The 256,219-nt window shown below is 46.3% G+C and overlaps 2 protein-coding genes and 3 long non-coding RNA genes across 54 annotated transcripts in view; 4 read left to right on the top strand and 1 right to left on the bottom strand.

The window, feature by feature from the left end:
• The window catches only part of LOC118370752 (membrane-associated guanylate kinase, WW and PDZ domain-containing protein 2-like), a 168,557-nt gene extending 72,745 nt beyond the window's left edge, over positions 1-95,812 (top strand). The window contains exons 3-6 of one of the 44 annotated variants that reach the window (XM_052460541.1): positions 39,428-39,544; positions 94,097-94,541; positions 94,574-94,743; positions 95,769-95,812. In XM_052460541.1, coding sequence (XP_052316501.1) covers positions 39,428-39,544; positions 94,097-94,203 — 224 coding nt within the window. In that variant the 3' untranslated portion in view covers positions 94,204-94,541; positions 94,574-94,743; positions 95,769-95,812. The other 43 variants (XM_052460530.1, XM_052460537.1, XM_052460527.1 and 40 more) reach the window with 43 other exon arrangements.
• Positions 52,560-53,654, bottom strand: LOC127906840 (uncharacterized). 2 transcript variants are annotated; one of them, XR_008062973.1, is made up of 4 exons: positions 53,288-53,654; positions 53,205-53,256; positions 52,789-53,152; positions 52,560-52,631 (listed from the first exon to the last, which is right to left on the bottom strand). It is a non-coding gene; the product is annotated as an uncharacterized LOC127906840 (long non-coding RNA). The 2 variants fall into 2 exon arrangements; XR_008062974.1 differs by having other exon boundaries at positions 52,841-53,152.
• LOC127906839 (uncharacterized) lies at positions 74,648-78,053 on the top strand. The gene is made up of 3 exons (XR_008062972.1): positions 74,648-75,158; positions 75,247-75,378; positions 75,511-78,053. It is a non-coding gene; the product is annotated as an uncharacterized LOC127906839 (long non-coding RNA).
• A 28,619-nt stretch (positions 95,813-124,431) lies between the features above and the next one.
• LOC127906841 (uncharacterized) lies at positions 124,432-125,793 on the top strand. Its single transcript, XR_008062975.1, has 3 exons — positions 124,432-124,767; positions 125,273-125,323; positions 125,729-125,793. It is a non-coding gene; the product is annotated as an uncharacterized LOC127906841 (long non-coding RNA).
• Positions 125,794-132,406: 6,613 nt separating this feature from the next.
• LOC118392590 (membrane-associated guanylate kinase, WW and PDZ domain-containing protein 2-like) lies at positions 132,407-255,964 on the top strand. Of its 6 annotated transcripts, none has more exons than XM_052460523.1 (22): positions 146,005-146,767; positions 155,488-155,607; positions 159,922-160,137; positions 164,271-164,502; positions 166,261-166,340; positions 193,104-193,161; positions 194,738-194,859; positions 196,781-196,963; positions 207,444-208,133; positions 224,742-224,773; positions 228,114-228,336; positions 235,046-235,087; positions 235,742-235,857; positions 236,235-236,427; positions 237,239-237,508; positions 238,217-238,402; positions 238,831-239,065; positions 241,643-241,895; positions 244,720-244,863; positions 247,482-247,620; positions 248,434-248,522; positions 251,168-251,357. In XM_052460523.1, exons 2-22 carry the CDS (start codon positions 155,559-155,561, stop codon positions 251,222-251,224), a joined length of 3,609 nt encoding a protein of 1,202 aa, XP_052316483.1. In that variant the 5' UTR covers positions 146,005-146,767; positions 155,488-155,558; the 3' UTR covers positions 251,225-251,357. The 6 variants fall into 6 exon arrangements, with proteins under 6 accessions (XP_052316479.1, XP_052316483.1, XP_052316484.1 ...); XM_052460524.1 differs by having other exon boundaries at positions 248,412-248,522; positions 251,168-251,316; XM_052460519.1 differs by lacking the exons at positions 146,005-146,767; positions 248,434-248,522 and adding an exon at positions 132,407-132,563 and having other exon boundaries at positions 251,168-255,964.
• The last annotated feature ends 255 nt before the right edge of the window (positions 255,965-256,219 follow it).

The raw sequence follows: 256,219 nt of genomic DNA, 5'->3' as shown, positions 1-256,219 counted from the left end.
TACCGTCTTATTACCTGGACTCATAGGGCTGTACTACGTAGAGATGACTGGTATCTACCGTCCTATTACCTGGACTCATAGGGCTGTACTACGTAGAGATGACTGGTATCTACCGTCCTATTACCTGGACCCACAGGGCTGTACTACATAGAGATGACTGGTATCTACCGTCTTATTACCTGGACCCACAGGGCTGTACTACATAGAGATGACTGGTATCTACCGTCTTATTACCTGGACTCATAGGGCTGTACTACATAGAGATGACTGGTATCTACTGTCCTATTACCTGGACCCGCAGGGCTGTACTACATAGGGATGACTGGTATCTACCGTCTTATTACCTGGACCCGCAGGGCTGTACTACATAGGGATGACTGGTATCTACCGTCTTATTACCTGGACTCATAGGGCTGTACTACATAGGGATGACTGGTATCTACCGTCTTATTACCTGGACCCATAGGGCTGTACTACATAGAGATGACTGGTATCTACCGTCCTATTACCTGGACTCATAGGGCTGTACTACATAGAGATGACTGGTATCTACCGTCCTATTACCTGGACCCACAGGGCTGTACTACATAGAGATGACTGGTATCTACCGTCCTATTACCTGGACTCATAGGGCTGTACTACATAGAGATGACTGGTATCTACCGTCCTATTACCTGGACCCATAGGGCTGTACTACATAGAGATGACTGGAATCTACCGTCTTATTACCTGGACTCATAGGGCTGTACTACGTAGAGATGACTGGTATCTACCGTCCTATTACCTGGACCCATAGGGCTGTACTACGTAGAGATGACTGGTATCTACCGTCCTATTACCTGGACCCATAGGGCTGTACTACATAGGGATGACTGGTATCTACCATCTTATTACCTGGACCCATAGGGCTATACTACATAGGGATGACTGGTATCTACCGTCCTATTACCTGGACCCACAGGGCTGTACTATGTAGAGATGACTGGTATCTACCGTCTTATTACCTGGACTCATAGGGCTGTACTACGTAGAGATGACTGGTATCTACCGTCCTATTACCTGGACCCACAGGGCTGTACTATGTAGAGATGACTGGTATCTACCGTCCTATCACCTAGACTCATAGGGCTGTACTACGTAGAGATGTCTGGTATCTACCGTCTTATTACCTGGACCCATAGGGCTGTACTACATAGAGATGACTGGTATCTACTGTCCTATTACCTGGACCCGCAGGGCTGTACTACATAGAGATGACTGGTATCTACCGTCTTATTACCTGGACTCATAGGGCTGTACTACGTAGAGATGACTGGTATCTACCGTCCTATTACCTGGACCCATAGGGCTGTACTACATAGGGATGACTGGTATCTACCGTCTTATTACCTGGACTCATAGGGCTGTACTACATAGAGATGACTGGTATCTACCGTCCTATTACCTGGACCCATAGGGCTGTACTACATAGAGATGACTGGTATCTACCGTCTTATTACCTGGACCCATAGGGCTGTACTACATAGAGATGACTGGTATCTACCGTCTTATTACCTGGACTCATAGGGCTGTACTACGTAGAGATGACTGGTATCTACCGTCCTATTACCTGGACCCGCAGGGCTGTACTACATAGAGATGACTGGTATCTACCGTCTTATTACCTGGACTCATAGGGCTGTACTAGAGATGACTGGTATCTACCGTCCTATTACCTGGACCCATAGGGCTGTACTACATAGAGATGACTGGTATCTACCGTCCTATTACCTGGACCCATAGGGCTGTACTACGTAGAGATGACTGGTATCTACCGTCCTATTACCTGGACTCATAGGGCTGTACTACGTAGAGATGACTGGTATCTACCGTCCTATTACCTGGACCCACAGGGCTGTACTACGTAGAGATGACTGGTATCTACCGTCCTATTACCTGGACTCATAGGGCTGTACTACGTAGAGATGACTGGTATCTACCGTCCTTATTACCTGGACTCATAGGGCTGTACTATAGAGATGACTGGTATCTACCGTCCTATTACCTGGACTCATAGGGCTGTACTACGTAGAGATGACTGGTATCTACCGTCCTATTACCTGGACTCATAGGGCTGTACTACGTAGAGATGACTGGTATCTACCGTCCTATTACCTGGACCCACAGGGCTGTACTACATAGAGATGACTGGTATCTACCGTCTTATTACCTGGACCCATAGGGCTGTACTACATAGAGATGACTGGTATCTACCGTCCTATTACCTGGACCCATAGGGCTGTACTACATAGAGATGACTGGTATCTACCGTCCTATTACCTGGACCCATAGGGCTGTACTACATAGAGATGACTGGTATCTACCATCTTATTACCTGGACCCATAGGGCTGTACTACGTAGAGATGACTGGTATCTACCGTCCTATTACCTGGACTCATAGGGCTGTACTACGTAGAGATGACTGGTATCTACCGTCCTATTACCTGGACCCATAGGGCTGTACTACATAGAGATGACTGGTATCTACCGTCCTATTACCTGGACCCATAGGGCTGTACTACATAGAGATGACTGGTATCTACCGTCCTATTACCTGGACCCACAGGGCTGTACTAGAGATGACTGGTATCTACCGTCTTATTACCTGGACCCATAGGGCTGTACTACATAGAGATGACTGGTATCTACCGTCCTATTACCTGAACCCATAGGGCTGTACTACATAGAGATGACTGGTATCTACCGTCTTATTACCTGGACTCATAGGGCTGTACTACATAGAGATGACTGGTATCTACCGTCCTATTACCTGGACCCATAGGGCTGTACTACATAGAGATGACTGGTATCTACCGTCTTATTACCTAGACTCATAGGGCTGTACTACGTAGAGATGACTGGTATCTACCGTCCTATTACCTGGACCTATAGGGCTGTACTACATAGAGATGACTGGTATCTACCGTCTTATTACCTGGACCCATAGGGCTGTACTACATAGAGATGACTGGTATCTACCGTCCTATTACCTGGACCCACAGGGCTGTACTACATAGAGATGACTGGTATCTACCGTCCTATTACCTGGACTCATAGGGCTGTACTATGTAGAGATGACTGGTATCTACCGTCTTATTACCTGGACTCATAGGGCTGTACTATGTAGAGATGACTGGTATCTACCATCTTATTACCTGGACCCATAGGGCTGTACTACGTAGAGATGACTGGTATCTACCATCCTATTACCTGGACCCATAGGGCTGTACTACATAGAGATGACTGGTATCTACCGTCCTATTACCTGGACTCATAGGGCTGTACTACGTAGAGATGACTGGTATCTACCGTCCTATTACCTGGACCCACAGGGCTGTACTACATAGAGATGACTGGTATCTACCGTCTTATTACCTGGACTCATAGGGCTGTACTACATAGGGATGACTGGTATCTACCGTCTTATTACCTGGACCCGCAGGGCTGTACTACATAGGGATGACTGGTATCTACCGTCTTATTACCTGGACTCATAGGGCTGTACTACATAGGGATGACTGGTATCTACCGTCTTATTACCTGGACCCATAGGGCTGTACTACATAGAGATGACTGGTATCTACCGTCCTATTACCTGGACCCATAGGGCTGTACTACGTAGAGATGACTGGTATCTACCGTCCTATTACCTGGACCCACAGGGCTGTACTACATAGAGATGACTGGTATCTACCGTCTTATTACCTGGACTCATAGGGCTGTACTACATAGAGATGACTGGTATCTACCGTCCTATTACCTGGACCCATAGGGCTGTACTACATAGAGATGACTGGAATCTACCGTCTTATTACCTGGACTCATAGGGCTGTACTACGTAGAGATGACTGGTATCTACCGTCCTATTACCTGGACCCATAGGACTGTACTACGTAGAGATGACTGGTATCTACCGTCCTATTACCTGGACCCATAGGGCTGTACTACATAGGGATGACTGGTATCTACCGTCTTATTACCTGGACCCATAGGGCTATACTACATAGGGATGACTGGTATCGACCGTCTTATTACCTGGACTCATAGGGCTGTACTACGTAGAGATGACTGGTATCTACCGTCCTATTACCTGGACCTATAGGGCTGTACTATGTAGAGATGACTGGTATCTACGGTCCTATTACTTGGACCCACAGGGATGTACTACGTAGAGATGACTGGTATCTACCGTCCTATCACCTAGACTCATAGGGCTGTACTACGTAGAGATGTCTGGTATCTACCGTCTTATTACCTGGACCCATAGGGCTGTACTACATAGAGATGACTGGTATCTACCGTCCTATTACCTGGACCCGCAGGGCTGTACTACATAGAGATGACTGGTATCTACCGTCCTATTACCTGGACCCATAGGGCTGTACTACGTAGAGATGACTGGTATCTACCGTCCTATTACCTGGACCCATAGGGCTGTACTACATAGAGATGACTGGAATCTACCGTCTTATTACCTGGACTCATAGGGCTGTACTACGTAGAGATGACTGGTATCTACCGTCCTATTACCTGGACCCATAGGGCTGTACTACATAGGGATGACTGGTATCTACCGTCTTATTACCTGGACCCATAGGGCTATACTACATAGGGATGACTGGTATCTACCGTCTTATTACCTGGACTCATAGGGCTGTACTACGTAGAGATGACTGGTATCTACCGTCCTATTACCTGGACCCACAGGGCTGTACTATGTAGAGATGACTGGTATCTACCGTCCTATCACCTAGACTCATAGGGCTGTACTACATAGAGATGACTGGTATCTACTGTCCTATTACCTGGACCCGCAGGGCTGTACTACATAGAGATGACTGGTATCTACCGTCTTATTACCTGGACTCATAGGGCTGTACTATGTAGAGATGACTGGTATCTACCGTCCTATTACCTGGACTCATAGGGCTGTACTACGTAGTATTGACTGGTATCTACCGTCCTATTACCTGGACCCACAGGGCTGTATTACGTAGAGATGACTGGTATCTACCGTCCTATTACCTGGACTCATAGGGCTGTACTACGTAGAGATGACTGGTATCTACCGTCCTATTACCTGGACTCATAGGGCTGTACTACGTAGAGATGACTGGTATCTACCGTCCTATTACCTGGACTCATAGGGCTGTACTACGTAGAGATGACTGGTATCTACCGTCCTATTACCTGGACTCATAGGGCTGTACTACGTAGAGATGACTGGTATCTACCGATCTATTACCTGGACCCACAGGGCTGTACTACGTAGAGATGACTGGTATCTACCGTCTTATTACCTGGACCCATAGGGCTGTACTACGTAGAGATGACTGGTATCTACCGTCCTATTACCTGGACCTATATAGCTGTACTACATAGAGATGACTGGTATCTACCGTCCTATTTCCTGGACCTATAGGGCTAAACTACGTAGAGATGACTGGTATCTACCATCTTATTACCTGGACCCATAGGGCTGTACTACGTAGAGATGACTGGTATCTACCGTCCTATTTCCTGGACCTATAGGGCTGTACTACGTAGAGATGTCTGGTATCTACCGTATTATTACCTGGACCCATAGGGCTGTACTACGTAGAGATGACTGGTATCTACCGTCCTATTACCTGGACCTATATAGCTGTACTACATAGAGATGACTGGTATCTACCGTCCTATTTCCTGGACCTATAGGGCTAAACTACGTAGAGATGACTGGTATCTACCATCTTATTACCTGGACCCATAGGGCTGTACTACGTAGAGATGACTGGTATCTACCGTCCTATTACCTGAACCCATAGGGTTGTACTACGTAGAGATGACTGGTGTCTACCATCTTATTACCTAGACTCATAGGGCTGTACTACGTAGAGATAACTGGTATCTACCGTCCTATTACCTGGACCCATAGGGCTGTACTACATAGAGATGACTGGTATCTACCGTCTTATTACCTAGACTCATAGGGATGTACTACGTAGAGATGACTGGTATCTACCGTCCTATTACCTGGACCTATAGGGCTGTACGACATAGAGACGACTGGTATCTACCGTCTTATTACCTGGACCCATAGGGCTGTACTACATAGAGATGACTGGTATCTACCGTCCTATTACCTGGACCCATAGGGCTGTACTACATAGAGATGACTGGTATCTACCGTCCTATTACCTGGACTCATAGGGCTGTACTATGTAGAGATGACTGGTATCTACCGTCTTATTACCTGGACTCATAGGGCTGTACTATGTAGAGATGACTGGTATCTACCATCTTATTACCTGGACCCATAGGGCTGTACTACGTAGAGATGACTGGTATCTACCGTCCTATTACCTGGACCCATAGGGCTGTACTACATAGAGATGACTGGTATCTACCGTCCTATTACCTGGACTCATAGGGCTGTACTACATAGAGATGACTGGTATCTACCGTCCTATTACCTGGACCCATAGGGCTGTACTACATAGAGATGACTGGTATCTACCGTCCTATTACCTGGACTCATAGGGCTGTACTACATAGAGATGACTGGTATCTACCGTCCTATTACCTGGACCCATAGGGCTGTACTACATAGAGATGACTGGTATCTACCGTCCTATTACCTGGACTCATAGGGCTGTACTACATAGAGATGACTGGTATCTACCGTCCTATTACCTGGACTCATAGGGCTGTACTACATAGAGATGACTGGTATCTACCGTCCTATTACCTGGACCCATAGGGCTGTACTACATAGAGATGACTGGTATCTACCGTCCTATTACCTGGACCCATAGGGCTGTACTACGTAGAGATGACTGGTATCTACCGTCCTATTACCTGGACCCATAGGGCTGTACTACATAGAGATGACTGGTATCTACCGTCCTATTACCTGGACCCATAGGGCTGTACTACATAGAGATGACTGGTATCTACCATCCTATTACCTGGACCTATAGGGCTGTACTACGTAGAGATGACTGGTATCTACCGTCTTATTACCTGGACCCATAGGGCTGTACTACATAGAGATGACTGGTATCTACCGTCCTATTACCTGGACTCATAGGGCTGTACTACATAGAGATGACTGGTATCTACCGTCCTATTACCTGGACCCATAGGGCTGTACTACATAGAGATGACTGGTATCTACCGTCCTATTACCTGGACCCATAGGGCTGTACTACATAGAGATGACTGGTATCTACCGTCCTATTACCTGGACTCATAGGGCTGTACTACATAGAGATGACTGGTATCTACCGTCCTATTACCTGGACCCATAGGGCTGTACTACATAGAGATGACTGGTATCTACCGTCCTATTACCTGGACCCATAGGGCTGTACTACATAGAGATGACTGGTATCTACCGTCCTATTACCTGGACTCATAGGGCTGTACTACATAGAGATGACTGGTATCTACCGTCCTATTACCTGGACTCATAGGGCTGTACTACGTAGAGATGACTGGTATCTACCGTCCTATTACCTGGACCCATAGGGCTGTACTACATAGAGATGACTGGTATCTACCGTCCTATTACCTGGACTCATAGGGCTGTACTACATAGAGATGACTGGTATCTACCGTCCTATTACCTGGACCCATAGGGCTGTACTACATAGAGATGACTGGTATCTACCGTCCTATTACCTGGACCTATAGGGCTGTACTACGTAGAGATGACTGGTATCTACCGTCCTATTACCTGGACCTATAGGGCTGTACTACGTAGAGATGACTGGTATCTACCGTCTTATTACCTGGACCTATAGGGCTGTACTACATAGAGATGACTGGTATCTACCGTCTTATTACCTGGACCTATAGGGCTGTACTACATAGAGATGACTGGTATCTACCGTCTTATTACCTGGACCTATAGGGCTGTACTACGTAGAGATGACTGGTATCTACCGTCTTATTACCTGGACCTATAGGGCTGTACTACATAGAGATGACTGGTATCTACCGTCTTATTACCTGGACCTATAGGGCTGTACTACGTAGAGATGACTGGTAGAGTGAATCAGAAAATAAGCTGCTGCTTCACACACACTTGGTTTGATGTGGCGTAGAAAAATGAGCGTGGTGGAAAGAAACCGCAGATAAAACGATGAGGGAAGCCATTTGAAGGCCAACGACCGGATTGGGACATTGGGAAATGATTCTTTCTTGATTTGAAATTCAGTGGGTTTTGTTTCTCCACACGTAGCGTGTATGTTGGAAGCTGGTGGTTTGTCTTGCTGTCGGGCATAAAAAAGGAACATGTCGGTGATGGAGAAAAACAAACGGAGATATCAAAGTATGTGGTGGTGGCTAATCACGTCCGGTCTGTTTTTACTCTTAAAAGACACTCTGTTCTGAGCTGCTGAATTATTAACTCAATCTAAGAGAGCCTAGCGTCCTAAAGTATTCACAGTCGAGTAATGGCCGACAGAGCTTGTTATTACTCAGCATGAGGTCAAGGCAGACAGAGGAGAGTGGCTAGAAGAGGAGGAAGGACACCCCCAGCTCTTTAAATGCTAGCTCTCCTACCTACCTCCTATTCTCCTACCAGAATATTATAATATTACCATAGGAAAAGTCTAATAATGTTTCAGTAGGGTGTTGTACAACAGTCCACAGAAGAGAGGACAAACGAGTGGAGATGTTTTTCCTTTTTGTCCAGGCGATGATTATGATGACAGTGCTGTGGATATTGGAAAGGCCTCTGAGATAATCCAGTGGAAATGAGAAAAGGACAAGAAGGACAGCTGAAATTAAAATGGCCTCCCCCGACAACATTGTTGATTATTATGTAGAACCATAATCTTTGTTTCGTCTGCTCATGGCAACTGGGTTGGAACAAACGTCAATCAAAATGGGAGATCACGATTTGAGAATGTGAATTAGTGCCGTTTGACGAGAAGCGGCGGTTTCTTTAGGTCGTCTCCCTCCCGTATCTTATCATTACACTGTGAGCCCGGTTCTGTTGACCTTCACAGATGTTCACTTTGGAGAAAGCAGTTTGACGCTGTTGCTTTAATTGGCTCATAATGGAATCGTAGTTGTCAAGAACTCAAGTACTAAACGACATCATAACTTTGCTCTCTGCAGATTCGCCACATCTCGACCACAATAATGGCTACATTTGCTAATGACAGTTAAACATTTTAAGGTCAACGACGCTATGGCGTGGATTTGTGGTTACTGGATGAGGTTATCTTTTAATACCCCACATTGTGTAATGTGAGAAATCTTTTAACAATATTGGCCGAAGGCAAGGCAAACTATTTCTGTGTGTGTGGTTGAGAGGAGCCAAACCCCTTTCACCTCACATGGAAAGAATGGGGCAGTATTACCTCACATCACGTCCTTGGTTGCAGTCCCAACAAAATGGGGATCTAGAAAACGTGGAGCCTTCTGATTTGACTGATGTGAGTTGGAATGGAGCTGGGCTGAAAATGTTCCATGACAAGATCACTGATACCAAGAGAGACTGCAGCTCTGACAGAGAACAGGTAGTTTGTGAAACATTCCTCTCTCAATTCAATTCAATTCAATTCAAGAGCTTTATTGACATGGGAAACATGTGTTAACATTGCCAAAGCAAGTGAGGTAGATAATATATAAAGTGAATATATAAAGTGAAATAAACAATAAAAATGAACAGTAAACATTACACATACAGAAGTTTCAAAACAATAAAGACATTACAAATGTCATATTATATATATACAGTGTTTTAACAATGTACAAATGGTTAAAGGACACAAGATAAAATAAATAAGCATAAATATGGGTTGTATTTACAATGGTGTTTGTTCTTCACTGGTTGCCCTTTTCTCGTGGCAACAGGTCACAAATCCTGCTGCTGTGATGGCACACTGTGGAATTTCACCCAGTAGATATGGGAGTTTATCAAAATTGGATTTGTTTTCAAATTCTTTTTGGATCTGTGTAATCTGAGGGAAATATGTCTCTCTAATATGGTCATACATTGGGCAGGAGGTTAGGAAGTGCAGCTCAGTTTCCACCTCATTTTGTGGGCAGTGAGCACATAGCCTGTCTTCTCTTGAGAGCCATGTCTGCCTACAGCGGCCTTTCTCAATAGCAAGGCTATGCTCACTGAGTCTGTACATAGTCAAAGCTTTCCTTAATTTTGGGTCAGTCACAGTGGTCAGGTATTCTGCCGCTATGTACTCTCTGTGTAGGGCCAAATAGCATTCTAGTTTGCATTGTTTTTTTGTTAATTATTTCCAATGTGTCAAGTAATTATCTTTTTGTTTTCTCATGATTTGGTTGGGTCTAATTGTGCTGCTGTTCTGGGGCTCTGTGGGGTGTGTTTGTGTTTGTGAACAGAGCCCCAGGACCAGCTCTCTGGCTCCCCTCTCTCTCTCTCTCTCTCTCTCTCTCTCTCTCTCTCTCTCTCTCTCTCTCTCTCTCTCTCTCTCTCTCTCTCTCTCTCTGTCTCTCCATCTCTACATCTCTCTCCCTTTCTCCATCTCTCTCTCTCTCTCTCTCTCTCTCTCTCTCTCTCTCTCTACAACTCTACATCTCTCTCTCTCTCTCTCTCTACAACTCTACATCTCTCTCTCTCTCTCTCCATCTCTGCATCTCTGCTCTCTCTCTCTCTCTCTCTCTCTCTCTCTCTCTCTCTCTACATCTCTACATCTCTACATCTCTACATCTCTCTCTCTCTCTCTACATCTCTTCCTCTCTCTCTCTCTCTACATCTCTTCATCTCTCTCTCTCTCCATCTCTACATCTCTCTCCCTTTCTCCATCTCTCTCTCTCTCTCTCTCTCTCTCTCTCTCTCTACAACTCTACATCTATCTCTCTCTCTCTCTCTCTCTCTCTCTACAACTCTACATCTCTCTCTCTCTCTCTCTCTCTCTCTCTGCATCTCTCTCTCTCTCTCTCTCTCTCTCTCTCTCTCTCTCTCTCTCTCTCTCTCTCTCTCTCTCTCTCTCTCTCTCTCTCTCTCTCTCTCTCTCTCTCTACTCTCTCTCTCTCTCTCTCTCTCTCTCTACATCTCTCTCTCCATCTCTACATCTCTCTCTCTCTACATCTCTACATCTCTCTCTCTCTCCATCTCTACATCTCTCTCTCTCTCTCTCTCTACATCTCTCTCTCTCTCTCTACATCTCTCTCTCTCTCTACATCTCTCTCTCCGTCTCTCTCTCTCTCCCTCCCTCTCTCATCTCTCTCCATCTCTCTCTCCGTCTCTCTCTCTCTCTCTCTCTCTCTCTCTCTCTCTCCCTCTCTCTCTCTCTCCATCTCTTCCTCTCTACATCTCTCTCTCCATCTCTCTCTCTCTCTCTCTCTCTCTCTCTCTCTCTCTCTCTCTCTCTCTCTCTCTCTCCATCTCCCCCATCTCTCTCTCTCTCTCTCTCTCTCTCTCTCTCTCTCTCTCTCTCTCTCTCTTCCCCATCTCTCCATCTCTCTCTCTCTCTCCCTCCCTCACTCTCTCTCTCTACAACTCTACATCTCTCTCTCTCCCTTTCTCCATCTCTACATCTCTCTCTCCCTCCCTCACTCTCTCTCTCTCCATCTCTACATCTCTCTCTCTCTCTCTCTCTCTCTCTCTACAACTCTACATCTCTCCCTCTCTCTCTCTCTCTCTCTCTCTCTCTCTACATCTCTCTCTCTCTCTCTACATCTCTCTCTCTCTACATCTCTCTCTCTCCATCTCTGCATCTCTCTCTCTCTCTCTCTCTCTCTCTCAACATCTCAACATCTCTCCATCTCTCAACATCTCTACATCTCTCTCTCTCTCTACATCTCTACATCTCTCTCTCTCTCTCTACATCTCTACATCTCTCTCTCTCCCCATCTCTCCATCTCTCTCTCTCTATCTCTCTCTCTCTCTCTCTCCATCTCTCTCTCTCTCTCTCTACATCTCTCTCTCTCCCCATCTCTCCATCTCTCTCTCCCTCCCTCACTCTCTCTCTCTACATCTCTCTCTCTCGCTCTCTCTCCATCTCTCTCTCTCTCTCTCTACATCTCTCTCTCTCCCCATCTCTCCATCTCTCTCTCTCCCTCCCTCACTCTCTCTCTCTACATCTCTCTCTCTCTCTCTCTCTCTCTCTCTCTCTCCATCTCTCCATCTCTACATCTCTCTCTCTCTCGTTCCCTATCTCTCCGTTTTCCGCTCCTGTTTCCGTCTGGTTTGTGCGTCAGACAGGATTGGATGATAAGCAGAGTGCCACGGTCCAAACCCAGGGACACAGGCCCAGGAACACAGACGCTCTTTCCATTGGTTCTATGTGCCTGTCAGCCAGTAGCATCCCTTCTCTTTGTTTTTGGTGTGGATGTTAAAGTCAGGGGCAGTCTCAGGAGAAAGTTGTTATTGACCATGATTGCTGTTTGCTTTCTAGATTACCTCTGATAACAGTTAGTCTGTCACTCTCCCGTAGAGGGCAGTCTTGAGCTGCAAACAGTTCCAGACAGACAGCCCTGCAGTAAACACGCACACACGGAAACACACATACAAACACACAAACACACACACGCACAGCCAACACAGAGCTGATGGAGACGAGTGTTGAGGAGTGAGGGAGAAGGCGTCTGTCTGTATGTGTGTCTGTGGCCAGTGGTGTAATGAGAGACGAGGAGTTTGTGTGCTGGGTCCCAAGCAGACTGATAGCACTCCGTGAATCTTTCATATTGTTGATTGAACTGCTCACAGATAGCAGCTACTCCCTCTGACTGTCAGTCACTCTGGCATAGTGAGGCTGAATGAATGAGGCACTTGCTCATTGGAGAAATTGAACAAATGACTATAGGGAGGGGCTTTCGAAACCCTGAAGCACCTTGATTGGTCCATATTATAGGGGCGGGGCCTGTAAGGGAGGAGCCTAAGAGTCATTCCTCATCCGGATTGGTCAACATCATATGAGAGGCTCTTTATGGTAATGTTACAGGTTAAAAGCTCCAATCTCTACCTAGTTTGATTGATCGCCGTAGAAGTGGGACGTATAGTGACAATAAAGAGAATTGTCATTTTGACGGATGGCTTTGCATGGCTGTGTAAGACAGTTTCAGTGGACCCTGTCACGATGGACAGGACAGCAGAACGTCTCTGCTGTGATAGTAAAGAGGGTAATGGAAAGGAGTTATGGAGTCAGGAGTCTTCGTGTATTTTCCGCTGAAAAGGTTCAACTTTGGAGCTTTCTTGACCTTTACTCTGTATATACTTCAATTGGTCACTTTATTCATTGTGATGAATAGACTGCTACGCATTTCTGGAAGGGAAGACTATACATTATGCTAAATTGTATTTCTATTGTCAACCTGAAATGAATAAAAAGGGAGGGAGGGAGGGAGAGAGGGAGGGAGCGAGGGAGGGGGCGAGGGAGGGGAGAGGGAGATCGCATGAGAGAGAGAATCGCTTGAATTAAATCGCTGTTCTTGGAATATCTTAATGGGAATATGAATGCAGGCACTAAAGACCTTAGCCACCCTGCAGTATGAATGGTAGCCAGCTGATTGTCCCTCTCTCTAGTTGGAACGTAGCGCCACTGTCCCGCAGGATCCCGGGGTCCTATCCCTCCCATCCCATCCATAATAACATTTCATTAAAGTTATATGTCAATTGAATAGTGGATAATCCACTGTAGCTGGTTCCTGCTAGTGAGGGCAGATCAGCATGACATTCCATCTCACAATCAATCCGCAGTCAATGTAGCGTCTCGTTCTCTCTGTTAGTCCATGAATCCAGATGGTTCGGGATGGAGATGTTATATTATTATGATCATCACCAACAGGGCTGATCTAGGATCTGTCCATATAATCTTCTTCAATATGATCTAAATGAAAAAAAAAATGATCCTAGATCAGTAGTCCTACTGTGAATACAGGCAAATGGTCTCCCTTTGTCCCCCAACACCAATGTTCTCTTCATTTCCTCACTTGATGTCATTCTGTGTTAGAAAATCTGTGTTAGAAAATGTGAAGTAACAGTTATGTGTAATGCTGTGTTGAGTAATGCTGTGTTGACTAATGTTATATTGGGTAATTCTGTGTTGACTGATGCTGTGTTGAGTAATGCTGTGTTGAGTAATGCTGTGTTGAGTAATGCTGTGTTGAGTAATGCTGTGTTGACTAATGTTATATTGGGTAATTCTGTGTTGACTGATGCTGTGTTGAGTAATGCTGTGAATGAATTCCGCTGTGGCTGGTTTGTGTGTTGATGCTCATGTCAGCTCCCTTGGGTAAGTTGGCGTGTGTAGGGTTAAACTGAGTGGGACTGATCTTCTGTGGCTGGGGAGAGAGAAAAGTAGGGGGAGAAGGGGGGTAGAGAGCGCTGGCTGTTGCGTCTGTCCGCTGGAGCTGAAAATAGGGCTGGGGCTGCAGGCTCTCTCTCTGCACGCTGTCGGGGATCACAGCAGCACACTGGACTCTGAGCATGCCTGGTACAGGCCGCACAGACACAGAGCAACAGGGAATATCTCTATCTCTCTTTCCTTCTCTCTGGCGCCCTACTTCTGAGCTATAACTCGTGCTACAGAACCATCTCCTCCAGTCTATATCATTGTGGCAGCCTCTCATAGACTTCTGTCATAGCTTCATTCATTCTCTAGTGTGAAATGGCATGTTTAGCTACTATAGCAACACTTCGCATCTATTCTATTCCTCAAATAAGATGGAATCTATTCCATTCTTAATCAACTCTGTCTCTCTCTCCTTTTTCTGTCTGAGTGTTTGTTTGAGTAATGTTGTTTATGGGCCACCCAGGTCAAGGCGTCTCTCTGCCGTTCTCGTTAAGGCTTGTTAAGGCTTACTTAACCAGCGCGTTGTTTCTGAGTCTGCTGTACCTGAGACGGACCACTATGTTGGAGAGGAGAGGAAACCGTGCTATGGGAGCCGCACGCGTCAATTAAGAAGAACGAGCTGAGAGCGCCGCAACGCATCAATATTTATGTCATCTGCATATAGATGAGATTGGCTTTCAGGGAGGCATTTACTGTCTGATGAACCTTCCTTCCTTCTTTCCCTCTCTCTCTCTCTCTCTCTCGCTCTCTCGCTCTCTCCATCAGCGATCATCTACCCCCTTTCAGGAGCCTTGGCGTTATGAGGGGAGGAGGGGAGGAAAGTGATATGAGAAAGAACCTTTAGGGCCAGAGGTGTTTATACCTGAGCGGCTGAAGTAAAATGAGTTTTGACTTATGGCGCTCTTATCTAACACGCCTTGGTGTTTGTGCCTGTGGCTGGTTAATATGAACATCAGCTTAACTAGACGATTCACAGGCACATGTATTTGAAAAGTTTGTGCTTTCATTACCCCTTACAAACATTGTTTGTCGGAAAACTTCCTCTAAAGCAGCGTTGAAAGACAGACTATTGATCCCCCATAGAACTACCACAGCATGTACACTACATGTATGTGAATATGATCACGTAGCCTGTGTATGAGGGGGTTGGAGGGTAACCCCTGCTAGCTCTGGTCTGGCTGCTTTGACATTGATGCTGATGGAGTGTAGGGTCAGAGGTCGCGGCTGTCAGGCGCCCTAGGCAGGAGACTCAGTCGCATGCCATGCCGCCTCTCTACCCCAGCGCTCAGGGCAACTGGGCCACACTCAGCCCCAGTATGGGGCCACACTGGAAATGTGCACACATCTCCATCTAAAGTCTGGAAGGAAAAACTTTACAGCTCAAAGTGCTCTGCAGAAGTGGGCCCAGTGTTCTGAGCTGTCTGGGAGAGTTTGGCTCGGCTCTGGCCCACAGCTACTTGAACTTTCTACTGATGTAAAGCAGTGATGGGACGTGACAAATACAAACAGTCACCATCTCTAGTTGTGTAGGGTTACTCATATGTGCTCCCAAATTGTGCACACTGAGGCTACGCACATACTGAAACACATAGACCTTCAGTCTGTGTTCTCTCTAAGTAGGCCAGAGTTGTCTGGCTCAATAGGCAGAGAGGGAATAAGAAGGTCTAGGATCAGTAGATCAGCCTCTCTCTCTCTCACTCACTCACTTTGTAGGGGTGTGTGGCGTCAGGCAGGTTCTATGTACAGTGGACGAGGAAGGGGGCTTGGTTCTAACTTTTCTAGGTCTGTTAAAATGAAGTCAAGTTTGTGCTTTTAGTTATGTAACTATTGGGCCAATAAAGATATCTCTCTCTCTCGCTCTCTTTGTTTTAATCGAGGACACAGCGGCCCGGGCCATGTTATCCTCTGACACACTCTCCTAGGTGTTTAAGCCCTTGCCTAGGCCCTTTGGGAGTCGTAGAGAGTAAATGGCCAGTATCGATCACCGTGGAAGAAAACACCAATGTTTCTCTTCAAGTCAACCGCATCACTGAAATCCACCAATGGGGTCCGTTTCCCTCCACAAAGTGGGATGTGAGACGACTGAGACCATTACTGCCAACTTTGTGGAGTGGAAACTTGGTAGCAATCTGTTTTGCTGTTGCTTTTTCTCTCCCCTGCCGTCCCCTCTTTTTGTTCTTCTCCTCCAGAGTGTTTATGTCATCAGTAGTTACCTTCAGACAAACGGAGGGACCTGAAGGCTGCTGCATTTCTAATTAACCTCTCAGTTCACACTCGCCCAAAATCAATGTGGCGCTTTGTTGAATCATTAATGGACAACAACGGACCCACGAAGCCGCACCACGCCTACGGCCTGTTTGATTGACACTCCGGGGACTGATCTTTGTGTTTGCTATAGTTTTCTTCTCCCTCTGTGGTCTGGGTTCCAGCTGTGGATTTGAATGGAAAGAATACGTACATAATGAAAATGCCTTCATTTCTATGCAGATTTGTTTGCTAATGTTATGCAGATGGCATGATGTGTCTTCATAAGATAAAGCGGCTGGTAAAAGGCATTTTTTGCATATGACCTTTTAATTTGCATTCCAGACTCACAAAAGCACCTGATGAATTAATATTTCTCCTCCAAACGTTCATGGTAGGCCAGGACATCACCTTTGGTTGGGTTCCCTTCACATCCGCAGTGAGCGTTAGTCTGTGTTGTCTGTTCACACTGCTATGCTTTATCTTGGTCAGGTCGCAGTTGCAAATGAGAACTTGTTCTCAACTAGCCTACCTGGTTAAATAAAGGTGAAATAAAAATGAAATAAAAAAATAAAAAATAGTCCAGAGTCTTGTTGGAATCTGCCTTGACAGACAGGGATCCCTGGTGGAGTTTCAGTACCTTAGATGAGTTACGGTATAACAGCACGGTGAATGAGCTTCCAACCCCTCCTCTGTGTGTGTGTGTGTGTGTGTGCTCCCAAGCACACCATACTTTCCTTTACAATATCAGGGTTTATGCATGAAAGGCGTCCCAACGGGGTTGGTAACATTGCAACATGATCGTGGCTCTCCAAAACTCCCAGTTAAAGTAGAGGCCTGCGTTGGGAACATAGTCGGCTGCCAGATGCGATTGGGTGGGAGTGCCTTCGAAGTGGGCTGTGATTGGTTCTGGCGATCTTGTTGTGACAATGCAGGTTGTCAGAGAGGCAGTTGGTCACGCTAGAGAACCACTGAGTCACTACTGGTTCACTAATTCTCTGCAGCGCCGACATGCTCCTTGGCCTCGTGTGTGTGTGTTTAATGGTCCACCCTATGGCTTCCTCTGTCTGCGATTCAATTTAATACAACTATTTAAATGGACATTTCCCTTCTGATTCTCCCAGACAGTGTCACAGTTCATTACAACATAAGTCGCCTCGTGCAGCACAGTAATAATGTACTCACTGACACTGCATCCAGTCCCTGACTGAAGACACATTGACAGAGCTCAGCTCCCGAGTACATTACATTTGCTCTCATGAAGGTACTGTACATGCCTCGTACACCGTCGCTGACATCTTTTCATAATTATTACCATCTCCACCACTGCAAATAAATATTACAGAGTGGACGGTGAGATGTGTGGTGCGCGATTCCACGGCAGCGTTTTTAATCTCCTGCCCATCAGCCTCCATTACAGGCAGACTCACATGCCAAGCTTCACCCGGGCCCCGTGTTGGGTTAGTGCAATTATCTTGGCCCAGCGAGCCCTGTAATAAGACCACTCGCTGTATCAGTGACAGGCATCAGGAGTGGCCCAGCGGGAACAGCCATTAGCTGGTCCCCAGCCTCCAGGTGAAGTCAGCCATTAATATCAATGAGGCCTGGCTTCCTGTATCCTACTGCACAAGCGCACCACACTGAGCCCATTCATCACCCTGGTGACTACTTCACTCCATAGTCCAGCATGGAGCCCTCGGGCGACCCGTGAGGAACCAGGCTCAGGCTGCATCATTAGAGCCACAATGGCAGCCCAGGTCAGAGTTGGATTAGCACACACTCCTGTTTGGTTGTTTGACTTCTGGTTTGGAATATGTGCATGTGTGTAGTTGTCTCTTATAATTGTAACAAGGTGCTTGCCTCTTAGTGTTGCATGTGTGCGTATGTGGTTGTGAATGTGTGTGGGGGGTAGTCGGATGCACAAGCATGCGTGTGTCTGTGTTAGCCTGGGTTTGTTAGCCTGCGTTTGTATTGAAGTGTTTGTTGTGTGTGTGTGTGTGTGTGTGCCTGTTAGTAGTGCAGGAACCCAAGCGGAGGGCAGGCAAGGCTCGTAAATCCTGTGGTAATCAGTGGTGGGGATGAGCTGTGTAGCCGTGTGTGTAGTTGTAACAGTGTTCATCAGAGGGCGGTCTGGGCTGTGCTGCTCCACTCTGAGCCTGTATAGATTTTAGCAGCTCGATGTCGCTAAATGGCTCCATCACTGAACGTCTGTGATTACTGAGCCCAGAACCAACCTCTTAATGAAAGGTCAATTAAGAAGTAAACTATTGATCCATCTCCTCCTCTCCCTCTTCTTCATCTTCTCTCAGGCAGAGAAATTGATCAAGTCTGAGCTCTTCCCTGGGTATGCCATCTCCCTCCCTCCCTCCCCCCCTCCCTCCCTCCCTAGTAAAGTTTTCCATCTCTGTTTACAGAGAGGAGCGGGGGCTAAAGCACACCTGGGCCTATGGTAAGCCATGTCAGAACTAAAGCACACCTGGGCCTATGGTAAACCATGTCAGAACTAAAGCACACCTGGGCCTATGGTAAACCATGTCAGAACTAAAGCACACCTGGGCCTATGGTAAACCATGTCAGAACTAAAGCACACCTGGGTCTATGGTAAGCCATGTCAGAACTAAAGCACACCTGGGCCTATGGTAAGCCATGTCAGAACTAAAGCACACCTGGGCCTATGGTAAGCCATGTCAGAACTAAAGCACACCTGGGTCTATGGTAAGCCATGTCAGAACTAAAACACACCTGGGCCTATGGTAAACCATGTCAGAACTAAAGCACACCTGGGTCTATGGTAAACCATGTCAGAACTAAAGCACACCTGGGTCTATGGTAACCATGTCAGAAGTAAAGCACACCTGGGTCTATGGTAAGCCATGTCAGAAGTAAAGCACACCTGGGTCTATGGTAAGCCATGTCAGAACTAAAGCACACCTGGGCCTATGGTAAGCCATGTCAGAAGTAAAGCACACTGGGTCTATGGTAAGCCATGTCAGAAGTAAAGCACACCTGGGTCTATGGTAAGCCATGTCAGAACTAAAGCACACCTGGGCCTATGGTAAGCCATGTCAGAAGTAAAGCACACCTGGGTCTATGGTAAGCCATGTCAGAACTAAAGCACACCTGGGCCTATGGTAAGCCATGTCAGAAGTAAAGCACACCTGGGTCTATGGTAAACCATGTCAGAACTAAAGCACACCTGGGCCTATGGTAAACCATGTCAGAACTAAAGCACACCTGGGCCTATGGTAAGCCATGTCAGAACTAAAGCACACCTGGGTCTATGGTAAGCCATGTCAGAACTAAAGCACACCTGGGCCTATGGTAAGCCATGTCAGAACTAAAGCACACCTGGGCCTATGGTAAGCCATGTCAGAACTAAAGCACACCTGGGCCTATGGTAAGCCATGTCAGAACTAAAGCACACCTGGGCCTATGGTAAGCCATGTCAGAACTAAAACACACCTGGGCCTATGGTAAGCCATGTCAGAACTAAAGCACACCTGGGCCTATGGTAAGCCATGTCAGAACTAAAGCACACCTGGGCCTATGGTAAGCCATGTCAGAACTAAAGCACACCTGGGCCTATGGTAAGCCATGTCAGAACTAAAGCACACCTGGGCCTATGGTAAGCCATGTCAGAACTAAAGCACACCTGGGCCTATGGTAAGCCATGTCAGAACTAAAGCACACCTGGGCCTATGGTAAGCCATGTCAGAACTAAAGCACACCTGGGCCTATGGTAAGCCATGTCAGAACTAAAGCACACCTGGGCCTATGGTAAGCCATGTCAGAACTAAAGCACACCTGGGCCTATGGTAAACCATGTCAGAACTAAAGCACACCTGGGTCTATGGTAAGCCATGTCAGAACTAAAGCACACCTGGGCCGATGGTCATGTCAGAACTAAAGCACACCTGGGCCTATGGTAAGCCATGTCAGAACTAAAACACACCTGGGCCTATGGTAAGCCATGTCAGAACTAAAGCACACCTGGGCCTATGGTAAGCCATGTCAGAACTAAAGCACACCTGGGCCTATGGTAAGCCATGTCAGAACTAAAGCCAGGCCCATGCTGTGTTGACAACACTACCACTCCACCGGGTGGTCCAACCACTGCTGCTCAGCCTCAGCACATGTTGTGTAGTGCAACACCTTTTCCAACTTCTGACCACATGTAGCATCTCAAAGCAGGATTGCCGATTTCAGATCAGTTTGGCCTTTTAGCTCACAATAAATTACATGGAGGGGGGTCTGATTCTGATCCTAGATCAGCACTCCTACTCTGAAGCGCTTGATACAGGACATAAAGCCCCAGGTCTGGAAAAACACAGCGATTGCTAGGCTAAGAGACAGATTATTTCATGGTTAGGTGGATGGCTTTATGGATTCCCATGCAGACCAGACTTGGCAGCAGACCATTTAGTGACATCACGGCTGTTCAGATGACCTCCAGTGGCATTCCACCCACACCACAGTACCACAACAGTCATTAGACCTGGGGGTTGTGGTCAGCTCAGCATCTGTAACACGCCAAACAATACGGCAATTTCTGTTCGTTAGGTGATCTCAGGGAATCAACCATATAGCCTGTATATGTACTACGGTGTCTTACTTATCGTGTCTCACTTTGTGGTGAATGTAGATTGTTTTACCCCACTCTCACGCAGTCAGTTCTCTCTTTAAGTCAACCACACATTCTTCTTTCATGGTGTCTTTAACCCTAAGGCATTGACGTGTCAAGTCAGAATGGATGAAAAGGTTTCAAGTTTTTGAGTTTCAACAGTCCATGTCTCGGGTGGCTGGAGGCTTTGGCAATTTGAAGCCTGTGAGAATTGCTCACAGCTGTACCCCCCCCCTCTCTCTCTCTCTCTCTCTCTCTCTCTCTCTCTCTCTGTGTATAAGACGGGCTACACCTTCATTGTGGGATGGAAGCTATTTTGTTATCAGGGAAACTGGGTGATCGCCACAGAGGTATTGTCTGGTCTCACTATAAACGTCTAAATATGTCTCTCCTGAAGCATAGAAGAGGCATATATGGGTCTTCTGCATTTAACCCAAACCCTTCTGAATCAGAGAGGTGCGGAGGGCTGCCTTAATCAATGTCCACAGCGCGGTTGTTGTTGGGGGTCTTGCTCATGGGCAGAACAGCAGATTTTTCCACCTTGCCGGCTCAGGGATTTGAACCAGCAACCTTTTTAGTTACCGGCCCAATGCTGTTAACCGCTAGGCTACCTGCCACAACCTATTCGTAGTGTGAATTGGCTGCTCCCATCCCAACACGTGGTAAAACTGTTTCATGCTCTCTTATGTCTCCCCCTTCCACTCTACTGACATGTATGTGGAATTGATAGATGCACACACACACACACACATGCTACATGTTCATGTTTTTAAATGTATGTCAATTCTAAAGTCTTTTGTCTGTATGTCTTTTTGGTTACGTGTCAGACCCCAGTAAGACCAGCCGTCCCCAGTGGCGTCGGCTAATAGGGGATCCTAATAAATCTAAATCTAGAACTACCCATACAATACCTGCTTCCTCTCCTTTCCCTGTCCATCTGTCTCCCCCGCCTCTCCACTAGCATCAGATGAGATGAACGCCTGGTGCATGACATGCATTGTGTGAGGTGGCAGCTCTTTGATAGGCCCGTCTGCTGTCTGCCGATCCTCTTCAAGACAGGTAGCCCTGCTCTCGCATCTCACCAACGGTTTTACACACACAGATCCTCACACAGACCCTTTGATCTGTTGAAGCTCCCAATGAATACAGAAATACAGACAGATTTGTGGATAATATATCGCTGCTCTTTTCTTAACCCTGTTCAGAATGGAGAGAGACAGAGAGAGGCAGAGAGAGGCAGAGAGAGGCAGAGAGAGGCAGAGAGAGGCAGAGAGGGGCAGAGAGGGGCAGAGAGGGGCAGAGAGAGGCAGAGAGGGGCAGAGAGGGGCAGAGAGAGGCAGAGAGAGGCAGAGAGAGGCAGAGAGGGGCAGAGAGGGGCAGAGAGAGGCAGAGAGAGGCAGAGAGAGGCAGAGAGAGGCAGAGAGAGAGCAGAGGGGCAGAGAGAGGCAGAGAGGGGCAGAGAGAGGCAGAGAGAGGCAGAGAGAGGCAGAGAGAGGCAGAGAGAGGCAGAGAGGGGCAGAGAGGGGCCGAGAGGGGCCGAGAGGGGCCGAGAGGGGGCCGAGAGGGCCCGAGAGGGGCCCGAGAGGGGCCCGAGAGGGGCCGAGAGAGGCAGAGAGAGGCATAGAGAGGCATAGAGAGGCAGAGAGGGGCAGAGAGAGGCAGAGAGAGGCAGAGAGGGGCAGAGAGGGGCAGAGAGGGGCAGAGAGGGGCAGAGAGAGGCAGAGAGAGGCAGAGAGAGGCAGAGAGAGGCAGAGAGAGACATAGAGAGGCAGAGAGAGGCAGAGAGAGACAGAGAGGGGTGGTTGGGGTTGCAGTCATTACAGTGCTCAGTTGGACAACACACTGGCTGTCTTTTGAACTTTAATTCCACTTGATGTATTATTTGGCGAACACACGTTTCTCAACTGAGGTCGGCCTGTGATTTATTTATTGACATTCTTGTTGTAGTTGATGCCAAAGTCACACCAAATAGCTTGTCCTCCTGGGCAGAGAGCTTGGAGATGAGGGCTCACTGCCAGTGGTAGTTTCAATCTCTGCTCCTCATGTCCATTTCACATGTATAGGGGCTACCAAGACATCAACAGCTTTACCCTTAAACACCCATCTTTATTCCTGCCACTCCAGTAGAGCCAAATCATATGTCTGACGTGCTACTTTTGATACAGTGGTCAGGTAATAATGTATTGCCAATTTCCGTGACGCCGGTGTGCGCCGAGGCACATTGGAAGGTAGCAGGCGCATGCAGACGAACAGCGGGGCCATTCCGTTCCAACAGCCCAGACGGCTTTATGACGGACACATTCCATTTCCTGCTCCAGCAGCACTATCAGCACGGAGCCTGTCTTGTTCCACCACCTAAAGTGGGGCCTCCCTGCCAGGAGACAAATGCATCGGAGAGGCCAATTTCTATGGCAATTTCTGCTAGCGAAGTCGGTCAGCACAGTGTAACGGAGTGTTTGAGAGAGAAAGTGTGTGTGTGTGTGTGTGTGTGTGTGTGTGTGTGTGTGTGTGTGTGTGTGTGTGTGTGTGTGTGTGTGTGTGTGTGTGTGTGTGTGTGTGTGTGTGTGTACGTCCGTGCCTCTTTGTGGGTCTGCATGTGAGTGAGAGATAAAACATGTGTAACAGAGAGGTGGAGAAACAGGTAGAGAGGAGGAGAAACAGGTAGAGAGGAGGAGAAACAGGTAGAGGTGGAGAAACAGGTAGAGGTGGAGAAACAGGTAGAGAGAAAGAGAGGTGGATAAACAGGTAGAGAGAAAGAGGGGGAGAAACAGAGAGGTGGAGAAACAGGTAGAGAGGTGGAGAAACAGGTAGAGAGGTGGAGAAACAGGTAGAGAGGTGGAGAAACAGAGAGGTGGGGAAACAGGTAGAGAGAAACAGGTAGAGAGGTGGAGAAACAGGTAGAGAGAAAGAGAGGTGGAGAAACAGGTAGAGAGAAAGGGAGGTGGAGAAACAGGTAGAGGTGGAGAAACAGGTAGAGAGAAAGAGAGAGGGAGAAATGGGTAGAGAGCAACAGAGAGGGAGAAGCAGAGCGGTGGAGAAACAGGTAGAGAGAAAGAGAGAGGGAGAAACAGGTAGAGAGAAACAGAGAGGTGGAGAAATGGGTAGAGAGAAAGAGAGAGGGAGAAACAGAGAGGTGGAGAAACAGGTAGAGCAAAAGAGAGGTGGAGAAACAGGTAGAGACAAAGTGAGAGGGATAAACAAAGAGGTGGAGAAACAGGTAGAGAGGTGAAGAAACAGGTAGCGAGAGAGAGGTGGAGAAACAGGTAGAGAGGTGGAGAAACGGGTAGAGAGGTGGAGAAACAGGTACAGGTAGAGAGAAACCGGAAGAGAGAAAGGGAGGTGGAGAAACAGGTAGAGGTGGAGAAACAGGTAGAGAGAAAGAGAGAGGGGAAACGGGTAGAGAGCAACTGAGAGGGAGAAGCAGAGAGGTGGAGAAACGGGTAGAGAGAAAGAGAGAGGGAGAAACAGGTAGAGAGAAACAGAGAGGTGGAGAAATGGGTAGAGAGAAAGAGAGAGGGAGGAACAGAGGTGGAGAAACAGGTAGAGCAAAAGAGAGGTGGAGAAACAGGTAGAGCAAAAGAGAGGTGGAGAAACAGGTAGAGAGAAAGAGAGGTGGAGAAACAGGTAGAGACAAAGTGAGAGGGATAAACAGAGAGGTGGAGAAACAGGTAGAGATAAAGAGAGAGGGAGAAACAGAGAGGTGGAGAAATCGGTACAGAGGTGAAGAAACAGGTAGAGAGAGAGAGGTGGAGAAACAGGTAGAGACAAAGTGAGAGGGATAAACAGAGAGGTGGAGAAACAGGTAGAGATAAAGAGAGAGAGAGGTGGAGAGGTGGAGAAACAGGTAGAGAGAAAGAGAGAGGGAGAAACAGAGAGGTGGAGAAACAGGTAGAGAGAAAGAGAGGTGGAGAAACAGGTAGAGAGAAAGAGAAAGGGAGAAACAGAGCGGTGGAGAAACAGGTAGAGAAAGAGAGAGGGAGAAACAGAGAGGTGGAGAAACAGGTAGAGAGAAAGAGAGAGGTAGAGAAACGGGTAGAGAGAAAGAGAGAGGGAGAAACAGGTGAAGAGAAACAGAGAGGTGGAGAAACAGGTAGAGAGGGAGAATCAGGTAGAGAGAAACAGAGAGGTGGAGAAACAGGTAGAGAGAAAGAGAGGGGGAGAAACAGGTAGAGAGAGAGGGAGAAACAGAGAGGTGGAGAAACAGGTAGAGCAAAAGAGAGAGGGAGAAACAGGTAGAGAGGAAGAGAGGGAGAAACAGGTAGAGAGAAACAGAGAGGTGGAGAAACAGGTAGAGAGAAAGAGAGAGGGAGAAACAGAGAGGTGGAGAAACGGGTAGAGAGAAACAGGTAGAGGGAGAAACAGGTAGAGAGAAAGAGAGGTGGAGAAACAGGTAGAGAGAAAGAGAGGGAGAAACAGAGAGGTGGAGAAACAGGTAGAGGGAGAAACAGGTAGAGAGAAAGAGAGGTGGAGAAAAAGGTAGAGAGAAAGAGAAAGGGAGAAACAGAGCGGTGGAGAAACAGGTAGAGAAAGAGAGAGGGAGAAACAGAGAGGTGGAGAAACAGGTAGAGAGAAAGAGAGGTAGAGAAACAGGTAGAGAGAAAGAGAGAGGGAGAAACAGGTGAAGAGAAACAGAGAGGTGGAGAAACAGGTAGAGAGAAAGAGAGAGGGAGAAACAGAGAGGTGGAGAAACAGGTAGAGAGAAACAGAAGTGGAGAAACAGGTAGAGAGAAAGAGAAGTGGAGAAATAGGTAGAGACAAAGCGAGAGGGATAAACAGAGAGGTGGAGAAACTTCTGTGAATTCAAACTGTCCACACAAATTTCACATGCTGTTGTGCAAATGGAATAGACAACAGGTGGAAATGATAGGCAATTAGCAAGACACCCCCAATAAAGGAGTGGTTCTGCAGGTGATGACCACAGACCACTTCTCAGTTCCTATGGTTCCTGGCTGATGTTTTGGTCACTCACTCTAGTGGTAGCATGAGACAGAGTCTACAACCCACACAAGTGGCTCAGGTAGTGCAGCTCATCCAGGATGGCACATCAATGCGAGCTGTGGCAAGAAGGTTTGCTGTGTCTGTCAGCGTAGTGTCCAGAGCATGGAGGCGCTACCAGGAGACTGGCCAGTACATCAGGAGATGTGGAGGAGGCCGTAGGAGGGCAACCACCCAGCAGCAGGACCGCTGCCTCCGCCTTTGTGCAAGGAGGAGCAGGAGGAGCACTGCCAGAGCCCTGCAAAATGACCTCCAGCAGGTCACAAATGTGCATGTGTCTGCTCAAACGGTCAGAAACAGACTCCATGAGGGTGATATGAGGGCCCGACGTCCACAGGTGGGGGTTGTGCTTACAGCCCAACACCATGCAGGACGTTTGGCATTTTCCAGAGAAAACCAAGATTGGCAAATTCGCCACTGGCGCCCTGTGCTCTTCACAGATGAACGCAGGTTCACACTGAGCACATGTGACATGTTATTTTAGTGTTCCCTTTATTTTTTTGAGCAGTGTAAATAGCCCATAGCATAACGGATGCACCAACGCATAGGCACTCACACCACCAACGGACATGGGAACAATAACCGACAAAGACAGAGGGAACAGAGGGCACATATATAACATACTAATCAGGGGAAATGGGAACCAGATGTGTGTAATCAGACAAGACAGTCCGGGGTTGATGCTAATGAATCCCGTTCAGTGAAGCCTAGAAAGCCGGTGACTTGGACCTCCGGAACTGGTGTACAGAATGAGAATCGGTACCGGAGGGATCCGGACACCCTTATGCAATAGTTTGTACATCTCAATTGTCAGTAGAAACCACATTTGTTTAAGCCATATCAGGCAGTAAATGAGGCTGAATGAACTATTTTGCTGCCAGACAAGGCTCCGCTGATAGCCAGGTGTAGCAGTGGTAAGGTGTCGGGACTCTGCTGTTGTGACAGCTTTATGTTCGCCCGAACAGTTTGTGGGCACGGTTTGTCACCGTTATAGTCCAATTAATGTATTGTTTAGTGTTATGTTGTGTAGTGGCTTTGCTGGCATGCATCAAAACACATTTTTGGGGGGGTTTTCCCAACCAAGATTTACATGTTAAAATCGCCACTGGTATCAACCCACATAAAGTGTTGATGTCATGTTGTTGACAGTGTGCTCTTTAGACAGCTAAATGAGTGTGCCTGGTGGAACTGCTGTGGTTTCAGACGACCGCAGCCCTCTAATTACAGGCTAATTATATAAACAGCTGTCTGCTAACACCCCTCTCTTTATAACACAAAGAAACACACACACACACACACACACACACACACACACACACACACACACACACACACACACACACACACACACACACACACACACACACACACACACACACACACACACACACACACACACACACACACACACACACACACACACACACACACACACACACACACACACACACACACAAAGAGCAGTCATTACTGCACAGTGTGTGTGTGTTCTTGCTGCCCTGGGGTGTGTGGGGCGATATCCAGTGCATCATACACATTGACAGCAGACTGAATGGTGTTGTTGAGAACAGAAGCTGTTCAGGCTGCGTGAGGAGCAGGGTGCTTGGCCCATGCCACTGGCATCTTTGTGGTAGCCTTCTCCCGTCTCACTGACAAGCCATGCAAATGATCTATGCACCAATGTGTAGATCCACCTTTCTTCTGCTGTGTGTGTATGAATGCATGTGTTTGTGTGCACGTGTGTGAATGAGAGAGAGAGATTGTATTTTTGTATGATTGAGCTTTAGTATGCACACCTTGTTCATTTCCCAGTGATTTTAAGAGAAGTACTGTCTCATCAAGGCTCTCTATAGAAACCTGTATCTGTTATTCACCATGACTTTTTATGTGTTCAGCATTACATAATAGATGCCAGGATGAAACGGTGCCTGCAGTGATCTCTGCAGGATTCAGTCACAGCTACTTTTGAGGACTGTTGAGTGGTTTCACCTGAGCTGAACACAACAGGCTGGTATATAGTCAGCGCCAGGATAGGCTACGCTAGCCGTGGTTAAAAGGCACCTCTCATGCTGGTAACGCTAGGCTAGTCTAAATGATGTAGCATACGAGGCACCTCTCTGAGCTCACAACTCCCAGAGGGGAACAGCTGTCTCCCTCCTCACTTTTAGACTCCACAGCCTGTTCCCTCTCCAGGGCCTTACATGACACCTGCTTACCACAGGCTCAGACTCCATACTTTACTCTGCTGTGGAAGGAGAACAGTTGTTTCTCACATATATTGGTTTCTCGAGGTGTTTGGTCAACTGAAGGCGACTGGTGACCTTTTCTATCTGTGTCTAAAACACTACTGCCTCTAGATAGCCTACAGAGAAATTAATAACCTGAGTGGTTTCTGTCAAGGTTAAACTTAAGAGACATTTTGTGATGTATGTAGATATGCCTACAGGTTCCCTTGCACATATTGTAATGTTTATGCATGTTCTGTATTTCTCTGATACTGTGGACAGTGTGTGTCTGCCTTTGCTTCAGCATGTTTATGTGCATGTATTTGTCTAAGTCCAGGATCTCTCTCTGCTACAGAACTCCTGCTGCTGCTGTTACCTCAGTACTACTGCTGCTGTTACCTCAGTACTACTGCTGCTGTTGTTACCTCAGTACTACTGCTGCTGCTGTTACCTCAGTACCACTGCTGCTGTTACCTAAGTACTACTGCTGCTGTTACCTCAGTACTGCTGCTGCTGTTACCTCAGTACTACTGCTGCTGTTACCTCAGTACCGCTGCTGCTGGTTCCTCAGTACCACTGCTGTTGTTACCTCAGTACCGCTGCTGCTGTTACCTCAGTACCGCTGCTGCTGTTACCTCAGTACTGCTGCTGCTGTTACCTCAGTACTACTGCTGCTGTTACCTCAGTACTACTGCTGTTGTTACCTCAGTACCGCTGCTGCTGTTACCTCAGTACCACTGCTGTTGTTACCTCAGTACCACTGCTGCTGGTTCCTCAGTACCACTGCTGCTGTTACCTCAGTACTACTGCTGCTGGTTCCTCAGTACCACTGCTGTTGTTACCTCAGTACCGCTGCTGCTGTTACCTCAGTACCGCTGATGCTGTTACCTCAGTACTGCTGCTGCTGTTACCTCAGTACTACTGCTGCTGTTACCTCAGTACTACTGCTGTTGTTACCTCAGTACCGCTGCTGCTGTTACCTCAGTACCACTGCTGTTGTTACCTCAGTACCACTGCTGCTGGTTCCTCAGTACCACTGCTGCTGTTACCTCAGTACTACTGCTGCTGGTTCCTCAGTACCACTGCTGTTGTTACCTCAGTACTACTGCTGCTGGTTCCTCAGTACCACTGCTGCTGTTACCTCAGTACTACTGCTGCTGGTTCCTCAGTACCACTGCTGCTGTTACCTCAGTACTACTGCTGCTGTTACCTCAGTACCACTGCTGCTGTTACCTCAGTACTGCTGCTGCTGTTACCTCAGTACCGCTGCTGCTGTTACCTCAGTACTACTGCTGCTGTTACCTCAGTACTGCTGCTGCTGTTACCTCAGTACTACTGCTGCTGTTACCTCAGTACTAATGCTGCTGTTGTTACCTCAGTACTACTGCTGCTGTGTTACCTCAGTACTACTGCTGCTGGTTCCTCAGTACCACTGCTGCTGTTACCTCAGTACTACTGCTGCTGTTGTTACCTCAGTACTACTGCTGCTGCTGTTACCTCAGTACCGCTTCTGCTGTTACCTCAGTACTACTTCTGCTGTTACCTCAGTACTGCTGCTGCTGTTACCTCAGTACTACTGCTGCTGTTACCTCAGTACTAATGCTGCTGTTGTTACCTCAGTACTACTGCTGCTGTGTTACCTCAGTACTACTGCTGCTGTTACCTCAGTACTACTGCTGCTGTTACCTCAGTACTACTATTGCTGTGTTACCTCAGTACTACTGCTGCTGTTACCTCAGTACTACTGCTGTGTTACCTCAGTACTACTGCTGCTGTTACCTCAGTACTACTGCTGCTGTTACCTCAGTACTACTGCTGCTGTTACCTCAGTACTACTGCTGCTGTTACCTCAGTACTACTGCTGCTGTTACCTCAGTACTATTGCTGCTGGTTCCTCAGTACCACTGCTGTTGTTACCTCAGTACTACTGCTGCTGTTACCTCAGTACCGCTGCTGCTGGTTCCTCAGTACCACTGCTGTTGTTACCTCAGTACCGCTGCTGCTGTTACCTCAGTACTACTGCTGCTGTTACCTCAGTACCACTGCTGCTGTTACCTCAGTACTGCTGCTGCTGTTACCTCAGTACTGCTGCTGCTGTTACCTCAGTACTGCTGCTGCTGTTACCTCAGTACTACTGCTGTTGTTACCTCAGTACTACTGTTGCTGTTACCTCAGTACTGCTGTTGCTGTTACCTCAGTACTACTGCTGCTGTTACCTCAGTACTAATGCTGCTGTTGTTACCTCAGTACTACTGCCGCTGTGTTATCTCAGTACTACTGCTGCTGTTACCTCAGTAATACTGCTGCTGTTACCTCAGTACTACTGCTGATGTTACCTCAGTACTACTGCCGCTGTGTTATCTCAGTACTACTGCTGCTGTTACCTCAGTAATACTGCTGCTGTTACCTCAGTACTACTGCTGATGTTTCCTCAGTACTACTGCTGCTGTTACCTCAGTACAACTGCTGCTGTTGTTACCTCAGTATTACTGGTGCTGTGTTACCTCAGTACTACTGCTGCTGTTACCTCAGTACTACTGTTGCTGTTACCTCAGTACTAATGCTGCTGTTGTTACCTCAGTACGACTGCTGCTGTGTTACCTCAGTACTAATGCTGCTGTTGTTATCTCAGCACTACTGCTGCTGTTACCTCAGTACTACTGTTGCTGTATTACCTCATTACTACTGCTGCTGTATTACCTTAGTACTACTACTGCTGCTGTTACCTCAGTAATACTGTTGGTGTTACCTCAGTACTACTGCTGCTGTTACCTCAGTACTACTGCTGCTGTGTTACCTCAGTACTACTGCTGCTGTTACCTCAGTACTACTGCTGCTGTTACCTCAGTACTACTGCTGTTGTTACCTCAGTACTACTGCTGCTGTTACCTCAGTACCACTGCTGTTGTTACCTCAGTACTATTGCTGCTGGTTCCTCAGTACCACTGCTGTTGTTACCTCAGTACCACTGCTGCTGGTTCCTCAGTACCACCACTGCTGCTGCTGTTACCTCAGTACCGCTGCTGCTGTTACCTCAGTACCGCTGCTGCTGTTACCTCAGTACCGCTGCTGCTGTTACCTCAGTACCACTGCTGCTGTTACCTCAGTACCGCTGCTGCTGTTACCTCAGTACTACTGCTGCTGTTACCTCAGTACTACTGCTGCTGTTGTTACCTCAGTACTACTGCTGCTGCTGTTTCCTCAGTACCGCTGCTGCTGGTTCCTCAGTACCACTGCTGTTGTTACCTCAGTACCGCTGCTGCGGTTACCTCAGTACCGCTGCTGCTGTTATCTCAGTACCACTGCTGCTGGTTCCTCAGTACCACTGCTGTTGTTACCTCAGTACCGCTGCTGCTGTTACCTCAGTACCGCTGCTGCTGTTACCTCAGTACCACTGCTGCTGGTTCCTCAGTACCACTGCTGTTGTTACCTCAGTACCGCTGCTGCTGTTACCTCAGTACTGCTGCTGCTGTTACCTCAGTACTACTGCTGTTGTTATCTCAGTACTACTGTTGCTGTTACCTCAGTACTGCTGTTGCTGTTACCTCAGTACTACTGCTGCTGTTACCTCAGTACTAATGCTGCTGTTGTTACCTCAGTACTACTGCCGCTGTGTTATCTCAGTACTACTGCTGCTGTTACCTCAGTAATACTGCTGCTGTTACCTCAGTACTACTGCTGATGTTTCCTCAGTACTACTGCTGCTGTTACCTCAGTACAACTGCTGCTGTTGTTACCTCAGTATTACTGGTGCTGTGTTACCTCAGTACTACTGCTGTTACCTCAGTACCACTGCTGTTGTTACCTCAGTACCGCTGCTGCTGTTACCTCAGTACTACTGCTGCTGGTTCCTCAGTACCACTGCTGTTGTTACCTCAGTACTACTGCTGCTGGTTCCTCAGTACCACTGCTGCTGTTACCTCAGTACTACTGCTGCTGTTACCTCAGTACCACTGCTGCTGTTACCTCAGTACCACTGCTGCTGTTACCTCAGTACCACTGCTGTTGTTACCTCAGTACTACTGCTGCTGGTTCCTCAGTACCACTGCTGTTGTTACCTCAGTACTACTGCTGCTGGTTCCTCAGTACCACTGCTGCTGTTACCTCAGTACTACTGCTGCTGGTTCCTCAGTACCACTGCTGTTGTTACCTCAGTACTACTGCTGCTGGTTCCTCAGTACCACTGCTGTTGTTACCTCAGTACTACTGCTGCTGTTACCTCAGTACTACTGCTGCTGTTGTTACCTCAGTACTACTGCTGCTGCTGTTACCTCAGTACCGCTGCTGCTGGTTCCTCAGTACCACTGCTGTTGTTACCTCAGTACCGCTGCTGCGGTTACCTCAGTACCGCTGCTGCTGTTATCTCAGTACCACTGCTGCTGGTTCCTCAGTACCACTGCTGTTGTTACCTCAGTATCGCTGCTGCTGTTACCTCAGTACCGCTGCTGCTGTTACCTCAGTACCGCTGCTGCTGTTACCTCAGTACCACTGCTGCTGTTACCTCAGTACTGCTGCTGCTGTTACCTCAGTACTGCTGCTGCTGTTACCTCAGTACTACTGCTGTTGTTATCTCAGTACTACTGTTGCTGTTACCTCAGTACTGCTGTTGCTGTTACCTCAGTACTACTGCTGCTGTTACCTCAGTACTAATGCTGCTGTTGTTACCTCAGTACTACTGCCGCTGTGTTATCTCAGTACTACTGCTGCTGTTACCTCAGTAATACTGCTGCTGTTACCTCAGTACTACTGCTGATGTTTCCTCAGTACTACTGCTGCTGTTACCTCAGTACAACTGCTGCTGTTGTTACCTCAGTATTACTGGTGCTGTGTTACCTCAGTACTACTGCTGCTGTTACCTCAGTACTACTGTTGCTGTTACCTCAGTACTAATGCTGCTGTTGTTACCTCAGTACGACTGCTGCTGTGTTACCTCAGTACTAATGCTGCTGTTGTTATCTCAGCACTACTGCTGCTGTTACCTCAGTACTACTGTTGCTGTATTACCTCATTACTACTGCTGCTGTTACCTCAGTACTACTGCTGCTGTTACCTCAGTACTACTGTTGGTGTTACCTCAGTACTACTGCTGCTGTTACCTCAGTACTACTGCTGCTGTGTTACCTCAGTACTACTGCTGCTGTTACCTCAGTACTACTGCTGCTGTTACCTCAGTACTACTGCTGTTGTTACCTCAGTACCGCTGCTGCTGTTACCTCAGTACCACTGCTGTTGTTACCTCAGTACCGCTGCTGCTGTTACCTCAGTACTATTGCTGCTGGTTCCTCAGTACCACTGCTGTTGTTACCTCAGTACTACTGCTGCTGTTACCTCAGTACCGCTGCTGCTGGTTCCTCAGTACCACTGCTGTTGTTACCTCAGTACCGCTGCTGCGGTTACCTCAGTACCGCTGCTGCTGTTATCTCAGTACCACTGCTGCTGGTTCCTCAGTACCACTGCTGTTGTTACCTCAGTACCGCTGCTGTTGTTACCTCAGTACTACTGCTGCTGTTACCTCAGTACTGCTGATGATGCTGTTACCTCAGTACTACTGCTGCTAATACATCAGTACTACTGCTGATGTTACCTCAGTACTACTGCTGCTGTTACCTCAGTACTACTGCTGCTGCTGTTATCTCAGTATTACTGCTGCTGGTTCCTCAGTACTACTGCTGCTGTTACCTCAGTACTACTGTTGCTGTTACCTCAGTACTAATGCTGCTGTTGTTACCTCAGTACTAATGCTGCTGTTGTTATCTCAGTACTAATGCTGCTGTTGTTATCTCAGCACTACTGCTGCTGTTACCTCAGTACTACTGTTGCTGTATTACCTCATACTACTACTGCTGCTGTTACCTCAGTAATACTGTTGGTGTTACCTCAGTACTACTGCTGCAGTTACCTCAGTACTACTGCTGCTGTTACCTCAGTACTACTGCTGCTGCTGTTACCTCAGTACTACTGCTGCTGCTGTTACCTCAGTACTACTGCTGCTGCTGTTACCTCAGTACTACTGTTGCTGTTACCTAAGTACTACTGCTGCTGTTACCTCAGTACTACTGCTGCTGTTACCGCAGTACTACTGCTGCTGTTACCTCAGTACTACTGCTGCTGTTACCTCAGTACTACTGCTGCTGTTACCTCAGTACTAATGCTGCTGCTGTTACCTCAGTACTAATGCTGCTGTTGTTACCTCAGCACTACTGCTGTTGCTGTTATCTCAGTACTACTGCTGCTGCTGTTACCTCAGTACTACTGCTGCTGTTACCTCAGTACAACTGCTGCTGTTACCTCAGTACTACTGCTGCTGTGTTACCTCAGTACTACTGCTGCTGTTACCTCAGTACTACTGCTGCTGTTACCTCAGTACTACTGCTGCTGTTACCTCAGTACTACTGCTGCTGCTGTTACCTCAGTACTACTGCTGCTGTTACCTCAGTACTACTGCTGCTGTTACCTCAGTACTACTGCTGCTGTTACCTCAGTACTACTGCTGCTGTTACCTCAGTACTACTGCTGCTGTTACCTCAGTACTACTGCTGCTGTTACCTCAGTACTACTGCTGCTGTTACCTCAGTACTACTGCTGCTGTTACCTCAGTACTACTGCTGCTGTTACCTCAGTACTACTGCTGCTGTTACCTCAGTACTACTGCTGCTGCTGTTACCTCAGTACTACTGCTGCTGTTACCTCAGTACTACTGCTGCTGTTACCTCAGTACTACTGCTGCTGTTACCTCAGTACTACTGCTGCTGTTACCTCAGTACTACTGCTGCTGTTACCTCAGTACTAATGCTGCTGCTGTTACCTCAGTACTACTGCTGCTGTGTTACCTCAGTACTGCTACTGCTGCTGTTACCTCAGTACTGCTGCTGCTGTTACCTCAGTACTACTGCTGCTGTATTACCTCAGTACTACTTCTGCTGTATTACCTACGTACTACTACTGCTGCTGTTACCTCAGTACTACTGCTGCTGTATTACCTCAGTACTACTGTAGCACTGACTGTCATTCTCTGTCCATATCTCCTGTCCTCCCTTTCTCCTGCTCCTCTCTTCCGCCCATCCCCCCTTCCTCCTCACTTGTCAGGCGTGTCATGATAGCGCAGAATGAGTGGGATGAGAAATGGCCTCATCCCATTGGAGAGAGATACTCCACACTGATCTCATCACTAGAGGACTGAACGCTGTAGTGACCTCCTCATACACCGCATTGATTCACACACACACTCTCTCACACATAGACACACAGACACACAGACACACACGCACGCACGCACACACACACACATACACAAACACTCACACACACTTACATGGCACGCTCATGACACACACACACACACACACACACACACACAGACACACAGACACACACACACACTCTCACACATAGACACACAGACACACAGACACACACGCACGCACGCACGCACACACACACACATACACAAACACTCACACACACTTACATGGCACGCTCATGACACACACACACACACACACGGCTGTGTCATCCTTCACCAGCCCTGGGCCATAGAGAGGACACTCACCTGCTATTGCAGTGCACCTAACTGAAGACCTACTTTACCATCCTCCTCCTGGAAGTGGGTTATTTGAAGGTCACACACTCAACAGCCCAATATGTAGAGGTGAAGTTTATAGGATGCAGACTCTTCAGTCCTTAAGAGTCCTTACACAGTCCTCCAGTCCCCAAGGGTCAGCCCTGGTATCTTGTCCCCATTCAAGATTCCATCAGGAATCACACTGAAAGAAGATCATATCTGTGTGCTGCTCATAGTAAGGAATGCTGTTTTAATGTTAGGTGAATGTTCAGTGACATTGGAAGTGAATCCACCTGCCCTCCATGTCTATCTACTGAAGTACGTGGCAGATTATTGTCCTTATCTGGTGTGTGTGTTGGTGCGCGTTTGTGTGTGTGAGAGTGAGAAGGAGAGAGAGTGAAAAATGGCAGATAGAGCAAGGGAGAGAGTTAGAGGGAGATTGGACAAATGAGTTCAGAGAAAGTGCTGACACCAGTGTTCTGCTTACATTCTGTTTGTTTGTCCCATCATACAACAGCGCAGTGTAAATACACAGTAATTACTGGCCACAGCTCATGTTGTTTTTATTCAATCAGATGACAGCTTTTGTTTGGCACCATCACATTTAGCCCATGTTGTGGGCCAGACAGCTTCTTTTTTTTTTTCATGTGTCACGAGCAATGACGCAGGGTCACAGACGGGTCACGTGGTGCCAGTGAGGGGCATCTGCTCTGGGAGGCGGGCAGAAGGCTGACATTATTATTCACTGGGCTGTCAAAGTACAGAGCACCCAGGATGGCATGGAAGAAAAAAAATATTCTGCCCTGCGCTACCAGCAGCCACAGACAGGGGGAGCCGGTGGACTTTAGAATCCCACAGACGAAGAGGGATCTTATTGTGATAGGTCCACACCGCCGGAGCCTGCTTCCTTTGTTGCCTCCCAACTGTCGCACCCCCCCTTCCCTCTCTCCTCCTCTCTCTCACTCACACACACACACTCTCTCTTTCTCTCTCTCGTTCTTTCTCCTGCCTCATCTCCCCTTCCTCTCCCATCCGTGGATGAAATGAACAGCACCAGGAGAGGTGGTGTGGATCAGACAGACAGACACAGTGAGTGGGACTGGAGGACAGGGGTTTCTTCACTGCTGTACTGACTGTGAGCCTGGAAGAGGCTGCTGCTGGCTGGGCTCTTTGTGGAGATATATGTACCTGTGGAGAACGGACACTGACACAGCTGGCTGCCAATAACACGCAACTGTGAGAGCCGTCGTGCAAGAGGTGCATTTTACTGTGTGTCGTCGGTGAATTTAGGTATGTGTGTGGGGGGAAGAGGGGGGACGAGGTATCGTGTGCGTGTGTGTGCGTGTGTGTGTTTTTGCACTGAATGATGCATGTCTCAGTCTGTTTTTTACTGTGTGGATTAACATGGCATAGTCTCTTTTCTCATGCTGATGTCAATTGGCTGGTTGGGTTGTTTTGTTTCCTTGGCAGAACAGGATTTTATTTCTGACCCCATTCAGGGGGTTTTGATTACAAATTCATGTTTACAATGTTGTTGTGGTGCGAGAGAGAGGGAGAAAGGAGAACGCGGTAGAAAAAACATTCCTCCGATGTGGTCGGCAGATCAACTTGTTCTTCAAAAGTAGGTTATTTATGAATTCCTCTGACTTCTCGACGCTCGTTATAAAATGCTCTCTGGCCGACAGATTGAGATTGCGTTGTGTCTGTCAGTGCGCATGCTCTCCAACAGACGGAACGCTTGAATGTCGTTGCCTTGGGGTCTGAAAGATGAGATAGAGGACCTAAGCATTGCCAGGCGTTGGGCCAAATCACTGTCTTTTAGTGTCTGCTGAAGGTTAGGGGCACATTTCTCTCTGGTTCCCTCCTATCATTATCAATGGAAATGACGAGTCCATTCAATCATCCTGTTTCAGTGGGAATTCCATTGGTTCGAGGATGTGTGCTCTCTTGGTTTGCTTGTGATGGAGGATATTTCAAGAGGATATTGTAGGCACAGGAGGCTGTTGAGGGTAGGACGGCTCATAATAACATCTGGAACGGAGCGAGTGGAATGGCATCAAACACATGGAAATACTCCACTCCAGCCATTACCACAAACCTGTCCTCCCAAATGAAGCTGCCACCAATCTCCTGTGGTTGCAGGCTGTGTGTGTGGAGTGGGTGTATGTCAACACTGTATGTGGTGTAGGTGGGATTGTGTGATGGTACAATAGTGGAATATATGGGGTCAGACAGACATGCAGAGCGAGACAGGCAGACAGGGAGACAGACAGACAGACAGACAGACAGACAGACAGACAGACAGACAGACAGACAGACAGACAGACAGACAGGGAGACAGACAGGGAGACAGACAGACAGGGAGACAGACAGACAGACAGACAGGGAGACAGACAGGAGACAGACAGGGAGACAGACAGACAGGGAGACAGACAGACAGGAGAGACAGACAGACAGACAGACAGGGAGACAGACAGACAGACAGGGAGACAGACAGACAGACAGACAGGGAGACAGACAGACAGACAGACAGGGAGACAGACAGACAGACAGACAGGGAGACAGACAGACAGGGAGACAGACAGACAGGGAGACAGGGAGACAGACAGACAGACAGACAGGGAGACAGACAGACAGACAGACAGGGAGACAGACAGACAGACAGGGAGACAGACAGACAGGGAGACAGACAGGGAGACAGACAGGGAGACAGACAGGCAGACAGACAGACAGACAGACAGACAGACAGACAGACAGACAGACAGGGAGACACAGTGAATGGTAGTAGTACAAATGTGGAGTATCGGTGAGACTTGTGCCCATTCCAGCCCTCTCGCTCGCTCTCTCCCTGGAGCTTTGCCGTTGCCTCCCTCTCTCCTTCCCCTTCGACCCCTCCCTCGTTCCCTCCCTCCATCCTGCTGAGGAGGCACATTTAGAGTGGGCGAGCTTTAGCCCATTCATAATTGCGATGGGGGGAGAAGTGGAGAAGGAGGGAGGGGGAGAGAAAGACCCCCCCAGAGACCTCATTACGTATTTATGTCTAGATGTGTAGACATTTTTCTCAACACATGTTTGCCTCATTCACCAATTAACACCCTCACTCCCAATCCAACGGCTGTGTTGACAGATGTTGAACCGATAGAACCGTGCTTCTGTATCTCCATTGCCAGCTCTCTGGGGGTTTAGGATGGGTTTCTGTATAAGTACTTTGTGACAACTGCTGATGTAAAAAGGGCTTTCTAAATAAATGTGATTGATTGACTGATAGAGCTCACACTGGTCCATGCTTTGGTGTTTGTTTTTGCATAATATGCTAATATTGTCTATTGTGACATCCTGGGTTTGACTGTTGAGTTTTTCCAGACCACAGGAAAAACGTACGGCTGGTCACGTGATCAGGACAAACTCCTGGCCCTGACCATGACACCTGCTCTTAGGCCTTACCGAGTTGTTATTGGTCTTTTCCTCCAGGGGGCGTCATAGACAAGGACCTGCGTCACTACCTCAACCTGCGCTTCCAGAAGGCCTCAGTGGACCACGAGCTCCAGCAGATCATTAGAGACAACCTCTACCTCCGCACCATACCCTGTGAGTAACCCCCCCTGACCCAGTCCCCAATCTCTTACCTGGTGTCCCTCCCGCCCTCTCACAGGGAGATATTCTTCATCCACCCCAGCCTACCGGTCCAATAACACACGGAATCGTCTATGTTTCCTGGCCATGCCACCTGGTAAAACCAGCTACGAGATATCCACAGATCTGGTTCAAATCTCACTTTACAAATTTGTGAATACGTCCAATAGACACAACCAGTAGATTCCTTCCAATCCTTAAAATACATTGGCATTTGACTCTTCTGTCTTCATTCTCTGCCTCCGCTTCTTCTCCAGCAGCTGCTGACTCTCTGGTTGGTCTGGCTGGGTTCAGTAATGGATGATCTAGCTTCATGATTTGGCTGGAGGGATGAACCTGGCCTCCTGCAGCCGCCTGTCTCAGCGGAGGGTGGTCTCAGATTGAACCTTGGCAGCGCCATTCTGTAATCAGCACCTGAATCTCAGCAGGCAGGCGGGCACCATGGTTAAGGCCTATTTATTGTAAAACCATGCCAGTTTTAGTCAACTGAGCTGGGAGACTATCTAGCTAGCCCTCCAGCACTGCATTTCAAGAGCGTTGGCCTACTAATGGATTGTGTGTATGTGTGTAGCACTGCTCCTACATAGCATTTAGACTGAAACAGTCAAAAGAGATTCAATACTTAGTCATGTTTATGTTGTATTGGCAACAATGCATATACAGTTGAAGTCGAAAGTTTACATCCACTTAGGTTGGAATCATTCAAACTCGTTTTTCAACCACTCTATACATTTCTTGTTAATAAACTATAGTTTTGGCAAGTCAGTTGTGTCATTCACAAAGTAGATGTCCAAAGTAATCTTTCCAACAATTATTTACATACAGATTATTTCACTTATAATTCACTGTATCACAATTCCAGTGGGTCAGAAGTTTACATAGTTGACTGTGCCTTTAAACAGCTTGGAAAATTCCAGAAAATTATGTCATGGCTTTAGAAGCTTCTGAAAGACTTACTGACATAATTTGAGTCAATTGGAGGTGTACCTGTGGATGTATTTCAAGGCCTACCTTCAAACTCAGTGTCTCTTTGCTTGACATCATGGGAAAATCCAAATAAATCAGCCAAGACCTCAGGACAAAATTGTAGACCTCCACAAGTCTGGTTCATCCTTGGGAGCAATTTCCAAATGCCTGAAGGTACCACGTTCATCTGTACAAACAATAGTACGCAAGTACCATTGGACCACGCAGCCGTCATACCGCTCAGGAAGGAGACGCGTTCTGTCTCCTAGAGATGAACGTATTTTGGTGCGAAAAGTGCAAATCAACCCCAGAACAACAGCAAAGCACCTTGTGAAGATGCTGGAGTCAACGGGTACAAAAGTATCTACATCCACGATAAAGCGAGTCCTATATCAACATAACCTGAAAGGCCGCTCAGCAAGGAAGAACCCACTGCTCCAAAACCGGCATAAAAAAGCAAGACTACGGTTTGCAACTGCACCTGGGGACAAAGATCATACTTTTTGGAGAAATGTCCTCTGGTCTGATGAAACAAAAATAGAACTGTTTGGCCATAATGACCATCGTTATGTTTGGAGGAAAAAGGGGGAGGCTTGCAAGCAGAAGAACCGTGAAGGACGGGGGAGGCAGCATCATGTTGTGGAGGTGCTCTGCTGCAGGAGGGACTGGAGCACTTCACAAAATAGATCATGAGGTAGGACAATTGTGTGGATATATTGAAGCAACAAAATTCACCCAATTTATTGTGGGAGGCTTGTTGAAGTTTGACCCAAGTTAAACAATTTAAAGGCAATACTACCAAATACTAATTGAGTGTATGTAAACGTCTGACCCACTGGGAATGTGATGAAAGAAATAAAAGCTTAAATACATCCTTCTCTCTGCTATTATTCTGACATTTCACATTCTTAAAATAAACTGGTGATTCTAACTGACCTAAAACAGGGTCTTTTTACGAGGATTAAATGTGAGGGATTGTGAAAAACTGAGTGTAGGTGTATTTGGCTAAGGTGTATGTAAACTTCCGACTTCAACTGTAGATGAGTATTCTGTAGACACTGCATAAGGTTTCTCATCAAGCTTCTTGTCTCTCATGATGTTATGGAGGAGATCATGTTTAATCCATAACATCAAGCAGATGTTATTGCGGGTGTATCGAAATGCTTATGTTTCTAGTTTCAACAGTGCAGTTATAGCTAACAAGTAATGTCTAACAATTGCACAACAATACACACAACACACACACATTTAAAGTAAAATAGCTGACGAGCATGTCGGCACACCATAGTCAAATAGAATAAAGTATATACATACTGAATGAGATGAGTAGTGCAAAATATGTCAACATTATTAAAGTGACCAGTGATTTCAAGTATATGTATATAAGGCAGCAGTCTCTAATGAGCTAGTGATGGCTATTTAACAGTCTGATGGCATTGGAATAGAAGCTGTTTTTCAGTGTCTCGGTGCCAGCTTTGATGCACCTGTACTGACCTCGTCTTCTGGATGATGACGGGTTGAACAGGCAGTGGCTTGGGTGGTTCTTGTCCTTGATTATCTTTTTGGCCTTTCTGTGACATCGGGTGGTGTAGGTGTCCTGGAGGGCAGGCAGTGTGCCCCTGGTAATGCGTATGGCCTCTGGAGAGCCCTGCGGTTGCGGGCGCTGCAGTTATCGTACCAGGCGGCGATACAGCCCGACAGGATGCTCTCAATTGTGCATCTGTAAAAGTTTGTGGGTGTTTTAAGTGCCAAGCCAAATTTCTTCAGCCTCCTGAGGTTGAAGTGGTGCTGTTGGGTGGACCATTTCAGTTTGTCAGTGATGTGTGTTCACTCGTTTAATGGTCTTCATGATTTTTGTCTGTACAACATTTGCTCTCAAAAATGCCATCTTAGGTGATAGTAACTGGAAGTGTGTGTGTGTGTGCGTGCGTGCATCCTCATGCATTTTTGTGTGTGTGGGTCTGCTTGTGTGTGTGGGTCTGCTTGTGTGTGTGGGTCTGCTTGTGTGTGTGGGTCTGCTTGTGTGTGTGGGTCTGCTTGTGTGTGTGGGTCTGCTTGTGTGTGTGGGTCTGCTTGTGTGTGGGGGTCTGCTTGTGTGTGTGGGTCTGCTTGTGTGTGGGGGTCTGCTTGTGTGTGGGGGTCTGCTTGTGTGTGGGGGTCTGCTTGTGTGTGGGGGTCTGCTTGTGTGTGTGGGTCTGCTTGTGTGTGGGGGTCTGCTTGTGTGTGGGGTCTGCTTGTGTGTGTGGGTCTGCTTGTGTGTGTGGGTCTGCTTGTGTGTGGGGGTCTGCTTGTGTGTGGGGGTCTGCTTGTGTGTGTGTGGGTCTGCTTGTGTGTGTGGGTCTGCTTGTGTGTGGGGGTCTGCTTGTGTGTGTGGGTCTGCTTGTGTGTGGGGGTCTGCTTGTGTGTGGGGTCTGCTTGTGTGGGGGTCTGCTTGTGTGTGGGGGTCTGCTTGTGTGTGTGGGTCTGCTTGTGTGTGGGGGTCTGCTTGTGTGTGGGTCTGCTTGTGTGTGTGGGTCTGCTTGTGTGTGTGGGTCTGCTTGTGTGTGGGGGTCTGCTTGTGTGTGGGGGTCTGCTTGTGTGTGGGTCTGCTTGTGTGTGTGGGTCTGCTTGTGTGTGTGGGTCTGCTTGTGTGTGGGGGTCTGCTTGTGTGTGTGGGTCTGCTTGTGTGTGTGGGTCTGCTTGTGTGTGTGGGTCTGCTTGTGTGTGGGGGTCTGCTTGTGTGTGTGTGGGTCTGCTTGTGTGTGTGTGGGTCTGCTTTGTGTGTGTGGGTCTGCTTGTGTGTGGGGGTCTGCTTGTGTGTGGGGGTCTGCTTGTGTGTGGGGGGTCTGCTTGTGTGTGGGGGGTCTGCTTGTGTGGGGGTCTGCTTGTGTGTGGGGGTCTGCTTGTGTGTGGGGGTCTGCTTGTGTGTGGGGGTCTGCTTGTGTGTGTGGGTCTGCTTGTGTGTGGGGTCTGCTTGTGTGTGGGGGTCTGCTTGTGTGTGGGTCTGCTTGTGTGTGGGGGTCTGCTTGTGTGTGGGGGTCTGCTTGTGTGTGGGGGTCTGCTTGTGTGTGGGGGTCTGCTTGTGTGTGGGGGTCTGCTTGTGCGTCTGGGCGCATCTGTGCGTGTGTGCGTTCATAATGTATTACCCTAGCCATGCCGTTCCAGCCCATCTGTCTGTATCTATAATGGAGAGACATTCTTCAAGGCACGTCAGGGAGATTTCATTAGGCCCATTTTGCCTCTCCTCTGTGGACAGGGAAATGAGAGGTACAAGAAGGCCTATTTGTTAGAGGCGGGCACCAGTATTATTCTCCCATAACTCCATGAGGTGGGTTTGTAGAGAGAGGGAGAGAGGGAGGAAGGGGGAATAAAAGAGAGAGCGCTGGCAGTGGATGATCAAAGGAAGTGTGAGTCATTATTCCCGCAGCACAGGAGCTGCATGGCCTTGGACTTCCATTGACTGAAGCGTGTGGTGCTAGGAGAGAGAGATGGACAGATGAGAGACAGAGGAGGGACAGGCCCAGTGGAAGTGGGTGGGGGAGTGTGGGAAAGGAGAGAGAGAGAGATGGACAGATGAGAGACAGAGGAGGGACAGACCCAGTGGAAGTGGGTGGGGGAGTGTGGGAAAGGAGAGAGAGAGATGGACAGATGAGAGACAGAGGAGGGACAGACCCAGTGGAAGTGGGTGGGGGAGTGTGGGAAAGGAGAGGGAGAGATATGGACAGATGAGAGACAGAGGAGGGACAGGCCCAGTGGAGGTGGGTGAGGGAGTGTGGGAAAGGAGAGAGAGAGAGATAGACAGATGAGAGACAGAGGAGGGACAGACCCAGTGGAAGTGGGTGAGGGAGTGTGGGAAAGGAGAGAGAGAGAGATGGACAGATGAGAGACAGAGGAGGGACAGACCCAGTGGAAGTGGGTGGGGGAGTGTGGGAAAGGAGAGAGAGAGAGATGGACAGATGAGAGACAGAGGAGGGACAGACCCAGTGGAAGTGGGTGGGGGAGTGTGGGAAAGGAGTGAGATGGACAGATGAGGGACAGACCCAGTGGAAGTGGGTGGGGGAGTGTGGGAAAGGAGTGAGATGGACAGATGAGGGACAGGCCCAGTGGAAGTGGGCAGGGGAGTGTGGGAAAGGAGAGAAAAGAGTGATGACACACCTCATGGGATGAGAGTGACAGACCAAAAGACCTGTTCCTAACAACCTCACCCAAACGTGTAAAACTAGACAAAATCCTGCAACCATGGAGAGGTAAATACCTGTCTATTTATGGAAAAATTGCCCTGATTAACTCCTTAGTCATATCTCAGTTTACTCACTTACTTTTGGCGCTGCCTACTCCTGATGATTCTTTTTTCAAATCATATGAGCAAAAAATATTTCACTTTACGCTAAACCAGACAAGATAAAGCGAGCCTATCTATAAAATGAATATGAATTGGGTGGATTGAGATGATTAAATATAAAAGCACTAAACCTCTCTCTAAAAGCTTCACTCATTCAAACGTTTTATTTAAGCCCAAAATGGTTCTCAAGTAGATTAATAAGAAAAGCTTTGTTTAAAAATTGCCTTTTTGCCTTTGTGCAGATTGCCATGTCTCATTTTCGATTAATTGAAAATGATACTTTTTTGAAAGTATCTGTCTTTATCAAACAAGCATTGCAGAGCTGGCTACAATTTAGATTTCATCCCCCTGAAACGATGGGGGGTCCCAATCAGAGGCAACTGTCTATTGTTGTCTCTGATTGGGGATCATATATAAGTTGTCATTTTCCTTTTGGGTTTTGTGGGATCTTGTTTTCTGTTTAGTGTCTGTGACTGACAGAACTGTTTGTTTTCACGGTGTTATTTTGTTTAAGTGTTTTTTAAATAAAAGTTATCATGAACACTTACCGCGCTTTGGTCCACTCTTCCTACCACCAACGAGAGCTGGAACAGAGGAGGGTGGCAGCGGTAGGAGGTAGGGAACTGGTCTGTCTGCCCAATATAAAGGATCAAAACGGGTGGAGGAATAAAAATAGCATAAATAGGAAAGTTTATCAGTTTCATTTGAGGACCAGGATGTTGACAACTGTGCCATACAGATTGCAAAATAGTTGGGAAGATATTTTTGATGTACCGATTCCATGGTACAGGGTGTATGAGTTGATACATGTGTATATATAACAACGTAAGATTCAAGACTTTGTGCTTTTCAGCTAAAATGATTATATGGAATTCTTGCCACCAAAATAATGTTGAATATTTGGGGCATAAAATCATCGAAGCTCTGCAGATTTTGTTGTGAGGATACAGAATCAATAGAGCATTTATTTTGGTATTGTCCTCAGGTAGCCTGTTTCTGGTCTCAGGTTAAGGAATGGCTGAAAATGCATAGCATTGATCTAAAATTGACCCCAGAAATAGTACTGTTAGGAGTTCTGGAGAGACCAGGTCAGTCAATTATTAATATACTAATACTCTTAGTAAAAGTATTTATGTTCTACATGTAATCTGTAGATTATATTCAATTAGATAGATTTAAATTGTACGTTAAACATCACAGCATAGTTGAAAGATATGTGTTGCGTAGAAACCCAAAGTGGGTGGCCAGCAGAGATAGATGGGATGGGCTGAGAGAAGCTGAGGGTGACCAGCAGAGATAGATGGGATGGGCTGAGGGAGTTACCCCTTCCTTGTGTTTATTGTAATAAATAATTATATACATTTTTAAAAACTACGCGTACAGTACATACGCGTACAGTGCCTTGCAAAAGTATTCATCCCCCTTGGCGGTTGTCCTATTTTGTTGCATTACAACCTGGAATTTAAATGGATTTTTATTTGGATTTCATGTAATTGAACATACACAAAATAGTCTAAATTGGTGAAGTGAAATAGAAAAAATGACTTGTTTAAAAAATAAAATAATCATAATGGAAAAGTGGTGTGTGGATATGTATTCACCCCCTTTGCTATGAAGCCCCTAAATAAGATCTGGTGCAACCAATTACCTTCAGAAGTTACATAATTAGTTAGATTGCACACAGGTGGACTTTATTTAAGTGTCACTTGATCTGTCAGATGATGTCAGTATATATACACCTATTCTGAAAGGCTCCAGTGTCTGCAACACCACTAAGCAAGGGGCACCACCAAGTAAGCGGCACCATGAAGACCAAGGAGCTCTCCAAACAGGTCAGGGACAAAGTTGTGGAGAAGTACAGATCAGGGTTAGGTTATAAAAAAAGAGCAGAAACTTTGAACATCCCACGGAGCACCATTAAATCCATTATTAAAAAATGGAAAGAATATGGCACCACAACAAACCTGCCGAGAGGGCCGCCAACCAAAACTCACAGACCGGGCAAGGAGGGCATTAATCAGAGAGGCAACAAAGAGACCAAAGACAACCCTGAAGGAGCTGTCATCTCTACAGCGGAGATTGGAGCAACTATGCATAGGACCACTTTAAGTTGTACACTCCACAGAGCTTGGCTTTACGGAAGAGCGGACAGAAAAAAAGCCATTGCTTAAAGAAAACAATAAGCATGTTTGGTGTTCACCAAAAGGCATGTGGGAGACTCCCCAAACATATGGAAAATGTACTCTGTTCAGATGAGACTAAATTTGAGCTTTTTGGCCATCAAGGAAAACACTATCGGGCGCAAACCCAACACCTCCCATCACCCCGAGAACACCATCCCCACAGTGAAGCATGGTGGTAGCAGCATCTGTGGGGATGTTTTTCATTGGCAGGGACTGGGAAACTGGTAAGAATTTAAGGAATGATGGATAGCATTAAATACAGGGAAATTATTGAGGGAAATCTGTTTTGTCTTCCAGAGATTTGAGACTGGGACAAAGGTTCACCTTCCAGCAGGACAATGACCCCAAGCATACTACTAAATCAACACCCGAGTGGTTTAAGGGGAAACATTTAAATTATTTGGAATGGCCTAGTCAAAGCCCAGACCTCAATCCAATTGAGAATCTGTGGTATGACTTAAAGATAGCTCTACACCAGCAGAAAGAATCCAACTTGAAGGAGCTGGAGCAATTCTGCCTTGAAGCAAAAATCCCAGTAGCTAGATGTGCCAAGCTTATACAGACATACCCCAAAAGACTTGCAGCTGTAATTGCTGCAAAAGGTGGCTCTACAAAGTATTGACTTTGGGGGGGTGAATAGTTACGCATGCTCAAGTTTTTATTTATTTTTGGTCTTATTTAGTGTTTCTTTCACAATAAAACATATTTTGCATCTTCAAAGTGGTAGTAGGCATGTTGTGTGAATCAAGTGATACAAACCCCCCAAAATCTATTTTAATTTCAGGTTGTAAAGCAACAAAATCTGAAAAATGCCAAGGGGGTGAATACTTTCACAAGCCAGAAGACTGCAGAGAGAGCGAGAGGAAAGAGAGAGGGAGGCAAAGATAGGAATAGATACTTGAGCCAGGATCAGGGGACAGAGGATATATACTTGAGCCAGGATCAGGGGACAGAGGATATATACTTGAGCCAGGATCAGGGGACTAGGGATAGATACTTGAGCCAGGATCAGGGGACTGGGGATATATACTTGAGCCAGGATCCGGGGGCAGGGGATAGATACTTGAGCCAGGATCACTGGACTGGGGATAGATACTTGAGCCAGGATCAAGGGACTGGGGATAGATACTTGAGCCAGGATTAGGGGACTGGGGATAGATACTTGAGCCAGGATCAGGGGACAGGGGATAGATACTTGAGCCAGGATCAGGGGATAGATACTTGAGCCAGGATCAGGGGACTGGGGATAGATACTTGAGCCATGATCAGGGGACTGGGGTTAGATACTTGAGCCAGGATCAGGGGACAAGGGATAGATACTTAAGCCAGGGACAGGGGACTCAGGGTTGAGGACAGAGATACTGCAGCTCATGCCAATAGTATTCCATGTCAGTGACCCTGATAGCGTAGCGATGATTTGTGGCCAGCTAATACAGTGCTTCCAGCTTTTAAACAAATTGCCTCTTCTGACTCCAATGTGACTGTGAGAAATCAGCCCCATCACCTGGTAATCCACCTAGTTCTGATTTGATAGGGGGGCCAACAGTTGAGTGACATTAGTATGTGCCACTCTGATGACAATGACCCATAGGCTCCGCCCCACCTGGATTCTAGGACAATCCTTTGCTATACTGTATGCAGTCTGAATGTATGGGGTCTTGCGCTCTCTCTCTCTCTCTCTCTTTCTCTCTCACTCTTGCTTGCTCCCTTTTTCTCACAATTTATTTCTATTGCTCTTTCTCTCTTTTTCTGATCGTCTCTCCCTTTCTCTATTTCTCTCTTCTCTCTCTCTCTCTCTGCTGTATGTAAAATGTGCTACAGCTTGGAAAATGAATACATGTGACTCTGGATGACAACATAATGATATTTGTTTCCAAAATCAGGGCTGTTTACCTAAAGAAGTTAAATCTGCTTTGTGTTTTGTTTAATTGCCACGATACTAACAAGAATTGCGATGCTGGTATCGTCCCGGCACGACTAGCAATCTACTGTAGCTATTCTTGGCTTCCTTCGCTGCCTGTGATGGCAGTCTACATGTGTGTGGACACAGTAAAGCTCTCTGTGGGGAATGGGCTTACCTGTTACTCTGCATAATGCAGCTGATTCACAGGATGAAAAGAGACTGGTTGTTAAGTGGGAGTTGGGGGAGAGAGAGAGACATCATTATAACACTGTACATAGCCATAATATGACGTGTCTATTCCTCAGAATATAAATGTGTCTACTCCTTTGAAACTTGTGAGTGTAATGTTTACTGTTCATTTTTAATTGTTTATTTCACTTTTTGTAAACATATGTTTCCCATGCCAATAAAGCCCTTTGAGAGAGCGAGAGAGAGACATAGAGATTAAGTCTTTTTTTTTCTCTCTTTTCATCAACTCTTAAACAAAAAAAAATGTTGCACTCTCTTTCTCTCTCTTTGTCTCTCCCTCTCTTCCCCCTCTTTGACATGCCATTGATTGACATTGCAGCGTCGTGCTCTGTCCATGTAAATGCCCATGATCAGCCTGTTAGTTAGTTTTAATGGTGGGTGGCACCGAAACAGGTGAAGTAAGGACCTTGTGTTGTTAATGGTGGGATGCCTAACAGGGGAGGCGTCCAGCCAATGTGTCCTTGATGGACAAAACACCCAGTGAGCATTTGTAAATGGGAACTTAGATTTTATGGAGGGTGTGGTTGAATATATGCCGTGTGTGTGCATGCATGTGCTGCTATGTGGAATGGGAGCATTGTTGTTAGAATGGGCAGAGTTTGTGTACCAGAGTGTGTGATTAATGGTGAGGCTGCTGCCCAGAGGGACATTGAGTGTATGCTAATGGATAGGGAGGAAAGACCACTGGGGGTGTTTACTAATGAGTAGTGCTGAGAGAGAGAGAGAGAGAGAGGGAGAGAGAGAGAGAGAGATGCCACAAACTACCTGTTCTCTGTCACTGCTGTGTGATGATCTGATTGTTTGGTACTGGTGAGAGCTGTGTGATGATCTGATTGTTTGGTACTGGTGAGAGCTGTGTGATGATCTGATTGTTTGGTACTGGTGAGAGCTGTGTGATGATCTGATTGTTTGGTACTGGTGAGAGCTGTGTAATGATCTGATTGTTTGGTACTGGTGAGAGCTGTGTGATGATCTGATTGTTTGGTACTGGTGAGAGCTGTGTGCCACAGTAGGGGGTCATCCTCTACCTCTCTCAATTCAATTCAAAGGGCTTTACCTATCTCACACTGATGAGCATGTGCTTGTTAGGCGGGTTGCCAGGTATCTGTCAGGTATCCCTCCCTCCTTTCCTGTCTTTTTCACTTCCCTTTCCTGTTATCCTTGTGTTTATGATTGATGGCAGCAATAGAATAATAATAATAATAATATTGGCTCCTGAGTGCTCCTGAGTGCTCCTTCCTTCCTTCATGCATTATTCACACTGTCTCTATTAGCACAGAGGCTGCCTAATGAAAGTCAGGTTGACACTGAGCCTCACGCCGGAGCTAGAACAAAGGGCCCCATTGTGGAGCTCTGAGCTGAGGCTGTGTGTGGAGACGAAAGAGTTGTGTGCGTAATAAAGGTGTCTCCATTAGTCTGGCATGTATGTTTGTTTGTGTGTGTGTGTGTTACTCACCGCAGAGACCTGAGGAGACCTGTTTCTCTGCTCCATAGATCTAAGGCTTGTGCAATCAGCCCTGTCTCACACTATAATTGTGCCTCAGGCTCTTCTCTGGTTCTCCTTCTTTCCGTCTGGACTCTCTCCTTCTCCCTTCATCCTTCACTCAGCCTCAGGTTAGATCGGTTGAAGCCAGGCGCAGGCGCCTTCCCTCGCATACTCCACAGCGCAGCAAGCTCACTTCAGCAGCTTACTTACTCACTAGAGCCCGGCCGTGGTTTCCATGGCAACGACTGTCTCCACTCCCTGCCTGCTTCAAAGGTGTGACACTTCTCAATGTCGCGCTCTCTTTCTCTTCTCTCTCCCTCTCCCTCCTTCGCTTTCTCTTTCTCTTTTACTCTCTCTCTCTCTCTCTCTCAAACCTGAGAAAAAACTGGCACGGCCCTCCAGAAGCAGGGACATACAATAACAGGATTGAGGTCATAAAACTGATGTGATTGGCCACATGGGCTGTCAATCATGGTGAAAGTGAAAAGGGGTTGGGCTCTGTGCCCGGTGGTTTTGAGTGACAGGGCGGGACACAGATGTTGATAGGCCATAGTGAGCATGAGCTCTGAAGCATTGCTCTTCTGCAGATGTGGCTCCAGAGAGAGCCAGAGAGAAGAGTGCATCTCTCCCCACACATAGAACACGCAACATGGTCATGATCTGTGTGTCTGAGACCCTGCCACATGTTTCCCTGTCTCAGATACTGCATGTGTTCAGCCTAGGGCCACCTTGACATGAAGCTCCCAGTGAGCCATCTGGTTCCCACAACCCACTGGTTGATAATATTGAGCTGATGCTCTGGCATTGTGGAAAGAGAGTGGAATTGAGTCATGCTAAGTACTTCTCTTTCTCTAGTGATTTCAACCCTTGACATATTGAGTCTGGAGTGTTGCTTTTTCTAGACTTACTGTATCGTTATAATGATGAATTCTATATCTGAAATGTTACTTGTGGAGGAAATGTCTGTTCCATTCCTGTTCCATTCCTGTTCCATTGATTCCCACCTCCTCAGTGTTAACCTGTATGACTAAGACACAATGCAGTGCTGACTGGCTCCTCCTCAGTGATAACCTGTATGACGAAGACACAAGGCAGTGCTGACTGGCTCCTCCTCAGTGATAACCTGTATGACGAAGACACAAGGCAGTGCTGACTGGCTCCTCTTCAGTGATAACCTGTATGACTAAGACACAAGGCAGTGCTCACTGACTCCTCCTCAGTGATAACCTGTATGACTAAGACACAAGGCAGTGCTGACTGGCTCCTACTCAGTGATAACCTGTATGACTAAGACACAAGGCAGTGCTTACTGGCTCGTCCTCGGTGATAACCTGTATGACTAAGACACAAGGCAGTGCTGACTGGCTCCTCCTCAGTGATAACCTGTATGACTAAGACACAAGGCAGTGCTGACTGGCTCCTCCTCAGTGATAACCTGTATGACTAAGACACAAGGCAGTGCTGACTGGCTCCTCCTCAGTGATAACCTGTATGACTAAGACACAAGGCAGTGCTGACTGGCTCCTCCTCGGTGATAACCTGTATGACTAAGACACAAGGCAGTGCTGACTGACTCCTCCTCAGTGATAACCTGTATGACTAAGACACCAGGCAGTGCTGACTGGCTCCTCCTCAGTGATAACCTGTATGACTAAGACACAAGGCAGTGCTGACCCGCTCCTCCTCGGTGATAACCTGTATGACTAAGGCACAAGGCAGTGATAACCTGTATGACTAAGACACAAGGCAGTGCTGACTGGCTCCTCCTCAGTAATAACCTGTATGACTAAGACACAAGGCAGTGCTGACTGGCTCCTCCTCAGTGATAACCTGTATGACGAAGACACAAGGCAGTGCTGACTGGCTCCTCCTCAGTGATAACCTGTATGACTAAGACACAAGGCAGTGCTGACTGGCTCCTCCTCAGTGATAACCTGTATGACTAAGACACAAGGCAGTGCTCACTGACTCCTCCTCAGTGATAACCTGTATGACTAAGAGTGATAACCTGTATGACTAAGGCACAAGGCAGTGATAACCTGTATGACGAAGACACAAGGCAGTGCTGACTGACTCCTCCTCAGTGATAACCTGTATGACTAAGACACAAGGCAGTGCTGACTGGCTCCTCCTCGGTGATAACCTGTATGACTAAGACACAAGGCAGTGCTGACTGGCTCCTCCTCGGTGATAACCTGTATGACTAAGACACAAGGCAGTGCTGACTGACTCCTCCTCAGTGATAACCTGTATGACTAAGAGACAAGGCAGTGCTGACTGACTCCTCCTCAGTGATAACCTGTATCACTGAGACACAAGGCAGTGCTGACTGACTCCTCCTCGGTGATAACCTGTATGACTAAGACACAAGGCAGTGCTGACTGGCTCCTCCTCAGTGATAACCTGTATGACTAAGACACAAGGCAGTGCTGACTGGCTCCTCCTCAGTGATAACCTGTATGACTAAGACACAAGGCAGTGCTCACTGGCTCCTCCTCGGTGATAACCTGTATGACTAAGACACAAGGCAGTGCTGACTGGCTCCTCCTCGGTGATAACCTGTATGACTAAGGCACAAGGCAGTGATAACCTGTATGACTAAGACACAAGGCAGTGCTGACTGACTCCTCCTCGGTGATAACCTGTATGACTAAGACACAAGGCAGTGCTGACTGGCTCCTCTTCAGTGATAACCTGTATGACTAAGACACAAGGCAGTGCTGACTGGCTCCTCCTCAGTGATAACCTGTAGAATGAAGACACAAGGCAGTGATAACCTGTATGACTAAGACACAAGGCAGTGCTGACTGGTTCCTCCTCAGTGATAACCTGTATGACTAAGACACAAGGCAGTGCTGACTGGTTCCTCCTCAGTGATAACCTGTATGACTAAGACACAAGGCAGTGCTGACTGGTTCCTCCTCAATGATAACCTGTATGACTAAGACACAAGGCAGTGCTGACTGGTTCCTCCTCAGTGATAACCTGTATGACTAAGACACAAGGCAGTGCTGACTGGTTCCTCCTCAATGATAACCTGTAGGACTAAGACACAAGGCAGTGCTGACTGGCTCCTCCTCAGCCCTCCTACAGTGCTCACAGTCAGGTCCCCTCAGACAGTCGTGTTCTATTGGTGTTCACATCATGTACTGAGGCAGGCTGACACACACACACACACACACACACACACACACGAACACACACAAACACAAACAGAAACACCTGATTTCTGATGTCACGGAGCCCCTTTTCCAGTCACTGTCCTGTCCTGTGTGAGGACAGTGACAGGCATCATGTAACTCTCCTTTTAAGTAACAGTCCATTTATTTGTGGCAGTTGATGAGCTATAGTTCCAGACCCATCATCAAGACAAGATGTTCCCAGAAAGTGTATTTGAATCACATGCTCATCCAAAGGAATGAACCTTCTACCTGTGTTACTTAAAATACTGGCTTCTTCCTAAATGTTTGGCATCCATTTTGGCACAGCTGGCAAGGTGACAGAGCAGCAATATGAGAAACTGCTTCCGACAGCCGACCCACGAGCCGTATCTCCAAAAGGTACCACGGCCATTTTTAAAAGGAATGCTTATCTATCCAAAAGCTCTAAAGAGTGGTTTTCTCCCTCCTTTGCGCCCCTGACGTAAAGCAGATTGGAATCGAGGCTTTTCAGCGAATGAACTCGCGAATCGCCTCCTGGCACGACGTGGCGATGCATCACAAGAAAAGAGAAAATCAACAAACGCGTGTTTTGCCAACAGAGATAGAGGACGACTGTGGAGAACCCTACCGAATTACATTCCTGTGAAGTCACTCACTGTGTAGAAAGAATAAACAGTATGTTCCGCATTTCATATCTTGTTTTTGAGGGAATGTTTGATTTTTATCTGATATGACTTCAAGGGTTCTTTTGTGTGTTTGTGTGACGTCGTTTCAACCAGTTTTGCCTGCCGGGGTGTGTGTCCGTGAGTGTGCACACGCTTTCATTCTCCCATGTACGTGTGTGAGATTTCCCCTCCTCTCTCTTAGTTATGTGTGTGACTGCTGGGGTTATTTTGGGTTTGGCCTGTCTGTGATTCAGAGGTGAGTAGTTGATTGTGGACTGCAGTCACTCTGCTCAGATCTGACTCCTGAAGATGACCTAATGGGGCTGCAGCAGCTATAGCAGTCCACTGGTAGGACCAGGCCTGTGAGTGGAGCTCTTTATTCCTCTCCTCAGGGTCTCCCTACCTGTCCCACTGTGTCTCTCTGAGTCTTAGGATTCAGTTCAAGCACCGGTGTAAATCCCTGCAGTGTAAAAGGCCCATGAGAACCCCAGCCCAGCCGCTGGTCCCCACAGGTAGGATAGCCAGAGGATGTTAGTTGGGCTGTGTTCAGATATGGCTCCACAGCCATGGGTCTACAGCGTCAATATTCACAGTTCCAGGCAATTATGTCAGAATTGGGCGTTTCAGTGCAGACATATGGAGGATGGCGGGACGGACACACACTCCTCAGAGGAGCAGAGAGGAGAGGAGCCGATCACTCAGGAAGAAACACACATGACATCCATTATTTAACTCCACTGGACCCTGTGATGCACACACTGATATTTATAATCACACACACTATATGCACTATCACACACACACACACACACACACACACACACACACACACACACACACACACACACACACACACACACACACACACACACACACACACACACACACACACACACACACACACACACACACACACGTGCACACACTACTTTCATAGGCCCCCACTTGCCTATCACTTGAATTTTATCCCTCACCCTCCTTTGATTAAATGAATAGATGAAGTCTCACTTACATTGACATGGAGACAACTTCTACATGTAATAACACTAAAACACCAAACACTCTCACACACATACTCCCACACACATACCCTCACACACACATACTCCCACACACATACCCTCACACACACATACTCCCACACACATACCCCCACACACACATAATCCCACACACATACCCCCACACACACATACTCCCACACACATACCCCCACACACACATACTCCCACACACATACCCTTACACACACAAACTCCCACACACATACCCTCACACACACATACTCCCACACACATACCCCCACACACACATAATCCCACACACATACCCCCACACACACATACTCCCACACACATACCCTCACACACACAAACTCCCACACACATACCCCCACACACACATACTCCCACACACATACTCCCACACACATACCCACACACACACATACTCCCACACACATGCCCCCACACACATGCTCCCACACACACATACTCCCACACACACATACTCCCACACACACATACTCCCACACTCACCCCCACATTGACTCCCACACACACATACTCCCACACACACACCCCCACACTCACCCCCACATTGACTACCACACACATACCCCCACACTTACTCCCACACACTTACTCCCACACACTTACTCCCACACGCATACTCCCACACACATACTCCCACAATTACTCCCACACACATACTCCCACACATACTCCCCCACACATATACTCCCATACACATACTCCCACACATATACCCCCCACCCTCTCCCCACATTTACTCCCACACATATACTCCCACACATATACTCCCACACACATATACTCCCACACACACATACTCCCACACACATATACTCCCACACACACATACTCCCACACACACATACTCCCACACATATACTCCCCCACATTTACTCCCACACACATACTCCCACACACATACCCTCACACACACAAACTCCCACACACATACCCCCACACACACATAATCCCACACACATACCCCCACACACACATACTCCCACACACATACTCCCACACACATACCCCCACACACACATACCCTCCCACACACACCCCCACACACACATACCCTCCCACACACATACCCTCACACACATACTCCCACACACATACTCCCACACACACATACTCCCACACACATATACTCCCACAAACATACTGCCACACACACATACTCCCACACACATACCCCCACACACACATAATCCCACACACATACCCCCACACACACATACTCCCACACACATACCCCCACACTCACCCCCACATTGACTCCCACACACATACCCACACACTTACTCCCACACGCATACTCCCACACGCATACTCCCACACGCATACCCCCACACACATACTCCCACAATTACTCCCACACACATACTCCCACACATGCTCCCCCACACTCTCCCCCACATTTACTCCCACACACATACTCCCACACATATACTCCCACACACACACACATATTCCCACACACATATACTCCCACACACATGCTCCCACACACACATACTCCCACACACATATACTCCCACACACATACTCCCACACATATACTCCCACACAGACATACTCCCACACACACATACTCCCACACACACATACTCCCACACACACATACTCCCACACACATACCCCCACATTTATTCCCACACACACATACTCCCACACATATACTCCCACACACATATACTCCCACACATATACTCCCACACACATATACTCCCACACATATACTCCCACACACATACCACCACACTCACCCACACATTTACTCCCACACACATACTCCCACACATATACTCCCACACACAAACTCCCACACACATACTCCCACACATATACTCCCACACACATACTCCCACACACACATACTCCCACACATATACTCCCTCACACATATACTCCCACACATACTCCCACTCACATACCACCACACTCACCCCCACATTTACTCCCACACACATACTCCCACACATATACTTCCGCACACATACTCCCACACGCATACTCCCACACGCATACCCCCACACACATACTCCCACAATTACTCCCACACAATTACTCCCACACAATTACTCCCACACACACATACTCTCACACACTTACTCCCACACACTTACTCTCACACAGATACAGTGCCTTGCGAAAGTATTCGGCCCCCTTGAACTTTGCGACCTTTTGCCACATTTCAGGCTTCAAACATAAAGATATAAAACTGTATTTTTTTGTGAAGAATCAACAACAAGTGGGACACAATCCTGAAGTGGAATGACATTTATTGGATATTTTGAACTTTTTTAACAAATCAAAAACTGAAAAATTGGGCGTGCATAATTATTCAGCCCCTTCACTTTCAGTGCAGCAAACTCTCTCCAGAAGTTCAGTGAGGATCTCTGAATGATCCAATGTTGACCTAAATAACTAATGATGATAAATACAATCCACATGTGTGTAATCAAGTCTCCGTATAAATGCACCTGCACTGTGATAGTCTCAGAGGTCCGTTAAAAGCGCAGAGAGCATCATGAAGAACAAGGAACACACCAGGCAGGTCCGAGATACTGTTGTGAAGAAGTTTAAAGCCGGATTTGGATACAAAAAGATTTACCAAGCTTTAAACATCCCAAGGAGCACTGTGCAAGCGATAATATTGAAATGGAAGGAGTATCAGACCACTGCAAATCTACCAAGACCTGGCCGTCCCTCTAAACTTTCAGCTCATACAAGGAGAAGACTGATCGGAGATGCAGCCAAGAGGCCCATGATCACTCTGGATGAACTGCAGAGATCTACAGCTGAGGTGGGAGACTCTGTCCAAAGGACAACAATCAGTCGTATATTGCACAAATCTGGCCTTTATGGAAGAGTGGCAAGAAGAAAGCCATTTCTTAAAGATATCCATAAAAAGTGTTGTTTAAAGTTTGGCGTAAAAGCAACACAGCTCATCACCCTGAACACACCATCCCCACTGTCAAACATGGTGGTGGCAGCATCATGGTTTGGGCCTGCTTTTCTTCAGCAGGGACAGGGAAGATGGTTAAAATTGATGGGAAGATGGATGGGGCAAAATACAGGACCATTCTGGCAGAAAACCTGATGGAGTCTGCAAAAGACTTGAGACTGGGACGGAGATTTGTCTTCCAACAAGACAATGATCCAAAACATAAAGCAAAATCTACAATGGAATGGTTCAAAAATAAACATATCCAGGTGTTAGAATGGCCAAGTCAAAGTCCAGACCTGAATCCAATCGAGAATCTGTGGAAAGAACTGAAAACTGCTGTTCACAAATGCTCTCCATCCAACCTCACTGAGCTCGAGCTGTTTTGCAAGGAGGAATGGGAAAAAATGTCAGTCTCTCGATGTGCAAAACTGATAGAGACATACCCCAAGCGACTTACAGCTGTAATCGCAGCAAAAGGTGGCGCTACAAAGTATTAACTTAAGGGGGCTGAATAATTTTGCACGCCCAATTTTTCAGTTATTGATTTGTTAAAAAAGTTTGAAATATCCAATAAATGTCGTTCCACTTCATGATTGTGTCCCACTTGTTGTTGATTCTTCACAAAAAAATACATTTTTATATCTTTATGTTTGAAGCCTGAAATGTGGCAAAAGGTCGCAAAGTTCAAGGGGGCCGAATACTTTCGCAAGTTACTGTACTCCCACACACACATACTCTCACACAGATACTCCCACACACATACCCCCACACAATATTCTGCATCCCTCCTGAGTGTGTGATTTCTGTGATTTCTGTGTGTGTTGGGACTTGGGTTTTGTGTTTGTTTCTGTGTGTGATGCCGTGCCAGGTCTTCTGTTGTGTAATATCAGTGTCTCTCTGACCAGTCTCACATGACAGATTCACCCCCTCCTCCTTCTCCTCTCCTCTCCTCACCACCCTTTCTCTCTCTCCTGCAGTGTCTCACACTAAGTGGCTGTTCTGTTCTGCACCAGTAACACTTGCAGAACTCAAACTTTTCTTTACCTTGTTGTAAACAAATCATTCCTAGACATGGAGTAAGAATCTAAATTACTTCCTTGGTTAAAATGCAGCCTAATTCCTATGGTAACGTGTTGTGTTGAATAATGGAATTTATGGACCTCTATGAACTTCAGACTCCTCCCATGGTCAGTGTCTTCCCTCCAGTCCAGTACAGAGCTGTAGGACAGAGCCAAGGCCACAACACAGTACAGTACAGAGCTGTAGGACAGAGCCAAGGCCACAGCACAGTACAGTAAAGAGCTGTAGGACAGAGCCAAGGCCACAACACAGTACAGTAAAGAGCTGTAGGACAGAGCCAAGGCCACAACACAGTACAGTACAGAGCTGTAGGACAGAGCCAAGGCCACATTACAGTACAGTAAAGAGCTGTAGGACAGAGCCAAGGCCACAGCACAGTACAGTAAAGAGCTGTAGGACAGAGCCAAGGCCACAGTACAGTACAGTAAAGAGCTGTAGGACAGAGCCAAGGCCACAGTACAGTACAGTACAGTACAGAGCTTTAGGACAGAGCCAAGGCCACATTACAGTACAGTAAAGAGCTGTAGGACAGAGCCAAGGCCACAGTACAGTACAGTACAGTAAAGAGCTGTAGGACAGAGCCAAGGCCACAACACAGTACAGTACAGAGCTTTAGGACAGAGCCAAGGCCACATTACAGTACAGTAAAGAGCTGTAGGACAGAGCCAAGGCCACAGTACAGTACAGTACAGTAAAGAGCTGTAGGACAGAGCCAAGGCCACAGTACAGTACAGAGCTTTAGGACAGAGCCAAGGCCACATTACAGTACAGTACAGAGCTGTAGGACAGAGCCAAGGCCACAGCACAGTACAGTAAAGAGCTGTAGGACAGAGCCAAGGCCACATCACAGTACAGTACAGAGCTGTAGGACAGAGCCAAGGCCACAGCACAGTACAGTAAAGAGCTGTAGGACAGAGCCAAGGCCACAGCACAGTACAGTAAAGAGCTGTAGGACAGAGCCAAGGCCACAACACAGTACAGTACAGAGCTGTAGGACAGAGCCAAGGCCACAGTACAGTACAGTACAGAGCTGTAGGACAGAGCCAGAGCCAAGGCACAGTACAGTACAGAGAGCTGTAGGACAGAGCCAAGGCCACAGCACAGTACAGTACAGTACAGTACAGTACAGTACAGAGCCAAGGCCACAGCACAGTACAGTACAGAGCCAAGGCCACTGCACAGTACAGTAAAGAGCTGTAGGACAGAGCCAAGGCCACTGCACAGTACAGTAAAGAGCTGTAGGACAGAGCCAAGGCCACTGCACAGTACAGTAAAGAGCTGTAGGACAGAGCCAAGGCCACATTACAGTACAGTACAGAGCCAAGGCCACAGCACAGTACAGTAAAGAGCTGTAGGACAGAGCCAAGGCCACAGTACAGTACAGTACAGTAAAGAGCTGTAGGACAGAGCCAAGGCCACAGCACAGTACAGTAAAGAGCTGTAGGACAGAGCCAAGGCCACAGTACAGTACAGTACAGAGCTGTAGGACAGAGCCAAGGCCACAACACAGTACAGTACAGAGCTTTAGGACAGAGCCAAGGCCACATTACAGTACAGTAAAGAGCTGTAGGACAGAGCCAAGGCCACAGTACAGTACAGTACAGAGCTTTAGGACAGAGCCAAGGCCACATTACAGTACAGTACAGAGCTTTAGGACAGAGCCAAGGCCACAGCACAGTACAGTAAAGAGCTGTAGGACAGAGCCAAGGCCACAGCACAGTACAGTAAAGAGCTGTAGGACAGAGCCAAGGCCACAACACAGTACAGTACAGAGCTGTAGGACAGAGCCAAGGCCACAACACAGTACAGTAAAGAGCTGTAGGACAGAACCAAGGCCACAACACAGGACAGTACAGAGCTGTAGGACAGAGCCAAGGCCACAGTACAGTACAGTACAGAGCTGTAGGACAGAGCCAAGGCCACTGCACAGTACAGTAAAGAGCTGTAGGACAGAGCCAAGGCCACTGCACAGTACAGTAAAGAGCTGTAGGACAGAGCCAAGGCCACTGCACAGTACAGTACAGAGCCAAGGCCACATTACAGTACAGTAAAGAGCTGTAGGACAGAGCCAAGGCCACAGTACAGTACAGTAAAGAGCTGTAGGACAGAGCCAAGGCCACAACACAGTACAGTACAGAGCTTTAGGACAGAGCCAAGGCCACATTACAGTACAGTAAAGAGCTGTAGGACAGAGCCAAGGCCACAGTACAGTACAGTACAGAGCTTTAGGACAGAGCCAAGGCCACATTACAGTACAGTACAGAGCTTTAGGACAGAGCCAAGGCCACAGCACAGTACAGTAAAGAGCTGTAGGACAGAGCCAAGGCCACAGCACAGTACAGTAAAGAGCTGTAGGACAGAGCCAAGGCCACAACACAGTACAGTACAGAGCTGTAGGACAGAGCCAAGGCCACAACACAGTACAGTAAAGAGCTGTAGGACAGAGCCAAGGCCACAACACAGTACAGTACAGAGCTGTAGGACAGAGCCAAGGCCACAACACAGTACAGTAAAGAGCTGTAGGACAGAGCCAAGGCCACAGTACAGTACAGTACAGAGCTGTAGGACAGAGCCAAGGCCACAGCACAGTACAGTACAGAGAGCTGTAGGACAGAGCCAAGGCCACAGCACAGTACAGTACAGTACAGTACAGTACAGAGCCAAGGCCACAGCACAGTACAGTACAGAGCCAAGGCCACTGCACAGTACAGTAAAGAGCTGTAGGACAGAGCCAAGGCCACTGCACAGTACAGTAAAGAGCTGTAGGACAGAGCCAAGGCCACTGCACAGTACAGTAAAGAGCTGTAGGACAGAGCCAAGGCCACATTACAGTACAGTACAGAGCCAAGGCCACAGCACAGTACAGTACAGAGCCAAGGCCACTGCACAGTACAGTAAAGAGCTGTAGGACAGAGCCAAGGCCACAACACAGTACAGTAAAGAGCTGTAGGACAGAGCCAAAGCCACAGCACAGTACAGGTCAGTTCATCCAGAGAGATGGGAGAGTTCAGCTTGTGGGTCTTTGTCTTTATTCTATCTAGAAAGAGTATCGGTGTCAGGGGGAGCTCATGGGTAAAGTAGGTCAGGCTGGACAGCGTTAGCTTCTCCCTCTCCTTAATTATGATGGCCTGTTAAGTAATGGGTTTATGCAGACCACACCACCACTCCCTGGGGACTGCAGGGGACTGGGACGGGGCGGAGGAGAGGGACACTGTCACTGTGTCACCAATTTGGACTACATATGGAAAGGCTCCCTTGTTGCGCCAGGTGGACCTCCTTTTCATGCAGAAAGATCACAGGTGAGCCACAATGCATTTGATGCTTTGGCTAATGATCATTGGCTTAGAGGAGAAGTATGTCTTTGGATCACTCTGTGAGCACTCACTTGGTCAGTCCAAGGCTTGCTGCAACTGACTCCTATTGAAAAGCACCTTACTAAGAGATGCAGTTGGAAGACAGGGTACTGTAGCGACTGGATACAATCCTGGACCTGTAGTACTTCCCTGCTATCCAGTATTCCACCCAAGGCATAGCATCATCTTAGTTGGTCTCTGCTGCTTTATCCCTTCTGTCCATACTGGCCAGATGAGAACGAGTTCCCAGCTAGTCTGAGTCAGACAAACTGCTGATGAAGCTGTGGTGAGCTTTGTATAAGACCTGAGCTGTCCTGATTTCCCTGTAATATGGAAGAAATAATCTGGTGCCGTCATCAGGCATTCCATCTCCCCCACACACAGTGCCTCGGAGGGGGTTGGGGAAACGAGGGCTCTGTTTAGCCGCATGCTCACACAGTTATACTTCTGCTCGGATTTAGTTTACCGCCCGTCTCTAATGAAAGATTCAATCTTTCCCCCGTTCACGGAGACATGAGTTTGAACTGTGGGGCGACAGCTCTGCTGTTTCGAACTGTGTCTGACTCACTGAAGGCACAATTCCATTATGTCTTGGGCTGATAGCTTCCTGCTATCATTACCTGTAGGCTAGACCAAATAAATAGAATTAGTCAATGGGCTAGAGAGACCCTAAAGGAGCTACTTCTGTGTCGATGCAGGTTCAGCAACATGGTGAATGGTGTTATGAGGAAGGTTAATAACTTGAGTTGTAGTGATCATTTCTAAGTTGACTGAGAGTCAATGAGTATATTAAGTATGTACAGTATATACAGTATACTAAGTTGCCTATCTGCTCTCTGCTTTTCTCATTCCTTTTCTCTTGGGTTTGTTTCACTCTGTAGTGTAAGAAGAATAAATACAGGCTTTGTTCATTTTTTCAGGTAATCGTCCACTTTTATTATACACATGCCAGCACTGCAAATTCCTGCACACACAGGAGAAATGTTGTGGTGGGGGGATTTCTTTCTGCGCTCTGCAAAATCTGTAAACCACAGAAAGGTTTTATTTTCCTCTCTCTGTTCGGCTGCTCTGTATAATATTGGTTTAAGTTTTGTTCTGGAGAGAGAGAAGACAATTACTTCTCTGTTTTCTTTTCTTTCTCCTTCTATCCGGTTTGTTTTGTCTTTCACTGCTCTCGACGGCACAGGGCTCTTTGGTTCCTCAAGGTTGTATTGCTGTACCATACACAAGAGGGATTGCTTGTGTTCTCTGGGTGACATGACTAGGATACTGTACCTCTGAAGACACACACACACACACACACACACACACACACACACACACACACACACACACACACACACACACACACACACACACACACACTCAAAGACTACCTTTCTATAACATGATATTACTCCATCACCATCGGTGGTATTGTTACAGCACTTATGAGAGTAGCAAGGTGACAGTCGTTAGATCAGACAGTATGGGTAGATAGTGTTGTCATTAGATCAGACAGTATGGGTAGACAGTGTTGTCATTAGATCAGACAGTATGGGTAGACAGTGTTGTCATTAGATCATACAGTATGGGTAGACAGTGTTGTCATTAGATCATACAGTATGGGTAGATAGTGTTGTCATTAGATCATACAGTATGGGTAGATAGTGTTGTCATTAGATCATACAGTATGGGTAGACAGTGTTGTCATTAGATCATACAGTATGGGTAGACAGTGTTGTCATTAGATCATACAGTATGGGTAGACAGTGTTGTCATTAGATCATACAGTATGGGTAGACAGTGTTGTCATTAGATCATACAGTATGGGTAGACAGTGTTGTCATTAGATCATACAGTATGGGTAGACAGTGTTGTCATTAGATCATACAGTATGGGTAGACAGTGTTGTCATTAGATCATACAGTATGGGTAGATAGTGTTGTCATTAGATCAGACAGTATGGGTAGATAGTGTTGTCATTAGATCAGACAGTATGGGTAGATAGTGTTGTCATTAGATCAGACAGTATGGGTAGATAGTGTTGTCATTAGATCATACAGTATGGGTAGATAGTGTTGTCATTAGATCAGACAGTATGTGTAGATAGTGTTGTCATTAGATCAGACAGTATGGGTAGACAGTGTTGTCATTAGATCATACAGTATGGGTAGACAGTGTTGTCATTAGATCATACAGTATGGGTAGACAGTGTTGTCATTAGATCATACAGTATGGGTAGACAGTGTTGTCATTAGATCATACAGTATGGGTAGACAGTGTTGTCATTAGGTCATACAGTATGGGTAGACAGTGATGTCATTAGATCATACAGTATGGGTAGACAGTGTTGTCATTAGATCATACGGTATTGGTAGGCAGTGATGTCATTAGATCATACAGTGTGGGTAGACAGTGATGTCATTAGATCATACGCTATTGGTTGGCAGTGATGTCAATAGGTCATACAGTATGGGTAGACAGTGATGTCATTAGATCATACAGTATGGGTAGACAGTGTTGTCATTAGATAATACAGTATGGGTAGATAGTGTTGTCATTAGATCATACAGTATGGGTAGACAGTGTTGTCATTAGATCATACAGTATGGGTAGACAGTGTTGTCATTAGATCATACAGTATGGGTAGATAGTGTTGTCATTAGATCATACAGTATGGGTAGACAGTGTTGTCATTAGATCATACAGTATGGGTAGATAGTGTTGTCATTAGATCATACAGTATGGGTAGATAGTGTTGTCATTAGATCATACAGTATGGGTAGATAGTGTTGTCATTAGATCATACAGTATGGGTAGATAGTGTTGTCATTAGATCATACAGTATGGGTAGACAGTGTTGTCATTAGATCATACAGTATGGGTAGATAGTGTTGTCATTAGATCATACAGTATGGGTAGACAGTGTTGTCATTAGATCAGACAGTATGGGTAGACAGTGTTGTCATTAGATCATACAGTATGGGTAGATAGTGTTGTCATTAGATCATACAGTATGGGTAGACAGTGTTGTCATTAGATCATACAGTATGGGTAGATAGTGTTGTCATTAGATCATACAGTATGGGTAGATAGTGTTGTCATTAGATCATACAGTATGGGTAGATAGTGTTGTCATTAGATCATACAGTATGGGTAGACAGTGTTGTCATTAGATCATACAGTATGGGTAGATAGTGTTGTCATTAGATCATACAGTATGGGTAGACAGTGTTGTCATTAGATCATACAGTATGGGTAGATAGTGTTGTCATTAGATCATACAGTATGTGTAGATAGTGTTGTCATTAGATCATACAGTATGGGTAGATAGTGTTGTCATTAGATCATACAGTATGGGTAGACAGTGTTGTCATTAGATAATACAGTATGGGTAGATAGTGTTGTCATTAGATCATACAGTATGGGTAGACAGTGTTGTCATTAGATAATACAGTATGGGTAGATAGTGTTGTCATTAGATCAAACAGTATGGGTAGATAGTGTTGTCATTAGATCATACAGTATGGGTAGATAGTGTTGTCATTAGGTCATACAGTATGGGTAGACAGTGATGTCATTAGATCATACAGTATGGGTAGATAGTGTTGTCATTAGATCATACAGTATGGGTAGATAGTGTTGTCATTAGATCATACAGTATGGGTAGATAGTGTTGTCATTAGATCATACAGTATGGGTAGATAGTGTTGTCATTAGATCATACAGTATGGGTAGACAGTGATGTCATTAGATCATACAGTATGGGTAGATAGTGTTGTCATTAGATCATACAGTATGGGTAGACAGTGTTGTCATTAGATCATACAGTATGGGTAGATAGTGTTGTCATTAGATCATACAGTATGGGTAGACAGTGATGTCATTAGATCATACAGTATGGGTAGACAGTGTTGTCATTAGATCATACAGTATGGGTAGACAGTATTGTCATTAGATCATACAGTATGGGTAGACAGTGATGGCATTAGATCATACAGTATGGGTAGACAGTGTTGTTATTAGATCATGCAGTATGGGTAGACAGTAATGTCATTAGATCATACAGTATGGGTAGATAGTGTTGTCATTAGATCATACAGTATGGGTAGACAGTAATGTCATTAGATCATACAGTATGGATAGATAGTAATGTCATTAGATCATACAGTATGGGTAGACAGTGATGTCATTAGATCATACAGTATGGGTAGACAGTGTTGTCATTAGATCATACAGTATGGGTAGACAGTGTTGTCATTAGATCATACAGTATGGGTAGATAGTGTTGTCATTAGATCATACAGTATGGGTAGACAGTGTTGTCATTAGATCATACAGTATGGGTAGACAGTGATGTCATTAGATCATACAGTATGGGTAGATAGTGTTGTCATTAGATCATACAGTATGGGTAGACAGTGTTGTCATTAGATCATACAGTATGGGTAGACAGTGTTGTCATTAGATCATACAGTATGGATAGATAGTAATGTCATTAGATCATACAGTATGGGTAGACAGTGTTGTCATTAGATCATACAGTATGGGTAGACAGTGTTGTCATTAGATCATACAGTATGTGTAGATAGTGTTGTCATTAGATCATACAGTATGGGTTGATAGTGTTGTCATTAGATCATACAGTATGGGTAGACAGTGTTGTCATTAGATCATACAGTATGGGTAGATAGTGTTGTCATTAGATCATACAGTATGGGTAGATAGTGTTGTCATTAGATCATACAGTATGGGTAGATAGTGTTGTCATTAGATCATACAGTATGGGTAGATAGTGTTGTCATTAGATCATACAGTATGGGTAGACAGTGTTGTCATTAGATCATACAGTATGGGTAGACAGTGTTGTCATTAGATCATACAGTATGGGTAGACAGTGTTGTCATTAGATCAGACAGTATGGGTAGACAGTGTTGTCATTAGATCATACAGTATGGGTAGATAGTGTTGTCATTAGATCATACAGTATGGGTAGACAGTGTTGTCATTAGATCATACAGTATGGGTAGATAGTGTTGTCATTAGATCATACAGTATGGGTAGATAGTGTTGTCATTAGATCATACAGTATGGGTAGATAGTGTTGTCATTAGATCATACAGTATGGGTAGACAGTGTTGTCATTAGATCATACAGTATGGGTAGATAGTGTTGTCATTAGATCATACAGTATGGGTAGACAGTGTTGTCATTAGATCATACAGTATGGGTAGATAGTGTTGTCATTAGATCATACAGTATGGGTAGACAGTGTTGTCATTAGATCATACAGTATGGGTAGATAGTGTTGTCATTAGATCATACAGTATGGGTAGATAGTGTTGTCATTAGATCATACAGTATGGGTAGACAGTGTTGTCATTAGATCATACAGTATGGGTAGATAGTGTTGTCATTAGATCATACAGTATGGGTAGACAGTGTTGTCATTAGATCATACAGTATGGGTAGATAGTGTTGTCATTAGGTCATACAGTATGGGTAGACAGTGATGTCATTAGATCATACAGTATGGGTAGATAGTGTTGTCATTAGATCATACAGTATGGGTAGATAGTGTTGTCATTAGATCATACAGTATGGGTAGATAGTGTTGTCATTAGATCATACAGTATGGATAGATAGTGTTGTCATTAGATCATACAGTATGGGTAGACAGTAATGTCATTAGATCATACAGTATGGGTAGATAGTGATGTCATTAGATCATACAGTATGGATAGATAGTAATGTCATTAGATCATACAGTATGGATAGATAGTAATGTCATTAGATCATACAGTATGGATAGATAGTAATGTCTTTAGATCATACAGTATGGGTAGACAGTATTGTCATTAGATCATACAGTATGGGTAGACAGTGATGTCATTAGATCATACAGTATGGGTAGATAGTGTTGTCATTAGATCATACAGTATGGGTAGATAGTGTTGTCATTAGATCAAACAGTATGGGTAGATAGTGTTGTCATTAGATAATACAGTATGGGTAGACAGTAATGTCATTAGATCATACAGTATGGGTAGACAGTGTTGTCATTAGATAATACAGTATGGGTAGATAGTGTTGTCATTAGATCATACAGTATGTGTAGATAGTGTTGTCATTAGATCATACAGTATGTGTAGATAGTGTTGTCATTAGATCATACAGTATGGGTTGATAGTGTTGTCGTTAGATCATACAGTATGGGTAGACAGTAATGTCATTAGATCAGACAGTATGGGTAGACAGTGTTGTCATTAGATCATACAGTATGGGTAGATAGTGTTGTCATTAGATCATACAGTATGGGTAGACAGTGATGTCATTAGATCATACAGTATGGGTAGATAGTGTTGTCATTAGATCATACAGTATGGGTAGACAGTGTTGTCATTAGATCATACAGTATGGGTAGATAGTGTTGTCATTAGATCATACAGTATGGGTAGACAGTGTTGTCATTAGATCATACAGTATGTGTAGATAGTGTTGTCATTAGATCATACAGTATGGGTTGATAGTGTTGTCATTAGATCATACAGTATGGGTAGACAGTGTTGTCATTAGATCATACAGTATGGGTAGATAGTGTTGTCATTAGATCATACAGTATGGGTAGATAGTGTTGTCATTAGATCATACAGTATGGGTAGATAGTGTTGTCATTAGATCATACGGTATGGATAGATAGTGTTGTCATTAGATCATACAGTATGGGTAGATAGTGTTGTCATTAGATCATACAGTATGGATAGATAGTGTTGTCATTAGATCATACAGTATGGGTAGATAGTGTTGTCATTAGATCATACAGTATGGGTAGATAGTGTTGTCATTAGATCATACAGTATGGGTAGACAGTGTTGTTATTAGATCATGCAGTGTGCGTGCGTGCGTGCGTGCGTGCGTGCGTGCGTGCGTGCGTGCGTGCGTGCGTCCGTCCGTCCGTCCGTCCGGAATACAACTATCCACACCAGCTGGCTTGTGTGATTTCTGTGAGAGTGTGTAAGCTACAGTACGTTTGAGTGGATTATTGTCCCATTGCCTATTTTCGTCACATGACCTCCACTGGGGCCCACGCAGTGTGAAGTTAACCAGATACACAAGTGTAATCTAGTGGGCCGTAATGCAGACAAGATCCACTTCTTCTAGATCCAGTCAGTAGAAGAGACACACACACTCTCTTCTTCTAAGATCATCCAGTATGATATACGAGATACACACACACACACACACACACACACACACACACACACACACACACACACAGGGAGAGAATATCAGTGTTGTGGGAAAAATGGCAATGTTTGTCTTCAAGTGGTGTATTGGATTTTGAGTGATGGCATCTGTATGGTGTTGATGAGAGCCAATTATGGGCCAATTATGCTGATTAATGGAATTATAGCTGGTGGCTGGGTTGATTGATACTTGTGAATGTAAATGTCTGCCATTCTGTTCTGACTGGTAGCAGGCAGATATGGTGTGTTATTTTACCATTCTTGTTTTCCTGCCAGAGTTATGAAGCCAACCAGATGGGAAATTCACTTGAAAGTCATTCATAGGCGGTATTCTATTGAAGAAGGGTTGCAAAAGCTTACAAACAGTGGTATCAAACGATTTGATTATTTATTGAAAAGAAATGTTTATGAATAAAAAATAATATCAGGACCCTGTCTTTCAAAGATAATTTGTAAAACTCCAAATACCTTCACATATCTTCACTGTAAAGGGGTTTAACACTGTTTCCCATGCTTGTGCAATGAACCATAAACAATTCATGAACATGCACCTGTGGAACGGTCGTTAAGACACTAACAGCTTACAGACGATAGGCAGTTACAGTCACAGTTATGAAAACTTAGGACACTAAAGAGGCCTTTCTACTGACTCTGAGAAACACCAAAAGAAAGATGCCCAGGGTCCCTGCTCATCTGTGTGAAAGTGCCTTAGGCATGCTGCAAGGAGGCATGAGGACTGCAGATGTGGCCAGGGCAATAAATTGCAATGTCCGTATTGTGAGACGCCCAAGACAGCGCTACAGGGAGAAAGGACGGACAGCTGATCGTCCTCGCAGTGGCAGACCACGTGTAACAACACTTGCATAGGATCTGTACATCCGAACATCACACCTGTGGGACAGGTACAGAATGGCAACAACAACTGCTTGAGTTACACCTTGTAGGCCTGTTGTAAAGGCAGGTCCTCACCAGACATCACCGGCTACAACGTCACCTATGGGCACAAACCCACCGTCGCTGGACCAGACAGGACTTGCAAAAAGTGCTCTTTGACGAGTCGTGGTTTTGTTTCACCAGGGGTGATGGTCGGATTTGCGTTTATCGTCGAAGGAATGAGCATTACACCGAGGTCTGTACTCTGGAGCGGGATCGATTTGGAGGTGGAGGGTCTGTCATGGTCTGGGGTGGTGTGTCAATGCATCATCGGACTGAGCTCTTTCTCATTGCAGGCAATCTCAACGCTGTGTGTTAGAGAGAAGACATCCTCTTCCCTCATGTGGTACCCTTCCTGCAGGCTCATCCTGACATGACCCTCCAGTATGACAATGTCACCATCTATACTGCTCGTTCTGTGCGTGATTTCCTGCAAGACAGGAATGTCAGTGTTCTGCCATGGCCAGCGAAAAGCCCGGATCTCAATCCCATTGAGTACGTCTGGGACCTGTTGGATCGGAGGGTGAGAACTCGGGCCATTCCCCCAGAAATGTCCAGGAATTTGCAGGTGCCTTGGTGGAAGAGAGGGGTAACATCACACAGCAAGAACTGGCAAATCTGGTGCAGTCCATGAGCACTGCAGTACTTAATGCAGCTGGTGGCCACACCAGATACGGACTGTTACTTTTGATTTGTTCTGGGACACATTATTCAATTTCTGTCACATATCTGTGGAACTTGTTCCGTTTATGTCTCAGTTGTTGAATCTCGTTATGTTCATACAAATATTTACACATGTTAAGTTTGCTGAAAATAAACGCAGTTGACAGTGAGAGGACGTTTCTTTTTTTGCTGAGTTTATAAATTGAATTGAAATTTTAACTTTCAATTACTACCGCAAAGGTGACCACCGGGGCACCCACCGTCAAATGTCAACTTAAATGTTCGTGTATATTCTATCATCTATATTTCTATGATTTCATTAGGTTTCCTATGGATTGTCAGTATCATATAGAACAGCAGATATTCCAAAACAAGTCAACACTCTCTGATGTGTGGACCTCCAATCATCTTTGTTGTGCCATTTGAAAGTTGAAGTGTTTGTACATTTATCAGCCAAAACATGACACCCACCGTGTTGTATTCAAGAGCATGTTGTGTCTCAACCGATGACGGGCACAACACTAAAACCTCCGAAGTCAAATAGGGTCTAAGCTACAACATATGAATATGTATGAGGTTACTCGTGTTTAGGCAATTTACTTGTATTAAGGTTGAACGTTTTGCATTTTTATTTTTAAAAAGTTGTAAATTATATCAATCTCAACCGTTTATCGTCTCCAGTGATGAAGACGTGGATTTCTCATGGCGTGGTGGGGTATGCAAAATGGTTAACTTATGTCTTGCACGTTTTGGCCTTTTAGATTTTCTAAGCACTCCTACGGTTTCATTCAAATCAAAAGAGCTGCTTTCAAGAAGTGATGGAATTCAAATGGATTGACCCTGTACTGTGTCTGTGCACAGTACGAGTACAGCATTAAAAACATGAAACCATGTTTGACTTTATGTCACTGTTCTGTTCGGTGCAGAAGGGAAATTGGCTTAAGGTCACATCTTATATTGATGTCCTGTGGGTCTTTACTCCTCTGCCTCTGTCTAGGTTGGTCAGTTGAGCTCAGTTCAGTAACTCATACCTTATATAAACTCCTTTGTGAGTCACTTCTCACCTCAAAAACATGAGAGTTGCACCATTTCCCAAAGCTTCAACTCTACATCCCTACTACAGTAGAGCTGGGAATTACCAGGGACCTCACGATATGATATTCTCATGATACTTAGGTGCCGATACGATGTATAACGATTCTCATGATTCTAAAATGTATTGCGATTCGATGCTGTGATTTTATTGCGATTCGATGTCCCCGAACATATTGCTCACCATATGTCTGCTGCAGAGGCACAAGAGAGAGCCATGAGAAAGCTCGTTTTGATCAGTCATGGAAATAGAAGTGCTGAAAATGAATTGGCTCCCGAGTTTAACAAGAAGATGGAGAACAAGCTATGAAGGAAAAATACTGGAGTTTTGGTGCGGAGACAGCCAACTAGCAATATGATATATCGTCAAAAATAATATCCCAACCTGTAACTATGTAGATTTCCCTCATAACTACTCCCTACGTCTGGCAATAGTGACATCGCAAAGTAAGTCTCTCTCGTGTCTCTCTCTCTCGTGTCTCTCTCTCTTGTGTCTCTCTCTCTCTCTCTCTCTCTCTCTCTCTCTCTCTCGTGTCTCTCTCTCTCTCTCGTGTCTCTCTCTCTCTCTCTCGTGTCTCTGTCTCGTGTCTCTCTCTCTCGTGTCTCTCTCTCGTGTCTCTCTCTCGTGTCTCTCGTGTCTCTCTCGTGTCTCTCTCGTGTCTCTCTCTCTCGTCTCTCTCGTGTCTCTCTCTCTTGTCTCTCTCGTCTCTCTCTCTCGTCTCTCTCTCTCGTGTCTCTCTCTCGTGTCTCTCTCTCTCTCTCTCTCTCTCTCTCTCTCTCTCTCTCTCTCTCTCTCTCTCTCGTGTCTCTCTCTCGTGTCTCTCTCGTGTCTCTCTCTCTCTCGTCTCTCTCTCTCGTGTCTCTCTCTCTCTCTCTCCCCCCCCACTCTCTTTGTACAGGCATCAATTCCATTCCCAGTACTTCTGTGCTCAGCCACTGCCCTCGCCGATGTATCCCTCGGAGATGTTGTCTATCCGTAGTGTGACTCATTTTTGCTCCTTGAATGCTGAAAACTTGTATTCTAATCTCCGTGTTCCTCAGAGCAGGGGAAATGGCTGCAGCTAGCCAATTAGAGCAGTGTTGCTGGATTAAGTAAGACACTCACACTGCTGCCAAGGAGTATTCCCGGGAGCCCAAACCTGAATGAAGGACTCAACACCACTGATCTAAACAGAGAGAGAGAGGGGGGTAATGGGCACAAGCCTCACTGATACTCCACATTTGTACTACTACTGCCTCCCATATATTCCACTCTTGTACCGTCAGCCAATCCCATGTACACCATATAGAGTGTTGACATACACACACAGCTGACTAACAGGATAAATCAATAGCTTTGCAGCAGAAGAGAAGAAGAAGGAGACAGAAAGTGTGGGGGATAGGGACGAAAGGTATTTCCTGGAATGGTTTTAAAGTGAGTGTTAGCAGTATCTGAACCAGAAAACGGCAGTGTTTCTGTACTCTGAACTAATTTCTGATCCAATAGTACTCAGGAAATTCAGCAAAAACATGAAATTCTACAAAAATCACAAGCAAATCACCAATGTAAAGAGACTGCGATTTCGAAGAATAAGGGTGATGGGCTTTTATCCGGCGCTGCCGATGTTACCTGGCTAGATCGTGTGTGAGGGGAGAAGAGGACACGTCTGCTGTACGGTCTCTGTGTCTCTTCTAATTTGGGCTGCCGCTCGCTCTCTGTGGGAGTGGATTTAATTGGAGCCGAGCCAAATCAGAATCCATGAATCCATTCTCTCTTTCTCTTTCTCTCTCTCTATAAAGACGGTTGACTTTTCCAACCAAATAGGTCAAAGCCCCTGAAAAAAACAACCATGTTTGCTCAGATGCTGGCGGATCTACGGGAGCCCACAGCCAAAGGTCAAGTAAACGAATATGATGTTAGCCGTGTTTTTGTGTCACACATCACAACTCTATCACAGGCATGGATTAATGTTGGATCTTGATTAGTCTTGTTCCCATTCCCAGCTGAATCTAGGTTGGATCTTGATTAGTCTTGTTCCCATTCCCAGCTGAATCTAGGTTGGATCTTGATTAGTCTTGTTCCCATTCCCAGCTGAATCTAGGTTGGATCTTGATTAGTCTTGTTCCCATTCCCAGCTGAATCTAGGTTGGATCTTGATTAGTCTTGTTCCCATTCCCAGCTGAATCTAGGTTGGATCTTGATTAGTCTTGTTCCCATTCCCAGCTGAATCTAGGTTGGATCTTGATTAGTCTTGTTCCCATTCCCAGCTGAATCTAGGTTGGATCTTGATTAGTCTTGTTCCCATTCCCAGCTGAATCTAGGTTGGATCTTTATTAGTCTTGTTCCCATTCCCAGCTGAATCTAGGTTGGATCTTTATTAGTCTTGTTCCCATTCCCAGCTGAATCTAGGTTGGATCTTGATTAGTCTTGTTCCCATTCCCAGCTGAATCTAGGTTGGATCTTGATTAGTCTTGTTCCCATTCCCAGCTGAATCTAGGTTGGATCTTGATTAGTCTTGTTCCCATTCCCAGCTGAATCTAGGTTGGATCTTTATTAGTCTTGTTCCCATTCCCAGCTGAATCTAGGTTGGATCTTGATTAGTCTTGTTCCCATTCCCAGCTGAATCTAGGTTGGATCTTTATTAGTCTTGTTCCCATTCCCAGCTGAATCTAGGTTGGATCTTGATTAGTCTTGTTCCCATTCCCAGCTGAATCTAGGTTGGATCTTGATTAGTCTTGTTCCCATTCCCAGCTGAATCTAGGTTGGATCTTGATTAGTCTTGTTCCCATTCCCAGCTGAATCTAGGTTGGATCTTGATTAGTCTTGTTCCCATTCCCAGCTGAATCTAGGTTGGATCTTGATTAGTCTTGTTCCCATTCCCAGCTGAATCTAGGTTGGATCTTGATTAGTCTTGTTCCCATTCCCAGCTGAATCTAGGTTGGATCTTGATTAGTCTTGTTCCCATTCCCAGCTGAATCTAGGTTGGATCTTGATTAGTCTTGTTCCCATTCCCAGCTGAATCTAGGTTGGATCTTGATTAGTCTTGTTCCCATTCCCAGCTGAATCTAGGTTGGATCTTGGTTTAGTGACTTCAGTCCCATGAATGAAGGTATGAGGTAGAATGACCAGGGGCTGTTACCATAGCTCTGAAATAGTCATCTGTGTGGTCAGATGATGATTTGGGGACGAAGCTAGAAACTGATTATCTCTCTCTCTCCATCTCTTTCTCCTCTGTCGTCTTTCTCAATCTCTCCACCTCCTCTTCCTCAATCTCTCTCTCTTAGACCCTCTCCCTCTCGTCTGTCAATGTCCTCTGTCCCTCTTCCTCCTCCTCTTCAAATCTCTCCCTCCCTTTCTCTCTGTCTGTCTGTTTGAGGGAGCGGTGTGGATCCTCTGTCCAATAGTCGTTTAATGTCAGTATTAGCTCCAGTGACATTTTGTGCTCAAAGACTATTTTTCACTTGATACTGTTGACAGAACTGCAAATGACTGACAGCAACAACGACCAAGGCTTCAGCGCGTGCTTGTGTGTGTCTCCGTGGGGTCTAGCCATGGTTAGTATTCCCGACCGGTTGCTTCCTGACACTGACACTCACTGCTGCATCCCTCTCCTAGTGGATTTCTGACTGTCTCTCTCTCACTCTCTCTCTCTCACTCTTTTTTTTTTCTCTCTCTCTCTCTCCCTCACCCTCTCTATCTCACTCTATTTTTCTCTCTCTCTCTCCCTCACCCTCTCTCTCCCTCTTTTTCTCTCTCTCTCTCCCTCACCCTCTCTCCCTCTCTCTCTCCAACCATAGCTCTCTTTTTCTCAAACACAGCCTACGTGCGCTCCATCACCATGGAGACAGACGTGATGTCAGCCTCAGCCTGCAGAGAAAGTTGCTGCCGCTTAACGATCATACTAATGCAATCACATAACTACATGGCTTCAGTGGATCGTTCTCAAATCAGACCATTATATCCCCACCGATAAATCACGTCACGGCTGCTCAGGGATGTAAGCCGGCTTCACCGACCGAGAATCTCACTGCTGACAGACGGCCGATAGGTACTTCTCACAGTGCGAGGCCGTACCGTGTCTTTCTAGAACAAACGCGGTACCTGCTGCGTGCCGACCCTGTAGCAACGAACCTGGCTTTTATATTTGTAGAATCGTAATGCTTGTCAGTGGCCAACAACTTGACTTTGAGCCAATCAGAGAGCACAAATCCCATGTGGGGGAGCCAACAGGAGTGACAACAAAAAGGAATAAATATTTTCTCTGTACATCCACGGTTAAATGGCATGAGCCAGTCACACTTCAAATGCAATGTAGGCTATGGGATGTTCGCTAAGTGCACAAACGCAATGCACACAACACTAAATACTACCTCCAAGCTAGCAAACCACTGTAGCTAGTATTGACATTATAATGGCAAAATACAAAATATTATGAACATTTCAAAATTGATTAAATATGTTTTTCTCAGCTATCTACACACAATTCCCCATAAAGACAAAGTGAAAACATTTTGTTGTTGTTGAATGTTTGCAAATTCATTGAAAATGAAGTACAGAAATATTCATTTGAATCACCATTGGCAGCAGTTACAGCTGGGAGTCTTTCTGGGTATGTCTCTAAGATCTTTCCACACCTGGATTGTGCAACATTTGTTCTTTATTCTTTTCAGAATTCTTCAATCTCCGTCAAATTGGTTGTTGATCATTGCTAGACAACCATTTTCAGGTCTTTCCATAGATAGATTTAAGTCAAAACTGTAACTTGGCCTCTTATGAACATTCGCTGTCTTTTTGGTAAGCAATTCCAGGTATATTTGGCCTTGTGTTTTAGGTTATTGTCCTGCTGAAAGGTGAATTCATCTCCAAGTGTCTGGTGGAAAGCAGACTGAACCAGGTTTTCCTCTAGGATTTTACCTGTGCTTAGCTCAATTTACTTTTTTATCCTGAAAAACTCCCCCGTCCTTAACGATTACAAGAATACACATAACATGATGCAGCCACCACTATGCTTGAACATATTTAGAGTGCTACTCAGTAATGCGTTGTATTCAATTTGCCCCAAACATAACACTTTGTGTTCAGGACAAAAAGGGAATTTATTTGCACATTTGTCTGTACAGGCTTTCTTCTTTTCACTCTGTTAATTAGGTAAGTATTGTGGTGTAACTACAATGTCGTTGATCCATCCTCAGTTTTCTCCTATCACAGCCATTAAACTCTGTAACTGTTTTAATGTCACCATTGGCCTCATTGTGAAATTCCTGAGTGGTTTCCTTCCTCTCTGTCAACTAAGTTAGGAAGGGCAACTGTATCTTTGTAGTGACTGGGTGCATGGAGAACACTATCCGTAGTGTAATTAATAACTAAACCATGCTCAAAGGGATATTCAATGTCAGTTTTTTTTGTACCCATCTACCAATAGGTTCCCTTCTTTGCGAGGCTTTGGAAAACTTCCCTGTTTTTTGTGGTTGAATCTGACTTGGAAATTCACTGCTCGACTGAGGGACCTTCCAGATAATTGTATGTGTGGGGTACAGAGATGAGGTAATCATTCAAAAATCACGGTAAACACTATTATTGCACACAGAGTGAGTCCCTGCAACTTATTATGCGACTTGTTAAGCACATTTCTACTCCTGAACTTATTTAGGTTTGCCATAACAAACGGGTTGAATACTTATTCACTCAAGACATTTCAGCTTATCATTTTTTATTCATTTGTAAAAATATAGCTAAAACATAATTCCACTTTCACATTATGGGGTATTGTGTGGAACAAATCTCAATTTTATCCATTTTAAATTCAGGCTGTAACACAACTAAATGTGAAAAAAGGCAAGGGGTGTGAACACTTTCTGAAGGCAATGTAATTGTCCACCTGCTATCTCTTCCATATAGCCGGGCTAGTTATCTCTTCCATATAGCCGGGCTAGTTATCTCTTCCATATAGCCGGGCTAGTTATCTCTTCCATATAGCCGGGCTAGTTATCTCTTCCATATAGCCGGGCTAGTTATCTCTTCCATATAGCCGGGCTAGTTATCTCTTCCATATAGTTATCTCTTCCCGGCTAGTTATCTCTTCCATATAGCCGGGCTAGTTATCTCTTCCATATAGCCGGGCTAGTTATCTCTTCCATATAGCCGGGCTAGTTATCTCTTCCATATAGACGGGCTAGTTATCTCTTCCATATAGTTATCTCTTCCATATAGCCGGGCTAGTTATCTCTTCCAGCCGGGCTATATGTCAATGTGTCCAGACTCAGGAGACAGAAAGGTGATGGAAAGTAATTATCTGCTCCTGCATTGTATCAGGTGTTGAGTCAAAGACAATACCAAAGTCACACCTGCTCCCATGGACCCAGGTGTTGGACAGTTTAGGTATAGAAACTATTGTTGCTATTTTCTCATAGGGTGCATCATCCCCAGTTATCCATAGCATCATATCTAATGGTATTTCCCAATTGAGACATGACATACTTTCTTAACACTGCTAAAACTGCTAAAGCAGACATTTGGAGTGCTCATGAATTTAACAAATGTATTACTCGGCCATTTTTAAAGGCATACCCCTTTACTTTTCCTAAATTCATCTATATAACACACTGTTGTTGTTAGAATCTTAATATCACAAAAAGAAGTGGAGTTATATGCAGTTTTTGGAGGGCATGTCCTTTTTGTAACAGTTTTCCCCCATTTCCCCTTCATCTACCAACAGTAGGGCCTGTTGCACTCCTTCTCCCGACAGTAGGGCCTGCTGCGCTCCTTCTCCTGACAGTAGGGCCTGCTGCGATCCTTCTCCTGACAGTAGGGCCTGCTGCGCTCCTTCTCCCGACAGTAGGGCCTGCTGCGCTCCTTCTCCTGACAGTAGGGCCTGCTGCGCTCCTTCTCCCGACAGTAGGGCCTGCTGCGCTCCTTCTCCCGACAGTAGGGCCTGCTGCGCTCCTTCTCCCGACAGTAGGGCCTGCTGCGCTCCTTCTCCCGACAGTAGGGCCTGCTGCGCTCCTTCTCCCGACAGTAGGGCCTGCTGCGCTCCTTCTCCTGACAGTAGGGCCTGCTGCGCTCCTTCTCCTGACAGTAGGGCCTGCTGCGCTCCTTCTCCTGACAGTAGGGCCTGCTGCGCTCCTTCTCCTGACAGTAGGGCCTGCTGCGCTCCTTCTCCTGACAGTAGGGCCTGCTGCGCTCCTTCTCCTGACAGTAGGGCCTGCTGCGCTCCTTCTCCTGACAGTAGGGCCTGCTGCGCTCCTTCTCCTGACAGTAGGGCCTGCTGCGCTCCTTCTCCTGACAGTAGGGCCTGCTGCGCTCCTTCTCCTGACAGTAGGGCCTGCTGCGCTCCTTCTCCTGACAGTAGGGCCTGCTGCGCTCCTTCTCCTGACAGTAGGGCCTGCTGCGCTCCTTCTCCGACAGTAGGGCCTGCTGCGCTCCTTCTCCCGACAGTAGGGCCTGCTGCGCTCCTTCTCCCGACAGTAGGGCCTGCTGCGCTCCTTCTCCCGACAGTAGGGCCTGCTGCGCTCCTTCTCCCGACAGTAGGGCCTGCTGCTCTCCTTCTCCCGACAGTAGGGCCTGCTGCGCTCCTTCTCCCGACAGTAGGGCCTGCTGCGCTCCTTCTCCTGACAGTAGGGCCTGCTGCGCTCCTTCTCCTGACAGTAGGGCCTGCTGCGCTCCTTCTCCTGACAGTAGGGCCTGCTGCGCTCCTTCTCCTGACACAGTAGGGCCTGCTGCGCTCCTTCTCCTGACAGTAGGGCCTGCTGCGCTCCTTCTCCTGACAGTAGGGCCTGCTGCGCTCCTTCTCCTGACAGTAGGGCCTGCTGCGCTCCTTCTCCTGACAGTAGGGCCTGCTGCGCTCCTTCTCCTGACAGTAGGGCCTGCTGCGCTCCTTCTCCTGACAGTAGGGCCTGCTGCGCTCCTTCTCCCGACAGTAGGGCCTGCTGCTCTCCTTCTCCGACAGTAGGGCCTGCTGCGCTCCTTCTCCTGACAGTAGGGCCTGCTGCGCTCCTTCTCCCGACAGTAGGGCCTGCTGCGCTCCTTCTCCCGACAGTAGGGCCTGCTGCGCTCCTTCTCCCGACAGTAGGGCCTGCTGCTCTCCTTCTCCCGACAGTAGGGCCTGCTGCGCTCCTTCTCCCGACAGTAGGGCCTGCTGCGCTCCTTCTCCCGACAGTAGGGCCTGCTGCGCTCCTTCTCCCGACAGTAGGGCCTGCTGCGCTCCTTCTCCTGACAGTAGGGCCTGCTGCGCTCCTTCTCCCGACAGTAGGGCCTGCTGCTCTCCTTCTTGAAAGTGCCGTGCTCAGTTGATAATCACCACGATAATTGCCGACAAAACTAAACTTAAACTGTACCGAAACTAATTTCACACATATAACAACAGATGAAGTCAAGTATTGGCTTATTCATCTCCCCTCCTGTGTTCTCAGTCAATTTACCTGGTAAAATAGGGATTAAATACCATTTTAAAAAGAAAGGGGTATAGTGGGTGAGTTGAAGCGCAAGGGGAAGTGAACAATGCATAGTTATGTAATCACCAACTGTGAATGAAGAACAGCAGATCAAGCAGTCTTATCAGCCTAGAACACAGTGAGACCGTCATTTACAAAATATAAATGAAAACGACTCAGAAGGTGGGTAAGAAATAAACCATGACATCGCCGATGATTATTCTTCTGATTCTGAGCCTCAGTCTGAACCTCCGAGGCCTAAGCGCTAAAAGCCAGAACAGAGCGCACTGAGCAGGTGCCCGCGCCACCACCAAATGAAAAGGTGAGACAGGAGAGAGGAAGGACGGCACCGTTTGAATAGAACAAGCTGGTGATGACAGAGAAAACCCTACATCTCAAACAAAAAACAAGCACTCACCAGCGTTCGCTGTTTATGTGACATGGACCAACTGATGCCATGACATAAAGACCCACATAAAAACGTGGTATTTTTGACTGCTGTCATATTTATAGTCATTAAAATGCTGTTATTGCTTTTGTGTTGATTTACACTTTATCAAAAACACTCAAAGCTTAAAATGATGTTTAAGCTACTGTTGTCTTCATCATTTGACCGTGCATCTTGGTGGTGGGGGTATTTTACTTCATATTGTTTTGAAAAAGAAGCTGCTAACACACTAAATAAAATGTATTGAACACTTGAACATTTTTTTACATGTTTTACATTTAGCCTACAGTAACTAATGAACCAATGAAAATGCTTTTGTGTCATTTGAAGGAAATAAAAATAATTCTAATGATACCTAAGACCTTCATAAACACAACCAAGTGATTCTTGCGATAACCTGAATGAAACTCATTAGTGTGAAGGGGGTCCCTCGAGGCCCAGCCGTTCTAGTATTAATGTCTGTGTTCAATCCCGTCTGTAGTTGTAAGTGTTGTCGTAACCCCATTCATCCCACTCATCCTGTCCCGTTGCTTCCCACCAGCTGTCTGAGAATAAGCACCTGTGATAGGACATAATGAATCATATCAGCAGCAGTAGAACAGAATGAGCTCCCACAGACATGGAGGACGTGGCCATAGGGATCCTATAGGACCTCATGGTGTCTGTGGGGACCATGCAGATAGAGGCTGATGATACCTTACTGATGACCCTATCAGGGTGTGTGTCAGTGTGGGGGGCGGGGGAGTGATGTCGGTGTGTGTGTGTGTGGTGTGTGCGTGTTTGTGCATATGTGTTCCTTGTGTGCACATGGACATATGTGTGTGTGTGTGTGTGTGTGTTTATCTCAGTGAGAGGCTAATGAGGAGTGGGGAATGTGCTGGGTTCTCATGTGGGCTTGGCCACAGGGCTGCTGCTGTGCTTTGATGTGCTGGGAGCCTCGCTCTGCTCTCTCGGTGCTCTCTCTCTGCTCTCTGCTCTCTCTTTGCTCTCTCGCTGTTTTCTGCTCTCTCTCTCTGTTCTCTCTCTGCTCTCTCTCTGTTCTCTCTGCTCAGTCTCTGAACTCTCTGCTCTCTCACTCATTTCTCTCTCTCTGCTCTCTCGCTGCTCTCTCTCTGCCTCTCTCTAAACTCTCTCCAAGCTGCTCTTCTCTGCACTCTGCTCTCCTGCGCTCTCTTGCTCTCAATCTGCTCTCTCTCTGCTTTCTCTCTTCTCACTCTCTGCTTTCTCTCTGTTCTCTCGTTGTAGTTGCTCTCTCTCTGCCCCTCTCTGCTCTCTGCTCTCCCACCAGCTTCTGAGAATAAGCACCTCTGCTCTCTGCTCTGCTCTCTCGCTGCTCTCAGACTCTCTGCTCTCTCTCTGCTCTCACATGCTGCTTTCTCTCTGCTTCTCACTCTGGCTCTCTCTCTAGGGACTCTCTGCTCTCTAGCTGCTCTCTCTCTGCTCTCTCTCTGCTCTCTCGCCTGCTCTCTGGGGACCCTGCTAGAGACTCTGCTCTCTCTCTGCTCTCTCTGACCTCTATCTGCTGTCTCAGCTGCTCTCGGGGGAGCTGCTCTCTGTCTGTCTCTGCTCTCTCGTGTTTTCATACTGTTCCTCTTCTCACATGGACTCTTCTCACTCTCTGCTCTTTATCTCTCTCTCTGCTCTCTCGCCTGCTCTCTGCTTCTCATGTCTCTGCTCACTCGCTGCTCTCTGCTCTCTCTCTGCTCTCTCGCTGCTCTCTGCTGCTCTCTCTCTGCTCTCTCTCTCTCTCTCTGCTCTCTCGCTGCTTTCTCACTGCTCTCTCTTCTCACTCTCTGCTTTCTCTCTGCTCTCTCGTTGCTCTCTCGTTGCTCTCTCGTTGCTCTCTCGTTGCTCTCTCGCTGCTCTCTCTCTGCTCTCTGCTCTCTCTCTGCTCTCTCTCTGCTCTCTCTCTGCTCACTCTTCTCACTCTCTGCTCTCTCACTGCTTTCTCGCGGCTCTCTCTCTGCTCTCTCGCTGCTCTCTCTCTGCTCTCTCTCTGCTCTCTCTCGCTGCTCTCTCTCTGCACTCTGCTCTCTCTGCGCTCTCTCTGCTCTCAATCTGCTCTCTCTCTGCTTTCTCTCTTCTCACTCTCTGCTTTCTCTCTGCTCTCTCGTTGCTCTCTCGTTGCTCTCTCGCTGCTCTCTCTGCTCTCTGCTCTCTCTTCTCACTCTCTGCTCTCTCGCTCTGCTCTCTCGCTGCTCTCTGCTCTCCTCACTCTCTGCTCTCTCTCTGCTCTCTCGCTGCTTTCTCACTGCTCTCTCTTCTCACTCTCCGCTCTCTCTGCTCTCTCTTCTCACTCTCTTCTCACTCTCTGCTCTCTCGCTGCTCTCTCTCTGCTCTCTCTCTGCTCTCTCGCCTGCTCTCTGCTCTCCTCACTCTCTGCTCTCTCTCTGCTCTCTCTGCTCTCTCTCTGCTCTCTCGCTGCTCTCTCGCTGCTCTCTGCTCTCCTCACTTTCTACTCTCTCTCTGCTCTCTCGCTGCTTTCTCACTGCTCTCTCTTCTCACTCTCTTCTCACTCTCTGCTCTCTCGCTGCTCTCTCTCTGCTCTCTCGCCTGCTCTCTGCTCTCCTCACTCTCTGCTCTCTCGCTGCTCTCTCTGCTCTCTCTCTGCTCTCTCGCTGCTCTCTGCTCTCCTCACTTTCTACTCTCTCTCTGCTCTCTCGCTGCTTTCTCACTGCTCTCTCTTCTCACTCTCTGCTTTCTCTCTGCTCTCTCGTTGCTCTCTCGTTGCTCTCTCGCTGCTCTCTCTCTGCTCTCTGCTCTCTCTCTGCTCTCTCGCTGCTCTCTGCTCTCTCTCTCTGCTCTCTCTCTGCTCTCTTGCTGCTTTCTCACTGCTCTCTCTGCTCTCTCTCTGCTCTCTCTCTGCCCTCTCTCTGCTCTCTCTCTGCTCTCTCTCTGCTCACTCTCTTCTCTCTCTCTGCTCTCTCTCTGCTCTCTCGCTGCTTTCTCACTGCTCTCTCTTCTCACTCTGCTCTCTCTCTGCTCTCTCTCTGCTCTCTCTCTGCTCTCTCTGCTCTCTGCTGCTCTCTCTCATCTCACTCTCTTCTCACTCTCTGCTCTCTCTCTTCTCTCTCTGCTCTCTCTCTCTGCTCTCACTGCTCTCTGCTCTCTCTGTGCTCTCTCTCTTCTCACTCTCTTCTCACTCTCTGCTCTCTCTGTGCTCTCTCTCTGCACTCTCGCTCTCTCTACAGTCTCAGGCTTTGTGTCAGCAGCCATGACAGCAGCCACCTGGCACTGGTTGGTCTCAAACATACTTAAACATACACAAATACACACAACATGCATGCACAGAAGCATGTGCATGCACACACACTGGAATGTGTGCCCAAGCATGCACACACACACTAAACACACAAAAACCTGTTTGGGGCTGACACTCTGATACTCTGAAATTCCTATGAGGATTCCTCCTTCATTTAACGATATCATAACCGCCATCGATAAGAGACATTACTGTGCAGCTGTATTCATCGACCTGACCAAGGCTTTCGACTCTGTCAATCACCACATTCTTATCGGCAGACTCAACAGCCTTGGTTTGTCAAATGATTGTCTCACCTGGTTCACCAACAACTTCTCTGATAGAGCTCAGTGTGTCAAATCGGATGGCCTGTTGTCCGGACCTCTGGCAGTCTCTATGGGGGTGCCACAGGGTTCAATTCTCGGGCCGACTCTCTTCTCTGTATACATCAATGATGTTACTCTTGCGGCTGGTGATTCTCTGATCGACCTCTACGCAGACGACATCATTCTGTATACTTCTGGCACTTCTTTGGACACTGTGTTAACTAACCTCCAGACGAGCTTCAATGCCATACAACTCCCCTTCCGTGGCTTCTAACTGCTCTTAAATGCAAATAAAACTAAATGCATACTATTCAACCGATCATTGCCCACACCTGCCCGCCCATCCAGCATCACTACTCTGGATGGCTCTGACTTAGAATACGTGGATAACTACAAATACCTAGGTGTCTTGCTAGACTGTAAACTCTCCTTCCAGACTCACATTAAGTATCTCCAATCAAAAATTGAATCTAGAATCGGCTTCCTATTTCGCAAACAAAGCTTCCTTCACTCATGCTGCCAAACATACCCTCGTAAAACTGACCATCCTACCGATCCTTGACTTCGGCGATATCATCTATAAAATAGCCTCCAACACTCTACTCAGCAAACTGGATGTAGTCTATCACAGTGCCATCCGTTTTGTCACCAAAGCCCCATATACTACCCACCACTGCGACCTGTACGCTCTCGTTGGCTGGCCCTCGCTTCATACTCGTCGCCAAACTCACTGGCTACATGTTATCTACAAGTCTCTGCTAGGTAAAGCCCCGCCCTATCTCAGCTCGCTGGTCACCATAGCAGCACCCACTCGTAGCACACGCTCCAGCAGGTATATCTCACTGGTCACCCGAAAGCCAATTCCTCCTTTGGTCGCCTTTCCTTCCAGTTCTCTGCTGCCACTGACTGGAATGAACTGCAAAAATCACTGAAGCCGGAGATTGCCATCTCCCTCACTAGCTTTAAGAACCAGCTGTCAGAGCAGCTCACAGATCACTGCACCTGTACATAGCTCATCTGTATCCAGACCATCTATCTACCTCATCCCCATACTGTATTTATTTATTTAGCTCCTTTTGCACCCAAGTATCTCTACTTGCACATTTTCTTCTGCACATCTACAATTCCAGTGTTTAATTGCTATATTGTAATTACTTCACCACCATGGCCTATTTATTGCCTTAACTCCCTTATTTGACCTTATTTGCACTCACTGTATATATACTTTTTTTCCCTACCGTCTTATTGACTGTATGTTTTGTTAATTCCATGTGTAACTCTGTGTTGTTGTATGTGTCGCGCTGCTTTGCTTTATCTTGGCCAGGTCGCAATTGCAAATGAGAACTTGTTCTCAACTAGCTTACCTGTTTAAATAAAGGTGAAATAAAATTAATCTCATGCGGGCTGAGATTTCCCAGACTAAAAATGTTCCATGTGATATTAACCAGGGTGCATCACACCCAGAGAGCCCCATTGATGGGCTAGGCCAAGGATCACCTTAAACAAATCAGTCTTGAATTAAAGCCAGCTGCCGGACCCTCAGTGAGAGGATTGCGTAATGTATTGCCTGGTTTTCTTATCATGTAATACAAAGCAGATGAGAGCGAGCGTGTGCCATAATTATTGAGGACTACTGCACAGACATCATCATCATATCATCATCATACATGGTTTAGAATGCAGGACCACTCCAGATGATGTTCATATGTAGGCTGGGTTATGAATCTGTTATAAACAAGGGATGTACACATGGGGCGATGGATAGGCTTTCATTCATTATTCTTTTCATATTTTTGTTGTTGTGTGGATTGCAGCACATTGGACTAGATTGCTTTACACTGTAAACATTCAACAAAAGTAGAACTACAAAGGAAAGGCCTCGGGGGTTTTATGTACGGCTGTTTGACTTTGCTAGATCAGACAGTGTTCTAGACTGTGATATTGGGCCAGTATTAGTGGCACAGCTCACGTACTGTTGCACAGCTCTTACTAGAACAGAGAGAGAGAGAGTGGCTCTGTCCTCACTACACTACCCTTTCCTCTACCCTCTCCTCTACCCTACCCTCTCCTCTACCCTCTCTTCTACCCTCTCCTCTACATTACCCTCTCTTCTACCCTCTCCTCTACATTACCCTCTCTTCTACCCTCTCCTCTACCCTCTCTTCTACCCTCTCTTCTACCCTCTCTTCTACCCTCTCTTCTACCCTCTCCTCTACATTACCCTCTCCTCTACATTACCCTCTCTTCTACCCTCTCCTCTACATTACCCTCTCCTCTACCCTCTCTTCTACCCTCTCTTCTACCCTCTCTTCATTACCCTCTCTTCTACCCTCTCCTCTACATTACCCTCTCTTCTACCCTCTCCTCTACATTACCCTCTCTTCTACCCTCTCCTCTACATTACACTCTCTTCTACCCTCTCCTCTACATTACCCTCTCTTCTACCCTCTCCTCTACATTACCCTCTCCTCTACATTACCCTCTCCTCTACATTACCCTCTCTTCTACCCTCTCCTCTACATTACCCTCTCTTCTACCCTCTCCTCTACATTACCCTCTCTTCTACCCCTCCCCTACCCTCTACCCCTCTACCCACCCTCTTACCCTCTCTTCTCTCCTCTACCCTCTCTTCTACCCCCTCTCTTCTACCCTCTCCTCTCTTCTACCCTCTCTTCTACCCTCCCTACCCTCTCTTCTACCCTCTCTTCTACCCTCTCCCCTCCCTCTCCTCTACCCTCTCCTCTACCCCTCTTCTACCCTACCCTCTCCCTACCCTCTCTTCTACCCTACCCTCTCCCCTACCCTCTCCCCTCTCCTCTCTTCTACCCTACCCTCTCCCCTACCCTCTCCCATACCCTCTCCCTACCCTCTCTTCTACCCTACCCTACCCTCCCCTTCTACCCTCTCTCTACCCTACCCCTCTCCTCTACCCTCCCTCTCCTACCCTCTCCCCTACCCTCTTCTACCCTTCTACCCTACCTCTCTCCTCTACCCTCTACCCTCAATACACAGAAGTATATATTTTTAAAACTGCATATTTAGCTGAAAGAAATCCAGGTTATTTTTTTTATTTTAGGCAAGGCAATATTTTTAAACTAGGGTGGGTTAACTGCCTTGTTCAGGGGCAGAATGACAATTTCTCTTGTCAGCTCAGGGATTCAATCTTGCACGCAGAATCAGGGTAATATGCATTGCAGTTTGGGCCGCCTGGCTCTGGCATTAAACTTATCTTATAAAAACAATCAATCAATCAATCATAATCACTAGTTATAACTACATATGGTTGATGATTTGCCAGAATTCTCGATGCGGTGTCATTCACGGAAAAATTATGACATAACATTGAAGGCATATTTGTACAATGTAACATGCTTTTAACTAGGTAAATGGTTAGCAACTTAGGGATGCCACCCATTAGATAAAATACAGAATGGTTCCGAAAAAAGCACAATTATTTCACTGAAATAATAAACGTATATATTTTTTGCATATTTTTTGAAATGCTAGGGAAATTGTTCAATTTCTCTTGCGTTCAACCAGAATATTAGTGACCAGAATGGCGTATTTCACTGAAATAATAAACGTTTTGTTTTTTCTGTGATTGTTATTATGTTATAATTAAGTCTATGATTTGATATTTGATAGAGCAGTCTGACTGAGCGGTGGTAGGCAGCAGCAGGCTCGTAAGCATTCATTCAAACAGCACTTTCGTGCGGTTTGCCAGCAGCTCTTCACTGTGCTTCAAGCATTGAGCTGTTTATGACTTCAAGCCTATCAACTCCGAGATTAGGCTGGTGTAACCAATGTGAAATGGCTAGCTAGTTAGCGGGATGCGCGCTAATAGCGTTTCAAACGTGTACCCTCTTTACCCTCTCCTCTACCCTCTCCCTCTCCTCTCCTCTACCCTCTCCTCTACCCTCTCCTGTACCCTCTCCTGTACCCTCTCTACCCTCTCCTGTACCCTCTACCCTCTCCTCTACCCTCTCCTGTACCCTCTCTACCCTCTCCTGTACCCTCTACCCTCTCCTCTACCCTCTCCCTCTCCTCTACACACTCCTGTACGCACTGCTGTACCCTCTACCCTCTCATCTACCCTCTCCTCTACCCACTCCTGTACCCTCTACCTTCTCCTCTACCCTCTCCTGTACCCTCTACCCTCTCCTGTACCCTCTACCCCCTCCTCTACCCTCTCCTATACCCTCTCTACCCTCTCCTGTACCCTCTACCCTCTCCTCTACCCTCTACCTACTCCTGTACCCTCTCCTGTACCCTCTACCCTCTCCTCTACCCTCTCCTATACCCTCTCTACCCTCTCCTGTACCCTCTACCCTCTCCTCTACCATCTACCCTCTCCTGTACCCTCTACCCTCTCCACTACCCTCTCCCTCTCCTCTACCCACTCCTGTACCCTCTCCTGTACCCTCTACCCTCTCCTCTACCCTCTCCTCTACCTTTTCTTCCTGGAGTTTGCTTATGAGAGATGAACTAGTTGTCCAGTCACTCTGACATTGTAATACCTCATTCACCCAGGGACACTCCTCTCTCATTATATGATTCATATATGTGTGTGTGTGTGTGTGTGTGTGTGTGTGTGTGTGTGTGTGTGTGTGCGCGTGCGCGCGTGCGTGCGTGCGTGCGTGCGGCTCCATCATTTATTAGAGAAGACCTCCCTGACTGTATTATTTCAGCAGATTCCATGTATTACAGAGCTTCTGTACTATTGCTTTGATAGCTGAAACGTGTGAAATCATACCTGGATTACCTCATTGTTTCAGATCGCTCGCCGCCTGCTCTTAGGGATTCGTTATTTATTGAAATTCGCCGTCCGGCTGCATTTGTTTTGTCAGGTGGAAACTGAGACATGACAGGACACAAACGGAGCCCAAATGTTGATCTTCACTCTAAAATGGCTTCATAAGCACCGAACTGCCACAATCATTGACATTCAACATGCGGATCCCTGGATCCCTGGGATATCTGCACTGAAAGAGAGACCCTTTAGTAGCTAGAGTACATGAAGAATAAACCTCTACACTCTGATGTCAAGCCAAGAAAAGCCTCCCGTGTTCTCCTTGTCAGGCTCTCGTCTCAAAACTCAGGAACAGAACATTTTGCATCGCTCCCTGGGCCTCTCTTTCTCTCTCGTTCTCTTTTCACCGGGTTAATGAGCTTCTCTCCGTTCCGCAAAAATAATGTTCCCCGCTCCCTCCATCCGTCTTCTCTTCCTCCGTACTAAAAACCTCTGTTCCTGTTCTCTTATTGAAGGCAAGGGGCTTAAAAGCTCCTTGTAAAACATTGATTTGTTTTCCAACGTGCCTGTTGGAGGTGGACAGGGTCGTCTGTGGCGGTTGGTAGGGAAAGAACGAAGGGAAGGAGGTGGGCTGGTGGCTATAAGGGCCGTGAGTGGTCCTGCTGCAGTAATGACTCACCTGGGATGCATCCCAAATGGCACCCTATTCCCTACTACATAGTGCATAATTTTTAACCAGGGCCCATAGTGCACTATTTAGGGAATAGCGTGCAATTTGAGATGCAGCCCTGGGCTGTCATTACTGAGAGGCACTTGAGTGGAGCATCAGCAGCAGCATCAGCATCAGCAGCATCAGCAGCAGCAGCAGCATCAGCAGCAGCATCAGCAGCAGTAGGTAGAGGTTAGCGGGTAGCTGCCAGGCTAGATACAGGTGGTAATGTCACGTGGTTCTTCGAGCAGCTGTTTGGATTCTCCCAGTCTTAGTCAGTCATTAGCCATTCTGATCACAGGGCCCCCGTCACCTCAAGGTTGGAATGACCGAGCAGAGGAAGGTTCTCCATCTTTCTCTCTCTTTTTCTTTCTTTCCTCCCCATCTTGACAAACCTGTACCCCCGCACTTTGACTCAGTACTAGTACCCCGCTGTATATAGCCTCGTCATTGTTATGTACATTTCTTGTGTTACTTTTTTGATTGATTTGATTTCTTTAGTTTATTTAGTGTTTATTTTATTTAACTCTATTTCTTGAACTGCATTGTTGGTTAAGGGCTTGTAAGTAAGCATTTCATGGTAAGGTTGTCTTCGGCGCATGTGACAAATAACATTTGATTTGATTATTTCTCGCTCTAATTCCTATTTTCTCCCTCCATCTCTCTCACTCTCCGACTCTTCGACTTTCTCCCTCTCTCTCCACGTTTCTCTCCATCTCTCTCTATCCCTCCATCTCTCTCACTCTCCGGCTCTTCGACTTTCTCCCTCTCTCTTTCCACATTTCTCTCCATCTCTCTCTATCCCTCCATCTCTCTCACTCTCCGGTTCTTCGACTTTCTCCCTCTCTTTCCACGTTTCTCTCCATCTCTCTCTATCCCTCCATCTCTCTCACTCTCCGACTCTTCGACTTTCTCCCTCTCTCTCTCCATGTTTCTCTCCATCTCTCTCTATCCCTCCATCTCTCTCACTCTCCGACTCTTCGACTTTCTCCCTCTCTCTCCACGTTTCTCTCCATCTCTCTCTATCCCTCCATCTCTCTCACTCTCCGACTCTTCGACTTTCTCCCTCTCTCTCCACGTTTCTCTCCATCTCTCTCTATCCCTCCATCTCTCTCACTCTCCGGCTCTTCGACTTTCTCCCTCTCTCTCCACGTTTCTCTCCATCTCTCTCTATCCCTCCATCTCTCTCACTCTCCGACTCTTCGACTTTCTCCCTCTCTTTCCACGTTTCTCTCCATCTCTCTCTCTCCCTCCATCTCTCTCACTCTCTCTGTGTCAGCTCAGCCAGGGACTAGTAAAGAGTTCCTCACAGGTCAGGGAAATCAAAGGCAAATCATACAGCTACAAATTCACCCCCTGCTATGAATAAAACACTTCTCTACACAGCAAGACAAATCCATCCAACAGTCCACAATAGAAACACAGGGGGAGGGGGGGTCATTTGTCCAAGGTCAGACCATTACACAGAGTATTTCACTTTCAACCAACACCGGTCCATTAAGACAGAAACACACAGAAAACAACTGATATTCCCTGCTGTGTTTCTGCCAAGGAACAGCAGTTATTGATGATCTATAGGAGCACCATGCCCGGTAATAGCCGTGTGTGTGTATGTTTGGCGCGTGTGTGTGTGTGCACGTGTGTGTGTCTGGGATGAAAAGGTGAATAGCGTGCTAAATTCTCCTCTCCTAGGTTCTCTACCTACTCAGGTGCTCTAGAGTGAACTCTTGTTGTTGTAGTCTAAAATGTGTGTGTCTCGGATGTGTGTGTGTGTCTCGGATGTGTGTGTGTGTCTCTCTGTTGTATATGTGCTTTCTGCTTCCCCAGCTCTCTGTAATGCAAATAAGAACATCAGTCATGCTGATCATCCATAGCACCAGAGCTTCCCTCTCTCTCTCTCTCTCTCTCTCTCTCTCTCTCTCTCTCTCTCTCTCTCTCTCTCTCTCTCTCTTTCTTTCTCTCTTTCTTTCTCTCTTTCTTTCTCTCTTTCTTTCTCTCTTTCTCTCTGGGAACGAATAGCTAAGGAGCAGAGAGAGAGAGAGGAAAGAGAAGAGAAGAAATCGTGAGAGAGGGAGAGATAGATGAACAGAGATGAAGAGAGAGAGGGGACATTGGAGCAGGGGACGGGCAACGGAGAAAAGGGGAGTCAAGCGAGGAAGAAGGAAAATAGTCTCCTTTTAAAGGCTTTTAGAAATAGACGGGTGGGAGGGAGAAGGAGGGATAGCTAAATATGGAGTTGTAGGGCTAGGCAGCAGAGAGCTGCAACAGTGAGGAAGTAAAATGTCTCAGTGGGATGTCAGAGCCCAGCTCATATTCCTCAGCTCCCTGACAGAGGCCTGGGGAACGCTGGGAGAAAGGGATGGAGGGAGACAGGGAGGGAGACGGGAGAGGGCTCTGAGACAGCGTTAATGGTGACGTTGATGTGAAGCCGTCAGTGGGCTAGCTTGCCGAGGGGAGCGGGAAAGGGAGGGGTTAAGGTGTAGGGCGGCGGGCGCTGTGAGGGGGAGATAGCACTACGGCACTAGCCTCGCGCTGCTGCCTTGCATAATTAATGGTGCGAACCGGGCTCGCTGGGTGGAAGAGTGTCTAGACGTTCAGGGCCCCGTGCTGTGCTTCCTGGGCAGCTCTACACTGTACTGAGGCCTGATTAGGCCCAGGGAGAGGAGACTGATTATACAGGAGAGCAGAGCATAAGAGAGAGCTGGGGACTGAGGGGATCAGAGAGGGATAACACCTGTCTGGTTCATTCACATCACCTCCAGGCTGTGGGAATGTTTGTTGCTCAAAGGAGAGCGCCTCCTACTGGGGATTTACTGTATGTAACCACGCCACACACGGATTTATTGACATGAATTGCATGAGGTATTTTTTGTATACTGCCTAATCTAAATCTGATACCCTCATCTAAATCTGATATCCTAATCTAAATCTGATATCCTTATCTAAATCTGATATCCTCATCTAAATCTGATATCCTCATCTAAATCTGATATCCTCATCTAAATCTGATATCCTCATCTAAATCTGATATCCTCATCTAAATCTGATATCCTAATCTAAATCACAATTATGCCATGTTGGATGCAGGAATGTGTGTGTGTGTGTGTGTGTGTGTGTGTGTGTGTGTGTGTGTGTGTGTGTGTGTGTGTGTGTGTGTGTGTGTGTGTGTGTGTGTGTGTGTGTGTGTGTGTGTGTGAGATTGTGGCACAGCGTTGTCTGTGTAATTAACTGGGCGTGTCTGGTGTCCTCCAACCCCACCATGGTTCCTGGCCCGTGGTTTCTGAGGATGGATCTGGGCTGGAGGGATCTGACGCTCCTTTCATGTCGTCTGTCTGTGTTTGGTGTTTGGGTTCCAGCAGAGCTCATCTATTGTGGAGAGGATGTGCGGAGTCTTCAGAACCACTTCGCTCTGAGAGTCGATCAGAAGAGAGAGTCTCTACTATTTCTATCTGAAGATGTTTGAGACTGAAGATGCACCAGACTTGTGTTTTGGAGCTCCACACAGCCCAATCAACAGAGAGTTTTTGAGATCCACACAGCCCAATCAACAGAGAGTTTTTGAGATCCACACAGCCCAATCAACAGAGAGTTTTTGAGATCCACACAGCCCAATCAACAGAGAGTTTTTGAGATCCACACAGCCCAATCAACAGAGAGTTTTTGAGATCCACACAGCCCAATCAACAGAGAGTTTTTGAGATCCACACAGCCCAATCAACAGAGAGTTTTTGAGATCCACACAGCCCAATCAACAGAGAGTTTTTGAGATCCACACAGCCCAATCAACAGAGAGTTTTTGAGGTCCACAGCCCAATCAACAGAGAGTTTTTGAGATCCACACAGCCCAATCAACAGAGAGTTTTTGAGATCCACACAGCCCAATCAACAGAGAGTTTTTGAGATCCACACAGCCCAATCAACAGAGAGTTTTTGAGATCCACACAGCCCAATCAACAGAGAGTTTTTGAGATCCACACAGCCCAATCAACAGAGAGTTTTTGAGGTCCCACAGCCCAATCAACAGAGAGTTTTTGAGGTCCACACAGCCCAATCAACAGAGAGTTTTTGAGGTCCACAGCCCAATCAACAGAGAGTTTTTGAGATCCACACAGCCCAATCAACAGAGTTTTGAGATCCACACAGCCCAATCAACAGAGTTTTTGAGATCCACACAGCCCAATCAACAGAGAGTTTTTGAGGTCCACACAGCCCAATCAACAGAGAGTTTTTGAGATCCACACAGCCCAATCAACAGAGAGTTTTTGAGATCCACAGCCCAATCAACAGAGAGTTTTTGAGATCCACACAGCCCAATCAACAGAGAGTTTTTGAGATCCACAGCCCAATCAACAGAGAGTTTTTGAGATCCACAGCCCAATCAACAGAGAGTTTTTGAGATCCACACAGCCCAATCAACAGAGAGTTTTGAGATCCACACAGCCCAATCAACAGAGAGTTTTTGAGATCCACAGCCCAATCAACAGAGAGTTTGAGATCCACACAGCCCAATCAACAGAGTTTTTGAGATCCACACAGCCCAATCAACAGAGAGTTTTTGAGGTCCACACAGCCCAATCAACAGAGAGTTTTTGAGATCCACACAGCCCAATCAACAGAGAGTTTTTGAGATCCACACAGCCCAATCAACAGAGAGTTTTTGAGATCCACACAGCCCAATCAACAGAGAGTTTTTGAGATCCACACAGCCCAATCAACAGAGTTTTTGAGATCCACACAGCCCAATCAACAGAGAGTTTTTGAGGTCCACACAGCCCAATCAACAGAGAGTTTTTGAGATCCACACAGCCCAATCAACAGAGAGTTTTTGAGATCCACACAGCCCAATCAACAGAGAGTTTTTGAGGTCCACACAGCCCAATCAACAGAGAGTTTTGAGATCCACACAGCCCAATCAACAGAGTTTTTGAGATCCACACAGCCCAATCAACAGAGAGTTTTGAGATCCACACAGCCCAATCAACAGAGTTTTTGAGATCCACACAGCCCAATCAACAGAGAGTTTTTGAGATCCACACAGCCCAATCAACAGAGAGTTTTTGAGATCAACAGAGTTTTTGAGATCCACAGCCCAATCAACAGAGTTTTTGAGATCCACACAGCCCAATCAACAGAGTTTTTGAGGTCCACAGCCCAATCAACAGAGTTTTTGAGATCCACACAGCCCAATCAACAGAGAGTTTTTGAGGTCCACAGCCCAATCAACAGAGAGTTTTTGAGGTCCACACAGCCCAATTGAGAATGTAAACCTGATAAATAGATTTGTTTTTTGAACAGCATAATTAAACTTTGGCAGTCTCTTTATCTGGGCGACTGTGTGTGGCGTTATTTGAGTTCTATTGAGAAGGAGAGAGGTGCTCGTCGTGCTCCCCCACCCACCACGTTCTGATCACACCCAGGATCCTACCATTTAGTCTCTGCATCAAGTCCCCTTCCCCAGCCTTCACTCACTGAGTCCTGCTCTCCTCTCATGCAGTCTGCCTGTGTGCCAGCCTCAGTACCAGAGAGAGACGGAGGGGTGGGGGAAGGAGGGAGACACTTTCGTAAAGGTCCATTGAAATGTCAAGTAGTAAGTATTTTGGAAAATGTCACACTGCGTCCCCACAGGATCCTGCCTGGCACCGCGTGTTGTCAGGCCTCATGATTATACAGTCAAAACGTATATTTTTCTCTCGCTCTCCCCCTGTCTTTACCAATAACTAGAGGGGTCACAGTCCAAGAGTAAGTGCCCGTCTAGAGGGTCACTTTTGGGCTGACCCCCCACCCCCACTCCGCCACCTCCCGCTCTTGACCAACCAAACTGAGGATCACTCTGTACGTAGGGGAAAAAACACTTGTCTTCAATGCTTTTAGAACCGCTGCATAGTGAATACAGAAACATCTCAGTCGACCTGAAATGGTCTCGATGCCAATAAATAGCTAGATTTCCAGTGTTCTGATTAGCTGTTCAGTTGGTTGTGTTGTTAAAACAGCCTCTTGATATAGCTGACTTGAACTGTTGTTGATTTTCTATTATGATTAGTTTAAGGTCTTAGTTTCCCTGACATTGGGGAATGTGCGGGGTGAACCACACCCTCACACATTGTTCATTCATTTTCTCAACTGCTTTACTGTCTGCTGAGCTGAATGATTGACTTTGCTTAAACAACCCTCTTAAAGTTCTATCCATCTTGACTTGGGAATGGAAGATGAGGAGGAGGTCGTTTACTGAGAAGTCAAGTGAAATGAAAAAGATACCGGCTGCTTGGGGAGATGTCAGAACATCAAAAGTCTATTTAACTTCTAAGTGTCCGGACTCTTTTACTCGGAACTGGCATCCCTCTTGAGAGCCACTCTGTGTACTGTAGCTCACTGTTTGTTCATGTGCATGAGGTGTGGCCAATATTGTACATGGGTATTGCTTTGAATATTTTACATTTCATCAGTTTTGGCCAAGTTGACAATTTGCTTTTCACAGACCCAAGATGTCCCAAGAGTCTAGATAGAACACCAAAGGGAACCAGGAGAGGCCTAATTCGTGCTGAATCTTGTTTGTATACCAGCATTGTTATTTACACTTTTTGCATCTACGCTCTGAAGCAGTTTTCTCCAGGATTTGTTGTCAGATCATGTCTCTGTCTGGAAGCTTCATTACAAATAGCAATGAGACGACTACATGGTACAGTGTAGGCCAGCTGCGAGATTGAGGCTCTGAGGCGCTGCACCGCAGCTGCTAGATTGAGGATCTGAGGCGTCGCGCCGTAGCAGGGTTTCTCCCTGTTAAATATTCAGGGGCTGTGATGTAAAGCGGAGGCAGCATTGAGACCCTGAGCAGGTTAATGTTCATTTAGAGCTGTCGGGACACATTGAGCTCTGCATGGGCCTAGCTGGCAGCTCGCTCGCTTGCTCTCCTTCTGTCTCTTTCTTTATCTTTCTCTCTCTCCTTCCCCCTCTCTCTCTTTCTCGTTCTCTCCCTCTTTTCTCAGTCTCTATCACACACTCCCTCTCTTTTTCACTCTCTTTCTCAGGCATTTGGGATGAGAAACAATCGCCCTGGGAACATTCTACTTTCTGAGTGTCTTCGGCAGTGTTCTCTGTGCAGAGCGTTGACTTCACGGGTGTTCTAGAAGAGTCTGGGGGAAAGAGTCACCCTCTTGAGTGTGTTCTCTGGGGAAATCTAGATCTCCTCCTCCTCACGCCTGGTCTGTTCCTGTGGGAGAAACAGGTGTCTGAGCTGTGGGCTCTCTGGGCTCAGGAAGAGCTAACCAGGAGGAGAGATCAGGTCTGTTACCCCTCAGAGGGCTTCTAATCTGGCTTCTCGCTTCGCCTGCATTACAAATACACTGCCTTCAGAAAGTATTCACACCTTGGCTTATTCCACATGTTGTTGTGTTACAGCCTGAATGGATTACGACAAAGTGAAAACGTGTTATTAGGCATTTTTGCAAATGTATTGAAAATTAAATACAGAAATGTCTGATTTCCACCGGTCTAATGCCCATTGCTCGTGTCTCTTGGCCCAAGTAAGTCTCTTCTTCTCATTGATGTCCTTTCGTAGTGGTTTCTCTGCAGCAATTCAACCATGAAGGCCTGATTCACACAGTCTCCTCTGAACAGTTGATGTTGAGATGTATCTGTTACTTGAACTCTGAAGCATTTATTTGGGAAGCAATTTCTGAGGTTAATAACTCTAATGAACTTGTCCTCTGCAGCAGAGGTAACTCTGGGTCTTCCTTTCCTGTGCGGTCCTCATGAGAGCCACTTCCATCATAGCGCTTGATGGTTTTTGCGACTGCACTTGAAGAAACTTTCAAAGTTCTTGAAATTTTCCACATTGACTGGCCTTCATGTCTTAAAGTAATGATGGACTGTCGTTTCTCTTTGCTTATTTGAACTGTTCTTGCCATAATATGGACTTGGTCTTTTACCAAATACGGCTATCGTCTGTATACCACCCCTACCTTTTCACAACGCAAGTGATTGGCTCAAACACATTAAGAAAGAAAGAAATTCCACAAATGAACTTTTAACAAGGCACACCTGTTTGCATTCCAAGTGACTACCTCATGAAACTGGTTGAGAGAATGCCAAGAGTGTGCAAAACTGTCATCAAGGCACAGGGTGGCTACTTTGAAGAATCTCAAATAGAAAATATATTTCGATTTGTTGAACACTTTTTTGGTTACTACATGATTCCGAGTGGCGCAGCGGTCTAAGGCACTGCATCTCCGTGCTAGAGGCGTCACTACAGACACCCTGGTTCGAATCCAGGCTGTATCACAACTGACTGTGATTGGGAGTCCCATAGGGCGGCGCACAATTGGCCAGCGTCGTCCAGGTTTGGCCGGGGTAGGCCGTCATTGTAAATAAGAATTTGTTCTTAACTGACTTGCCTAATGAAATTAAGTTTAAATTAAAAATATATATATAATAACTCCACGTGTTCACTACTAGTCTACAATGTAGAAAATAGTAAAAATAAAAATAAAATAAAAACCTTGAGTAGGTGTGTCCAAACTTTTGACTGGTACTGTACGTTGCATAATGCAGCAAATATGAGGCGAGGTATCGGGCGAAGAAGATCCACTGTTGAAGCGAAGCATTTATTAAAGGTGGTATGGGTATAACCATGATGGATAGTGAGGTTACATAGAGTGGAGGCCTTCTTGTCTCTTTATGCAGGGTTGTAAACTAGTCAATACCCAGAGTAGAGAAACGCAGTAGTTGCTTTAACTGCTTTAAATCCTCTTCATCGACTTACTGCTGTGGAAGCACTGCAGGCCAGGGGTTGGGGGCAATTCCATTTCAATTCTGTAAGTAAACCAGATTCCAATTCCAAATGTTCCTCATTGAAAAGCGTTGAAGAGAATTGTTATTGGAATTTCAGTGTGCTTCCTCCATTGACTGGAATGTAAATGGCATTGATCCCAGCCCCGCTGCAGGCTATCCAGTCTCTAGGATTACGCTACGGTTTAAACCAGTGGAAGTGTGAACAGAAGAAAGACAGACGACTTTCTATCACCTTTAAAAAGGTACACACTAATGACAGAGCATTGATAGATGTGGTAGAGAGAGATTGCTAGGAGAATAGTCAGTGCCTCTTTCTCCGTAGTCTATTTCTCTTGAGTGACCCGGATGGATATATCAGTGGTATTTTATTAGGATCCCCAATAGCTGTTAGGGAAGGCAGCAGCTACTCTTCCTGGGGTCCACACAAAACATGAAACATGACGTAATACAGAACATTAATAGACAAAGAACAATAGTGATGTGGTGCATCGTTCACACGGAGGCTGAACTTCCCCATTGGCACTAGTTGTAAAATGGGATCTACACGAGGTCTGTCATATCAGAGAAGCCAGTGCAGTGCACCCTGCTCTCTCTGTGAACACAATGTAGACAGCAGTGTTACAGCTACAACTGAACCCAGGCAGAAGGCTTCGCTGAGCCCTTAATCCCCGAGTTTGGTGTCTCTTATTGGTTTTAGTCATTAATTCATCGCCATGGTGTTGCCAGCGAATCTTGAAAGTCAAGTACCGACGCGGTTCCTGTGTAAACACACACATTTAAAATGCATACGCAGACATACAAAGCACATGGATAATGGACCAGCAACGTATGAAAGTGTAGCTTATGAAGAGTTGACGTCTGAACAGACATAAGGACTTAGCAGGAAAGGGAAACATCCTCCTGACATTGTTTTCTCTCTCGAGTGCTCATTCTCCAATCTCTTTGTCCCTTCCCTCTTCTTCCCAATCTACCTCTTTCTTATGCCCCCCATCTCTCTCTTTCACCTAATTTCCCTCTCTCCCTCCTCTCTCTTTCACTCTCCCTCTCCCTGCTCCCCCTCTCTCTCCATCATATCCTCACCCCCTTTCCTCTCCCCTCTCTCCCTCCCTCCCTCCCTCTCCCCTCCCTCTCCATCTTTCCTCACCTCCCCTCTCTCCCTCTCTATCCTTTCCTCACCTCCCCTCCCTCCTTCCCTCTCTCTCCCCCCTCTCCGAGCCCATGCTAATGTCCCTGCTCTGCAGCCAAGCCTAGCCCCCTCAGTCGATGCACATCAAAGAGATGCTTGTTCTCCTCTTCTCTCCTCTCCATGGTAAATTGCTCTGGTGTTTAATGTGGACAGAGAGATGGGCTTTTGTTGGGAGTTTGTTACAGGGACACGGCCTATAAGCATTTTCCATTTCGTACAGCCAGAGGTCCCACTGCTCGGTTGTTACGTTCACAGTTGACAGGGTTTCACCTCGTACACACCAAAGAGAGGCAATCAGTCATCGCCTTTCTGCCCGCTGCCACTATCACCCAGGCTGCGAAAGCTCATTTGGGGTGAGTGTGTGGGTGACTGAGTGTGTGAGAGTGAAAGAGAAAGAAAAAGAGGGAGAGAGATGGCTTCCTCTCTCTGTCTTTCATTAGCTTGCCCAGAACTCATTTACTTTAGACAAATGAAAAAGGCAACTGGCAAAACGACAGCGTCACTAAACCCCACCGGCAACATGTCTATTGTGCCTCGAGAACTGCCTCCTATTATAATTGATGGTTTAGGAAATCTAGGGAATAATCTTCCATCTCTTTTCAGGGCTTCCCAGTCCAGATAGCTGAGGATTTACTGCAGTAGACTACAATTGACCCTACTCCCTCTATCTCTGTCCAAGCCCAACTAAAAACAGAACAAGCTCTGGACCAGTAAAGTAGTGAAGTCCCACAGTACACAGCCAGGGGACAGCACCACACCGGCTCAGGGGAAGTGAGAGGGATCTAAGCCCATTACTGGTACTGGTCCTGTCATCTGTCCCTCAACTGACAAACCCACACTGTCATTGGCCCAGCGTCGTCCTGGTTAGGGGAGGGTTTGGCCGGGGTAGGCCGTCATTGTAAATAAGAATTTGTTCTTAACTGACTTGCCCTAGGTAAATAAAGGTCAAATAAATAAATAAAATTAAATATCACCGCTGTGCTCTGAGGTAGGTCCTGTGAGGCTCAGTTTGTAGAGCATGGTGCTTGCAACGCAAGGGTTGTGGGTTCAATTCCCACAGTGGTTCAGTAGGAAAATGTATGCACTTACTGTAACTCACTCCGGATAAGAGTGTCTGCTAAATGAGAAAAATGGTAGATGAGGTAGTGAACCCAGGACAGGCTTAATAGTATCTCTCAATTTACACAGTATCTCAACGTTTCAGTTATTTTCTCAGAACCTCTCGTCTTGTAAAGGTCTGTGTGAATGTGTGGAAGTTCTTTCCATTGGACCTAATATATCTTCCAATAGTAGGATATGAGTAGTAGTACTGTATATTCTGCCAAATTCATGTCAGTGGAACTGAAAATGATAAATAACCTGGTCTGGTCCATTAAAATGAATACCCCCCCCCTCCCTGTCAAGTGAATAATGAAACCAAATTACAGGTAATGGCTATACATCTTCAGGAGCACTTTGGTGGTGGCTGGAAGCAGCTTAAAGTACAGCAATAATTTTATTATTTAACCTTTATTTAACCTTTATTTAACTAGGCAAGTCAGTTAAGAACAAATTCTTATTTATAATGCAGGCCTACACTAGTGCTCTGTCAATAGCACAGGGTCTAACATAGACTGAATGAAAGGCTCTGAGTGCCGCTAGCCAAGCAACTAGCTTCGGTTCTGTGTAATTTCACCATTGCTTTGTGGACCCAGCGGATGCTAGCTAATGGGGTAATGTAGGTACATGAATCTGTCCATCTCTCCCTGTGGGGGGGTTAGCAGTTAGCACTGTGTGTATGTTAGCATTAGCGCTAGCTCTCGCTCTCTCTCTCTTTCTCTCTCTCTCTGATACAACATGTTAAATGGGCGGACTGATGGCTTGACCCTGTGTTCTGAGCAGGGAAGTGTACACAAGTGCTACTCGCTCAGGCAGGGAATATGGCCGCCCGTGGGGGCCTAGATTGTGTCAGTATGGCGTCAGGCCTGGGATAGTTTTACAGCGTACTAAACTGAGGGTCAGTGCACAGATCAGTCCACTGGGAAGGAATTAAGGTCCACACAGACAACATGGTAGGGTTATGTGATGTCATGGGGGTGTGTAGAGACGAAGTATGACATTGTGTCCTTGTGCTGTTTGTGCCCCTCTGTTGTGTTCCCAGCACCGACGAATAGCAACTTCAACCGTATAACTAACTCACTCAGAGACCGTACAGTTGTCTTCTCATGACGCAATTCACCAAAGCACTTGACAACAATCGCCAACTTCATGATGAACAATTCATCTCCTGAGCAATTCCATAGTAAGGTCAACCTGAGCAATTCCATAGTAAGGTCAACCTGAGCAATTCCATAGTAAGGTCAACCTGAGCAATTCCATAGTAAGGTCAACCTGAGCAATTCCATAGTAAGGTCAACCTGAGCAATTCCATAGTAAGGTCAACCTGAGCAATTCCATAGTAAGGTCAACCTGAGCAATTCCATAGTAAGGTCAACCTGAGCAATTCCATAGTAAGGTCAACCTGAGCAATTCCATAGTAAGGTCAACCTGAGCAATTCCATAGTAAGGTCAACCTGAGCATAAAAAAACGAAATTGCTTATTTCCTAATTAAATCAAATAAAATTGTATTTGTTACATACACATGGTTAGCAGATGTTAATGTGAGTGTAGCGAAATGCTTGTGCTTCTAGTTCCGACAATGCAGTAATAACCTAATCTAACCTAACAATTCCACACCCTGGGGCGGAAGGGTAGTGGTTAGAGCGTTGGACTAGTAACCGGAAGGTTGCAAGCTGACAAGGTACAAATCTGTTGTTCTGCCCCTGAACAGGCAGTTAACCCACCACTAGGCAGTCATTGAAAATAAGAATTTGTTCTTAACTGACTTGTTAAGGGATAAAGAATATGTACATAAATATTTATGAATCAGTGATGGTACATAACAGCATAGGCAAAATGCAGTAGACTACTGTACTTTCATATTTCTCTTGAATGTGTGTATTTTGAAGTACAGACTACATTTGCCCTTTATATTTGCCAAATTGTATGTTATTGTTACTAAAAAGTAGGATACAAAGTCTCAAAAGAAGTATTTTCAGTCAACCAGATTGCTTATGGAAATGGCTCACTTGTTTCGGCACTGACATCTGTCCCCCTGTGTTTCTGACCAAGTCGTAAGGTCAATGAAATAATGTCACATTCATTTTAATCCATTGAGGGCTAGTATAAAATTCTACAGTCTAGTAAAGATAGAACGTTGACTTGGACAGGCAGAGTCACTTCTGTTTTTGAGGAAAAGTTGTTATTGTTGATGCATTTTGAGTATGTTTGTACGCAAACTTTCTGTGCAAAGCTAACTTTCATCAATGGTTTAGGTGATTATTTGAATCAGCCATGTAGTGCTCGGGCAAAAACCAAAATGTTGGGGTCCTTGGGATCCCGAGGACCGAGTTTTGGAAACGCTGCCTTAGGTGATGTGTCATTGGTTTCCCGTCTCTCTTTGTCAGTACTCGTTCTAAGCATAACGGATGTGACCGTTACGGACGCTTCATAACATGATCATGGACTCACTAGTCAGCATTGCTGCATAATGTGATCATGGACTCACTAGTCAGCATTGCTGCATAATGTGATCATGGACTCACTAGTCAGCATTGCTGCATAATGTGATCATGGACTCACTAGTCAGCATCGCTGCATAATGTGATCATGGACTCACTAGTCAGCATCGCTGCATAACATGATCATGGACTCACTAGTCAGCATCGCTGCATAATGTGATCATGGACTCACTAGTCAGCATCGCTTCATAACATGATCATGGACTCACTAGTCAGCGTCGCTTCATAACATGATCATGGACTCACTAGTCAGCGTCGCTGCATAACATGATCATGGACTCACTAGTCAGCGTCGCTGCATAACATGATCATGGACTCACTAGTCAGCGTCGCTGCATAACATGATCATGGACTCACTAGTCAGCATCGCTGCATAACATGATCATGGACTCACTAGTCAGCGTCGCTGCATAACATGATCATGGACTCACTAGTCAGCATCGCTTCATAACATGATCATGGACTCACTAGTCAGCGTCGCTGCATAACATGATCATGGACTCACTAGTCAGCGTCGCTGCATAACATGATCATGGACTCACTAGTCAGCGTCGCTGCATAACATGATCATGGACTCACTAGTCAGCGTCGCTGCATAACATGATCATGGACTCACTAGTCAGCGTCGCTGCATAACATGATCATGGACTCACTAGTCAGCATCGCTGCATAATGTGATCATGGACTCACTAGTCAGCATTGCTGCATAATGTGATCATGGACTCACTAGTCAGCATCGCTGCATAATGTGATCATGGACTCACTAGTCAGCGTCGCTGCATAACATGATCATGGACTCACTAGTCAGCATCGCTTCATAACATGATCATGGACTCACTAGTCAGCATCGCTGCATAATGTGATCATGGACTCACTAGTCAGCATTGCTGCATAATGTGATCATGGACTCACTAGTCAGCATCGCTTCATAACATGATCATGGACTCACTAGTCAGCATCGCTGCATAATGTGATCATGGACTCACTAGTCAGCATCGCTGCATAATGTGATCATGGACTCACTAGTCAGCATCGCTGCATAATGTGATCATGGACTCACTAGTCAGCATCGCTTCATAACATGATCATGGACTCACAAGTCAGCGTCGCTGCATAACATAATCATGGACTCACTAGTCAGCGTCGCTGCATAACATAATCATGGACTCACTAGTCAGCATCGCTTCATAACATGATCATGGACTCACTAGTCAGCATCGCTGCATAACATGATCATGGACTCACTAGTCAGCATCGCTGCATAACATGATCATGGACTCACTAGTCAGCGTCGCTGCATAACGAGATAAAGATAAAAATGTTGATGTCCTTCCTACTGCTTCTGAAGTGTGTTTATGTCAGCAAACAAGTTAGCGGGCAATTTGAATCTATCTGAGTGTGTGGGATCTATTTCAGGTGTTCTCACCTTCTCATATGAACTGCAATCAGGCATTGTTCAGCTAACTGGAGCATTGCATGTGATCACATGGCATAATAAAGGTCTTAAATTCATAAACAAAATTAAGTTTCCATAAGAAACTTGTTTACTTCCTGAGCAAGTATGGGTGCCCCCTAGTGACAATATTGGTCTGTGTCTGTATGGTCTAGCCTGCGGCGCAAAAGGCACTTTGCGCACTTGTGAACTGCAGCTGTCAAGCCTGAGGCGATTTACGAACTAACAAGAAATGTCTATGAAAGTGTGAACCCTGTGCCATTGGTAGGTTATAATTATAACATATGTCAAGATATAGTAGAGATGATAAGCAATGAGTTCAGTATATACAGGCAGTTTGTGGGACTGGTACCAGACAAAGACTGACTCTGATGCTGTTGAATGGCGCCGGAGGGGATGGCTGCCGTTTTACAGGTTCTTAAACAATTGTGCTATTGTGTGTTGTCATGACGTTGTATTAGTTAATGTGACGACTGTTGCTCATCGAATTATTAAAGTTTTCTAATTGCGCGATTAACTGAATCAAGCAATTATTAACTCATTAACCTGGGGCACCATGGGAAAATTTGTTTTGATGAGTTTCTATTTCCCCCAAAATTTGCTCAAAGAATATCAGAATATCGACTTTACAACAGCCGCTAATTAATCAGTTTCTTCTACAGTCGCAAAATCCGGGAATCTGCACGGACCCGGGTCTCACCAATGAGTTCGTACCACACCAATCTTAGTTGAGTATTTATTTACAAGAAAGCGAAAACGATGATAGAAGATAAACACATTCTAAGCTATTGATTAGAACTTAGTATAACGGCCCAACGCACTATGGCGCGTGTTACCGAAAATGGGGATTTAAAAGAGAGAGAAAAAGAGAAAGTACACGAGAGAAATATATATTTGGGTGAATTTGTCAGCTATGCTTATTCTAACCCGAGCCTTACCCCAAACTGCCGCTCTTATGGGTCAGAATATAATGATGTAATTACGTGGGGAAGGTCTCAGTGGATTCTCCACGTGGACCGTTCAGGCTGCTCAATGACGCACTTCTCCGGCGCAACTCTCTGGTTGTCCTCACGATGTCAGTGTCCTTTTGGCTTAGGAGTCTGTTCCCTCGCTCTTGCTCTGGAAGGGCTCTTCTGAGGACAGACTGCTCTGTAGCTCACAGCGTAGGAATGAAACAGTGTAGATACCACGATTCGATGGGGAGTGGAGGCTAGGTGGTTCGACTTGAATTCACCCGCTTAGACACAGCTACTCATCCGTAGCTTGGCTAGAAAAAGATTTCTTTGTTTTCAAACTTGTTTTGGGGTTGTTGACTTTTTAGACCACGGCTGCAGCTTGGGTCACTTAGTCTTATCTGTTAATTCTTCACTCACAGGTTTTATACCCTCGGGTCAGAAGTGGGCGTAACCACCTTTAGGGCAATTCTCTTGGCGTTCCAAATTAAGGGCAAGGTGTAGATTTCACTCAAATCCAATTTTAGACAAGTAACTTCACATTTCATCTTTACCAAAACATTCTCTTTGATTTGGACATTTTCCACACAACGTACAATGTATAAACATCAAACATATACTAGGGAAACTCTTAACGTTACAATGTTTTCGTAATAACGTCATCTATTAACCTTTAATAACAAAACAAAAATGACATACATTTTCATATTCCATCTATCGTCATGACCACCATTGTGGCTGATGGAAACCATTGTTCCAAAGTCCCTTTATTTCATGTTTAATGTTCTGAGGCTGGATCTCCATATTGAGGGGACACAGGAATGTCGTGTGGCCTAAGATTGGGGGGGGGCAAAAAAGTGGGGCAAAAAAGTATTTAGTCAGCCACCAATTGTGCAAGTTCTCCCCACTTAAAAAGATGAGAGAGGCCTGTAATGTTCATCATAGGTACACTTCAACTATGACAGACAAAATGAGAAAAAAAATCCAAATCCAATTTATTTGCAAATTCTGGTGGAAAATAAGTATTTGGTCCGGTAAGACAAGGGGTGGCGGTCTGTGCACATTTGTAAACAACAGCTGATGCTCAAAATATAATATTAAGCAAGCCCCAAGGTTTTTCTCATCACTGGGGCCAAGCTTCCTACCATCCAGGACATCTATGTCAGGAAGTGTCAGAGGAAGGCCCTACAAATTGTCAAAGACTCCAGCCACCCTCATCATAGACTGTTCTCTCTGCTACCACACGGCAAGCAGTATCGGAGCGCCAAGTCTAGGTCCAAAAGTCTAGGTCTCAATGTAGGCAGCAGCCTCTCTGAGTTAGTGATTGCTGTTTAGCAGTCTGATGGCCTTGAGATAGAAGCTGTTTTTCATTCTCTCGGTCCCAGCTTTGATGCACCTGTACTGACTTCGCCTAATAGATCGTAGCGGTGTGAACAGGCAGTGGCTTGGGTGGTTGATGCCCTTGATGATCTTTTTGGCCTTCCTGTAACATCGGGTGCTGTAGGGCAGGAGGGCAGGTCATTTTCTCACGTTAATGCATTGTGCAGACCGCACCACCCTCTAGAGAGCCTTGCGGTTGATGTACGGTGTAGTTGCCGTACCAGGCTGTGATACAGCCAGACAGGATGCTCTCGATTGTGCATCTGTAAACGTTTGTCAGGGTTTTGGGTGACAAGCCAAATTTCTTCAGTTTCCTGTGGTTGAAGAGTGGCCACCACAGTAGTGGGCTTGATTACCAACAACGACGAGACAGACTACAGGGAGGAGGTGAGGGCACTCGGAGTGTGGTGTCAGGAAAACAACCTCACCACTCAACATCAACAAAACAAAGGAGATGATCGTGGACTTCAGGAAACAGGAGAGCGACGTTGCTCTTATATCCAATACTTCTTCCCGGCTGTATGTAATAAGACTTCATATTTCCTGGGGTAACAATGTAAGAAATAATATATAAAAAAATGAAATACTGAATAGTTTCTTAAGAACTCAAAGCGAGACAACCATCTCTGTCGGCGCCATGCTAGATCTGAGGTTAACGCGCATTAGCTTTGTCATGAGTCAGTGTGCAGCAGGTTGGATGGAGTCAGGTGCAGGACACAGAACTGAGTAACAACGTACTTTACTCGGAAAATCATGAACAAATTCCATACAGGGAAAAATATTCCAGCTCGACACAACAGAGCGATTTCTTAACAAAGAACAAACATTCACAAAACCATGTGGGAACCAGAGGGTTAAATAGGGAATACATATTATCATAATGGAAACCAGGTGTGTACAATCAAGACAAAACAAAAGGAAAAAGAAACGTAGATCGTGGCGGCGAGACTGCCAAACGTTGCCCGAACAAGGAGAGGCACCAACTTTGGTGGAAGTCGTGACAAGCTTATAAAGCATAAACTTATTTTTTTTTAAACTGTGTTTGAATGATGAGTTTGTTGATGTTTATTCTGTTACTCAGTAAGTGATTGATAATTGTAACGGCTTTCTTCCTGGGAAGGAGAGGCGGACCAAAACGCAGCGTGGTTAGAGTTCATGTTCTTTAATAAGAGACACTTAACATGAACTAACTACAAAACAATACATGTGAAAACCGAACACAGTCTTATCTGGTGCATAGACACAAAGACAAGAAACAATCACCCACCAAACTCAAAACAGGCTACCTAAATATGGTTCCCAATCAGAGACAATGACTAACACCTGCCTCTGATTGAGAACCATATCAGGCCAGACATAGAAATAGACAATCCAGACACACAACATAGAATGCCCACCCAGCTCACATCCTGACCAGCACTAAAACAAGGAAAACACAAAAGAACTATGGTCAGAATGTGACAATAATAACATTGTAATATTTTAAATAAAATATCTGTCATTAATGAACTTGGTACATTTGAAGGAGAGTGCAGTTTCATCATAACAAAACATTTTACTCTAAAGAATTGTAAAATGCATTTTAGGTACAATGTGTTTTCAGATGACAACACAAGTATAATGATGAAATTTTAATATATTAACACTCAATTAGCACAGCGTCACATCCTTAATGCAAAATGTTACATCCACAGCGTAAATTGTCCCCTCTAAAGTATATGAACATTTTTATATTTTAATCGTTGTTTGTGGCTATTAATATTTTTCCCTAAAAATACTTTTGCCGGTGTCTGTTCTCCCAAAAGTACCTGTTCATTTCCATCACATCCATAACGCAAGTTTTGTAGAATGTTGTAATTCTGTGTCTACACTTCCCTTATAGGGATATAGAAATATTCCTATTAGCATTTTCATTAATGCTTGATAAGTCAATTCTGTGAGACATCTTGTTTCTCATTTTGTGTGGAAATGTCACATCCATACACTGGAATTGCCCTCCTGCTTTTCCCAAATTTGCACAAATGAAACGCTGTGAAAATATTTCCCTTGACATGTGCGGTGCTGCAGTTGATGAGATGTACAATGCTCTTTGATAAAAAGCCTTCCCGATAACTGAACGAAAACCCTTTCAACTGGTAAACCCAAGTCAAGAATAAAAACCCAGCACTCATTGTGTAGCATGTCTTACTTAGTGTGTCTCAGCAGGACACACCGTAGCGTTTTCTGGCCGAGAGTACTTAGCACTGAACAGTGCCACAAGTCATTTGCAAACTAAGTGCAAACCGATTCCACCTTTAGAATCATGCAAAAATGACGGCAGTCAGTGGGGGCCCCTTAACACTAGAACCGCTATAGCATGTCATTTGAACTGCTCATTAATTAATGAGTTATTACTGTGGTATTTATTATGTGCTCCCCTGAGTGTACAAAACATTAAGAACACCTGCTCTTTCCATGACGTAGACTGACCAGGTGAAAACGATGATCCCTTATTGATGTCATCTTTTAAATCCACTTCAATGAGTGTAGATGAAGGGGAGGAGACAGGATAAAGAATGATTTTTAAGCCTTGAGACAATTGAGACGTGGATTGTGTGTGTGTACCATACAGAGGATGAACTGACAACACAACATTTTTAAAGGTCTTTGAACAGGGTATGGTGGTAGGTTCAAGGCACACCGGTTTAAGCGGGTCAAGAACTACAACGCTGCTGGGTTTTTCAGTTGAAGGTGATGTGCCCAGTTTATAATCACCCTGATGATTTCCTCGAAACTGAACCTAAACTATACTGAAATGAGTCATGACATCTCTGATGATTATTCTTCTGATTCTGAGCCTCAGTCTGAACCTCCGAGGCCTAAGCGCTAAAAGCCAGAACAGAGCGCACTGAGCAGGTGCCCGCGCCACCACCAAATGAAAAGGTGAGACAGGAGAGAGGAAGGACGGCACCGTTTGAATAGAACAAGCTGGTGACAATGCTACAGTATGGTTGATTATGAGCACAACAAAATGTCATCACTGAGAGATCAGGCCCTATATCTCAAGCAGAAAACAACATCAGCAACACACTCACTAGCTTTCATTGTTTACGTGACATTTTACCATGTAAAAGCAGACAATCATTGACTATTTTTGACTGCTGTTATATCAGCAGTTATATTCATTATAATGCCATTATTGCTTTTGTGCAGATTTGTACTATTTATCAAGCACACTTGGCGCTTATAATGATGTTTAGGCTATGAATGATTTCATAATTTGATCGCACGTCTTGCTGACCATGCGTCTTGGTGGTTGGAGTATTGATTTATTTTGACGTTATAAAACATAGTTGTAACAATGGCACTCCACAAATAAGGTAGAGCCTACAGTAACATACACTAACATAAACTGCTATGGTGTTATTTGTGTCATTTAATACAGGTTTTAGTATTAATGTTACGTAAGACCTTCATAAACTAAACCAAATGACTGTTTTTGCAATAGCATATATGAAATGTAGTAATTACACTGTTAGAATGTTGCTGTCAGAGTGCTCATTAGCTCAAAGGGGGGCCAGCAGTTCCATTGTTAAACACACAGCACCGAACGAACAGCAGACGGACCACAGGTGAATAGCAGATGAAAATTCGGTGCGGTGTGTGAGGTCCCCTTAGAGAAAGGATTCAAGGGAACAGAGCCTTAATGGGTTCATTCTGTTCTCTCTCTTGAACCTCTGTTCAGCTCAGTATGTCTCCTCCTCTTCCTGTGTTATTGGACAGAGGTATTTAATCTTTACAGCCCAGATCTCTCTCTCTCTCTCTCTCTCTCTCTCTCTCTCTCTCTCTCTCTCTCTCTCTCTCTCTCTCTCTCTCTCTCTCTCTCTCTCTCTCTCTCTCTCTCTCTCTCTCTCTCTCTCTCTCTCTCTCTCTCTCTCTCTCTCTCTCTCTCTCTCTCTCTCTCTCTCTCTCTCTCTCTCTCTCTCTCTCTCTCTCTCTCTCTCTCTCTCTCTCTCTCTCTCCTTGACACTTCACACACCTCTACACCATATGCCACGGCTGTCTCAGTCAGCAGATCTCAACCCAATTGAACACTTATTGGAGATTCTGGAGCCTGAGACGGTGGTTTCCACCACCATCAACAACACTAAATGATGGAATTCCCCATGGTAGAATGGTGCCTGTGCCATTAAACCCCTACAACTCATCCAGAACGCCGCAGCCCGTCTGGTGTTCAACCTTCCCAAGTTCTCTCACGTCACCCCGCTCCTCCGCTCTCTCCACTGGCTTCCAGTTGAAGCTCGCATCCGCTACAAGACCATGGTGCTGGCCTACGGAGCTGTGAGGGGAACGGCACCTCAGTACCTCCAGGCTCTGATCAGGCCCTACACCCAAACAAGGGCACTGCGTTCATCCACCTCTGGCCTGCTCGCCTCCCTACCACTGAGGTAGTACAGTTCCCGCTCAGCCCAGTCAAAACTGTTCGCTGCTCTGGCTCCCCAATGGTGGAACACACTCCCTCACGACGCCAGGACAGCGGAGTCAATCACCACCTTCCGGAGACACCTGAAACCCCACCTCTTTAAGGAATACCTAGGATAGGATAAAGTAATCCTTCTCACCCCCCTTAAAAGATTTAGATGCACTATTGTAAAGTGGCTGTTCCACTGGATGTCATAAGGTGAATGCACCAATTTGTAAGTCGCTCTGGATAAGAGCGTCTGCTAAATGACTTAAATGTAATGTAATGTTAAATGTGTTGCATCCCTCCAATAGAGTTCCAGACACTCGTAGAATCTATGCCAGGGTGCATTGAAGCTGTTCTGGCTCCTAGTGGCCCAACACCCTATTAAGACACATTAAGACAATATCTTTGTGTTTCCTTCACTCTAAGTTGATACATGACATACAGTGCATTCGGAAAGTATTCAAACCCCTTGACTTTTCCCACATTTTGTTACGTTACGTTACAGCCTTATTATATAATTGATTAATTGTTTTATTCCCCTCATCAATCTACACACAATACCCCATAATGACATTGCAAAAACAGGTTTTTAGAAATGTTTGCAAATTTATTAGCAAAAACAACAACTGAAATATCACATTTACATTAGTATTCAGACCCTTTACTCAGTACTTTGTTGAAGCACAATTGGCAGCGATTACAGCCTTGAGTCTTCTTGGGTATGACTCTACAAGCTTGGCACACCTGTATTTGGGGAGTTTCTCCCATTCTTCTCTGCAGATCCTCTCAAGCTCTGTCAGGTTGGATGGGGAGCGTCGCTGCACAGCTATTTTCAGGTCTTTTGAGAGGTGTTCGATCAGGTTCAAGTCCGAGCTCTGGCTGGGCCACTCAAAGACATTCAGAGACTTGTCCCGAAGCCACTCCTGAATTATCTTGGCTGTGTGCTTAGGGTTGTTGTCCTGTTGGAAGGTGAACCTTCACATCAGTCTGAGGTAAGTCAATGGAGGCCACTGTGTTCTTGGGTACCTTCTATAATGCAGACATTTTTGGTACCCTTCCCAAGATCTGTGACTCGACACAATCCTGTCTTGGAGCTCTACTAACAATTCCTTCGACCTCATGGCTTGGTGTTTGCTCTGACATGCACTGTCAACTGTGGGACCTTGTGTGAATTTTCCAAATCATGTCCAATCAATTGAATTTACCACAGGTGGACTCCAATCAAGTTGTAGAAACATCTCAAGGATGATCAATGGAAGAAGGATGCACCTGAGCTCAGTTTCGAGTCTCATAGCAAAGGGTCTGAATGCTTATGTAAGGAAGGTATTTCAAATATATAGATTTTTTTATAGAGATTTGCAAAAATGTTTTAAAAAACTTGTTTTTGCTTTGTCATTATGGGGTATTGTATGTAGATTGATGAACCAAAAAAATGATTTAATACATTTTTGAATAAGGCTGCAACGTAACAAAATGTGGAAAAGTCAAGGGGTCTGAATACATTCCGAATGCACTGTAGACAAGCTTGCTTTTCTCATGTTTGCTGACATACCACAGGAGACACATGCCATCTCCCAAACACTACATACACATTACCCTACTTCAGTATAGTCAGATACGGATAACTCTCACACACACCCACACTAACTATAGCACTTATTGAGGAAGCTTGATAAGACAGGTGTTGTCCCACACTACAGAGCAGACAGGCCATGGTAAAACAGAAGTGTTTAGAGCATCTCTTCCCTGACACCAGTCTCAGTCTATTACAACATACTGTGGAGTACCTAGATTAATAGGAACAATATGGCTGAGGCATAAATATGCATTACCATCCTGTCGGGATAATGCCTTTCCACTTCCTTTATCCCCCACTCTTCCTCCCTTCTTCCCCTCCTCCCTTGGATCTCCTGACTGAACATTACCATCCTGTCGGGATAATGCCTTTCCACTTCCTTTATCCCCCACTCTTCCTCCCTTCTTCCCCTCCTCCCTTGGATCTCCTGACTGAACATTACCATCCTGTTGGGATAATGCCTTTCCACTTCCTTTATCCCCCACTCTTCCTCCCTTCTTCCCCTCCTCCCTTGGATCTCCTGACTGAACATTACCATCCTGTTGGGATAATGCCTTTCCACTTCCTTTATCCCCCACTCTTCCTCCCTTCTTCCCCTCCTCCCTTGGATCTCCTGACTGAACATTACCATCCTGTCGGGATAATGCCTTTCCACTTCCTTTATCCCCCACTCTTCCTCCCTTCTTCCCCTCCTCCCTTGGATCTCCTGACTGAACATTACCATCCTGTCGGGATAATGCCTTTCCACTTCCTTTATCCCCCACTCTTCCTCCCTTCTTCCCCTCCTCCCTTGGATCTCCTGACTGAACATTACCATCCTGTCGGGATAATGCCTTTCCACTTCCTTTATCCCCCACTCTTCCTCCTTCTTCCCCTCCTCCCTTTGATCTCCTGACTGAACATTACCATCCTGTCGGGATAATGCCTTTCCACTTCCTTTATCCCCCACTCTTCCTCCCTTCTTCCCCTCCTCCCTTGGATCTCCTGACTGAACATTACCATCCTGTTGGGATAATGCCTTTCCACTTCCTTTATCCCCCACTCTTCCTCCCTTCTTCCCCTCCTCCCTTGGATCTCCTGACTGAACATTACCATCCTGTTGGGATAATGCCTTTCCACTTCCTTTATCCCCCACTCTTCCTCCCTTCTTCCCCTCCTCCCTTGGATCTCCTGACTGAACATTACCATCCTGTTGGGATAATGCCTTTCCACTTCCTTTATCCCCCACTCTTCCTCCCTTCTTCCCCTCCTCCCTTGGATCTCCTGACTGAACATTACCATCCTGTTGGGATAATGCCTTTCCACTTCCTTTATCCCCCACTCTTCCTCCCTTCTTCCCCTCCTCCCTTGGATCTCCTGACTGAACATTACCATCCTGTCGGGATAATGCCTTTCCACTTCCTTTATCCCCCACTCTTCCTTCCTTCCCCTCCTCCCTTGGATCTCCTGACTGAACATTACCATCCTGTTGGGATAATGCCTTTCCACTTCCTTTATCCCCCACTCTTCCTCCCTTCTTCCCCTCCTCCCTTGGATCTCCTGACTGAACATTACCATACTGTTGGGATAATGCCTTTCCACTTCCTTTATCCCCCACTCTTCCTCCCTTCTTCCCCTCCTCCCTTGGATCTCCTGACTGAACATTACCATCCTGTTGGGATAATGCCTTTCCACTTCCTTTATCCCCCACTCTTCCTCCCTTCTTCCCCTCCTCCCTTGGATCTCCTGACTGAACATTACCATCCTGTCGGGATAATGCCTTTCCACTTCCTTTATCCCCCACTCTTCCTTCCTTCCTCTCCTCCCTTGGATCTGCTGACTGAACATTACCATCCTGTCGGGATAATGCCTTTCAGATTCCTTTATCCCCCACTCTTCCTCCCTTCTTCCCCTCCTCCCTTGGATCTCCTGACTGAACATTACCATCCAGTTGGGATAATGCCTTTCCACTTCCTTTATCCCCCACTCTTCCTCCCTTCTTCCCCTCCTCCCTTGGATCTCCTGACTGAACATTACCATCCTGTCGGGATAATGCCTTTCCACTTCCTTTATCCCCCACTCTTCCTCCCTTCTTCCCCTCCTCCCTTGGATCTCCTGACTGAACATTACCATCCTGTCGGGATAATGCCTTTCCACTTCCTTTATCCCCCACTCTTCCTCCCTTCTTCCCCTCCTCCCTTGGATCTCCTGACTGAACATTACCATCCTGTCGGGATAATGCCTTTCCACTTCCTTTATCCCCCACTCTTCCTCCCTTCTTCCCCTCCTCCCTTGGATCTCCTGACTGAACATTACCATCCTGTCGGGATAATGCCTTTCCACTTCCTTTATCCCCCACTCTTCCTCCCTTCTTCCCCTCCTCCCTTGGATCTCCTGACTGAACGTTTAAGCCCCTTCGTCTTAGGCTCAGCGTTAGACACACAGGGGAGAGAGAGAAGGTGCCAGGGCCAGATATGGACAGGAGAAGACACAGAAAGACTGATTCAATATAAACCTGGATCTAGCGGGTTGTATTCATTAGGTACCAAACGGAAGACAAACGGGACGAAACTGGGAGGGACTACCTGCACCTGTCCAATAAGAAGCGTTCACTTTCATTTTTTTTGTTGCAAAAAGGTTTTGCGACGGTGTGCCAAATAAATATAACCCAGGTTCTGTAGGGGAACAGGTTTTAGTCTGAACGCAGGTGTCTGGGACGTTGTGTTTAATCAGGTATGGAGAAGAACCATTTCCTGGAGAGAAATGCTGCAATGCACTTGGATTCATACAGTATTATGATAAATGTAACCTTCTCAGTGCCTGCCTTTCCACCCAATCTAAATTAATGTATTCCTATCCTCTCTTGTAGATCTCAGACTGGGGTTGTGTCGGTATTTTCTCTTTCTCCCATGCTGTGCAAGCAGCCGGTGTGGGAGTTAGCCTACAGATGTATGATCTGAATTTGAGCCAGTTTGCTACAGTAGGAAAATAATTTGAATTATTATGTGGATTATTATTAATGGACATTTTTGTCAGGGTTAATACATTTTTCGAAAGGGAAAATCAAGTCTGACATTTTAAAATTGGAAATTAGAAACTTCAGAAGCCTTTTTAAACCATAAACAATTTTTTACATGTCCTAACATTACAGGACAGTTATCCTGCAACACGGTGATCAAATTAAAATCCTACATATGTAGGCCCTCTACACGGGGTAGCGAGGCGGCATGACGTTGTAATTACATCGAAATGACGTTCTAATGAATGCTTTAATGATCTCAGTACCAATGCTTCACAGAGGTCATGAACACTCTTCCTCTCCTCCTTCTCTCCACCCTTCATTCCCTCTCTCGCTCCGCATTATTCAGCTGCGTTATTTCATTGGCTGTTCAGACTGGCTACAGTAGTTCAGCCTTCAAGTCAAGTCATCTTTATTATTCCAAGATTGGGACATTTGATTGGCTGTGACAGCTTCACACTTAAAGCACTAGTTTCAATGAGCTTTCTCTGTGTCGATCCACTGCTATGTTCTCTCGGGAAGTATAGCCATAGCACCACACACACACACACACACACACACACACACACACACACACACTCCCACCCACATCATCATCACATCATCCATCACTTTACCATTGTCACTGGAGCCAAGACATTATCACCTGTCACTCAAACAGCACCTGACTATGACGGGTAGGACTGTTAAGCTAGTGTGTTGAGACCCTCCATGTTTTTCTAATCTCCAGGTGATAACACACTTTTTCATTGTCGCCCCTTCGTTGATTTGACACCAGGCCCGATGGGAAATATGTTCATGTGAGGTGATTGTCAAGTAATGTGAGCCACGTGGACGGCAGTGTGTTGAAGGTCTTACCCAATCAAATGTATGTAACCCCCCACACTAAAACAGAAGTCGATGCTTATGAAAAGACATCCATTCAGCGGTTGTGCCATTCGTGACCCGTTTCAGGAAGCTAGGCGTATGTCGCACGTCACGACTTCACAGGAGAGGCATTTGAACATTTTATTTCAATCTTTTTTTTGTGTCTGAAATGCCTTTTGGAATGTGACATTTCATGCGCTAAATAATAAACTTGCATGCCATCTGTAAATACGAATCAAATTGTTAAATGATGAGCCTAGTTGGTTTAGCGACGGAAAAAGACCGGGAACTTCCCACTAGCCATGATTGGCTGAGATAATGCATGGGCTGGACATGCCGAGAGAGGAGTGTTGGTCTGCCATGTAGTATGAGCTGCTCAGTGTGTATAGATAATACTTGCTACCACGGCTTTTTTTTAAAGATATAATGTTAGCCATGGAGAACTGCAAAAGTGTTGCTACTGCTCTCAACATCATTGCTGCCTTGAATTTAGCAGGCGCTATCGACAAAGATCAGTGGGAGACAGTTGTGATGGACTACTTTCTGCACACGGTCAACCGGAGTGACTTGAAACCATGTGGGTTAAACAAGCTGTGCAAACAAAACGTAGTTAAAGGGGTTCTAGTCTGCCTTGAAGCGTTGATACATGTATACGGGTAAGAGTCTAGCTACATTATCAGATATTATACGTTTCTAATTCAAATCAAATCAAATTTATTTGTCACATACACATGGTTAGCAGATGTTAATGCGAGTGTAGCGAAATGCTTGTGCTTCTAGTTCCGACAATGCAGTAATAACCAACGAGTGATCTAACCTAACAATTCCAAAACTACTACCTTATACACACAAGTGGAAAGGAATAAAGAATTGTCAGAATTGCAAGTTAAAGCGTACTGCTAGCCAGCTAGCGAACGTTTGCTTTCTGGCTCACTAACGTTATGTGTATGATCTGTGTGGTAATATTATTTGTATCTCAGAAAGGCATTTGCATGGCTAATTATAGCCTAACATTGAACCTAGTTGGTTAGCTTTAGCTACCTGCAGATTCATTCTACAGCATTTCATTTACGGTGGCTAGCTATGATAATCAGTTTGTATTGCTAGAAGTATGGGTTAGGATTATGATTGATTGTTTATCTAGCTAGCTAGCTACATGTCTAAGCAAATGATTCCACTTCGGCAGATCATGATTACATGACCCATCAAGTTAGCCAGGTGTGTCTGGGGGTGATTAGGGCCATCTATTGTATTTAATGAACATGTGTACATGTCTAGATAATAGTGATCCACTTAGCTAGATGTGGCTGGGGGGTGGTAATAGCATTTCTTTCACATGACCCATCAATTTAGACAATTGTGTCTGATAGGGGTGTGCCGACAATGGCCATGCTCGTATTCGTAATCGTATCCGTAAATTGCCAGTAGATAGTTGGATTGGATGCTGCACGTGATCGGAAAAATATATAGATGTTGGCAAAATATCACTGCAAAAAAGCTGCAGATTAGGAACAGCGTGCAGAGGGGTGGGTGTGTATGTGTGTGTGTCTGTGTGTCCTCAATTTACAGAGGGCAGCCAGGTTTACTGTCACTCAGTCAGAATGCACATTAGCGTTTCATATTTTTTCCCTACTCTTGCCCCACTTTTTAGATATTATGTACATTGATAGCTTGATAGTAATGATAAACTGGGTGGTTTGAGCCTTGGATGGTGATTGGCTGAAACCCGTGGTATATCAGGCCGTATATCCAAAAACATGCAAGGAAAGGGGATCGGGTGAAGCTATGAAGCGAGTGGACAGAGAAATACAGTTTCCCTCTATCCAAGCAGCAGGATAAACATACAGCCCGCCCTTCTCTTTACAGACAGGCAAACTATCCTGTTGAGTTATTTAGACCACATACATGACTGACTCAAAGACAGTACAGTATGGTTTAGAAACGATGTGACTGACACGTGAGAAACATGCTTGCTGACACCCAATTTTTTTTTTTTACGAAAACAAAGATAATTGCAAAAAATACTTGGATCATAATCGTATCCCGAAAATAGCCCATACTACTCGGCACACCCCTAGTGTCTGGATAAGCAACATTTAATAATTATAAAATATTTACACAATATTTTTATCTGGACACTTTCTATTTTTCATATTGCTACTCTGTATATAAACAAGTAACTATTTCACTGTACCGTTGACACCTTCTGTATCCTGTGCATTATTTGATATACGGTGTGTTTGTCATGTGAAGAGCAACATGAACCAAAGTCAGATGAGCATAAAGTGTATTTTTACCTGTAGTTTGTCCTTATTGTAGAGTCCTACTTTCACCACTATTAGTCTTGAAATATTTGATTGTTTACTACGCTACCTTTCTCTCTCTGTCTACCACATGGCCTCACATGTGAATCTTCTAAGGCTTAAGAGGGTGTGAACGATTGTGAATAGGTGTACACAAAGAAGAGCTCTCCAGTAGGTGTCCCAAAACATTCAAGGGCCATTTTCTCAAAAGTGGGGTTTCAAGTTTATCACCTTTCAAAGCAGAATTACTTGTGCGTTGTTCATCAACTGCAGTGTATGATATACTATTTTGTAGCTGTGAGTCTCTACCTTTATCCAATGTAAAACACACAATTTCAAATGTTGCTACATAAGGCCGAATTGAGGCGGTAGGTTACATTTAGTCTTTGTGATTTGAACAATTTGACTTTGGAGAGTTACTCCTCTTCTGCCCTCACATGGTGTTCAGCATCTCATTGCATTAGAGAGAAATGTCAGTCAGCAATGTTTAGTCTCGACAGTATTCTCTTTATTCAGTCTGCCTCAGATGTCACCTGTCTTCCTGCCGGTCAGTCAACACCAGAGCATTGATGACTGCTCAGTGCGAGATCTCTCTGCTGCCGGACTCCTTTAATTATGGCCATGACTCAGTCTCCTCTGTTTCTCTCTCCATCTCTCTCTCGCTCTGTCTCACACACACACACACACACACTCAATCACACACACACACACACACACACACACACACACACACACACACACACACACACACAATCTCACACTCACTCAATCACACACACACACACACACACACACACACACACACACACACACACACACACACACACACACACACACACACACACAATCTCACACTCACTCAATCACACACACACACACACACACACACACACACACACACACACACACACACACACACACTCAAACACACACACACACTCAATCTCACACTCACTCAATCTCACACTCACTCAATCACACACACACACACACACACACACACACACACACACACACACACACACACACACACACACACACACACACAGCCTTCTTTGGATTGTTATTGGGTCTTACACAAAGACACCCAGTTCAATTTGTCCTCTTCCCAACATTTCTCTGCCACTGTAAAGGAGTCTTTGAAGTTTCTCTCTCCTCTGCTTTCAACTATCATCCATCACAGCGGAGTAATATTTGTGTCGGAACCGAGACTTATTATTTTCCTGATAATTTTTTTCTCCCCCTGCAGCCTCTCTTTCATTTCCCCCTGGTCTAGTACCGCTCGCAGAGGGACTACAAATACAGCGATTAAGGTTTACACACAGGCACAAACGCACACACCAGACACACACACACAAACACATAAATCAGTGTCTTTCCTCCCCAGCGTATTTAATTATTTCCCCCTATATTTCCTTGGCGGTGGTGTTTCTGTGTGAATGGATACACCGCTCCACTGCAGGACTGAGTACGCCTGATAAGGGGCTTCCATCCCCTGGGCTCAGGGACTGTCAGGGCAGGTACAGACTTCACCGCATGGTTATCTCTCTCACACACACACACACACACACACACACACAGTTTGGAACAAACAGGACCCTGAACGGCTGCTACCTCCAAGCCGTAGGACTACTAAACAAGACTGATAAATAGCTAATCAGATGGCTACCTGGACTACCTTTTTTTGGTACTAACTCTAAGCACACACACACACACACACACACACACACACACACACACACACACACACACACACACACACACACACACACTGGACTCTACCCACACACACACACACACACACACTACATACACTGCTGCTACTCTATGTTATCTGTCATGTTGCCTAGTTACTTTACCTCTAGTTGCACAGTATGTACATGGCTCCCTCAATGACCTCGTACCCCTGCACATCCACTCAGTACTGCTACTCCCTGTTTGACACACACAAACATGAGCTGCGCGATGCTCAACCCGCGCAGTGCATTCCGATATCACTGGTCTTGAAGGTAGGGAGATGAATGCTTGCGGAGCGCGGCAGGTGGAAGACACAAAGGTTCAAATAGCCCCAGTAATGACTCACACGGCCATTCATTCTAGTACTCTACTTCTACCAAGGGGTTGGTTACTGACGTGATGTAGGAAGTCTCCCTTACCGCCACACAGCTGCTACTGTCCTCGGGTTACTGGCTGGGCACAAGCAAAAGTTAAATGGAATGGATTCAATTAAACCTGTTGACTCATGTTGTAAGTACAGCCCAGTCATCAACATGACATCTGTGATGTCTGTAATGGTATTTAGTTCATTACACTGAGCTACAACCTCTATAAAATGAACATTAAACGCATGACCAGGTGTAAGAGACCCTGCTATCATTTGACAGAGCACACAGACTAAAAGCAGAGACGACTCTTTCCTTCTGTTACTCAGGTCTGCTGAGGAGGAGAGGAAGTCAAATGACTCTTTCCTTCTGTTACTCAGGTCTGCTGAGGAGGAGAGGAAGTCAAATGACTCTTTCCTTCTGTTACTCAGGTCTGCTGAGGAGGAGAGGAAGTCAGATGACTCTTTCCTTCTGTTACTCAGGTCTGCTGAGGAGGAGAGGAAGTCAAATGACTCTTTCCTTCTGTTACTCAGGTCTGCTGAGGAGGAGAGGAAGTCAAATGACTCTTTCCTTCTGTTACTCAGGTCTGTTGAGGAGGAGAGGAAGTCAGATGACTCTTTCTTTCTGTTACTCAGGTCTGCTGAGGAGGAGAGGAAGTCAGACGACTCTTTCCTTCTGTTACTCAGGTCTGCTGAGGAGGAGAGGAAGTCAGACGACTCTTTCCTTCTGTTACTCAGGTCTGCTGAGGAGGAGAGGAAGTCAGACGACTCTTTCCTTCTGTTACTCAGGTCTGCTGAGGAGGAGAGGAAGTCAGACGACTCTTTCCTTCTGTTACTCAGGTCTGCTGAGGAGGAGAGGAAGTCAGACGACTCTTTCCTTCTGTTACTCAGGTCTGCTGAGGAGGAGAGGAAGTCAGACGACTCTTTCCTTCTGTTACTCAGGTCTGCTGAGGAGGAGAGGAAGTCAGGACGACTCTTTCCTTCTGTTACTCAGGTCTGCTGAGGAGGAGAGGAAGTCAGACGACTCTTTCCTTCTGTTACTCAGGTCTGCTGAGGAGGAGAGGAAGTCAGATGACTCTTTCCTTCTGTTACTCAGGTCTGCTGAGGAGGGAGGAAGTCAGATGACTCTTTCCTTCTGTTACTCAGGTCTGCTGAGGAGGGGAGGAAGTCAGATGACTCTTTCCTTCTGTTACTCAGGTCTGCTGAGGAGGAGAGGAAGTCAGACGACTCTTTCCTTCTGTTACTCAGGTCTGCTGAGGAGGAGAGGAAGTCAGACGACTCTTTCCTTCTGTTACTCAGGTCTGCTGAGGAGGGGAGGAAGTCAGATGACTCTTTCCTTCTGTTACTCAGGTCTGCTGAGGAGGAGAGGAAGTCAGATGACTCTTTCCTTCTGTTACGGGTCTGCTGAGGAGGAGAGGAAGTCAGGACTCTTTCCTTCTGTTACTGCTGAGGAGGGAGGTCTGCTGAGGAGGGGAGGAAGTCAGATGACTCTTTCCTTCTGTTACTCAGGTCTGCTGAGGAGGAGAGGAAGTCAGATGACTCTTTCCTTCTGTTACTCAGGTCTGCTGAGGAGGAGAGGAAGTCAGACGACTCTTTCCTTCTGTTACTCAGGTCTGCTGAGGAGGAGAGGAAGTCAGACGACTCTTTCCTTCTGTTACTCAGGTCTGCTGAGGAGGAGAGGAAGTCAGATGACTCTTTCCTTCTGTTACTCAGGTCTGCTGAGGAGGAGAGGAAGTCAGATGACTCTTTCCTTCTGTTACTCAGGTCTGCTGAGGAGGAGAGGAAGTCAGACGACTCTTTCCTTCTGTTACTCAGGTCTGCTGAGGAGGAGAGGAAGTCAGATGACTCTTTCCTTCTGTTACTCAGGTCTGCTGAGGAGGAGAGGAAGTCAGACGACTCTTTCCTTCTGTTACTCAGGTCTGCTGAGGAGGAGAGGAAGTCAGACGACTCTTTCCTTCTGTTACTCAGGTCTGCTGAGGAGGAGAGGAAGTCAGATGACTCTTTCCTTCTGTTACTCAGGTCTGCTGAGGAGGAGAGGAAGTCAAATGACTCTTTCCTTCTGTTACTCAGGTCTGCTGAGGAGGAGAGGAAGTCAAATGACTCTTTCCTTCTGTTACTCAGGTCTGCTGAGGAGGAGAGGAAGTCAAATGACTCTTTCCTTCTGTTACTCAGGTCTGCTGAGGAGGAGAGGAAGTCAAATGACTCTTTCCTTCTGTTACTCAGGTCTGCTGAGGAGGAGAGGAAGTCAAATGACTCTTTCCTTCTGTTACTCAGGTCTGCTGAGGAGGGGAGGAAGTCAGACGACTCTTTCCTTCTGTTACTCAGGTCTGCTGAGGAGGGGAGGAAGTCAGACGACTCTTTCCTTCTGTTACTCAGGTCTGCTGAGGAGGGAGGAAGTCAGATGACTTTCCTTCTGTTACTCAGGTCTGCTGAGGAGAAGGGAGGAAGTCAAATGACTCTTTCCTTCTGTTACTCAGGTCTGCTGAGGAGGGAGGAAGTCAGATGACTCTTTCCTTCTGTTACTCAGGTCTGCTGAGGAGGAGAGGAAGTCAGACGACTCTTTCCTTCTGTTACTCAGGTCTGCTGAGGAGGGGAGGAAGTCAGATGACTCTTTCCTTCTGTTACTCAGGTCTGCTGAGGAGGGGAGGAAGTCAGATGACTCTTTCCTTCTGTTACTCAGGTCTGCTGAGGAGGGAGGAAGTCAAATGACTCTTTCCTTCTGTTACTCAGGTCTGCTGAGGAGGGAGGAAGTCAGATGACTCTTTCCTTCTGTTACTCAGGTCTGCTGAGGAGGAGAGGAAGTCAGACGACTCTTTCCTTCTGTTACTCAGGTCTGCTGAGGAGGGAGGAAGTCAGATGACTCTTTCCTTCTGTTACTCAGGTCTGCTGAGGAGGGGAGGAAGTCAGACGACTCTTTCCTTCTGTTACTCAGGTCTGCTGAGGAGGAGAGGAAGTCAGATGACTCTTTCCTTCTGTTACTCAGGTCTGCTGAGGAGGAGAGGAAGTCAGATGACTCTTTCCTTCTGTTACTCAGGTCTGCTGAGGAGGGAGGAAGTCAGATGACTCTTTCCTTCTGTTACTCAGGTCTGCTGAGGAGGGAGGAAGTCAGATGACTCTTTCCTTCTGTTACTCAGGTCTGCTGAGGAGGGAGGAAGTCAGATGACTCTTTCCTTCTGTTACTCAGGTCTGCTGAGGAGGGGAGGAAGTCAGATGACTCTTTCCTTCTGTTACTCAGGTCTGCTGAGGAGGGGAGGAAGTCAGATGACTCTTTCCTTCTGTTACTCAGGTCTGCTGAGGAGGAGAGGAAGTCAAATGACTCTTTCCTTCTGTTACTCAGGTCTGCTGAGGAGGAGAGGAAGTCAGACGACTCTTTCCTTCTGTTACTCAGGTCTGCTGAGGAGGAGAGGAAGTCAGATGACTCTTTCCTTCTGTTACTCAGGTCTGCTGAGGAGGGGAGGAAGTCAGATGACTCTTTCCTTCTGTTACAGGTCTCTGAGGGAGGAATCTGCTCCTTCTGTTCTCAGGAGAGGAAGGATCAGCGACTCTTTCCTTCTGTTACTTCAGGTCTGCTGAGGGATAGAGGTTCTCACCAGTCAGATGACTCTTTCCTTCTGTTACTCAGGTCTGCTGAGGATAGACTGCTGTTCTCAGTCATCACCTGTCTCTGTCTTTCCTTCTGTTTACTCAGGTCTGCTGAGGAGGAGAGGAAGTCAGACGATTTCTTTCCTTCTGTTACTCAGGTCTTAGTCAGACTCTTTCCTTCTTATCCAGAGCTGAGGAGGAGAGGAAGTCAGATGACTCTTTCCTTCTGTTACAATCAGGTCTGCTGAGGGGGAGAGGAAGGATTACTTTATCCTATCTAGGTATTACTCAGGTCTGCTGAGGAGGGTCTGGAAGTGGTGATTGACTCTTTCCTTCTGTTACTCAGGTCTGCTGGGGAGCCAGAGAGGAAGTCAGATGACTCTTTCCTTCTGTTACTCAGTCTGCTGGGAGGCGAGCAGGCCAGAGGTGGATGACTCTTTCCTTCTGTTAGGGCCTGATCAGGTCTGCTGAGGAGGAGGAGGAAGTCCAGGCACGCACCATGGTCTTCTGTTACTCAGGTCTGCTGAGGAGGGAGGAGCAGGGTGACAGAGAACTTGGGAAGGTTCCTTCTGTTACTCAGGTCTGCTGAGGAGGAGTTTAATGGCACAGTCAGGGAGCTCTTTCCTTCTGTTACTCAGGTCTGCTGAGGAGGAGAGGAAGTCAGACGACTCTTTCCTTCTGTTAGGCAGGTCTGCTGAGGATGTTGTAGAGCATGAAGTCAGGAACGGGACCTCTTTCCTTCTGTTACTCAGGTCTGCTGAGGAGAGGAGGTGTGAGTCAGGATTGGGGCCAACAGTGATGTCTTATGGCCTTGAGATGGACAGATCTATAGGAGGAATGGTAGTGATGAGTCCACGCAGGGAAGGATGCAGCGATGCCTTGTAGTGGAGACACTTCAGCTCCGTGCTGCTGCCTCATACACTGCTGTTCTCACCATCACCTGCCTCTGTGCTGCTGCCTCATAGACTGCTGTTCTCACCATCACCTGTCTCTGTGCTGCTGCCTTTTAGACTGCTGTTCTCACCATCACCTGTCTCTGTGACTGCTGTCTCATTAGACTGCTGTTCTCATCATCACCTGTCTCTGTGCTGCTGCCTCATAGACTGCTGTTCTCACCGTCACTCTGTGGTGCTCCTGGATCATTTACATTAATTTACATTTTGTCATATTCAGACGGTCTTAGTGCTGCCAGTCAACTCACAGTTATTTCTATTGTAGGCATTCATCTGAGGAATGACATCCAGTGGAACAGCCACTTTACAATAGTGCATCTAAATCTTTTAACTGTGGGGGTGAGAAGGTTTTACTTTATCTGTGCCCTAGGTATTCCTTAAATCCCAAAATGGGGTTTCAGGTGTCTCCGGAAGGTGGTGATTGACTCCGCTGTCCTGGCGCACGTGAGGGAGTGTGTTCCACCATGTCTCTGGGGAGCACAGAGGTGAGCAGTTTTGTGTCCTCTGCCCCATGTCTCTGTCCTACACACAGAGGTGTAGCGTGTCCTCTCCCAGTGGTCTGGGAGGCGAGCAGGCCAGAGGTGGATGTCCTCTCCCATGCCTCTGTTCCACACAGAGGTGTAGGGCCTGATCAGAGCCTGGAGGTACTGAGGTGCGTGTCCCCTCACATGCTCTGTCCTCCACACAGGGTGTAGCGGTCCTCTGCCATGTCTCTGTCCTGGAAGCCAGAGGAGTAGCGTGAGGAGCAGGGTGACGTGTCCTCTCCCATGTCTCTGTCCTGCACACAGAGGGTAGCGTGTCCTCTCCCATGTCTTGTAGGGGTTTAATGTCTCAGGCGGGAGCCCAGTCCTGCACACAGAGGTTGCAGTAATCCCAGTCTCTGTCCTGACACAGTGCCTGTAGTGTGTCCTGCTCCCATTCCTGTGTGACACAGAGGTGTAGCGTGTCCTCTCCGGATGTTCTAGAGCATGAACACAGAGGTGAGCGGGCCACTCCCATGTCTCTGTCCTGAACACAGGGTGTTGTCCAGGATCACCCAATGTCTCTGTAGCGCTCTGGGAGGAGGACACAATGTCTCTGTCCTGTCAACAGTGGTGGCGAGATCATGGAATGGGCAGTCCTTCCCCGGGAGGAAGAGCAGCTCCCATGTCTCTGTCCGAGGTTCACAGAGGGTGGTGATCCGTCTCCCATGATCTGTCTGCCAGACATGCAGCGTGTCCTCTCCCATGTCTCTGGTCCTCACACAGAGGGGAAAGGAGAAGATTAATTCTCTGTCCTCCACACAGATCACCAGTCTCTGTGGTGCTGTCCATTAGAATGCTGTTCTCATCATCCCATGTCTCTGTGCTGCCTCATAGACTGCTGTTCTCACCATCACCAGGTCTCTGTGGTGCTGTCCATAGAATGCTGTTCTCATCATCACGTGTCTCTCTGTCTGCTGCCTCACAGACTGCTGTTCTCATGTCTCTCTCCTGGACACAGAGGTGCGTTAATATCCCATGTTTTTGTCCTCAGAATAGAGGTTCGTCCCATGTCTCGTCCTTAAAGAGTGCTGCCAGTCAACTCACTCAGGTTATTTCATGTCTCTGTAGGCATATATCTGAGGTGAGCAAACTGAGGAATGCTGAATTTAATGGAACAGAATATAATTTAATTTCACCTGTCCTGGAGACAGAGGTGTTGTGTTCTCCCATGTTTTCCTCCCCAGAGGTTTCTGTGCCCTCTCCATGTCTAGTTTCCTCAACACACAGAAGCTTGTCCTCTCCCATTTCTCTGTCCTGCACACAGAGGTGTAGCGTGTCCTCTCCCATGTCTCTGTCCTGCACACAGAGGTGTAGCGTGTCCTCTCCCATGTCTCTGTCCTGCACACAGAGGTGTAGCGTGTCCTCTCCCATGTCTCTGTCCTGCACACAGAGGTGTAGCGTGTCCTCTCCCATGTCTCTGTCCTGCACACAGAGGTGTAGCGTGTCCTCTCCCATGTCTCTGTCCTCCACACAGAGGTGTAGCGTGTCCTCTCCCATGTCTCTGTCCTGCACACAGAGGTGTAGCGTGTCCTCTCCCATGTCTCTGTCCTGCACACAGAGGTGTAGCGTGTCCTCTCCCATGTCTCTGTCCTGCACACAGAGGTGTAGCGTGTCCTCTCCCATGTCTCTGTCCTGCACACAGAGGTGTAGCGTGTCCTCTCCCATGTCTCTGTCCTGCACACAGAGGTGTAGCGTGTCCTCTCCCATGTCTCTGTAGCGTGTCCTCTCCCATGTCTCTGTAGCGTGTCCTCTCCCATGTCTCTGTCCTGCACACAGGTGTGGCGTGTCCTCTCCCATGTCTCTGTCCTGCACACAGAGGTGTAGTGTGTCCTCTCCCATGTCTCTGTCCTGCACACAGAGGTGTAGCGTGTCCTCTCCCATGTCTCTGTCCTGCACACAGAGGTGTAGCGTGTCCTCTCCCATGTCTCTGTCCTGTACACAGAGGTGTAGCGTGTCCTCTCCCATGTCTCTGTCCTGCACACAGAGGTGTAGCGTGTCCTCTCCCATGTCTCTGTCCTCCACACAGAGGTGTAGCGTGTCCTCTCCCATGTCTCTGTCCTGCACACAGAGGTGTAGCGTGTCCTCTCCCATGTCTCTGTCCTGCACACAGAGGTGTAGCGTGTCCTCTCCCATGTCTCTGTCCTGCACACAGAGGTGTAGCGTGTCCTCTCCCATGTCTCTGTCCTGCACACAGAGGTGTAGCGTGTCCTCTCCCATGTCTCTGTCCTGCACACAGAGGTGTAGCGTGTCCTCTCCCATGTCTCTGTCCTGCACACAGAGGTGTAGCGTGTCCTCTCCCATGTCTCTGTCCTGCACACAGAGGTGTAGCGTGTCCTCTCCCATGTCTCTGTCCTCCACACAGAGGTGTAGCGTGTCCTCTCCCATGTCTCTGTCCTGCACACAGAGGTGTAGCGTGTCCTCTCCCATGTCTCTGTCCTGCACACAGAGGTGTAGCGTGTCCTCTCCCATGTCTCTGTCCTGCACACAGAGGTGTGGCGTGTCCTCTTCCATGTCTCTGTCCTGCACACAGGTGTAGCGTGTCCTCTTCCATGTCTCTGTCCTGCACACAGAGGTGTAGCGTGTCCTCTCCCATGTCTCTGTCCTGCACACAGAGGTGTAGCGTGTCCTCTCCCATGTCTCTGTCCTGCACACAGAGGTGTAGCGTGTCCTCTCCCATGTCTCTGTCCTGCACACAGAGGTGTAGCGTGTCCTCTCCCATGTCTCTGTCCTGCACACAGAGGTGTAGCGTGTCCTCTCCCATGTCTCTGTCCTGCACACAGAGGTGTGGCGTGTCCTCTCCCATGTCTCTGTCCTGCACACAGAGGTGTGGCGTGTCCTCTCCCATGTCTCTGTCCTGCACACAGAGGTGTGGCGTGTCCTCTCCCATGTCTCTGTCCTGCACACAGAGGTGTGGCGTGTCCTCTCCCATGTCTCTGTCCTGCACACAGAGGTGTAGCGTGTCCTCTCCCATGTCTCTGTCCTGCACACAGAGGTGTGGCGTGTCCTCTCCCATGTCTCTGTCCTGCACACAGAAGTGTAGCGTGTCCTCTCACATGTCTCTGTCCTGCACACAGAAGTGTAGTGTGTATTGTCACTAAGCTGCTGATGGCACCTCCCCCCTCCATTCTCCTCCTGCCCCACACTGTGGCATTTTGATAGTCCATATATTATTAATCTGATTGACTTCCCCTAATCGCCTCAAAAGTGCTGGAATGAATCCCTAGAAAAATCTGCTAATTTGCATTCTGTCAGGGGAGTTTGTGGAGAACGTTCCGGAATGACTTTAGAGGTGGCGGAGGAGAGGAGAGTTTGGAGGGGTTTTAGCAGGGAAACCAGCTGTGGGTAGAGAAAGAGAGAGATACATATATATGTATGTACAGAGAGAGAACAGACAGACACAAAGACCCCCTTTTTTTCACTGGTTGAAATCAATGAGACCGAGATATTCAACACTACTTGAATGGCTTTTACGGTGGCCCATAAAAAAGCCTGTTGAAAAGTATATATATATGGCATGGGATGATTTCTCTGTGGGTGAAATTGGATTAGCCCAACTGTAAAACCCAAAGTGTTACAGCCGTTCTGTAGAAGGGCACTGAGTTCTTCCCGTCTGTCCCAGCCCACAGCATTAAATGAAGGAGGAGGAAAAAACATAATTACATTGGTGAGAGTGGTCATGGTGAGCACCTTTAAAATGATCCAATTAGACTTTGTGCAGAGCTGGCAGTCCCGTTGTGGAAGGCTGGATGGATTATTGGTGGCAGAGAGAGAGCTCGAAAGAGGGGGAGATAGAGAGACAGACAGAGAGAGGGGGGAAGAGAGAGAGAGACTGAGGGAGAGGGGACACAGAGCGAGAGTGAGAGTCGAGCGAGAGATTGAGGGCGAGAGATGGTGGCCCTCAGATGGATGTGGCTGGGCTGTTAGAGAGAGAGGGGCCGCATATGGGAAGGGCCTCGGAGCGGGACGGTAATCCGATCCAGTATGAATGGAAAATGATGAAGGAAAGAGGAAATACCATGAGAGTGAGAGGACAGGAGAGAGGGGGATGGGAAAGCCAGAGAGGGAGGGGAAGGGAGGAAGGGAGGGAGGGACAGAACCATGCTGCCATGAGAGGACAGGAGAGAGGGGGATGGGAAAGCCAGAGAGGGAGGGAAAGGGAGGAAGGGAGGGAGGGACAGAACCATGCTGGGAGAGGAGAGGACAGGAGAGAGGGGGAAGGGAGGGAGGGACAGAACCATGCTGCCATGAGAGGACAGGAGAGAGGGGGATGGGAAAGCCAGAGGGAGGGGAAGGGAGGAAGGGAGGGAGGACAGAACCATGCTGCCATGAGAGGACAGGAGAGGGGGATGGGAAAGCCAGAGAGGGAGGGGAAGGGAGGAAGGGAGTGAGAGACAGAACCATGCTGCCATGAGAGGACAGGAGGAGGGGGATGGGAAAGCCAGAGAGGGAGGGGAAGGGAGGAAGGGAGGGAGGGACAGAGCCAGCCATGAGAGGACAGGAGAGAGGGGGAAGGGAGGGAGGGACAGAACAATGCTGCCATGAGAGGACAGGAGAGAGGGGGATGGGACAGAGAGGGAGGGAAAGGGAGGGAGGGACAGAGCCATGCTGCCATGAGAGTGAGAGGACAGGAGAGAGGGGGATGGGAAAGCCAGAGAGGGAGGGAAAGGGAGGGAGGGACAGAGCCATGCTGCCGTGAGAGTGAGAGGACAGGAGAGAGGGGGAAGGGAGGGAGGGACAGAACAATGCTGCCATGAGAGGACAGGAGAGAGGGGGATGGGAAAGCCAGAGAGGGAGGGGAAGGGAGGAAGGGAGGAAGGGACAGAACCATGCTGCCATGAGAGGATGTGACATAGAGAAAGTAGGAGGCAGAGGGGAGGTGAGAGATGGAGGGGGGGAGAGTGGGAAGGAAAGAGAAGGTAAAGTGGGAAAACACATTTTTAATGATATATTTATGTTATTATTTATATTATTTACGAGGAGTATATCTTTCTAATGATGTCAACTTTACTCCTCTACTCCTAACATTGAGCTAATTACACTCACTGGAGTGTCTGACATAGGCTTTGAAAAAGCACACACGAGTACCACACGCGGCAAGTGCCACTGGCTGCTGGTAAGCTTTCTTGACTTGGATATACATTTTTGTCAACACATGGCTAACCTTTGTTTAATCAGCTTAACAGCTGCTATTAGGGAAAATGTGTTTGGAGTTAACTTTAGAACTAATAGGCTATGTTAGAGTTTACACTTCCACTTCCAATTATATTGTGGGGAGGTCAAAATAATGGAAAACTATCTACACAATGTATTCATTTTAAAAAGTTGATTACTTCTCCTTGCCACCTTAATTTACAAGATGTGAACAAGTTGAAGAGCCCTGCTTTAGAGAAAAAAGTTTCCCTCAGATCTGTTTGGATGGGAATTCTTCATAAGCTTCCAAATGTTGCTCATACAGTACGTACTCAGTAGCCTTCTGCTTTAAACTGTATGTCCACGGATCTATTTTTAATGTGTGTTTAAACAGGAACAGCGTCAGTAATTGACTTTCCTGATTCGCTGGCAACAATATGGTGATGAATTAATGACTTTAACCGATCAGAGACACAAAACTCATCAGATTATCATTCAGTAGACAAGCCAAGCACCCATTTACATATACATTGTATTCCCTGTTTATCTATTATGTCACGTTTAAAGTTATGCGTGTTAAAGAGAACGGAAGGGAACGGAAAATAGCCTTGTGCGATAGAGAGTGTAATTCACACAAGAGAGACACGTTGTTACACTACCGGTGAATATACGCAGTGTATGGAAACTTCCCCCTCATTCAACCCATCTGACTGCCTGTGCTCATGCTACACACACACACACACACACACACACACACACACACACACACACACACACACACACACACACACACACACACACACACACACACACACACACACACACACACACACACACACACACACACACACACACACAAACCCCACCTTCCTCTCTGTAAATATGTATTTCATTTTCATGATTAATTCTATAAAACATTTTCCTCAAGCCATTATTTACTCCACACAGCAAGTTGGTGAGTACATTTCTAGAACACATTTTGTGCCGCGAGCGAGAAGTAGGAGAGCTGCGAGGGAAGAAAAATGTCATGAATAATGCATAGAATGTCTTTATTATTTATGATTTTCCTATTAACTTGAGTATCATTTGAAGAACTGGTGACTAAGTTTGGGGTCAGTTCCTCTTCGTTGTTTCACGTCACGTAGCCTGGTATCATTTCAGATGATAGGAGCCATTACATCACACTGACATTTGAGTCATTTAGCAGACGCTCTCATCCAGAGTGACTTACAGTTAGGGACATTCAACTGCAGGTAGCTAGGTGGGACAACCACATATCACAGTCAAGGAACGTCAAACATTCCTCAATAGAGCAGTTATCAGCAAAATCAGTGTTTTTGCATTTACTCCGTGTAAATTGATTCAATGTACAGTCGTGGCCAAAAGTTTTGAGAATGACACAAATATTAATTTTCACAAAGTCTGCTGCCTCAGTTGACATGATGGTGATTTGCATATACTCCAAAATGTTACGAAGAGTGATCAGAAGAATTACAATTAATTGCAAAGTCCCTCTTTGCCATGCAAATTAACTGAATCCCCCAAAAAACATTTCCACTGCATTTCAGCCCTGCCACAAAAGGACCAGCTGACATCATGTCAGTGATTCACACCTGTGTTAACGAGAGAATGTTGATGAGGACAAGGCTGGAGATCACTCTGTCATGCTGATTGAGTTCGAATAACAGACTGGAAGCTTCAAAAGGAGGGTGGTGCTTGGAATCATTGTTCTTCCTCTGTCAAACATGGTTGCCTGCAAGGAAACACGTGCCGTCGTCATTGCTTTGCAAAACAGGGCTTCACAGGCAAGGATATTGCTGCCAGCATGATTGCACCTAAATCAACCATTTATCGGATCATCAAGAACTTCAAGGAGAACAGTTCAATTGTTGTGAAGAAGGCTTCAGGGTGCCCAAGAAAGTCCAGCAAGCGCCAGGACCGTCTCCTAAAGTTGATTCAGCTGTGGGATCGGGGCACCATCAGTACAGAGCTTGCTCAGGAATGGCAGCATGCAGGTGTCAGTGCATCTGCACGCACAGTGAGGTGAAAAGTTTTGGAGGATGGCCTGGTGTCAAGAAGGGCAGCAAAGAAGCCACTTCTCTCCAGGAAAAACATCAGGGACAGACTGATATTCTGCAAAAGGTACAGGGATTGGACTGCTGAGGGATTGGACTGCTGAGGTCATTTTCTCTGATGAATCCCCTTTCCGATTGTTTGGGGCATCCGGAAAAAAGCTTGTCCGGAGAAGACAAGGTGAGCGCTACCATCAGTCCTGTGTCATGCCAACAGTAAAGCATCCTGAGACCATTCATGTGTAGGGTTGCTTCTCAGCCAAGGGAGTGGGCTCACTCACAATTTTGCCTAAGAACACAGCCATGAATAAAGAATGGTACCAACACATCCTCCAAGAACTTCTCCCAACCATCCAGGAACAGTTTGGTGACGAACAATGCCTTTTCCAGCATGATGGAGCACCTTGCCATAAGGCAAAAGTGATAACTAAGTGGCTGGGGGAACAAAACATCAATATTTTGGGTCCATGGCCAGGAAACTCCCCAGACCTTAATCCCATTGAGAACTTGTGGTCAATCCTCAAGAGGCAGGTGGACAAACAAAACCCCACAAATTCTGACAAACTCCAAGCATTGATTATGCAAGAATGGGCCGCCATCAGTCAGGATGTGGCCCAGAAGTTAATTAACAGCATGCCAGGGCGGATTGCAGAGGTCTTGACAAAGAAGGGTTAACACTGCAAATATTGACTCTTTGCATCAGTTTCATGTAATTGTCAATAAAAAGCCTTTGACACTTCTAAAATGCTTGTAATTATACTTCAGTATTCCACAGTAACATCTGACAAAAATATCTAAAGACACTGAAGCAGCAAACTTTGTGGAAATTAATATTTGTGTCATTCTCAAAACTTTTGGCCACGACTGTATTCTCAGTATGCTATTGTTGTGGTGTATAGCAGTGTATGTTGAGATCTAAATGTCACATACTTGTATACCTTAATCATTCCAAGTACCATTTGAAATCATCACCAAAAATGCCATCTTTCAAGTTGTGTGTGTTGCTCATGTAACAGTGTTGCTTCTGTCCCTCTGAACACACTGCCAACCATCACCCAAAAAGCATTGTACCTATCTATCTGCTAAATAGCTTGCCATTTCACACTGGCTACACTTATGTATAAACTCCAGTCACTCAAGAGGGAAGTGCAATAAATGGCTTTTCACTCTTTGAAGTGATCCTGTATACACCTCTGATAGTCTGTGGTTGCTATGCTGGAGCTACTAGAGAAAACCCTTTATCCCTATCTCTCCAGTCCACCACTCTCCTCTCTTTGTGTGTGTGTGTGTGTGTGTGTGTGTGTGTGTGTGTGTGTGTGTGTGTGTGTGTGTGTGTGTGTGTGTGTGTGTGTGTGTGTGTGTGTGTGTGTGTGTGTGTGTGTGTGTGTGTGTGTGTGTGTCGCCACGTTCCTCCCTAATTGGATCAGCCATTAAGTAAATGTCAGGGAACGACAGGGAAAACTTCTCATTGTAAAGGGATGCCATGAACATTGTTAAACCCCTCCCTCTCTGGTTACTGACCTGTCACATCTTTCACTACTAGTATGATCTAAATTCCCCCTCTAGTTTACTGACCTGCCACATCTCTCACTACTAGTATGATCTAAATTCCCCCTCTAGTTTACTGACCTGTCACATCTTTCACTACTAGTATGATCTAAATTCCCCCTCTAGTTTACTGACCTGCCACATCTCCCACTACTAGTATGATGTGAATTCCCCCTCTAGGTTACTGACCTGCCACATCTCCCACTACTAGTATGATCTAAATTCCCCCTCTAGGTTACTGACCTGCCACATCTCTCACTACTAGTATGATGGGAATTCCCCCTCTAGTTTACTGACCTGCCACATCTCTCACTACTAGTATGATGGGAATTCCCCCTCTAGTTTACTGACCTGCCACATCTCTCACTACTAGTATGATGTTTACTGGACATCTCCCACTACCCCTCTAGTTTACTGACCTGTTTACTGTTTACTGACCTGCCACATCTCTCACTACTAGTATGATCTAAATTCACTACCCTCTAGTTTACTGACCTGCCACATCTCTCACTACTAGTATGATCTAAATTCCCCCTCTAGTTTACTGACCTGCCACATCTCTCACTACTAGTATGATGTGAATTCCCGTCTAGTTTACAGACCTGCCACATATCTCACTACTAGTATGATGTGAATTCCCCCTCTAGTTTACTGACCTGCCACATCTCCCACTACTAGTATGATGTGAATTCCCCCTCTAGGTTACTGACCTGCCACATCTCTCACTACTAGTATGATGTGAATTCCCGTCTAGTTTACAGACCTGCCACATCTCTCACTACTAGTATGATGTGAATTCCCGTCTAGTTTACAGACCTGCCACATCTCTCACTACTAGTATGATGTGCATTCCCCCTCTAGGTTACTGACCTGCCACATCTCTCACTACTAGTATGATGTGAATTCCCCCTCTAGTTTACTGACCTGCCACAGCTCTCACTACTAGTATGATGGGAATTCCTCCGTCTCGTCTCATCTGTGTCTACTATCTACCACGGCCCCTCCTCCCATTACTTTCTAAAACATTTTTTCACCTTTATTTAACCAGGTAGGCCAATTGAGAAGTTCTTCTTTTCAACTGCGACATGGCCAAGATAAAGCAAAATAACAACAACAACAACAACACAGAGTTACAAATGGAATAAACAAACGTACAATCAAAGACACGATAGAAACATCTATGTACAGTGTGTGCAAAGGTAGTAAGGTTAGGGAGGTAAGGCAATAAATAGGCCACAGTGACGAAATAATTAAAATTTAGCATTAACACTGGAGTGATGGATGTGCAGATGATGATGTGCAAGTAGAGATACTGGGGTGCAAAAGGGTAAAAAGAAAAATAGTAACAATATGGGGATGAGGTAGTTGGGTGTGCTACTTACAGATGGGCTGTGTACAGCTCTGCTCTGACATCTGATGCTTAAAGTTAGTGAAGGAGATATAAGTCTCCAGCTTCAGTGATTTTTTTGCAATTTGTTCGAGTCATTGGCAGCAGAGAACTGAAAGGAAAGGCGGCCAAAGGAAGTGTTGGCTTTGGGGATGACCAGTGAAATATACCTGCTGGAGTGCGTGCTATGGGTGGGTGTTGCTATGGAGACCAATAAGGTGGGGCTTTACCTAGCAAAGACTTATAGATGTCCTGGAGCCAGTAGGTTTGGCGATGAATAGCGAGGGCCAGCCAACGAGAGCATACAGGTCGCAGTGGTGGGTAGTATATGGGGCTTTAGTGACAAAACCGATGGTGCTGTGATAGACTACATCCAGTTTGCTGAGTAGAGTGTTGGAGGCTATTTTGTAAATGACATCGTCAATGTCAAGGATCGGTAGGATAGTCAGTTTTACGAGGGTATGTTTGGCTGCATGAATGAAGGAGGATTTGTTGCGAAATAGGAAGCCGATTCTAGGTTTCATTTTGGATTGGAGATGCTTAATGTTAGTCTGGAAGGAGAGTTTACAGTTTAACCAGGATGATATCTATGAGGGTGCCCATGTTTACGGATTTAGGGATGTACCTGGTAGGTTCCTTGATCATTTGTCTGAGATTGAGGGCATCTAGCTTATATTGTAGGACCGCCGGGGTGCTAAACATATTCCAGTTTAGGTCACCTAACAGTAAGAACTAAGATAGAAGATAGATGGGGCGCAATCAATTCACATATGGTGTCCGGGGCACAGCAGGGGGCTTAGGGGGGTCTATAACAAGCGGCAACAGTCAGAGACTTATTTATGCAAAGGTGGATTTTTAAAAGTAGAAGCTCAAACTGAACTCTGCAAGCTATCGCTGCAGTAGATTGCAAATCCGCCCCCTTTGGCAGTTCTATCTTGACGGAAAATGTTGTAGATGGGGATGGAAATGTCTGAATTTTTGGTGGCCTTCCTAATCCAGGATTCAGACATGGCTAGAACATCAGGGTTTGCGGACTGTGCTAAAGCAGAGAATAAAACATATTTAGGGAGGAGGCTTCTGATGTTAACATGCATGAAACCAAGGCTTTTACGGTTACAGAAGTAAACAAATAGGTGTGGAACTGGGGGCTACAGGGCCTGGGTTAACCTCTATATCACCAGAGGAACAGAGGAGGACTAGGATAAGGGTATGGCTAAAGGCTATAAGAACGGGTCGTCTAGTGCGTTGGGAACAGAGAATAAAAGGGGCAGATTTCTGGGAGTGATAGAATAGATTCAGGGCATAATGTACAAACAAGGGTATGGTAGGATGTGAGTACAGTGGGGGTAAACGTAGGCATTGAGTGATGATGAGAGAGCTTGCATCTTTGGAGGCGCCAGCTAAGCCAGGTGAGGTCTACCCATGTGTGGGTTGTGTGACAAAAAGTTATCTAAGGCATGTTGAGCTGGACTAGGGGAATACAGGGAAATAAAACAATAAGAACTAACCGAGACAGCAGAAGACAAGGCATATTGACATTAGAGAGAGGCATGTGTAGCCGAATTATCATAGGGTCCAATGAGCAGCAATAGGTGAGTCCTGGGGACGTTCGGTAGTCGCTACTATGCTAGGCGAGCGAGAGGCACGGTGTTCAGAAAGCTAGCGGGCCGGGGAGAGCAAATGGGTCTTCGGTGATAACGCAATGGAAAAGCCTGTTGAATGGATCAGCGGGGCTCCATGTCAACAATAAAGGGTCCAGGCCAATTGGCAAAAGAGGTATTGTAGCCCACAAATTAGTGGGTATACCTCTTCGGCTAGCCTGGAGATGGGCCTAGCTCGAGGCTAGTTCAAGGCAAACTGGTGCCTTCTTCGGGACAGAGACGTTAGCCAGCGTTAGCCACTCGATTGCAGCTAGCTAGCTGCGATGATCCGGTGTAATGGCCCAGAGCTTGCGGCAGGAATCCGGTGATGTGGTGGAGAAAAACAGTCCAATATCGTGCTGTGCAGACTGGCAGGTATTGACTGAGGACCGCTAGCCATGGCTAACAGTGACTACAAGCTAATAGCTGGTTAGCGGGCTAGCTTCTGATGGAGGTTCCAGTTATAATGTATAAAAATGGCAGATCCGTACCTCATTGGGTGGTGCTGGTTGCAGGAAAGTATATTTAGATCGTAGGTGGAAAGTGAGATTAAAATATACACGGAAAAACTGACTATTTACAGGACAAGACAAACACACGTCCGACTGCTACGCCATCTTGGAAATCACTGAGCACACACACAGTAAATATACACACATTGCAAGTACACACACACACACACACACACACACACACACACACACACACACACACACACACACACACACACACACACACACACACACACACACACACACACACACACACACACACACACACACACATGAATAGAAAATACACACACATGAATAGCAAATACACACACTCACACACAACACACACGCTGAGTGAGACACACACACACAGCTGGTGGTGATAGAGGCTCCTGGTGTGGCTCAACCTCTGGATTTAAAGGGTCAGAGGTTGCTGTGTGGATGATTGCCATCATGTAGGGTGCTGATTATTTCTTCCTCTGACCCAACACGGTAATGGGTTCAAATCCCAAGCAGGACTCAAGAGACTCTAACGCTTCAATCCAAACTGACAAAATGGCTCCCATGACTGTAGGGCTGTAGCAAATAAACGACCTGGGTGAAAACCACTTCAGAAAGCAATGGAGCAATCCAGAGCTCGGCCATGGAACCAAATAGGGTCATGATGGTATGTGGACCTGTTGTCTGCTAGTATGGCCGCCCTAAGCTTCAGGCCTAACTGGCTGGGATAGGGCGTTATAACTGAATCAGAGTAGGCAGGCAGCCAACTGATGTATGCACACATGACTGTAAGGCTTTGGATAAAAGGCTAAATGGCATATATTATTATTATTATTATTATATATTTATATTATTATAGGTAGACAGCCATGGAGACAGGCAGGAAGGCGTCCCTGACAAACAGATTGTGTCATTGGGTGGTAATGTGGTCTCTGGCTGGGATATGGACATCTCTGGCTGCAGTGTGAGGATTAAGCTGACAGCAGCACTTTCATATCCACCATCAGTCCCACTGTGTCTGGGCTACACACACACACACACACACACACACACACACACACACACACACACCCCGGGGCCACACATCCAAACGGATGACATCAGCTCGCCCCCAATCTGTGTGTGTGTCAGTGTGTGTGTCCATCTCTCCATCTCTCTCTCTCTCTCTCTCTCTCTCTCTCTCTCTCTCTCTCTCTCTCTCTCTCTCTCTCTCTCTCTCTCTCTCTCTCTCTCTCTCTCTCTCTCTCCCCATACCTCCCTGGGTCGGGCTGTGTGTGTGTATGACGAGGTTCCTGTAGTCCATGGATACAGAGTGAAATAGCAGTGAGGGGAAAGAAAGTGTTGTCTTTTCTCTTGTTTTTGGATCTCCCCAGATTAAAGGGACTGGTTTGAGTGGATGCCTAGCGTCTCCAAGCACCTCTATATTTGCTGTCAAGTGTCTCCAGGTGGCAGAATTATCGTGTCATACTGTAACCCCAAAAGTAACTGCTTTGCGAGACCAAAGGGATGTTTGAAATGTGATGAAAGAGTACAGAACCCTGGAAGGAGGAGAGGAGGAGAATACATGTTCGGAGCGTCAGCCTGTTCCACAAGGACACAGACACCATGATCAAGTCTTTCTTTAGGGGTAGGTACTGTACAGGCAATGTACACGGTGGAATGTTGACTATCATTTCCACGTCAGGAAACTGACTTTTACAGAAAGTTGGCTATATGATGGTGCTGGATTGTGAAATGTTTGCTCAACATTGTTTGGCTTGTTGTTTGTACTGTAGACAGTTACTTGAGGGAGTTTGGTATCAGACTTAAGATTCCACCAAAACACTGATGATGAACCCCCCCAAGTACTGGAAGCCTCTGATGACAAGATGGATGAATAACCAATCTGTCACTGTCAACATCTCCAGGTTGCTTCATCACTCACATCTCTGTTTGACTGCTGCCTGAGTGGGGCTAGCTCCCCAGATTCCCAGGCACAGCTACATGGACTAGGGAAAACTTCCACTCTTCTATGCTTCAGTAGTTTTAGCAGAGTCTTTCACTGAGAGACCTGAATGTGGTGTGATCTAGGACTGGCATTAGATAGACTTTTAAGACTGGTTTCCCAGACTCAGATTAAGCCTTTTTTACTGGACTTAAAATAACTTTCAATTATTTTGTTTCTGATAGAGCTGGTAGTGGACAGACAATCCTATTGGTGTCAATGTTATCTCTGCAGCTAACACATTGCTGTCCGTATCAGACACAAATCCCAGTGTACCTGAGTTCTCTCTACTATATCCTTGGTCTTACATCTCAGTGGCAAGAGACTGATATGTGACCGCCAGTGAAAGGAGCTTCCACTCTCACTCATTTAATAGAAGGTAATGGCTTCAGACATTCCAACAGGATGCTGCTATGCAGACCATTACAGACCATTGAATAGCATGGCTATGGACTGAGTCGCAGGTTGGAGATGGACATGGGGAGGGCTTGCACTTTAACACCCTTCCACTCAACGAATATGGTCGGAGAACTCGCAACAAATGTATCAATGGATGTCTTGCAGCTACTCCTAAAGGGAACGTAATGTAATGTACATACTGTCATTTATCTTACATTGTAGATATCATGTCCATGGCACCCAGTCATCAGTGATGGTACAATGATAGGTAGTAATAGTGTTCCCTTGTGATGGTAAAATGCTAGGTAGTAATAGTGTTCCTGTGTGATGGTACAATGCTAGGTAGTAATAGTGTTCCTGTGTAATGGTTCAATGCTAGGTAGTAATAGTGTTCCTGTGTGATTGTACAATGCTAGGCAGTAATAGTGTTCCTGTGTGATGGTACAATGCTAGGTAGTAATAGTGTTCCTGTGTGATTGTACAATGCTAGGTATTAATAGTGTTCCTGTGTGATTGTACAATGCTAGGTAGTAATAGTGTTCCTGTGTGATGGTACAATGCTAGGTAGTAATAGTGTTCCTGTGTGATGGTACAATGCTAGGTAGTAATAGTGTTCCTGTGTGATTGTACAATGCTAGGTAGTAATAGTGTTCCTGTGTGATTGTACAATGCTAGGTAGTAATAGTGTTCCTGTGTGATTGTACAATGATAGGTAGTAATAGTGTTCCTGTGTGATGGTACAATGCTAGGTAGTAATAGTGTTCCTGTGTGATGGTACAATGCTCGGTAGTAATAGTGTTCCTGTGTGATGGTACAATGCTAGGTAGTAATAGTGTTCCTGTGTGATGGTACAATGCTAGGTAGTAATAGTGTTCCTGTGTGATGGTTCAATGCTAGGTAGTAATAGTGTTCCTGTGTGATGGTACAATGCTAGGTAGTAATAGTGTTCCTGTGTGATGGTACAATGCTAGGTAGTAATAGTGTTCCTGTGTGATGGCACAATGCTAGGTAGTAATAGTGTTCCTGTGTGATGGTACAATGCTAGGTAGTAATAGTGTTCCTGTGTGATGGTACAATGCTAGGTAGTAATAGTGTTCCTGTGTGATGGTACAATGCTAGGTAGTAATAGTGTTCCTGTGTGATGGTACAATGCTAGGTAGTAATAGTGTTCCTGTGTGATGGCACAATGCTAGGTAGTAATAGTGTTCCTGTGTGATGGTACAATGCTAGGTAGTAATAGTGTTCCTGTGTGATGGTACAATGCTAGGTAGTAATAGTGTTCCTGTGTGATGGTACAATGCTAGGTAGTAATAGTGTTCCTGTGTGATGGTTCAATGCTAGGTAGTAATAGTGTTCCTGTGTGATGGCACAATGCTAGGTAGTAATAGTGTTCCTGTGTGATTGTACAATGCTATGTAGTATTAGTGTTCGGGTGTGTATGATTAATTATGAGTGAAGCTGAGCTGGCAGATTCATACCTCTTACCCTGAGGGTTTTACAGCCTAAAATGAGATGGTGAAGTCAGTGCTCCCTCTCAATCTCCATCTTTCTGTCTTTCCTTCTTTCTTTCTTTCTCTCTGTCTCTTTCCTTCCTCCTCAACCTCTTTCTCGCTCCCCCTGCTTACTCCATCTCTCTCTCTCTATCCTTCTCCATCTCTCTCCCTCCTCTCTCGCTTTCTCTCCCCCCTCACTCTCTCTCCTTCCATCTCTGTCTCTCTCTTTCTCTCTCACGAGGTCTCTGAGAGGTCAGTCATCGATCACTCCAGGCCGCCTCACACGGCCATCCACCAGCACCTCCAGGAGGGCCAATCTATTAATGCAATTCTGGGAAAGGTGAGTGGGGCGGAGGACCTGCTGTCGTCATGCCAACGAGCCTCAGAAGGGTTTTGTCGATGCTCAGGTCCCCCAATCAATCCCACATTAGTGATCATCAGTTTGCAGATTAGTTTAGTAAAACCTTGGACATGTTGAAGGAGGGCCACCACGTGTGTTTTACCTCACTGCGCTTGAGAACAAAAGCACTCTGTTGTTGTGTGATGGGATATGGGATAGGGATTATGTGCCTGTTAATCATTCGTGCCACTGTATCCCCCAATGACAACGCATCCTTCTTTCTCACATATTTCTCTCTCTCTCTCTCCCCCTCTCTCTCTCCCCCTCTCTCTCTCTCTCCTCTCTCTCTCTCTCTCTCTCTCTCTCTCCCTCTCTCTCTCTCCCCCTCTCTCTCCCCCCTCTCTCTCTCCCCCTCTCTCTCTCTCTCTCCTCTCTCTCTCTCTCTCTCTCTCTCTCTCTCTCTCTCTCTCTCTCTCTCTCTCTCTCTCTTTTCTTAGTTCATTGAAGGTTTATTAAAGTGTATCCGACATCTAATCGGGTTGATTAAGGCAGCAGTCTATGACAACAGTGACTAAGCACATCCACGGCTAAGTGGCCGTGCGTTATCACCGCCACCAATGAACAGAAAGTGCGGGCGAAAGCAGCTTTTCGTCAGTGCCCTCGTTCAGCCCTTTCCACCCCACGTTACCCGACTCCCGGTCTCCTGTGGCGGCCGCACAGCACTGAATGGCACCGTAATCCTTCCCACTAATTCTCAGGCAATAGGAAGGCCGGCCATTTCCTAATTGGCTAACTGGTTAGATTAGGATCTGGACAATGGGGCACGTTGACGCCATCTCTTGCTGTCATAACAGGGGGATTAGGGAAGTGAATAGAGGGGGCTACTGAGCACCTCCGGCCAGAGGGCCCCAGAGGGACCACAGCACAGACCTGACTGACACACTGTCACAACATACTGGGCCTAGTGGGGCTTTACCCAGCCAAGCGGAAGCTGATCCCATCACCAGCTCCTGCCCACACAGTCCCCCTATCCCAGCCCCTTCAATGCACTGCAGCCCGTTGACACACACACTGGGTCTGACTACTGGAGGCAGTGGAGCTGGAGATTTCAATTTGACATGGAACAGTTTCTCCCAGAAGTGGCTTGCTAAGTGAAACTCAAGGCTGTTTAGAAACTCGCTGCTTGTTGTTTGTCAGGGACAGAGTACAACAAGTATATGAGATTCAGAGGTCAAGCCTGTCTCTGTGTGTCTGTATCTCAGTAAGCTAGGCCTTCGACTAGCTGTGAAAGCAACAGCCGTTGCTGCTGGCATCATGTGGTCTTTTAATGCAGTCTGAAGGCTAGCATATGTGTAAGGAGCGGGGGAAGGTAAGCAGGGTGGACAGAGGTACAGCCTCAAGTCTTCTTCTGCAGTCTGTCACATCACGTTGGCTAGTTCTAAAACCACACTGACTGTAATAGCTGCTCTCCAGAGATGGAGAGAGGGAGGGAGGGGGAGAGGTCAGACTGAGAGGGGTCGGGGATGTGCTATAACGATGCTTTGGAAGGGTCTTCTGGTCATGTGGTGTCTTTCTCACTCTCCTCTGATTGATGGATGGCTGGAGACCTGTGAGGTGACATATGGTCTGCAGCCTCAGGACAGGAGGAGGACCAGAGAGAGACCAGGCAGGGACATAACGCAGTGTCCCCTAAGCTCTACACTCTCTACACACTTAGGGAAGGGGATATTTCTCCCTGTGCTTTTCTGTCTCTTGCCATAGTAGCTGTGGATGGTCAGGCTTGATCATAGCTGCTTGAGGGTTGATATAGTATCTTGGGATAGAGATTGAAGTCTGGATGTAGTATATCTTACTATTTCTCTCCAAAGCCTGGGGATATGCACCAGACCTCTGTTGCACCGCCATCCCAGCAGTGTTTGAAGTTGGAGGCAATATTTCCACTTGCAGATGGTCTGACACACTCATTTAACTGTCGTGGGCTGCGATGTAGTGCATTTCTTTTGACCAGAGCCCTATGGGCCCTGTGGGCCTTGGTCTAAAGTAGTGCACTATATAGGGAATAGGGAATAGTTCCCTGGTCTAAAGTAGTGCACTATATAGGGAATAGGGTACCATTTGGGACACACACATGGATTCACATAGTTGTGATCCAGTTACCGATGCCTCTGCCAATCAGCGATGTTAAACAGTGTAGATATACTTAAGGGTCATGCTAATGCATGACACATGAAGCTCAATGCGCAGATGGCTGCCCTTCTGGCTGGGTACATTTATTCCACTGAAGTGCATTGTTGAATGGGTTTGGATTTCAAACGAGGCAGGCGAGATGCCCTGACCCGGGATCCATTACTGGACAATGGTACTAAGCTGGATGTGTTAAGAGCTGATCTAATGGCCCCTGGCTATGAAACCCTATGGATGGATATAACTGTAGTGTGGGGAGAGAGAGATGGGAGAGTAGAAGAGGCCTGGCTGGCCGGCAGCTCTACTGCCCACGCTGCAACTCTAGTCTACTCTGTGAGACATGCTTCATCTCCACGCCTTCTCCTCACAGACCCTTCACTCTCTCTCTCTCCCTCTCTGTCTCTTTCTCTCTCTCTCTCTCTCTCTCCCTCTCCCTCTCTCCTTGCTCAGCGGAGAGGAAGAGATGTTCAGACATTATTATTGTTTTCTCTATCGCTATCCCTTATTCTCTCATCCCCTAGTCCTCTCTCCGCTCCCCGGGAGTTCCAGGGAACATTTTGTACGTGGAAAGACGACAGCCGCTTCTGAGTCATTACAGCGTCGTACCGCGGGACAAATAGCTGGGTATCCGCCACAGTTATCTCTGGTAATCTGTTTGTGTTATTCTCGGCATTGTTTGCAGATTGCTCCAGTGAAAATCCTGGCTTCCCCTCTGATGAATGGTCTATGTTCGCTCACTCTCTCTTTCTTTCTTTCTCTCACTCTCACACTCTCATACTCACTCACTCACTCACTCACTCACTCACTCACTCACTCACTCACTCACTCACTCACTCACACTCACACTCTCTCTCTCTCTCTCTCTCTCTCTCTCTCCTTGCTTCACCCCCTACCGAACAGGAGATTAACAAGTAGGATGTTTGTTGAACATGAAAAAGCATTTCCTGTACAGCACAACAATACACAGCGTTAGTGTAAATTATCAGCACTCTAGAAATACCCTGGGTGCCCAAATGCCCATGGGAACAGCTTTGAAAATACCCACTAGGGGCAATGCACCTACAGTATGTCAGCTTGATTTATTTGGTATGCGGTCCTACTTTATCGTATAATGTATACCAATGGGGCTCTTGTAAATTACAGATAAATATAGGCTTCTTAGATCAGTGACTAGGGAAGAAGAACCGTTAGTCTATCGAGGATGTGTTACCGCGTATGCAAGTGTATACTCCATCACGCTAAGTGTTGACTTCTAAATGGCAAACCATAGGGACCGTTTTGGCCTGTTTATATCTCATTGTATATGTTGTCTGTCAATGGTTATTTTAACTTGTTTGTCCACTAGAGGGAACTATATATGTTGGGGTCACTGGTCACATGTAGCACAGGTGACCAAGAAGGGTTGGCGGACACAGAAGAGCAGAGGGTGTACAGTTCTTACCGTATCACAGAGCATGCTCGTAGATTTGACCTCTGCACCTTTTATAATGCTAATATTTGTATTGGATCTATAAATGGGGACTCCGAAAAGAGTTACGGTTGGAAAGCAATTTCTGTGGACGTTTTATGGACATCTCTCTGCTGTGCCAGTGGCTTTTTATAGACAAATGTCTCTCTTAAACCAGCTTGGATGTTACACTAATGTCAAATCTAACAGATGACCCAGAACTCTGAAAGTACATAAAAACCACTTTCATGCCTTATCGGTTGCTTCTATTAGAACGTGTCGCCACAGAAAAGTCCCCCACTGGAAGACGGTGCTAATTACACAGTAGTTCCGTGACATCAAAGGTTCCTTTTGAAGTGTTGTGCTGTGTGTCGGCCGTTCTGGAGCGCTGTCGGGAGGTGTAATCTGTTGTCGTTACGCAGGCCTCATGCAGGGTAGCACTGGAAGTGCCATAGTGTATCTCACACATAGATACACACACACACACTGTATGTGTGTTCACTAGCATCTCCTCTCCTCACCACATATCAACATGGCTCAGATGTGCCATCCTCACGCCAATAAGACCAGCTCCCGTCCACTCCTCTCTCAACCCTCACCTAGAACTCTCTCTGCCTGGTGTGTTTTGATGTGGAGCACCATGGTTTGATGCTGAACTCTGAGAGGATTTAGGTTTTCCGTTACATGGTATCTGTTGAAATCTCCAGCGGTTTGCTTTTCCCAGCTAAGGACAGATTCATCAACATTGAGCTTTAAGACAACGTTGGCAAGGGCTTTAAGGGCCTTGGTGGAGTCATTTTCTTTTCTTTACGTTATTTCACGCTTGGACTCCCTGTCAGCAGCGTTGAGAGATGGGGTGGCGGAGTCCAAAACCGACTTACTGAAGAAAAGAGTATCTCACAGCTCTTGTGACTGTCGTGACAGAATGGCGTGGGGTCATTCAGTTTGCACCAATCCAGCACCTCCTGTCACCGCTGTTACAGTATAATGACATGTGACAGGCGATAAGAGCTTGTGGCACCAGACTAAGTTGGCACACATGGCTGCATCATCTTGTGACATGGTGTCGCAGACATATGAACTGTCTTACTCAACAGACACACTCACTTACCCTCGCTAGCCTCGCGGTGCAGTTCTAGCCTGTCGGAATCTAGGCATTTTTGAGGAATGTGTTAATGGAACTGGTATTGAGTGAAGCAGGAATTCAATCTGCCTTTTGGGGCCAGTCTGATGCCACATGTATCGAACAGACCCAAAGGCTGCCATAGGTCAGTCTCTACAGTATCAAAAACGGCCATAGGCCAGGCTCTTCCAGCACCAAAGGCTGCCATATGCCCGACTCTACAGTATCAAAAGCGGCCATAGGCCAGGCTCTTCCAGCACCAAAGGCTGCCATAGGCCAGGCTCTACAGTATCAAAAGCGGCCATAGGCCAGGATCTTCCAGCACCAAAGGCTGCCATAGGCCAGGCTCTTCCAGCACCAAAGGCTGCCATAGGTCAGGCTCTTCCAGCACCAAAAGTGGCCATAGGCCAGGCTCTTCCAGCACCAAAGGCTGCCATAGGCCAGGCTCTACAGTATCAAAAGCGGCCATAGGCCAGGATCTTCCAGCACCAAAGGCTGCCATAGGCCAGACTCTACAGTATCAAAAGCGGCCATAGGCCATGCTCTTCCAGCACCAAAGGCTGCCATAGACCAGGCTCTACAGTATCAAAGCGGCCATAGGCCAGGCTCTTCCAGCACCAAAGGCTGCCATAGGCCAGTCTCTTCCAGCACCAAAAGCTGCCATAGGCCAGGCTCTTCCAGCACCAAAGGCTGCCATAGGCCAGGCTCTTCCAGCACCAAAAGCTGCCATAGGCCAGGCTCTTCCAGCACCAAAGGCTGCCATAGGCCAGGCTCTTCCAGCACTAAAGGCTGCCATAGGCCAGGCTCTACAGTATCAAAAGCGGCCATAGGCCAGGCTCTTCCAGCACCAAAGGCTGCCATAGGCCAGACTCTACAGTATCAAAGGCTGCCATATGCCAGACTCTACAGTATCAAAGGCTGCCATAGGCCAGATTCTTCCAGCACCAAAGGCTGCATTAGGCTCAACCAGCACCAAAGTCTGTCATATGCCAGACTCTAAAGTATCAACGGCTGCCATAGGCCAGGTTCTTCCAGCACCAAAGGCTGCCTTAGGCTCATCCAGCACCAAAGGCTGCCATATGCCAGGCTCCTCCAGCACCAAGTGCTGCCATAGGCCAGGCTTTTACAGCAGTGTTAGCACGGATATGAGAATAAGCTGGTTAACACCTCAGGGATGGAGTACCTTGGAGCTATCACAGCCAGCATCAATTAGCCTAACCTCTGGTGCTCGAACAGGCTAATTAGCACACTGCACTAGCAGGAGCGTTTATGAACTAATTTATACCTTGATATACCTTTAGCATCCTATCCTCCACAACACAACACTGACTGGAAATTGCAGCTGTCTTTCAAACATGCACTATGCTTAGGAGAGAGAGTTTGTAAAACATGTGATTTACATTTGGGGATTTTTGGATCATTTAGCAGACTCTCTTATCCAGAGTGACTTACAGGAGCAATTATGCCCTTGAGCCTTGCTTATACAAATACAATTTGTGGTATCCAATTGGTAGTTACAGTCTTGAAACAGTCAACGTATGGACTTGAAGGGTAAGAGCTGTGCGTCCTCCGAAACACGACCCTACCAAGCCGTACTGCTTCTTGACACAATGCCCACTTAACCCGGAAGCCAGCCGTACCAATGTGTCGGAGGAAACACTGTGCACCTGGCGACCGTGTCAGCGTGCACTGCGCCCGGCCCGCCACAGGAGTCGCTAGTGCACGATGGGACATCCCTGCCAGCCAAACCCTCCCCTAACCCAGACGGCGCTGGGCCAATTGTGTGCAGTTCCATGGGTCTCCCGGTCGCTGCCAGCTGTGACAGAGCCTGGACTCGAACCCAGAATTTCTAGTGGAACAGCCAGCACTGTGATGCAGTGCCTTAGACCACTGCGCCACTCGGGAGGCCCTAGCTCTGAGATTCTGACCAGCGACCTTTCGGTTACTGGCCCAATGCTCTTAATCGACTGGCAAATGTGTCGAGAACTAGCCACTTATGCTAATGCTAACATGATTAAAAGGGTGGCACTGTTAGAACTTAGCAGGCTAGCATTCTCGTCTCACTCGCGATAACATGTAGACAGCTGCCCTGTGAGGTTGTGTAGAGGCTCTGTGTCTACCGTCTTTGAGAAGTGTTGACACTCTGCATGCAGATTGAACATATTTCTCTCCTCTTTGTTGGAGTTGCATCACTCAGCTGAAACCTTCCTGTAACGTTACCTAGTGAAGGACTCATCGCTCATCATCCCAAAGGACAGCGCTTAAGTATTCAGTTGAATTCAAATGTGCAACCCGCTCAGAATACATGAATATAACTGATTCAGGGTCAGCTTGTCCTTAATCGGCCGTTCTGTTCTGATTCTTTATGAGATGCTGAGGTTTTCAAAGTAGGATTTCAAACGGATACTTCGGAATTTTGGCAATGAAGCCCTTTATCTACTTCATTCCATTTGTATGTCTCTGTGTCCCGTATGAAGGACGTTAAAGGGAGTTTTATTAGCTAACTAGCATTGGCTCGCAAAACTACCACTAACTTCCTTCATAATGGACACATCTACATGAAAATGGCTAATGAGCATCTGACTCATTAACCAAAATCCCAAAGTATCCCTTTATTTTATTTTATTTATTTCACCTTTATTTAACCAGGTAGGCAAGTTGAGAACAGGTTCTCATTTACAATTGCGACCTGGCCAAGATAAAGCAAAGCAGTTCGACACATACAACAACACAGAGTTACACATGGAGTAAAACAGTAAATAATACAGTAGAAAAATAAGTCTATATACAATGTGAGCAAGTGAGGTGAGATAAGGGAGGTAAAGGCCAAAAAAAGGCCATGGTGGCGAAGTAAATACAATATAGCAAGTAAAACACTGGAATGGTAGATTTGCAGTGGAAGCATGTGCAAAGTAGAGAGAAATAATGGGATGCAAAGGAGCAAAATAAATAAATAAATACAGTAGGGGGAGAGGTAGTTGTTTGGGCTAAATTATAGATGAGCTATGTACAGGTGCAGTAATCTGTGAGCTGCTCTGACAGCTGGTGCTTAAAGCTAGTGAGGGAGATATATGAGTCTCCAGTTTCAGAGATTTTTGTAGTTCGTTCCAGTTATTGGCAGCAGAGAACTGGAAGGAGAGGCGGACAAAGGAAGAATTGGTTTTGTGGGTGACCAGAGAGATATACCTGCTGGAGCGCGTGCTACAGTTGGGTGCTACTATGGTGATCAGCAAGCTGAGATAAGGGGGGACTTTACCTAGCAGGGTCTTGTAGATGACATAGAGCCAGTGGGTTTGGCGACGAGTATGAAGCGAGGCCAGCCAACGAGAGCATACAGGTCGCAGTGGTGGGTAGTATATGGGGCTTTGGTGACAAAGCGGATGGCACTGTGATAGACTGCATCCAATTTGTTGAGTAGGGTATTGGAGGCTATTTTGTAAATGACATTGCCCGAAGTCGAGGGTCGGTAGGATGGTCAATTTTACAAGGGTATGTTTGGCAGCATGAGTGAAGGATGCTTTGTTGCGAAATAGGAAGCCAATTTTAGATTTCATTTCGGATTGGAGATGTTTGATGTGAGTCTGGAAGGAGACTTTACAGTCTTACCAGACACCTAGGTACTTGTAGTTGTCCACATATACTAAGTCAGAACCGTCCAGAGTAGTGATGTTGGACGGGAAGGCAGGTGCAGGCAGCGATCGGTTGAAAAGCATGCATTTAGTTTTACTTGTATTTAAGAGCAGTTGGAGGCCACGGAAGGAGAGTTGTATGGCATTGAAGCTCGTTGTTAACACAGTGTCCAAGGAAGGGCCAGAAGTATACAGAATGGTGTCGTCTGCATAGAGGTGGATCAGAGACTCACCAGCAGCAAGAGCGACATCATTGATGTATACAGAGAGGAGAGTCGGTCCAAGAATTGAACCCTGTGGCACCCCCATAGAAACTGCCAGAGGCCCGGACAACAGACCCTCCGATTTGACACTGAACTCAATCAGAGAAGTAGTTGGTGAACCAGGCGAGGCAATCATTTGAGAAACCAAGGCTATCGAGTCTGCTGATGAGGATGTGGTGATTGACAGAGTCGAAAGCCTTGGTCAGGTCAATGAATATGGCTGCACAGTATTGTTTCTTGTCAATGGCAGTTAAGATATCGTTTAGGACCTTGAGTGTGGCTGAGCTGCACCCATGACCAGCTCTGAAACCAGATTGCATAGCGGAGAAGGTATGGTGGAATTCGAAATGGTCGGTAATCTGTTTGTTGACTTGGCTTTCGAAGGCCTTAGAAAGGGTAGAATATATATAGGTCTGTATACAGTATGGGTCAAGAGTGCCCCCCCCCCTTTGAAGAGGGGGATGACCGCAGCTGCGTTACAATCTTTGGGAATCTCAGACGACACGAAAGAGAGGTTGAACAGGCTAGTAATAGGGGTTGCGACAATTTCGTTAGATAATTTTAGAAAGAAAGAGTCCATATTGTCTAGCCCAGCTGATTTGTAGGGGTCCAGATTTTGCAGCTCTTTCAGAACATCAGTAGAAAAATGCTTATTGAAATTCTCAATTATAATGGATTTATCGGTGGTGACAGTGTTTCCTATCCTCAGTGCAGTGGGCAGCTGGGAGGAGGTGTTCTTATTCTCCATGGACCTTAGTGTCCCAGAACTTTTTTGAGTTTGTGTTGCAGGAAGCAAATTTCTGCTTGAAAAAGCGAGCCTTGGCTTTTCTAATTGCCTGTGTATATGTGTTTCTAGCTTCCCTGAAAAGTTGCATATCACGGGGGCTGTTTGATGCTCATGCAGAACGCCATAGGATGTTTTTGTGTTGGTTAAGAGCAGTCAGGTCTGGAGAGAACCAAGGGCTACATCTGTTCCTGGTTCTAAATTTCTTGAATGGGGCATGCTTATTTAAGATGGTTAGGAAGGCATTTAAAAAAATAACCAGGCATCCTCTACTGACGGGATGAGATCAATATCCTTCCAGGATACCCCGGCCAGGTCGATTAGAAAGGCCTGCTCGCTGAAGTGTTTCAGGGAGCGTTTGACAGTGATGAGTGGAGGTCGTTTGACCGCTGACCCATTACGGATGCAGGCAATGAGGCAGTGATCGCTGAGATCTTGGTTGAAAACAGCAGAGGTTTATTTAGAGGGCAAGCTGGTGCGGATGATATCTATGAGGGTGCCCGTGTTTATGGCTTTGAGGTGGTACCTGGTAGGTTCATTGATAATTTGTGTGAGATTGAGGGCATCAAGCTTAGATTGTAAAATGGCTTGAGTGTTAAGCATGTTCCAATTTATGTCGCCTAGCAGCACGAGCTCTGAAGATAGATGGGGGGCAATCAGTTCACATTTGGTGTCCAGAGCACAGCTAAGGGCAGAGGGTGGTCTATAGCAGGCAGCAACGGTTAGAGACTTGTTTTTAGAGAGGTGGATTTTAAAAGTAGAAGTTCAAATTGTTTGGGTACAGACCTGGATAGTAGGACAGAACTCTTGCAGGCTATCTTTGCAGTGGATTGCAACACCGCCCCCTTTGGCCGTTCTATCTTGTCTGAAAATATTGTAGTTAGCGATGGAGATTTCAGAATTTTTGGTGGTCTTCCTAAGCCAGGATTCAGACACGGTTAGAACATCCGGGTTGGCAGAGTGTGCTAAGGCAGTGAATACAACAACTTAGGGAGGAGGCTTCTAATGTTAACATGCATGAAACCAAGGCTATTACGGTTACAGAAGTCATCAAAAGAGAGCGCCTGGGGAATAGGAGTGGAGCTAGGCACTGCAGGGTCTGGATTCACCTCTACATCACCAGAGGAACAGAGGAGGAGTAGGATAAGGGTACGGATAAAAGCTATGAGAATTGGTCATCTAGAACGTCTGGAACAGAGAGTAAAAGGAGGTCTCTTGGGGTGATAAAATAGCTTCAAGGTATAATGTACAGACAAAGGTATGGTAGGATGTGAATACAGTGGAGGTAAACCTAGGTATTGAGTGATGATGGGAGAGATATTGTCTCTAGAAACAATGCATTTGTTTCATCATTGAAACCAGGTGATTTCATCGCATGTGTGGGTGGTAGAACTGAAAAGTTGGATAAGGTATAATGAGCAGGGCTAGAGGCTCTACAGTGAAATAAGCCAATAAACACTAACCAGAACAGCAATGGACAAGGCATATTGACATTAAGGAGAGGCATGTTTAGTCGAGTGATCATAAGGGTCCAGTCAGTAGTGAGGTTGGTTGGGGTAACCGCGAATCAGACAGCTATCCGGGTCATCGGTAGCAAGCTAGCATAGGATGGATGTCTGTTTTTAGCCACCTCGTGCGTTTCCGTTGGTAGATTAGTGGGGTTCCGTGTGGTAGAGGGGATCCAATTGGCAAAATAGATATAGTTGTAGTGACCCAAGAAAAATTGTCCGATAGACCTATTCAGATAGCAACCGATAAGACAGCTAATGATTAGCGGGCCGCAGATGGGCGTTCAGGTAACGTCGCGACGGAGGGGTCAGTTGGATAACTCCCTCGGACAGATAATGTTGGTAGTCCAGTCGTGAAGGCCCGGTGGGGCTCCGCATCGGCAGTAAAATGGTTCCGGATAGGTGATTGTAGCCCAGCCCTTTAATGTGCTGTCATGATGTACACACCATAGAATTACAATTCTTTCATTCTATTTCTATGATACACACAGTTTACAGTAAGGGCCATAATGCTTACCCTGCCTCTCTCCTGTATGCAGGTGTACACAGTTTCTTAGTAAGTTCCCTGATTGTAACTGTGTAACTGTGCTCCTCCCCTCTCCTCTCTGATAGGCACAACCAGGCAGCCCAAGGAAGGAGAGGTCCCGGGGGTGGACTACAACTTTGTGACTGTTGATCGGTTTATGGAATTGGAGAAAAGTGGAGCCTTACTAGAGAGCGGAACTTATGAAGGTAAAAGCAAGCTTTTCACTTTTGAAAAGGGGGTCCTTTCCTGATTTTGTTCAATTGCTTGTTGGAATAATTGTATTATGTAGCTGCTTGTTTATCCACCATCCTTCCACTCTCTGACAGAGTAGAATGAGTTGTGTGCATTTAGACAGCTCGCACACATCACTGTGACATCATAACATAGATTACAGAAAAGCTGTTTTAATCAGAGTGGAGAAAACACACTCTCGCACACACACCCCACAACAGCTCTACACCTCTCCACTCCGCTATCTCCTCCATGCTGGCTCTTCTCTGAGCCCTAATGGCTCCAGAATAAACACAACTCACTCCAGTTTCTCTCCATTTGCCCTGGTCTGTGTGGCTCTGTGCTGGGTGTACTAAACTACTGGCTCCCCACTCTGTCAGATACAGGGGACTCCACCACACAGACAGATAATGCATTAACTCCATGTCTGTTCCCTCGCTGAGCCCTCCCGCTCAGCCTCGCGCCTGTCATGACAGAAAAATAAATTGCAGATGGTCAATTTAACGGTTGGTTGCCAGGAGCGATGTTAGATTCTCTCTCCGATTGAGGCCGCGTATCACTTTTCCAAGGATGTCGTCTTCCGTAGAGAGAACCCTTCTTCTCTTCTCGGTGGCTGCACCGCTGTGCCACCATCATTTACCTTTTTAATATGTAATGCTCAATTAGAGAAGGAGAGATGCAGAGAGAGAGACACACAGTTCACAAACACAGTTCACAAACACAAACAGACCCCTCAGAGCCCCAGGACAGAAACAAAATCATGAGAAAACAAAAATATAATTACTTGACATAATTGGAAAGAACTAACAAAAAAACAGAACAAACTAGAACTAGCTATTTGGCCCTAAACACAGAGTAAACAGTGGCAGTATATCTGACCACTGACTGACCCAAAATTAAGGAAAGCTTTGACTATGTACAGACTCAGTGAGCATAGCCTTGCTATTGAGAAAGGCCGCCGTAGGCAGACCTGCCTCTCAAGAGAAGACAGGCTATGTGCTCACTGCCCACAAAATGAGGTGGAAACTGACCTGCCAAATGTATGACCATATTAGAGACATATTTCCCTCAGATTACACAGACCCACAAAGAACTGGAAAAGCAAACCCAATTTTGATAAACTCCCATATCTATTGGGTGAAATACCAGTGTGCCATCACAGCAGCAAGATGTGTGACCTGTTGCCACAAGAAAAGGGAAACCAGTGAAGAACAAACACCATTGTAAATACAACCCATATTAATGTTTATTTATTTTCCCTTTTGTACTTTAACCCCGGGACCTCTATCTATTTTCCCTGCTTTGGCAATGTAAACATATGCTTCCCATGCCAATAAAGTCCTTAAAGAGATGGAGAGATCACTGTTTTCTTTTGTGTGAGGAAGGCAGAGAAAAGTAATCTCAAGCTGATACAATCTGGCTGTCAGGTCCTACACTGCCAGGTTAATGTTATCCACAGTGTTGGATTTTCATCATTACAAAAGCCTTGCTTGGGAAGGTCAGGGGATGGGTCAGTGTGTCTCTTGGCTTTCATTTAGCTAATAGTAAGGTATGCAACTCATTTAGCATTGTAGCATACTACTGGAGGTTGTCTTCAGTTTGTCTAGGAATGTTTGAAGAATGCGGCATGCTGTTTTTGTGCATTTTAGATTTGATTTCCTGGAAAGTCTGACTGAAATTGCTTTTAGATTTTAGGCAGCAGCAGGGTAAAATAGTCTGTGGTTTTAAGCCTTTCCGTTCGATTAGCTTTTTTTACAGCGATGTTCTCTCATTTTAATTTGAGTCACTCACGGTGTCCTCAGAAATGCGAACAAAAATCACAGGGCCTTTTTGTAACCACAGCAAATATCTGAGATACAAACTGACATAGGACTTTCCAGCTACTATTTTCTCCATGGTCCTACAACTGTCTGCAGCATACGTGTTGTTGGGGTTCATCATTTTAATACTTAATCCACAGGATTAGAATAATCTCATTGGATTTTCAAAATATCTTTGGGTGTCTGGGTTCTCCTCCAGAAGTACTGAAGCACCACTGAAAGGTGCAGGATAATCTCACTCTCATAGAAACCCTCTCTAGCTACAGAACCTAATCTCCATTGGAGAGGCAGTGCCTTGAAGCCTGCTCTCGAGGAAACTAGGTTCCTTTGCCGTGGCAACATCATATCTCCCCCAGTCCATTTCACACCTTGTTTACAGAGAGTAGAGCTCAAACACTTCATCAGATCTCACATCAGCTTAACAAGGACATCCGCTGTCTCAGGACTTTGCCAGGTATCTCTGGGCTAAAGCTGTAGCAAGGGATTTTTGCATGTGTGCATGCCTGTGTGTGTGGAGGAGATCTTAGCAGTCTTCTGCTAGCAGACTCAGGGGCTGGAGGATCAGAGTGGGCGATGTGTGAAAGCATCAGCGAGGAGGAGCCCAGGGGAGCACGTTCAGAACGAACCCAGAAACGCTCTGCATGCTGGGACCTGGAGACTCCGCCATGGGGAGACAGACGGGGAGACCACACAGAGGCCAGAGCCCAGAGAGAGACAGGCTTCTTCTTTATTTATTTACAACACACGCACACACTCCTCAATCACTAGGAATCTGTGCATGGTTTAGTGATTGATTGATTGGTGGATAACACTGATGTGCCAGCAGACACAAAAGGGCTAACAGTGATGTTAGTGAAAATGCCTGGGGTGTGGGCCAGACAGTGTCAGGCTTTAGTTACCAATATGAAGTCATGTGGGTGGGTGTGTTTGTAGGTATATGTGTTGTGGAGTGTGTGACTGTGTTTGAGTACCTCCCCTTTGACGTGCCTTGAAACTTACGTGAACTTTTAAGAACTATTTGAACTTTAACTCCCAGGATGTCAACTGATCTTCCACTTCCTGCTCCTGGTCCTATTGGGTTATGTAATAATGACATCATCTTCCCGCACGACCTTCTCACTCTCTTTCGGTATTTCATTTTACAATATATTTCCCTTTAAATAGACAGTTTAATTTAATGTTCCGTTTGTGCCTGTGTGTCTACTGTGATCCCTACTTTGGCGCTTGAATATTAACTTGAAACAAGGGGAGAAAAACATCCAAGCAAATCTTTTCTGTCCTTTTCAGTCCTCTTCTGGCTGTGCCGGGTGGAGATTATAACAGAACATGGCCAAGATGTTCAAATGTTCATAAATGACCAGCATGGTCAAATAATAATAATCACAGTAGTTGTCGAGGGTGCAGCACCTCAGGATTAAATGTCAGTCGGCTTTTCATAGCCGATCATTAAGAGTATCTCTACCGCTCCTGCTGTCTCTAGAGAGTTGAAAACAGCAGGTCTGGGACAGGTAGCACGTCCGGTGAACAGGTCAGGGCTCCATAGCCGCAGGCAGAACAGTTGGAGCAGCAGCATGGCCAGGTGAACTGGGGACAGCAAGGAGTCATCATGCCAGGTAGGCCTGAGGCATTACCAGAGAGAGGAGAGAGAGAGAGAGAGAGAGAGAGAGAGAGAGAGAGAGAGAGAGAGAGAGAGAGAGAGAGAGAGAGAGAGAGAGAGAGAGAGAGAGAGAGAGAGAGAGAGAGAGAGAGAGAGAGAGAGAGAGAGAGAGAGAGAGAGAGAGAGAGAGAGAGAGAGAGAGAGAGAGAGAGAGAGAGAGAGAGAGAGAGAGAGAGAGAGAGAGAGAGAGAGAGAGAGAGAGAGAGAGAGAGAGAGAGAGAGAGATGGGAGATATGAAGAAGCTCTTCCACAAAGAAATACATATAAATACTGGATATAAATACTGGATATAAACCTCCTGGCTGAGACAGGAGGGGTCAGGAGACACTGTGGCCCCATCCGATGATACCCCCGGACAGGGCCAAACAGGCAGGATATAACCCCACCCACTTTGCCAAAGCATAGCCCCCACACCACTGGAGGGATATCTTCAACCGCCAACTTACCATCCTGAGACAAGGCCGAGTATAGCCCACAAAGATCTCCGCCGTGACTCAACCCACTCAAGTGATACACCCACATGGAAGAGCACCAGTAAGCCAGTGACTCAGCACCTGTAATAGTGTTAGACGCAGAGAATCCCAGTGGAGAGCACATTCTCATGGGGGCTAACACAGTCTCATGGGGGACTAACACAGTCTCATGGGGCTAACACTGTCTCATGGAGAGACAGTTACCATCAGTCTGTCACATTGGCCATTTTGATTCTTTAACCTCACCCAACAGCACCTAAGTATAACATGATGTGTGTGTAACTGACTAAGTATATAAAATGATCATTAATGTGAAGTATTCTTTCCTTCCTTCTCTAGAGAACTATTACGGTACCCCCAAGCCCCCGTGCGAGCCCAGTCCTCTGCTGCTAAATGTAACAGATCAGCTCCTGCCGGGCGCACGACCCAGCTCCAAGGGGAAGAGGAAACGGAACAAGTCGGTCAGCAACATGGAGAAGGCCGGCATCGAGCCACCCGAGGATGAGGAAGAGGAGAGGCCCGTTGTCAATGGCAACGGCAATGGCATCACCCCAGGTTAGGTTCCAACGCAGACATAGTGTTGATGTGCAACAACAGATCCTCGTCATGACAACAAGTTCACAGCCAAAATGAGATAGCACCGATCCCTGGGATCTGATCAGACAACATAGCAGCAGTCTATCGTCTAGGTTACATCATAGCAACCGGCTCTCAGTCAGGCCCATACAATATCTGCCTACAGGGAGCTCTTCCCAGGGAGCTCAGTTCATCAACATCATCATCATATATAGTCTAAATGAAAAACTGGAGAGTTCTAGTGCCTGTAAATAGCATGAGTACATCCCGCAAGCATCCTATGTAGCAGAACTGATAGTGTTCAGAGACAACAGCTTTACACTGTATCCCATCTCATCCCATCTCCCAGTCATTAGATCAGATCACAGTACACTTAGTCTACGTCACATTGCCAGAGGCTAGATTCCACCCTCCCCGCACTGACACAGAGAAACGTCGCCTGGAGGCTGTGATCAAATCAAGCGTGGAGTTCCACTAAGCAGATTTACTGGATCAATGCAAGCCACATCACAGTCATTACTCTCAACTTGGAGGAAAGATGCTGGCTGTCTAACTTAATATAAAAACGGAGAAACCCTATGTAAGCCATGAAACAAAATAGTATCATTCATTTTGACTTGACATTTCTTAATGTAAAAATAAATGACACTGTTACGGTAGTTATTTAGTAAAACCTTTTGAGACCTTTCGAAAATGGCTTTACATTATATATGCAATCCATTATTATTGATCAACCTATTCATTATACTGTATGTTTTGGTCAGGTAAGCCATATACAGTGGCTTGCGAAAGTATTCAACCCCCTTGGCATTGTTCCTATTCTGTTGCATTACACAAACTGCAGTTAAAATATGTCTCTATAAGCTTGGCACATCTAGCCACTGGGATTTTTGCCCATTCTTAAAGGCAAAACTGCTCCAGCTCCTTTAAGTTGGATGGGTTCTGCTGGTGTAGAGCAATCTTTAAGTCATACCACAGATTCTCAATTGGATTGAGGTCTGAGCTTTGACTAGGCCATTCCAAGACATTTAAATGTTTCCCCTTAATCCACTTGAGTGTTGCTTTAGCAGTATGCTTAGGGTCATTGTCCTGCTGGAAGGTGAACCTCCGTCCCAATCTCAAATTTCTGGAAGACTGAAACAGATTTCCCTCAAGAATGTCCCTGTATTTAGCGCCATCCGTCATTCCTTCAATTCTGACCAGTTTCCCAGTCCCTGCCGATGAAAAACATGGTGTTCTCGCGGTGATGAGCGGTGTTGGGTTTGCGCCAGGATAGCGTTTTCCTTGATGGCCAAAAAGCAAAGTTTGTCTAATCTGACCAGAGTACCTTCTTCCGTATGTTTGGGGAGTCTCCCACATGCCTTTTGGCAAACAGCAAATGTGTTTGCTTATTTTTTTCTTTAAGCAATGGCTTTTTTTCTGGCCACTATTCCGTAAAGCCCAGCTCTGTGAAGTGTACGGCTTAAAGTGGTCCTATGGACAGATACTTTGCAGCTCCTTCAGGGTTATATTTGGTCTCTTTGTTTGCCTCTCTGATTAATGCCCTCCTTGCCTGGTCCATGAGCTTTGGTGGGCGGCCCTCTCTTGGCAGGTTTGTTGTGGTGCCATATTCTTTAAAAAAAATTATAATGGATTTAACGGCGCTCGTGGGATGTTCAAAGTTTCTGATATTTTTTTATAACCCAACACTGATCTGTACTTCTCCACAACTTTGTCCCTGACTTGTTTGGAGAGCTCCTTGGTCTTCATGGTGCTGCTTGCTTGGTGGTACCCCCAGACTCTGGGGCCTTTCAGAATAGGTGTATATATACTAAGATCATGTGACAGATCATGTGACACTTAGAATGCACACAGGTGGACTTTATTTAACTAATTATGTGACTTCTGAAGGTAATTGGTTGAACCAGGTCTTAATTAGGGGCTTCAGAGGAAAGGGGGGAATACAACTTTTCAGTTGGACTATTTGGACTATTTTGTGTATGTCCATTACATGAAATCCAAATAAAAATCTATTTAAATTACAGATTGTAATACACCAAAATACAAAAACGTCAATACTTTTGCAAGGCACTGTAAATGCCGTTGACCTATAGGACTGGAGTAGTCTAATGATCTGGTCAGGTAACTCATATAAATGCCGTTGACCTATAGGACTGGGGTAGTCTAATGATCTGGTCAGGTAACTCATATAAATGCCGTTGACCTATAGGACTGGGGTAGTCTAATGATCTGGTCAGGTAACTCATATAAATGCCGTTGACCTATAGGACTGGGGTAGTCTAATGATCTGGTCAGGTAACTCATATAAATGCCGTTGACCTATAGGACTGGGGTAGTCTAATGATCTGGTCAGGTAACTCATATAAATGCACTTGAGCTACAGGACTGGGGTAGTCTAATGATCTGGTCAGGTAACTCATATAAATGCCGTTGACCTATAGGACTGGGGTAGTCTAATGATCTGGTCAGGTAACTCATATAAATGCACCTGAGCTACAGGACTGGGGTAGTCTAATGATCTGGTCAGGTAACTCATATAAATGCCGTTGACCTATAGGACTGGGGTAGTCTAATGATCTGGTCAGGTAACTCATATAAATGCCGTTGACCTATAGGACTGGGGTAGTCTAATGATCTGGTCAGGTAACTCATATAAATGCACTTGAGCTACAGGACTGGGGTAGTCTAATGATCTGGTCAGGTAACTCATATAAATGCACTTGAGCTACAGGACTGGGGTAGTCTAATGATCTGGTCAGGTAACTCATATAAATGCCGTTGACCTATAGGACTGGGGTAGTCTAATGATCTGGTCAGGTAACTCATATAAATGCCGTTGACCTATAGGACTGGGGTAGTCTAATGATCTGGTCAGGTAACTCATATAAATGCCGTTGACCTATAGGACTGGGGTAGTCTAATGATTTGGTCAGGTAACTCATATAAATGCACTTGAGCTACAGGACTGGAGTAGTCTAATGATCTGGTCAGGTAACTCATATAAATGCACTTGAGCTACAGGACTGGAGTAGTTTCATCTTGCTGTACTTTCTCACAGTAACTCTGCTATTCATTGGGCTATGTGAACAAAGCTGGGAAAGATTCGATGTTGAGTATTCAGCCTAGAGCTGCACTGTAGTTTTCTGTTACTGAGTGTATGGACAGTGCATATACAGGTTGGGGGAAAGGGAGAGAGAGAGAGAGAGATCGATAGAGCAGGCAGTATGATGTGAGCAGATAGCTCCATAGATGAGCTCTCCCTCCCTACCTCTGCCTGCTGCTGTGGCTGTCCTCTGGGACGGCCCAACCAAGCGCCACAACTCAAACTAGGACACATCATCAGCTCCACTTTCTCTCAATCCCCTCAGCCTGCCACCTCCCTCACTCTGCTCTCTCTGTCTATTTCCCTCTCTCTTTCAATCACTCTCCATCTCTCTCTGCTCGGTATCCTTACTCTCTCTTGCTCGCTCTCTTTATCTGTCTGTCTATCTCTCTATTTCTGTCTGTGTGTAATTGCCACCCTCTCCCTATTTTAAATCCTCTCTATCTTTCTTTTTATCTCATTCCATCTCTTTTTCCTTGGCACTCAATCACGCTGCCTCCTCTCCCCGCTCCCCCCTCCTCTCTCCCTTCTACCTTACCCTCCTCCTCCCTCCCCTCTACCCTTCCCTCCTCTCCCCTCCCCTTTCCCTCCTCCCCTCTCAACTCTCCCCTTCCCTCCTCCTCTCTCCCTTCTCACCTTCCCTCCTCTGCTCTCCCTCTCCCCTCTGCCCTTCCCTCCTCAACTCTCCCCTTCTCTCCTCCCCTCTCCCCTTCACTCTCCCTCTCCCTCCCCTCTACCCTTCCCTCCTCCCCTCCCCTCTCCCCTTCACTCCTCATCTCTCCCCTCTCCTCTTCCCCCCTCCCCTCTCCCCTCTACCCTTCCCTCCTCCTCTCTCACTTCTACCTTTCCCTCCTCCCCTCTCAACTCTCCCCTTCCCTCCTCCCCTCTCAACACTCCCCATCCCTCCTCCTCTCTCCCCTCTCCTCTTCCCTCCTCCTCTCTTCCCTCCCCTGTTCCTCCAGTAGTAATGTCAGCTCTGACTCACCTGTCATTCACTTCTCCTTCTCAGAGTCCAGTGAACATGAAGACAAGAGTACAGATGTCTCCTCGGGGGACGTCCCCACCCAGACCTGTCCCCCCACCGAGACCCCCACCACCCCTAACAACGAGGTCCCCCAGGAGGAGGGGGGCGAGCTAGCCAAGTCGCCCCCCAAGCCAGATGAGAATGAGAGTGAGCTTGGCCCCCTGCCAGAGAACTGGGAGATGGCCTACACAGAGAAGGGAGAGGTGTACTTTATTGAGTAAGTGTCTGCGCTGAAGAGAACGGCGTCAAATTATCCCAATGCACACACACACACACACACACATACAGCCAACAGCAGCCAAATAGTTGACTGTTGTTGTCATGAGATTTAGACGTTCTTGTCCATGCAATGTTTCACCAGGGAGAATAGAAGGTAAAAGTTGCCCAAGTATTTTAAGCAGCTTTCACACGCGCACACACACACACACACACACACACACACACACACACACACACACAACACAAGAACACTCACTCCCACGGTAATGAATTCTATTGTTCCGTGTGGCCAGCTGTATTGGAGCTATTTTACAACAGATCTTCATTGGACCTGTTAGATTTTTACTGCTACAATATAATTGTAGAGGTAAGTTGTCTTTCTCTTACATTTGATTAATATTTAAACGTCTTCTGACTGTGTGAGTGTGTATGTGCCTGTCTGTGTGTGTCCATCAGTCAATAGGCAGGTTATTACAGAATCCTTTAGGAAATTAACAATCGTTCGAATTTATGTGACAGAAACATCAACCGATTCCCAGAGGATTGCCTTTCATTGTGTCGTATAATAGAGTAGCAGAGAAAACATCCAGCAGGGTTAGTTTTAATGTAGTTGTCTGCCAGCCAGTTAGCCAGTCGGTCAGCCGGTCAGCCAGTCAGTCAGCCAGTCACATACTTCTCGTGTATCCTCTCCTCCACAGAGGCAGACTGTTAATTCCACCCACTGCAGACTAGACTAGGTCTCTGTATGTCTCGTCCACCCAGGCCCTGAGTGTTCCTACATCTAGATGAATCAATCTGGAATGTTGTGTGCTAACGCGTTTAGCCGCTGAATTTGTAGCTGTACAGTTTGGGAAAAGTAAATGATGCGGTGCCAAGGCGGTACCAGATGCCAACGGGATGACTCCCTTTGATTTGTCTCCAGATTCCATCAATTTGTTTATCCAGAATCCTCAGAGAGAGCGAGAGAGAGAGAGATACAGGGGAAGACAGGGAGAGATAGAAAGAGAGGGAGAAGGAGGAAGAGAAAGTGGGAAAGAGAGAGGGGTGGGAAGAGATTGAAAGGCAGAATCAAAAGGAAAAATGAGGGAGAGAGAGAGAGAAGGAAAGGGAGAGGTGCGTGAAGAGATAGTATTACGAGAGAGAGAGAGAGAGAGAGAGAGAGAAGGAAAGGGAGAGGTGCGTGAAGAGATAGTGTTACGAGAGAGAGAGAGAGGAAGGGGTATTTCATCACCTGAGATTTTCAAGTAGTGCTCAGTGTCCCCTCCCAAAGGTGGATTCGGGATCATTTTTTCGGCAGCTTGTCCCGCTTTCCTGTAGCCACGTTTCCCTCCCTCCCTTCCCCCACTTGTCCTGTCATCGTCTTCAAGGGAGGGCATTATGTCCTCAGATGTGATAAAGAGATCCATTGAAGTTTCCTTGGCACCGCCTCTCATCTGATCACAGTCCAGTTTTACAGCCCGCAGTGTTGATCCTGCCAAGCCCACAGCTGTTCAGCTCTATCACTCACACCTCTCCCCTTCTCCCGCCATCCCTCCATCCTTCCCTGCACTAATGAGAAACAGTGTGCAAATTAAAAGTATCGATTGCCATTTTGTTAACCTAAAGGGGTTTTTCTTCTCGCCAGCTAGTTTAGAGGGTGGGCACACAGGGGAACGTCTCTTTTTATCTGAAATGATGCTGAATTGAGAATCTCCTCCCTCACTGGCTCTCTCTCTCTCTCTTCCTGTCACTGTCTCTCCTTTTCTCTCTCGTCAAGCCACAACACCAAGACGACGTCGTGGCTGGACCCGCGGCTGGCGAAGAAGGCGAAGCCACCAGAAGAATGCAAAGAGGACGGTAAGTGTCTCTCTTCTCTCGCTCTCTCTCCCCTTTTCAAAGTCTCTCAACTCTCTCTCCCGTAAAACCTTTGAATTCCTTTTTGGGTCCAAATCATTAGTATCTATTCATCGTCTGATGGCGGTTTGCAATATCTTCAGTGTTTTGATCCGAGAGCTGAAAGGATGGGTGTTGCCGTATACCATTATATATGAATGGTCATCAGTCACTGAGGACAGTGGTTTATTTGGGGTCCTTGTCTGACACTTGTAGATGTGTACAGTGTCTTTATAACCGTGTTCTGTTACCTGACCTGTGTGGAGATGGTGCTACTTTTAGCCCCTGTAGAGGGACTGGGGGAGTGGGTAGGGTGGTTAACAGAGACCTCTTTATCCCCCACTGGGAGTAGGGAGCTATGCACCACCACAGAATGGACACTACACACACAGACACAAACACACACATACACACACTGACGCACAAACAGGCAGCAGGGCGGAAGGAGAGTGAGTGTCATTCAGATGGTTTGACTAAGAGAGTAAGAGTAAGGAGACTGATGGGGAAAGAAGACGCTATGCAGTAATATAGTATTGCAGAAGAGATACAGCCTATGACCATGAGGTGAGGAATAGGATGTTATTGCATCCTGAAAAATCTCGCTCTCATTTTTCTCCATTCAGCAATGTGCTTTTGAGTGATCTCCGGCATTGATAGCGCGGGAGTCTGAAGCCGAATCCTCTATCTCTCCAACCCTGAAGCCCCTCTCACACTCTATCTCTCTCGTCTTTCTCTCTTTCTCTCTCTCTCGTGTGTCTCTCTCTCTCTCTCATCTGTCTCTCTCTCTCTCTCTCTCATCTGTCTCCCACTCTCTTCCCCAGCTGTCTCCCACTCTGTCTTCCCACTCTCTCTCTCTATCTCTCTCTCTCTCTATATATATATATATATATATCTCACTCTCTCTATCTCTCTATCTCTCTCTCTCTCTCTCTCTCTCTCTCTCTCTCTCTCTCTCTCTCTCTCTCTCTCTCTATCTCTTATCTCTCTCTCTCTATATATATCTATCTATCTCTCTCTCTCTATCTCTCTCTCTCTCTCTATCTCCCTCTATCTTATATGTCTTCCCCTCTGTCTCCCACTCTGTCTTCCCTCTCTCTCTCACTCTTGTTTTTTTCTCTTCTTCTACCTCACTTTTTCTCACACTCATCACTGTTCCCCTGTCTCATTCTCTCCATCTCGTCCCATCTCCTGCTCCATCTTCCCCATCAGTCTCACCCTCCATCTTTCTCCTATCACCCCTTCTCTCTCCCTGCTCTATCTCTCTCATTATCTCTATCTCTCCCTCATCTGGGTGAGATGTATCTCTGATATATATATAGCATCTCAGGTCTGGAGCTCTATCAGACACAGAGACAGTCAGGCTGAGGAGAATCTCATATCAGACACAGAGACAGTCAGGCTGAGGAGAATGGAGCTATATCAGACACAGAGACAGTCAGGCTGATGGGAATGGAACTCATATCAGACACAGAGACAGTCAGGCTGAGGAGAATGGAGCTCTATCAGACACAGAGACAGTCAGGCTGAGGAGAATGGAGCTCTATCAGACACTGAGACAGTCAGGCTGATGGGAATGGAACTCTCAGACACTGAGACAGTCAGGCTTTCACAGAGACAGTCAGGCTGGAGGAGAATCTCTATATCAGACACAGAGACAGTCAGGCTGAGGAGAATGGAGCTCTATCAGACACAGAGACAGTCAGGCTGAGGAGAATGGAGCTCTATCAGACACTGAGACAGTCAGGCTGGGAGGAGAATGGAGCTCTATCAGATACTGAGACAGTCAGGCTCTCTCTATCAGACACAGAGACAGTCTCTGAGGAGAATGGAGCTCTCTCTATCACAAGAGACAGCCATCTGATGGGAATGGAGCTCATATCAGACACAGAGAGAGTCAGGCTGAGGAGAATGGAAATCATATTAGACACAGAGACAGTCAGGCTGAGGAGAATGGAGCTCATATCAGACTCAGAGACAGTCAGGCTGAGGAGAATGGAGCTCATATCAGACACAAAGAGAGTCAGGCTGATGGGAATGGAGGACATATCAGACACAAGAGACAGTCAGGCTGATGGGGAACGGAGCTCATATCAGACACAGAGACAGTCAGGCAGATGGGAATGGAGCTCATATCAGACACAGAGACAGTCAGACTGAGGAGAATGGAGCTCATATCCGACACATAGACAGTCAGGCTGAGGAGAATGGAGCTCATATCAGACACAGAGTCAGTCAGGCAGATGGGAATGGAGCTCATATCAGACACAGAGACAGTCAGGCTGAGGAGAATGGAGCTCATATCAGACACAGAGACAGTCAGACTGAGGAGAATGGAGCTCATATCAGACACAGAGTCAGTCAGGCAGATGGGAATGGAGCTCATATCAGACACAGAGACAGCCAGGCTGAGGAGAATGGAGCTCATATCAGACACAGAGTCAGTCAGGCAGATGGGAATGGAGCTCATATCAGACACATAGACAGTCAGGCTGAGGAGAATGGAGCTCATATCAGACACAGAGACAGTCAGTCTGAGGAGAATGGAGCTCATATTCGACACATAGACAGTCAGGCTGAGGAGAATGGAGCTCATATCAGACACATAGACAGTCAGACTGATGGGAATGGAGCTCATATCAGACACAGAGACAGCCAGGCTGAGGAGAATGGAGCTCATATCAGACACAGAGTCAGTCAGGCAGATGGGAATGGAGCTCATATCAGACACATAGACAGTCAGGCTGAGGAGAATGGAGCTCATATCAGACACAGAGACAGTCAGTCTGAGGAGAATGGAGCTCATATTCGACACATAGACAGTCAGGCTGAGGAGAATGGAGCTCATATCAGACACAGAGACAGTCAGACTGATGGGAATGGAGCTCATATCAGACACAGAGACAGTCAGGCTGAGGAGAATGGAGCTCATATCCGACACATAGACAGTCAGGCTGAGGAGAATGGAGCTCATATCAGACACATAGACAGTCAGACTGATGGGAATGGAGCTCATATCAGACACAGAGACAGTCAGGCTGAGGATAATGGAGCTCATATCAGACACAGAGACAGTCAGACTGATGGGAATGGAGCTCATATCAGACACAGAGACAGTCAGGCTGAGGAGAATGGAGCTCATATCAGACACAGAGACAGTCAGACTGATGGGAATGGAGCTCATATCAGACACATAGACAGTCAGGCTGAGGAGAATGGAGCTCATATCCGACACATAGACAGTCAGGCTGAGGAGAATGGAGCTCATATCAGACACAGAGACAGTCAGGCTGAGGAGAATGGAGCTCATATCAGACACAGAGACAGTCAGGCTGAGGAGAATGGAGCTCATATCAGACACAGAGACAGTCAGACTGATGGGAATGGAGCTCATATCAGACACATAGACAGTCAGGCTGAGGAGAATGGAGCTCATATCAGACACAGAGACAGTCAGGCTGAGGAGAATGGAGCTCATATCAGACACAGAGACAGTCAGGCTGAGGAGAATGGAGCTCATATCAGACACAGAGACAGTCAGACTGATGGGAATGGAGCTCATATCAGACACATAGACAGTCAGGCTGAGGAGAATGGAGCTCATATCAGACACAGAGACAGTCAGACTGATGGGAATGGAGCTCATATCAGACACAGAGACAGTCAGGCTGAGGAGAATGGAGCTCATATCAGACACATAGACAGTCAGGCTGAGGAGAATGGAGCTCATATCAGACACAGAGACAGTCAGGCTGATGGGAATGGAGCTCAAATCAGACACATAGACAGTCAGGCTGAGGAGAATGGAGCTCATATCAGACACAGAGACAGTCAGGCTGAGGAGAATGGAGCTCATATCAGACACAGAGACAGTCAGACTGATGGGAATGGAGCTCATATCAGACACATAGACAGTCAGGCTGAGGAGAATGGAGCTCATATCCGACACATAGACAGTCAGGCTGAGGAGAATGGAGCTCATATCAGACACAGAGACAGTCAGGCTGAGGAGAATGGAGCTCATATCAGACACAGAGACAGTCAGGCTGAGGAGAATGGAGCGCATATCAGACACAGAGTCAGTCAGGCTGAGGAGAATGGAGCTCATATCCGACACATAGACAGTCAGGCTGAGGAGAATGGAGCTCATATCCGACACATAGACAGTCAGCAGGTTCAAGATAAGGTCTCATTTGTGGAGTGAATCATTCTTGCTGAGCCCAGCTTAGTCAATCATGTCTGTCTGATAAACACTTACTCACACAGCCACAGTTTCTCACAATCACATATATACACAGACAGTAGGGCTCCAGTATTCTGAGGAAACAAAGAGAATGTCTTAGGAAGATGAATCCCATGAAACCATCTTGGTCTAGTTCAGGGATGGACAACTGGCAGCCTCCCTTTTGAAGCCCTCAGATCACTTTTTCTCTTATGTCAGTCACTGATTGTCAGTCAATGTCAGCAAAAAAAATGTGATTGCTTGGTTAGTTTAGAGGCAAGCTATTGACTTTGTTAGTCAGTCTCACTCAGATGTCAGTTTAAAAACTGAGAGCAGCTCATTTTCCTCTGCCTCCTGTCAAAATGAGCAGAATTACATGAAATGTAGATTTTTGTACGTTTGTTTATTCCATGTGTAACTCTGTGTTGTTGTTTCTGTTACACTGCTTTGCTTTATCTTGGCCAGGTCACGGTTGTAAATGAGAACTTGTTCTCAACTAGTTTACCTGGTTAAATAAAGGTGAAATAACATAAATGACAAATCCTTATACAATTGCTAAATCTTCTCTCTGCTTCATGGCAAAATATGTAGAACTGCACTTTTCTTTGACACAAAGAAACAAACAAATCTCCGCTGTCAAAAGGGGGGCCACTAAAATGTTCTGCTCACAATATGTGTGAGGGGGCAGTATGGATGACTTCACATTTTTTGTGGCCGCACCCCTATCAAAACTGCCCATCCCTGATCTAGTTCATCAGGGTACCTCCAATCCCGTTCCTCCAGTTCCATGCTACGAGATGTTCATCTGGGTACCTCCAATCCCGTTCCTCCAGTCAGGACGTTCCATGCTACGAGATGTTAATCTGGGTACCTCCAATCCCGTTCCTCCAGTCAGGACGTTCCATGCTACGAGATGTTCATCTGGGTACCTCCAATCCCGTTCCTCCAGTCAGGACGTTCCATGCTACGAGATGTTAATCTGGGTACCTCCAATCCCGTTCCTCCAGTCACGACGTTCGTAGCATGCAACGAGATGTTAATCTGGGTACCTCCAATCCCGTTCCTCCAGTCAGGACGTTCCATGCTACGAGATGTTAATCTGGGTACCTCCAATCCCGTTCCTCCAGTCACGACGTTCGTAGCATGCTACGAGATGTTAATCTGGGTACCTCCAATCCCATTCCTCCAGTCAGGACGTTCGTAGCATGCTACGAGATGTTAATCTGGGTACCTCCAATCCCATTCCTCCAGTCAGGACGTTCGTAGCATGCTACGAGATGTTAATCTGGGTACCTCCAATCCCGTTCCTCCAGTCAGGACGTTCGTAGCATGCTACGAGATGTTAATCTGGGTACCTCCAATCCCATTCCTCCAGTCAGGACGTTCGTAGCATGCTACGAGATGTTAATCTGGGTACCTCCAATCCCATTCCTCCAGTCAGGACGTTCGTAGCATGCTACGAGATGTTAATCTGGGTACCTCCAATCCCGTTCCTCCAGTCAGGACGTTCGTAGCATGCTACGAGATGTTAATCTGGGTACCTCCAATCCCGTTCCTTCCTAATCTGGGTACCTCCAATCCCATTCCTCCCATGCTCAGATGGTTCCTCCAGTCAGGACGTTCCATGCTACGAGATGTTAATCTGGGTACCTCCAATCCCGTTCCTCCAGTCACGACGTTCGTAGCATGCTACGAGATGTTAATCTGGGTACCTCCAATCCCATTCCTCCAGTCAGGACGTTCGTAGCATGCTACGAGATGTTAATCTGGGTAACTCCAATCCCATTCCTCCAGTCAGGACGTTCGTAGCATGCTACGAGATGTTAATCTGGGTACCTCCAATCCCGTTCCTCCAGTCAGGACGTTCGTAGCATGCTACGAGATGTTAATCTGGGTACCTCCAATCCCATTCCTCCAGTCAGGACGTTCGTAGCATGCTACGAGATGTTAATCTGGGTACCTCCAATCCCATTCCTCCAGTCAGGACGTTCGTAGCATGCTACGAGATGTTAATCTGGGTACCTCCAATCCCGTTCCTCCAGTCAGGACGTTCGTAGCATGCTACGAGATGTTAATCTGGGTACCTCCAATCCCGTTCCTCCAGTCAGGACTTTCGTAGCATGCTACGAGATGTTAATCTGGGTACCTCCAATCCCATTCCTCCAGTCAGGACGTTCGTAGCATGCTACGAGATGTTAATCTGGGTACCTCCAATCCCGTTCCTCCAGTCAGGACGTTCCATGCTACGAGATGTTCATCTGGGTACCTCCAATCCCGTTCCTCCAGTCAGGACGTTCCATGCTACGAGATGTTAATCTGGGTACCTCCAATCCCGTTCCTCCTCCAGTAGCATGCTACGAGATGTTAATCTGGGTACCTCCAATCCCGTTCCTCCAGTGCGTTCCATGCTACGAGATGTTAATCTGGGTACCTCCAATCCCGTTCCTCCAGTCAGGACGTTCCATGCTACGAGATGTTCATCTGGGTACCTCCAATCCCGTTCCTCCAGTCAGGACGTTCCATGCTACGAGATGTTAATCTGGGTACCTCCAATCCCGTTCCTCCAGTCAGGACGTTCGTAGCATGCTACGAGATGTTAATCTGGGTACCTCCAATCCCATTCCTCCAGTCAGGACGTTCGTAGCATGCTACGAGATGTTAATCTGGGTACCTCCAATCCCGTTCCTCCAGTCAGGACGTTCGTAGCATGCTACGAGATGTTAATCTGGGTACCTCCAATCCCTTCCTCCAGTCAGGACGTTCGTAGCATGCTACGAGATGTTAATCTGGGTACCTCCAATCCCATTCCTCCAGTCAGGACGTTCGTAGCATGCTACGAGATGTTAATCTGGGTACCTCCAATCCCGTTCCTCCAGTCAGGACGTTCGTAGCATGCTACGAGATGTTAATCTGGGTACCTCCAATCCCATTCCTCCAGTCAGGACGTTCGTAGCATGCTACGAGATGTTAATCTGGGTACCTCCAATCCCGTTCCATGCTACGAGATGTAATGTAATGTATGTGAAAGAGATTAATATTGATCTAGTTGAACAGATCATCCAGTGATCGCTGGCCCTGGGAGAGACAGAATTTATGGTTCCATGTAGATCCTCAACCAGCTGGAGAAGGGGATCTAAGAGGGGATCCCCAGGGCCCATGCCGGGGCTAGGAGCTATAATCAGGGGAACGTTAGTGAGAATCTGCCCATGTTTCACTAGCTGACAGCTGGGTAGCAGCGAAACAGGCCTCCCTGAGAGATGTGTAGGAGAGATGATGGTGCTGTATATTGTGTATTGATTAGGAGGCATGTGGAGCAGGGGTGTAGTGTGTGTGTGTGCCCACGCTCTGGAGAACGTTAACAGGATCACAGGATGGGGTCTAAACTCTGTCTCTGAACAACAGACGAGAGGTAGGAGGAGAGACTCAACAAACAGAGAGACATGGAGCCCTGAGGATGGGAGGAACACACACACTGAAGAAACAGCACTGTACATCCTCTAACATTCATTTTGATCTATAAACAACTTATACATGCAGATCTGTCAATTATTCAGGCATACGTCTGCTACCTGTGTGTGTGTGCGTGTGTGCGTGTGTGCGTGTGTGTGCGTGTGTGTGTGTGTGTGTGTGTGTGTGTGTGTGTGTGTGTGTGTGTGTGTGTGTGTGTGTGTGTGTGTGTGTGTGTGTGTGTGTGTGCGCCAGCAGCAGAGTGGTTGTCAGCTGATCCCCCGGTTCAAAGGCACATCAGTGATAATAGAGAGAGATCTCATCATCAGAGGAGCGCTATGGCTTGGTTACATAACCTCTCTCTCTCTCCTTCTGTATCTTCCTGCTGTCCTCTTTCATTTTTTGACTTGAGGGAACCTGGAATAGGACAGTCTTCAAATCAAAGCCTGCTGTTTAATTCTGTCTTCCTTCCTTCTCCCTCAAAGCCAGCTTGTTTTACTGTTTTACCACATATTTGCTGGATGAGAAGACAGAACAGGGTCCCCTGTTTTGAGAGTTGTCTCTGTCTCTCTCTCTCCTGTTCTACATACAACCTGTCTGCTAGCTCACTGTGCCTTCAGAGAAGCCAACAGAATCCCCCTGATACGTAGAAAGAAAAAAACAAGAAAAATAATCCACCCTGCCTGCCTGTCGGTCGTCACTATTTCAATGCATTTCATCATTTAAAAGTCGGGTTAGTTCTATCCTAAGAAGCTGTCGCACAACACACATTGAATCCAGTGTAACCAATGAAAGGCTTTGGTTAGGAGTGACTGGTGTGACTGATAGGGATCTGGGCTGTGATGGCATTGGGAGGAGTTTGAAGGTTGAAGGTTTTAAATGGCTGCTTTGTTCCATTGTGTTTCTTTATGTCTCGTCTGTTTTGACGCCGTCTCTGTGTCGAGACCGAGGGCTCAGAGAGAGAGAGAGAGAGAGAGAGAGAGAGAGAGAGAGAGAGAGAGAGAGAGAGAGAGAGAGAGAGAGAGAGAGAGAGAGAGAGAGAGAGAGAGAGAGAGAGAGAGAGAGAGAGAGAGAGAGAGAGAGAGAGAGAGAGAGAGAGAGAGAGAGAGAGAGAGAGAGAGAGAGAGAGAGAGAGAGAGAGAGAGAGAGAGAGAGAGAGAGAGAGAGAGAGAGAGAGAGAGAGCGCGACAGGGGGAGAGAGAGAGAGAGAGCGCGACAGGGGGAGAGAGAGAGAGAGAGCGCGACAGGGGGAGAGAGAGAGAGAGAGAGCGACAGGGGGAGAGAGAGAGAGAGAGCGCGACAGGGGGAGAGAGCGACAGGGGGAGGGGGAGAGAGACAAGGCCGGGGCATAGGTAATTATATTCTAGTCATGTAAAACGGAGCATGCCTGAGACGCACCAGACAAAGTTATCATCGTGTCTCACCCGTTAGCACAGAGCTCACTCTCTCATCTCCTCCCAGTGAAAACAGTCTCCGGAGAAAATAGCAGCAATTGTTTTTCTGTCCGGCTGTAAAAAACTATGCAGATGAGACTGGCAGGAAAGAGGGAATGCTTTTAGGGTTGAAAGGTCGACATGTTCTTTCCTAATAGCCTTATTTGATGGCTTGTCTTTCTGTTGTGCTCACATACCCAGATACTCACACATCAGGTTGGTGTGGTGTTAGGAGTGGTTTGAGGACCCTGACCTTATGCGTTACCCCTCTCAGTGCTGGTCAGATAGGTGTGTATGTGTGTGTATGCGCGTGCGGGTGTGCGTGCGTGTGCATGCATGCGTGCGTGAGCGCGCGTGTGTTGAGTAAAAGTTGTCGCCCTCTCTCACCTCGAGTCTCCAGCAGGAGAGGAGAAGGGAGAGTCTGTGACATGATTGATGGGTATATTCTGAGAACATCCTCCACACTACCTGACACCCTAGACCCACTTCAATTTGCTTACCGCCCCAGCAGGCCCACAGACAACACAATCACACTGCCCTAACCCACTTGGACAAGAGGAATACCTATGTAAGAATGCTGTTCATCGACTACAGCTCAGCATTTAACACCATAGTACCCTCCAAACCCGTCATTAAGCTCAAGACCCCCGCCCTGTGCAACTGGGTCCTGGACTTACTGATGGGACGCCTCCAGGTGGTGAGGGTAGGAAACAACATCTCCACCCCGCTGATCCTCAACACTGGAGCCCCACAAGGGTGCGTTCTCAGCCCTCTCTTGTACTCCCTGTTCACCCATGACTGCGTGGCCATGCACACCTCCAACTCAATCATCAAGTTTGCAGACGACACTACAGTGGTAGACTTGATTACCAACAACAACAATACGGCCTACAGGGAGGAGGTGAGGGCCCTCGGTGTGTGGTGTCAGGAAAATAACCTCACACTCAATGTCAACAAAACAAAGGAGATGATCATGGACTTCAGAAAACAGCAGAGGGAGCACCCCCCTATCCACATCGACCGGACAGTAGTGGAGAAGGTGGAAAGTTTTAAGTTCCTCGGCGTACACATCACAGACAAATTGAAATGGTCCACCCACACAGACAGCGTGGTGAAGAAGGCCTAACAGCGCCTCTTCAACCTCTAGAGGCTGAAGAAATTTGGCTTGTCACCAAAAACACTCACAAACTTTTACAGATGCACAATCGAGAGCATCCTGTCGGGCTGTATCACCGCCTGGTGCGGCAACTTCTCCGCACACAACCGTAAGGCTCTCCAGTGGCTGGATGTGTGTGTGTGTGTGTGTGTGTGTCCTTCTCCCAGCCAGTTGAGAGGAGAGGCTGAAGAGGAGAGGAAGGAGTCCTTCAGTAGCCCAGTCACACTCCGCCCCACTCCAGACACACTTAATGGTTAATCATCCTCAACCATCCATGCTTCCCCCTCCCTTCCTCTCTTCTGCATCCTCCCTCCACAGCACCTAAATCAACTCTAGTAATAGGCTGTTCTACCTGAGTAAGTCACCTGCTCTGCTCCACTGGTTGTTTTACCCTCGCTGTGAAGGGAGAGATCAGCTGAGCTTAGATGGCTTTTGAACATCATTGCTTTTGGACAAACCCAACTCCCTTAGCTTTCCTGAAGAACTTAAAGGGCAACTTCACCACTTTCCAACCTCATTGTCATTATCTTCAGCACACTACCAGTGTCGACATATCTGAAAACGGCACATTTCTATGTTTTGTGGGAAAAAGTATTAAGTAAAAACGTACTACATCATCAAAGGTGAATCATTTTAAAAGCTGTTATTTTTAAATGGTTGTGTTGATGTGGGGAGAAATAAAATACCTCTGGCTAAAAACTCATTGCTGGTTTTGAAAATCACCGTTTTTTAACTTATTTTTGACCACAGATCATAGAAACACGCAGTTTTCACATAATGTATTTAGACACTGGTTTGGAGATAACGAATTTTCCAACTTGTTTGAAGTACTGATTGTGAATCCCAATTCTAAGACTATAACAAACACAGTGGATTGGGGAGCTCAGGTGTGATTATAAATCAAAGGTTACCTCGGTGGGGAAATATTGATTGTGTTAGTTATTACGTCCTAGGTAAATGCCAGAATAGCAACCTTTCTCCTTCAATTTAAGTTTTTTTTTTTTTTGTATTCAGCTCAAATTGACTGTGTGCTCATTTCCGGGGGCGACAGTGAAACCTGGCCCTAAGTGCATACTTTTGCTCCACTCCTTGTTTTGAGTGGGTGCAGTTAGGGGTCAGGGGTCAAGTACAGCGACATGGAAGGTTGACGTGTCTGCAGGATTAGTAGTCCAAATGGGCCCACCATCATCAGACAGCCCCTCTGCTCAGCCCAAAAGACTTCCCACACTTCCTCCTCCACAGGTTACCATGGAAACGTATCTCCCTTCACAGTGAGACATTAGCTATGATTCCATTAACTTGTCCTGTGATTTTTTTTGGGGGGGTTGACATTTAGAAAGTTTGCATAGAAAATAGATGTGACAATTGCCCACTGCGCTGCGTTTCCATTTAACTATCTTGTGTCGATATAAACAGCTGGACGTCATGACGTCACACCTAAAAAATAAACCTGCAGTGTCGATTATAAATGAAGTATAGAATTGCTCATTAATAAATTGGCGACAGTCTGTGTGCTCTCCCACCTATCAGTCGCAGGTAGCTTGCGAAAGACAGCATGGATAGAATGCAAGAAATTGACTAGTATTTGCCATTTTCGCATAATTCTCACTTGCCAACATATCGCCACAGTCCGCGCCATGGTTCAATTTGCACTCCTGTAGATCTGAAATCATTGGATGGGGAAACTTTCATCCAGGCAACCAGAAAAGCAAGGTGAAGCAATTCAGGCATTCTTGAAAGTCATGACCGTCCTTGTCCTGCAAAGAAACATTATTTGTATATTTGAAAAAAATGTATTTTTCAAGCAGTAGGCATTTAGACTATTGGCACCCTGACCTACGGGCGGTAAATGGATCTGATTCATTTGATTCAATCTTTGAGGACTTGCAACAATAGAATGCCTATTAATAGCCATTGTCAACTTCCCTCCTGCTTATTTTGCTCACAACTCACTGTCAGCCTGTTTACAAATTAGTCCGTCTTATGGATTTAGCACGGAAAAATTTTGTTTGCAAATGCTGGGGCCATGACATCACGCGCACCTTAAAAAAGATTCCGCTATCATAATTTATTGGAAAAACCGTTTCCATCATCATATGTCGCAATAAACTTACACAAAAGACAAATCCAACCTGTCGAACGGAAACAAATGTTGTCAATCTTTAGAAAATGTCTCCTATATCGGCTGTTTACATTACACGTGTCGCAATTACATTGTTTTTGTCGAATAAACCTAGGTCAATGGAATGCTGCTTAGTGTAAGGAGAAGATTTACTTGAGGTCCTTCAAGGTCTTGTTTCTTAAGACTTGTTTCAGTTTATGACTCTGTTTCAGTCCAGCTGTTGTGACTCAACTGGACTGGGGCTGTCATGTTAATATACAGTATATATCTCTGTGTCAGGGGCTATATAGATGTCCTCTGTTCCATCTGGCAACCACCTCATCAAGGAAAGAGAATAAACCCAGCAAACCACTTGCTCCTCTTCCTCCTGCTCCTCCTCCTCCTCATTCTCAGCAGCAGACTGACTGATATTACCTCTGTCTCAGCATGGTGGTGCTATCACTGTGACAACGCACCCTCGTTCAATTCCCATTTTCCTTTTTCCTTCAGTGGCTCCCGTCTCAGTTGCTCTCTCCTCAGTCCATTCCAAAACAACGATAGCTGTTTGGCGAGTGAATCAAGTGGAGATTATAGAGAATTGTGGGGGATCAGACCTGGCGAGACTACTCTAGAAAACACTTCAAATAAGGGTTTTCAAACAGAGGCCTAAGGGCATAACTTTACACACCTGACTCTCAGTGGGAATACCCTGGAGAGATACTCAGCGAGTGGAGGAAGCGGCTGAAGGAAAAAGTTGAGATGTATTAGTCTCCTGTCTAAACAGGCACCAGTGGGAAGGGGGTGCGACATCAGAGACGAAACAGTCCCATGTGCTGCAGGTGACCTGAATTCACTTCAGCCAGCTCCTCCCCTGAAGAAAGGAGAAGGGAAAGCAGGGGAACATGGGTAACATGGGCTGTTCCTCTCCTCAGACAGAATTAGAAAGGCCAGATGAAATATGCATGAGCATGAGAGCATGAAACTTTACTTCAAACAGTCCCTCTGTACGAGTGCATTTTAAAGCGTTTTCCTTTAGAGCTCTTCAAACAGGGAGAGAGGAGCGGACAGGAGAGGAGAGGATGGACGAACAGGGAATGAGATAGAGGAGGAGAGAGTGAAAGAAGGGGGAGAGCTTAGAGAACCCCCCTGCTGAAATCAAAATGGAATAAACCAAAGGAACATTTACTGAGGCCTAGCCTACTGATGTCGACATTTCTCAGACTGCATGGTAAACCCTGTGGGAAAACCCATTGTTTTATTTCAACACTCAATAGTGGCTGTCTCTCTGCTCTATATCAGTGGTTCCCAAACCTTTTATAGTCCCGTACTCCTTCAAACATTCAACCTCCAGCTGCGTACCCCCTCTAGCACCAGGGTCAGCGCACTCTCAAATGTTGTTTTTTCCATCATTGTAGGCCTGCCACACACACACTATACGATACATTTATTAAACAGAAGAATGAGTGTGAGTTTTTATCACAACCCGGCCCGTATAGGACCAGGGACCAAGTAATAATAATCAATAATTATGTTCTTTATTTAACCATCCTTCATATAAAACCTTATTTGTTCATTGAAAATTGAATAACTCACCACAGGTTAATGAGAAGGGTGTGCTTTAATGGATGCACATAACTCTGCAATGTTGGGTTGTATTGGAGAGTCTCAGTCTTAAATCATTTTCCACACACAGTCTGTGCCTGTATTTAGTTTTCATGCTAGTGAGGACCGAGAATCCACTCTCACATTGGTACTGGTTGAAAAGGGCATCAGTGTCTTAACAACGCGATTTGCCAAGGCAGGATACTCTGAGTGTAGCCCAATCCAGAAATCTGGCAGTGGCTTCTGATTCAATTCAATTTTCACAGAACCGCTTGATGTCATTTCAATGAGGCTCTCTTGTTCAGATATCGGTAAGTGGACTGGAGGCAGGGCATGAAAGGGATAACGAATCCAGTTGTTTGTGTCATCCGTTTCGGGAACGTACCTGTGTAATTCCGCACCCAACTCACTCAGGTGCTTCGCTATATTACATTTGATATTGTTCGGTTCTAATTTTTAAAATAACTTACAGAGTAAATAACTCCCAGACACTAGAGAAGCTTAAAGTTGAATTCTTCCCAAAGGGTCGACACAGCTGTATTCGGAGAAAGACATGTTTCCACCACTACAAGTATATATACTCCACTTCAGACACTCCTCCTTCTCTCCAATCCTTACATCTTATGGTTCCACAGGAAGACAAAGTGATAGAGTAATAATCCGTTCTGTCTTCCTTAAGGTGACCTGACCTGACCTGACCTCAACCCCCTTGATGTCTCATCCAAAGCTCTCCACCCGTATCCCCTATCGCACTCCCGTGACTCCCTCCCGTCCACCCAGCACATTCCATAGCCACTCTGTCTTTCCACAGAGAACCATTAACTTATGACATAAAAAACATTCTCTTTCACACCTTTATATACTATGCTTCTGATCAGTCATGTCTTTTGTATATCAATGTTCAAAGTTGACCCCAAATCCAACAATATTGTCCATAACCTTGAGTTCATTTGCATACAAAATAATTATACAATGATGGAAAGACCTGTGTGTTGTCCTTGCTAATACAGATAGAGAAGAGCTCCAGCTTCTTAATCATTTTGTCCCGCACATTGAATATAGTTGCGGAGAGTCCCTGTAATCCTACAATTAAGTCCCTGTAATCCTATATTCGGATCATTCAGGTGAGAAAAAACATCACCCAGATAGGCCAGTCGTGTGAGAAACTCGTAATCTTGCAAGCTGTCAGACAAGTGAAATGAAAAAGAAAAAACTTTAAACTCGTCTCTCAATTCAAAAAAATGTGTCAATACTTTTCCCCTTGATAACCAGCGCAATTCTTTATGTTGTATAAGCGTTGCATGGTCACTGCCAATATCAATGGCACAATGCAGAAAATACACGAGAGTTCAGGGGCCTTGCTTTAACAAAGTTAACCATTTTCACTGTCGTGTCCAAAACGTCTTTCAAGTTGTCAGGCATTCCCTTGGCAGCAAGAGCCTCTCGGTGGATGCTGCAGTGTACCCAAGTGGCATCGGGAGAAACTACTTGCATGCGCATTACCACTCCACTATGTCTCCCTGTCATGGCTTTTGCGCTATCATTACAGATACCAACACATCTTGACCACCAAAATCCATTTTATGTCACAAAGCTGTCCAGTACTTTAAAAATATCCCCTCCTGTTGTCTTGGTTTCCAGTGGTATGCAGAAGAGGATGTCTTCCTTAATTGACCCCCCATAAACTTGACAGACATATACCAGGAGCTGTGCCAGGCATGCCACGTCTGTTGACTCGTCTAGCTGTAACGCATAGAATACACTGGCTTGTATGCGAAGCAGTAATTGTTTCAAAACATCTCTGGCTATTTTACTGATGCGTTGTTTGATGAAGGCATTGTCTGTATAGTTTTTGTTGGCCTTTTCCCCCAGCATTGTCCCAGCCATATCTGCGGCAGCAGGAAGAATGAAGTCCTCCACACTAGTATGGGGCTTGCCTGTCCTAGCCACTCGGTAGCTCACCATATAAGACGATTCTAGTCCCCTCTTATTAATGGTATCTGTTGCTTTTATACATGTCTTGCTACTCAAAAGTTGTCTTTATTCTCGCTCAAAAAACTAATGTGGCTTATTTTAAAATTGGCATGTTTTGTTTCTAAATGTCTGCGCAAGAGTGAAGGTTTATTGAGATGTGAGATAGTACTTTTGCACATATTACACACTGTGGCTGAACAAAGGTACTACTCCCAATCAATATACAGTCGTGGCCAAAAGTTTTGGGAATGACAAATATTAATTTCCACAAAGTTTGCTGCTTCAGTGTCTTTAGATATTTTTGTCAGATGTTACTATGGAATACCGAAGTATAATTACAAGCATTTCATAAGTGTCAAAGGCTTTTATTGACAATTACATGAAGTTGATGCAGAGTAAATATTTTCAGTGTTGACTTTTTCAAGACCTCAGCCCTGGCATGCTGTCAATTAACATCTGGGCCACATCTTGACTGATGGCAGCCCATTCTTACATAATCAATGCTTGGAGTTTGTCAGAATTTGTGGGTTTTTGTTTGTACACCCGCCTTTTGAGGATTGACCACAAGTTCTCAATGGAATTAAGGTCTGGGGAGTTTCCTGGCCATGGACCCAAAATATTTATGTTTTGTTCCCCGAGCCACTTAGTTATCACTTTTGCCTTATGGCAAGGTGCTTCTTCATGCTGAAAATGGCATTGTTCGTCACCAAACTGTTCCTGGATGGTTGGGAGAAGTTCCTATTGGAGGATGTGTTGGTACCATTCTTTATTCATGGCTGTGTTCTGAGGCAAAATTGTGAGTGAGCCCACTCCCTTGGCTGAGAAGCAACCCCACACATGAATGGTCTCAGGATGCTTTACTGTTGGCATGACACAGGGCTGATGGCAGCACCTTGTCTTCTCCGGACAAGCTTTTTTCCGGATGCCCTAAACAATCGGAAAGGGTATTCATCAGAGAAAATGACTTTACCCCAGTCCTCAGCAGTCCAATCCCTGTACCTTTTGCAGAATATCAGTTTGTCCCTGATGTTTTTCCTGGAGAGAAGTGGCTTCTTTGCTGCCCTTCTTGACACCAGGCCATCCTCCAAAAGTATTCGCCTCACTGTGCGTGCAGATGCACTCACACCTGCCTGCTGCCATTCCTGAGCAAGCTCTGTACTGATGGTGCCCCGATCCCTGGACTTTCTTGGGCACCCTAAAGCCTTCTTCACAACAATTGAACCGCTCTCCTTGAAGTTCTTGATGATCCGATAAATAGTTGATTTAGGTGCAATCTTACTGGCAGCAATATCCTTGCCTGTGTAGCCCTTTTTGTGTAAAACAATGATGACGGCACGTGTTTCCTTGGAGGTATCCAGAGCAAGAACAATGATTCCAAGCACCACCCTCCTTTTGAAGCTTCCAGTCTGTTATTCGAACTCAATCAGCATGACAGAGTGATCTCCAGCCTTGTCCTCGTCAACACTCAGACCTGTGTTTTCGAGAGAATCATCGACATGATGTCAGCTGTTCCTTTTGTGGCAGGGCTGAAATGCAGTGGAAATGTTTTTGGGGATTCAGTTCATTTGCATGGTAAAGAGGGACTTTGCAATTAATTGCAATTCATCTGATCACTCTTCATAACATTCTGGAGGATATGCAAATTTGCCATCATTCAATTTGTAAGTCGCTCTGGATAAGAGCGTCTGCTAAATGACTTAAATGTAAATGTAAATGTAAATTCAAACTGAGGCAGTAGACTTTGTGAAAATGTATATTTGTGTCATTCTCAAAACTTTTGGCCACGACTCTAGTTCTCATCATATTTGCGCCTCTTTGATGGTCCTACGTCCCTGTCTGTTGTTCGGTGCTTTCCCAGGTAAGGGGCCAGTAGCTCCTCGGCTGCATCAGATTCACAACTGTCAGTGTCCATGCTAGCTGGGCTAACAACAAATGTAGAATTACTGATGCTAGCATTGGACGTGCTCGTGGAAGCAGAACAACTTGTGTCGTCGACAGGTGCAGGTGTAGTACTGCTGGTAGTAGCAGTACTACCAGTAGAGCTGGTATGTGTCTCTATGGACTGTTTGAAAATGGACTGTTTTTAAAAATTATTTAAATGTGAATCACATTTTTATTTGGCGTACCCTCGACGGCATTGCCAGGGATACGCATACCCCAGTTTGGAATACCTGTTTGGGAATACCTACCTCTATACCATTATAATTGTCACTAATGTAAGGTCAATTGACCTGGGACAAGGGATGTACTCTAAAACACTATACCACATTTAACAAATCAAATCAAATCGAAATGTATTTGTCACATACACATGGTTAGCAGATGTTAATGCGAGTGTATCAAAATGCTTGTGCTTCTAGTTCCGACAATGCAGTAATAACCAACAAGTAAACTAACTAACAATTCCAAAACTACTGTCTTATACACAGTGTAAGGGGATAAAGAATATGTACATAAATATATATGAATGAGTGATGGTACAGAGCAGCATAGGCAAGATACAGTAGATGGTATCGAGTACAGTATATACATATGAGATGAGTATGTAAACAAAGTGGCATAGTTAAAGTGGCTAGTGATACATGTATTACATAAGGATGCAGTAGATGATATAGAGTACAGTATATACGTATGCATATGAGATGAATAATGTAGGGTATGTAAACATTATATTAGGTAGCATTGTTTAAAGTGGCTAGTGATATATTTTACATCATTTCCCATCAATTCCCATTATTAAAGTGGCTGGAGTTGGGTCAGTGTCAGTGTGTTGGCAGCAGCCACTTAATGTTAGCGGTGGCTGTTTAACAGTCTGATGGCCTTGAGATATAAGCTGTTTTTCAGTCTCTCGGTCCCAGCTTTGATGCACCTGTACTGACCTCGCCTTCTGGATGATAGGGGTGAACAGGCAGTGGCTCGGGTGGTTGTTGTCCTTGATGATCTTTATGGCTTTCCTGTAACATCGGGTGGTGTAGGTGTCCTGGAGGGCAGGTAGTTTGCCCCCGGTGATGCGTTGTGCAGACCTCACTACCCTCTGGAGAGCCTTACGGTTGTGGGCGGAGCAGTTGCCGTACCAGGCGGTGATACAGCCCGCCAGGATGCTCTCGATTGTGCATCTGTAGAAGTTTGTGAGTGCTTTTGGTGACAAGCCAAATTTCTTCAGCCTCCTGAGTTTGAAGAGGCGCTGCTGTGCCTTCTTCACAATGCTCTCTGTGTGAGTGGACCAATTCAGTTTGTCTGTGATGTGTATGCTGAGGAACTTAAAACTTACTCCCCTCTCCACTACTGTTCTATCGATGTGGATAGGGGGGTGTTCCCTCTGCTGTTTCCTGAAGTCCACAATCATCTCCTTAGTTTTGTTGACGTTGAGTGTGAGGTTATTTTCCTGACACCACACTCTGAGGGCCCTCACCTCCTCCCTGTAGGCCGTCTCGTCGTTGTTGGTAATCAAGCCTACCACTGTTGTGTCGTCCGCAAACTTGATGATTGAGTTGGAGGCGTGCGTGGCCACGCAGTCGTGGGTGAACAGGGAGTACAGGAGAGGGCTCAGAACGCACCCTTGTGGGGCCCCAGTGTTGAAGATCAGCGGGGTGGAGATGTTGTTGCCTACCCTCACCACCTGGGGGCGGCCCGTCAGGAAGTCCAGTACCCAGTTGCACAGGGCGGGGTCGAGACCCAGGGTCTCGAGCTTGATGACGAGCTTGGAGGGTACTATGGTGTTGAATGCAGAGCTGTCGTCGATGAACAGCATTCTCACATAGGTATTCCTCTTGTCCAGATGGGTTAGGGCAGTGTGCAGTGTGGTTGAGATTGCATCGTCTGTGGACCTATTTGGGCGGTAAGCAAATTGGAGTGGGTCTAGGGTGTCAGGTAGGGTGGAGGTGATATGGTCCTTGTCTAGTCTCTCAAAGCACTTCATGATGATGGAAGTGAGTGCTACGGGGCGGTAGTCGTTTAGTTCAGTTACCTTAGCTTTCTTGGGAACAGGAACAATGGTGGCCCTCTTGAAGCATGTGGGAACAGCAGACTGGTATAGGAATTGATTGAATATGTCCGTAAACACACCGGCCAGCTGGTCTGCGCATGCTCTGAGGGCGTGGCTGGGGATGCCGTCTGGGCCTGCAGCCTTGCGTTGGTTAACACGTTTAAATGTTTTACACACCTCGGCTGCAGTGAAGGAGAGTCCGCATGTTTTCGTTGCAGGCCGTGTCAGTGGCACTGTATTGTCCTCAAAGCGGGCAAAATAGTTATTTAGTCTGCCTGGGAGCAAGACATCCTGGTCCGTGACTGGGCTGGTTTTCTTCTTGTAGTCCGTGATTGACTGTAGACCCTGCCACATACCTCTTGTGTCTGAGCCGTTGAATTGAGAATCTACTTTGTCTCTATACTGACGCTTAGCTTGTTTGATAGCCTTGCGGAGGGAATAGCTGCACTGTTTGTATTCGGTCATGTTACCAGTCACCTTGCCCTGATTAAAAGCAGTGGTTCGCGCTTTCAGTTTCACGCGAATGCTGCCATCAATCCACGGTTTCTGGTTAGGGAATGTTTTAATCGTTGCTATGGGAACGACATCTTCAACGCACGTTCTAATGAACTCGCACACCGAATCAGCGTATTCGTCAATGTTGTTATCTGACGCAATACGAAACATATCTCAGTCCACGTGATGGAAGCAGTCTTGGAGTGTGGAATCAGCTTGGTCGGACCAGCGTTGGACAGACCTCAGCGGGGGAGCCTCTTGTTTTAGTTTCTGTCTGTAGGCAGGGATCAACAAAATGGAGTCGTGGTCAGCTTTTCCGAAAGGAGGGCGGGGCAGGGCCTTATATGCGTCGCGGAAGTTAGAGTAACAATGATCCAAGGTTTTTCCAGCCCTGGTTGCGCAATCGATATGCTGATACAGTTTAGGGAGTCTTGTTTTCAGATTAGCCTTGTTAAAATCCCCAGCTACAATGAATGCAGCCTCAGGATGTATGGATTCCAGTTTGCAAAGAGTCAAATAAAGTTCGTTCAGAGCCATCGATGTGTCTGCTTGGGGGGGGAATATATACGGCTGTGATTATAATCGAAGAGAATTCTCTTGGTAGATAATGCGGTCGACATTTGATTGTGAGGAATTCTAAATCAGGTGAACAGAAGGATTTGAATTCCTGTATGTTTCTTTGATCACACCACGTCTCGTTAGCCATAAGGCATACGCCCCCGCCCCTCTTCTTACCAGAAAGATGTTTGTTTCTGTCGGCGCGATGCGTTCAGAAACCCGCTGGCTGCACCGCCTCCGATAGCGTCTCTCCAGTGAGCCATGTTTCCGTGAAGCAAAGAACGTTACAGTCTCTGATGTCCCTCTGGAATGCTACCCTTGCTCGGATTTCATCAACCTTGTTGTCAAGAGACTGGACATTGGCGAGAAGAATGCTAGGGAGTGGTGCACGATGAGCCCGTCTCCGGAGTCTGACCAGAAGACCGCCTCGTTTCCCTCTTTTACGGAGTCGTTTTTTTGGGTCGCCGCATGGGATCCATTCCGTTGTCCTGTTTGAAAGGCAGAACACAGGATCCGCGTCGCGAAAATCATATTCTTGGTCGTACTGATGGTGAGTTGACGCTGATCTTATATTCAGTAGTTCTTCTCGACTGTATGTAATGAAACCTAAGATGACCTGGGGTACTAATGTAAGAAATAACACGTAAAAAAAACAAAAAACTGCATAGTTTCCTAGGAATGGGAAGCGAGGCGGCCATCTCTGTCGGCACCGGAACTATAAGCTCCTTCAGATGTATCCGTCCTTAGGCTTCCTGGGAGTTGACAGCTCCTCCACAGCAGTGTTTAGACTGAGTGTTGGCCCTATAAAGAGAGCACAAATTGTTACAGTGACAAAGGGGCCCTTCTCTTCAGCGCTGCAGGCTAATGGACAGCACAACTCTCTCTCTCTTTCTCCCAGATCCATGGAATCACTGCTCCCAGGCTACTAATTGACAGGGGCTGTGCTTAGTGAAAAGAGAGTCTTCTGGAGTTCAGCATTTAAAACACACTTACTGCAAACACACACAAAAACATAGTCACTGCTGTGTGCGTGTGCGTGTGCGTGCGGGTATGTATGTGTAAGCGTGCCTCTGCGTGAGTTGCATGCATGTGCTCTACACAAGCCCTTTTCAGCCAAAAACAGTGACATTGAAACGCACAGTAGGAATCTAGAGATATTGGCTACCTGCAGTGTGGTGTTGTGTGTATCTCTGAAGCTCTGCTGAAGACAGACAGACAGACTGCCTGCCTAGCTCTGAAGCTCTGCTGAACACAGACAGACAGACTGCCTGCCTAGCTCTGAAGCTCTGCTGAACACAGACAGACAGACTGCCTGCCTAGCTCTGAAGCTCTGCTGAAGACACAGACAGACAGACTTCCTGCCTAGCTCTGAAGCTCTGCTGAAGACACAGACAGACAGACTGCCTGCCTAGCTCTGAAGCTCTGCTGAAGACACAGACAGACAGACTGCCTGCCTAGCTCTGAAGCTCTGCTGAAGACACAGACAGACAGACTGCCTGCCTAGCTCTGAAGCTCTGCTGAAGACACAGACAGACAGACTGCCTGCCTAGCTCTGAAGCTCTGCTGAAGACACAGACAGACAGACTGCCTGCCTAGCTCTGAAGCTCTGCTGAAGACACAGACAGACAGACTGCCTGCCTAGCTCTGAAGCTCTGCTGAACACAGACAGACAGACTGCCTGCCTAGCTCTGAAGCTCTGCTGAACACAGACAGACAGACTGCCTGCCTAGCTCTGAAGCTCTGCTGAAGACACAGACAGACAGACTGCCTGCCTAGCTCTGAAGCTCTGCTGAAGACACAGACAGACAGACAGACTGCCTGCCTAGCTCTGAAGCTCTGCTGAAGACACAGACAGACAGACAGACTGCCTCGCTCTGACGCTCTGCTGAAGACACAGACAGACAGACAGACTGCCTGCCTAGCTCTGAAGCTCTGCTGAAGACAGACAGACAGACTGCCTGCCTAGCTCTGAAGCTCTGCTGAAGACACAGACAGACAGACTGCCTGCCTAGCTCTGAAGCTCTGCTGATGACAGACAGACAGACTGCCTGCCTAGCTCTGAAGCTCAGGTGGTTTTAATAGAAGGGTGTTTCATTAGACGGAGTGGTGCGTGGCAGAAATACATGGCAGGACTTTGATCTGTGTGGTGTTTTTCTGTGTATGGAGCTCAGTGGAGGTGAGAACATGAACCAGCCTCTTTCATATTTAATGAGTGAAGATGGGGCTAAGGAAGGGAGAGGAGAGGAGCTATTCCCTAGGGCTGTCAACCCACTCCTAGCAGACTCACATATCAGTCACAGCACATGTTAGTGAGTTCGTTTTTGTGGCTGGTGGGGGCAGGGAGTGGTGTGTGTGGGGGGGAGGGGGGGCTTCCGTGTGTTGAATAGTATATGTGTGAGTAAAAGAAAGAGACATATGGCATGCATGTGCTTGTATTGATGTATTGTGACTTACCGTGCATGTGTATGACAATGGAGCCAGGGATATTAATATGAAGGACTCACAAAAAAATGTGTGTCCAAGTTCTTGCGATTGTGTATGTGTGTGTGTTCATTTTATTTTTTACTTCACCTTTATTTAACCAGGTAACAAGTTCTCATTTACAATTGCGACCTGGCCAAGATAAAGCAAAGCAGTTCGACACATACAACGACACAGAGTTACACATGGCATAAAACAAACATACAGTCAATAATACAGTAGAAACAAGTCTATATACGATGTGAGCAAATGAGGTGAGATAAGTAAAGGCAAAAAAAGGCCATGGTGGCAAAGTAAATACAATATAGCACGTAAAACACTGGAATGGTAGATTTGCAGTGGAAGAATGTGCAAAGTAGAAATAAAAATAATGGGGTGCAAAGGAGCAAAATAAATCAAATTAAATAAATACAGTAGGGAAAGAGGTAGTTGTTTGGGCTAAATTATAGGTGGGCTATGTACAGGTGCAGTAATCTGTGAGCTGCTCTGACAGCTGGTGCTTAAAGCTCGTGAGGGAGATAAGTGTTTCCAGTTTCAGAGATTTCTGTAGTTCGTTCCAGTCATTGGCAGCAGAGAACTGGAAGGAGAGGCAGCCAAAGAAAGAATTGGTTTGGTGTGTGTGTGTGTGTGTGTGTGTGCCAGCCTATTTCTGAATCATCATGGAGGTCCTGAGAGCCTGTGGACGGTACATTATCACCCCATTCTGACTGATATTTGTGGTCAGGAGATATTATCTCTACTCTCCTGATTAGCCCAGCAATGTCTGCCTGCCTGCCTGCCTGCCTGCCTGCCTGCCTGCCTGCCTGCCTGCCTCTCTCGCTCGCTCTCTCAGCACTACCACACTGGTGTCACAACCTCATAGCCTTAAATGGAAGCAGGCTCAGTCAATGGACCAGTCCCCCTGGTCAGTATGGTGTGGCAAGGGGGAGGGAGAATGAGAGAGAGAGGCAGAACAATCCTGTCAGACATGAATGATGGGAGGAGGTCAGGGTTGGGGAGAGATCCACTTTGATCACAAAGAACAAACACAGTGTGCTGAACCTACTGTATACCCCTGGTGAAATAGAGAGAGAGGGAGGCTGATCAAACAATTCCCTGATGAAGATGCACTTGGAGTGGAGGTTGGGTTAGTGACCTCTGTAGTGTGAGTCAGCTTTAGCCCAAGTACTTAGCCACATAGATAGAGTTACTTTCAGCCATATTGAGTGTACCCACGAGTGTTCCAGTAAAGTTGATGTGGTGTGAGGGGCTTTACCATTCTAGTAATTATATTTCTATGGACACAGCTCCCTCCACCCTCTATATTGTGAGTTACAAATCAGTTTCACATGGTTAGTTTTCCTGGTTAGGCCATGAAGTGTCCCTAGGCCTAGTCATATTATATCTGTATTTATAAATAGGCTTGGGCAGTATACCATATATATCACATACCGGGCTATTTGGACCGTTTTTCAATACCCTTGAAACTAATTATTTGATATATTTTTTTATACATTTTTACAGCAACTTTTTTTCTCCCCAATTTTCGATCTTGTCTCATCACTGCAACTCCCCATTGAGCTCGAGGGAGAAGAGGAGAAGGTGGAGTCATGCGTCCTCCGAAACATGACCTGCCAAACCGCGCTCCTTAACATCTGCCAGCTTAACCCGGAAACCAGCCGCACCAATGTGTCGGAGGAAACATCGTTCATCTGGCGGTCGGGGTCAAGTTAAGCCTCACCGGCCAAACCCTCCCCAAACCGGGATGACTCTGGGCCAATTGTGCGTCGTCCTATGGGACTACCGGCCACGGCCGGTTGTGGCACAGCCCGAATGAACCCGGGTCTGTAGTAACTCCTAAGACTGATGCGCCTCCTGGGAGGCCCTACTTCATCTTTTTAAATGATGAGTCACTCACTGTTGTGCAGCACATACTAGATGATCTATATCCTGATATATGTAGTTACACTATGGAATTCACAACTAAATGTTTGCCAGCTAGATATCTAATAACTATTAAGTTAACTTTCTAGCTAGCTAGCTAAGTGGTTAGCTTCTTGCAATCAAGCTCCTCTTGGTAACAGCAGATAATTCCCTTCTTGATCAAGAGTCAACATTTGTTTTGTGCGTGCAGCAAATTTTGAGTAGCATTTTTTAGTTACTTGTATAACTTTATCAGCTGGGATGGATGTCATAAGGTGAATGCACCAATTTGTAAGTCGCTCTGGATAAGAGCGTCTGCTAAATGACTAAAATGTAAAATGTAAATGTCTATCCTGCAAATAGCTTATGTCAGAGACTGTATAAAATCGTTAGCATTTAGCTAGCATTCGCTATGAGATTTTACATGTATTTGTTAGCATTGCTAACCAGTATTATCGAATATCCCGGGATGGAACAAGGTCGGTATGAAGGTATGAATCCCTGGATACCGCCCAAGCCTATTTATAATACTTCCCATGGCACAGTGGTGGCTCATCATATCAGAGTAGATACAATGTGGAGGAACACCTGTACCATCAACACCGACATGACTGAAGTTATGACATTCTACGTTCTAGTCAAATGTTTATTTTGGGACCACGACAGTTGACAGCTACTGTGTTAGATCCACAGTCAGTCTATTCTGAGACCCCACTGTAATGGTGTAATGTGTTTCAGTTAAATATTGTGTGGGCTAAGGAGCCCAGGAGCTATGTACGTGCTCCAGATACAAACATTTAAACTATATCCAAACATCGCTGGCTTCATAACTGAATATTTACAACATAGAAAGGATGGCAGGACATGAATATTTAAAATCACCCCAATTCAAACCACTCCATCTATCAGTGTGTTTGGTGTAGTGTGAGAAATAAGGAGATGGTTGGGGTAGACCTGTGGGGCCATATTGACATTGATTAAGTAACCTTTGGTCCGCTGCTTGAGAAACAGCCATTCTCCTTCACACTCATGAATTTTGGATCTGAATGTTGATTGCAAATGCTGATGGGGTTATCATGTGTCTTGTCTCTTAAGTTTGTCCAAATGTTTTGACAGTGTTTGCAAGTCTGGAGGCTCATAGACCTCACCAAGTATTCAGTAACTAGCACAGCTACCATAGAGCATAATAAATCATTTTCAGATTTACCATAGTCAATTAAGATTTTATAATTAACCTCAAATTCTCTGTAATAAATGACCATACAATAATGTTGTGATCAAAATTGCCTGATGAATATATTGTTCTGTGAATCGACATGCTGTCCCCCGGCCTGTTGACTGACTAGTATGTTGTTGTGCTTGTCTCTTCCACAGAGCTGCCGTATGGCTGGGAGAAGATCGATGACCCTATTTACGGAAGCTACTATGTGGAGTAAGTCTGGACTCACTGCTTTAATATTTAATGACTATTTTGATTTCCAGTTTAACCAAGTTGAATTCTTCCCAAAGGGTCGACACAGCTGTATTCAGACAAAGACATGTTTCCACCACTACAAGTATATATACTCCACTTCAGACACTCCTCCTTCTCTCCAATCCTTACATCTTATGGTTCCACAGGAAGACGAAGTGAGAGAGTAATAAACCGTTCTGTCTCCCTTAATTAAGGTGACCTGACCTGACCTCAACCCCTCCTTCACCTAATCCACAGATGTCCATCAGCTTCCCCTATAGCAATCCTGTGACCTTCTCCCGTCCACCCAACACATTCCAAAGCCATCTGTCTTTCCACAGAGAACCATTAACCTCTGACATAAAAACCAGTCTCTCCCACTCCTTTATATACTATGCTTATGCGAATACCAATGTTCAAAGTTTACCCCGAATCCAACACGGTGTTGCCCCGTGTTATGTTTCCACTGTCCTGTGTTTGTCAGAGTCATTAACACTGTACAGGGCTGTGGCCAGGTACCCGTGTACCTGTTTACATGCACAAGTTTATGTGTGTGTGTGTGTGTGTGTGTGTGTGTGTGTGTGTGTGTGTGTGTGTGTGTGTGTGTGTGTGTGTGTGTGTGTGTGTGTGTGTGTGTGTGTGTGTGTGTGTGTGTGTGTGTGTGTGTGTTTGTGTGTGCGCCATCTTTGTGCAATGTGATGCAATGGTGAGGTGTCTCTGTCTTCTCTATTGAACCAAATGTACCCTTCCTTTTCTGGACGTGTCCTTTCTCCTGCTGGATGCGCACTAGTTCCCCTAGTCCAGGGAGAGGAGAGGAGGTCTATTTATAGCCTGGCTGGAGAGGGAGTTTGGCTGGCTGGCCGTGTTCTATTCTCTATCCCCAAGAAAGACCAGAACACTGTGCCTGCCTTGCCTACACTCCCTCTCTCCCTCTGCCATGTAGAAATCCCATATCCCCAGGCAACCACTGAGCCATTGCACGCACGCACACTAGCGCCATACCTGACCCTGCCAAGTCCAATAATTATGTCTCACTGCCTGGCTGTACCGTTGAGTTAACCTAATATCTCATGAAGAAACAGAGGGTGTGTAGGCCGCTGTTCGCTGTTCGTACCTACAGAAGCATTATTCCTCCAGTCTCGCACCGTCCAGGAGGGCACGTCGAAATGATGATTAATTACTTCACACTTTCAAAATTACAGTATTTATAATTATTGACTACATTAACACTGACAGAATGTTTCAAGAAAATACACTCAAGGAGTCATCTTTTTTCGTGAACCCACTCCAGAAATACTAAATGATTCCTCATGCTGATTACAGGAAGCTGCTGATTTCAGTAGAATGGGACCTAATTGGGTGTTTGTTCATTTTTTTCTTAGCCAATCCATCCTGCAGCTCCATTACATAATACTAGGGATACTAAGGCTATTGAATGAATCATCGTAGCACAGCACTGTGCATCCAGCTCTTTACAGAGGGCGATGAGGAAGAGGATGAGGAGGTGGATACTACAGAGAGCACAGTGGAATGTTGTACCTTTCTTTCTCTGTAGCCACATAAACAGGCGGACACAGTTTGAGAACCCAGTCTTGGAAGCCAAGAGGAGAGTCCAGCAACACCAACAAATGCAAGAGCAGGGTCTGTCCTCGCTGCCCCTACCTACTATCTACAGAGGTAAGGCATCCTCTACCTCTACCCAATGTGTTAAACGTTTGTGAATGCTTCTTGTGTGTAGATGTTTTTAGCTCTAGGGAAATGTCTGTCGTCTTTGTGTGTGTGTGTGCATCACTCATTCTTCACAACTCTCTTTTCTTTGCTGACACTTTGCTAACACTTTGCTAACACTTTGCTAACACTTTGCTAACACTTTGCTAACACTAGCTTCTCTGTTCAGCACACATTTACCACCCCACTAAGTTCATCGAGGCTGTCTGAGGTAAAACATGCTGTGTATGTTGAGAGGGTTTGTCTCCGTGTTAAATTGGCCTCTGTGAGTGAAGGGGTTTGTCTCCATGGTTATCCGTCCTGTACGCTGCAAAGTGAAGGCTCTCTCTCCCCCTAAGTGACGGCAGAGAGGGTAAAAAATGAATATTTCCACACATTTAAACAAGGAGATAAAAAGGAAGTTTACATGTGAGAGCATCAGACATTGAGTGGACTACTTTATCTCTGTCACAGTGGTAGAGGAGGTCCCACTCTCCGCCACATTACCCAGAGCCACCCTGGCCCACATCGGCCCTGCCCCGGAGCGCTGCCAGAGCCTCAGCGACCTCTCCCAGTCCCTCCCCCCGGGCCACCGGGTGTCGCTGTTGGGCCTGCACACCCACACACCCCCTGCCTCCATCACCAACTCCCCACTGCGGCGCCCCCACCGTGCGCGGAGGGATACGTCGTGCTGCCCACACCTGCACCTCCACCAGTCGCTGCACGCTTTCGTGGTAGAGCCGGCTGCTGTGGGTTGTAGCCCCCTGTGGTGCTCTCTCAGTAAGTAGGGCAGTGAGTAGTAATACAGGCTTGTTCTTCTTCTGCCTGCACTGAGCTGCCGCGCTCTCTTTTCAAAGCATGCCTGCTCCCCCGGCAGACCCACGCTGGATCCCTCCTCATCTCAGGCGCTCGACTCGCTGCTCGACATGTTTGATGGCGCTACACTACGTTGTGTCTTCCCCTCCTTACGTCTGACGGCAGGCAGCAGAAACTGTAAACACCCTGCTCTATGTCTGGACGCCTGACAACAAACGTTGGCTTTAAGCAAACAGAGAGAGACGGGTGTGTGCCCCCTACTTGCCTTCCAAGGTGAACGGAGGGGAGATTGAATTGAGTGTGGCAAACCCTCGTTGGCTGAGTTTTCCCCTTTGCCGTGCCAGAGACTATTTCATGAATCCTGGCCTTCCACCTTTTGGTTCCATGAGCATTGTTTTTTGGGCGGATGAAACGAGCTCATGATTCTTCAGTGTTCCAACTCCCAACAGCATGTTGTTCCAGAATGTGAAGATCTCTCACCTGCTTCCCCTCACCCCTCTGAGAAGGGAAATATACCAAGCTACTCCCATGGATGCTGATTATTCCTTGATTTTCTGCACTGTGTTTTTGCTCCAGCCTCTGGGTGTGTATTCAGCTAACAGAACCCTGGCGTAGGATGGGAGTGGAAGTGATGACAGTTTACATGGCTGCAGACGTTCAGTGGAAGGTCGTTGGCTGTGGCAGCTTGGAGCTGGAGCAAACACCGTCCCACCTGCATAAGTCAGCACCCACCCCTCGCTGTTCTAACCCTGCCTACCTCTCCACCTACCCAGAGAGTACCCCTGTGTTCATGCAGCCCCTCCACCAAACAAGCCTCACCGCTACCATCCTATTGAATGATAAAATGGCCTTGCATCAGCATTTGTGGTGCATCATGCTCGCTTTGTCAAGGTCTAAGTATGATGTATGTGTGTATATTGTTTATTGATTGTGTGTGTGTATATTGTTTATTGATTGTGTGTGTGTGTGTGTGTGTGTCCCTGCACACTTGTACTTGTGTGTGTTGTGTCTGCCTGCCTGCGTGCCTGTCTGTCCGTCCCTCCGTCTGTGTGTATGTGTGTGCTCTCCCTTACAGAGAAGCCCCTGTTCACACGGGACGCCACCCAGCTGAAGGGCAGCTTCCTGTCCACGGCCCTGCAGAAGAGCAACATGGGTTTTGGCTTCACCATCATCGGAGGAGACGAGCCAGATGAGTTCCTGCAGGTCAAGAGTGTCATACCTGACGGCCCCGCTGCACAAGACGGAAAGATGGACACAGGTAAAACTGACCTCGTCTGAAAGATGGACACAGGTAAAACTGACCTCGTCTGAAAGATGGACACAGGTAAAACTGAACTAGTCTGAAAGATGGACACAGGTAAAACTGACCTCGTCTGAAAGATGGACACAGGTCAAACTGACCTCGTCTGAAAGATGGACACAGGTAAAACTGAACTAGTCTGAAAGATGGACACAGGTCAAACTGAAAGATGGACACAGGTCAAACTGACCTCGTCTGAAAGATGGACACAGGTAAAACTGAACTAGTCTGAAAGATGGACACAGGTAAAACTGAACTAGTCTGAAAGATGGACACAGGTAAAACTGAACTAGTCTGAAAGATGGACACAGGTAAAACTGAACTAGGACACAGGTAAAACTGACCTCGTCTGAAAGATGGACACAGGTAAAACTGAACTAGTCTGAAAGATGGACACAGGTAAAACTGAACTAGTCTGAAAGATGGACACAGGTAAAACTGAACTAGTCTGAAAGATGGACACAGGTAAAACTGAACTAGTCTGAAAGATGGACACAGGTAAAACTGAACTAGTCTGAAAGATGGACACAGGTCAAACTGACCTCGTCTGAAAGATGGACACAGGTAAAACTGAACTAGTCTGAAAGATGGACACAGGTAAAACTGAACTAGTCTGAAAGATGGACACAGGTCAAACTGACCTCGTCTGAAAGATGGACACAGGTAAAACTGACCTCGTCTGAAAGATGGACACAGGTCAAACTGAACTAGTCTGAAAGATGGACACAGGTAAAACTGAACTAGTCTGAAAGATGGACACAGGTAAAACTGAACTAGTCTGAAAGATGGACACAGGTAAAACTGAACTAGTCTGAAAGATGGACACAGGTAAAACTGAACTAGTCTGAAAGATGGACACAGGTAAAACTGAGCTAGTCTGAAAGATGGACACAGGTCAAGCTGAACTAGTCTGAAAGATGGACACAGGTAAAACTGACCTTGTCTGAAAGATGGACACAGGTCAAGCTGAACTAGTCTGAAAGATGGACACAGGTAAAACTGAGCTAGTCTGAAAGATGGACACAGGTCAAACTGAACTAGTCTGAAAGATGGACACAGGTCAAACTGACCTCGTCTGAAAGATGGACACAGGTCAAACTGAGCTAGTCTGAAAGATGGACACAGGTCAAACTGAACTAGTCTGAAAGATGGACACAGGTAAAACTGAACTAGTCTGAAAGATGGACACAGGTAAAACTGACCTCGTCTGAAAGATGGACACAGGTCAAACTGAACTAGTCTGAAAGATGGACACAGGTCAAACTGACCTCGTCTGAAAGGTGGACACAGGTCAAACTGAGCTAGTCTGAAAGATGGACACAGGTCAAACTGAACTAGTCTGAAAGATGGGACACAGGTCAAACTGACCTCGTCTGAAAGGTGGACACAGGTAAAACTGAACTGGTCAGAAAGATGAACACACTCTGACACAAAGGGAGCCATGGACTAGTCTCTGTCTCTATAGTCGTGACCCAGCAGGAGATATTATCTTTCTCTCCCCCTCTCTCTCTCTATGGTGGTGACCCAGCAGGAGAGCTCATCTCTCTCTCTCTCTCTCTCTCTCTCTCTCTCTCTCTCTCTCTCTCTCTCTCTCTCTCTCTCTCTCTCTCTCGCTCTCTCTCTCGCTCTGTCTCTCTCTACACATGTGTGTGGGGTGCAGTGTGTGTGCAAACTTGCCTGCAAGCCTGTTGGGTGCACATGTGTGTATGAGTGTATGTGTGTGCGTGCGTGTGTGCCTGCGGGGCTGTGTTTGTCCATTAATCACTGTAAGGATTTTCTGAACACCATAACTCCTGGCCCTGCCTGTGCTCCCCGGGCTGCGTGGGACACACACACACACACACACACACTGAGAAACTGGCCAACTGCACCAAAAGTCATCAGGGGAATATAACTCTGGAAGTCATGTGAATGCTCTCTGCATGACCCTGTGTATTTATAAACTACTCTGCATGGCCCTGTGTATTTATAAACTACTCTGCATGGCCCTGTGTATTTATAAACTACTCTGCATGGCCCTGTGTATTTATAAACTACTCTGCATGGCCCTGTGTATTTATAAACTACTCTGCATGGCCCTGTGTATTTATAAACTACTCTGTATGGCCCTGTGTATTTATAAACTACTCTGCATGGCCCTGTGTATTTATAAACTACTCTGCATGGCCCTGTGTATTTATAAACTACTCTGCATGGCCCTGTGTATTTATAAACTACTCTGCATGGCCCTGTGTATTTATAAACTACTCTGCATGGCCCTGTGTATTTATAAACTACTCTGTATGACCCTGTGTATTTATAAACTACTCTGCATGGCCCTGTGTATTTATAAACTACTCTGCATGGCCCTGTGTATTTATAAACTACTCTGTATGACCCTGTGTATTTATAAACTACTCTGCATGGCCCTGTGTATTTATAAACTACTCTGTATGACCCTGTGTATTTATAAACTACTCTGCATGGCCCTGTGTATTTATAAACTACTCTGCATGGCCCTGTGTATTTATAAACTACTCTGCATGGCCCTGTGTATTTATAAACTACTCTGCATGGCCCTGTGTATTTATAAACTACTCTGCATGGCCCTGTGTATTTATAAACTACTCTGCATGGCCCTGTGTATTTATAAACTACTATGCATGGCCCTGTGTATTTATAAACTACTCTGCATTACTGGGCTGGACCAGTAATTTTTCCTGACTCATTCATCAGTGCTGACCTGGTTGTACTGTACTATACTGTAGTATACTGTATTGTACTATACTGTACAATACTATACTATATTGTACTGTACTATACTGTACTGTACTATACTGTACTGTATAGTGTTGGCTGATACAGTAGTTGATGGGTTGTTGATGGGTTGTTTCAGGTCAGACTAGATGGTACATTTTACATTGTGAGATGATCATATGTTTTATGTGCCACAATATATCATGTGGAAGTATGAATCAAATCAAATCAAATGTATTTGTATAGCCCTTCGTACATCAGCTGATATCTCAAAGTGATGTACAGAAACCCAGCCTAAAACCCCAAACAACAAGCAATGCAGGTGTAGAAGCACGGTGACTAGGAAAACCTCCCTAGAAAGGCAAAAACCTAGGAAGAAACCTAGAGAGGAACCAGGCTATGAGGGGTGGCCAGTCCTCTTCTGGCTGTGCCGAGTGGAGATTATAACAGAACATGGCCAAGATGTTCAAATGTTCATAAATGACCAGCATGGTCAAATAATAATAATCACAGTAGTTGTCGAGGGTGCAGCAAGTCAGCACCTCAGGTGCTGAACAGTTGAAACTGGAGCAGCAGCACGGCCAGGTGGACTGGGGACAGCAAGGAGTCCTCATGCCAGGTAGTCCTGAGGCATGGTCCTAGGGCTCAGGTCCTCCGAGAAAAAGAGAGAATTAGAGAGAGCATACTTAAATTCACACAGGACACCGGATAAGAGAGGAGAAGTACTCCAGATATAACAAACTGACCCTAGCCCCCCGACACATAAACTACTGCAGCATAAATACTGGAGGCTGAGACAGGAGGGGTCGGGAGACACTGTGGCCCCATCCGATGATACCCCCGGACAGGGCCAAACGGGAAGGATATAACCCCACCCACTTTGCCAAAGCACAGGCCCCACACCACTAGAGGGACATCTTCAATCACCAACTTACCATCCTGAGACAAGGCAGAGTATAGCCCACGAAGATCTCCACAACGGCACAACCCAAGGGGGGGGGGAGAGGAAGACCCAGACAGGAAGATCACATCAGTGACTCAACCCACTCAAGTGACACACCCCTCCTAGGGACGGCATGAAAGTGCACCAGTAAGCCAGTGACTCAGCCCCTGTAATAGAGTTGGAGGCAGAGAATCCCAGTGGAAAGAGGGGAACCGGCCAGGCAGAGACAGCAAGGGCGGTTCGTTGCTCCAGAGCCTTTCCATTCACCTTCACACTCCTGGGCCAGACTACACTCAATCATATGTTCCACTGAAGAGATGAGTCTTCAGTAAAGACTTAAAGGTTGAGACCGAGTCTGCGTCTCTCACATGGGTAGGCAGGCCATTCCATAAAAATGGAGGTCTATAGGAGAAAGCCCTGCCTCCAGCTGTTTGGAAATTCTAGGGACAATTAGGAGGCCTGCGTCTTGTGACCATAGCGTACGTGTGGGTATGTACGGCAGGACCAAATCAGAGAGATAGGTAGGAGCAAGCCCGTGTAATGCTTTGTAGGTTAGCAGCAAAACCTTGAAATCAGCCCTTGCCTTAACAGGAAGCCAGTGTAGGGAGGCTAGCACTGGAGTAATATGATCAAATTTTTGGGTTCTAGTCAGGATTCTAGCAGCCGTGTTTAGCACCAACTGAAATGTATTTAGTGCTTTATCCGGGTAGCCGGAAAGTAGAGCATTGCAGTAGTCTAACCAAGAAGTAACAAAAGCATGGATTAATTTTTCTGCATAATTTTTGGTCAGAAAGTTTCTGATTTTTGCAATGTTACGTAGATGGAAAAAAGCTGTCCTTGAAACAGTCTTGATATGTTCGTCAAAAGAGAGATCATGGTCCAGAGTAACGCCGAGGTCCAGTTTTATTTGAGACGACTGTACAACCATTAAGATTAATTGTCAGAGATTCAACAGAAGATCTCTTTGGTTCTTGGGACCTAGAACAAGCATCTCTGTTTTGTCCGAGTTTAAAAGTAGAACGTTTGCAGCCATCCACTTCCTTGTGTCTGAAACACAGACTTGTAGCAAGGGCAATTTTGGGGCTTCACCGTGTTTCATTGAAATGTACAGCTGTGTGTCATCTGCATAGCAGTGAAAGTTAACATTATGTTTTCGAATGACATCCCCAAGAGGTAAAATATATAGTGAAAACAATAGTGGTCCTAAAATGGAACCTTGAGGAACACCGAAATTTGCAGTTGATTTGTCAGAGGACAAACCATACACAGAAACAAACTGATATCTTTCCGACAGATAAGATCTAAGCCAGGCCAGAACATGTCCGTGTAGACCTATTTGGGTTTCCAATCTCTCCAAAAGAATGTGGTGATCGATGGTATCAAAAGCAGTACTAAGGTCTAGGAGCACAAGGACAGACGCAGAGCCTCGGTCTGATGCCATTAAAAGGTAATTTACCACCTTCACAAGTGCAGTCTCAGTGCTATGATGGGGTCTAAAAACAGACTGAAGCATTTCAGCATTTCAAACGTATTACAATATATGATACACTTTATTGTAGCTATTAAAAATCTAGCCGAGTCAAACCATTACTGCTGTTCCAGCTGGCAAATAGGCATTATTACTTAGGTGGTGTACAGATCATTTTCCTTTACTTGCCGATCAACCTTTACTTGGCGATACTTCATAAATTCCCAACTTGGAAGATAACACGTCTTCTAAACTTCCATGGATAGTTGCAGCTGGTTGAATTTAGAAAATTCTTCTTTATTCAATTAAATTCATTTTTTGTTCCAACACCGCCATCTTGTCTATTTCAAATATTTTCAAATCTCATTGAGACAGATGGATGTCCACCCCAAAGTGTCTTGTGTAATGACCGTGACCTAGAAATCAATCGTCATGTTGAATGGCATTCACCTGTCTCGATCAATGAGAAGATTTGAAATAGACAAGATGTCAGTGTACACATTGTGGTGTTACTTCAGGGAGCAAAAACTTGTAAAATGACGGAGCATTTTCTAAATTCAAACAAACCACCTGCAACTATCCATGGAAGTTTTGAAAACATGCATTGTCTTCCAAGTTGGGAATTGAGGAAGTATTGCCAAGTAAAGTTTGCAATAATGCCTACCAGCCAGCTGGAACAGATCAGTAATGGTCTGATTAGGCAATACTTTGTATAGCTAGGTATACTATCTATTCTGTGGTCCTCCCAACATCCTTTCCCCTTTATCTCCTCCTCTCTTATCTTCTCCTCCTCTCTTCTCCTCTCTTCTCCTCCTCTCTTCTTCTACTCTCTTCTTCTCCTCTCTTCTATTCTCCTCTCTTCTCTTCTCCTCCTCTCTTCTTCTCCTCTCTTCTATTCTCCTCTCTTCTATTCTCCTCTCTTCTCCTCCTCTCTTCTCCTCCTCTCTTCTCCTCCTCTCTTCTATTCTCCTCTCTTCTCCTCCTCTCTTCTCCTCCTCTCTTCTATTCTCCTCTCTTCTCCTCCTCTCTTCTCCTCCTCTCTTCTCCTCCTCTCTTCTATTCTCCTCTCTTCTCCTCCTCTCTTCTCCTCCTCTCCTCTCTCCCTCCAGACTCAGTGGCCTAGTTAAACTGTGTTGGATTCTAGCAGCACATAGTTAATAGAGAGGGAGAGAGGGAAACCAGGCCTGTGGAAGTGTGAAATTCCCAATTTCAGAAGGATTATTTGTCGCTCTGTGTCCGTACACACACACACACACACACACACACACACACACACACACACACACACACACACACACACACACACACACACACACACACACACACACACACACACACACACACACTCACACCACTTCTGCCTGCTTCGCTACATGGTTCCAGGCCCAGAGAAATGTGTTGAGGAAAAACATATGATACCATCTCTTTCAGCGGGGACACAGTGGTTAGATGTGACACTGTATTTGTTAGAGGGAAACCACAGTATTTTTCTTGTTAAAGTAAGTGACCTTTTACAGTGACCTGGAATGTACAGTATTGGAGGAGGATAAAGTGACACGGTATGTGATGGGGTTCATTGACATAGCGTTGGGTTCAAACCAATAGCAATGTACCTTTGTTTCCACAACTAAACCCACACACGTACCCTTATCTAAAAACTTAAAGCATCTGCCTGTGAAGAGAAGCTACCTACTATTCTTAAAGGTGACTCACCACCTGGATTCGGTCTTATGGAGCAAAATTTGAAATGGTGTATTTTACATTGGATACAAGTAGAGGAACAAAATGGTATATCATATGCTAAAATGGTATATCATACACTAAAATGGTATATCATACACTGCATTTTTGAGGAACTTTGGGAAAGTAATTCTGTTTTGAAAAACCTGTAAACTCACTTTTGAGAAAATGACCTTTGAATATTTTGGTATGTAGTGAAGAGCTCTTTTTTGTCTACACCTATTCAGCATCGTTCACACCCTCTTAAGCTTTAGCCCCACCCATCTCGTTTCGCTCTTGGAACGTTCAGAGAGCACACTTGACTCTCTGACGATGATTTGTTTACCTCTGGATAACATGAAAACAGCCTAACCAGCTCTGCTGGCAACAATTTCATTAAAGTGTACAATGGGTGTTGTACACTTTAGCTAAAGACATGTAGCTAGCTAGCTAGGTAAACAATGGACCTAGCTAGGTAAACAACGTGTACGATCACACATGTCACGTAAGCTAACGAGCCAGCCAGCTAACGTTATCTAGGTAAACAACAATGAACACTGCCAAATCATGTCGTTACTACCTTGCATGAATATGCTGGGAGCTAACCAACCAGGTTCAATGATAGCTAGCTAACATTAGGCTCTAACTAGAAAAGCAAACGGCTCTGGGATACCACTAATAACGTCAGCTAGGGAGCCAACCAGCTAACATTAGCTAACTAGCTAACAGTACAGTTTAGCTTGAAATGAAACTACTTTCTGTCCAAATTAGAAATGTGTCATATCTGAAAATGTAGCTAGCTAACGCTAGACTGTCTTACCTGTATACGTCATCATGCATGATTGACATATCTCCCTGTCACGGATGCCATGCCCCGGTTGTCCTTAGTTTGAAGATGTGATCCAGAGACAGGTGTTTTCTCCATCTCTTTAGCTACCATACTCTAATTCCACTGATTTCAAAACTTGATCCTCCAGAAAGTGGAGAGCAACACTTATGCAGCTCCACTACACAATTAATTTTTTAAAAGCCGCGTTAGACAGAATTACCAACACAGAAGCCTCTATATGGCAGACCAATACGAACTCCTCTCACGGCATGTCCAGCCCACTCATTATCTCATCCAGTCATGGCTAGTGGGAAGATTGCTGTCTTTTTCTGTGGCTTAACCAACAGGGCTCGTAATTGTATTTTTTTATTTGTATTTACAAATGGCATACAAGTTTGTTATTAAGGCATGAAAGTTCACATGTTCGAGAAGGCATTTTGATAAACAAATACTTTTACGTTCAAACGGCTCTCCTGTGAAGTCGTGACTTGCGACATACCCCTAGTTTCCTGAATAGGGTGACATTCTGCAGTGACAGCAGTGCAGTGCTGTGGGGGTCAGTAGTGCAGTTGCAGTGCTGTGGTTGTCACTGTGTCATCTTCAGTGCTACTGCTCTCTCTTTCTCCTCTCTGTTTCTCTCTCTCTCTCTCTCTCTCTCCCTCCATCTCTCTCCTCTCTCTCTCGCTCTCTCCATCTCTATCTCTCTCCCTCCCTCCTCTCTCTCTCCATCTCTCTCTCTCTCTCTCTCTCTCTCTCTCTCTCTCCTCTCCATCTCTCTCTCTCTCTCTCTCCCTCTCCATCTCTCTCCCTCTCCATCTCTCTCCCTCTCCATCTCTCTCTCTCTCCATCTCTCTCTCCCTCTCCATCTCTCTCTCTCTCTCTTTCACTTTCTCCATCTCTCTCTCTCCCTCTCCATCTCTCCCTCTCCATCTCTCTCTCTCTCTCTCTCTTTCCATCTCTCTCTCTCTCTCCCTCTCCATCTCTCTCCATTTCCCTCTCTCTCTCTCTCCATCGCTCTCTCCCTCTCCATCTCTCTCTCTCTCTTTCTCTTTCACTTTCTCCATCTCTCTCACTCTGCCTGTGTGTGTGTGTGTATGTGCTAATGGTCCAGATGGCTACTCTGTCCTCCGCCATGGACACATATGGCCTCTACTTCAGTCAGACCCCCCCTACTGGGGACACTTTAACACTATTATATGATGGCCTGTTCTTGGCAGGAGGAGGGTGTCTTCTGTTCCATACTGTTGAACGACCATTAGTAGAAGATAGATGTTATTAGACAATGAAGATAGACGTGATGGAAGCATCATGGTCCTTGGTGCTAGATAGTGTGTTTCTATTGGTCAGGAGTGGAGGTTTAAGACATAGAGTAATGTGGAGTAGAGGTTCGTGATTGTTTTGAGAACGAACTAGAAGTCAAATAAAAGCGGAGGATAGAGACAGAGAGACAAAGTGTGTGTGTGTGGCACTGTGTGAGTGTGTTCGTATGTATGCGCCTGCATATTTGGTGTGTGTGAAAATGCGAGTGAAATCCTGCAGTGGCGTCCCTCCTCGTCACCCGTCATAAAGAATGATTTCCGGGGCCACTGCGGCCAGGGCATGATGAGGTCATGGCGCCATCATTTGTTTTCCAGGAGCGTGTGAAGGTATTGATTGTGACACCAGGGCTCCAGGCAAATGTCGTCCATATTTACCCAGATGAATTAAACAGTCCTGCTTCCGCATGTCACACTGCCTCCAGGAATACGTTAACACTCTGTCAGTATGAACCTACATTTCAACTCTGAAAGTGCTCCGTCTCCACACAAAAAGGAAATGACACTGACAGGGTATGCTAAGTAGACTGGTTCCCAGGTCTGCTTGTGCTGAGTTGCAAACATCTGTGGTAATTGTGCATACATCTCCCTCTCCCTCTCCCTCTCTCGCTCTCTCTCTCTCTCTCTCTCTCTCTCTCTCTCTCTCTCTCTCTCTCTCTCTCTCTCTCTCTCTCTCTCTCTCTCTCTCTCTCTCTCTCTCGCGCGCTCTCTCGCGCGCTCTCGCTCTCTCTCTCTCTCTCTCTCCCTGTCTCTCTCTTTGTCCCTCTCCCTATCTATCTCTCTATCTCTCCTCTCTCTCCGATTAGCATAATAATTATGCTTCTAATTGAAAAATAATGATTGTCATTATAAACCTGGGCAGTGCGTTTTGGCGGGACTGAAATTTAATATGGATGCCACCTTGTGTTCTCCCACTTAATCAACATCTTTTGAAATATAGAGCCGTATCTCACCTGACAGAACACAAAATACAATATTAAATTGAATACAGCACCGGAGACAGAGAAGAAGATATGGCACTTTGTCAGAGCGAGAGCTATTGTGTATTAACTGTCAATAAATAGTTCAGTTATCTACATAGCTGAGTCTGTGTAGCGATAGGTACAATGATGAGGTGTGGCAAATCTCACTCGTTTGTCCACCACACAATTCACTGACTAGTGTATTTCTGTGCCTAATGGTTTTGTCCATTATCTGACGTCTAATTCAGGTACAGTAATTCTGGGACCTATTCAGTAGAATGCAACGTTCAGATTACATTTTAGATAGAAATGTAGCGTATTGATACTGAGACAAAGACAGATTCTGCATGATAAAGAACCATGCTTGTTCTACACAATATTGAATAAGCCCTATTGAACACCCTATAGGTCTTTGTTTTTGCAGTCTATTTGGCCTTGATTGGCTGTGTGTCTCCCCTCCTCCAGGTGATGTCATCGTGTACATCAATGACGTGTGTGTCCTGGGGACCACCCATGCCGACGTGGTCAAGCTGTTCCAGTCAGTGCCCATCGGGCAGAGCGTAACCCTGGTGCTGTGCCGTGGCTACCAGCTGCCCTACGACCCCGAGGACCCGGGCGCCAGCGCCGGCACCACCACCACCCTCCTCTCCCCCCTGGGCCTGATGGAGCAGCGCCCCCTCCTGGTCAATGGACGCTCCAACTACGACAGCTACATGGACTACATCTCGCGCACGGCACGTTTCGTCCAGGAGCACGGTGACCAACATCTCAACGCCCACCACCACCATCAACCCCCTCCGCCGCCGCACCCCGGCGACACCCACCTGGACGGCTCCTCCCTGACGCCCGGCGGGCCGCACGGCGAGGACTCTGTGTCCATGGCGTCATCGGGGGCGACGCAGGCGGAGCTGCTGACGCTGACCATGGTGAAGGGGGCGGAAGGGTTCGGGTTCACCATCGCAGACAGCCCTACGGGCCAGAGGGTGAAGCAGGTGCTGGAGCCCCAGGGGTGTCCTGGTCTGTGTGAGGGGGACCTGATCGTAGACATCAACCAGCAGGGAGTGCAGGGCCTCAGTCACACCCAGGTGGTGGAGCTGCTCAAGGAGTGTGCCGTCGGGGCTGAGACCAGCCTGGTCATCCAGAGGGGTGGAGGAGGTAAGAATAACCCTGGGGCCTCCATAACCGGCTGGCTACTTCCTGTCTTTCTCTCCATGTGGAAGAGCTTCTTCATATACCCATCTCTCTCTCTCTCTCTCTCTCTCACTCACTCACTCACTCACTCACTCACTCACTCACTCACTCTCTCTCTCTCTCTCTCTCTCTCTCTCTCTCTCTCTCTCTCTCTCTCTCTCTCTCTCTCTCTCTCTCTCACTCTCACTCTCACTCTCACTCTCTTTCTCTTCCTCTCTTTCTTTCTCTCTGTCTTTCTCGTTCTCTCTTCTATCGATATTATATCCTTCTATCTCTTTCTCTGTATATCTTGCTCTCTCAAGCTGTCTTTCTCTTTCTCCTCTTTTATTCTCTATATCTCTCTCTCTTTTTCCTGGTGACCTGGTCCAGGTGAGTGTGTGTGTCCTGTCTGTGTGTGTCCTGTCCTAAGACCACAGAAACCCATTATACAGTACGGTGTTGACTGACATACAGCTACTCTCACAGGATCTTTACTCTACTTCATTTGACTGGGGAGAAAAAGTGCTTACCTTCTGTTTACTCTGAAGGACTCATGTTGTGTGTATTTAGCTTGCGCTCTTTCTTTGGCATCCGAACAGAGATTTTTTTAAATTACCTTTCCTGCTTGATAAAAACGCTGACTCATTTTTAAGGTTTTTCAGTTTTTCTATTTGTACTGCGACCTAAAAGTTTAGTATGTGTGCAGTCTAGACTTTTGTGAGCAGAAAATTACAGCCCAAATAAAAAGACTGTGATGTGAGCAAGATGTAAGCTGTGTTCGAACACCCTTACTAACATACTGTATACTACATACTTAGTGAGTATATACTACATACTATTAGTTCATTTTAGTATACTGTAAACAAACAGTATCCTTTCAGTTGAGCGTACTAGCTCTTCGCCTGTCTACCGGAAGTTGATGCTGTTGCTATGCAACCTCTTGCTAGCTAGTTAGCATACAAATGACTAGTTAGACATTTTTTGACTTTGGGTGTGTTCTTAAATTCAATCTGGAGTGTCAGAGTGCGCTCGTAAATTGCTCTCGGAGTGCACACTGGACGCTCGGGCCGAGGAGTAGGGTTGATTTGAGTGTTCTGACCTTACAACGGCAGTCAAGCACCCAAGCTAATGTTGGCTAGTTTGCTAGCTGCTTCCAGACACAAATGAGATCACTCTAAATTTTTGACTTGCCCTAGCAGAGCTGGCAGCGTTCATGTTATCCAGAGCGTTGGTGACTGTAACTGTGCTGCTGCTGGCAACAATTTAATGACGTTTTTTTTCCTGAGGTTTACTGACACCGGCCATATTCAATGGATGTTGAGCGCTCGTTAATGAATTATTCTGCAAATTGGAGTAGATAGCTAGAACGAATTTATGAAATCACCCGAATGTCCATTGAGAATGCACAACGACTATATTTAGCTAAGCTAAGAATGACGGGAATAATCAAGTCAATTAGCGTTGGGTAGTTAGTTAGATAGCCTATAGTTAATATACTGGCAAGTTTGATGTATAAGTAGCCTAATGTTAGGCTACTAACTAACGTTAGGTAGCTAGCTAACAATATACCGGTACATACTGCTGTAATGATATGCTATGTGGTTCGTAATGGCAGTGTAGCTAACAAATTGTCAGCCAACATAATGTGTAAGGTAACTTATTTGAAAAGTCATTACTTTATTACATTGGTCAACATTTTCTTAACATTTGTCATAATTAGTTAAGTAGCAATGAATTTGTATACGCTCTCGTTGTACTTCGTTGCGTATTTTCCTCCATTTCTTCAAATCTGAAAACGATATGAAGCCACACTCATTTCCTGAATAATTGCATTATGGGTCCTAAAGTACGGAAATAGTGTCCTCTGCTTGTATACTTCATATTTTAGTACGACATCCGGGAACTTTTGGCATACTAACTATATCCATACTATGACCAATAAGCATACTATATACTCAATTTCACGTCACAAATAGTACGGTTAGTATGAGTATTAGAACAACTATAGAGGAGATCTGTTCTATGTGCACTATTTCTATGTTTCCCATTCTTAAATTTCGTTTTTGCGTCTTTTACTTTCGGTTTTGTACACCAGCTTCAAACAGCTGAAATTACAATATTTTTGGTTTTGGAAAATATATTTCAGAGGTGTTTGGATGGTACAATGATTTGCTACACAATGACTGCTTGTTTTGTCACATAAAATGACATACGGCGAATTACTAGAATTTTTGCAACCAGGAAATGGTGGCGCGATTTCTGCATATTGCACCTTTTAAGATTTGATATGGAACCCAATATTACTACCGTCACCTATTCAAGTAAAAAAAAATGACTTTCTTCTCTAAGGTTGCAAACCTCTACTTGATGGACGTTGTTTAATGTGATGTCAGTATGGTTTTGTATCATTCAGGGGAGAAAGAGCGATCTCATGGAAGTGAGAGAGGGAGTGATCCCGTCCAGGTGGAGATTTTATTGATTAAATTTCCTGCTTGATAAAAACGCTGACTCATTTTCAAGGTGTCTGTTTTCTATTTGCTCTGCGACCTTTCTTTTAGAAAAAGTATGTAAGACTTCTGTGTGCAGAGAATTACAGCGTGGAAATAAATAGACAATGACGCGAGCAGGATATAGAATGTTAACAAGCCACCGCTAGTTGCTTATTTGCGCTATAGTGCTTTTATTTCCGTCTTGTTTGTCTGAGGCCTGCTAACAGACAACATGTAACAGGCTAGCCATCTTTATCTCAGTCATACTATGATTCTCCTCTTGTTTCCTCAGGGATGATTGGAGTGTTGTATAGATGATCACATCAGATAGATCAGTGATATGAAAGCTGTACATTACTTGGGGTAGGAAATCTGTTAAAATTGTATAAGGAACTCAATGTCACTGGTCAAAGTCAGAAAAATCTCACTTTCTAATATAAGGTAGAAAACCTCTACTTGATGGACCTTGTTTAATGTGATCAGTCAGTATCGTTTTGTATCATTCAGGGGAAAGAGAGAGAGTGATCCCATCCACTGTAGAGGTTCATAGATAGCAGGACATGAGTTGTAGTTAAGCCTGCTGTGATCAGCAAGCTCCCATTAATCCTCCTGCCCTATTGAAGTGTGATTGCAATAATGCCCCACAATGACTCAGCCATTACACTGGTGCTATGCACGCACACACCCCGTCAGTAATTGTTGATCAACTGGTAGAAGACTAATAGTCAGAGAGCCAGGCAGATAGCTCCATGGTGACTAACTTACAGAGAAAGGTCAATGTCATTTTGGGAATTGATCGACTGTCAGTTGCACATTTCTTTATTAGGCTGGCATGTAATCCATGGCCCCACAGAGTGCATGTGAACAGAATGAGAAACAGAGGGAAGGGGGAAGCAGGGGAATGGAGGAGAGAAGAAAGCAGAAGATGTGAGACCAGGAAGTGGGATTAGGTGCTAGGAGGGTTAAGTCATTTTTGTCTCATGAGGGATGCCCATACACACACACTCAAAGAGCCTCCCATCTGTGTGGTAGTCGGACCCTGGCGGGCGAGCAGAGCTGGAAGGTCAAAAGGAGTGCGCTCTCCTAGAAGCGCTGCCTGCTGGCCCATGAAGCAGCTAGCTAACTGATGTAGATTTAGTCACATTACATCAAACCCACTTAGCACCATTTAGCTCTTCCACACCACCACCCTGAGGCAGAACGCCACGGTTTGTCGGACATCTTGTGACAGTGTCGGACACCCTGTGAGGGTGAAAGGTCATAGTAGTCACTTGACACGATTCAGTCTGTTTCAAACATGGCCGTCTGCAGTGGGGAAACAGAAATTATTAGCCCCTTCCCCACCCATACCACATTGGCTGGAGATTCTGTCATAAAAAAAGTTCAGTGATTGAATTGGAATTTCAATTCACCTCATGTCCTAACTTGAACTGAATTAGAATGGAAAGGACCTCAACCCCTGCAGGCAATAGCTCACGCTCCCTTCCGGCTCCCAGATCTTGACTTCTGTTGCTTCGGGTGAAAACAGAAAAAATATCTTTCCATCCCTCCAATCCAATCAGGGATGAGAGCTTCCAGCGTTTAGCCAGGCCATTACGTCCCTAATAAAACTGTCACCATTCCATTGTAATGATGTTCCAGCTCTTAATGCCCAGCGATTTGGCTGGGCTGTCAGGGAAATGGACCCAGGCCATACATTCTAATTAAAATGGCCCCTGTCTCGGTCCCTGAGGACCTGTGCCTCCACTCAACTCACTGCCCAGAGAGAGAGTAAAGAGATGACCACCAATGTCTGTCTGTCACCACATTGTATTCAACTAGCAAACATGTCCTCTCTTCTCATTGACTCTCAAATACCTTGTTTGTGTCATGGCACATACACACAGACACACAGACATACACACAGCTCATCTATTTGGTAAACACTCTCAAACTGAGAGAGAGAGCAGAGGGAGGACTAGCTAACTAAGTTGATTATGCATTGGCTCTGTCCGTTGTGCAGCAGTGTGTGTATGAGCGTGTGTGCGTGTGGTGGGGCCAGATGGTTGTGTGGCTAGCACTGCCATGCGGCTCATCTAATGACAGACGGCTCCAGACGTGTCAACAGTCTACCACCTCCCAGCCTCACAACACACTGAGACAGCACCATCTGGTGGATGTGTTTAGTACTGACACACTCTGTCACCAGAGGGGGAAGCTGTGACAGCCTTATTATTAAACGTTTATTCAGCTCTTTTACACACACACTCATGATTTCTTGTCCGTGTAGAGCCTCGCGGCGCTGTTGTGGCTCTTTTACGGCGGGTTGCCGTGCCAACCCCTCCATTAAAGGCAGAGACAGCGTTAGTGAGATCCTAAATGATCAGTGGGGGCTGAGTTACCCCACAGCAGCTCTGTCTGTCAGGGGATGGCCACAGGCCTCACTGACTATGATGAGGGAGAGCTCTTATCTCTGGGACCTATTGACTATTGAGATGTATGATTTCAGAGAGGGCCCAGCACTCTGTTTGTGTGCGATTGCTTGCGTGCGTGCGTTTTGTTTATGATGTAGCCCGGCTGCACGTTGTCATGGTCACCAGTACTCAACGGATGAGAGTTGCCGTGAAAGTTGCAACCACTGTCACTGTGTGGAGGCTTCATTGAATGTGTTTCACCGTGTCTCCACAAATATTATAGTATTTGAAGTGGCGTTAGTGATCATCATTGCTAAATGGTAGCAGAAACACATATATTAGCTGTACATACACTGTGGATGTCATGTCTGTGTTTACACCGTGCCTCTAGCCCATAGCTTTCTGATGTTCCTGTCATATAGTTGTTCATTATTGCTTCATGGTTTGCTACCTCATAACTACCTTATGACAGCTAAATTGATGTTATCAGTGCAGTCACTTGAGCTTGCGATGTGAATGTGTGTGCGTGAGCTTATGTTTGGTTGTGTGTGTGTGTGTGTTCATCCATGTGTATGTCTTCACTTGTATTGGTATCAATTCCCATAATGCTCATCATCAGGAATGGAGGAGGTCCACACAGTTTACTCTCTCCTCCATGGATCAGAAACGGACTCACTTACCATCCCTAACATCCAGTGAATTACGCGTGATCACTCTCCTAATAAAGTTATGATATTCAGCCATCCCTTCAACTCCCCGCTGACTCCTGGCCTGTTTCTGCCAATACAAATAGCCGCCGTGCCTCTCATCAGTGCCACTAATTAGCGAGTGTGCTGCAGACACCCTCATTAAGGCCCATCTACGCCATTACCCAAGCTGCCTTCACCATAACACTAATTGGAGGATTTCAGACATGTCCGTTTAGTGTGCCTCGATGTGGCAGGATTGTGAAGTTCACATACGTTCGCCCACCCATGCTTACCCATCAGCAGAAACCCATATGTATACATACACAGTACACACATACTCATACACCCATACATGGTCAATAGCTGTTTGCTGGTCGAGTACACTCTCTCACTGAGGTTTTCTCTTGACAATGCTGCCAGTGTGTGTGTCATTCTAGTCTTTCTTGCTCACTTGGCCTGTCCTGTTCCCTCCTAATGCTCTTTAAGGTGGCTATATCTTCCTCCAGGCTGGACCAGAGATGACTATCACAACAAAGAGAGAGAATGAGAGAGGGAGAGATCGAGAGAAGGGAGGGATGGAGAGTCTTTGAATCAATGAGCACCGCCCAGCAACACAGGGATTATTCAGCACACAGCCAGACAGTGATTCATTGGCTAACAGTAAGAGGCGCTAGAGCAGGCTGCCTGCCAAACCAGCACAGTGCTGAACAGCAACAGCCATGTTCACAGCTCTGTCTCCACCAACATGCACCATGCAGAGCTGAGCCAATCCAGAACTGACCTGTGCCGCTGCAGGAATCCTTGGCCAATCAGAATGGCCCTAGGAGAGAGGAACAGGAAGAGAGAGGGATGTGGAAGAGACATCCAAATGGCTTATGGGTGAGCAGCCAGGTCAGATCCGAGCGGGGCTGGAAGAGGTTAGACACATTTACTAGGGTTGAGTGGTGCTAAGATCACTTTCATTGAGTCAGGGGTTAAGGCTCCACAAAAGTGTGTAGCAAGTCTAAGTAGGGTGCTTAACCTGGATCGGCTCAACGGCTCCATTGACAAAACTAGGCTCTTTTATTTGGAGTGTGTTTAAAGCATGCGATTTAAAGTGTGATTGTATTATACGAGTAGTAGGGATAAAGAAATGATTGTGTTGTTGTGAGCTGTAATGTGGATTGAAGCATGGCGTTTTCTCTCTGCACATCGTTTCTACTGTTCCTCAGCTAGATGTGTGTTGGTATTGAACACGTGAGTGAACATGGAACCAGCATGCAACAAAATCCATTTTCATGCGCCAGATATTATTTAAAGTAACTAACCGTCCCTGTGGGCTTTATTCATAAGCTATACACGATTCCATCAAATTGTAGTGTTATCCAAATCTCATTTAAATAATGACATGGACTGCTGTTAGCCTGGCGGTGTGATATTACAGTGCTCTTCACGGTTGTGAGTGTGTGTGTGTGTGTGCACATGCATGTCTGTACGCGTGTGCAGGTGTGTCGTGTCATGTTGGAAATATCTAAATCTACATGGGGTTTCGTATGGCTCTGATTCAATCAACTCATTAATTGTACGGGGGCAGCACTAAGTCCCATTAGTATGTTACTGATTCATTTAGCATACAGCTCTTTCGTCGTCGGCAGAAAATATGTCAGCCCTCTCACTCTCACTGACAGTCACACTTTACATCAGAGCTATTTATCATTTTTCTTCTAATCAGGAAGTGATTCAAACCTCAGCCTGCCAATCAATTAATCAAGGTAGAAAAGAAAGCCCGCAGTACTTCAGCCCTCAAGCCCCCAAATTCAATATCCCTTCCTTACATACAGTACACACTACCTGATATCCTGAGGGACATTAGGACCATGGACAGGGCAAGTTGTTCAGTGCTCCGCCATGGTCATCGATTAGTTGCCACAGGAATCTGCAGTGGGTCAGCATGGTCTCATTGGAGCAGAAGAGTCACCGTAAAAATGGTGGTCCTGTCCCGCTACTCTAACATGGTCCTGTCCCATTTCTCTTACATGGTCCTGTCCCGCTACTCTAACATGGTCCTGTCCCATTTCTCTTACATGGTCCTGTCCCACTGCTCTAACATGGTCCTGTCCCATTTCTCTTACATGGTCCTGTCCCACTGCTCTAACATGGTCCTGTCCCACTGCTCTAACATGGTCCTGTCCCATTTCTCTTACATGGTCCTGTCTCGCTGCTCTAACATGGCCCTGTCCCATTTCTCTAACATGGTCCTGTCCCATTTCTCTTACATGGTCCTGTCCCACTACTCTAACATGGTCCTGTCCCATTTCTCTAACATGGTCCTGTCCCATTTCTCTTACATGGTCCTGTCCCACTGCTCTAACATGGTCCTGTCCCATTTATCTTACATGGTCCTGTCTCGCTGCTCTAACATGGCCCTGTCCCATTTCTCTAACATGGTCCTGTCCCATTTCTCTTACATGGTCCTGTCCCACTGCTCTAACATGGTCCTGTCCCATTTCTCTTACATGGTCCTGTCCCACTGCTCTAACATGGCCCTGTCCCACTGCTCTAACATGGTCCTGTCCCATTTCTCTAACATGGCCCTGTCCCATTTCTCTAACATGGTCCTGTCCCATTTCTCTTACATGGTCCTGTCCCACTGCTCTAACATGGTCCTGTCCCATTTCTCTTACATGGTCCTGTCCCACTGCTCTAACATGGTCCTGTCCCATTTCTCTTACATGGTCCTGTCTCGCTGCTCTAACATGGTCCTGTCCCATTTCTCTTACATGGTCCTGTCTCGCTGCTCTAACATGGCCCTGTCCCATTTCTCTAACATGGTCCTGTCCCACTGCTTTTACATGGTCCTGTCCCACTGCTCTTACAAGGTCCTGTCCCACTGCTCTAACATGGTCCTGTCCCACTGCTCTAACATGGTCCTGTCCCACTGCTCTAACATGGTCCTGTCCCACTGCTCTAACATGGTCCTGTCCCACTGCTCTAACATGGTCCTGTCCTACTGCTCTAACATGGTCCTGTCCCACTGCTCTAACATGGTCCTGTCCCACTGCTCTTACATGGTCCTGTCCCACTGCTCTAACATGGTCCTGCCCCACTGCTCTAACATGGTCCTGTCCCACTGCTCTAACATGGTCCTGTCCCACTGCTCTAACATGGTCCTGTCCCACTGCTCTTACATGGTCCTGTCCCACTGCTCTTACATGGTCCTGTCCTACTGCTCTAACATGGTCCTGTCCCACTGCTCTAACATGGTCCTGTCCCACTGCTCTTACATGGTCCTGTCCCACTGCTCTAACATGGTCCTGTCCCACTGCTCTTACATGGTCCTGTCCCACTGCTCTAACATGGTCCTGTCCCACTGCTCTTACATGGTCCTGTCCCATTTCTCTAACATGGCCCTGTCCCATTTCTCTAACATGGTCCTGTCCCACTGCTCTAACATGGTCCTGTCCCACTGCTCTAACATGGTCCTGTCCCACTGCTCTTACATGGTCCTGTCCCACTGCTCTTACATGGTCCTGTCCACTGCTCTTACATGGTCCTGTCCCACTGCTCTAACATGGTCCTGTCCCACTGCTCTTACATGGTCCTGTCCCATTTCTCTAACATGGCCCTGTCCCATTTCTCTAACATGGTCCTGTCCCACTGCTCTAACATGGTCCTGTCCCACTGCTCTAACATGGTCCTGTCCCACTGCTCTTACATGGTCCTGTCCCACTGCTCTTACATGGTCCTGTCCCACTGCTCTTACATGGTCCTGTCCCACTGCTCTTACATGGTCCTGTCCCACTGCTCTTACATGGTCCTGTCCCACTGCTCTAACATGGTCCTGTCCCACTGCTCTTACATGGTCCTGTCCCACTGCTCTAACATGGTCCTGTCCCACTGCTCTAACATGGTCCTGTCCCACTGCTCTTACATGGTCCTGTCCCACTGCTCTAACATGGTCCTGTCCCACTGCTCTAACATGGTCCTGTCCCACTGCTCTTACATGGTCCTGTCCCACTGCTCTAACATGGTCCTGTCCCACTGCTCTAACATGGTCCTGTCCCACTGCTCTTACATGGTCCTGTCCCACTGCTCTTACATGGTCCTGTCCCACTGCTCTAACATGGTCCTGTCCCACTGCTCTAACATGGTCCTGTCCCACTGCTCTAACATGGTCCTGTCCCACTGCTCTAACATGGTCCTGTCCCATTTCTCTAACATGGCCCTGTCCCATTTCTCTAACATGGCCCTGTCCCATTTCTCTAACATGGTCCTGTCCCACTGCTCTAACATGGTCCTGTCCCACTGCTCTAACATGGTCCTGTCCCACTGCTCTTACATGGTCCTGTCCCACTGCTCTTACATGGTCCTGTCCCACTGCTCTTACATGGTCCTGTCCCACTGCTCTAACATGGTCCTGTCCCACTGCTCTTACATGGTCCTGTCCCATTTCTCTAACATGGCCCTGTCCCATTTCTCTAACATGGTCCTGTCCCACTGCTCTAACATGGTCCTGTCCCACTGCTCTAACATGGTCCTGTCCCACTGCTCTTACATGGTCCTGTCCCACTGCTCTTACATGGTCCTGTCCCACTGCTCTAACATGGTCCTGTCTGCTCTTACATGGTCCTGTCCCACTGCTCTAACATGGTCCTGTCCCACTGCTCTTACATGGTCCTGTCCCACTGCTCTAACATGGTCCTGTCCCACTGCTCTAACATGGTCCTGTCCCACTGCTCTAACATGGTCCTGTCCCACTGCTCTTACATGGTCCTGTCCCACTGCTCTAACATGGTCCTGTCCCACTGCTCTAACATGGTCCTGTCCCACTGCTCTTACATGGTCCTGTCCCACTGCTCTAACATGGTCCTGTCCCACTGCTCTTACATGGTCCTGTCCCACTGCTCTAACATGGTCCTGTCCCACTGCTCTAACATGGTCCTGTCCCACTGCTCTTACATGGTCCTGTCCCACTGCTCTAACATGGTCCTGTCCCATTTCTCTAACATGGTCCTGTCCCATTTCTCTAACATGGTCCTGTCCCATTTCTCTAACATGGTCCTGTCCCACTGCTCTAACATGGTCCTGTCCCACTGCTCTAACATGGTCCTGTCCCACTGCTCTAACATGGTCCTGTCCCACCTCTAACATGGTCCTGTCCCATTTCTCTAACATGGTCCTGTCCCATTTCTCTAACATGGCCCTGTCCCATTTCTCTAACATGGTCCTGTCCCACTGCTCTAACATGGTCCTGTCCCACTGCTCTAACATGGTCCTGTCCCACTGCTCTTACATGGTCCTGTCCCACTGCTCTTACATGGTCCTGTCCCACTGCTCTAACATGGTCCTGTCCCACTGCTCTTACATGGTCCTGTCCACTGCTCTAACATGGTCCTGTCCTGCTCTAACATGGTCCTGTCCCACTGCTCTTACATGGTCCTGTCCCACTGCTCTAACATGGTCCTGTCCCACTGCTCTAACATGGTCCTGTCCCACTGCTCTTACATGGTCCTGTCCCATGCTCTAACATGGTCCTGTCCCACTGCTCTAACATGGTCCTGTCCCACTGCTCTTACATGGTCCTGTCCCACTGCTCTAACATGGTCCTGTCCCACTGCTCTTACATGGTCCTGTCCCACTGTCTAACATGGTCCTGTCCCACTGCTCTAACATGGTCCTGTCTGCTCTTACATGGTCCTGTCCCACTGCTCTAACATGGTCCTGTCCCTGCTCTAACATGGTCCTGTCCCACTGCTCTAACATGGTCCTGTCCCACTGCTCTAACATGGTCCTGTCCCACTGCTCTAACATGGTCCTGTCCCACTGCTCTTACATGGTCCTGTCCCACTGCTCTAACATGGTCCTGTCCCACTGCTCTAACATGGTCCTGTCCCACTGCTCTAACATGGTCCTGTCCCACTGCTCTAACATGGTCCTGTCCCACTGCTCTAACATGGTCCTGTCCCACTGCTCTAACATGGTCCTGTCCCACTGCTCTTACATGGTCCTGTCCCACTGCTCTAACATGGTCCTGTCCCATTGCTCTTACATGGTCCTGTCCCATTTCTCTAACATGGTCCTGTCCCACTGCTCTAACATGGTCCTGTCCCACTGCTCTTACATGGTCCTGTCCCACTGCTCTAACATGGTCCTGTCCCACTGCTCTTACATGGTCCTGTCCCACTGCTCTTACATGGTCCTGTCCCACTGCTCTAACATGGTCCTGTCCCACTGCTCTAACATGGTCCTGTCCCACTGCTCTTACATGGTCCTGTCCCACTGCTCTAACATGGTCCTGTCCCACTGCTCTAACATGGTCCTGTCCCACTGCTCTAACATGGTCCTGTCCCACTGCTCTAACATGGTCCTGTCCCACTGCTCTAACATGGTCCTGTCCCACTGCTCTTACATGGTCCTGTCCCACTGCTCTTACATGGTCCTGTCCCACTGCTCTAACATGGTCCTGTCCCATTGCTCTTACATGGTCCTGTCCCATTTCTCTAACATGGTCCTGTCCCACTGCTCTAACATGGTCCTGTCCCACTGCTCTTACATGGTCCTGTCCCACTGCTCTAACATGGTCCTGTCCCACTGCTCTTACATGGTCCTGTCCCACTGCTCTAACATGGTCCTGTCCCACTGCTCTAACATGGTCCTGTCCCACTGCTCTTACATGGTCCTGTCCCACTGCTCTAACATGGTCCTGTCCCACTGCTCTAACATGGTCCTGTCCCACTGCTCTTACATGGTCCTGTCCCACTGCTCTAACATGGTCCTGTCCCACTGCTCTAACATGGTCCTGTCCCACTGCTCTTACATGGTCCTGTCCCACTGCTCTAACATGGTCCTGTCCCACTGCTCTTACATGGTCCTGTCCCACTGCTCTAACATGGTCCTGTCCCACTGCTCTAACATGGTCCTGTCCCACTGCTCTTACATGGTCCTGTCCCACTGCTCTAACATGGTCCTGTCCCACTGCTCTAACATGGTCCTGTCCCACTGCTCTAACATGGTCCTGTCCCACTGCTCTAACATGGTCCTGTCCCACTGCTCTAACATGGTCCTGTCCCACTGCTCTTACATGGTCCTGTCCCACTGCTCTAACATGGTCCTGTCCCACTGCTCTAACATGGTCCTGTCCCACTGCTCTAACATGGTCCTGTCCCACTGCTCTAACATGGTCCTGTCCCACTGCTCTAACATGGTCCTGTCCCACTGCTCTTACATGGTCCTGTCCCACTGCTCTTACATGGTCCTGTCCCACTGCTCTAACATGGTCCTGTCCCACTGCTCTTACATGGTCCTGTCCCATTGCTCTAACATGGTCCTGTCCCACTGCTCTTACATGGTCCTGTCCCACTGCTCTTACATGGTCCTGTCCCACTGCTCTAACATGGTCCTGTCCCACTGCTCTAACATGGTCCTGTCCCACTGCTCTTACATGGTCCTGTCCCACTGCTCTAACATGGTCCTGTCCCACTGCTCTTACATGGTCCTGTCCCATTGCTCTGTGACAAATCATTCACTTCAGACACCTCTACTATGTCAGATCTCCAGGTGGAATGTCATCATTGCAAGTGTTACATACTATGAGTACTGTAGGCCAATGATAACGTGACCTGTCATGGTTAACTTGCAGATGTAGCACTAGCTCAGATCCTTGCACTATCTGAACTATAAAATTGGTTCTACCGTACCAGGCAAACAAAATTAAATGCAGCTCAGGTATTAGAACATATTTGACTCAGTAATGTTCTCTGGTATGGGGTCTCACAGGAACAGAGGCAAGAGTCTGTCACTCAATACATCTCAGTGCTGATCTACCATAGGAAAGGGCACCACTGACATCTCTGTCTAACCAAACACCTCCTATGCCTGAGTTAACAATGAATGGATTTCCCCTGTGGAGTACCCTCCATGATGGTTGTTTCTCTGCCTCCCCCAGGGAACACAGGTTGTTCTGTCTTGAAGTAATGCCGGTTGATAGCAGGTCATCCTAAGAGCACTCGTAATGATTGACCTTGTTCTGAGAAAGTGAAGAGAGTCAGTTTTCATTAAAAAACAGACCTGCCGTCTGAACGCTCTCTCATGTGTCACCCGGTAATGTGGGTTCTTTATCATCTGTATATATGTTGTGCCTGTGCTGATAGAGCTGTCCAAAAAAATAATTGGATTTGAGAATTGTTAAAGTCGTTCCTGATAAGCTGCTGTAATTTCCCCCCCATCTATAAAAATCTATATTCTAGCCGTGGATCTGTGCAAGGCAAGCTCCAGTCAGATTGATGACTCACTGAGAGAGACTGATAGTTTGCAAATATGTCTTCTCTGTCGCTTCATCTCTCTCCCTTCCTCCATCCTCTACCACCGCCTCTCTTTTGTTGATCACTTTCCATTTCTGCTGTGCCACTCGTTGGTGATGGAGGGCATGTTTACGGTGTGATTGCGCCCTTAAAAAGAGACTAGCACTGGGAAGCCTCCTGGCATTTAAGGCAGGCAGCCACTCGCTAATTCGATCCTCGACGATTTGCATCCACTCGTTCTGTTCCTGGAGGGGGTGAAAATTGAATTGAGAAGACAGACAGTCTGTTGTTTTTTTGTTTTTGACGTTTCTCCGGGGGGCGATGTGGAGTGAATAGTTTGGGCCGTATGTGTTATGAAGCTGGGTCTTTTGATGTGAGACTGCTGCCTTGCGTTGCATAGCTCTGCGAGTATCGCTGGAATTCCTGCATTCTGTTACACTCTGTTTGTTGTGATCATGTGTTCTAGTAGATTGTGGAATGTTGTCATTTGCTGAGTAAATGTTGGCTGGGCCTGTTTAGATGACAGTGGTGGTGGGTAAGGACTCGCCCTTCCCCTTCGGTGTTTGCAGATCTGACGGATCTGGACAGATAGAAGTGTGGCGGTGGAGCTTCCACCATATTATTTACAGCGTACAGATGGGTGTATAGGGAGGGGAGGGGAGGCGTATGGGGGGCGAAGTGGGCTCTGTTTTCCCATTGAAAACACATGACCTACTCCTAACACGGCCAATTCATTCACACTACCCTCCGGCCAAAATCATCCCAAAACGTTGCACATTCATACAGCGCCTCTGGTATGCCTTCAATCAATTAACGAAAGTTTACAATCCATGTTGATATAGTAGACACCTTTAACTGGAATATGAATATTTACCCGAGAAACAGTTGGAGCCCTCTAGTCTGGCAGTATGTGGTCCAAGCACAGTAGTGTTGTGATATGTCATCACCCCACACACATGCTGTGACTGTTGTGACGACAGTTCCCTGAATGATTCAAACCAAGGCAGAGGTCCATACGACTGCTGGCAAATAATGTAATTAAGTGCATGCAATGACTTGCTGAAACCACACAATTACAGGACCTACACGGCTCTGTACACTGTAGTGCAGTGAGATTCGGGTCGGGGGTCGGGGGAACTGCAGTAGGGGTTGCAAAATAAAAACATATGCAGAATTATTTTTGGAACCAAAAATTTGAGGACAGATGGTACAATATACAAACGTTTTTGAGAAACGTAATTTTATTGAGTAAATATATGAATTGGTTTCCTTTCATTTTGATAAGGGAAGAAAATGTAATGCATTGAAAGTTATTTGTTGATGTAGAAATCCAAATGTACCGATTTCAAAGTTGTGTCATTTGACTTGGGGTGGGCTCGCGAGAAATTCTTCAGGGGAAAAAATGGGGTGCCCGGAAATTTTGGCTGAAAACACGGGGTCCCCGCTGAAACAGTTTGAATACCACGGCTGTAGTGTATATCTTGTATTGTATCAAATCTGCCAGTCTAACATGGACATTTACTGTGTAGGTTATAGTTGTCAGTGGAAAACAGTCCCTCCTGTGTTGAATGGTGAAGCCTCATCACCTATCGAATCATTCTCATCAGTTTAATCCAACTTTAGAGTCAGGGGAGAGTTTAGGGTTTTCTAAGGTTATGACCTATTATACTTCTGTGTGAATCCCATTTCTTTCTTTATCAGACTGTCACCTCTGGTGTTTTTCCCAAGCGTTGTCCCTGTAAGGCAAATTCAATGACAGAGAATGCTGTTGTAAGATCAAGCCTGGATGTTTATCCAAATATTGGTAAAGGCTTCTCCAATATGATCCCCGATCAATTATTTGGGATAATTTAGCAACACATACGGTAATGTGTATATATACACTAAGTGTACCAAACATTAGGAACACCTTCCTAACATTGAGTTTGCACCCCCCATTTTACCCTCAGAGCAGCCTCACTTTGTCTGGGCATGGACTCTACAAGGTGTCGAAAGCGTTCCACAGGGATGCTGGCCCACGTTGACTCCAATTCTTGCCACAGTTCTTGTCAAGTTGGCTGGATGTCCTTTGGGTGGTGGACCATTCTTGATACACACGGGAAACTGTTGAGTGTGAAAAACCCAGCAGTGTTTCAGTTCTTGACGCAAACCGGTGCAGCTGGCACCTACTACCATACCCAGTTCAAAACGTGCTAATGTTTTGTGTCTTGCCTGGTCACCGTCTGAATGGCACACTTACACCATCATTATCTCAGTTGTCTCAAGACTTACAAATCCTTATTTAACCTGTTTCCTCTCCTTCATCTACACTGGTTAAAGTGGATTTAACAAGTGACATCAAATAGGGATCATAGCATTCACCTGGTCGGTCTATGTGATGGAAAGAGCAGGTGTTCTTCATGTGTTGTGCACTGTGGTGGTGGCAGTTTTCAACGTCCCCTTGGCTTGGAGACCAACTGTAAGATCCTCTCTGACCCATTGTCTTTCTGGTGCTTCAAGAATCTGCTTCTCAAGGACATTGCATCGCACCACTTGGGGTGAGATTATTTTGCAGCCCTCTCATTGCTTTTAGTGCAAATCTGTCATCTTTCCGTTGGTTTCTTAATGTTTTATTGCGTTTAAGTTTTGTTATCTTTCTTTAGTTCGTGGAGTAGCCCTCAGACACAGACAGACCAGCTCAGACCTAATGTAATGGCTGCCACTACTCTCTAGGCTAAACATTGTTGTTTTCTCACTATTGCAGGTCACTATTCACCCTGGAAGACCCCTAAACAGGTAAAATGCATTGTCTTCCGAGCCTCAGCTCTCCCATTAATTCTAATTGACTCATTTAGTTAACAAAATGGCTGCACTGTGCATATATGTTGGAGCTGCTCTGATTGACTTTACTACATAACCTTAAATCTATATCTTCTGAACTAGCTGAGAATGACTACTCTATTCTATTCCCTTCCCTTATACTAACTGTAGTGCTGTTGTCGTGTCTCGGCTGCTGCTGTATCCTGGCCTTGAGTTGGACCCTTCCTCTTGCCATCACATGCAGAGGAAAGGGTTAAGTGGCCCCCTCATAGATATAGAATTACTAGACTGGTCATACCCCGAGCCAGATGGGCCATGATCTAAATAAATACTGATGGTCATTCTATGTGGTGTATGTCTATGCACATGAGACAGTCTACATCTATCCAAACTGTTAGACCAGATGCTCTTCTAGTAATGCTATATCTATGGTCCAGACTCTGGGTTGGCATGGTCCCCTCAACATTCCATCCTTCTCTCAGCTCCTCTGTATCCCTGATAGAGAGAGTGAGAGAACCCTTTTCTAACAGTCATACTGAGAATTATCACTCATCCATTCTTCCCTTCTTCCTTCATCTCCAGGCTGCTATTGATCTGCTACTAACTTGGCTATCTTTTCTGATCATCTTTTGTCATATCTGTGTTTTCTCAGATGTCATATATGTCAGACAAAATATACAAATGTTGTATTTTTAGATTTTGTCGAGACGGATTGTACTAACATGTTGAAAGCTGAAACTTTCAAGATGTCTGAGACCTCTTAGACACCTCTGTTCAAACCTAGCCTCCTGTCTGTCTGTCTGTCTGTCCGTCTGTTGGTCTGTCTGTGTGGACTCTGTCCCCAAACACTCAATAAACACTTGTCATCCAAACAAGGAATAACAACAACATGCACTCTCTGAGTTGAGTTAGACATGGTGTATTGCCAAGAAACAAGGTGTGTGTGTGTGTGCGCGCATCCCATTTCATGCTACTTCATGTTCTAGTTTGGCTCTGATATAGCTAACCAGCTCCTAACCCCGGCTCATTTGTGGAGTCTCCGGCGACAGATCATAACATTCCACACATCCATGGACTCCGAAGAAGCAGTCTTTGTGTTATCCCTTCTTGTCAGCAGCTCTCTCAAGCCCTCACATGGATTTCTCCTCATTGTAGCTCATTTCTGTTCTCCTCTTTGTTGAATCTCTCAGTTTCCAACAGATTAATGGTAATTCTGAATCTGAGCTCCCGGAGAAGAAGTGCCTGGGAAAATAGCTATGGAGTCAGGCAGGCAGGCGGTCCAGCTGAAGCTTCTCTTTCTCTCTCTCTCCCCCCTAGCGTGTGTTTGTTCCTCTCCACAAATTCAGCTGTGGTGGAGAAGAGGCAGAACAGGCTTCAGAGCGACAGCAGCTGCCAACCGCCCCCAACACAGTCCAGAGTTCAGCCCAGGTTTAATTGGATATCATTAGTTCCAAGACGATTTCCATAGCCCAAAGAATCTCAGCCCAAATAATCCGACATGGATACAAAGTTTAAGAACTGAGACTAGGGTAGTTCTGTAATTGTGACTCAAAGTCGGTACAAGTAATAATGATGCCCTGCCTTCCGAATTCAGTTTGGAACAAAGCCTGTGCATATATGAGTATATTCTCATATAGTCATGAGAGTGAAGAACAGAATATATCTAGTACTATTGGTGTGGATGCAGAGTCAATTTATGACCGGACCTGAGAGTATTGTGTGTAGGAAACAGCAGTCTCTAGCCACACACACAGGTCATACAGTCTTAAAGAGCCTGACTGCCCGTGACTAAATGAGGGGGAAAGATTCAATGAAATTCAAAACAACATTATTTATCCCTCTCAGGGCCAGTTAGGAAAGACTGACATACTTCATACTTCACTTAGTACATACAGCGTAATATATGGAGGGAGAGAGAGAAGGAGGAGGAGGAGGTAAGGGAAGTGATAGTGCTATAGTCTGGTCCAGACTTAATAAGATCCCCTGACTGTCACCCTGCCATTACACGGCCAGACACTCAAGACATTCTGAAGATCAGTAGCAGAGATGGGCGGAACCACACAGAGTGAGAACCCTTTGATTTTGGCAGCATCTTTTTATACAGCTCCTGATATCAAACGAGTCATTTTATGGGGTGGTACTATAGACAACTATCATTCTCACTGTCATCCTAACATACCGATGTGTCATCTTCACTATCTCATCAACACCACTCTGTTTTCTAAAGACAACTGACATTTGCACAACACAAGAAAATAGGTCATAGTGTGTATCACGAATAATCAATGTGGTGCTTATTTCAAATTGGAAGAGAAATCATATTTTATGCACTTAAGCATTTAGCTGCATTGTTTGGTTGTACGCCCGCATAAATTACCACTTCTCTCTTTTTCTCCTGGACGCACACTGAGTGGTTTGGGATTCAACACTGCTGAGAGTAATTGGGACTAAACAAACCTGTTTTGACATTAGCACTGCTGGCTTTTCTGCATTGTATTGGAGACACCACAATAGTGTTTTCCACAATAGAGACACCACACATTATTCACCACATCTACATTCCATTATAGTTGCAGAACACACACACACAGACACACACACACAGACACACAGGTTCATCCAATAAATTCTCTGAGGGGGGTGAATGCTGTGTGTTTGCACTCCTCCTATCACCACGCCCCTCTAGCATCCACTACAGTCTCTATCATAGAACGTCTTGGGCCGTAGCCACTCTACACTGGGCCAGTACCTTCTGTGTGCCCACTTTGGCCATTTGCCGTCTGCCGCCGACGACGATAGTGGCACACTGACATGTTTAATATGCTCTCCGCCTGCCTCCCTCTTCCTCCCAGCAGCCCTGAACTGGTGTGCCTGTGCTCTCTCTCCTTCTGCATAATTAACACACTGCTTTTCCAGACCTGCTTTAATAAGCCTTGGCATCTTTTATTTCCTTTAAAACGTTTCTTCACCTCCCCTCTCTTCATCTTTGTTGTTGCTTTTAATTAGTCTCCGCCGGCTGGTGCTCATGTTGCTTTGCTGCATTACTACTCCCACTAATATTAGACTTCTGTAGTGAATGACAGAGGTCAATGATGTCGATGACGTCCTTGAAGGACTCTCTGTCCCCACCTGTATACTATGAATAGCTTTGCTACCTGCTCTCACCTCATTTGGTTCGTCTAAGAGGAAGTTGTTAGAGTACCAGGACAGCGCCCCCTTGCATCCCTTAGGGATGTCAGTGCGTAAGGACCGGGTGAGAACCAGGGTAGGGGTGGTGGAGACTGAACCAATGCCCTGATGTCTGATGTGTTTACAGGTGTTGGAGCAGTGGGATGCGGCCCAAGGCCAGGGAGGGGGTCAGGGCAGCCCCCAGACCAGTCTGTCTGCTCCCGTTGTCCCCCACAACGCCCCCTTCCTGACCCGCCACCTCCACAGGGCCTCAGTCCCAGACTCTGCCCTCCCCGAGGGCTTTGATCTGAGCAGGCCCGACCCCTATGACCTCTATGAGAAGTCCAGGGCTATCTATGAGAGTAGTAGGCGTAAGTACTGGAAACACACTAGTACAACAACAACAACAGCCCCATCATATCTGTCTGGGGTTCCAGGGGTTAATGTTCTTCTGAACAGGTGGACCAATGAAGATGCACACAAACACACACACACACCTCATCTCCTGAATGAATCATTGTAGCCCTCGTGAACAGTAGTCAGGGCTCCATAGTGCAATATAACAATGGCCTCAGCTCCACCTGTTCTGTTCCTATAGGGACATAGTCTGGGTTGTCTGGGTTCTGTTCCTATAGGGACATAGTCTGGGTTGTCTGGGTTCTGTTCCTATAGGGACATAGTCTGGGTTGTCTGGGTTATGTTCATATAGGGACATAGTCTGGGTTCTGTTCCTATAGGGACATAGTCTGGGTTCTGTTCCTATAGGGACATAGTCTGAGTTGTCTGGGTTCTGTTCCTATAGAGACATAGTCTGGGTTATCTGGGTCCTGTTCCTATAGGGACATAGTCTGGGTTGTCTGGGTTCTGTTCCTATAGGGACATAGTCTGGGTTGTGTGGGTTCTGTTCCTATAAGGACATAGTCTGGGTTGTCTGGGTTCTGTTCCTATAGGGACATCGTCTGGGTTCTGTTCCTATAGGGACATAGTCTGGGTTGCCTGGGTTCTGTTCCTATAGGGACATAGTCTGGGTTCTGTTCCTATAGGGACATAGTCTGGGTTGTCTGGGTTCTGTTCCTATAGGGACATAGTCTGGGTTGTGTGGGTTCTGTTCCTATAAGGACATAGTCTGGGTTGTCTGGGTTCTGTTCCTATAGGGACATAGTCTGGGTTCTGTTCCTATAGGGACATAGTCTGGGTTGTCTGGGTTCTGTTCCTATAGGGACATAGTCTGGGTTGTGTGGGTTCTGTTCCTATAGGGACATAGTCTGGGTTGTGTGGGTTCTGTTCCTATAGGGACATAGTCTGGGTTGTCTGGGTTCTGTTCCTATAGGGACATAGTCTGGGTTGTCTGGGTTCTGTTCCTATAGGGACATAGTCTGGGTTGTGTGGGTTCTGTTCCTATAGGGACATAGTCTGGGTTGTGTGGGTTCTGTTCCTATAGGGACATAGTCTGGGTTGTCTGGGTTCTGTTCCTATAGGGACATAGTCTGGGTTCTGGTCCTATAGGGACATAGTCTGGGTTGTGTGGGTTCTGTTCCTATAGGGACATAGTCTGAGTTGTCTGGGTTCTGTTCCTATAGAGACATAGTCTGGGTTATCTGGGTCCTGTTCCTATAGGGACATAGTCTGGGTTGTCTGGGTTCTGTTCCTATAGGGACATAGTCTGGGTTGTGTGGGTTCTGTTCCTATAAGGACATAGTCTGGGTTGTCTGGGTTCTGTTCCTATAGGGACATCGTCTGGGTTCTGTTCCTATAGGGACATAGTCTGGGTTGTCTGGGTTCTGTTCCTATAGGGACATAGTCTGGGTTGTCTGGGTTCTGTTCCTATAGGGACATAGTCTGGGTTCTGTTCCTATAGGGACATAGTCTGAGTTGTCTGGGTTCTGTTCCTATAGAGACATAGTCTGGGTTATCTGGGTCCTGTTCCTATAGGGACATAGTCTGGGTTGTCTGGGTTCTGTTCCTATAAGGACATAGTCTGGGTTGTCTGGGTTCTGTTCCTATAGGGACATCGTCTGGGTTCTGTTCCTATAGGGACATAGTCTGGGTTGCCTGGGTTCTGTTCCTATAGGGACATAGTCTGGGTTCTGTTCCTATAGGGACATAGTCTGGGTTGTCTGGGTTCTGTTCCTATAGGGACATAGTCTGGGTTGTGTGGGTTCTGTTCCTATAAGGACATAGTCTGGGTTGTCTGGGTTCTGTTCCTATAGGGACATAGTCTGGGTTCTGGTCCTATAGGGACATAGTCTGGGTGGTCTGGGTTCTGTTCCTATAGGGACATAGTCTGGGTTGTGTGGGTTCTGTTCCTATAGGGACATAGTCTGGGTTGTGTGGGTTCTGTTCCTATAGGGACATAGTCTGGGTTGTCTGGGTTCTGTTCCTATAGGGACATAGTCTGGGTTCTGGTCCTATAGGGACATAGTCTGGGTTGTGTGGGTTCTGTTCCTATAGGGACATAGTCTGAGTTGTCTGGGTTCTGTTCCTATAGAGACATAGTCTGGGTTATCTGGGTCCTGTTCCTATAGGGACATAGTCTGGGTTGTCTGGGTTCTGTTCCTATAGGGACATAGTCTGGGTTGTGTGGGTTCTGTTCCTATAAGGACATAGTCTGGGTTGTCTGGGTTCTGTTCCTATAGGGACATCGTCTGGGTTCTGTTCCTATAGGGACATAGTCTGGGTTGTCTGGGTTCTGTTCCTATAGGGACATAGTCTGGGTTGTCTGGGTTCTGTTCCTATAGGGACATAGTCTGGGTTCTGTTCCTATAGGGACATAGTCTGAGTTGTCTGGGTTCTGTTCCTATAGAGACATAGTCTGGGTTATCTGGGTCCTGTTCCTATAGGGACATAGTCTGGGTTGTCTGGGTTCTGTTCCTATAAGGACATAGTCTGGGTTGTCTGGGTTCTGTTCCTATAGGGACATCGTCTGGGTTCTGTTCCTATAGGGACATAGTCTGGGTTGCCTGGGTTCTGTTCCTATAGGGACATAGTCTGGGTTCTGTTCCTATAGGGACATAGTCTGGGTTGTCTGGGTTCTGTTCCTATAGGGACATAGTCTGGGTTGTGTGGGTTCTGTTCCTATAAGGACATAGTCTGGGTTGTCTGGGTTCTGTTCCTATAGGGACATAGTCTGGGTTCTGGTCCTATAGGGACATAGTCTGGGTGGTCTGGGTTCTGTTCCTATAGGGACATAGTCTGGGTTGTGTGGGTTCTGTTCCTATAGGGACATAGTCTGGGTTGTCTGGGTTCTGTTCCTATAGGGACATAGTCTGGGTTGTCTGGGTTCTGTTCCTATAGGGACATAGTCTGGGTTGTGTGAGTTCTGTTCCTATAGGGACATAGTCTGGGTTGTGTGGGTTCTGTTCCTATAGGGACATAGTCTGGGTTGTCTGGGTTCTGTTCCTATAGGGACATAGTCTGGGTTCTGGTCCTATAGGGACATAGTCTGGGTTGTGTGGGTTCTGTTCCTATAGGGACATAGTCTGAGTTGTCTGGGTTCTGTTCCTATAGAGACATAGTCTGGGTTATCTGGGTCCTGTTCCTATAGGGACATAGTCTGGGTTGTCTGGGTTCTGTTCCTATAGGGACATAGTCTGGGTTGTGTGGGTTCTGTTCCTATAAGGACATAGTCTGGGTTGTCTGGGTTCTGTTCCTATAGGGACATCGTCTGGGTTCTGTTCCTATAGGGACATAGTCTGGGTTGCCTGGGTTCTGTTCCTATAGGGACATAGTCTGGGTTCTGTTCCTATAGGGACATAGTCTGGGTTGTCTGGGTTCTGTTCCTATAGGGACATAGTCTGGGTTGTGTGGGTTCTGTTCCTATAAGGACATAGTCTGGGTTGTCTGGGTTCTGTTCCTATAGGGACATAGTCTGGGTTCTGGTCCTATAGGGACATAGTCTGGGTTGTCTGGGTTCTGTTCCTATAGGGACATAGTCTGGGTTGTGTGGGTTCTGTTCCTATAGGGACATAGTCTGGGTTGTGTGGGTTCTGTTCCTATAGGGACATAGTCTGGGTTGTCTGGGTTCTGTTCCTATAGGGACATAGTCTGGGTTGTGTGGGTTCTGTTCCTATAGGGACATAGTCTGGGTTGTGTGGGTTCTGTTCCTATAGGGACATAGTCTGGGTTGTCTGGGTTCTGTTCCTATAGGGACATAGTCTGGGTTCTGGTCCTATAGGGACATAGTCTGGGTTGTGTGGGTTCTGTTCCTATAGGGACATAGTCTGGGTTGTGTGGGTTCTGTTCCTATAGGGACATAGTCTGGGTTGTGTGGGTTCTGTTCCTATAGGGACATAGTCTGGGTTCTGTTCCTATAGGGACATAGTCTGTGTTATCTGAGTTCTGAAGAATGAGATGTATTATGTTGTTTTGTCTGTAGATGTATTTCTGTAAATATGATGGAGTGTGACAACGGTTTAAGAGTTTATACTTTTAACTTAGTGCTGACAGATGACTTGATGTTGATACATTTGTATTTGGCCTAGACTCCTTCGTTAGGGGAATCTCTGAATCGCGGATCTCTGCCTCCAGTCAATGTTCTGCCAGAGTGTATAGTCAAATTAGCCATTTTTTCCCAGGAACATCTCAGCCAACAACCTGTCTTCCTAGGCCGCTATAAACTTTAGGAGCCAACTATTATATTTTAGCCATTAAAGATCCTGTCAGGTGTACAAGCATAGGGATTTCCTTTCAGTTCATTGAGTGTACGACCAAGCTTTTAACTGGGTTGCCAAGATATGCCCTGTAGAAAGATTTGTACGACAGTATACCATTGGTTTTTGACATCAGTAGTCATATCTACTGTATGATTCTGAACATAAAGTGAACTCATCCTTTTGACCAGTGCTAGTGACAGTGCTAGTTTCTGTTAAGTCCGTGCAGCTTGATGTACCATAGAGGCTTCATGATTGACATGCGAGGCTCTAGCCGGTGGACGATGATAATGCTCTGCTCCTCTCTATGGTAGAATCTCTGTGGGCCTGAGTCAGTCGTAGGTGAGGAGAGAGACAAGCTGTGTGCGCGCTTACGCAACACAACCTTTATTAAAGAGGACAGGGCTGTCGGAAGAACTCCACGTCAAAGCCTTCCAGCGTCTCGGTCAATCTTTCTCTGTAGCTTTCCTTTCTCTCCCTCTCTCTCTTTCTATCTGCATTTCTCTCTCTCTCTCTGTGTCTCTATCTCTATCTATCTATCTATCTATCTGTCTGTCTATCTATCTGTCTGTCTGTCTGTCTGTCTGTCTGTCTGTCTGTCTGTCTGTCTGTCTGTCTGTCTGTCTGTCTGTCTGTCTGTCTGTCTGTCTGTCTGTCTGTCTGTCTGTCTGTCTCTGTCTCTGTCTCTGTCTCTGTCTGTCTGTCTCTCTCTCTCTCTCTCTCTCTCTCTCTCTCTCTCTCTCTCTCTCTCTCTCTCTCTCTCTCTCTCTCTCTCTCTCTCTCTCTCTCTCTCTCTCTCTCTCTCTCTCTCTCTCTCTCTCTCTTCTCTTCCTCTCTCTCTTTTTCTCTCTCTCTCTCTGTGTCTCTCTCTATCTCTGTCTGTCTGTCTGTCTGTCGCTCTCTCTCTCCTGTCACTGTCTCTCTTCTCTTCCTCTGTCTCTTTTTCTCTCTCTCTCTGTGTCTCTCTCTATCTCTGTCTGTCTGTCTGTCTGTCTGTCTGTCTGTCGCTCTCTCTCTCCTGTCACTGTCTCTCTTCTCTTCCTCTGTCTCTTTTTCTCTCTCTCTCTCTGTGTCTCTCTCTCTCTCTCTGTCTCTTTCCCTCTCTCCTCTCTCTCTGTCTCACTCACTTCCCTCTCTCTCTTTGTTTCTCACTTCCATCATTTCTTTCTCTCCTTTAGTCCCTTGTTTAGTTTTAAGTATCTGTCCCCTCCATGTAACATGCCCCCATTAGTGCTGTTCGCTGCTAGGCTACACGTGCAGACTGTTGGTCAGTCAGGTTAACAGGGTTGAGGCACAGGGCAACTTTTAGGAACACTTTCCTTGTTTCCCTCAGTGGTGTGGGAGTTCTAGGTCATGAACACTGGTATTTTTCAGTAACCTTATCTAACTAGCACTGTTCCCAATATATTCTGGAGACCAATACAGGCTGTTAGAGAAAGAAAATGCACCCATACCCCACAACCATAGACAAGTCAGTGTAGCTTCCACTGAATGTTGATAAGGTTTTCTACAGCTGGAAAAGAATCATGCAGGAACAGGAAAAAAAACAGGTTATAATTCATGGGATAAATGTAGGGGTTGATAATATATATTCCAAACTTTAGAATCATTTTAAAGCTTTATTACACTACACATTTATATTTCCTGCTGTGTAGGAAACTTCTCAGTAACAAAAGAGTGGTCAAATTAGGATCCTACATCTGTAATTGGATACCTTTATTCTAGTCGGGAACCAAGAGACCCCATTGCATGTGAGAGATCTGGAGTTAGATGGAGATTTATGAATTGTGTACTTTATGTAAACTGCAATAGTCTGGAATATACCAAAATCATCCTCTAGCCAACAAGGTCATTCTGTCCTTATCTTCTGCCAACATCGATGAGTATTTTATCCAGCAATCTTATTTAATATAAACTTAAAACACTGTATATGGGTTCCGTGGTAAGACTTGTCAGTCAGTCTCCTTATGTGTCATCCGCCATCTTTGTTTCCTCAATTAATTCCTCTGGTATCCCAGCGGACACTTGTCTCCGTGATTAAACCTGCTGTAAATAGAGCTCATTTCTCATCACAGTCACTTTGACCCGCTCTACTTCATTTCATAGGAAAGGGTTTTCAGGGTAATGAATATCACTATGCCACAAATCATTCTGCTTTCCAGTAAAGGCCTGATTGCAGATGAGTTTCTGCTCCCGTAACACATACTGTAAATAAAAAGATAGCTGTATTACAAGCCCGAAGCACTTCTTTTCCACAGTGTAATGGATGATGTAGGAACTCTGTGCAAACAATGTGCTGAGGCAAGTCGTTTTCTGTCTTGCTCTAGTCTCAGTCTTTTTAGTAGTCTGCTCTGAGTGAGACAGTTGTAAGACAGTATGTGTGTTGTATTATTGTTTATGGGTGCTCCCTCAATCTCCTTCCCCCACACAGAGCCAGGCCTGCCACGGACCATCTTCTCTGTGGACCACTCTGGTATGTACGTTGGCCCTGAAGAAGACTCCTCACAGGGAGGAAAGGGGATTATTCTAAATGTTGTCTTATTTTCTGGAACATTTCATTTAATTTGCATTAAAAGCCCAATGCGGTCATTTTATATCAGTCTCAAATCATTCCTGGGTAACAAATAAGAGCCTTACTGTAATAGATTTCCATTAAAAATGGCAAAATTGGCTTTTTAGCCCAAGAAACATTCTCAAGCAAGAATTTAGCAAGAACTGTCTGGTTTGAGTGTGGAGGGGAAAACGGAAAACTAGCTGTTATTGGCAGAGAAGTTTGGAACTCTCTTTGTTATTGGTCTATTAACCAATATACCACATTGATGTCCCCATGGAAAGCCGAAACTCCCGCCCAGGCAAACCTGCTGATTAAGGGTCCTGTGTCGATTCTTTTCAACAAGCAACTACCAGGAAATAACAGTGATAAAAAATGTTCACACTTTTAGTGTTAGTTCCATCAGCTGTTGTACAATATTATATAAAACACAGAAATAACAGTGCCTTTAATTTCATGTGTTAACTTCCACAATATGTGATCAACAATCCTCTGGCTTCACATAAATTAGACATTAGACTGAGGGCACTCCAAGGTCAACACGTGTCACAGGTGTTGTCTGTTCCTTGACCCCAGGGGCAGAGTACCAGGAGGTGGAGGTCCACCTGAGGAGGCAGAAGTCCGGCTTCGGCTTCCGCATCCTTGGGGGAGACGAGGCGGGTCAGCCTGTGAGTCCGGACACCCGTGAGAAGGCTCGTATGAGATGGGCGTGGAACCCTGTCATTTTCTCCTCTCTAACCCACTACATGCATATCTAACCCTGAACCCTGACTGACTGAGAGACTGGTGATACTGCTGTGGATGGTTACTGGTTAATTGTCTGTAGAGTAACACTCAGCGCAAACATGGAGCCACGTATTTATTCATAAGCACCACTGACATAACAACCACTTATACATGTCATTTCACATACAGTTACTCCCTGCATATTTCTTGTCCACTTGACCATGGCTACACTTCACTTCAATGTAGTCCTTTTATGAATCTTGCCCTCTGATTGGTCAACCGACTTTTTAACCCCTACCCCTAGCTCTCCATGCGTTCTGATTGGTATTTTTCCCATAAACAGATTCTGATTGGGGCCATCATAGAGAAGAGCCCTGCAGACAGAGACGGGCGCCTGCGGCCAGGCGATGAGCTCATCTTCGTGGACGGGATCCCGGTGGCGGGGAAGCCCCACCGCTACGTCATCGACCTGATGCACGGCGCCGCCCGCAATGGACAAGTCAACCTCACCATCAGGAGGAGGCTGCAGGGCCCAGGTGAGAGGATTGGAGGGGACAGATCTAGGATCAGTTACTGAAAACTCCTAATTCTAATCATTAGGGAGGAAAACGGAACTCTGACCTTAGAGCATCTTCTAGGGTCAAATTCATCCTACTCCAAGAAGGCCTGATAGTCTTCCTTTCTCTGGTCTTATGTGGAGTCTGGCTGTTGTATTGTACCTTGAATTGTAGAGCTGCAAGAGCCTGCTGTGTGATGAGTGTAGCAGCCCTCTACACACACCTTCCCCCCTCAGATCTCCCCATTCCCTTACGCTCCGGCTGCCTTTGGTGCCTGGGGAGGAGAGCACAGCCACCCTGGTGAGATCCCGTCTCCCCTCCTCTGTCTCCCTCTTCTCCTTCCGTCTCCAGTCATGAAAGGATGTCTGTCTCACCCGTGTCGTCCGTGGTCTTGCCTTTCATCCCTCGAACGTTTGATTCAAAGTAACACTTTTGGAGATGTCAAGACTCTGTCTCTCCCAGAGGTCACACTACCGTCAGTTCAACCTTGATCACTGAAGAAGATGTAATGAGCTCTAACATGACATCTTGGTTTTGAGGGAATGTTAGTTCTTAGCGATTGTATCTACAGATATCTTCAATGGAGGTTTTCTTTTGCATTAAAAAGATCTTTGGATGCAACAATACAGCCGATGAGGTGTGAGAGAAACCATGACCTTTCACTGATCTGATAGCCAGTCCAGACAGGGCCTGTCTTTGTCCATTGATGAGTGCTGTGCTGTGCTGCAGTGTGGTGTGGTGGAGAGCAGAGCAGAGCAGGTTAACTCAGCTCTCTGTTACCCCCCCACAGGAGAGCCGTGTCCAGAGAACGGCCGCAGCCCCGGCTCTGTGTCCACCCAGCACAGCTCCCCACGCAGCGACTTCACCAATGTCACGTATCCTGGCAACAACGCAGCCCCACCCACTGACGCCATGGTTACAGGTAGCACCACAGATGGAGAGCCGACCTCCAGCGTGCAGCAGCCACCGAGTGATGTCATTATCCACCGCAAGGAGAGTGAAGGGTTTGGATTCGTCATCATCAGCTCGCTCAACCGGCCCGAGACCGCCGCCGCCATCAGTGAGTGCTGCTGTGTGTGTGTGTGTGTGTGTGTGTGTGTGTGTGTGTGTGTGTGTGTGTGTGTGTGTGTGTGTGTGTGTGTGTGTGTGTGTGTGTGTGTGTGTGTGTGTGTGTGTGTGTGTGTGTGTGTGTGTGTGTGTGTGTTATTGCATGTCCATGGGTTGTTTACATTACAATGTACTGCCTTATGGCAATTTCACCTTAAAAGGGAAGGCTTCGCATATTATTATGCTCTTTAGTTTTAATGCATTTTAGTCCAGCAGATACGACCGTTCCAAGCAGAGAAAACCAAATCCATTTTCACAGAAATTGCTGAGAGGAAGAGGTCCCAACCATAGAAAAAATGTAACACCTCTATTTTTGAACCATGTACTCCTCGTCTAACCATCTAACCCGTCTCAATTCCAAATGGTTTCCTGACTGTATCAATCCCTCAGATCTGAGGTAGCTAGGCTCCAGTACGCCGCGTCGCCTTTTAGTGCCCTGCCCACACTCGCCGTGCATACAGCCAGCTGTCTTACATAAGCTGAGAGGGGGCGGGAGAAATGTGAAAAGAGCGAGCAACATAGATAGAAAGAAGAGAGGGAGAGATGGAAAGAAAGCATCCAACCAGTAAGATTAGCCTGAACTCAGACCCATCCTCAACTAACCATATCTGTGTGTCTCTCACTCTGTGTGTATTGTCCTCCGCCTCTCCTCCCATCCCAGGCGTGCCCCATAAGATTGGGCGTATCATCGACGGCAGCCCGGCGGACCGCTGTGGCAAACTGAAGGTGGGTGACCGCATCCTGGCGGTGAACAGCCAGTCCATCATCAACATGCCCCACGCCGACATCGTTAAGCTCATCAAGGACGCCGGCCTCAGCGTCACCCTCCGGATCATACCACAGGAAGGTGAGTGAGACGGGGGGGCAACGGTCAGCAGAATGGAGATAATGGGGGGACCAAGGGGTACTAGAGAATTGTATAATGTAGATGTGGGGGGACTTTCAGGGACTGTTGTTAAAACTGTTTGTCATCTTAAATGCAGCACGTTGTCTTACTGTACAGACCGTTTTACATCCCTTTTTTAAAGGATCAGCGAGTGATATGTCTGTTTGGGAGAACTGTCTAGTGAGTCGGTTTCTGTCACCATCTTCTAATGCTTCATGGGTGTTTCTGGTTATGACGAGCATCTACTGTAGATTAGAGCATTGTACTGACAGTTCTTTGAAGTAGATGCACCGTGTATTATGTTAATGTGGCTCTGTTTAGCATAGTCTATGCAGTGGTGTGTATCTACCTGTCACTGTGTCTGACACTTCTGTCTGTCTGTGTTTCAGAGCTGAGCCCGTCAGCCCCTAGCTCAGAGAAGCAGAGCCCAGCAGTGACCCAGCAGCACAGTCCTCAGGCCCAGCCCAGTCCCGCCGTGGGCCAGCCCATCCCTGCAGTCACCCAGAACAGCCCTGCAGTCACTCAGCCCAGTCCTGCAGTCACCCAGCCCAGCTCCCTGACCCACCAGAGCCCCATCACACAGACCCCAGCCCCCCCACCCCAGATCTACACCCACGACAGCAGGTACGGCAACCGGATGGTCACACACACACAGACGCACACTGCTTAAAAACACACACACACACCAATTCATAGCACCCAGCCCAGTTCTAAATATTGGTCCGCCAGGATAGGGCCATAATTTACACGAGCATTTCGCTAGACGCACAATAACATCTACTAAATATGTGTGTGACCAATAACATTTGATTTGATGTAAGACGTGCAGCATTTAAGTGCTCTATCATTTCCTATGTATTTAAATCGTTTAAGATGGTTGATCATCTATGTGTATGGGTTCATGTAATCTTTAGGGCACATTTGGAAATCTCACTTATACAGCACAGTAGTATCTAATTTTTTTAATCTCTGGGGTAAAAGCACTGTTCCTAAGGGAATTACAGGTGAGAGCGAGGTATTCTCTCCCTGTCTCCAGTTTGTTGTATAACATCACTTAACTCTTATGGACTCCTGAATTATTAACCTAAATAGCTTCTTTATAGACCTACGCTGAATATTTCATCAAGCTCTTACAGGGGGCCCAAAAATGTACCCTGTCATTGTCCTTTCTCTCCTGCTCTGGAGAATTTCCTCTTATTTATTGCCAACTCTGTAAAAGACTGAGAGTCTTTTTATGTGGTTGAAAATATAGATTTCACTTACCACCACTAGTCTTGCCTAAAAGGTAGTTTGATTGAAACAAACAAGGTATTTGTAAATAACTTTGACATGAATTTGACATGAATTGATTCAAAGAGCATTACCTTCACAACCGAATGAAGTTGGAGCTTTCATATGAAATGCTTGTAGTGATAACCCGCTGGGCACACTACATCGTTTCAATGTTGGTAATTGGGTAATATTTAGTTGAGAACTTGATCAATGAGACTACAACATACTGTATATTCACCCACTCAAAAAGACCACTCAAAACAGTTTAATGTCCAACGTGTTATCACCGTGCATTCAACCATCGGGAAAAAAGCACAACCAAATTCCAACGGAAAAACAACGTCATATTTTTGGTTTGGTTTTCACTGAAATGTCTCACTGCGCTTTCAACCATTTAAAAGCACAGCAAAGTTCTAATGGAAATACAATGCCAGATATTTAGTTCATTTATACAACAGATGAATGTCTTATCACTGTGTTTCATCTAATAGCAGAACCAAATGACCTGGATTGCGTTTGAGATTACATTAAAAGTGCATGGTGCAGAGATCAATGCTGTTCAAGATTCTGCACAGATTATTACAGCAATAGTGAAGATCTCCAGAGACCTGCGACAACCTATTCATGCATGTTTTATAATAAGGATTTTATAATTACTCAACCTTAAGGTGACCATGGATGTGTTACTCGTTTTATAGTTGAATGTTACATTAGTTTGTACGATAGCCTTCATTTAGGCTATATTAAATTGTGTTTGGTTGACAAAGCAACCAAATATCAACATTTTAAATTAGATGTATCTACTGATTGCATAGTTCCATCTGAGCCACTGGCTTAATCCCATTCTTGAACTTGTATTTTTGGTTGAGTTAGAGACATGAATCCAACATATCATTGGTTAAACTTGTCAACAAGTTAATATGCTATTCATTGTTTATTGTATTTCAAACATTGAATTGTGTTTGATTTTCAACTTAACAATCAAAGTTAAAGAATAGGACTAAATCATATCAAACTTTAAATGCACTTTAAATAATGTTGGATTTGATTTAGTCCTATTCTTTAACTTGGATTGTTGTGTTGACTTACGTATTTCGTTGCGATGGAGACGTTGTCATTCCAACATATCAAATATGAATTTGGAGACAAACTGTAATTAAAGCCAGAGTAAGTCAGTATTACAGGTGGAAGTATCCAAGCAGAAGAATTACATTTCCTTCAAATGTCGTTATTTGGTGGGTTGACAACTGAACACAATTCAATATAACTAAATATCATTACATTTTAAATGAATCAAAGCTTGAAACCCTGGGCCTATTGTATTGTCTATTTTTAGATGAATTCTGGGTTGAATTGAAACAATGGCTGTCGATGACTTTGCAAATGCTATAGAGGCCAAAATAGTCTCATTGACGTTATATGAGTGATAAAGTATGGTCACATTTAATTTGCTCTGTGAAACCTTCCTTTTGAATGACTTTGATAGCAACAGCGAATCTATTTAGTTTTTAAGTGACATCTCAAAAAATGATTCTCAAGATAGAATCAGGGTAATAGTCACTGACAAATATCATATCTAAGCAGGGTGGGGCTTGGTTAAAACCCTAGGTGGGAGACTAAAGGGTAGCTGTAGATATACCAATTCTCCAGTAGGAGGTGCTGCCCAGCCTATTGTTTTGAAGATCTGATGTTGTTTTTAAGGTACAAATTCAACAAAGACAAACCTATGTTGAAATGTGGTTACCGTGACAACCTCATCTACGTGGTTGAAATTTCACTCTCAAAACATTGATTACTTTTTTTCAAATCCAATGTATTTTCCTTGTATATTCCTTGTCACAATACATTGACAAATTACGTGGTAACAACGTTGATTCAACCAGTTTATGCCCAGTGGGAAATGTCCCTTTAACTTGATTGGTTGGTTAGTTACAGGTCAGAGGTGAAAGCGAGGCAGGATGTGAAACCGGACATCCGACAGCCTCCATTCACAGACTACAGACAGCCCCCGTTGGACTACAGACACCCTCCTGTAGCAGACTACCGCCAGCCACCCACCCTGGACTACAGACACCCTCCTCTGATGGACTACAGACAGCTGTCCACTGACCCCAGGCACTTCCCTATGCCTGTGCCCCACGACTACAGACAGATCCAGCCACAGATGCCACAGGTCTACCAGGTTAGATACTTTACTCATCAATACAATATTGACCTGGGATGTCTGCTAACTTAAATTGTACTTTTACTTTACGTTACTTTTATTTTAAGTATGTAAAGCTGTCAAAATGGGGCTCCCAAGTGGCGCAGCGGTCTAAAAAACTGCATCTCAGTGCTAGAGGCGTCACAACAGACGACCTGTTTCGTATCCAGACTGTATCACAACCAGCGGGGTTTGGGAGTCCCACAGGGCGGTGCACAATTGGCCCAACGTTGTACGAGTTTGGCCGGTGTAGGCCGTCATTGTAAATAAGAATTTGTTCTTAACTGACTTGCCTAGTTAAATAAAGGTTAAAATAAAATAAATACATTCAACTGAAATACATGGTCATTGACAAGCAAGAAACAGTAGTTCAGGAAGAGAAGTTACCGAAGAAGATGTGGTAATTCTATCAGGGTTAAACGAGACTGAACGCAGCACTGAGTTAAACAATGGCGAGTGCAGCATTCAGTCTGGTTTAACCAGGCTATAGTAATACACATGGCCATTAGCTTTTGTGATGGTGACTGATATTGTCTGAATGTGTCCTGCTCCTTCCCCTCCTCCCTGGTTCTTACTGCCTGTTGTCTGAATGTTTCCTGCTCCTTCCCCTCCTCCCTGGTTCTTACTGCCTGTTGTCTGAATGTGTCCTGCTCCTTCCCCTCCTCCCTGGTTCTTACTGCCTGTTGTCTGAATGTGTCCTGCTCCTTCCCCTCCTCTCTGGTTCTTACTGCCTGTTGTCTGAATGTGTCCTGCTCCTTCCCCTCCTCCCTGGTTCTTACTGCCCGTTGTCTGAATGTGTCCTGCTCCTTCCCCTCCTCCCTGGTTCTTACTGCCTGTTGTCTGAATGTGTCCTGCTCCTTCCCCTCCTCCCTGGTTCTTATTGCCTGTTGTCTGAATGTGTCCTGCTCCTTCCCCTCCTCCCTGGTTCTTACTGCCTGTTGTCTGAATGTGTCCTGCTCCTTCCCCTCCTCTCTGGTTCTTACTGCCCGTTGTCTGAATGTGTCCTGCTCCTTCCCCTCCTCTCTGGTTCTTATTGCCTGTTGTCTGAATGTGTCCTGCTCCTTCCCCTCCTCCCTGGTTCTTACTGCCTGTTGTCTGAATGTGTCCTGCTCCTTCCCCTCCTCTCTGGTTCTTATTGCCTGTTGTCTGAATGTGTCCTGCTCCTTCCCCTCCTCTCTGGTTCTTACTGCCTGTTGTCTGAATGTGTCCTGCTCCTTCCCCTCCTCTCTGGTTCTTACTGCCTGTTGTCTGAATGTGTCCTGCTCCTTCCCCTCCTCCCTGGTTCTTATTGCCTGTTGTCTGAATGTGTCCTGCTCCTTCCCTTCCTCCCTGGTTCTTACTGCCTGTTGTCTGAATGTGTCCTGCTGCTTCCCCTCCTCCCTGGTTCTTACTGCCTGTTGTCTGAATGTGTCCTGCTCCTTCCCCTCCTCCCTGGTTCTTACTGCCTGTTGTCTGAATGTGTCCTGCTCCTTCCCCTCCTCCCTGGTTCTTACTGCCTGTTGTCTGAATGTGTCCTGCTCCTTCCCCTCCTCCCTGGTTCTTACTGCCTGTTGTCTGAATGTGTCCTGCTCCTTCCCCTCCTCCCTGGTTCTTACTGCCCGTTGTCTGAATGTGTCCTGTTCCTTCCCTCCTCCCTGGTTCTTACTGCCCGTTTTCTGAATGTGTCCTGTTCCTTCCCCTCCTCCCTGGTTCTTACTGCCCGTTGTCTGAATGTGTCCTGTTCCTTCCCCTCCTCCCTGGTTCTTACTGCCCGTTGTCTGAATGTGTCCTGCTCCTTCCCCTCCTCCCTGGTTCTTACTGCCCGTTGTCTGAATGTGTCCTGTTCCTTCCCCTCCTCCCTGATTCTTACTGCCCGTTGTCTGAATGTGTCCTGTTCCTTCCCCTCCTCCCTGGTTCTTACTGCCCGTTGTCTGAATGTGTCCTGCTCCTTCCCCTCCTCCCTGGTTCTTACTGCCTGTTGTCTGAATGTGTCCTGTTCCTTCCCCTCCTCCCTGGTTCTTACTGCCTGTTGTCTGAATGTGTCCTGTTCCTTCCCCTCCTCCCTGGTTCTTACTGCCTGTTGTCTGAATGTGTCCTGCTCCTTCCCCTCCTCCCTGGTTCTTACTGCCTGTTGTCTGAATGTGTCCTGTTCCTTCCCCTCCTCCCTGGTTCTTACTGCCCGTTTTCTGAATGTGTCCTGCTCCTTCCCCTCCTCCCTGGTTCTTACTGCCTGTTGTCTGAATGTGTCCTGTTCCTTCCCCTCCTCCCTGGTTCTTACTGCCTGTTGTCTGAATGTGTCCTGTTCCTTCCCCTCCTCCCTGGTTCTTACTGCCTGTTGTCTGAATGTGTCCTGTTCCTTCCCCTCCTCCCTGGTTCTTACTGCCTGTTGTCTGAATGTGTCCTGCTCCTTCCCCTCCTCCCTGGTTCTTACTGCCCGTTGTCTGAATGTGTCCTGCTCCTTCCCCTCCTCCCTGGTTCTTACTGCCTGTTGTCTGAATGTGTCCTGCTCCTTCCCCTCCTCCCTGGTTCTTACTGCCTGTTGTCTGAATGTGTCCTGCTCCTTCCCCTCCTCCCTGGTTCTTACTGCCTGTTGTCTGAATGTGTCCTGCTCCTTCCCCTCCTCCCTGGTTCTTACTGCCTGTTGTCTGAATGTGTCCTGCTCCTTCCCCTCCTCCCTGGTTCTTACTGCCTGTTGTCTGAATGTGTCCTGCTCCTTCCCCTCCTCCCTGGTTCTTACTGCCCGTTGTCTGAATGTGTCCTGCTCCTTCCCCTCCTCCCTGGTTCTTACTGCCCGTTGTCTGAATGTGTCCTGCTCTTTCTCCAGGACTTTGACTTCTTCACCGTGGAGCTGGAGAAGAGTGTGAAGGGGTTTGGCTTCAGTATCCGTGGAGGGAGGGAGTACAAGATGGACCTGTTTGTCCTGCGACTGGCCGAGGACGGACCCGCCATCCGCAACGGGAGGATGAGGGTAGGCTGATGACGATGTCACATCCTGTGCTGAACTAACACTTCCCCTCATCATACTTACAGTAGCTTCTCTCCCAACGCTGGTTTAGTGGGATATTAATAATAAATCTTTGCTAGTTATAATTGTCTGATGATTATCTTGGCAGCAAATTTCCATTTTAAGCCCTGTAAGAAAATAATCTGCTAATGCAGTGTGGCTGAGTGTGTGAAGGATTTGGGATGTTTTGACACCTGCTGGGTTAGTGGGTTTACTGGCAGCAGAAACGTTTCCCTAGTCTAGTCAATAATACATTAGGTACTATAAACATTCAGATGAATAATTAAAGGGTGGCTGCTTTTACCATGAGTAGTTTTCACGTTTGTCCATTTCGTAATGTTCTCTCCAGGGACAGTCTGCCATCTGTTTAACACAAAAAAAGAAGTTCAAATGTAACGTTAGTACTCTTTGTAAAAAGATGCCGAGCGTGCCAAGCTTTTAGTTTTTCCCCAAGTTCACACCTTCCTTCCATCACCTCTGTCAAAGTATGAGTCACTCTCTCTCAACAGCTGTATATGTTCTTGTAGCCTGCTATGTTCATCCAGAGTGACTCTGACCACTTAATGGTGTAAAAGATACAGAAATCTCGCTTTACTTTTCTGTCATCGCAGTTGTTCTATATCTCCTAAAGTATCTTGATCGTCTCCTACCCGTCACACTTTTCTCTCTGCCCAATCTCCCTAGTGTGGGCCAATAGCGTCATCGCTGTGCATTCCTTATCTGTAATGAACCTGTCGGAGATAATGTGTGTGAAACGGCCCGTAGGGATATTACTCTCACTCCGTCACGGCGAGGTAAATGCAGCTCGGCGGGCCCAGGCCCAAACCCATCGCCTGGGGATGAGGGATAGCTAGCGGTCCTGTTCTCTCTCTTCTACGCCCGGGCCGGTATCGTGATTTATCCTTCAGTAATCACAGATTTAAAAGGCCTACTCAAACTCTGCAGTCCGCCACACACAGGCCCAGTTTGAACTCTGATCATGGGGAGATGAATGGTCGAGGGGGAAAGGTAGGATCATCTAACACCGCTGTTGAAATGAACTGGGATGGGCCGGCCGGCTGGCTATATAGTATAATACTTGTTACACCACCAAGGCTCAGGCTCTGGTCAAAAGTGCACTATATAGGCAATAGGGTGCTGTTTCAGACACAACCTTAGTAAGCTTGGCTGTACTCGAGATAGCATCTAGAGGAGAGACAATCCAAGGATAACCATGCTTCATCTGGAGGTCATACTACTGCTGTTGGCTTGGTGTTCAATTCTCCCATCCACACCCAGTCACTTCCCATCCATTTAAAGGGGAATGACTCAGGCCGGCCTCTGCCATTCACTAACTGTCAGAAGGTGGAGATGGACGGGCGGCCCAGCTCCGCTCAGATGAGCCTAATAACACTTAATGACTCCCCTTCTCTCTCTCTGTTGCCGGGCGGATTCTCTCTCCTCTCACTTTCAAATTACTTCCACTATTAGCCGATGACTTTTCCATTTGTTACAGTAATTGGTTTATACATTTGGCGCCGCAGCACGTGGTCTCCTACACTATCAGTCAAGAGGGCACTGGTCCCATTCCCAAGTGAAGGAAGTGTGTTAGTGAGATCCTTCAGGGGATATGCCTATACAATCGGCCTCCGACCTTGATGTTGTAGTCATAGAGAGGTCACAACCTTTTCACTGTAGTGCTGGAAGGGAGTGTACTTAGTGAAATGAATAGGTTACTACCAGGTCTTCAGCTACTAATGTCCTGGGTCATATTCATTAGGAATACGTTTTGCAACGGAAAGCTAAAACAATTGTTACTTATTGGACTGATTCAGGTACTCCCTCCCTGTTTCAGTCTAGTTTCTTCCATTTGGTACGTAATGAACAACGCCCAGGACATTGGTATTCAGGAGGGTATCCTCTTTAGTCTCAGCCCCCCTGCAGGGACGAGTCCATAATTCAATCTAAATGACATTATAAAAACGGGCTGCAGGAATTAATGACAACTGACACCACATTCATATTCATGAGTGCTAATTCTGATTAGAGCTTTACACTGGCCGCTCTGATCCCTCTGCACCACTATGATTTATAGATACACATTGATCCTAATAAATTGTGATCCACAATAAATTTGCCTTATTAATTTTGCGCTTCAATACGTAGTGTGTGTGCTTATCTCCGAGGCCTGCCAAGAAATAATTGCGTTGGGGGTTGCGGCAGTGTGTGCCAGTGTTCTTCCATAATTTGTTCATCTAATCAGGGAATTGGTGTGAACTTGCCACGCAATGTAACGCATGTTTATGTAACACAGGTTGCTCAGTGGGTTGGTGATTTAGAGGTTACTGTCACAGTGGTCAATTGTCTATTTATTGTCTGTGCAGTTTCTGCATGGCAACAGGATTTCATGCACATACACACACCTGCATGCACACACACACACACACAGCGGACACACACACACACACACACACACACACACACACACACACACACACACACACACACACACACACACACACACACACACTATCTATCTACAGTATTGCTCCCTCTCTCTCTCACTCTCTCTCTCTCACTGTGTTGTCTCTCCTCCTTTCCAGGTAGGGGACCAGATCATTGAGATCAATGGGGACACCACCAGGGACATGACCCACGCCCGGGCCATCGAGCTCATCAAGTCAGGGGGCCGGCGGGTACGTCTGCTCCTGAAGAGAGGCACAGGGCAGGTCCCAGAGTATGGTGGGTTTCCATTCTGTCCCTTGAACCCTGTTGTTTACCCCTCCCCAGACCAAGGCTAATCCAGCTGTAACACACTCAAATACACCTGCTTACCTTCTAATCTCATCTGATTCCAGTAACACTATAATCACATTTTAAAAGTCACACGCATTTCTAAAATGATTACGTCTATAGATGATTCTTTACTCGGGCCTCCCGAGTGGCGCAGCAGTCTAAAGCACTGCATTGGAGTGTTGCGGCGACACCACAGCCTGGGAGTCCCATAGGGTGACGCACAATTGGCCCAGCGTCGTCCTGGTTGGGGGAGGGTTTGGCCGGGGGGGCTTTACTTGGCTTTCGTGCTCTAGCAACTTCTTGTGGCGGACTGGGCGCCTGCGGGTGAACGGTGTTTCCTCCGACACATTGGCGAGGCTGACTTCCGGGTTAAGCGGGGCAGGTGTTAAGAAGTGCGGTTTGGCGGGTCATGTTTCGGAGGATGCATGACTCGACCTTCGCCTCTCCCGAGCCTGTTGGGGAGTTGCCGCGATGAGACAATTTCGCAATCACTAATTTGAGTTGAAAAAGGTGGTAAGAATGACAAAAAACATCAACTATAAAACATCAACTTATAACTATAACTCTGCTTATGTCTGGCATGCCTATCTTATAATGTAGTTGTATTTTCTACATCCATAGCAATGTCTTTCTCTCCACTTAATACTTTAACACTGATAAACTTGTCTTTCTCTTGACTAACAATAGTGTAACTCTTCCTTTCAAGGCATCTGGTTTAACCCTAATGACTGGTATAGGTTGTTACTCCCCTTTCCTTAGGAATGGTACCTTCCAGTCTCTCCATGTGCATGAAAAGTGACAAGCATGGCTCCCCCTATTTCTTCCTAATGGGCCACTCTAAAGACACGGTTTGTGACGATCTGCATGTTCCAGTCTAATTCTACTTGGTGTCGTGGTTTGTGGTGTGGTTTTGTGTGCCCATGCCGTGGGTTGCAGCTGTGACTTCCTGGTCAGAACACACTGGCTCCTCCTCTCCACTTCAATCACAGTGACATCAACCTACAGTAGTTCCCCAGCTATTGGGGCTTTCAAGACAACTGGGTGGGGGGTCAAATCATGACTTCACTGATCTTCAGGTCGGAAACTCTGAGCTTTATAAAGATGTCAGAGTTTGACCGTTCAAAACTATTTTCCCAGTCGGTGTTCGTTTTTTCCCCTGAGTTCCCAGTTGTCTTGAACACACTTAAGTCTGAGATTTCCAAGTTCCCAGGTGTTTTGAACGCAGAATATGTCCACGTGGTCATCAGGCCAGCCCAATGGAATTATTATACTGTATGTACACACAATAAATACATATTACACATTTAGAAAGATCCATGGACCAACTTTTACAAAATAGTGATTCAAACTGACAGCCACTATCGTCTAGATAGATTAGTCAGAAATATATAGGCAGACTATTTCCTGTGATAAAATCCCACCATGGTGCACGCTGAGGCCCCTAACAGACATTTATGTCCCCAGCACCTCAGGGAATGACAGCACCTAGCGGCCCTCTTGGTAATAAATCGTGATGTGTCAGACTCTCCCATGGCCTCTGTAACGGAGAGTCACACTCCCGGCCTGTGGGTAGTGAGTTAGCGCTGAGGCTAACACTGCACATGACTCTTCCACAGCCAGCCAAGGCCTCCACTGTGAAATACAGTCATCAGCACTTAGCTTTGGCAGGTGACCAGGGTCTTTAAACACAGGAAATAGGATTGTCTGTCTCCTTCTTCGTCGCTAGACGACTTCTGACTACCACTCCCAGTCGGAGACACTCCCCGGCCATTTATGACAGAGATTTTTTTGTTATCTATTTCTGTCTCTCTCCCTCCCTCCCTCTCTCTCCCTCCCTCTCTCTCCCCCCTTTCCTCCATTAGAAAGACTTTTTTCTATTACCTGCCCGCGGGTGACATAAAGCTGTGAAATACGCACCATGAGCCCATTACACTGTCAGCCAGAGGACGCCATATTAAATCACCAGCGTCACTTTTCATATCAACTATCAACCTGTGTGTTCTGGGCAGAGCAGTCACATAAAAGTGGAATAGCCATTTGTAACATGGATGTGGGGGATTGTGTGGATACGTAGATGTTTTTACAGGCCTGGGTTTATCTGTATACTGAGAGGATGTAGTATTTATGTTTGATGCGCTGCTTCGGGGTTATTTAACTACATTTTGCAAAGCGGCTCTGTATTTTCAGCTAGTTTATACAGTACTTTGCAGAGGAAAACGAATTCAAAGCTTATAAAAACTGCATCCTGATGAAATAATGAAGTTGAATAAAAGACGGTTGTCACATTTAGTACCACATAATATAATACTGTGTGTGTGCGCGTGCATGACGTTTGTGAGTATGTGGACGTGTGCATGCTGTGTATTGTGTGGATGTATTAGAGCATGTGTACATTTGTCCCCTCATACAGAGTACTAGAGTATGGAGGTTGTATTAAGGTCAGATCCAGTCAGCTAGCTGGGCAGCAGGGCCCTCACCCCTCAGAACGAACAGAGCCGTATCCAAGGTGACAGCAGGCATTAGCTCAGCACACATACTCCCTCTCACAATCCTATTGGGCCACACAGCCTCCACGGGAGACAGGTCATCACTTCAATACACCAAGCAGTGGCTGATGGGTAGCGGAATGAGCTGGTGTGAATAGTCCAGGGTTTCAGAGCGCAACAGGCACCTGCATTGACTGTGAGCCTGCCCACTGAGCTCTCTCCAAACATCAGACCTTCCTAGCTGGTCTGGGAGTCCATCTAGTCTGTAATGAGGCCTCATGGAACTAGCCTCCCTCTTTCCCCCTGCTAGTTAGACGAATGGCGCTAGCCTCCCTGGTGACTTCCCCCCTGCCTGCCTGTTTGTAATGAATGATTACCCAGGGACTGCTAGCTTAGCGATGCAGAGAGAGAAGCTAACAGGCCTTGTGAGCTGCAGCAGCCTCTGAGGAGAAGGTAGAGCCCTGTAGGTTTAGCCACTACCGTGGTTACTCAGCCCAGAGCACCGGTGGGGAGTCTCGAACCCGCAGGTTTTCTCTCCCGAGCCAAGCTGAAGCACCGCCTGATTCAGCATATCATCCATTCCATTAATAAACCTGTTTTCGATTACTCTGCCCCCTTCTTAGAAGTGCTGAGGCTTTAAAGAGAGCTAGAGAACTGAGATGTGTGCTGCCTAAAAGTGAACTTGCAGTGTGTGACTTATAGGAGTGAAGTGATATTTCACTTGCAGCCCATACCACAAAGACTGGGTTTGATTGTTGTGATTGCTATAATATGGATGCTGTCATCCATGTAGACTAGAGGCATGTTTTTTGGCTTGGTGTGTGTTGTTTGGATAAATCTATAGATTCATAGATATATCTCTATAGGGCAAACTTCCACTTAAGTCAATGTTTCACTCAGTCTCCCATTGACATCCATGCATGACTAAGTAAATGGAAGGTAGGATTCGCCCCTGACTGTTAAGACTATCCTTTCCCATGTCTAACTGTGTGTTTGTGCCCCAGCAGACAGTACCTCCCCCTGGGATGCACGCCCTTCAGCCTCCCCAAGTCTGTCGGAAGTAGCCCTGCCCCCAGACACTCTGACCATGCCATCGCCCTCATCTCATCTGACCCCGTCCCAGCAGCCCCCAGGCCCCGACCTGGCTCGCCTGCCACCGCAGGAGGTCCCGCGGGAGCCGGCGGTGCAAGAGAGCAGGAAGGCAGATCGCTCCCAGAGCCCCCGGAAGGGCCCGACCGAGCCGCAAAATCCGGACCAGACCGGTCACGGGAGGAGGGACCGGGACCGGCCCAGTGGGAGTGGTTGCAGTAATGGGAGGGCCAAGCAGAAGGAAGGTGGCAGGTCCACCCGCAGAGGGAGCTGCCCCAAAGAGGGAGGGCCGGTGGGGAGGGATGAGCTGCTACCTGGGGGAGGGGAGCCCAAAAGCTCCTCCAGGGGGAGGTCTAAGGAGAGGATAGCTGGGGAGAGCAGCAGCACGTCCCAGGGGAAAAGAGAACCCACACAGTCCCCGACGAAAGGCTCCAAGCCCTCATACACAAACTCTAACGGGAACGGCAGCAGCGGTGCTGGTACTCAGAGTGGCAGCAGCAGTCACCCAGACGTTAGTGTCGGGCATCAGGGGGAGCCGGGGCAGGAGAAGCCCAGGCCCAGAGAGGCAGAGAGGGGCCCTGGAGAGACCCGGCCCTGCCGCCCCAACAAGAGCACCAGCAGCGGCAGCACGGCAGCGGGTAGGAAGGCCACTGTGTCCCCTGGGCCCTGGAAGATCCCCGGCTCTGACAAGCTGCCCAGCACCCTGCGCTCGGGCACGTCCACTGTGAGCAGATAACACCTTGGAGTATACCCACTACCAGACCCCCAGGCCGGGCTACACTAAGCCTGGCTAGCCCCTTCATTGTCTCCCCTCGCCCTGCCTCCCCTACCCCACCCTCTAGACCTCAGATGTAAAGGGGGGTTCGTCCATGCGTTTTTAGAGAACCATTTTTATTTATATTGTACTCTAAATTATTTTGAGAGATATTTTACACCGACCACCTTAAGAACTGGAAAGCATCCACTTAAAAATTCAAAACAAGAAGAAACCAAGCAGAATGTGTGTAGCGTGACTGGATCCTTGAGCAGTGTTAAGGGGTCCGAATACAGGAAGTTCATTTGGAAGTGCTCAAATCCCCACAGCACTCCAGTCCAGGACGTACATGCAAATTGAACCACTCACCGATTGGTTGACTGTGACACTGCAGTTATTTTATACAATGAAGTCTATTTTATGAAAAGGAATGTTGAAGAGGGGTTGCCTGTTTTTGTGTATTTTGAAAAGAGAGAATGAAAACCAGAACTAGAAAAAGAGTATACGCATTAATGGGACTTTGCCTTAAATAAGAGACTGTACGAGACTGAAGAAGCTATCCCGAGGAATCTATCAAACGGTATAGAAATAAATCTATTATATGATGGGTATTAATATGTGGGACGTGATCATCTCTCATGCATACCTAGTCGGGCCAATGGTAGTTCTGAGACGCCTCATAAGCTCGACGAGTGAAGGAACACAACACCGTTTTTCAACACTCCCTTATGACTCCACAGCCACAAATCCACTATAATATTGCATTTCTAGTCTGTGTGGACCCATTCTACGAGACTGCAGTGGACTCTAAGGGCTGTTCGTGCTTGAATCATCAACGGTTGGGTCACAGGAGATACATTTCCCCCTCACTGTGCTTCGCGAACAAAGCAATTTGCTGAGGTTTGTCTGGTGGACAATGTGGAGAGAGTGAAGGCTCATGGGATATCGGGGCAGAGTGCCTTACGATCAGGGACCGACGGACAGAGAGGTCTGTTATGGACTTAAAGAACCTAGAACACTCTAGACTGATGTGGTTCAATCCAGGCTGCTACCGTACAGTCAATACCAATGTCCCAATATTCATATACATCTGTGCCATGACAGACATTCATGGTTTTATATCTGATTGTTGAAATTTGTTCACTATATTTACAGACCCCACAGTATTTATTTGGTCAGAAAACATTAGCAAATCTTTCCATTTCCTTGCAGATTGAAGTTAGTTCCACAACTTTTGGGGTTCTGTTGGTATCGCATTGTCAGATATCGAAATGTCTAGACAGAACATCTCAAACAGATGGTGTAATCAAGCTGTAGCTACACAGAATTACGTGTTTGGGTGAAAATATGGCAAGGGTATGAAAGCAGGAAACTACACTAGTATTTCTGGTGGGGATCAGAGAGAGAGAGAAACATTGCTATTTGTCACGAGCTCATTCATCACTTAACTGTGTCTAATGCTCTGTGCTTCACTTAACGCTGTTCATTTACACAACACATGAAACACGTTTATCTCCCAAAGACGCATATGTATACATTACAACTGACAACTGTCTGGATATTCATTTCAACGTTTGTTTAGTCTCTAAGTGTCTACATAGCCAGTGACGTTAAAATATAGATACACATCACTCTCTACCAGATTGTGGCCCAATTAACTTCGGAGCTCTACACTCCCCCATTACCAGTTTACACACACACACAGTTAAGACACACACAGTTAAGACACACACAGTAATACACACACGCGCGTCCCTCAGAACCGCCTTGTCATCCGATGACTAAGGTAGAGTTTTTTAGTTTTTTAAACTCTCTCAAACCCTCTCTCTGGCCCTGGGACTACCAGAAGCTAATTCATCTGCCGCTCTGATAACTAATATACTATACATGGAGATGTGGAGAGGCTACAATCATCTAGACATTATGATCATTGACAGACACAAGAATCATTCTTGGCGATAAAAGAAAAGTCATTAAGGAGCAATCCGAATGTGTCCCCTTTAGTTCCTGCAGACATCTGATTTTTGAGTGGTAATTTGCAGTGTGTCGAGCTAAAAATCCAGCAAAGAGAGGATGACATTGGCAGAACAAAGCTGTCCCCCTCGGGTGGAAGAAATGCAGACAGTCTTTCAGAATAGCAGTAATTACGAGAGAGGTGAGTGATGCGCTGAGCCCATTGGAATCTCTATTTATGAGAGGAAAATATATTTCTTTAAAGCACAAAGTGGTTCAGAGAATTGGTATATAAATTGTGCTGGGGAACTGACCCTGAGTAGAGAGGAGTCTGTGGCTCAGCTGCTGTCTGGGCCTGTTTGAATACTTTAACAATGCATCCTTCCTCTCTTCCTTCTCTCTTTCCTAACGTCTTGTAAGAACAATGGTTACTTCAAGTAAGTAGGCAGCAGGTAGCCTAGATGTTCAGAGCATTGGGCCAGTAACTGAAAGGTTGCTGGTTTGAATCCCGAGCTGAATAAGTGGAAAATCTTCCCTTGAGCAAGGCACTTCACCCCAATTGCTCTGGATAAGAGCATCTGTTACATGACAATAAATAAATATATAATAATGTAAAGCACAGGTACATGTTCATTCATGTAAGTGTCACTGGTTACTTCAAGAAAGGATTCATTTGAACAGTGCCACTGTGGTCACCCCACACACAACCATTCCTATAGTGTCTGGCCAGTCCTGACTGTATACTGCACCTTCATCACTAAGCCTATCATGACTTCTGTGTAGACTAGAGACAAGGAAGAATGTCCTTCCTTCGTTGCACAGTTCGCCGCTTTTTCTCGTCAGAGCAGTCCCCCATTGAGGCAAATATCAGTACTTTTCTATGGACAGATCAGAAGAGATGGGTATATCTAAAACGGTGAGTGTGTTGAAGACTGACGCACGTACAATACATGAACCCCCTGAGCCTACCTAATGCAGCAGGGTATCACTGTGTAGTGTTATTATTAGCCGTGGTATTGACATTGTACAGGTGTGTCGCTATTATAAATATGACTCAATGTATTATTATGGATAGTCCCAGACTATAAGTGAACGGCCTATTTTTATGAAATGCAACACTATGGATATATTAACTTTTGCAGAAATCTTGTTTACCGTATGATATTCTGAAATGCTGTCAAATAAAATCTTGACACGGTGTAAAGTATTCAATTAGGATCGAGCTGTCACCGATTTATGTCTGACCGCGTTGATGGCCTTATGGCAGGTGAACAGAGTGCCCATTCATTAGTGCACGCCGTAGTAAAACGTTTTGCTACAAAAACAAAGGTTTCTTATAGGACAAGTTCAGGTTAGTTCCTCCGTGTTTTGTCTTGTTTGCTTCTGTTTTGTTCCAAGTGAAAACAACTCAATATGCCCGGAGGTACTTACAGCGGGATTTCCCCCTGCCTTATGACCGACCACATGAGGGCAATGCTGTGTAAGGAAAGAAGGCAAATCACTGATTTCAAAATGACTATTGTACATTCGTATTGTTTCCACTAGAGAGCATTGTAGACTCATTTTTGTTTTTTTGCATCGTTTCGTAACATTTTCTTTTATATACATGCATAGGTTATTTAACCTATTTAAGCTGTTCCAAATATTCATCCTACGATTTTAACAGGCACTCGAATCTGGTCTACTTTATTTGAGATATGTACAATCTGACTGGCAAAGCTAAGCAACAACAAACATGTTCACTTGGCCTTAAACTACCTTTGTCTGGCATTATTTTTGGCAAAAGGACATGACGAGATATTTGATCAAATCTATCTCATACTTAACTTTACTAGAGAACGTCTTGTAAATGTACTTTACTTGAGAAAGGAATTCCATTTTGATTAGGTATTTCTTGCCCTTTCAATCAGCGCATTTTGACTAGAATTCTGGAGTTGTGTAATCTTCACCTTTTAATGTCACAGTTACCAAATCAAATAAAACAATTTGTCACATGCGCCGAATACAAGTGTAGACCTTCCCGTGAAATGCTTACTTACAAGCCCTTAACCAACAGTACAGTTCAAGAAGAGTTAAGAACCAGCACCTGCAAATGCGGAATTTATGGAATGAAAATCCACCTCACCGGTGAGTCGCCCCCGATCTAAACCAGCATTGTCATTCCTTTCCTAAAGCGAGGCTTACTGACAGCTATTTGTATGCAGAAAGGGTAGGAATTCTGGCAGGCTGACCGGTAGATGAGATAATAGACACCCTAGAGCAG

The sequence above is a fragment of the Oncorhynchus keta genome, chromosome 13, assembly GCF_023373465.1.
Source record: "Oncorhynchus keta strain PuntledgeMale-10-30-2019 chromosome 13, Oket_V2, whole genome shotgun sequence".
NCBI lineage: Eukaryota > Metazoa > Chordata > Actinopteri > Salmoniformes > Salmonidae > Oncorhynchus > Oncorhynchus keta.
This window is presented reverse-complemented; position numbering and strand designations above follow the sequence as displayed.

Bases quoted from the DNA above. Each gene is read 5' to 3' on its own strand.
- LOC118392590 (XM_052460519.1), top strand. From the start codon at position 155,559: ATGGAATTGGAGAAAAGTGGAGCCTTACTAGAGAGCGGAACTTATGAA. The intron at 208,134-224,741 runs GTAAGAATAACC...TCACTATTGCAG, and splicing joins CATCCAGAGGGGTGGAGGAG to GTCACTATTCACCCTGGAAG. The intron at 244,864-247,481 runs GTAGGCTGATGA...CCTCCTTTCCAG, and splicing joins TCCGCAACGGGAGGATGAGG to GTAGGGGACCAGATCATTGA.